Source organism: Centropristis striata, chromosome 6 (genome assembly GCF_030273125.1).
Source record: "Centropristis striata isolate RG_2023a ecotype Rhode Island chromosome 6, C.striata_1.0, whole genome shotgun sequence".
Classification (NCBI taxonomy): domain Eukaryota; kingdom Metazoa; phylum Chordata; class Actinopteri; order Perciformes; family Serranidae; genus Centropristis; species Centropristis striata.
Window position 1 is genome coordinate 19252632 of NC_081522.1, and position 288358 is coordinate 19540989.

The 288358-nt window shown below is 40.4% G+C and overlaps 10 protein-coding genes and 1 long non-coding RNA gene across 14 annotated transcripts; 4 read left to right on the forward strand and 7 right to left on the reverse strand.

Annotated features, from left to right (window-relative positions):
* Positions 1-679: 679 nt before the first annotated feature.
* On the reverse strand, positions 680-13543 carry tmem86a (transmembrane protein 86A). Its single transcript, XM_059335869.1, has 3 exons — positions 13418-13543; positions 6578-6842; positions 680-3707 (listed from the first exon to the last, which is right to left on the reverse strand). The coding sequence occupies exons 1-3, from the start codon at positions 13436-13438 to the stop codon at positions 3280-3282; spliced, it is 714 nt and encodes a 237-aa protein (XP_059191852.1). The 5' UTR covers positions 13439-13543; the 3' UTR covers positions 680-3279.
* Positions 13544-15609: 2066 nt separating this feature from the next.
* On the forward strand, positions 15610-21712 carry spty2d1 (SPT2 chromatin protein domain containing 1). Its single transcript, XM_059334665.1, has 6 exons — positions 15610-16175; positions 16531-16645; positions 16731-18464; positions 21168-21327; positions 21407-21484; positions 21577-21712. The coding sequence occupies exons 1-6, from the start codon at positions 16110-16112 to the stop codon at positions 21668-21670; spliced, it is 2247 nt and encodes a 748-aa protein (XP_059190648.1). The 5' UTR covers positions 15610-16109; the 3' UTR covers positions 21671-21712.
* A 746-nt stretch (positions 21713-22458) lies between these two features.
* On the forward strand, positions 22459-31245 carry uevld (UEV and lactate/malate dehyrogenase domains). 3 transcript variants are annotated; one of them, XM_059334666.1, is made up of 12 exons: positions 22459-22638; positions 25366-25450; positions 25535-25600; positions 25687-25850; positions 25975-26128; positions 26205-26299; positions 26417-26522; positions 26868-27038; positions 28708-28872; positions 29150-29237; positions 29966-30089; positions 30388-31245. In XM_059334666.1, the coding sequence occupies exons 1-12, from the start codon at positions 22597-22599 to the stop codon at positions 30550-30552; spliced, it is 1425 nt and encodes a 474-aa protein (XP_059190649.1). In that variant the 5' UTR covers positions 22459-22596; the 3' UTR covers positions 30553-31245. The 3 variants fall into 3 exon arrangements, 2 of the variants coding, with proteins under 2 accessions (XP_059190649.1, XP_059190650.1); XM_059334667.1 differs by having other exon boundaries at positions 25975-26116; XR_009394529.1 differs by having other exon boundaries at positions 22498-22638; positions 29134-29237; positions 30388-30526.
* Positions 31246-32754: 1509 nt separating this feature from the next.
* On the reverse strand, positions 32755-54589 carry si:dkeyp-19e1.3 (USP6 N-terminal-like protein). Its single transcript, XM_059334664.1, has 14 exons — positions 54363-54589; positions 41937-42010; positions 41214-41299; positions 41010-41049; positions 40826-40906; positions 40373-40480; positions 40153-40262; positions 38608-38656; positions 36649-36769; positions 35843-35937; positions 35525-35590; positions 35225-35324; positions 34627-34779; positions 32755-34500 (listed from the first exon to the last, which is right to left on the reverse strand). Exons 2-14 carry the CDS (start codon positions 42000-42002, stop codon positions 33113-33115), a joined length of 2463 nt encoding a protein of 820 aa, XP_059190647.1. The 5' UTR covers positions 42003-42010; positions 54363-54589; the 3' UTR covers positions 32755-33112.
* Positions 54590-57714: 3125 nt separating this feature from the next.
* On the forward strand, positions 57715-77672 carry cpt1ab (carnitine palmitoyltransferase 1Ab (liver)). 2 transcript variants are annotated; one of them, XM_059334798.1, is made up of 19 exons: positions 57715-57837; positions 61180-61344; positions 62531-62673; positions 63980-64151; positions 64614-64715; positions 65212-65349; positions 65504-65581; positions 66993-67100; positions 67755-67842; positions 70035-70230; positions 71205-71393; positions 71500-71605; positions 71888-72004; positions 73234-73398; positions 73917-74048; positions 74136-74288; positions 74950-75063; positions 75565-75657; positions 75771-77672. In XM_059334798.1, exons 2-19 carry the CDS (start codon positions 61204-61206, stop codon positions 75852-75854), a joined length of 2319 nt encoding a protein of 772 aa, XP_059190781.1. In that variant the 5' UTR covers positions 57715-57837; positions 61180-61203; the 3' UTR covers positions 75855-77672. The 2 variants fall into 2 exon arrangements, with proteins under 2 accessions (XP_059190781.1, XP_059190782.1); XM_059334799.1 differs by lacking the exon at positions 67755-67842 and adding an exon at positions 68302-68386.
* A 5360-nt stretch (positions 77673-83032) lies between these two features.
* Positions 83033-110344, reverse strand: si:ch211-236l14.4 (SITS-binding protein). The gene is made up of 10 exons (XM_059334357.1): positions 109826-110344; positions 108019-108190; positions 95928-96135; positions 95225-95375; positions 90881-91078; positions 90170-90438; positions 89916-90052; positions 89075-89196; positions 86121-86300; positions 83033-85981 (listed from the first exon to the last, which is right to left on the reverse strand). Exons 1-10 carry the CDS (start codon positions 110294-110296, stop codon positions 85808-85810), a joined length of 2082 nt encoding a protein of 693 aa, XP_059190340.1. The 5' UTR covers positions 110297-110344; the 3' UTR covers positions 83033-85807.
* An 8678-nt stretch (positions 110345-119022) lies between these two features.
* mrpl23 (mitochondrial ribosomal protein L23) lies at positions 119023-156017 on the forward strand. Its single transcript, XM_059335426.1, has 5 exons — positions 119023-119142; positions 121239-121361; positions 129780-129862; positions 134654-134727; positions 154967-156017. Exons 1-5 carry the CDS (start codon positions 119123-119125, stop codon positions 155129-155131), a joined length of 465 nt encoding a protein of 154 aa, XP_059191409.1. The 5' UTR covers positions 119023-119122; the 3' UTR covers positions 155132-156017.
* A 41233-nt stretch (positions 156018-197250) lies between these two features.
* Positions 197251-198620, reverse strand: LOC131973206 (uncharacterized). Its single transcript, XR_009394544.1, has 3 exons — positions 198579-198620; positions 197447-197545; positions 197251-197272 (listed from the first exon to the last, which is right to left on the reverse strand). It is a non-coding gene; the product is annotated as an uncharacterized LOC131973206 (long non-coding RNA).
* Positions 198621-257859: 59239 nt separating this feature from the next.
* On the reverse strand, positions 257860-265418 carry igf2b (insulin-like growth factor 2b). Its single transcript, XM_059335040.1, has 4 exons — positions 265220-265418; positions 264191-264345; positions 262444-262621; positions 257860-261018 (listed from the first exon to the last, which is right to left on the reverse strand). The coding sequence occupies exons 1-4, from the start codon at positions 265292-265294 to the stop codon at positions 260779-260781; spliced, it is 648 nt and encodes a 215-aa protein (XP_059191023.1). The 5' UTR covers positions 265295-265418; the 3' UTR covers positions 257860-260778.
* A 1948-nt stretch (positions 265419-267366) lies between these two features.
* th (tyrosine hydroxylase) lies at positions 267367-276270 on the reverse strand. The gene is made up of 13 exons (XM_059335147.1): positions 276135-276270; positions 275424-275627; positions 274005-274179; positions 273819-273907; positions 273642-273709; positions 273494-273544; positions 272502-272647; positions 271758-271893; positions 271297-271366; positions 271156-271212; positions 269228-269323; positions 268988-269121; positions 267367-268388 (listed from the first exon to the last, which is right to left on the reverse strand). Exons 1-13 carry the CDS (start codon positions 276216-276218, stop codon positions 268229-268231), a joined length of 1470 nt encoding a protein of 489 aa, XP_059191130.1. The 5' UTR covers positions 276219-276270; the 3' UTR covers positions 267367-268228.
* A 3209-nt stretch (positions 276271-279479) lies between these two features.
* Positions 279480-281906, reverse strand: LOC131973025 (uncharacterized). The gene is made up of 2 exons (XM_059334861.1): positions 281838-281906; positions 279480-281410 (listed from the first exon to the last, which is right to left on the reverse strand). Exons 1-2 carry the CDS (start codon positions 281904-281906, stop codon positions 279605-279607), a joined length of 1875 nt encoding a protein of 624 aa, XP_059190844.1. The 3' UTR covers positions 279480-279604.
* Between the last annotated feature and the right edge of the window lie 6452 nt (positions 281907-288358).

Below are 288358 nucleotides of genomic sequence, written 5' to 3' on the forward strand. Positions count from 1 at the left end.
GCGATCAGGAATAGATGCCAGTGCTGAGAGTCTTTCACGGTCAATCTAAGACTATTCTGTGCTGTTGATGTTTAAGAAACCTTGATGAGTGTCAACACCATGGTCTGCCTGCAGATCTGTCATGGTTGCTGATGTGATGCATAAACATGTTTTGATGTGTGTGTGTGTGTGATTTTTTTGTGCGTATGTGGGTGTGTTACTGACAGCTCCAGGGGTCAATGACCTAGCAGAAAGAACCCATAACATGGGTATGTTTCTTTTCCATGCCCGTTTGTTTAATATACAGCACAATATATCTTGTTAAGGTGCAGATGGACTGAACCATTTAACCCCTTTTCCACCAACATGGAACAAGTTCTGTTGTGGTTTGCTCACTTACAGTCATGGAAAAAATATTAGACCACCCTTATTTTCTTCAATGTATTGTTCATTTTAATGTCTGGTACAACTTAAGGTATATTTGTGTGGACAGATATAATGATAACAACAAAAATAGCTCAAAAGAGTTTAATTTAAGAGCTGATGTCTAGATATCAGCTCTTAAATTAAACTCTTATGAGCTATTTTTGTTGTTATCATTATATCTGTCCAAACAAATGTACTTTTAGGTGTACTAGGCATTAAAATTTACAAGAAATTGAAGAAAAGGGTGGTCTAATAATTTTTCCCATGACTGTAATTTTAAACAGTTCGGAGCATATCGACCAAAAATAAATTGGTTGTGAGGGGTTTTTCTAACCGTGACGACATAAGTGGGTGTGTTAAATCATACAGGTTGGATGGAGGATTCACGTGATGGTCATCTCTGTCTTCTAAACATTAATACTTAATTAATTTTTTGGATTACAATGAATATCTGTAATAACAGAACAAAAATTTGATCTTGCAACTAATGATTATTTTTGTATTGCTTTGTGCAACACATTCTTAATTACAATTACTTCGCTCAAAATGTGGGCTGGTCCCTCGGAAGCACTAAGGTTTCAAAAATCCTGAACCGAACTGGCTCAAGAATCAGGAAGAATTTGGTGGAAAAGGGGTATCAAATAACATTTTTTACTAGTTATTAATACTTTTAACTGCAGGAGTACATTTATGATAAAATGGATTGTCTTTCAAGTACACAAACTGTTAGTGGTATAAATAATAATGCCAGTCCTGTATAATGGGTAAATCGTAAGGGCATAATCAAGAAGACGTTTTTCCCCCAATGGAGGTCAAATTAAAACTAAAGAATACATATACCCGAGGTTGAATATACTGTACCCAATCAAATACTACCTTACAGTCATCCTTAACTGACGACAAATCCATAGGGTGTTAGATAAAAACATACAGAGGTTACAAACCTCAACAGGTGAAAGGTATGAAGAAAACATTAAAGATATCCAGTAGTGTATCTACTCCACATAAACTATGATGGTTCACAGCATTTCTGGCCTTGAGTTGGTTCCGACTCACAGGTACACACTCATTCACTCAACAAATGCCATACACTCACACATACACACCTACACACACTCAAAACATGCATATATGAGAACATGTGAGGACAGGGTTACAGTATACTTCTTCAATATTCAGTAAGACACTTCCTCCTAGCATAAACCTCTTGCAGAGGGTGAAACAAATGAAAGGTGAGAGGGGGAAATGTGTGATAGATGAAAGACAAAATATCAGCTGACCTGTCGGGGATTAGCTGCGGTGGATTTTGCAGGATTAAAGCTGATGAAATGTCCTGTGAGGGGGAATTATTGGGAATAATGGGATAACTGTTCCCTCACATGACAAGCCAGTTCTCTCATCTCCCATTTTTCTTTTCTCTTTTTTCAGACAGACTGCCTCGGAGCAATGTGTATGTTTATGTGCATGTTTGTGTGCATGTCGTTAAGAGTGAGTGGATGCCTTCTGAGGCCCAGATACACACAGTGAGAGAGAGAGAGAGCTGGTAAACAAAAAGATTCCAGCTAGTAACAAAGCCCTTTCTTTTCAGTCTTCATAACATGGTCCCAGGCCAATGACAGCATGGGTTGGCTGATCTAGTACAGTAATAAGAACCCTGCAGACTTTTCCTAATAACTAAAGCAGCAGGGGTCGTAGGTGTCAGGTGTGTGAGCGTGACATTTGCACCCATGTTTCTGAAAAACTGGAAGGCAAAAACACCCGACAGACTAAACACAAAGAGGAGAAGCAGGTGCACTTCACAATGTGTGAGTGTGTGTACAGTGGTCCGCTGGGATTATAATGTTTACTGTGTTCTCTTTGTGACAGCAGGACAGTGTCAATAACATCTCAGCAGGAAGAATCAAGCTTCCACAAACAACCTCTACCTCTCGATCACTAAAACTACAATACACAGCAGTTGCTTCAGTCACGCAACTTTCCCCTGCTTGCTGTTCCGCCTCATTGCTTTATTTTTCGTCTCGTCTCGTGTCATTCTTTCCCTGTGCATGCAGTCATTCAAGGACATCCTAATTCATTCATCCAGAGAGACTGGGTGTGGATTTGTTGAGGATGTTAAAAAGGGGAGTGAACAAAGCCTGTGCGGTTGTTGTAAATGAAATGAAAGGGACTGCAGATAATAAAGCAGGTGTGGATTCGCTCCCGATTTTAAGAATAGCACCCTTAATTCAGGGGTACACAGAGAAAAGCGAACATGGGCGAGTCAGTAAGAAAAAAAAATCCCTTTTTAAATCAGGCAACGGAAAAAAATAAAAAAATAAAAACTGGGGACCACATAAGTGTGTGTGTGTGTGTGGTGGGAGTCAGTGTGGAAAGCGAGGTAAGAGTGTTAATCACACAGAAATGCGCACACACACAGTCGCTCTCCCACACACACTCCTTGAAGGTCCCTAGTGACAGGCTCCCCTTAAATTAAAACATTACGGTTAAAAGTAAAGTAATACTCTCTATATATATAGCAGGTTAATATTACTATGCTTGTCTCCATGGTAACTAGGTTGGGAGACAGCCATTCTAGGAGGAGGCAGGTAGGACTGTTGTCGGGAGAAGCTGAGGATAATACTACCATGTCTTCGTGGTAAGAAGAAGAAGACAGGTGTGAGACTACCATACTAGTGGGGTAGTAGGATGATAGCCATGTGAAGACTGAAGTGAACCAGTCATCGTGGTAACAATGGTGTGGGAGCGCCACACTGAGATGAGGATTGAGGGTTGGGGATCTGGCAGTGAGATGTGTCCATGATCACTCAGGGCCGGAGGCGGGGCAGCTGTCACCTTCCCAACCTCAGGGCCGTTCACTGCAGGAATCACAGCACCTCATGTTCTCTTCCTGGCCACCTCCGCATCCTGGATCTCAACGGCCGACAGCGCTATCAGCATCTGGGCGGCGTAGTAGGTGGCCATGATGATGGCACGCGAATGGGGCACAGGGAAGCAGAACTTGTTGACGGCGATGGTGAGGTCGGAGACCATGAAGAGCACGGCGCCCAGGCAGGCGGACAGCTTGGTCCAGGTCCACAGGTCGTTGGTCAGCTGCAGGCCTGCGATGGCCCGCCAGCCCATGAAGCCGATCAGAGCGATGTAGACGGCCACCAGGTAGGTGAAGGGGCCAGACAGGTAGGGGTACAGCATCATGTAGCTCACAGACGACACGGCAGTGGTCACCAGGCCAGCAGACACGTTAACAGGCTTCATCCCGAAGGCAGACGAGTAGAGGATGTGGGTGATGGCAAACATCAGAAGGCCTGCCGAACATTATTGACACAGAATATGATTTATGTCTTAATACAATCATACAAACTAGCATCACATCTTTCTACCTATCTGATGTAAAATAAGACCAGAGATATCTTTGCTTTTTAACCATTAGTACATCTTGTATCCTGTATTCTGATTGGTTCTGTGCATATGCAACTCTCAAAAACCATGAGAAAGTGAGATGGCTCACTCGTTTGCTACTTCCATCATCAGCTCTGGAGAAAGCATGTTAAATGCAGAAAGTTATTGATCAAGGCTTTTTTTTTCCAACAGGTTTTAACATCTTCTGGATGACCTATATAATATAAGCATATAGCACGCCAACGTTAGCTAGTTTGTTAGCCTGTTTTAAAACTAACTCTCTGATATAAAAAATGGTTGTTTCCTGGAGCCGATGAGCCATCCATCTTTCTTCCCATCTATGTTGAGAGCTGCATGTCGACAGGTCTATTAGCGTTCCACCATTGTTGTCGCTGCTGAAATACCTACTGACCCTGTCCTATCACCAAACTGCCCATACCTACCAGTCATTGCATGTTGCGGAACAAAGTGTAAATTACTGAGGACACAGGTTGTGCGAGGCAGCCATCACATGCAAACAACTATATCTTTGGTTAAAAGCTTAAAACGTGATGAAGTGTAGAAATTGAAGGATCATTTATGCTAATTACCACTTGGCTCATATATTTTAAATTTTGGCAAGTGTTTCTATTTGTTATGATAACTTTGTAACCCATCAAAGTCTTTTCTGCGAGTTGGGAACACTTGCAGCAATGTGTCTGAAGTCTAATAAGCCAAAAAACATGAGCAGTCACAAGATGAAACGACTTGTAAACGATCCAACAGTTTGGTCAGATTATCTACTCACTTTAATTGAAGTGAAACCAGAAAGTAGGAGGAGCATATGTACAGTTGAAACCAGAAGTTAACATACACTACATAAAAAGACACATATGCTTTTTTTTCTCACTGTCTGACATGAAATCAGACAATCACTTTTCCTGTTTTAGGTCCGTTAGGATTACCAAAATTAATTATATTTGTCAAATGCCAGAATAATGAGAGAAGGATTTTTTTAGACAATTTTTTATTACTTTCTTCAAAGTCAGAAGTTTACATACACTAACATTATTATGCCTTGAAACAATTTGGGAAAGCCCAGATGATGCTGTCATGTCTTTGGAAGCTTCTGATAGGTTTATTGACAACATTAGAGTTAATTGGAGACACACCTGTGGATGTATTTTAAGGCACACCTGAAACACACTGCTTCTTTGTGTAACCTTATTGGAAAATTCGAAAGAAACCAACAAAAATATCAGGGAGATAATTGTGGACTTGCACAAGTCTGGTTCATCCTTGGGTGAAATTTCCAGATGCCTGAAGGTGCCACATTCATCTGTTCAAATAATTATACCCAAGTATAAACACCATGGGAATGTCCAGCCATCATAGCGCTCAGGAAGGAGACGGGTTCTGTGTCCCAGATATGAACGTGCTTTGGTCCAAAATGTGCATATCAACCCAAGAACAAAAGCAAAAGACCTTGTGAAGATGCTGGCTGAAGCTGGTAAGAGTGTGTCATTATCCACAGTGAAACGAGTACTGAGACATGGGCTGAAAGGCCACTCTGCCAGGAAGAAGCCATTACTCCAAAAGAAACATAAACAGTTTTGTCAGACCACAGGACATGTCTCCAAAAATTAAGGTCTTTGTCCCTGTGTGCATTTGCAAACTGTAATCAGGCTTTTTTGTTTCTTTTGGAGTAATGGCTTCTTCCTGGCAGAGTGGCCTTTCAGCCCATGTCTCAGTACTCGTTTCACTGTGGATAATGACACACTCTTACCAGCTTCAGCCAGCATCTTCACAAGGTCTTTTGCTTTTGTTCTTGGGTTGATATGCACATTTTGGACCAAAGCACGTTCATCTCTGGGACACAGAGTCCGTCTCCTTCCTGAGCGGTATGATGGCTGGACATTCCCATGGTGTTTAGACTTGGCTATAATTATTTGAACAGATGAATGTGGCACCTTCAGGCATCTGGAAATTGCACCCAAGGATGAACCAGACTTGTGCAAGTCCACAATTCTCTTCCTGACATCTTGGTTGATTTCTTTTGACTTTCCCATGATGTTACACAAAGAAGCAGTGTGTTTCAGGTGTGCCTTAAAATACATCCAAAGGTGTGTCTCGAATTAACTCAAATGTTGTCAATGAACCTATCAGAAGCTTCCAAAGACATGACAGCATCATCTGGGCTTTCCCAAATTGTTTCAAGGCACAATAATGTTAGTGTATGTAAACTTCTGACTTTGAAGAAAGTAATAAAAAATTGTCTAAAAAATCCTTCTCTCATTATTCTGGCATTTAGCAAATAGAAATAATTTTGGTGATCCTAACGGACCTAAAGCAGGATAAGTGATTGTCTGATTTCATGTCAGACAGTGAGAAAAAAAGCATATGTGTCTTTTTATATAGTGTATGTATATTTCTGGTTTCAACTGTAGGTGCAGTAGGAATTTCCACTCAGTGGATAATAAAGTTTTCGTTTTCGTTTTCGTATTCGTATTTCCTAATGTTGAACCACGAGTCATGTCTGTAAACCATAATGGGTTTTCACAGCAGATGCACTTGTTTAAAAACTGTATGGTTCAAACCACTCATGATTTTCCTGTTGAACTTTTTTAGCAATGTCTTCCCAGATACACTTAAGCTATCAATAGCTACCAATAGCAATTATGGCCAAACCTAGAAAAAGAAGACCCAAATTTAAATATTTCAGAATTAAACTTTAAGATGTGAAAGCCTTATAAAAGCCCTGTAGGTAAAAAAAAAAAACCAACAAGTTTCTCCTCACCGTGGCTGAAGTAGCCCTGCTCCTGCCAGATGAGAAAGGCATCACCCAGAGCAGAAAAGATGAGGCCAGCTAAGATCTTGCGGGCATTGGAGTGATCGCGTAGGAAGCTGAACCCATGTGCCAGTAAAAACACCCAGAGGCAGAAGATAGGTAGACATTTGATCAGTGCGCTGAACCAGGAGGGGCTTGAGGTGGGCAGCCACAGGACAAAGTAAACACAGGTTGCCTTGAAGAATGGCACCAGCTTGGGGCCTTCACTCTTGACCTGAAAACAGATTATATGTGCATTATTAGTTTAGTCATAGCTGGTTGCACTTACATAAGTTGATTCTAGTCAACAATGGGACACAGTCATCATTCTGCCTTAAACTGAATTTTATCAAAAGGGCTTTTATCTCAAGGCAGGTGGCTTGAAATGTACCACAGGAAGCAGAAACCTCAGAGCAGACAGCACTGTGTGTGTCTTAACTACACTATCTTGCATCGCGGATCGAAACATGTAACCTCTGCAGCTATGCTTAAGTACTTCTCCTTATTTGAGAGAGTGGTTTGGGTTGGGACTGGAACAGTGTTCAGACTTGCTTTGTGTGGTCACCAGTCGACATCACTGTGTGAGACATTCACGTGTTTTGTGGCTGAAGTGAAACTCTGCAGAAACAGCAAGTTGAATGGGGAAATGCAAGAGGCACCACACTGTTCCTTTGACTCCCTGTAACCTTTTCTTCTCTTCTCTTTTTAAATCTCTCCCCATTCTGTTTTTATTTCTCCCCTCCTCTTCTACTTCACCTTATCCCCTGTATCTCATGTTCTTGAGAACCGCTGAGCATATTCAAGTCTCGATTTCCTCTCTCAAGCTGTGTTACCAGTCATATTTCTTACTGTCCAAACACACGAGGCCTAACAGAGTCACAAAAATACAAAAACAGGGCTAGAGAGATGTTTCACAACACACTGGAATGACTGTCCAGCTCTGATTCTGAGAATCACTCTCTAGGCCTAAGGGAGAAGGCCCTGGGCATCAAAGAGGGAGAAGAAAGGAGAGGTTGAGTTAGGAGGTAGACGAATTGAGTGAGGGTTCACTAGAGCTGAAATCACTGGAGGAGAAGTGAGGAAAAATACGAGTACGGCGAGGAAGAGTGGATGAAGAAGGGGTCATAGTGCAACAGGGAAAGAGTCGAAAAGCCTGGCTTCGCTTTTTTGATATCCCAAATGAATCGAGTGGACCTTTTGCATCTAAATAAAATGAAAAGTGATGCTCCAATTGCAAAATTCATGAAAGAATAAGTAAGTAGGGCAGAAGAAAGGAAGCAGGAGGAAGTATGGGGAAGTGAATCTTTAGGGGAGGGGGACAGTGTGTGAGATCAGGTTGCAAGCATTCAGATGACAGCTGGATTTAGGATTGGAGTCGGGTTAGGGAGGTGAGAAGCAGAGGAGGTGAGAGAAAACGGGGGTCACTCTAGTTCAGATGGTTTATGCTCCTGGAAGAGAGGCGGAACAGGAGGCCCCTGATTGAGTAACTGCTCAATAAAAATATGATACAGGGTGGGACAAAATGTTTGACCTTATGGTTTAAGCTTTGTGTCACACATCATAGTGTTGAAGGAGAGTAATTATAGGCACATCACAAAGGTGCAATGCTATCAGGAAACAGTGTCAATAGAGAAAAAAGTTGATGCCTACACGCTTTCCAGGAACCATTCGATCCTACTTGGATCTTCATCATGAACCACATCCGTCATCATTGAGCTTGTCAGCCTATTGGCGACATTCATGATTGGTGTGGAGTCTATTCACAGAGCATTCTGACCTGTTAAAGATCCAATTAAGACTGAAATGTCTTATTAAAGTTTTTGTTATTAAGTGTACGGGTGTTACCTTCTTCTCCAGCGACAGATCATACAGTGACCGAAACAGCATTAATTCATTTTGCGACGTGAATTATTATGCATGTTCCTCTCCCAAACTAATGTGAGGAACTTTTCACTATTTGTCTAAAATGATCTTTTAAAGGGGCCCCAATGTACTCAAAATTCTGCTTCGAAGACTTCAGAGGAAGGTAAACAGAGAGGACGCTGCTCTCTAGTTTTAGCTGAACTGTGCTGGCTCTCTCTATCATTAAGATCTGATTGCACATGAAGCTCTAAAATGACTGAGGACTGACCAAAAAGTACAGACACCCTGTTGTTTTGTGCACCTCTCCATTCACTCAGATCTTAAACTGTGGTTTTGGTAATTAAAAATTGGTGACCTGATTTTTTCATCCATGCTCTGAAACTGTTGCATTACATTACATTACATTACATGTCATTTAGCAGACACTTTTGTCCAAAGCGACTTACAATAAGTGCATTCAATCTGAAGGTGCTAGACATAGACCACAGGAATCAAGTAAGTACATAACTTTAAGAGCTAACTGTCATCGCTAAAGGAGTGACCATGACTTAACCGAGGTATTGTTGGAAGAGGAAGGTCTTCAGCCTGCGGCGGAATGCATAGCATTTCCAAATACATCAGGGATTTCAGTGAACAATTTCAAGACATTGTTTTTGTTGACATTGTTTTTAACTTGCTATGTTGTCCTGTCTCTTTACTGTTATTAGTGTTATTCTGCATTTTTTTCCCCTCTTTGACACTGTGTTTTATTTTGTCATTGATCTTACACAACTAAGGACAGTTGCAGCCTTCTTCTTTCAAAATTTGTCTGTCAAAGTGGGGGTAAAAAGAAGAACAACAGGTTTGCCACCATCATAACAGCTCAGATAGTGATAAGTCTAAGATAAGTATCAAAATAAGATGCAACGGCAGCACTATGCTTTGACCTTTTAACAAATAAAATATTGTTATATGTTATGTGATACTGGTTGAATGATATTATCAGCTGACCTTGGCCTGTCAGAGGCATATCGGTACCTATCTGTGTTATATACATATACTATATAATGCAGAAAACAATGATTGGGGTGATTTAGACATGGTGTTAGTTATCCCTTTTATTTTTTTAATCTTTTTTTCTCAGTTATAGTTTCTAGAATTGGTTTAGGTATAATAATGTTGAATATTCTTTGTAAAAATAATGATTGGAGAAAGCAGGCTCTACTGCTTACATAAACATATATTTAAGATATGATCAGTCCCTTTTAGATGCAATCAGCACAAGAGAAATCTTTCTACTGAGGCCAAACTAGAGCCAGGTGTATAATGTGAACTAATGCACTCCTCTTTTCTCCATACTTTCAATGGCCTTCATAAAACAAATGGATACATAAATAAAGACTAACGCTAGTCTTTTGACACAGTTGTGTGTGTGTTTATGTGTGGAAGTGGATGGTGAGTCTATCTACCCCATTAGGGCCAAATGGGTGCCAAACTGGCCGGACTCCCAGACTAGCCAATATTATAACCCTGTTCATCAGGCCACTGGTGGCAACTTGAACACCGGACACAAGAAAACACAACATATTTCTGCTGTTCTGTCAGGATCAGTACACAGAGTGTGTATGTGAATAGTGCCTTTCTATTATTTAACAAAGTGCAGTGAAATAACACTTTTCCTGAGATGTACAGGCTGAGGCACAATGGGGCACAATTTTGGTTCAATGACCCATTATCACAACAGTGTTATTGTTATTTGTGGTGAAAAAAGACTCAAAGGATGTGTAGATGACTGTCTAGAATGTGATTTGGAGGGTGAACACAGATTCCGGGGAGGAAGGTGGGAGGAAGTCAGATTCCCATAACCTTTGGTCCCATTCATGCTGCGTTTGAGCCATATTTTGCAGTTTCCCTTTCCATTGTTGTTCATGTAAACTTACTGTATCTACACAATGACAAAAGTACTGCAGGTAGGAGAGAGACAAGACGAAAAGAGCACTGAGTGCATTGGATGGAGGAAAAGCTACTCTTTCTAATCTTCTGGGAAATGTTTATCTCATTGTGTACTTTGCTGCTGGATCTGAAACAGTGTTTAGACTCTAATCTATGATAATGTCCAGCGAATATTAGTGTTTTTCATTACTGCTGCAATATCTGATTTAATTGTTCACCTCGGATTCATTGCATCAAAATCAAAAAAGCCTAATTGCCTGGTGGAAGTCATAAACTGGTCTGCAGTGGTTGTAATGTAAATTCTCCCATTCAGTATCTTTTACCTGAATGAGATTGTCAGGCTGTGGGTTGCAGCATAGTATCGTCTCAGCTGTAACTTACTCTACTCACATTGACTGAGGCGTCAGTTTGTCTGCAGGGACATTGACGGGATATTAGCGACTGCTTTGAGCCCTGTGTGACAGTCAGCAGTCGGCGTAAAAGAACAGAACATACTGGCTCATTTGGGAGGCAAACGAAATTAATCATTGCGTTATCACCTTTCCGTTTGAATGATCTCATTATAAATAAAGGCTGTTTGCAGAAATGCTGTAGCACAGCTGACTGGCTGCAAACACCTGCCGTCCCCTGTTAAAAAATAATATAGTTAATGATTTACTACCTTTACATGGTCACGAACAAGCAATGGGCTTTTTTTTGGCTGGAACAAACAGGATGGAATGGCTCCCCTTTCCAAAGTACCAAAGGATTTTTACAAATTATTTTCTGTTATTTTAAACTACAGAGATGCAGTGCCTCTTTAGCAGTGTTAAATGACAATTAAATGTACTTTTCTAGGAAGAAAGAAGCAGCTGTGAGGCGCAAATACTTCTTCACCAGCCATGAACCAACAAAAGCACTGCATTGAAGCATTGAATAACATCCAGCCAGGATGAACATCTATTCAGTTTTTCTAGGTCAGTCTGGGTTATACGCTAGCCGAGTGTCAGAAACATGATACATGTAAACATTAAAAAAAAAAGAGCTGTAAAGTCTTGTGTACTTAATTTGGCATTGGGGAGCTGTAACAAGTATGTATGGCCCTGGCAGGCACAGCTGGCATGTCGGTCATATGATTATTTTTATGTAGCATCACACAACATTGCTGTGGGAAGGATTTTACAGCTGCTTTATTTCCAAGGATAACTTGAGGTCAGTTGCTGACGAGCAGTAAAGTACAATGTATACGGGTTTAGTAGATTTGCTCTCAGATGACCCATGCTCTTTTTGTCACATAACATTTTTGCTGCATTATATAAAGTTTGTTGAAGTCAGTGAGTAATACTAAGTGGAGTAGAGACATCTGGGGACAAGGGACAATCGTCAAACATTAAAAAGAGCTAGGAAGCAAAGGGAAGCTCCCACTGTATCTCTGGGCTACAGCTTGCACCTGCCAGCAAGTACAAAGTCCACATTAAAAGGACAGTGTGGTCTGAGCTTTGAGCAGCTGACTCTACATTATCCATAAAGGACAAAAACTCCTTTAAGAGCACAACAGTCTTTTCACCAGTGTTTACCTTGTCCAGCATCTTGATTCTTATGATATAGATCAGGAATGGGCAACTTTAATGCTGGAGGGGGCCACAATTTTTCATCGACACTACCACAGGGCCACATATAGGACCGTACACTTAACCAGATATGACTGTAATTTTAAATATGTTTACAGTGCAGTAACTTAACATAGTTCATGCTCAAATGCATGTATAACAGTATAAATAGGAATACAAAAGGTTTGAAGCAAATAAAAAATAACCACTTACTGTGATTTCTTTTTTTATCAGTGCAAGAACAGCAGAGCAACATTAATTGCAAGAAGTAATTTTGTGCATTTAGATTTCATGCTCAAATTCATGTAGTTGTACTGACGGCCACTTCAAGTGAGGGTGCGGGCTGTATGTGGCCCCTGGGCCTCCAGTTGCCCATCCCTGATATAGATACTGTAACAATGGTGGGATCATGATTACGATCATGCAATACTCATGCCAAAGCTTTATAGTAAAGTTAAGCAACCCCAGGACTGGCACAGCATCATCATCACTAAGGCAACCGGTTTATATGGCAAGCATTCCTCCACACAGGCTCTTCTAACAGCAATCACACAGGCTACACATCAGGGTTTACTGCAGGCCAAGTTGGCCCCTGCAAATGGGGTAAAATTTCATAGCAGCTCTGTCAAAGTAAGAGGATGCTGAGGCTCATTAAATTATTCATGTAGCTGTAACGTTATTTTTGTCAAAATGGCCATTTTACTGCAGCAGCACATGGGTCAATTATGTAGCTAGTGGATATTTAACACAATAGAGTCTATGCACAGCTACAGCAAAGGAGATAAAAGGAAAGGCAGCCACAGCAGAGCACTGCTCGGCGCATGCGTTACTGGAGGGAAGGGAAAAAAAGACAAAAAAAAAGTCGTCACATGACAGGTTTTTCGTTTTTGTCAGGGGCTGCCTTTGGAAATTTGTGGAAACGTCCTTCTGTCTAATGAAATATCGAGACCTCACAGCGTGAACAGTCGCTGCTAAAATGTCAGAGAAATGGCTAAACTGAACATAAAAGTTCCTGCTTTGAGTCTCCAACACATTCAGAGGACACATGATGAAATAACGAGACAATAAGACGCTGACAACAACGTGGGTGTCCAAGGACACCTAGTTGAACATTTTCATTTTTTTTACAGTCTATGAAGCAGATATTCTTATTTAGTGCAAATTGAATTATCGCCTATAAGAGCGCGTGCTGGCCTTCGAAGACAGATGTGGCATTCTATGCTGTGAATAATAACACAAATATAAAATTACACAGTGAATTAGTTACTCGGGGCAGTCAATAATGAGCATATAATGCTATAAATATTAACAAGGATGGATAATTTTATCTTCGGAAGTGTTGTTATCATGTAGCTAAAGTAGCTGCCACTATTCTTCCTCTTTAATGTGTGAAAAATAGCAACGCTTGCGTGAAGCGGATACTCACCACTGTTACCGGAGAAACCATTTCTCCTTCGGTGGTGTCCGTGTCGGTGAGAAAGGTATTTAATATCTAAATTCGGCTCCGGTCCTCCTGTTTATGTTGTACTGTATGAGGGATGCCGATTGTTTTTGTCCTCGCTCCGGTGGGCGGTCCGACGTCCAGTAAGAGGCGGGAGAATAGCCGTGACGTGGGCGGGGCTTTCTCTTTTAACCAATAGGAGACTAGAGTGGTCATTACGAAGCCGGGCCAAATCGTGAGGGGCGCCCCGATAGGAGGAGCCAGTCTCCTGTTTACATATCGGAGCAGATGGCCTTTATTTACATTTTACAGAAATTGAGCTTGTTCGTAACATTTGTGTCAATCTTATTTTTGATTATGTACCGGCAATCCTTTGTTAATAGACCAGATTAGGCTTTAGAAATCAGACAAAAAGGCCTGGCAAACATCTCTATGGCATTGAAACGTTGCTCTAATAAAATGCATCATTGGATCGATTGCATCGATTCCATTCATTAAAATGCATGTACCACCAATCGAGGGTGGATCTCTCTAATTTCCCTTCTGTTCAGCTCTAGACTCTAGTTGTCTCGTTTAACCCTTAAATATCATGACAGGCACACAAATATACTCAAATATACTATTCTATTTAGAAAACATGTAGCAACTTCCGAAGTGGATGGCATTATTTATAATCCTGTGGAATATGAAACACAATTTGCTTTGAAATGTGCATTCATAATTTGATATTAGATTTTTCTTAATACCCTTGTTCATTTCCATTTCCCAGTAGGTTAGCTGAATTTGCATTTTTGTGTTACTTCTACCCTAAAGTGTCTTCATTTCAATAAAATCGTTTTCAAACTGAGGCCACGAGTTGGAGGTATGGGAGACACTGCCTGAATTGCAGGGAACAATCAGTGATGAACTACTTTACTCAAATACTGTGCTCAACAGAATTTGAAGTACTTGCATCTTACTGTAGTAATTATTTTATGCCACTTTAGACTTCTACTGTAGTACATTTAAGATGTTTTAGTTTTATCCCACTAAAACTATTGTTTGTAAAAATACAGCTTCTGAAATATACAATTTCAATACCCAAATATGTCATAAAATATTTAAACTAAATGAATTATTTTCTTGATAATGTTTGTGTGACTTGCTCAAGTACAATTTTGAAAGCAAGATCTGTACTTGAATTGAGTACTCCTACATGAGGGTAGCCCTACCTTTATTCAGTAAAATAGCTGCAGTAAATAGTTATACCACTGGAAACCATGTGCTTGAAACAGTCGAGTTTTAATGCAGGATATCCACAATGGTAGCGACATCATGTGGTCTACAAGTGTAAAAAGACCCTAATCCGTTATACACTGCCAATGACAAGAAACTAGAGCATGTAGAGTGCTCGTTAGATGAAGAAAATAGGCCTATGAATCAGAGATAAAGGACACGGTGGAAGTAAAGAAAGGGCTAACAGCAAGAGGAAACACATGAAGTGTGGTAGAAGTGGAAAGGTAGGCGATGTTTGGTCAGCTTCTTGGTGGAACTGACGATGAAAACCTAAAATACTGCAGGAATAAAGTCATTCCAGAAGATGGCAGTAGTTTGACATTAAGAACGCAAGCTGCAGTTAAAACCGTTAAAACCCAAAGAAGAACAAGAAGAAGAATACTTAAAAATATAATCTGGAAAGACATAATCAATCAGTGGAACCATCATTGGAAGAGGGAGATAAAGGGAGACATTTATACAAACTGAAAAGTGTAGTAGGGGAGGCAGGGTGTTATGGTCATAATAGAACAGAACAGGTTATTATAAGTAGACTAAGAATAGGGCACATTAGGTTAAATAACACACTTAATATAATAGGAAAACATGCAACTGGTGAGTGAAATTGTGGGGAGAGGGAGGCAGTAAAACATGTGGTAACAGCGTGTCCTGAGTATGAAAGGAAGAGGGAAAGGATGAAGGTAGAGATGCAGAAGGCAGCTATAAGAGGAGAAAATTTCAAAAATATAATAGAAGGTGGGAAATCTAGAGAAGGGAGGAAAATCCTTCTGATATTTCTTGCCACAACTGGACTTATTCAAATAATATAACAGAAGGAAAGTATGAAAGCAGTTAAGTCCAGCAGATGGCGGTAAATGCAACGAAAAGGATGCCAACTGCCAATAAACACCATAGAAGAAGAGGAAGAAGAAAACCCATAGAAGAAGAAGAAGAAGAAGAATACTGGCTTTCTGGCAGTTAGTCTCTACCAACACCCGTCTTAACATTATGGCCGAGTTTTTAGTGTTTAGACGGTAACATTAGCCTCTAATCGTTCGGATATTTTTGATGGACCTCACCTTCCTCTGATGTGACTTTGTGAAATCACTTCGTCTTTCAGGCTTCTTGGTTGGCTACGTTAGTCAACGTAATGTTAGCTAATGCTAACTCTGTTAGCATGTGTTATCGTAAGCCGATGAAGTAAAGTATCGTCAGTAGTTTGATATAGTTTTTCTTTCAGGGGACTTTGTTGGAAAAGGTGTTTTCCTTAAAGCTTTCGAGGTGCCGTTCGGTTACACTTAATTCCGAGCCGGCTTACCTGGTTTTTAAGCTAAACGCTAACAGTAGCTTTAGCACTGGGTACTCCTGGTTGAGTCTCGCTTGATTAATTTCTAACGGCCAGCTGTTATCACCTGCTGCCAAAATGATGGACTTTGATAATATATTGGACATTGCCACACAAAATCAGGGCGGCGGCAGCGGTGCACAGGTAAGTTATAAACTCTTCTCCATACTTTCACTCAATTTACTCAGGCCAAACAGATCAATGGGGGTTTGTGACCAACCTTGTGAACACGCAAATGCCAGCTCATCTGTCAGAAAGGATCTGTTAATGTAGCTAGCTGCTAACTCCCCCCTTGTGACCTCGTATGACTGGCAGACGTTTACAAAATGTTTGCCTGTCACGTTTCTATATTTCTAATCAATAGGGATCTTTTGACTTATCTGATGATTAATGTGTCCTTTTGTCTAAGTTATTTAAGCAATGCCAACAGTAAAGAGGCCTGTGTAACTACTTCATATTTAGTAAGCTGTAAATGTATTGTGTGTCCCTCTTTCGGCAGAAGAGATACAGTTTGCAAGCTGGACCCCCCAAAAAGGACCCCAGGTCAAAAGGTGTAAGTGCTTCTGCTGTGCAGGCGCTTCTGAAAAAGCAAAAATGTGATGCCAAAAAGAAAGGTAATGTTAAATTAATGTAGATGCAATAACTAAAAACTTGTAAACATTCTATATATAATGCATTCTTTGATTTTCCTTTTTTCAGAAATTGAAATGAAGAAACAGAAGGAAGAACTAGAAGCGAAGAGGGTTGAGTTGAAGTCGGACCGTAAAGCCCGAGCCATGGCTTCAAGGACAAAAGACAATTTCAGAGGCTACAATGGCGTCCCTGTGGTGGAGCTTCCAAAGAAGAGGAGAACAAAACAAGAAATGGAGGAAGAAAGATCAATGAATCATGAAAGATTTAGGAATATCTCAATTGACCCAGAGGATGATGAGGATAATTATGAGTATGAAAAGACTGATTCTGAGGAAGAGGAGGAGCCAGAACCACGGAGACCTGTAAAAAACGCAGGTTTTAGTGGGAATAGTAGTGGCAGCAGCAGCAAGCCCTCCTTTAAAAAATCCAGTGGACCTCCTAAGCCCCCTCCACCTCCCATGAACTTTGCAGAATTACTCAAATTGGCAGAGAAGAAGCAGTTTGAGCCAGTTGAGGTAAAAACCAAGGCAGTAAAAAAAGAAGGAAGACTCAGAACAGCTGACGAGATAAGGGAACTGGAGATGGAGCGCAAGGCCAAGAGATATGACCCAAAGGGAGAGCGAGAGAGGGAAACCAAGTCTCAGTCTAGCTCTAGTTCAATCAGAAAAAACACTTTGGAAAAGGAGCAGAAGAACTGCAAACCACAGAAGAACTCTGCAGAAAAGGCAAGTCTTCCCAGTGGGTCAGGGAAGAAGGTTCTTCCATCACTGAGTGGTGACAGAGGCCACTCTTCTTCGAAGCCCTCTGCTAGTGACAGAGAAAGAGATAGAACCAAGGTGTCTCAAAGCGATCGCGATAGATCCAGGACAAGCTTCTCTAGTTCATCTGGTGCCATAAATAGTAAATTTCCTTCGAAAGCTGCATCTTCTCAGGTTTCAGCCAAACAAGAGGTGCTCAAGCCCTCATCTAGCCACAAATCCAGCACCTCAAGTGACCTTATGCACAAAAAAGAAAGCTCATCAAGAGCCTCAGGTTTTCCTGGGACCAGGGCTCCTGGTACAGCTCCAACAGGCCAAAGATCTCAACATGGGAGCTCCAACCAGACCAGGCCCAGTCAGGGTAGCTCAACGAAGCAGGGACCTATAGTTGGAGGCCACAAGTCTGGCAAGGGAGAACCACTAAGACCTGGACTTAATTCTGCTGTAAAATCAAGTGGTAACTCAGCGATGAGGCTTTCATCAGGCGGCCCTCCTAAGGCAGGGAGCCAACCTCAGTCAAGGCCGGGAGGAACAGTCCAGGCTAGATCTGGTGGGGTACCACAGGCCAGGCCTGGTGGGAGTGGCCTCCAGGGTGTCCCTAAAGGTGGTGGATCCCGGCCTCCAGGGACCGGACCTGGTCGCCCTGGTAGTGGAGCACCAGGACCTGGTCGCCCTGGTAATGGAGCACCAGGACTTGGTCGCCCTGGTAGTGGAGCACCAGGACCTGGTCGCCCTGGTAGTGGAGCACCAGGACCTGGTCGCCCTGGTAGTGGAGCACCAGGACCTGGTCGCCCTGGTAGTGGAGGACCAGGAACTGGACGACCGACTGGCAGTATTGGATCAGGACCTGGAAGACCCAAGTGCACCGTGGTGTCAGAAACAATTTCATCCAAGAATTTTGGTGGACCCAGACCAGGGGTACCTCCTCGGCCAGGCATGCCACCTAGACCCGGGATGCCACCTAGACCCGGGATGCCACAGAGACCTGGAATGCCACCTAGACCAGGAATGCCACAGAGACCTATGATGAACAGACCACCAGGTAAGAATCAGAGAAATGGTATGGTATAATACCAACAAACTGGACTTGTCTTTCAGCAAAAACCTGAAGTCATATGGTACATTTCAATACTACAATATATTAATATTGTAGTAATGAAGTAGGCCTATATATATCAATATTACAGCCAGCCAAAGTTGTGTTTTTTTTTTTTACAGTAAAACAAGGATAATTAACAGTCATATTGCTGAAAATAAAATAACATTAAGTTTAAGGATACAAGTGACTGAGGCAAATGTGCTTTAGCAAACGGGTTCATATCAATGAGTGCACTAGATGGGGTATGAGCTGCAGGACTTTTGATCATATTCAGCCCTTCTCTGCATGCCTGTTTGGTTCTTGCACTTAACCAAAGCAACACAAAGGACGGCATGCAAATGAACTGTCTTGCACAAGGACACTGTGAGCACAGCAACTTTCTGTGTTCGGGAAATCAATTGAAACGATGGTCATTCAGAGTATCTGTATAGTCCACTGTACCAATTTCATGGTATAGTATCAAAATGATATGCTATAAAGAAGGAAGACAGATATATAAAATATTTGTGTTACCATCTTTATATATATATATATATATATATATATATATATATATATATATATATATATATATATATATATATATATATATATATATATAAATAAGATGGTAACAAATATTTTATATCTGTCTTCCTTCTTTATAGCATATCGTTTTGATACTATACCATGAAATTGGTACAGTGGACTATACAGTAGTGTTCAAAATAATAGCAGTCCAATGTGACTAAACAGATTAATCCAGGTTTTTAGCATAATTTTTATTGCTGCATGGCAAACAATTTACCAGTATGTGCAGTAGATTCTCAGAAAACCAACAAGACCCAGCATTCGTGATATGCAGCTGTTAAGGCTGTGCAGTTGGTCAATTAGTTGAAAGGGGTGTGTTAAAAATAGCAGTGTCTGCCATTGACTTTACAAACTCAACTATTTTGTACAAACTTTTTGTTTCTAGGTTTTAGCAATCCTGTGAATCACTACACTACTAAGTTGTATAATCACAGTTTTTTATAACTGCTTCACATCTGTGTGGCATGTAGTCAACCAACTTGTGGCACCTTTCAGCTGTTATTCCACTCCAAGAGTCTTTAACAACATTCCACAATTAATTTACATTTCTTGGTTTTGCTTCAGAAACAGCATTTTTGATGTCACCCCACAAGTTCTCAACTGGATTAAGGTCCAGGGATTGGGCTGGCCACTCTATAACATCAATGTTGTTGGATTGGAATCAAGATTTTGCTAGTTTACTAGTGTGTTTGGGGTCATTGTCTTGTTGAAACACCCATTTCAAAGGCGTGTCCTCTTCAGCATAAGGCAACAGGACCTCTACAAATATTTTGACATATGCAAACTGATCCATGATCCCTGGTATGAGATAAATAGGCCCACCAACATAGTAGGAGAAACATGCCCATATCATGATGCTTCACTGTCTTCACTGTGTACTGTGGCTTGAATTCAGTTTGGCGGTTGTCTCACAAACTGTCTGTGGCCCTTGGACCCAAAAGGACTTTGCAGAGGATTCTTGTAAATAGATTAGCTTCACACAGACGTCTTCTAACTGTCACAGCTCTTCCAGGTAACTCCAGACTGTCTTTGATCATCCTGGAGCTGATCATTGGCTGAGCCTTTACCATTCTGGTTATTCTTCCATCCATTTTGATGGTCGTCTTCCATTTTCTGCCACGTGTCTCTGGTTTTGCTCTCCATTTTAAAGCATTGGAGATCATTTTAGCTGAACAGCCTATAATTGTTTACACCTCTTTATAAGTTTTCACCTCTCCAATCAACTTTTTAATCAAAGTACGCTGTTCTTCTGAATAATGTCTTGAATGACACATTTTCCTCAGGCTTTCAAAGAGAAACTGCATGTTCAACAAGTGCTGGCTTCATCCTTAAATATAGGCTACCTGTTTTTTGACAAAATTGATGACCTCACTGATTGAATACCACACTGCTATTTTTTTTAACACACCCCTTTCAACTAATTGCCCAACTGCACAGCCTTAAGAGCGTGCATATCATGAATGCTGGGTCTTGTTGGTTTTCTGAAAATCTACTGCACATACTGGTAAATTGTTTGCCATGCAGCAATAAAAAATATACTAAAAACCTGGATTCATCTGGTTAGTCACATTGGACTGCTATTATTTTGAACACTACTGTATAGTCCACTGTACCAATTTCATGGTATAGTATCAAAACGATATGCTATAAAGAAGGAAGACAGACACATATAGCCCAGCAACAAACTACAATAAACATCATGTTTACATGTTTTGATATATAATATAAAATAACAAACAGCCTCTGACAACAGCCTGAAACAACACAATCGGTATTACAAGGCAAAGGGTTTGTTTGCCAAACTGAATGAAGTCTGTCAGCAACACTCAACAGCTTTTGTCATTATTCCCGGGTCAGAGAGCGGCTATCTTTCTAACACAGATAAACAAAAACATATTTTCAATGTTTCAGTGTTCTTTTGTAAACTCAGTAATTCACAAAACACTGGCTTGCTAGTTTTATTAACTACCTCCCTGATCAAATGTCCGCTTCATAAAGCCTATTTCCATTCAAGTGTAGGAAATGGCCAAAAGCCATTTCTCATACTGAAAGTAAATTTCCGTGTCTGTTATCCAGGTACCATGTTACCACCTATCACATCTGCATACAAGAGAAAATACGAGGAAGAGGAAGATGAGTATGACTCCGAAATGGATGATTTTATTGATGATGAAGGTGACGATGCAGACAACATTTCCAGGCACATAAAGGAAATCTTCGGCTATGATCGTCACAAGTAAGTGTTGTCCTCAAATGTGCAAATTGCAAGTCATTGTGAATTTTATATTTTTAAAAAATGCTTTTGAACTCCTCAGATACAAGGATGAAAGTGACTATGCACTTAAATTTATGGAGAGCAGTTGGAAAGATCTGCAGAAAGAGGAGGCCAGGAGGTAAGTAAACCTCACAATCCTCAACTCGACGTGTTCAGTTTTTGTCCAGAGAGCTGTAGTATTTATCAGTTTCCTGTGTTTTGCCACTGTAGCCTGCGAATGGCTGTGCAGGAAGATCTGGAAGAGGAGAGAAAAGAGGAAGAGGAGATGAAGAGGCAAGCTTCCAAGAGGAAAAAGAAGAATTGAGGCCCCTTTGTCGTTGGAATGAATTAATAAAAACTGTCTCCTATAAGGTGTTACTGGGGGTCTGCCACCTGAAGCCCAGTCACTATGGCTTCTGTTGCTTTCTCTGTGCTTCTCTTCCTATGTTGGGACAAAAACTAAGTGGAGTGCCACATGGCACTGGATCCAGAGGAAAAGGGAAGAATGTCAGACAAGGACAAAATCAAAGAAAAAATATGCACAAATCATTCAGGCATTAGTTGACAAAAAAATCATTTTCCCTGTTATATTATTTATTTCCCCACAGAGTGCAGAGTTTACACTGTCAACAGTCCCATTTTCTTAAAAGGAACTGAGCTGCAAACAGAACTATAAATATGGAAGAGTGTGATTTTTTTAAAGACTAACAATGACATGCAATGACACATGTTGATAAACGCTATTTTTCAGCAAAAGCTGTTGCATATTTTTCCAAACAAACTTTGATTGTAAAGTCTATCCAGTATGCAGAAAACATTACCACTTGATGTGCTTTGTGTTTCTCTTTAAAGAGAGTTGAGAGAAATTATGGCTTAAATTAGTTTTTATTTGTCTAGTTTAATGTAAACATTTTCTCAGAGTATGACAATCTTAATACTATATACAGAACTTGGATACTACTACAAATGTCTCTTGTAGTAATAAGGCAATTTTTGGGTGAAAGCCATGAGTTATCTTGCCATTTCTTGTGTGAAATATTGTTTTTTTAATGTTTGTAGCCATAGACTGAGCAGCAGGACCTTTTTCCCCTTTTAGCTTGCCGTACATGACGTTTCAAGAGGGCGGGGTCAGTCTTCTCGCTGAGCAACTCCTGAAAGTTTGCGGAAGTTTACTTTTACAGCTTAAGTTGAAGTAACCCGTCAAGAAGGTAAAGTCAGAAAGACGGCTATTTTCCTGTTGTACTGCAATAGATGGACCTCAGTTCAGAGAAAATACAACGGATCCTCTCCAAGGTTAGTTATTTACTAGACAACCAGCTTTGATTCAAAGGACTCGTTCAAATTCAATCTGTTTACGTATAAATGCCGGTTAGCATAACATAGCATGCTAGTCCATTCACGCTGCTGTCAGCCTTCACCAACTGGCTGAACCAGCTCTAGTACTTTGAGGAACAACTCGGAAATATCGTGCCCTTACCAATGTCTGGAAAACGTATTTTGGGTGTTGTGCTTTACACACTTGGAACATTTCAGCTCGAAAAACACCCACAATAAAACTGAATTCTAAACAATGGTCACAAACCAACCCGCTGTTGAATGCAATTATTTTAACTGTCTTCTCTTGGGGCATGTTCTCAATTAATCCTCGATATTTAAATAAAGGTCGAACGAATTACATAATGATAAATGTTTTCAAAGGGAGTGATGGATAATAGAAAATCTAATTTTGCCTCCCCCGGGGTTAAAGTTGTTGTCAGGGTAAGATACAAAATTGTTCAAATTATATCAATTGAAAGTGTATTTGTATCCCCTTTGCCATCCTATTTTAAAAACTGTGATAGCAGTAATAATCTGAATATAGACCATTGTTTTCTTAAATGTTTTTGTTCATTCTAATGCCTGGTACAACTTAAGGTTCATTTGTTTGGACAAATATAATGAATACAACAAAAATAGCCCATAAAAGTTAAAACCATGGAAATGTCTAGATATCAGCTCTTAAATCAAACTCTTATGAGCTATTTTTTTTAATATTTGTCCAAACAAATGTACCTTTAGTTGTATCAGGCATTAAAAGAACAAGATATTAGAGAAAACAAGGGTGGTCTAATATTTTTTTTTCCATGACTATAGTTCCTGTGTTGCTGGCTGGTCCTTAGTGACTGACCAGTGTACAGGGCAGTTGATTATAATACATGATGGGTAGCAGCATAGAAACAACATAATCCCGAATGATCTTTTGAACCCTTAAAGGCTATGCATGCATAACATTTCTAAGCCTTGTACGACTGATGGCTTTTAATTTTGATGACATTTTTGCAAATGGGTTGGCTTAATCTGTAGATTTGCCTACAAAAGTTAGTTATTCATATACACACATAGACGTACGTTCACAAATTGTATATACAGTAGTGTTCAATATAAAAGCAGTCCAATGTGACTAACCAGATTAATCAAGGTTTTTAGCATATTTTAATTGCTACATGGCAAACAAGGTACCAGTAGGTGCAGTAGATTCTCAGAAAACCAACAAGACCCAGCATTGGGCAATTAGTTGAAAGGGGTGTGTTAAAAAAAAAAAAAAGAATAGCAGAGTCTGCCGTTGACTTTACAAACTCAAAACTATTTTGTACAAACTTTTTTGTTTCTAGGATTTAACAATCCTGTGAATCACTAAACTAATATTTAGTTGTATGAGCACATTTTTTTATAACTGCTTCACATCTGTGTGGCATTGAGTCAACCAACTTGTGGCACCTTTCAGCTGTTATTCCACTCCAAGATTCTCTAACAACATTTCACAATTCATTTACATTTCTTGGTTTTGCTTCAGAAACAGCATTTTTGATGTCACCCTTCAAGTTCTCAATTGGATTAAGGTCCACTCCATAACATCAATGGTGTTGGATTGGAAACAAGATTTTGCTGGTTTACTAGTGTGTTTGGGGTCATTGTCTTGTTGAAACACCCATTTCAAGGGCATGTCCTCTTCAGCATAAGGCAACAGGACCTCTTCAAGTATGTTGACATATGCAAACTGATCCATGATCCCTGGTATGTGATAAATAGGCCCAACACCATAGTAGGAGAAACATGCCCATATCATGATGCTTCACCATGTGTACTGTGGCTTGAATTCAGTTTGGGGCTCGTCTCACAGAGTCTACGGCTCTTGGACCCAAAAAGAACAATTTTACTCTCATCAGTCCATAAAATGTTCCTCCATTTCTCTTTAGGCCAGTTGATGTGTTCTTTGGCTAATTGTAACCTCTTCTGCACATGCCTTTTTTTTAACAGAGGGACTTTGCGGGGGATTCTTGTAAATAGATTAGCTTCACACAGACGTCTTCTAACTGTCACAGCACTAACAGGTAACTCCAGACTGTCTTTGATCATCCTGGAGCTGATCATTGGCTGAGCCTTTACCATTCTGGTTATTCTTCCATCCATTTTGATGGTTGTCTTCCGTTTTCTGTCACGTGTCTCTGGTTTTGCTCTCCATTTTAAAGCATTGGAGATCATTTTAGCTGAACAGCCTATAATTGTTTGCACCTCTTTATAAGTTTTCCCCTCTCCAATCAACTTTTTAATCAAAGTACGCTGTTCTTCTGAACAATGTCTTGAACCACCCATTTTCCTCAGGCTTCCAAAGAGAAATGCATGTTCAACAAGTGCTGCTCATCCTTAAATAGAGGCCACCTGATTCACACCTGTTTTTTCACAAAATTGATGACCTCACTGATTGAATACCACACTGCTATTTTTTTGAACACACCCCTTTCAACTAATTGCCCAACTGCACAGCCTTAAGAGCTGCATATCACGAATGCTGGGTCTTGTTGGTTTTCTGAGAATCTACTGCACCTACTGGTACCTTGTTTGCCATGTAGCAATAAAAAATATACTAAAAACCTGGATTAATCTGGTTAGTCACATTGGACTGCTATTATTTTGAACACTACTGTACATGCTTGATCTCAGCAACCACAAATGAGTCTGTCTTTTTACCCCCAATATTAGTACAAATTTCATGATGTTGCTATTGAGGAGCTGCAGAAGATCCATCGAATCTACCCCGGGATGAAACCATCCACAGGAACATACAGTGAGTTTTTCTTAAACACTCCTTTTTTCTGTACAAACATCATATCTCCTGCCGATAACTGACTGCTCCAGTTGTCAATTTCAGCATTCAGTGACTCCACCCAGAAAGATCTACTGAAATTAATGGGTACTGTCCCTGTCAAGTATGGAGGTAAGACTGTCTTCTGACAATACAAAGATGTCTCATGTCAGTGTGAAGTCATGAATATGTACTGATATCAGTGTTTCTGTCACAAGGCCGCTCCTACAACTTCCCCATTCTGCTGTGGCTGATGGACTCATTCCCCTTCACCCCTCCAATATGCCTCCTAAAACCAACCTCTAACATGGTCATCAGAGAGGGCAAGCATGTTGATGGAGGAGGGCGGCTCCACCTGCCAGGGCTGCACAACTGGGACTATGTAAGATTTTATCAATTTGAAATGAATATTTGAATATTGAATATTTGAATATGAAATTTAAAAATTGCATATAAGAGGAACTGAGGTATTCTCACCAGTCTTGCTGCTCTCTGATCTGTTACAGCCCAAGTCATCTGTGGTGGGCCTTTTAAATGAGATGATTGCCAAATTTGAGGAAGATCCTCCGCTGTCATCAAAGACCACAGGAGAAAATAAAGACCCTCATGAGCTCCTGGCTTTCGTTTCTAATCTAAACCTCAATGATGGTGCGTCACTTGGTATGGAGCCATGCTGTTGAGGATCAATAATCAGGTAATTGTGTGCTGTTTTTAGCTTAACTTGTGTCCGTTTCAGGTGGAAGCAGACATCATGACCACCCAAATAACAAAGTCTCAGTAATCGGGGGAGGAGATTTAGGAATGGCATCAGTGATGAGCATTTTATCGAAGGTAATCAATCACCTATTACATAATCCGTCAGGTATATTTTACCATCTTATTAAAATATGTCAAATCATCATATTCTTTTTCTGACAGGGATTTATTGTTTTTTTTTTCTTCATCCAGTGTAAAGTGGACAAACTAGTTTTCATTGACGTCGCAGAGAGTTCCACCAAGGGCGGCAGCACAGATCTAGAAATTTTCACCCTGCCCAAGGTTGAGGTATCCAGAGGTACGTCACTTTCTGCACTGTCACACAGAAATGTCAGCTGAGTCATCACTGATGTCAGATTGTTTTGAAAGTAGCATAGTGACATTGTGCTGAGGGAGACTGTCCTTGGTGACTCGCCTCTATGACAGCAAGCCATCACTGAATCTCAACCGGCTGCTGTTCTGTAGCTGATCCTGAACTTTGACCCGTCAGAGGGATAACAGACAACGATGTGTCCATTAGGGATTAATGGAGAGTTAACTGTGTGTAGCTAGAAACAACAATGCTTTTAGATTTGATATTTATCTACAAGGTTTGCTGTTAGATGTGTGCAGGAGTTAACTACTCTTTTGACTATTTTGTCAGATATGTCAGCTTCTGTAGGGTCCAGGGTTGTTGTGGTGACTGCGAATGCATGGAGTAGCGAGCAGTCGTACGTGAGCGTGGTTCAGACTAACGTAGACTTGTACAGAGGAATCATCCCAAATCTGGCACGTCTCAGCCCCAACGCAGTCCTGCTCATCGCTTCACAACCAGGTGGGTGTTGGAGGAAAAGGACACTCTCTGTGGAATCGACCACACTGCTTATTACTCATAATTGTGCCTCAATAGGGACATTTTTGGCTTTTCAAGTTTTTATTTTGGCAAGGGTGTATGTTTTAGTATGGTAGTAGGACTTGGCAATAAGTCTTTAATATAATGTGTGTCCAAAAAACAGACGCTCAGACCATCAATTCCCCATTGAAATCCATTAAATGAGAATTCTTGATCCCATGGCCATTACAACATTAAAGCATACATTCTATGTCAAGATTTCAGTCTCGATCCCTGGCTTAAAAAAATGTGGTTTTAAATATTTTCCACCGATTGAGCCATTTTTTCACATTTGCCCTATGGATAATGTAACAAGTGTGAGTTTTGTTTTTAATCGGACATTGCAAAAACAATCTAAATGTTGTTCCTAATCACTGACATATCCCAGTCTGTGAAAATAAATCTCCCCCAGCAAGACAGAAATTTTTTCATGGTGGCATTATGTAAACAAAGTGGCATTTAAATAATAACGGTAGTTATGGACTAAAGTTGTTTAAAAACATAACTAATTTAGAGCAAAATTTTATATTATATATTTATATGGCAGATTTTTGACATTTTTTTCCTCTTAACAAGAAAGCCTCTGATGCCCTTAACCCATTAAGGCCTAAAACGCCTGAAAAACCTCTGGGCGATTTTGAAAGAACCCCCTAAAACCTGAAGTTTTTCTGGAAATTCAACAGAAGATTTTTCAGCCTCTGTAGCAGATAGAAATTAAATTCAAAAAGTATTTGAGAGCTTATACCCGTGGCTCTCATGAGAAGTTGGGTTTATTTGTCCAAACCTTCAATAAAGTTTTTTAAAAAATCAACAAACTCAGCAAATGTTACATTTGACTGAATAAAAAATCCTATGCATAATACTAATACATGCCCATTAGCAAGACGCAAACATGATATGACCATTGGAAGAAATAGACATAGTTCTCATTAGCCTACTGTAATAAAAAATAATTATCATAATAATAATAATAATAATAATAAATAATCCTTTTTATATATTGCACTTTTCAGGGTACTCAATGACGCAAAAAGTAATATAAGAGATAAACAGTCATGATTTCTTATATCATCATCACAATCAATTATTATTATTATTAATATTAATATATTATTAATAATATTATTATTATCTCCAGATTACCACAAATCTGTCTGTTCTTCGGTGAAAATATGTCGTCTAAAAACATCCATAAATGCCGGTCGATTGGTTCCGAGGGTTCAAAGTCAGATCAGCAATAAAATCATCGGCGCTGTTTTCATCTAGATCGCTTCCGTCACTTACTGCTGAGCTCCTCCGCTATAGTCGTCTTCCTCCATGATTTCAAAGTTCTGGAAAAGTCCAACGTTGCATTGCGACACTCCCGCATGTATTCTGATCATGTTTCTGATGCATTTCATTGGCCAAGAGACCGAAAATAGTTGGAAAAAACTACAAATACTACAAAATGATGTATCCGCCGTCCCGGCCTTATGGTAGAGTGACGCAACATCGCTCCCGGTTTCAATGGTAGAAATTCGGTAATGCTTTCCCGGCTTAAATGGGTTAAAGTGAGTCACAAGTGTTAACCTTTTTATATTGTCAACCTGTTGTTTTTCTCATCCACTTCCAGTGGACATCATGACCCATGTTGCCTGGAGGCAGAGTTGCCTGCCTCCGACACGGGTGATCGGAGCGGGGTGTAACCTGGACTCAGAGCGACTCAGTCACATCCTGGATATTAACCTGAACACTCACAAACCAGCCTGGGTCATAGGAGAACTTTCAGAAAACAAAGGTGAGCCAGAAAAGATCGATTTAATAGTTCCATGAAGGCCTTGTGTTGCCTTGTCATTTAACAAATCTCCTTCATTCCCTCTCTTCTTCTTCTCTTTTCTTTCTTGGCCATTGTTTGGATTATCTGTCTTTCATTCGTTGTTTTATTTTATTTTATAAATAACCAGCAATGCTGTACTACCTGCTTATCTCATGCATACATTCCATTCTGCAGACATGCAAAGGTCCTTGAATAATTGATGCGCATGATCAAGCTTGTCAGTGTTTTTGTCTTGCAGTTGCTGTGATGAGTCACATTGGGCTGAACTCCAGTGTGCAACCAGAGATCGCGGCAGGATCCAACTCTACCAAACCATTGTTAGACAGGTAATGGCATGAAGTAGTATGACCTCGAGAGAAGGATTTAAAATTTGTAAATGAGTCAACTGGATCTGAAATTGTAGTCACAGAAGGGGTGGGTGATATGGCCCTAAAAGAAAATCACAATATTGCAGGCTATTTTTGCTATAACGATATTCTTGACGATATTAGGAAATACTTAAAAAGATAGAAAATATGATTTTTTTTTTAGTCTGTATAAATAATAAAAAATCTAAAATGTAGTTTGTAGTGCAAATCTCAATAGTTACCAAATACAAAAAAATTTAGTCTTGACTCGAGTATGAGCAAATAATAAAAATAACCATTTAGATGTTCCGGGGGCATATTTTAATGAAATTTTGTAAAGGAGAATAAAGGTTCTTGTATGTTTTATTTAAGGCATCTTATTTTGACAGTCTTCTTGTAAATTCTGTGGTGGATTCTCTTAACATACTGTGCTCTTATTTTGAAAGCTGCATGTGTTTAGCGACAGGGAGTAAGTAGCTTTTTGTGATTAAAACAACTTTAACCACTACATCAAGAAGTAGGAACATGATATGCATTTTTTTTAACCATAAAAAAAAATATACCGATATTATCGTGAACGATACGATATGACACACCCCTAAGTCACAGGTTAAGTGGGATTAGGAAGTGTGTCTTTGATCATGATTGACCCATTTATGATGGTTTTTGCATTAAAAGTTGAAGTGAAAATTTGTCTGTGCTTGTAGATCACTCGAGATGATGAAGAATCGTGGCCAGCGGTCGTGGTCTGTGGGTCTATCCATTGCTGACATCACAAACAGTATCCTGACAGATAAAAATAAGATCCACTCTGTCACCACACTGGCTCAGGTAGAACCACCAAGTGTCTCATATCAAAACCGTAGCATCATTTTCACCATCAGCCTTACTATGATCATGTGTTATGTGTTCTGTTTGACACATTCATACATTTAAGTGTAAGAAGTCAGATGCACCCTGAGGTGAAGCTGTCTCATCCACAGTCATAACAGTTTTTTTTGTAAAATTTCATTACTTTTGAGAAAGTTTTTAATTATAATGACATCTTACAGGATATTTTTGAAAGGTTTTTACATTTAAATATGATAATTGAAGATGTTACAAGCTCATTGTCTCCTGTTTGCTTTAGGGCTGGGGCGGCATAGGCACAGAGGTGTTCCTCAGCTTGCCGTGCATCATGGGATCAAACGGTTCCATGCGATTGGCCGGAGTGTCTCTGGGACAGGAAGAAGACTCTAAACTGAGGGAAAGTGTCACCTCCCTTTCTAACCTCATGGGTCAGCTCAAGATATGAAGGATGTGATTGTAGTTCAATTTCTGGTGGATCTGACCAGGTTGTCAGCTGCTTACTGGTAGGCAGTTCTCCAGTCAACACACCATCAGAAGATGGACTTTGCCTGTGCTGAAGTTAAATGCAGTTTCAGTTAGTTGCTAATACTGGAATTTTGTCTTATATGTATATTTTAATCATAAGATTGGTTTCCATATTTTAGTGGGATACTGTGTATTAAATGTGGGTACAATTATATAAAAATAAATATACAGATTGCATTTTGATTTTAAATTTTACTAGGACTGATTACACATTGTGTCTGATACAAAATTTGGGGTTTTCAGCTATATTTTTGTCTGAATTTTGCTATTTTAATCAAAGATAATGTAGTTATCCTTATTTTGGTACCAACCATTTTCTTTGTAGGAAATCAGGGTGTTTGCACGCAAGTTTGAGGCATGTATGTATATTCACCACAGGTGCTGGTGTTACACAATAGATTGCCTCATTGATGAAGGACATTTTGTATATTTTAATGGCTTTATTTTCCATCTAAGTGCTGTTTCTGAATTTAATGCAATAACCTTTTTTCAAGTGCCTTTATATTTATATCTTACTGTTTACTTTGTGTACACTGCATTGCACTGCAAGAACCTAAAATATGTACAGTAAGACTACAGAAGTTTGTGGGTGTGCAATAAATATCTGAAACCAGATGTGGATTGTCTCTGTGGGAAAGAGAAGACAATGGACGGCTAAGGTTTATCTCTTTATAAAACTCAAATAAGTAGTTGCATAAATGTACACAAGCTTTGGTCTGAGCCCCAGATTCATAAAAAGAGCAGTGATGTACAATTGGTGGTCAAGTCATATGACTAAAAAGATTCTCCAGAAAGCCAAACATACTTGTGTGCAGGCTGAGATCCAAGTTCTTGGGTAAAAATCGCAGCAGCCAGACCAAAGTTCATGAACAAATCGTGAAACATCTGTTAACATCACTTCTTAAGATGAAAATGATCTTTAAGCAGTAACCTGGAGCTCCTTTAGAAATCATCTGCATACTTACAGAGAACTGCAAAACCTCTTGGTAATGAAAAAGGTCAGTGCAAAAACAAAACTGATGTTTAGACATAGCATATAACATTAAATGTATATAACTGTATGAAACTATAAACATGTCTGACTTTTAGGTCCTTGTACAGTATTTTATGGCTCAACTTCCATTTTTCTACAACTATGGCTGTGCATATGAATAAATTGATTCATTTGCTTCTTTCCCCGTTCTGTGACAGTATAGAACAGTGCAATACGTAGTCTGTCCTGTATTCTTAAGTCTAGCTTACTATGTGCACATTCATAAATAGGCAGTATAGGTAGTATTTATGTCATGGTCAGGACTTCTTCCCAAAAGCCTCTCACTTTGTGTGTTTAAATGCAAGGACTTCATTTTCTAGAGGTGAAGTCACTTACTGTCAATATGCAACATGTCCGACCACTAGATGGAGCTACTCTATATAAATACTATGACAAGGGTTTTTACTTGAACTCTTATCTGTGCTAACAATATGTTGCATTCATTAAATCTTCCTGTTAAGTCCTATATTTCCACCTTAGTTAGCCTTGACACATGCATGTTTATATACATGAAACAGTACATATTGCTGTGAAATCAAGTGTCAGAATAACATATAGCACTGAAACCATTTCTTTGAAATGGAACATCCCAACCGGTCAATTTAAAACATTAAAAAGCAGAAAAATACCCACAGAGTGCCCAGGTGCTACCTGCCTGGGGGAATAAAGACCTAGCTAAGTTTCATGTGAATGAAACTTTCTTCTGTATTTACACCAGTGACATTGCAGCCCCATGTCTTTCCTGTTGCTGGTGGTTAGCAATTCTTTAAAAAGTTTACATGCAAACTGCTTTGGTGCAACCGAGTTTAGTGGTCCTATGGTATCAAGTATTGACCAGAAGAGAAACTGTGTTATATTAATAGTTACTCAATACATACTGTTAAGATGTGTGAGCCTGCTCACAGTTTACCATAAATGCAGTATAGAAATGTATAGGCTTTGGGTGCTTTAGCAAAGATGACCTCACTCTGCAGCCTGAAAAGCCCTTGTGTTATAAGTTGCTCGCCTCAGTGCGCTGCAAACAGGCTAAGACACTTTTGTTGGATAAAACTGAAACTAACTGCAGATGAAGCAACAGTGGAACACCTATTTCTGTGTAAATTGTTTCATTGCCCTCCATCGAACTGAAGACCAAATCTGGTCGAACGCACCAACAAAAGCAGGCGAGTTAATATACTCGCTTTTTGTGCAGCAAACAGTAACACTGACAGCAGTTTTAAATACAAGTTTGACACAGAAAAGTTAACTGCCCTTCCAAAAAAGGTGCAAGTCTCACATAGATCTGTACATATCAATAAAAAAACTCCTTTCACACACACGCACACAAAAAACCTTAGACACACTGAATAGCTACTGGCCTTTTGCCTTTTAAATGGCTTTGAAATCTAATCAAGCATTGCCAAAGAATCTGAATCATCTTGGCAGAATCAGTAAATTCTTGGAAACTTCAAAAGGTCACTGATTTGGGCAGTTGCTGTCCACCTGGAGGCATCCTGCAAAAGTCTGGGCTGGATCGAACCATGGGGACCCCTATTGCGGACTGTCCTGAGGGCCTGGAGTGGCCTGGGGGAGACCCGGTGTACAAAAGTGGTGCTGGAAAAGCGGAATGGTCCCTGGGGCCCCTAGAGAAAGGCTTAGAGTAACCGGGTGAGGTGGCTCTGTGTGTCTCTGAACAGCTGGCAGCACTGCACTGGTAGGGACTGAGTCTGTCAGCAAAACTAGCTGGAGGAGGCGGGATGATGGAGTCCTCCACCCAGCTGTCCTCTTCTTCATATTCTGGCTCCTGAGGCAAACTGGGCAGAGCGCACAGTGAGGGGGGAACAATAGAAGGTGACGGAGGGATGAACATAGGAGGTGGTGGCACAGGGAAGAGAGTAGGGTCATAGTCTATGTCACCGGTATGTGGGGGGTTGCCGTGCATGATGGGAATTTCCTCAGGGGTGGAGCCCAGATGCCTGTCCAGGTAGCGGTCATCGTCATCAGCCTCGGAAAGGTTGTCATACTGGGAGGTGTTTGAGGGCCGTCTGTCTCCTGCGTGCACCGGGACGTAGAGAGAAACCGGGAACTTGGTTGGCTTTGGTGGAGGTCTGGGAGAGGAGGAGGAGGATGTGGTGAAGGCACGGGGAGGGGAAGGCTTAAAGGGAGGAGGTATTTTCTTAGTGAGGTCAAGAGACGTGGGTGGTTTTAGGCATGGTTTTGGAGCTAGCTTAATTTTAGTGACCAGTGGTGAGGCTGAGCGGGGGGATGGAGAGCGCCGCTGGATTCCATGGGAGGGTGACTCACTGCCCAGAGACATTTGGTCGTCCTGCTCAGTGTAAAAGAAAGGTGGAGGTGGCAGATCTGGAAGGTTTGTGATGTCCTCAGCCTGTTCAGTGAGAGCTTCCAAATCACTGGGCTCATAGGGTGGAGGCCAATCCACTGGCTCTTCTTCCCGGGTCTCGGAGTCTGCAGGCTGACTCTCCTGTTTTGCCACATCTTCCACCTGGATTATCTCTGGAAGCTTCACTTCTCTGTCCAACCTGACCTCAGCACAGGATTTTTCTGCCTTTGGAGGTAATGGAGGTGGTCTGCATGCCCTTAAAGGAGAAGGTGTCCTTTGAGTGTGGACGACAACTGGGTCAGGTGAAGGCAGAGGAGGTGTTCTCAAGTGCTGGGGCTCTGCAGGAGAAGGGGTCTGGTGTAGGGTGATGCTGTCTGTCTGCTGGACCTCTGTATTGGGTTGACTTTGGGGCTGTAGATTTACTTTGACCTCCACAGGAGAGTCAGGCTGCAGAGGCAGAAGGAGAACTGGTCTCTCTTGACCCAGAGGTTTCTTCGGCAGTTCCTCTGACTTGGCTAAAAAAGGAAATGGAAAGAGAATATATCAACAAATGAAAAAAGGATACTTGAGGAAGTATCAGACAAAGAGGTGAATGTAGTTTTAAAATACAAAATAAAGAGAATGAAAGAACACAACAGCACCTGGAGGAGGTTGGTCCAGCTTTTTACTGCGTAGCTCAGACATAGCAGCCTGTAACTGTTCAACCACCACATCATCAGGCAGGAAGAAAGAAACAGCTGTCTGCTCTTGGAGAAACTCCCTCAGGTCCTCCAATGGGAGCTTCTGCAGGCGCTCTGATTGGAGACAAATAATACAGACACAAAAAGTTCATTCATAGAATGGGGACACTAATCTATGAGGTGACACCTCAGGTAACCTCTGTGACATGAACCATGAATAGATATTATATTGTTCAAAACGGTGCTTCAACATAGGACCAACATGAAGAAATCATGTAAATAAGTGGTTCTTAAAAACAGTTGTTTTGTAACAACCGTTGCTGAGGCAATGCCCGTACAGGCATCCAATGAAAAGTCAGCTTTCGATTCTTCTCCACAGCAACCGCCCACTTGCATTATGTAAGTCATCCAGTTAGGAGGCAGCCAAGCGAGAGGCAGCGTGCGATGTAACACTGACTGGTATAGCAACAGCAGCTGAGGCTGTTTTATGGAGTGAAACTGGTTTGACTCGTTCAGCATGGCACGGTACAGGAGATAACGTAATCATCTTCATACTCACTCTTGTGTAACTTGAGGGTTGTATAAGCCATGGCGGTTAGCATCTTCTCTCCCTCCAATATGTAGATGTCCCATAAACGCAGGGTGAGGGTGAAAGGGGTCTGTTACGTAAGACACACAGCAGCAGATTAAATAATAATAAAGCAACCCCAGATGTGGATTTATGTTCAAAAGTAAAATCGTTGGAATGCACTAGGACATACTGATTAATTACTTTAAATGCAGAACACATCTGGTGCGAGATAAAAACAGGGAGGAACGTTCATGCCGTGTGTGTTATTTAAGAAATGTAAATACTCACTCTGTCAATGAAGCACTGCAGAAACCATTTGGTGGTGTAAATCCCTGTTGTCATCTGCTCCTTGTCCTGTGAGGTAAAATTGAATGAGGTAAAGGCTCTATGGGAAGTCACTGCTCACAGTTATAAATCTCAGTTTCCAAATGACTCTTGGACTCACAGTAACATTCTGAACATGTGGCATTTTGCAACATGAATTAATCAAATCATGACCCGATGACCAGAATAAATCTGCCCCCCATGACCGTCTAAACAATGAATTCGCTCCACATCTCTTGCAAGGACAGAAAGTATCTATTGTACATATGTATTTTAACTTACCATGTGTTTCTTCAGCTTTGGTAGCATTTTGGAAAGGATCAACTCATGATGAGCCTGGAAACGATGTAGCTTGGGAAAACCCGGTATGAAGAACCCTAACAGTGACAAAAAAAATGGCAGGCCATAAATGGTGTGTGGTAACAGCAGAGACACAAATAAATAAATATGTATTTCCCCTTAACATGATCTGTGATGTCCTTTGATCATTTGGAAAATGTGATGAATTTTTATTAACATGAAGGCTGTGATTTTATGCAATATAAAATTCTGTTCACCATTTCTATGGGACCAATATTTTAGATATATTACATGAAAATGTGTGTGAAAAGCTGCGAAACCATGTCTAAAACTAGAATTACCGCATCTTGGTTTTATGCCTCTGTTGCAATTTACACAAGTCAGTCCAGACTCTTATTTATACAGTATGTAGTGATGACCACTTATTTTTCCATGCCCTTTTTAGAGGGCTACTGGTGGGGAAAGGGTATATTTAGGGGGAGATAGCAAGTCAACAGTAGAAGTCACATAGAAGTGGTAAGAAGTGCACCATCTTAAGGCTGGGAACCTGGAGATGAATCCCCATCCCCATGCTCAATTGTGTCTCATAAGTTGTTGCAGCAATTTTTGAGTTATATCAATTATTATACAGATTTGGTGCCAATTTTTACAATTTCAAGTCAAAAGTCCCTCCATAATACCACATCAAGACACAAAGATCTTGAGGAACACCACAGAAAAACTTTTGGCATTTTAATAGGCTATGCTTAGCTTCTGGCTGTCTGTCTTCATTAATTCGTCTGTCTTACCGTGCATGGCATGCTTGCTGTTGGTGAGGAGCTGGGATAGAGCCCAGAAGGCATCTTCCTCATTCAGGTACATGAGCAAGATGGCGGCGATCTGACTCATCCCCTGGCAGTAGCTCACCTCCTGGGGGAACACAAGAGCAGAGACTCATGAAATCACAGCCTTCATTTTTAATAAAAATTCATCACATTTTCCAAATGATCAAAGGACATCACAGAATGGGCAAATTATTCATTATTTAATAGAGCACACACACACAGGCCGAGACATGAGAGCACCTGAATGTCTGATGTGTGGTCTGAAGCCAGACTGTGGATGGGTGTGATTCCACCGCAGACAAGGACCTACTGTACGTGCAGCTATGATATTATAAACACTTTTACCGAAGGTTGTTCAAATATTTACTGTAGCCCAGCATACATTCTCAGTAATGTCATGTCTTCAACTTGAATTACTGCCAATTTAACTCCAAAATGATTCAATGATTCACACTGAACACATCGCCCTTGGCAAGCACAGATACACAAAACAAGACACACACTTGGTATTTGTCCATATTAAGGCCGATTTATGATGCAGCCAGAAATGGACACTCCAAAGTAGTATCCTTTCAAGGAAATACAGTAATTAATAAGGGTTACTCTGAGGTTAAACTACACATTCTCCAAATTCTTCTCTATCATCAAATAGGCAAAAGGACAAACACACCCCCCCCCCTTCCCTCATTCGCTCTCATTCTCTCCTACTGACCCAGTTTCTTCAGAGCAGTGTGTGAAGAGGGGAAAAAGGAAAACGGGAACAGCACATGCCCATTTCCTCTGGCTCAAACACCTCTACCACGCAGGAACCGACTACAGAGCTCAATCAGAAAAACAGACTTGGACTGTGTTTGTGTGGGGAGATTTAATGTACTGTACATGAGGCTGTCCTTGAATAGAAATATTCATATCCCTAACAGATGGCAGCAATCTGTGCCTATACAAAAATGAATATGGATTAATTAGGGCTGGGTGATATGGCCCAAATCTTGATATAGGTCATATATATTATCGTCTTTATTAATAACAACTAGCTTCACTGCTGTTTATAAAGTAAGGTTGTCAAGAGAAATATAACAAAATCCTTATTATATAATCTAAAATAATCTAAAATTATACATTTGATAGTATTGAAAAAAAAAACATATCTACGATCAGACTTTGAGCCTGGGGTGTACATATAATACAAGGAGAAAAATACACTATATATTTGTATGTGTTCACTGTTCAGTGACTTTTTCTGTACCAACACTGTGTGCAGGTTGGTAAAAGGTTTGTAAAAGCCAGATTTCACCCCACAGAGACAAACCCTGACTTGTGGTGGAGAAAGAACAGAGAGCCTTTAAAGTAAATAGAAGGAATCATTATATCTGACCTCAGAATCCTGAATTTATGAATGCTGCATTTCAAACACATTATTACAAAGGAGAAACCGTTAAGATTACAAATGAATGTTGTTAAACTTATACAACTGCTTGGCTTGGGCTGTCATGGTAAATTAGCACTTGAAGTGGAAGAAAATCTTATGTTTGTAATTTTTCTGACAGTAAATCAAGGAAACCAGGCTCATTTGCAGTGTTTCTTGCCTGTTTAACGACACATAATGTCAAAGTGAACTTGGTGGAACAATGTGAGTGCTGAGAATGGATGTAGGTTCACTGGTGGTCTCACTGTTACACTGTGTTGCTGTACATTCAGGCAGCACCACACTCATAAATAAAAGATCCCACCCAAGGCCCTAAATAAGAAAAAGAACAGATGGGTTTAGACTGAGTGCTTGGCCTGTTCTACGCTGTATGGAAACCAGCGCACTCGATAGACCGTTGTGTACTCGTCCATATCATGTAATACAAACTTAGGTACACACACACACACACACACACACACACACACACACACACACACACACACAAACTCACTTACCGTGTTGTAGACAGAGTAAGCTGCTAGTACGTGAAACAGTGCCTGCTGCCTAGAGAGGGAACAGAGAAACCACCAGTTAAAATGAGGATGTGGTTCCTTAGCAACAATCAAGCAAGCTGAGACAGTTTGGTGGAGTATTATCCGATAGAGTTTATCCGATGAAAATACCCCGAGGCCATATGAGCAATGATTTCTCAGTCTCATCCCTAAATTAACTCCATCAATCAGCAAAGACAGAATCAAAACAGCTGCAAATACTTCTGGGGAGGCTCACAAACTTTGGCTGCATTGTATATTCCTGACAGTATTAGTATGAATCGGTTTGTGTGTGTGTGTGTGTGTGTGGATAATCTGTCGCTCCACCCCCTGGTCCTATGTCTGAGCTATCCAGCTTTGCCTTTTACTTATTAATGAAGGGTGTGTGTGTGTGTCTTCTGGGATCTATTGGTACTGGTGTGATTAAAAAAAGGTATTTTTTATCTTGATAACTTTATGTTCTTCGGGATCAATAAAAGCAGCAGAATTTCATCATATAATTTCATGCGAAGCATGCAGCTTCTATCCAGTTTCTTAGACCACATGGTCTGAATACATCTGGAGTCTCAACTGTCTCAGACAGTGAACATAAGGTCGCTATTGTGTGTGAATGTGTATTTGAGTGGACAAGTGGCATTAACAAATATAATGTAGATGAGAGAGGATGTCTCCCCTCCAGGCCTCTATAGTAAATACATGTCTTATAGACAGAGACAGGAAAAGCAGCTTTAAATAGCTGTCAGTGTCTCGGTGTGAGTGAGACAGCTGTTGACCTGCAGGGAAGGAGTGGGCAGCCAAGCAGGATGGAGTGGTGGTGTTTTGGTCTGTTTGGACTCGGTGGCTTTGAATTGAAGGGGAAGTACGTTACAAAGAGCAAGAGGAGAGCACTCAGTCGCACTCCGTCAGAATTCAACTGACAAGGACGAACCAGGATTGTTCAGATATTCAAACTCACAGCTGTCCCACAATTGTATTCTGAAACTCATTTAATGTGTTTTCGATCAAACTTTTCAATGTATTATTATTACAGCAGTGTGGGCAGTGTTATTCTGTACATGCACACTTGATGTTGGTGCACATTTCTGTATGAATGTGGTTTCCTGTGGGGCTTCATGCACTGACAGGAAGGCTAATAAAACACTGAGAGGAGGAAACCACCTCTTTGGTTCCGTGTGTGTGTGTGCGTGTGTGTTTAGGTTTAAGCTAGAGGTCACACTCTACAGAGACTTAATGAGGGTGTGAGGTGAGAAAGTAAATAAAAACAATAACTTTGGAGACACTGGCATGACACAAAAGGAGTCGAGGACATTTGTTATGAAAGTTACCCAAACTGTTACTTTACAGGCTAAAGGTCAAATGAGTAGACTTGTGATCCAGGGGAACTTTAGCAGTGTGTTTGCTTGCTAAACACTCTCAGGATAGGTACAAATGAGGGTGTCTGAAGTGACTAGACAAACTGAAATACAAGCTGTTCCATGCAGCCTTTTCCTGAGTGAAGAAAAAACGTACTTGACTCCAAATCGGTCCATGAACATGATGTGGTTCCTGAATGTTCTGTTGACGTCTAAATCTATCTGTTTGATCTCTGTAGAGAAGTTGCGAGCCTGCTGCTTCATTCTCTGGAGGATAGAAAAAGAACAAAAATGTTATAAAACCTCAGTGACTGTCAGAATTTACTCTCACACAGTATCTGCATTTTAGAGGAAGTGTCATCACATTTAAGATTTACCTCATATTTTCCGTCATTATCTTTTTTGACTTTCTCTATGTCCAAAAGCAAAGCCCAGGCCTGGCCTCTCAGCTGCAGAGGGATGCCTTTATACACACGCTTCACCAGCTGAAACACATGTGATATGAGCAAACATGAATGGAGACTCTTGAAACATAAAAAGACTTTATGTTCACACACACAACAACTGGAAGACGGAGACAGATTTTCATGTATGAATGCTGCTTTATAGTATGGAGCCTTGTTAGCTCTCTTGAATGACAAGAGTTCATCACAGGCACTTATGTGCTTGCTTTAACTGTCTAGACCAGAGAGAAGGGAGGATAAGTGAATAAGCTATGGTTAAAAGGGGAATGGAAAATAATACATCAAATAGTTCAGTGGGGAAAAAAGGGAAGAGCGTGCTAAATTGAGACAGCATGTTGGTGTGTCCACCACTACTGAGTTACACACTTTTTCACTGTTCTTGTACTTGTCCCACTTCTTCACCATTTTTAGCCATTTCTCCACTCGCTCTATCTCCTGATGTTTTTGCTGGGGAGAGGAAAGACAAACATACATGAGGTCCACTGTATATTTCAAAGGGAGTAAATGTATATATGACATGCAAAGTCAAAATCTAGTCTTGTTCCAATACCTTTTCTTCAAGCGCACTGGGTGTTGGCAGCTCTTCCTCACTGGAGTGGAAAAGTAAAACAAGTTTAACACAAATAAAAAACATTGTGAATATGAGGGAGAGAAAGAGCAGGAGATGGAGAGAAGTAATCTAGATACAATGTTGTTCTTCTGGTATTCAGACCACTGCAAGGAAGCTGTCAGAGCTAGAAGTGGGGTGACTTACTGCAGGAAGCCGAAGCGGTCAGTGACCTTATAGATGCTGTAGTCAGCATCCTCCCATGGGTCAATGTTGACACCCTCCTGCCTGCCCTAAAACAACCACATACCATAACCCCCGTTAGCAAATTCTGTGTGCAAAACAAACAGTTTAAAAGTTACTTTGCGCACTGCAAACAAACTGTGACACAGGCATAACAAGTTGTAAATGGTGACAACAGTGCTAATGTATTTACAGTCATTAAAACTTAACTAAACAGACCTTTTACATGTTGATCGTTTTGTTTTCCTTTTTTAATGGGTCACTTGAAAGTGTTTTAACCTTAATTTGAGAACTACACGTGCAGCATCTACATGCTGTGCCTTTAACTGATCATTCCTAGTAATTCCAATTTTAATGCCTGTTGGTAACAGATCTATTCTGAGTTCACACACTGCAGGCATGACACAGACCCTCTCCTTATGCAAGAAATCATATATCACCTCCCCTGTTTTCATGCATTAGATGCACCTTGGCTGCCTTTCTTTGAGGAAATATAAATGTAAATATCAAAAGATTTTGCATTTTAGACTGGATCATCTTTGCAGCACTTTCTTTAACTGTGGTTCACTGTCTGTTGAAATCGGTGCTCTGCTGTGTCGTTTCCTCCAACTGAACCGTGACAATATGTCAATTTTTAACCTACAAACGTCAAGAGTAAAATGATGGAGATCCTGTGCGCACACTTACCTTGTCATATTTAGAGATGATTTCAGCACGTTCCTCTGCTATCAAAGTGTCTATGTCCTTCTTCATGTCAAAATCTGTAAGGAAGCAGACAAAAATGGCATTCATAATAATGTTAATGAGCATAAATCATATATGTGAGACCAAATATTGCACAAATATATTATAGCTTGGTGATTTTCTGTTGGTTGTTGGTGTAGAATATGGACAGTTATATAAAGATAATCAGTTAATTTAAAAGGTGCTGTAAACAACATTCAGAGAATATCTATGGTTCAGAGTCTGAGCCAAGATTGCCTCCACACGGCTCTCTTGTTCTCATTCCCAACTCGCCATGTACAGACAGTTTACTCAGGGTGAATAGTCCTAACCTGATATCACACTATTTTTATATTATAAAAAAAATGAAATTGCAAAAATTATATTGCACCGATATTGTAGTAATTGACTACAAAATGTTTACACAATGAGATTGTTGATGAATAATCATCAGAAATATGGACATCCAGCAGTCTTGTATTATTTACCGGTAATTATAATTCAAATAATATAGATATATTGCACAACCCTAATTGACAGTAGCACAGCTGACAAATAAATATATATATATTTTTTTTTATTTTTATTTTTTTAAAGTAGACGTAGCTTGCTGGAGTCTATATGAAGCCAGAGCGTGAAAACACAAGCCACAAGGCTGTCAGCAACTTCCCTTGTTAGTTTGCCCAGAGCCTCGACTGACAAAGCAGCCCATGCCATTTTGCCTGAGGTCAGATTCTGACGATGAGATGAGGTTATGAGTTATGAACGACGAGTCATTGCATTATCAAGCAGTGTTATGGAAAAATGCAAACGTCTTGGTTTTTAAGAACTTTTCTTCATTTTCTAAATTCAGGATGTAATTGTAAATAATTTGTCTGATAGGGCCAGCCCAAGTCAGACTGTGGGTGGATCAGAACGGTTTAGATTAAACCCCTAAACCTCTCACAATATCAAATAATCTGTGTAGTGTAATGGTTCCAAGGAAAGTTTCCAACTGCTTCCCCTGTTTGATTTGGGATAGCACAAATACTGCGTAAAACATCCTAATAATCCTCTGGTGTGTTTCCAGATAGGTTTATTACTTTGAGAATAAGAATCAGTTGATCCTCAAACCACTGGAACAAGTAGAATGACAGTGTGTATATATGGATTTGTGTGTGATTCAAAGGCAATCTGAAGCATGTGTGAAGTGTGACACAGAAGGACAGTCATGAGACTTCATGTTTGTATAATATGTGTTTGTGTACACATGTATGTAGTCATTGATTTGCATCTCTGCCTGTGTGCACACAACTGCATTGCTACCAATTCACAACATTTAAGTGGTAAGAAAGGGACAGAAGCAGAGAAGTAGAGCGCTGAGGTCTGAGCTGATGGTGAAACCAGAACTCTGATGCTCCTGTAGCCTCACCCCCTCCTGTTTTCTCATAGTATAACCCCTCCCTGACCCCAGTCTGCCCCTCTAAACCTGCCTTTCCCGGGGCCAATGAGCTCTGAGAGCAGGCTTGGCTGTTTAGCAGTTGTCAGGGCTGAGAGAACAGCCTCACCTCTCGCTTGCCAGACTAACATGTCACAGTAATGTTTGGATCTGAAAAATATGTCAGTTATGCCTAGCAGGCACAGTAGCATGACAGGAGATAAAAGAAACCAATACAAAACCTAGGAGAGTCTTCGAAAAGGCAGATTTGTAGGATGAGCTACAGCATTCTGAGTACAATTGTATCAAGACAATTAATTGCCAGTTGTGACAGTCCAAAACTAACAGAACCATTCAGTTATTTTTGTTTAATGAGGTTACAGTAGGGAAAACTCTTCAGGAGAGGCCATTGCAACAATTGCTGTGACTGTGGATTACTGACGTATGACAACATGTGTAGCCAGCCAGCTGAGGCCTCAGGCAGTATGCATGTCTGACATGTCTTACAGTAACAGGTGTAAAGGAACCTGCCACCTCACACAAACAGCCTTTAACTTTTCCCAGCAGATCCTTATGCCTTGAGCTGCTGATCACATCACATTTTGTCTGAAACCATGCAACATTTTTCCAGACATGATTAACATCCCGATGTCATAACAGTGAGCACACTGATGGATTACAGGATAGGTTGGTTGTTGGGAATCAAATTTCAAGATGAAGTTTGTTAAAAATTCATGTCTGTCTTGTTTCAGATGTAACATCTATCTCCAGATATTTCTACGTTGATTTAACTAAACAAGAGGTGGAAGTTTTATTTTATACACAGGTGAGGGGAAAAAGAGATAAGGATAATGCAGGACAGCGAGTGAGAAAGCAAAACTGAGTCTTTTTTTATCCTTTTCATCAGGTACTCCCTCAAAACCCAACCCAATCTTCTCTATCACAACGACAGCTGAGTCTCTTGTCCAACAGGTGGGCAGTGAAACCAGACCACTGAACAAATGGCTTTTGCTGTTACGTGCTCTCCTTTTTACAATTTCCCTTTTTTAGTCCATCTCAGGTCAAACTATTTCAGGTTTTTCAAGGCATCAGCATATTTTTCTAAAAAGCTGAGTAAGCAGCAGCAGATGGTTCCATTAACATAGCTTGATCCCTGCCTATATTATAAATGGGAGAAAAGCATGCCTAGTACTTTACAATCACAAGTATGCTGTGACAAGGCTTAAAAACAAAAACAAAAAAGCAATCAGGTAAAGATACAGCCAACATTGGTACCTTTGCTGTATAATGTTGCTCTCTCAAGAGGTGGAATGTATTAAACTAAATCTTAAATCTAAACTACAGAAATGTTAGAATTAGAATTTGTGTGAAAAGTTGTGTTGAAAGACATTTTGTGTCCGCCGATTATTTGAATTCATAAGACTTGTAAATGTTAAATAGAGTATTTTTAAGTTAACCTAAATTATTTTAGTGAGCAAATAGATACCAGGCCAAACCCATAACTAGGTCAGTGCAATCCTCATCATAAAATAACCTCATTTCTTTTCCAAGCTATAATTGCTTCATAGATGAATAATTTTATCAAGTAAAGGCATGGCTGCGCATGACTAGCAAGAGTTGTGAGACACCATCATAGCACCACATGACTAACTTCAAGGCTCTGGACAGGCCTTGAAGTTAGTCATGTTTGTCTGAAGGAATACAACAAAGATGTTTTCCATGAGGGGAACTGTGAGCGGTTCTCAGTCACTGTCTACTAGGTAAATTGGTGTAAAAGGTCTGTTATTCTTCATCTTTAGGTTCCAGCTGCTTACTTCCTGTGTTGAGTCTCCAGACTGCTGATAGTATTGTGTTGGGGTCAGGAAGAAAAGGAAACCAGTGACCGCCACTCCTTCAACAACAGGTTCAATGAGAACAGCAACAAGACTGTGACAACAAGTGGGTCTTACTCCAAACAAGAAAAGCTCTTTTACGGACAAGGCTTTAAATTATCTAGACTTTCGGTTTGGAGTCAGCAAGAAAGACGTGAGTAATACCACAAAGTGGTCAGTTCACATTAACACTACTGGTATTTTGCTTGTGAGTCACCAACACAGCTGAGGCCCTTCTCTATGGGCGATACGTCAAAAGCATTACATCTTGCGGTTGGTTCAAAAGAATTTAGTTTGAACAGCTCTTTTCAAGTGGCGTCTAAAAAGGTGGCTAGTTGTGGTGGGGATTGGGGTGTCAAACAGATGGAAGCTGAAGGGATCAAAGTGAGTAAGCAGCAGAGAAGGTCACTGAGTGGGAAAGAGATCACGCAAATGCAGTTAAACATCACACCTGGGGGAGTGAATATTTAGTAGCGGTGTGTGTCGTTAGGAGTGGGAACAAATAGAGAGGACGAGATTCATTAAGATGTTGTGAGAAATCCTTTCACATGTCTTGTAAAACGTAGGCGGAGTGAGGCAGAGGTGGTGCGGAAGTTTTACGTGGGCCAGTTTGGACACTGATATACAGTGGGCCAGAATTTCACAATATGCAGGAGAAAACCAACCCTCTACAGCTAAATTTGATAACCTGCTTGCTTACAGGATACAAGAGTTTGAGCCTGGGGCCTATGTGACATCATTTCCTGTTATGACATAGAGCGCTAAATCCAGCTTGCGTATATAAGTTCTCAGTGCACTGTTGTAACCACAAACATCTTGCACTGCACTCTGAATCACATCCAGTTAATGACATGGTGTTGAGCAGAGATGTGACAGTCAAAACCTACTTTATTGATTTATCTCCAAACTGTTCTCTCTCTCTTAATGCATTACATCTTCTCGCTATGTTTTGGCATGAATATGACTCATATGTCCTAAAGTGTAACAGATACAGCCATAAACTTAGACTTTCATGAGGCCGAATTATTTACAAAGTCAAGTAATTTTATAACTAATACTTACACGGAGTAAGCTGATCTCTGCATGGGAACTAAAAATGGCAACAACAAAAAAAAACCTGTTTTAAGATAATCAGAAAAATTAGAGGAAAAAATGGACCCACTGAGGGCTTCAATACTGATATAGGTAATTTCATATCTCCATAAAAATACATATCAGAATATAGAATGTCTTCTGGTAATTCAATAAACAAATAGTTTATACAAAATAACCACATGTTAAAGCCTATTTTGTTCTCCATAAGATGCACACAGTATTTATTGACTTTTTCACTCCCATTTCACTGGGATGATGAAGCACATGTCCTCTTTCTATATACTTCTACATTTCCCTGATCCATAATCATCTCTCTTTTGGCGTATAATCAATCTTAATCTGAGCAGAAGTCAAAGTCAGAGAGAAGGCAGAGGATTATACACAAGCAAAGTCAGAGTGACAGCCTGAGATTAGAAAGAGTCTGGCAGTAGTCAAACAACTGTAGGAGCCTGGAAACTCTGAGTGCAACGAGCTACACCTGACTGGTAGTAAGGGGTGTGTATTTACTGAGTGTGTATGTAAAGTATGTGTGCATCGGTGGGAAGAGATCTCAAGCAGAAACCCTCGAGTGAAACTACATTAGGGTGTGGAAAGTTTATAGCAACATAACGGAGGACAGAGAGAAGTTGCGTTTCATCCTACTTACAGATATTGCATTGAAACCCCAAGGGACAGATTTATCTAATACTAAGATCTGATCAAGTTTTCCATAGAGAATCTTCTTTGTGGCTGGCACTCAACTTCCCAAACTACTGATGGCGTGCCGAAGACAACAGATGTTTGATTCTTTTTACCACTGGATGATTAGTCAGTGCTGCGTGGTCAGCCAGAGGACGCTCTGAGATCAGACAGCTCAAGGCCATGCACTCATTCAACCTGGTTAACCTCTCAAAGTAGACTCCCATAGCGTGTCTCTCCAATCATACAACTGTGTTTATTAAAGTATGTATTACTGTCTTGGACATGTTCAGATTAAATCAAATAAAAAATTACCACCTAGCAAGTACCAAAGGCATGTTTGAAAATGCCATCATATTTTGATTATCCATAGAGGGTAGGGCTGAACAATTTGGAAAATATATCTTATAAGATCATTTTGACTGATATTGCAATTACGATAAAATTCATATTATTAGAAAGAATGATCATTTTTGCATCATTATTCTCATTTTCATTGAAAAATATGACGATCAAGGTGTGATTTTTTTTGCGAGATTCTACCAAACAAAGATGTTCTTATCTCTCGAATACGGTTTGTGAGCTGGAAAATCACTGTAGCACAACAACACTTAATACAGAAAGAAACATATTAATATTGTGCCTTCTGTGATTTGGACATTGGACATGTCCATGTTGCAATTTTTATAAAACATTTTATAAACTTTTCAGCCTTATAGGAGGGCCTTGATAACTTTTGTAACCAAAAGTCTCTCTGTCTTCTGAATTAAATAACTAATACCCAGTTTTACATCAAAGTGTTTATTTCTAATCTAATAGACAACCGACAGCAAGCCTTATCACATGCCCTTCATTTGTATGATTGAGACCTTTTCTGTTGGTCTCCAGTATACCTACATCCCATGATATCTATGTTTCTGAATGTGTTTACAAAATAACCTTCATTTTACAACTTTTGGTATGAAATAATTCCAGTAATTTCTATTACAATTCATGACAATACACTAATTCACTATATTTTACCATCACAGTCATTTTCATTAGCTGAAGGCTGTAGGGCTTGTGCTGATTGTGGAGAACAAGCTTATCATTCCAGTTCAGAAAAGGAAGGAGGCTAACAAGCGACCACATGGCTCCAATTTCCACATGAAGAAGTCTGAAGTCCCAGATGACTTCAGAGTTCCAGGTTTTAATGGGTGTCAGACATGCTGTGTGTGCGTATAAGCATGCACATGTCCAAAAGAAGCATAAAATATATCTAGAGAAATGGGGATCGCTCTAAGATGTGGCTTCTCCATTTTCAGCAGGGGCAAGGTGTGGAAATTAATCAGAAATGTTAAAAGATTTCTTTGTGCTTTGTGCTGATAAAGTGGCTCCTGTACCAGTTCACACATTCTTGCCATAGGCTGCAGTCATGTTCACCCTCAACAGATCTTTTGTTAATTTCCTCTCAACACAACGGCTGAAACAAAGTCATGTTATAAAAAAAAAAGAGCCCTTCAGAGACTAAGAATATCACTGACGCCCCACAGGAAATTTAAGCGGGCTGGTACGAGATGTTCAACAGCCGTCTCTTTCTTTAAAGGAAGGTATGGAGTCCAGATGTAACTTCAGAGATACAGTAAGGCTGCTCAAACGGGATAACTGACTTGAGGATGTAGTGTAAGCCAGATTGTGTTTCAGTATCAGTGCATAATCCACAATTGTGAATAACCGGTGCAAAAAACATGTTGTACTACTCGGTTTCATCTTGTTTGCCAAGCATGTTGCCGGTAATGATCAACCATTACATATACAACAATGTTGTTTGTATCTAAAAAAAAAAAAACAGACACTGATATGCCATCAGCCTCCAGATGCATACAGTAGGAAGGATCCAAAAGCCAAAGCCCCATGCTACCAAACATGTATTTTGCAGGTGTGATGGTGAGCGGACAATGGACAATTGTTTACCCTTAAACCAGTGGTTCCTCTCAGGAATTTTACATCATGGCTACTGACTCACAGCAAAGCATGACACACATTGTGCTAACTTAATCCACTCTTGACTGAGGCGACCACTGAAACCCTTTAAACTAGAAAATCAACTTAGGAACAGAGAGAAGAATGATACCAAATTAGGCCAATGAGAGAACACTGCTGTGAAGCCTTGATGTCTCCTTAACAAGAGATTCCTAGTCTTGATCGCTGTCTGAGCCTCTCTCTCCTCCTCAGTTTCCCTCCGATTCTTTTGTATGCTGTAGTGTTTGTGTTTATGCATAGAAAATAGCAGCGACACAGAGACTCTGTGACCCAGGGGCGAAACATCCAGAGCACAGGGACTGGGGAAAAAGCACATGGCTCAGAATAGCTTGTTGTCCCCAAGGGGCTTTTCTATCCTGCTCCACTCTGCATTACCACTGTCATTCTGCCTTATCGTATTTCAAAAGCTGAGCACATAAAACACAGATTCACTTACAATACTCACTATCCCAAACTATCTAACCTTTCCCCAATCTTAACAAAGGAAACAACAAGTCTGAGTCTGGGGAAGAAGAGCTCTCCATCACCCCACACAGCATCTGACCCAGCCTGAGAACTGCCCCTGGTCTTGCCTCCCCCATTACCTGGGGGAGGGGGGTGTCTAAATATAACAATGTCTACACAAAGTTTTAGATGCTGAAGTCACAGGCCCGCCAGAGAGGCCTTGTTTCCCAGAGTGGCAGGACTTTTTCAAGGGGTGGTATGAGGAGGACAGGAATGTCAAGGGAACAGTATTCACAAACACAAAACCACAGGACCCTGCTGAGAAAGCCACATTCTCATAAAGGGATCCTCTTCCTAGCAAATGATGGAGTCATAATACAAGTCATGAAATCAGAGGAAAGCTCTCAGTTATTTCAATTTCAAATAACTAGAGCCATTATATAAACTAGCACTATTACATTATAAAAGCTTTGTAAACTCATAATATGAAGTTGAACAATCAATAATGCATGGTAAGGAAAAGCACAAAGGACATACACAATGTTTAGGGAAGTTATACAACCTCCTGCTGGCTGTAATGCTATTTTTAATGCCATATTGTGTCCAGCTATTTTCAAAATTATCCTTTCAAATTCCACAAATCTTTCTGAAATACAAATCTCTTTTACTGCAGAGAGAAGCAAACGCCGGTCATCAATACGCTTACAACAACATGAGATCTGATGCTTACTGTAGTATAGCATACTTCCAACCCCACAGTACAATGCCAGACTGATTAAATAATTAAAAAATGTGCACACATGGAGAGCGTGTCACCCAATGAGAAAGACGCAACCAAGGCCAAAGCCAGCTGATCTCCAGTGAAAAGCCAAGCAGAAATTGTGCTTGGTTCACGAACGCCCAGCACTAGTGATTTGGTTATCACAGTATTCATGTTCACATTACATTTACAAGCACGGAAACAGAGGATTATGGTACATGGAAGAGAGGCTGCCTTACACTGGAGGGAAACTGTAATTTCACCATGAGGAGGTTAAGCATTTGAAGCAAAAACAAATCTAAAGTGGCATCTAAAAAAAACACAAACTGGAGACAATAATAGAGGGGAAATTCCAGATCAGCCCAATTTAGCCTTTATACAAATGCCAAAAGACAAACAACCATCCGAGCTATTATCCCATAGAGCTATCACTCATCTCCTCAGTGGTGTATCTTTTTTCAGCCCGAGTGACAATCTACAATCTCAATAGTAACGTGACCTCATTTTTTTTTTTTTTTTTTTTACCAAGGATAGATTGTAGGGAATAGATTTGGCTATTTAATAGACAAACTCCGTTCATGCAAATTTTGCACTGGTTTCTGGCAGAGGCTCAGTCTAAAGCTTGAATCAAATGAACCAACACATGGTGCAGTTTGAAAATCGCTTTGTGTAGCAAGAAGGGCTGCAACTTACTATTGTTTTCATTTTTTTAAGTAATCAAGTCATTGTTTCGATTAAATGATTAATAATTTAGGCAATAAAATGTAAGAGAAAAGGGAAAAATGCAAAAAAAACAAACAAAAAAAAACACACAATGTAACAGGATGCAAAGGGGATGTCTTCTAATTGACTGTTCTGTCTAATCAATCCAAACCCACTATATTCATTTAGATGGGTATAAAAAAAGAGACCGAAAAGCAAAGAATTGTCACATTTGAAAAGCTTGAACCAGAAACATATTGGTATTTTTTCTTGTTTTTTTAAAATGATCAAATTTATTATTTGTCTAATTGCTGTAGCAGTCATGGCAATTCTACATTCATAAGAAAAAGGGCTTCCATAGATCAATATCACATCACATCACATGTGTTCATGTATGATGAAATTAGTTAAGACTTGATAAGGTTGGAGGATCTGGTTTTGTAACATTGTGATGTAGATAAAATGTTGTCTTTTAGCTATACAGACTACATTAGAATGGTGTGATACAGTTTTCTGAACTTATTAGATTGCTCCATCTTGATCAGTCAAATACTAACTTATTCTGCCTGCTCTGCCATCATAACCACTTTCTTGTGATCATCTTTGTGGCATAGCACAACAATAATGGTATTACATCAGAAATATCATGAGCAATGTCATGGGTTCAAATTCACCAGCTGGCTGAACTGGTTGGATGTTGTGTCTGTGAGGTTTCTTCCCACAGTCCACACACACATGCAGATTTGTTGAACTGCAACTGGAAATAGCACGTAGGTGTGAATGTGAGTGTCACAGTCTGTGGAGGGTGTACCCCTTGCTATCGCCCAGTGTGTGCTGAGATAGGCTCCAGGACCTTGTGACCCTGACCAAAATAAGCAAGTATGCACGTGGGCTATATTTCCAAGACATCTGGAAAGATAACAGTGAACGCTGAGAGCAATTTCATAAGTCACATAACAGAGCTAAGGCTTCACTGTCTTCTTTATGGTTGGTTTAAGGCTTTACTCTCTGTTGTGTTTTGTGACACCCAGTCTTGGGTCTTTGACGTCTATCATAAAGCCGCCATTCAGGCAGACAAAAGGCCATTGATGCCTCTCCAGCTAAATAATATTATCACAAAAGAAAAGAATGAAGGCTGCTGACTGAAAAGAGTTGTGAGAGAACCATAGATAAACATATCATTTGATCGGATAGAGATACAACCTCAAAACATACATAGAATTGATGTTTTTCATCAGTAGAGAGATTAATAAAGCTAAACCTTAACCTATAACTTGTAATGCTTTTATCTAGGAAAGAAACACACATCAATGCTTTTGAATGTCTCGTGCAGTGCAATAAGTGCTGATTTACCATAAAGAAAAATGAAAAAGACTTAATCACCAACTCAGACTGCTAAAAAAAAGGGCTAATGCTGCTGACTGAGGGCCATTCACGGGCATAAAAACAAAATAAGGGCTCACATGCTCTGCTTCACACGTGGCTCACATCCTGTTGGCATCAGTAAGGGCAGTCAGATCATTGTCAAAGAGCACAGTCAGGTGCCTAAAAGCCTTGTACAAATAAAACATTGTCATACTGGATAGCAGCAAACCACAAAGTTAAGTCTGTTCCTTTATTTGGCGATTAAGAAATATGTCAAGAGATACAGTGATTAAGATTTAAGAAAGGGAACTTTGCATCTCAAACCACCATTTTTTACATGGGCAGCACAGTAAAACTGACGATTGATCGACCTTATTGGGACTTGATCTCTCAGTTTATAAATCTAACTATATGACACCTGCAGGAGCAAAGCAGAGAGAGGGACACAATGATAAAGAAAAGAAATGCTAAGGGATGGGGGGAGGAGGGCTCTCACATGCTACTCAGGACACAAAAGCACACCAAGAGTACTGTCACCTTTCCGGTGTGGTGCTTCCTCCATAAACCACAAGAAGAGTGTCACACAAGGCTGAACATAGAAACAATTATAAATATAAAACGCTCCATGCTTCATGCTATAGGCTCAGACATGCACATATATGGCTAAGAGAAAAATAACTCCTCATCATATAAATCTTCTAAGATGACAGTTTGTGGACTTATCTATACTGAGATAATTCGATCCTTTACACCATTAACCATATGACTGCAAACATGCATGCACACAAATGCATGAATCTGTCACCTTCAACTTATGTCCCATGGCTTCACAAACAACTATGCACACCAATTGATGACAGTGCATATTTTAATGTGGGGAAATGGCTACAGATAATGTGCACTCGCCATTTGCAACATGCACATCTGCTGCATAACATTGAAAACAAAAACACAATGAGGGGGGCGAATGACAGTACAACAATGACCACCAGACATCTGGTAGAGGATGAGAGCTAAATCCTGCTGGAGATCTTTCACTCAGACTGTCTGTAACCTCCCCCACTCTATGTATGAACCAGTGAGACGCCCAGTTAACCTTCCAAAGGGGACCATGCATGGCATGACATGACATACAGACCAGTAACTGGCCTACTTCTGTACACTGGAACATCTGTGGTCTGTGCAGTAGAATGTGCAGGATACAATCCTGCTTTCTCCAATGACAAGGACTATGTTTCCTTTTAACATTAAGTACATACATACCCTGTTATCTCGATCACAAGTATAGTTCCTGATTCATGAAACCTATGGAGACTCATATGTTAGGAAACTATATAAAGAACCCATAAGGAACCTTTAATTGATCATTTATAGGTTATTTGGTTCTGACAACGGCTATGTGCATTCATTAATGTCAAGTAACCTAAAATAATTTGTAGGTTTCTTGGTCAAAACGCGGAACTTGAGGGTGTCAATGCTGAAAGAGACTGAGAATTGGTTTCGCAATCAAACAGTAAACAGATACTGTGGAATGGGTAACCAGGATATTGAGGGCAGAGGGACGGGGCCCATTATACCCACATTTCTGGCCATCCTGACCAGGGTTTACATGCCATCTGACTGCTGGAAAGCCCGTGAAGAGTGATGCAAAATCAGAAATTCCCCTAGAGAAGCGCTCGGTCACTGTTCTTACCACAGAGTGTTTCTTAAGCTGGCCATCCACTCTTACAGTAAAAGGTGTCTGTTCCCAAAACAAGGTCCAGCATGAATCTTCATTTCTATAAATCACGTGCACATGGCAGCACAACAACGTTATCCATACCCGATACAATTACTACATGCATTGCTTCCTTTGCTGGTCTGTAGTGGATTAAGCAAGTTGTAAGAACATAAAAGGACAAGATAAAGAGAAATAGGCGACATTTTTTTAGGCCACCCGCGAACTAGCGTTTCCAGAACAGTGAACAGTGAAGAGTAAACAGTATAGTAGAGGCGCTAAAAACGTTGTGTAGTAGCAAACCGTCGTCGCTTCTTACCTTTTGGGGTGACTTCCCTTCTTCTACTGCGCTGTACCTACAAGTAGAAACAAAATCCACTATTCTCATTCTCTCCCTCGCTGTCCAGGGGAGCCGTCATCAAAATACTGTCACAGTGCTAAAGACTTGACCCCGACTGTCGACTAGCTTCGTTAAAATCGATGCTGGTCAAACGGACGCACCCCCTAGTCCTGGTCCACATGCCGCGAGCTCGCTGGCTGCAGCTGTCTGTCTGGCAGGCAGCACACCAGTGACAGTACGATGCACGAGCACGAGCACGAGCAGCGGCGGGAGGCGCGCCTCCGCTGAAGGAAAGTTTGAGCATGCGTTTCCGCGTTTGAATCGACCCAAAACTCAGGTAAGCCATCATATTTACTTTTTTTACTGACACGATAAACTCAAACAACGAGGGAGTTCCACTTCTTCATCTTTATTTTACATGTCTACTTAACTCTATGGAGTCTGGGGCTATTTAGTCCATTTCTGAATCCTTTTCATCCTGCCTGTATACACCACTTGTGTTGTTTACAGGCAGTAATGTTTAAATGCCATGTTGGTATATTTTTTTTTTCAGCACAACCTCACCTATATGAGTCATATAGGTCATATAATATGACCTAATAATATATATATATATTTTTTTTATTATTCTAACTTACTGGATCAACATTTTGAAACAAAAAAACCCCAAAGAAAAACCAACATAAATGTGATTTTGTGATTGTGTGTAATCCTGTCATCCAACTCTGGTTTTTATTGTGACTCTACTTTATTTGTGTCTTGTGTGTTTAGCGTAAGAATTTTTGTCATTTTGTGTATTTTTTTTTTTGTCATTTTGTGTCTTTGTAAGTCATTTTGTGTCTTATTTGGTCATTTGGTGTCTTTTTTGTCATTTTGTGTCTTTTTGTGTCTTTTTGGGGTAATTTTTTGTCTTTTTTAGTCCTTTAGTCCAACATAAAATGTGATTTTGAATCTTTTTTTTTAACTTTCAAAACACTATCATGCTTAATAAAAAAATGTAAATGTTGCAAATGTGAACAAAGGTTGCAAATATAACATATAAGAGGGTTACATCCAGTTCTATCATTTTATACAAAATATATTTGACCTTGTCTCCAGTTTTACTTGGTATATCATCATGAAACTGAAACTGTTCTCATGGAGTTTACGGTTTACAGCCAGAACTTTAGAGGTGAATTTACAGTAGGGCTCCACACTGCTTTGTTTTCTACTACCTACTTTAACTGTTTATTTGAATTGCGGCTGTAACAATTTAACTGATGCTGTATCGATATCCAGTGTTTCAAAAGCAAGACAAATGAAAAGAGAAGTCAGAAAAGCTTTTATTTTATTTTATTGTATTGTGTGTAACAAATATATGTTCCTCTTAAGTATCCCATTAGTCATCTTGTGACTTCTCATATTTATTTCTGGACATGGGAACCATTGAGACAAAGAGAGAAGAGAGACAAGATCCATACAAAGATAATGTGCTAAATATTGTTACCTTAAATTGTGACAATCATGAAAAAAGTTAAGTCACAGATACTTTCAGATGCATATGTTAAAATGTGGCATCAAGTACAAGGGACTGCTTCAAAATCCTTAAAAATAAACAGGCTGAAATAAAAGTTTCTGCTGTAATTTGGCAGTTGAAAATGTATCCTAACTGCAGAAATGTATTGTTATATTTAACAGTTTATTGTTTTACCACACAAATGTGGCCTGATGAAAACTCCCACAGTTCTGTTGTGTATCATCTTAATAAATGCAACAGAGTGGAATATTGGAACCCATGCAGTTCATTGAAACAGTAGATGTTTTTTTAATATGTAGTGGTCTGAGCTGTATATGTCTCACTGAAATCAATCGATGCAGTTGTTTTATGTTGTCGCAGAGAGAAGTAACAACACACCATATTAAGTGAATTTTCTGTAAATAATAAACAGCAGAATACAATGCAAAACAGTGCTATGTAAAAATCTGCCCATTGCCCATTTTATACAACAGTTCCCCCGTGTGGTGGATGTATGTCAAGTCATTTGGTGATTTTTTTCTTTAATTTTTCTCTGATTTTCCTTCCGTAACCATAAGCCTTTTCTACTTTAAGACATTTGACTGATCTAAGTTGGATAAGCACAGGTGTAAAAATTGTACATTAATAGGACAGAGACATTGCTAATGTTAAATTTAACACCTGTGCTTTTCATACTATTACATGCTTAACAGTGTGCTGAAAAATATGAAAACGGATGGTACTACACTGCTGGGATCTCCAAAAACATTTAAGATAATGGCCTATGTCAAGTGTGTGATTTAAGCGGATTTATTATGCCTCAGTCAAAATAAAATGTGACTTAGGCAATTTTTTGAACATGCCTTTGTGACTTAAGCAAGATATGGTAACACTTTATTTTGAAGGTGTCTACATAAGAGTGACATGAGCGTGTCATAAACATGACATGGGATGTGTCATGAACATTAATTACACTATTTATTCTCCTTGGCGTTCAGTCCCAGCTAGGCAAGAATCCTTGGCTTTCTTTTTTACTTTTTTACCCTTTTATTTGTCTTTTGTATCTCTAACTCTGTTTTGGATTGAGTTTTTATTACTATTTTATTCTATTTTATTCTATTGCTTTTACTGTTTTTAGTATTTTATTCTTTTTATTGTTTTTATTTATACCCAGTTGTGTATGATTTATTCTATTTTAATAACTGTACAGCACTTTGGTCAACTGAGGTTGTTTTTAAATGTGCTCTATAAATAAACTTTGACTTGACTTGACTTTGAAATAACATTAATGCTCATGATACTTGTCATGTTTCTGACAGGCTTGTGTGACTCTGATGTAGACACCTTCAAAATAAAGTGTTACCATATCTTGCTTAAGTCACAAAGGCCTGCTCAAATGCCAATAGCCATCCTTTGTTACATCCTTTTTGAGTGAAATGATCAATAAATGTCATATGTTACACTTTTGGTGAAGTTTTTTGTGTTTCCTGCAAAACTTAAAAAAATTAGTTAGCTCATCATTTTAACAGGGTGACGATATGTGATAGTGAGCTACATGATAGAGGACTTTAGCCGTATCGACTGCTCCTATTGAACAGTATTTGATTGGGTAGATATTTTTAATCATGTGCATCATCTGTACAATTTAACAATCTGGGTACATGCAGTCCTGGGTACAGTGTGCCCATGGTGTCTGTGATGTCATTACAGCTTGACGTATTTCCATTTGTTACCTGCTATCCTCATGCAACCCCTTCTATAGCACAAACGACCACAGGGGGGCGCTCTTTCAAGCAGGACAGGTTCCGTAGACCACTTGACGAAAAAGGGGGCCGGCAGTGTATACTAGTCTGTGCTCCCATTCATGCCGAGTATATATCAGCCAGAGCGACAGCCAGGCCGGGCCACATCCTCTTCAAAACAGAAAGCTCAGCTCCCATAGAGTGATTGAAAGGGTTGGTGAGTAATAGTATGTCTTTTTTCTCCACTACGTGGCTTAGCTTCGTATTGACTCTCTCTGCAGTTTTGGAAGTCGCTGGACAAATATGGCTGCAGGGGTTTTGAAAAAAAAAAAAAAAAAAAGCCGACACGTAAAACAAAACCTCTTTGAAAGCTGTCGTTATCACTGCGCCGTTAACGATAATGTCAGTTTGTTGTATTTCCTTGTCGGCGCAGTGCCTTTGCGGTGTTTACATGACGTGCAGTAGATGTTTTTACCTTCGCATTGACATGACCGGTCTGTCTGCTTCTGTGGCCTAAAGCAGTCTGAAATTAACTTTACTGGTAAATCTTGACTCGTGAAAGTCGAAACTAAACATCCAGCGACAGTAAGTGCGCTTACAGCCATGGTGTTAAACGGCTGGTTGTGAAAATACGTGGAAAAGGCCTCTACTGTATATTAGCAATAAACATTAACCTGTTGTGACTTTCTTTTAATTGCGATCTTATGTTGAATGATCCAGTAGGGACCTGGTTAGCATTCCTGCGTTGTTCACAACCTGAATGTAGGCAAAAGTCCAAGTTAAGGTCATCCATTGACATTTACCTAGCAGCTATATTGCAATACTTGTATATTTCTGTTAATCAATAATAATACAGTAATGCATGTCTGTGCAGTGTGCCTATGATGTGTGACAGTAGCTTAAGAGAAATTTAGACAAGGTGTGTGAATGTCACCTGCCAGTGAAGGTCAGTAAAAGCTTTTTTGTCACGGTGTCCTTTTTGTAAGGGCATCATGAAGGTGGAGATAACACACTTACATGTAACTGAAAACGCTGTTTATGTTTCTCAAAATATATATAATATAGTTTATTTACACCTAGGGGTGTGGGGGGTTCACACTAGTGACCCAATTTCTCACAGACCACGTGGGCAGGATACTTGATAGGTTATAATGCCAAAATACATGTAACCTACATATGCCAGGTGTATTTGTCGTGATTGAATGTATGTGATGTTGAAGTGTTTACTAATGGCAACTGGCAGAAGGCTTTACGGGATGGATAAGGTGACGTTTGCGGTCAGAGTCACAATGCATATACGCAACGTTTAGTGCATGAAGCCTGGGGGTAGTTGACATGATTTATTGTCGCAAGACAGTGTTTTGCAACTGATTTAACATATTTAAATGGGTAAATGACAATTATACAATTTCCAAAACAAACTATATGTTTTCGGTGGCTTCATCGTGACCACAGTGGGATATTCTTGCTGGCATAGGAGGATTTGTGAGTCCCAGGTTGCCAGTTTTGCCCGGTATCTAAGCGGCGCAGCGCTGCGACCTTTCCCCTAGTTTCTGCAGCACAGGGTGGATCATGTGATGTTGGAAAGTAGCTGGGGGAGGGGACTGTCTGCTGAAACACTGCTCTATGGCTAGTGATCCTTCCGAGGACTGAAAACGCCGAAAAGACGTGTCCTGCTTTCAGAGTGTTTCTGTTGAATGAATGAAATAAAAATGGACTCTGCAAATACAAAACATTGTTTTTTTCACAAATGAAGACCAGCTTTGCAAAGAAACGTCGTTGTAGTCTTAGCGTAAAGGGAAAGTGAAAACCTGATGGAGCAAAGCATTATCATTGGATGCCAAACATTAACGTAACCGTAAGACAAAAGTGCCAGTTTTACGACCAGTGTAGTAAACAGCCAATTTCAGCCTGTCCCAGTCGTTTTAGGCAGTTACTTTATGTGCAAGCTCATGTGGCAGCTGTATTTCCGACAGCAATTGAAGGCAACTGGAAACAGCAGAGTGTCATCATTCAGGTGGTGGACTGTATTCCACACATACTGCTGGTCTCCTATACCAGTGATGGTCAAATAAAGGCCTACCTTGTGTAAATGCTGGTCATAATGTAGGTTTAAAATCCCTGTCATATGAAATAGTAGGGAAAGTAGTCATATAAAATAGTAGGGAAAGCATCATACCACTTTGCAATATTATCCGAACATAAAAACCTGCCATAAAGTCAGAATTGGCCTATTCATATAGCATCTAAACTGGTACAGTATATGTAATGGATTATGTTATTTTATTCTTTCTTTTATTTAGAACACTGTGTTTTTCACTACTGAATGTAAGTGATCATGTAGCAGTGCAAAGAATAGGCATCGTCATGCTACTTCTGCAGGCTTAAAGTCAGTTTCCCCAATTTCCTTTTATCTCTCTCACTTTATGAAATTAGAAATAATGAAATGAAAACATTTAATCTTAACATCTTTAAACATGTAATAGCTCACTTTAGTTTTGCAACTTCAAAACGAAAAGGAGCTTCTAGTTGAGAATAAAATAATTTGCATAGTGTCTTCTCTTTTGTAGTAAACAATAAGATGCTACACCTGCCCAACCAGTTTGGTAATGAGTAAGGTCCCAAAACCGTCCCCTCCCAGTACATCTGCTTTGGTGTCAGCTTGCAGGATCCAGTTCAGTTGATATAGTAACTAAACACAAAAACACACAGCAAGTTGATTTATTAAGGCCCTCTGTCTAGTCATGGTGTTTTCTAACAAAGGATATGCAACTTTTGCAACCAATACAATTAAAAAATAGTTAATAATCATTAATAAGCATGTTTAATGCAGGAAAATGGCAAAATGTCTATCTGATGTTGTGTTTTTCATAATACCCTTAAGCTTGAGTGCTGGCTCACATGACAGCCAGTATCTCTTAAAGACGAAGCCCTGATGACGGTTCTTCACTTAAAAATATCCTGTGTCCTTTGGTCAAGACCAAGATGATACATCTGACGAAGAAAAATGTGCTCTCAAGAACTAGAATATGGGCTACATAACTAAGAAAGTGTCAGGCTGAAGTCAGGGACACATGAAGAGAGAAAAGTCCATTATAGTCACTGAAAACACCTGGTTGTCTAGAACATACACTTACAAGTTTTAGTGTGGGGTCAGTCTTGGCTTTAAACCTATAAAATGTGCTTCTAAGCAAGCTTGCAGTTATCCATCAGCTTGGTGTTAACTTAATGTTGTTTTCAAATCCAAAATAATCCTTTCCCACACCACTCCACCGATTCCCTACGAAGAGCTTAAAGTGATGTGATCATGGAAATTAGGCAACCTGCAGTGCTGATTTCAAAGACCTGTGACAGGAGCTGTTCAGTAAGAAAGATCCAATCATTGATAGACTCATCCAGATATCAAGATGTAGTTGATTGTTTTTTTTTTTCATTCCTGAAGTCAGTATCCATGTTAACATAACTTTGTGTTGGATTTTGATATGGTCAGGTCAATGTTTTTGACCTACTGAAAATCCCTCTTCACTAACTTTATCATTGTCTCTTTGCTTACCCTCAGTGACCCTGTACAGTAGAAGCCAACATGGCAGAAGCTCACCAGGCGGTGGCCTTCCAGTTCACCGTCACCCCCGATGGCATCGACCTACAGCTGTGCCACGAGGCTCTACGCCAGATCTACCTCTCTGGCCTTCACTCCTGGAAGAAAAGGTTCATTCGCTTCAAGGTGAGAGGTGGTAGACTCATGGTAGGGCCAGGAGCTTTCTATACAGTATGCTTGATGATCTTTGACAGTAACTGTCCCTCTGTTTGTTGCTTACTTTTAGTATCTCACAGCAGTTTCTGTTAACTTCTGTTCTCAGTAAGCATTCAGATAATAAACATCACCACAAAGGGCCCCAGAAATGCTATGTTAACATTGATTGCTGTCCTACTGTAAATCAGTTTATTATTTTATTATTTATTATTAGATTATTAGATTATTTATCCATCCCCGAAGCGAAATTCGGTTGTCACAGCAGTTCGGTATTCAAGTACAATAAAATACAATAGAATAAAATACTTAGGTAGCATAAATAAAAACAACAATAGAAAAAAACACAGAATAGAACAAGGACACTTAAGAAGTTAAAAAAAGAACATCAGTTGGTAGGATGGTTGACAAGATGAAGGTAATTATACTGGTGATATGATGGCAACAAAGCTATAGTGACTAGACGGTATATAATAATAATAATAATAGTACAGTATATATTATATATAATATAATATGTAATAATAGATAATAAACAATATAGAAATAAAATGAAAATAAAGTAATTATAAGTAAAATAATATGATATATAATATATAATAATAATAGTAATAATAATAATAATAATAATAATAATAATAAATAAGGCTGGTAAGGCCGGTATTATAATAATAATAATAATAGTAGTATATTACAGTATATAGTAATAATAGTAATAATGGCAGCAACAGTATATATAATAATGATAATAGTAATAATATTAATAACATAGCAAAGTGTCGTGTGTAGATTTAGTGCATTTCAGTAATGTTGGTTCTGGCAGAGGTAGATGAATTGTATAGTTTGTTATGTTACGTTGACTTGCCGTCACTGGAAGGTCACCCACTTTCCTACAAACCACAAACAGTGCCGGTAACCTTCCTGTCTGTTCTTTGTGTCCTCACCTTTGGCCTAGTTGACTGTTTACACACAGTCAGTCATATTGAGTCACACAAACCCAAACACATGCTAGCATTTTCACACATTCTTCTTTGTTGCCTTGATTTAATGATATTACACACATTGTGTTATAAGATCAAAGCGGTGTAAATAATATCCTGATATATTTGTTGGTCTCTGTGACTTTGATGACATTATTATTTGGTTTTCCTTTCCACAGAATGGGGTAATGACTGGTGTGTACCCAGGCAGCCCTGGTGGGTTCATGGTTGTGGTTGTGTCCTACATGTCCTACAATAAATATAACCAGCTGGATCCCTCTCTGGGGTTGATTGCCAAACTGGGTCAACATATACCCATCAGGTAAGGACACTGATATCACAAGGTGCTGCTTTGATGGCATGATGATTTGTCCTTTTTTTTTCTGAGCTAAAATTATTGGCCAAATATGGAACACAGAGTTCTATTCATATCGAGTAACAACCATCATGCTATTTTTTTCACAAGTTGGCACAGTGGCTAAGAAGACTAAACGCCCTGAATAAATATCGTGGTTATTGGTCAGTTTCTGTAGGAGGTTGGATAGAAAAGATGATAATCATGGAGGAAATAATTAACTATGTTGTTAAATCAAATATGTTTAGAAGACCCCACTTGGATGAATGCACACCAGTTGTGGTAGAATGTGATCTTGTGTCATCAAGCTTTTACAACATTTATGCAGTTCCACACATGCCTCAGGTATTTATGAGAAAACACATAGGTTGGTTTTCTCAAGTAACTCCCTTAGTGGCAGCTCTAGATGTAGTTACACATTATAGTGTATTTCAAAGTTATTTCATTTTTGTACCAAGTGTTCACCCCAGCTCAACTTCTTGTTTGCCAACAAGGTTGATCATATTTAATGATATTATGCAAACACCATATAAAGCTTTCAATGCTTCTCTTATCAACAAAGCTGGGGACTTTCCCTCAAGTCAAGGACGTTGTTTATGAACGTGTCGTAAAGCTTATTATTAACAGACATGTTTAAAATGTTTCACAGTCCAAGCACATTCTTTGTGTAAGCTTATAACACCTTTTGGTCTTACACCATTTCAAACGCAGTAAACTTCAGTTTGTAAAATGTATCATTAGTGACACTGGCTACACTGAGTAATAAGGGTTTAACCCTTAATTGGCGAAGAACTATATTTGGTAACTTCAGGTAATATTTTGAGAAAAAAAGTAAAAAATTTACTAGATTAAAGTGGCAAATCTACAAGAAAAAAAGTCGCAGATTTAAGAGATTTAAAAGTGGCAAATCTGTGCGAAAAGTCGTAGGATTACGAGAAAAAAGTGGGAAAAAAGCAACTTTTTTTCTCGCAGATGCACCACTTTAAATCTCATAAATCTGCACATTTTTTTCTCGTAGATTTGCCACTTTAATCTCATAAACTTTTTTCTCAAAATATTACCCCCCCCCCCCCCCCCCCCCCAGGTCTGTATGTTTTTTTACACATTCTGGCAGTATGTAATATCCTCCAATATTCTCTAGGGTTGAAATTTGGAAATTCAAGTATTTCAATGAGTGCCCTATTCAGGGTTAAGGTTCAGTTAATCAATCATAATCTCCCCTGTGTCTTTGTTCCTGTCTTCCCACTTTGTCTCCCTTTGTCCCTGTCAACAGTCGATACATGTCCACAGACAGCCAGAGGATAGTTGGAGGAGTTCTTGTGGGCACGGGTCTGTGGGTCACCATCATCATGATTATGAGGAATGTCCTAAAAAGCCTGTTGTCATGGCACGGCTGGATGCATGCTCGACATGGCTCTGTGTCCATATCTACTCGTCTGTGGATGGTAAGGCGGTGAATGCGCTCCTCTGTTCTAATGACTTTAGAGCAGATTCAGACAGGAATGTCTAGTGCGAGTCTTTTCCACAAGTAAAGAATTAGTATTCGTCACATCATATAAAGGACACACATTCCTGTGTTAACCAAACCATAAGGGGTGCAATGATTAGTCAAGTAATATATCAATCTATGGCAAACTATTTTGATAATCCATTAATTGTAAATTTTTCATGCAAACATTTGGAGATTTCCAGCTTTTCTCAGATTTTTCTTGACAATTCATCTAGAAAACAATCTGCAGATTAATCATTAGTTGCAGCCCTGCATACCATATTGCTCCCTTAAGTTCAACTCACTAGTCATGTGTTTGCACTTTGCCTCATGAGTGTCCTATAAGTGTCCAGATGAAACATAAAGTGTAACTTTGATTGATTTCCATTCCTCCTCTCCCTTATCTGTTCTTGTCCAGTTACTAGTGAAGGTGTTTTCTGGAAGGAAGCCAATGCTCTACAGTTTCCAGAACTCTCTGCCTCGGCTACCTGTTCCCACTGTCAAGGACACCTGCACAAGGGTAATTCCCACCTGTTGTGTCACTTCCTGTCCGAACCAGGGCTGATTGCACATAATGAACCTGAACCAGTTTACTTTTTAGTAACCAATTGAGATAAAAGCCATTTAATGCTTGACCTGCATGTAGATCCTTATCCCTGTCAGGCATGTCAACATAGCTGAGGGCTCTATTTGTAGAGTGGTAAAGTACTTGCTTTAAGCTATGCAACACCACTCAACTTAATAACGCCCTCAGTCATTGTTATGTAGATTTCAGAAATATTTGAAAAATCAGGTCAAACTTTCTCCATTTGAGTAAGCCATTCAAACAAACAAGCAATGTAGGTTTGTATTCCCTCAGGTCATCTTCTTTGTCCCTTTGATCTAAGGCAGAGCTGCTAACCATACTTATCTGTCAGATAGAAGGCATGCAGTTTTTCTGGCCTATCTGCTCCCTCTTGTTTAGAACTGATGAGCCTTTACTTCATTTTTTTGACTATACGTTTCTGTGTTAACAGTACCTGGAGTCAGTGCGCCCACTGATGGAGGATGAGCAGTATGAACGGATGGAGGGCTTGGCTAAAGATTTTGAGAAGAACCTGGGACCCAGACTGCAATGGTACCTCAAACTCAAGTCCTGGTGGGCCTCCAACTACGTGAGTTAGAAAGAATTCCTTCCCCTTTCTCTCTTCTCCGCTCTTTTGTTGCAGTGTTGCACACCGTCCTTGGTCTTGAATCAGCTTTAAACTGTCGAAGAAAAGCAGCTTGTCTAATAATGCCCCCCCCCCTCTCACTCTTTGTGTTGCACAGGTCAGTGACTGGTGGGAAGAGTATATTTACCTTCGAGGCCGTGGGCCCATCATGGTCAACAGCAACTATTATGCCATGGTAAGACAGCTCTACCTGAGTATCTGTTTGCAAACAATGATTCAGCCTCCCATTTAAAGATTAAGCAACACACTTCTCCTTGTAGGTAGATAAGATACACTTTTATTGATTCTCATCAGGGAAAATTGGGTTGTTGCAGCAGTTCAACAGAAACAAAACAAAATAATACAGATACATAGAGAAAGGTGTATAAAAACTAAAATAGAAATAGAATAAAAATGGAGACTAAAAAAGAGTATCTGTCTGGAGACATTTTGCCTGTACTAGTAGTGTGATTCATTAATAACAGCAGAGTCAACAGGTCTAAGATAAACAGTGATAACAAGTAATGGTACCTAGTGTTTGTCTCTATTAATATAATAGAATATAGTGCAAGGGTCAAGGGAAGATATTGACATAATTCAGTTCATTATATGGTACATTATTATGAAGGACATGAGACATAGTTAATATATTTAACGAATATATAGTCTAGTATAACAATATAACATATTAATAGGATAAGTATAGTGCAGCAATATAACATTGAAAATAGTATCGTATAGTAAAGTATGTTCTCGTGACCCTTTTACAGCCCTGTGATCTAAAACACAGCTGTGGAAAGTGGAGAAGGGAAGACAATGTGTAATCAAATGTAATATCTTAAATCTTAAAATCATTTGTGACAAGAGCTGCGGAGTCACTTATGTCACCCCCAGGCACTGTTTCACAATCATACAGTTGTGGTCATGTCCTAAAGTTGAACTTCTCAGCTTCACTTCCTGTGGTTTTGATCTTGAGAGTAGCTTGAGTTTTAGTCAAATCTAAATCAGCCTTTGAATAAGAGTTTGTTTATGGCGTATCACTTGTCTTATCTTGTGTGATAGCTGCACACAGTTGAGTAGCAAATGTTTTTCTCTGTAAGCTAACGACCTACAGCTGGCAGCCTAAACGCCATGCATCTGTGTCTCGGGGGAACTCATTACAGCTACAGTCTTAGGATTTTAAGCATCCTGGCTGCAAAAGCTGCAATCACTGTATCACAGCATTGCTTTTTTTTAATAGTGGGCGGGTTGATTGGGCCAAATCTGTGTCAGATTTGTGAGCATGGACCCAGTGAACCCAAACCCACAGCTCCCTCTGTATGCTTCTGTCACTGCAGCAGGGCTGACAAAGCCATATCACAAAAACAGTACTCTCAAAGGTTTGATATGGGGTCAGTGGAACAACACTGAGCATGCTTAAAATAGCAGGTCATTGTAGCAACTGTATGTCTGCGTACACTCCAACACAAAATGTATGGATACCACAGTGACTTTGTGTTCATGGGGCTTTTCTGACACATCTTATGCCCTTGTGTTTTGTGTGACAAGTTGATTAAAATGTGAGTTCTTATTGATTTATTAATTTTCTGTTGTTTTTCCCCCTTCAGGATTTCCTGTATGTGTTCCCCACCTCCTTACAGGCTGCCAGGGCAGGCAATGCCATCCATGCTATCATGCTCTACAGGAGAAAACTGGACAGAGCCCAGATCAAACCAGTGAGTACTGAGCTCCCCTGTTTCCTCCTCATTTCACTCCACCTCCAATTTGTTGAACTCTGATTACTCCACAAACTTTATTTAAAGTGAAAGAAACTAAACTAGCACATATTTTACCATGTCAATCCTGTGTAAATGTTTAACTTTCTCATTTATAATTGATTGATTCATAGCTGTTATCTCAGTGTTTGTCTTTTAAGTTTACAATGAAAGCTTATCTTTCACAACCTTGTGTACTCTTAAAGTAAGTTTGTTATCTCACCAATGATTATTAGTGTATTTATAATCCTCAGCTCACTGTGTCTAACTCTGACTGTTTGAAACGAGCCATGCACTTTGCTTTCTTGCTTGTTTTGACGGAAGTAGAGCTGTGATCAAGTGAAATCGCAAGCATTTCCTGAAGGCTTAGCGAATAAGGCTTGATCATCTTTTCCCGCTCCTGTGTCAGTCCTTTGCCTTTACCAACCTGCATGATGCTTTAGTGCAAATTCTTTTTACATTTGCACAATCCTGACACACGTTCTACAACACTGGAATCTTGCAAAAACAGATTCTATGCATTTATATAAACAACCAATGCATGAGCTCGCTCTGTTACACACTCACAGTCTGTTTTACTGTTTTGTCCCTTCGCTGTGTCGGACGCTGCGTTAGATATACTTGCTGGCGAACAAGGTTCCTCTGTGTTCGGCTCAATGGGAGCGGATGTTTAACACCTCCCGTGTCCCTGGTTTGGAGACAGGTAAGAGGAGGGCACATCTCAGCCGTGCCCTCTAAACCCCTACCCTGTGACCCTAGCTAATGCAACGGCAACCACCCTTAGAAACCCTGACTACTAGTCTCATTGTCGACAGCACAGCCCTGAAACAATCTTACTTCTCATCGGCTTTTCTTAGTTTTATTTAAGGCATCTATTTGGGAGATATAAATATTTAAATATGTTCAGTATTAATCTGAAAACCATCTACATGTTAGTACACATCCTACTGCAAATATCAGGGCTTTGCTGTTGGCATTGAGGTAGCAGACCACTGGTTTCTAGACCCCGCTCATGTCTCCCTTCCTGGCAGCTTTCTGAGGTCCCTCTCCACTTCATCCATGCCCCTGTCCGTGTAGGTGTGTGTCTTCTGCCGCTCTCTGGGGATTTTAGTGAATTAGTTTGTCATCTCCGTGTGTTTGACTCTCCCCTTTTGCTTTTCAGCTCATGCTCCTACACACTATTCCCATGTGCTCAGCCCAATACGAGCGCATGTTCAACACCAGTCGTGTTCCAGGTGTAGACACAGGTAGAGTCCATAGCAGTGCCGCCTCCTCCACACTACTCCTGCTGTACTTCTCCTTGGGACATTTGTCCATGTGTTTGAATTAGAAAATAATCTGACCTCCATGAAAACATAATGCATGTGTGAAGGTCTATACACATTGAAGGACTAATTTGCATGTGACTGAAGTCTAGTGTTTGAGTTTGAGAAGGCAAAACGGCGATAGTGTTGAGTTAAGACCTGGAAATGTCAAACAATGTTATGCCAGCCGGAATATAAATATATATTATTTGAAGTAAAGGAAATGCATTTGTACCATTTCATATATAATTCAGTATGTGTTCATAGAGTTTGAAAGATTTAGCATTTTCTAAAATTAAATTAATTACTTTTAATTACTTCAATTAAATTATCACTTAGGAAGCGAAAATTTCACGGTACAACTTTTTTTAAAGCATCTTAAACAAGAACTTTGTTGAAACTTGTGAATAAGTGCTTTGTTGTTCAGTCATAGACTGATATGTAACTTGCATGGTCAGTGTGTAAAGGACCTCCAATGCATGATATAACACTATAACCAATATGAGGACCAACTCAGTATAAAAGCCCAAAGCTTGAAACTGTGATGGAGACTACTTTATCTCTCTGGCTAGTAGTAAATTATGATTAATTTTAAATGTATTGAAATGTATAAGAAAAATACTCAGTGTTAAAAGATGTGAAAATTATTACTTGTGAAATAAATATAAATGTATTTACAGTTAAAATTAAAATACAGATTTCATGACATCAGTTTGAATATCACCCATCAGGTTTAATACAGAGTTTTTAAAGACTGAAAGATGAAAGCTGATAACTAATTTCATTATGTAATTTTCAAAGCCAGTTAATTTATATATTTGGCTCTCAGTGGCCATCCCCATATTTCTGTGCACATTGCTGGAGGTGTAGGCTGAGTTTTACCTGGATGTGTGATGGTTGTTGGTCCTAGTGTAAGTATCCCCTCCTTTGTCTCGTCTTTAAAAAGAGAAGTGCTTGTTTGAACACCATGAGCATCACCACAACAATGTCATAACTTTGTATCAAAGATGCCACTGATGTTTTGAATTGGTTCCTCGTGGCTGCACACAGAGCTGTTCAAACAAACATTGCCTCAGGTCATTGTGTTTAAAACCACCACCCTGTTCCCAGAATCACTTTCCCTTTTCATCTCACCTCCCCACATTTCCCATTTCAAGCTGCTTTAGTTTTTGAACTGGATAGTAATCCCTCCCATCATGTAGCATTGTTTTGTATTTAGTTTCTCCTCCCCCTTCAAATTAATATACAAAAGGATGTTCACAAAAATAAAAGAACCAGCATTGAAAAAAGTCTTTTTGCTCGAAATACAAATCTGTGGATGTTTGGATATCACATTATTTCACCACCGGGACCAAAATCTGGTTTCTAACACTTAATGTTGTTCCCGGAAATGAAATGCTGTGACATCCAAACTCCATTCGAACTGCTGCTGATTTTTTTTGGTGATTTTAATCATATACACTTGTAATTTGATAATGCAAGATTCATGTGCAACATATAAACATGTTATCCCTGACACGGCCCCAACACTTTTTTTTTCTCCGTTTTCCTTTTTTTTTGTCTCTTCTTACCATTGGTCCCTCTCTCCCAGACATCCTTCAGCACATGAACGAGAGCAAACACATAGCTGTGTACCATAAGGGCCGCTACTTCAAGGTGTGGATGTTCTATGACGGACGGCTGCTGTTGCCACGGGAGATAGAGCAGCAGATGGAAAGGATTTTGGCCGACAAATCGGAGCCACTGCCAGGAGAGGAGAAATTAGCTGCACTTACTGCAGGAGAGAGGTGGGTGGCATTACAGAGCAAGCTGCAGCCAGTATTAATAAGGCCAGACAATTTACACTTCCTGTGTAATATGGCACATCAGGAAGAAATACAGTACGTAGATTTATTGCAATGACCTGCTCCAAAGTTGATTCAATGGGGTATTAGTATACAGTCCTAGCAGAAGGTTAGTAGTCAGTTACAAGGAATTAGACTGAACTATGAGCCCAAATATTGCAATTTTGAGGCAGGTATCAATATTTGAGAATTTACCAAAAATCTTCTGATATAACAGAGATATAACATTGTTCATGAGGATCACTAAAATTTGATTTGTACCCAACATATAGACTGAGCAGGATATTGTATGTGATGGCAGCACTGTTTTTAAAACTGCTGTTACTTTTTGTTACTAAATTAGCTGACAGATGTGCTGAAGTGTGAGATTATTTGAATACGAATACGAAAGCTTTATTATCCACTGAGTGGATATTCCTCTTTGGTTTCACCATAGACATGTCTCAAAACAAACAGAATAAATAGTAAAACAATAAAGAAAAACATTTCAAGGATAGAAAAATATAAAATAGCATACAGCAATAACTGTACTTCACACATCACCCATTCAAGTACAAAATTTCATAAAAGCACACCACAGTACAAATCAAGTTTACAAATGTAGGTCTAAGACCTGCCTTATTCAGAGAACCTGCTGTGCAGGGAAACCCTCAGCAAAGGAAACAACAGAAGTAAACAGGGTAAATAGCTACCGCATTCTGGTCTTATTTATAGCGTTGACAGCTTCTGGGTCAGCAGCAGCGCCGCGCCCCCTAACGCATTACGTTAAGGTAGAGAAGGGCGTAGCAGTGACCACAAGTATGCAAGAAAAGTACAGCCCTCTCACAGATCACACTGTTATCACACTGAGGAGAAACTTGTACGCACATGTTAGAATGAGGCCGGACTCCTGTAAGTGGCTGTTTGACCTTCTGCAGGACCCCTTGGGCCAAGGCACGTGAAAGCTACTTCAGCCGCGGTAGGAACAAGCAATCTCTCGACATCATTGAGAAGGCAGCCTTCGTTGTAACCCTTGATGACACCGAGCAGCGCTTCGATGCAAACAACCCAGTCAAGTCTTTGGACAGCTATGCCAAGTCCCTCTTACATGGAAAGTGCTACGACAGGTGTGGCAGATTAAAAATGTATTTTTTTGTTTTGATTATTAAGGACTTTATAGGGCAAGTTGATTAATAGATATATTTAATGCGTTTATTCTTTGTTTCCATTCAGGTGGTTTGATAAATCCTTTAACCTGATAGTTTTCAAGAATGGCACCATGGGACTGAACGCAGAGCATTCCTGGGCTGATGCTCCAATCATTGGCCATCTCTGGGAGGTATGTCATTATAGTTTTTGTCTAATTAATTTCTCCTTTTCACATTGAATCAGCTTCTAATAATTGGTGTATCAGATATTACTGAAAACATGTTTCTTTAAATGCGGACAGCAAGAAATATTTATAACTAGCTCCACAATCCAAACGAGTACAAAGACGAGGAAAAAATGTTTTTATGTCAGGATGGTTGTCCATCAAAGCTTTTAAGACAGAAACGGGAAATCAATCAGTTTATTGTCTTCCATCTCACTAAGACGTGTTAAAACTTGACTCTGTCTGCAGCATGTTCTGTCCATGGACCCCGTTAGGTTGGGATATACTGAGGAGGGTCACTGCTGTGGGGAGCCCCACCCCAACCTGCCAGGTCCACAGAGGCTGACATGGGACATCAATGAGGAGGTAAGGGTTCCTACAACATGTCTAAACATTGGAAAAAGGGCAACACCTCCCCATGAAGGTGGGAAAAAGAGTTTGCCATCATAAATTTTTGAGATTTTTCTGCTCATGCATCTTAGTGTTATTACATCCTCTCTTTTATTTATTTATTTATTTGCTACTATTCATTAGTCTATCTCTATATATGTATTTTATCATGCTCTAGTTATCTTAATTATTTATTTATTGTTTTATCTTTTTTATCTAGCTTTTTATTTTATTTTATTATATTTATTTTATTTTTATTTTATTATATTTATATATATATATATATATATATATATATATATATTTCCATTGTCATTATTGACTTTTACTTTTTTATTCTTTTATTTTTTATTATTATATATATCTTTTTATCTTATTTTATTTTATCTTACTTTATCCTTTATCTAATTTATTTCTAACCTGCCTCCAGTGTTTCCTCACTGCTCCATGTTGAGATGGCGCTTCCTCAGTTCCTCAGTTTGTGCTTTGTTTTTCATATGATGGGGGGAGGAAGGTGGGTGGGGCGGAGGGTGTTTGTTTCTATGTTTTGTTATCTTTTTATTATCATTATTTTATTTTCTCCTTTCTTTTTTATGTATAGCGTTTTGTGTTACATCTCGCTTGTATGAAAAGTGCTATACAAATAAAGTCTGATTGATTGATTGATAAAGAGGATGAAACATGATCATCATTAAAATAATGGGAGATTGCACACACTTACACTGTCTCTCCTGAATGACATTCATGGTTTTTCCCTCATTTGGAGACATCAGAAGTGACAGAAATGGTATATTTCTTTTTATGATGCTGGAAATTCTAACTTATAAGCAATACCTTAAAAAAATATTCATACCTCTTCAAATTCTTCATAGAGATTGGTATATCAGTTCTTTGCAGTTTATTGCATTAGCACTGATACCAGAGATCAAATATTCAGGCCTTGGCTTCCCTCTGCTGGTAGCTTTTGTTGTGTGCACCAATGTTGGTATTTTATTACTTAATTCCAGAAATGTAGCAAAATGGGCTGTTGGGTATTGTTTCTTTGAAACTGAAAATGTGACTGATGTTAGCCTAAGCCATGCTAATGCTCCTGATATACATTTTATTAATCTGAGCTTTCTTATTGTTTTGTTTCATGGGTATTTTGTCAGCCATGCCATGCTTCATCGGCCCAGTCTAACATGCGACTCTGTCACTTCCTGTAGTGCCAGGAGGTCATCCACAGCTCTCTGAAAGTAGCCACAACTCTGGCTGATGATGTGGACTCTCACATTTTCCCCTTCAATGACTTTGGCAAAGGTCTGATTAAGAAATGCCGCACCAGTCCTGATGCCTTCATCCAGATTGCCCTGCAGCTGGCCCATTACAGGGTAAGTACATACATCTCACTGGTTTATGACTCATAACATTTGCATTTATTGATTTGTCTTCCATGGTCTTCACATGTTATGCTTTTAATTATAATGACTGACACAATCCACTGACTTTCATCTTAAAGGCCAGCAGAGGGCAGTGTCACCCTGTCAGCCAACAGTCACTGAAGACTGTTAAACATTATGAATTAATTATTTAATGCAAACTTTGTTCAGCTTCTATTAGAGACTGTTTTTATTTGTTCAATTTTTTTGTATACAAAACACAGTACAAGCACATCTCCAAAGTCTTTGTAAAGTTTACACATGAGCTTTGCACTAAATGGCATATAGCTTCTGTTCATTTCCATGAATACTGACTGGTGTTTATGTGCGTTAAGGTAAGACTCATGAAAGTCACTGATAGTTTTGCAATTATAAACATTTTAAAATCGACTGTTAACTCAGTGAGAATTTGTAAAAAACACTTGCTGTTGTTTGGCTTTTAATTGCCGATCCATCCCGTCTCCCAACAGGACAAAAGGAAGTTCTGCCTGACATACGAAGCCTCCATGACACGTTTGTTCCGTGAAGGCCGAACAGAAACTGTGCGCTCCTGCACCATGGAGACCTGTGCCTTTGTCCGTGCCATGATCGGAGAGGAAACAGTAAGGCTGAACAGCAGCGCCATATTCAGATTATGCTTTTTAACAGTTTGTCAAGTTTCACTTTTATGTCTTTCCTGTCTGTTTCAGAGAGAAGAGTGTCTCAAGTTGCTCAAACTGGCAGCAGAGAAGCACCAAAACATGTACCGCCTGGCGATGACAGGAGAGGGCATCGATCGCCACCTTTTCTGTCTCTATGTGGTTTCCAAATACCTGGGAGAAGACTCAGCCTTCCTCAAGGAGGTATGACGTGTTGTTGCAAGTCATCGAGAGATTTCTGCTCTTAAATTGCCCCTACCAGTATGATATTGGAACAGACCAAGGACTGTATTCTTATTGATTTACAACAATACAGACAAAGTGGCTAAAGTCTGAGTGCATCTGCCCTCCTTCATGCAATAATAAAAAGTTGAGTGGTCACCTGTTAAACTTTTGGCAATTTTGCACTTAAAATTTCCATGATAAGGCCGAAGGGGGCTTTTTAAAACCAAATCAAGCTGAGCTTCTTAGATTAAGTTTGGATTACTACGACATAACTCCACTGTTACGATACGGATGTAGGGAAAGTAATCACTGTGTAATCAGTGTATGCAATAGAAAGAAAAAGCACATTTCTCTGCCTTCCACTTACATGTGACGCGGTACATTTGGATCCAGCTCATTACTGCATTATTTAACACGAGCTACTTCCTAAGTGCTGAGTCTGATTTGCAAGGCTGAACAATTGTATCCAGTGATCCTATACATACAGAGGCCAAAAAAGACTAGAACAATTGATCCTAAATTACAAAAACTAAGAATATTCTTCTAAAAAATGCTTCTAGATCAGGCTACGAGAATCCTGTTACTCAAGCATGAGTTTGCTTTGACCAGAGAATTAATTCTATGTTACCTTTCTGTTCAGGTGCTTTCTGAGCCGTGGAGGCTGTCCACCAGTCAGACCCCTCTGCAGCAGCTTGAGCTGTTTGATCTGGTCAAACACCCTGAATATGTGTCCTCTGGAGGTGGATTTGGCCCAGTAAGTTGCTCCTCAGCTTTATAATAAGGTCCTTAATAACCATTAATTAACAAGGAATAAGGCATTGTTCTCGCTTTAGATCCGGTAGTTGCAAAAAGCATAGTTAACTTATAGTTAACTTATAATAGATGAGCAATAAAGTATATTCTAATATCAATAAGCAAACAAAATAAGATTAATAAAGGCATGGCAAAGACATAATGGGTGGGTCATGGGTGTTTGTAATGCCATTATTAACACTTATATAAGCTTATAAACACACAATAATGTTAATAAGCATCTTGTAAGGACTTACAAGGGCCTTATTACTTGTTAATTAATGGTTATTACAAGGAACTTAATATAAAGCGTTATCGAATTTTCTGCAACTTTCTGCAATTTGTGTCCTTTATGCATGGTTATATATTTGTTTCATCTTCACTAAAATATTTTATTAGGGTCTGCATGTGCATGTCACATGTCCCAAATACTCACATCTTTCTTTCCTCTTGTGTCCTAAAGGTGGCTGATGATGGTTATGGTGTCTCCTACATCATTGTTGGTGAGAACCTCATCAACTTCCACATCTCCAGCAAACACTCAAGCCCAGAAACTGTAAGTTCACTAATAATCAATTTTTACAGCCAATATATCTTCTTCTATGTTTATTACTTAATGAAGAGACTTATTAAAAATGTCTTCCTTTTTTTTTTTTTGCTTTATTTCAGGACTCCCACCGTTTTGGCGCCAACATCAGACAGGCCATGCTTGACATCCTGGATCTCTTCCAGCTCGACAAGAAAGAAAAGTGATCGCCCTCTCCATGGGTGGAATTGACATAAAAAGCTGTCTTTAGAAAGAAATGTATTCTTCCTGAAGCTTGTACAGAATCAAATATTGGATTTTGGGTTATTTTTAAGTTAATTGATGTTACAGAAATAAGAATGATTGTATTTGTCGGTATGTTTGTGAGGCATTTATGTGCACTGTATGTATAGGCGAGGTGAGATTTTGATGTTGGGTAGAGGTAGTGCACAGATCAAAGTTTTTATTCGCGGGACTGTTCACGGGTGCCTTAGTGACCCACTAATGTAAAAAGGGCAGAAAGGGAGTGGAAAATTAAGAGTTGTAGTCTGATATTAAGTCGGTATTACCACAGTAATAGACATTTCACTTGTTCAGTAGCATTATCCAATATTTGAGTCACATTAATTTGAGTGATGGTGCAATATTTTTATTAGTTTTTCCCACTTTTGAAATTCCCTATGAATTCTTTTTTTATTTTTATTTTTTAAGATTTCTTCCGGTCGTTCCAATTGCAGCACATTTCATCATGGCCAAAGCAGCGAACATGATGTTAAATATCATCAACAGATAGCATGTTGCATGGTGTCCATTAATTTCATACGGCTCAGTGGAAGTGCTGAGTCTGATTTGCAAGGCTGAACGATTGTATCTGGTGATCCTACACTTACAGAGGCCAGAAACAGTAGAACAGTTGACCTTTAAGAAATTCCTATAAGAAATTAAGAATATTCAGCTTCGAGCTGAAGGGTGACCCTGTATCAGCGTGATTTTGTGAGCTACGTTCTAATCAATAGATCAGCATTGCCTTTCTGACTCAAGTGCACATTGCATTTGTCCTTTAAGCTGCTGCGATTTCATGACGTAGCGACAAAGGCAGATAATGTTTCTTTGTGTGTGTGTGTTTGTCATTTTCATACTCAGGTTTTTCTAACTTGGCCTAGTATTGTCGGATGCTGGCTGCCGCATTGGAAGAGTAGTGTTTATGTACATCTGCGACAGTAGAAGAAATTAAGATGCAGTACAATCCCATGTGACCCTAATGAGCTGGTGGGGAGTATAACATTTGGTTTGCTGTGGAAGTGAAGGGCAGGCAAGGCGGGGTGCGTGTCTGGGATGACGGTGACCTTTCTTCTGTGTAAAAAAAAAAAGAAAAGAAAAAAGAATGAGTTAACTGTACTTTAACTCTGTTGTGCACTCCATGGCTGGTCGCTTAGTTCAAAGTAACCAATTCCGAACTACCCTGGTAGCTTTTTGTCAGATCAAGATGAATTGTAATTTTAATGAGCAGTCCGTTACAGCATAGTGGTATTTCAACTGTCAATATGAGCTGCAGAATTGCTTAATAGGTTGTGATGTCTCTCCAGAACAGTAGGAAATTATTATTTTTTTCTCAGAGTAATGCTTAAGCAAGGGGGGCTACTGTGTAGGAATGCATTTCTGTTATGTATATGTTGTCAGTTCATCATATTATTTATTTTTTTCCGTGTTTTAACCTCTTTATTCACAAAACAAACATGCATATTTACTAGCTGACTGTGGCGAATGATGAGCATTGAGTTGAAGCTTTGCTGAGTTAAGAAGTGAAATGGACAAATTGCTTCCTTTTGTTTGTTTTGACACAACAGTTTTGTTGTCACAGACTTCGCCAGTACATTTTAGTTGTATGACTTTTTATCTGGGTAGACCTCATGTTTACACTGCTGCATGGTTTTTGAAGATGAAGCTGTATATGTTTGCCTTTTCGTTTAAAGATGGTGTAAAAAGACAAGCAGCTGATATACCAAAACGAGTTTTAACAATAAAGTGAATGTCAGACAGCTGTATCACATGTATGTTACCACTCATTTACACTCTGTTCTTTTAATCTTCATTTGTTGAAATAATCTCATAACTTGGGCATGGCAAGTTTATTTGTATAGCACAATTCAACACAAGGTAATTCAAAGTGCTTTACATGCATATTAAAACAGTAAGACACTGAAAACAGTAAAAACAGTCAATTAAAACAGGGAAATATAAACAAAAATATAAATAAGATACAGCAGGATAAGAAAATAGATAAAATAATAAAAAGCACAAGTCAAACAGTAGAGTAGAGCAGATAAGTGTTAAAGTTAAGAGTACGCTGCAGTAAACAATAGTGTTTTTAGTCCTGATTTAAAGGATCTGACTGTTTGGGGAAGCACTAAATTCAGCTCCAGTATTATAATTATGGGAAAATGTGAAGAAATTAGTCAATTAATAGATTAGTTGATTGACAAAGTTTCGATATTTGATGAACAGTTTTTCAAGCAAAAATGCCCTAAACTATGGAAGCTTTGAGAGGCCAGTGAGGGGGAAAAAATCTGATCTGTTTTCTAAGTCTGATCAAATTTTTTATCTCCTGTTTAGTATATATGTAGTACATTTAGAACAGGTTCACTTTTATTTAAATCACCTGGTGAATTTATTTGTTCATTTTTTTATGTATATTTCTTTTGGTCAGGATTATTTTCCCACTAACCTCAGTTTTAAGTAGCTATGGCTAGCAGCAGGTTGGCGAATAAAATGCATTTCTCGTCAAAAGAAATACATGACAGTTAAGTAGCGTAATTTGCTAAGACATAGAAGGTTTTTACCAACGTCACGTTCTGGGCGGTAATCTGGGCGGATGCGTGGCCATGTTGGGAGCACCCCGTGTAAACAACTGAACGGAGTACAATGGAGAATTGTACAATTTGGATACTTTATGTAAATGTAGCCATGTATAAACAACAGAAAAGCTTATCAAAACGCGTCCAATATGAGTTGGCACCCTCTTCTTGGATCCAAGAAATACAGTACATTTTACCTGTACATTTAAGAACGATCAGAATAACATATTCATTAATGCAGCTATTCTCAACCTTGGGGTCCCAACCCCAATTGGGGTCGCGAGATGATTTCTGGGGGTCGCCAAATCATTTTGGAAGTCAGCTCTATCTCCACTGTGTTAAAATGTTCATGTGTTTTAGTCTTTTTGGTCATTTAATGTCTTTTTTTTTGGGTCAATTTGTTTCTTTCTTTGGTCATTTTGTGTCTTTTTTTTGGGTAATTTTGTGTCTTTTTTGGGTCATTTTGTGTGTTTTTTTAGTCATTTTGTGTCTTTTTTTGGTCATTTTGTTTCTTTTTTGGGTGATCTGAACTGTGCATGTGAGATTCTGTTCAGTGAGCGGGGGTCGCGGACAACATGTATATTAAATTGGGGGTCGTGACTCAAAAAGGTTGAGAACTACTGCATTAATGCCACATGCGGTAGCTTACCGGTAATATGAATTATATTATGTCAATATCAATGTCAGCTTCATATAGCACATTTAAAATAGCGAGTGGTCTACCAAAGTGCTTTACAGTAAAATAAACAAAAAGTAAAAACAATAAAAGCAATAATTGTTTTTACTATTTACTAATAAAAATATTATCATTACACTAGAAAATTTCTTATAAGCTGCTGCAATGAACATTTCACTTACCTACAAGAGTAAGTGAGCTTTGCCAACCACATGCGCCTCCTTTCCTCTGATAACTACTGGCATTCCTCTCACTGGTTTTTAATAACTTTTGGAAGTCGATAATATTCCTAATGTTTTTCTCGGTCTGACCTATCGGTACAACCTAAAACGTTGCAATAATTAACCGTTTTCCTTGACGACATTTGGGATTTACTTCAGTGTCTGTGTGTCATGTTACCCCAATATGGCGACTGCGGGTCTGATGATGCGCTGATGACACGTTGTGAAAACCTTCTATAATATATGAATAAAAAATATTTAGGGTAGCATTGCACTTAACCCTCTTGTGGCCAAAAAGAGTATTACAACAACAAACGTGATAAAGATTTTTAGAAATACCATAATAGTTTTTATGTTTTTTTCACATCGCTCTCTGGGTTTCCCTCAACTTGATGGAGGTGCGAGAGAAAATGTTAAAGCATCACCGAGATGATTACAAACCAGGACATGAATGTGCGTACCAAATTTCATGGATACCCATTAAATAGTTGTTGAGACATCTCACTAAAAATCAAAAATGTCAACCTTGTGGTGGCACCAGAGGGAAGTCATCAGAAATTTCCATGAATGTCTGTACAAAGTTTCATAGAAATCTGTCTACCATATCACTATCACTAGAATAATTTGTTGCTGCCCTAAATATGAGCATTTAACAGATATTAGGTTTCTTGGTATTATGACCCATGCTGTCATCTCAGTGAATCTCCCTCCCTGAGAACCAATGAGGCTTTAAGTAAGTTGAAATGACCTCTCAAGCACAAAGAGCATGCACTTTGCACCACGATGTTGGTTTAGCATGTTTATTTTAGATACGCAGCTCCATCTACATCAGCTGTTTGGCTCGTGGTCATGCCTATGGTAATCAGTTTTTCTTAGCTTTGACAATTTGTAAACCTCCTGAAACTGGTCTGGTGTGAAAATGAGATGTTTCCTGCCTGAGCTCAGTGTTTACTTAATCAAAGAGAAGCTGTGGCGTGCCATCTGGCCAGGTGGTTGGGCTCAAGTGGATGGCACCGAAAAGCCAGTTCTGTCTTTGAGGGTATTAATAATAATGGGTCCCTCCGCTGGGGCTGGGCGGGGGATATTCAGCTATTAACTTAACTCCAATTAAACAGAAGACTTGCAAGGTGATAGATGTCCAAGGAAGGCGTAGGCAGGAAGTGATTACATGTGACAGTTTTGCTCTAGTTCCTGTCCACCACTTGTGTGCACACACACACACACACACACACACACACACACACACACACACACCTCCACAATGGTACACTCGCCCCGATGTCACCCTGCTGTGGGCTTCCGATAGCAGGCTAACATTTCAAGACCACATTCCTGAGGTCAGCTTACTCCTCATCTACTCTAGGAACCTGCAGTTTGGCTACTTGAGAAACAGTGTCACTTTTAAAGCCAGCCATTTGATTTTCTTTATCAAAATCTTTAAGTGTGTTCTTGCTTTCTATGCATTAAACTTTTGGATTAGCATTTAAACAAAAGAGAAAGGCAGTATCTTGTCTGTTTAAAACACAAAACTTTCAGGCAAACTATGACAAATCCATACAGGATAATTGAATGACTTCAACCGGCTGGCTTCTGTACAACAAGCCTTTAAATTGTACACCTAATTGGCAAGCTGGAAAACCCATTCACCGAAGAGCAGACACTGAAACCTAAAACCTTGACTTGCACTTTCTAAAAGTAGACTTTGAGAGAGATCTGCGGCCTCTGCTTGTCACCAGTTTAATTCATGTGCCACTTGCTCCACAACACCCTCAAAGACAAGAAGGGAAACCAATGTTGAGGTGTCTCCTGTTTTATACGCTAATTATTCACACAGGAGAAGGGATGGTCCCATTTTGTCTGGTGGTCATCAGTGGTAGCTGCCAACAGTGGAGAATAACATTGATCTTATTGCAGCTACTGTATGTTGATCAATCTTGTCATTCTTGTTTTGGGTTTTGGCAGGACAATTTGTTTTTCCTGCACTGCTGGACAACTTACGTAAGGCTCTGTTATGCCCCAAACTAATTGAGTTGAATGCTGCATGTTGATTCACTGAATGAGGAAAAAATAATTGGACCGCTGTGTCCTGCTGCTAAATGTTAGTTTAAGGGTGGATGTCTTTGACCGCAAGATTTTCTGGAAGGAATTGTGTTATTGTGCCATGATTTCACATAAAAGTGGACCTCACAGAATGAGTTTCAGAATGAAGGATCATTACCAAACAAACTAATTTAATGTACACAGATTAAAGGGGAATTATATTTATGTTAAATTATGAAAATAACGTTAACATTAAACCAAAAAATCATGTACAAAAATGAAGGTCACATAAGGTTTTGCTCACAAAGTTACTCAACTTAACCTCTGCTGTCCTGTGAAGCAAGCCTCCACCACTGTAACTTCATCACCTCACAAACCATGGAGCCACACTAGCATGTCTTGTGAATTTTATCTGGCTGAGAACTGCGCCCAGATTTTAAAAAGTGCCATATGAATCTAAGTGATTAAGTCGAGGGTGTAAACGGAGAGGGCGAGCTCGGTGGCTGGCGTAGAGGGACCGTGCATGTCTGCGGCCAGCTGCACCTGTCTAACTGCCCTAAAGCAGCAGGGGCCCCAAGGTGGAGCTCAGCCAAGGGGCAGCAGGAGAGGAAGGTAAGGAAGAGACGCTTAGCGGAGGTTCAGCCGAATGTGATTCCCCTGAGAATCGCTCCCACAGCGTGCTCACCAAATCTATAAATAACTTTATTAGGTTTAAGTGGAATTAGTGGAGATGTTAGTCGTCAGCATGTTCACGGATATATAGACATAGACTTTTCTGACATGAGGAGACGGAAGAGTAAGGGGTGTTAATAATAAGAGCCTTGCACACACACATATACACTTATACAGGAGCATGCACATGTTCAAGCTGGCACTGACATGGAGGCAACAAATATACCACAAGTAAAAACCATTAATTTACAAGATTTATGAAACAATGGCCCTTGGCCCAGACATGCAAAATATCTCTATATATAATATATATGGAAGCAATATACACAGACTTTATAGCTGTTAGCCTCTTTTTGTTGTTAATTAATTAATTCAATAATTGTCTCTTTGTGGATGCATCTCAAGAGTGACATTTACTCTTTTTGTAGTTTATTTGTGTCACTTTGTAATTGATTTGGTCTTTGTGTAGTTATTTTCTTGTCTGTTGTTTTGTGTCTCTTTGTGGTCATTTTATGGCTCTTTGTAGTTGTTTTGTGTCACTTTGTAGTTGTTTCACATTACTTTGTATGTTTTAGTGTCTCTGTATCCTGTAGTCTGTTAATATCTCTTTGTAGTCATTATATGTTTATTTGTGGTTTCTTGGAGTCTCTTCCTGGTTGGTACATGTCTGTTTGAGTGACATTTTGTTGGTGAAGGCCCGGGGGGCCGTTGACACTTTGGGCCCCGGGCCCGTTCAGTGATCCATCCAAGCCACAATCCATTGCCAGGACACTTAAACACAGAGAGACATATTTTTGGAATGGGTAATGTCCAGATGTTTAATGAGATAAAGAGCTTAAAACTTCCTACTTGAAAATTAGTCTCCCTAGTTGCAGTGCTAAATAAATACAATGCTAAAAAAGGAGATGTCTTTAAATAAGCATTGACTAAATTACTCGAAGTGAAGTAAGAAAATGTAAACTTTATTGCAACTTTGTCATCCTAAATTCTCTGATTTACAGAAGAGAAAAACACTTGTAATGGCACAGTCATCGTAATATGTACATTGCTGATACTGCAATAATCCAGACACTCATGTTGTCCAGATTTAAGAGTGGCATATTAAGGCACATGATTCACTCAGTCTGTAGAGGGAAGGAATAACACATCAAAGCTATTCCTGCAACTTATACGTGATCATACCACAGCATTCCATAAAAGCATTAGAACGGGGAACAAGAAAACCTCCTTGCACGAAGGGCTCGGTTGGGAAATCACAGTTTGTCCATTGTACATTCAGCTCTGGGAGAGATTAAGACGTCAATGTGTTCACAACATACTGCGTTGCACTAAGACATTTGGTGATTTGATAAGCTTCAGTAGACCTGAGTGTTGGAGTTGATACAGTAAACGTGTTAGATCAGAGTTACACAATCAATTTTAGTGGTAAAGCATTCACTAAGTGATATGGTTTCAGAGTCTGTATCATCACTGCTGGCCAGTTAAGATTGTCTAGTGAAGAAACAAATCAATAAAGAAAAGTAACTAACAGTACATAGAGCGACTGGCATGGTGCAAAGCGGGATATATATCTCCATGGGCTAGTTTTGAATATAATCCTAAAAGAAAATCAGTTTTCATATTTACATATAATTTTCTTAGAAGCGTTAATTAAGGGTTGACACAAGATCTTAGATAAGTAATCTGACTGAACTAAGGCAAGCGGTGGACGTGGATGTGGTTACAATGACAGTCCAAAGAGTAAGATAACAGCTAATCAGGGTTCACGACTACTGTGCCTCTGTAATCAATTTCAAAAACATCAATTTCTGAAAAATCCAAGATGGCTGCAATAAGATTTCTTACACATGAGAGCATCATTTATGTATTTTGTGGTCTGAAGAGCTCTTTCCCGCACGTCATTCTATTCAACGGAACAGTTTGACATTTGGGAAATGCGCTTATCCACTTTTACGCCAAGACTGGGATGAGAAGATTCATATAACTCTATCTGTAGGCTTAATATGAAGCTACAGGTAGCAGCCTGTTAGCTTAGCTTAGCATAAAGATGTCTTATTAATCAGTGTTGCAGTTAAGCAAATGGTAGGAGGATTAGACAGAACCAGGATAGCTATTTTCCCATTTCCAGTTGTCTTGACACTAAACTAAGCTAAGCTAAGCTAAGCTAAGATAAGATAAGCTAAACTAAGCTATCTGGCTGCCAATAATTGCTTCATAGTTGCTGTCCAGGTATCTGTATGTTAATAAGGTGATATGGTAATAAAGGAAGTCTACAGCCAGGAGATAATTAGCTTTGCGTAAAAACTGGAAGTCAGAGCTTCTGCCCAAAAAAATAGTAGGCCTTTAGCATGAAAACCTGAATAAAACCACAATTCATCATTTTTACACTACAACACTACACTGTTTTTGAACAGAGCAAATCAACAAGATATTAGCTTCGTAACAAGACCTGCCCGGCGTGGCAGCCCAATTGGTTGAAGTTAGGCTTTGAGATCAGGATAGTTCATTGCATACTTTGTGTGAGCATGGACGCCTTGCCAAGAAAATGTATGTGATTTATAATAAAGTGTATTTGTCATCAGATTTTTTGTTTGCTTTGGACCGGGCTAGCTGTTTTCCCTTGTTTTCAGGCTTTACACAATGCTAAGCTAAGTGGGTGCATGTTGTAGGTTTATTTATGATTCAGGTGTGATAACAGTAAAAGTCTTCTTATCTGAATCTCCTCAAGAAAGCAAATTAGTGGATTTCCAAAGGTGTTGAACTATCTGTTAAAATCTCATTCCAACCTCTGTGGTGTCGTCAACAAGGCTTTCTTCAGAAGGTTATTATGACTTAATTAATTGCGAAAAAGCATATCAACACAATATCAGACAGACTTGGTAAGAAAAAAAAAAGAGCCGCCCATTTAAAAGCCCTTAGTTTACAGCAGGTTAGTAAGAAGGTAACATCTCATCTAAATTCAAATATAGCCAGAGTTACAATTACAATGGCTTGGCCTCAAATTAATCTGGCCTACAGTACTAAGGGACATTCAGACCTGTCCGACAGAGTGGTATGTAGATAAATTAAATTAAACTATGCTAAGAATAAGTGCTAAGGGGTGATAGGTTATTGTGTCTGATGACTCTGTAAAGCAGTGAAAAACCATAACTTGAGGTACATTCATAAAACATCAGCCCGTTGGCCTGATAAGTTCAAGTAAAAGCCTCTCCGATGAGTGAGCAACACTTAGGTACCACGGTGCGTCTGTCTTTGTGCGAAGCATTCTGTGAGTTATAATTTCCTCCCAATAAGCCTTTTTCCTTTGTCATTCTATATCTTCATTTGGTCTTCTTGAGAGATTATTTTAAGCAAACAAGGGGCTTGCTTTGTTCCTCCTTATCAAGAGAGCCAGCAGCGATTAAAAATTAAAGACTGTAGAAATGCAGTATGTAAACGCACAAAAAAAGCAGATTAAAAAGTCCGGAAACAAATCAGCCAAGAGGTAAAACCGATTAACATTTTAAAAAAGGAAGAAAAAAATCATTTTGAACCGTAAAGTGCAAGTATAAAAAAAAATCTTTCTACATATCATCTCAAGCCTTGAGATGGAGTCAATGGTCTTTCGTGGAAAAGTGCAAGTTGAGAACAGCACGAGTAACTAAAAAAAAAGAAAAGAATTTGATTCAAAACAGTAACAGGATAAGTCGGTTGACTCGGTGGATCAGTCATGTGACTCAGCTTCTCCGTAAGAAAACAGCCACCTCCTCCAAAGGCACAGGGTAGTCCTGTAGGAACGTCCCCCCATCGAACACCTGAGCGTTCTGGCTGTCCTGCCACTGGAAGCCCCCGTCAGGTAAATAAATATCCCTCTGCACTGCCCCCCTCTCCACCACTGGTGCCACCAGGACCTGGAAATGGGTTTGGTAAAAACAAGATGTCAGGGAGATTGTACACTTAATTAGCCAGTCATCAGGTTACATTTGTAGACCATCGTGTGCCAAGTATATTGTAACTCAATCCCTTCCCATCAGAACATCATTAAGTCACCTCATCTCCGATGAGGAACTGGTCATCGATGGTGAAAGTCATGGGGTCATTGGGACTGAGCCACCACATCGGCCGGTAGATGGGGTTTCCCGTCATCTGCCACTCCTCTGCATACTTTTCTATCAGTGGGACCACATCTCTCTGGTGCTTCGCTATGTAGGCCCGTGTTAGGTTTAGCACCTATGAGACACCAATGGAGAGAGGACCATAAACACAATGAGGAATGCAGTAACAATAATTAGGAGTTTAACCATTTAAAAAATCTTTAAAAAACCTATTACTATTTCAATAACCTATTATAATTCTTGTTTCATTGCTATGTTGTGCCTTTGTTTTGTTTTTCTAGTTTCTTGCTCTGTATAATTCTATTTTCCTTGTTCTTTTTTATTTTTATGTTATATTAGGGAATCCCACTATTCAAGCCCCATGAGGGTTTTTTGGGTTTTCCTGGCATGTCTTTATTTTATTTTAATATGTATATGGAATATATAAATTGTATTATTGTTGTTGTTATTATGTTATTTTCTTTCTTTGAAAACTGTGCCAAATAAATCAAATTATCAATTTGTATTTTGTATAATCATGTATTTTCATAAGTCTCCAAGTACTAGCTGATTAACATAATCTAATTTATTAAAGGGGCTATATTATTGTGATTTTCAGGTTCATACTTATATTTTGAATTTTGGCAAGCTTTGCATCTAATTTGCAAATTCATATAAGTTTTGGACCTCTCAGTTAATTTTCAAATCTCAAGAGGAAATCAAAAGGCACAGAAAATGCCTCTATAAAGGACCAATCAGAGCAAGTAACCTGAGTGATGCTTGGCCCTTTTTCAAGCAGGATTTTTTTTTAAAACTACAACTAAACAGTACATTCAAATGTGTTTCTGAAAACATTTGAGTAACAGAATCTCGATTCATATTTGATCAGCACTGCCTAGTTTGACGGTTTGATCTGAGTTGCACTGGACTCATGTCATCGTATCAGACGGCATTTGCTCTGCACCATCATTGCAGCTGGGAAATGACAGTAACGACACTAGAGATGCACTTTCCAAGCTTGTCTAACTGTAGGGGCATAGTACTACAGTACACGCTTATTACTTGGCATGCCCTCAGAAAAGCAGCTGTATGGTTAGGTTGAGGAAAAGATCATGGTTTGGGTTGAAATAACTACGTTAATCCAGGAGGCTATCGTGTAGTAAGTCATAAAGTCATACAGTCATAAAGAAGTCCTGGCGGCTCATTTAAAGGCAGTTTCTGAATTTGAACTATGTGCATTAAGGTTTTTAAAGCGTTTCCAGTATTTATATAGCATGGAAATGTCACACCTTTAATATCCAGGCAAATATATTTTCAAGAAATCTAAAGCAACTGAAAAAACTGAAACTCAACATAAATAAATGAAAATCATCTGCCTGAAAGATTTGAGGACAAGAATAATATTGACAGTGTGCTCTGCTAAAGCCATTAATGCCATCTCTACACCCAGACATGCAGACAGAACTTAAGAGCAGCTCATTGTTGACTTAGTGGTTTAACAATGTCCAAGCCTTTTCTCCTGTCTCCCTCTGACCAAACTACTTCAGCATTCCTGGAAGGGTCACATCCTCTTCAGTGTCCCATGACAAAAACAAAACTTGACCGCATCTATAAAAAATGTCTTTTTATGAGTTGGGATTGAGAACATTTGTAGGAATGAGCTTGAAGTCACAGCTCGGGTTTGAGTGGATCTTTTTATAATTGAGAAGCCAGGCATGTGTGTGGGTTTGAGGTTTTATTGCTATTTGATTCCAATGCGGTCGCTACTTTGACCTGTCTATGACTGAAAGATTACACATTGTGGAAATAAAGGTGCGCCACATTTAAAACACCCATTAAAAAACAAGTCATTTATCATGTGTACTGCAGCAGCCTGGTCTCTAAGATTTCTTCTCAGTCTCACTTCATCTGAGTTTATAAGTTGAAGGCCACGCAAGAGACCAAAATGGAAAACATTGCTGCTGTCAAATGTCTAGCTGTCCAAAAGGCCTATTTTTATCTTTGTCACGCAACACAAGTCACAACCAATATATTTTGCTGCTTCAGTCGTCTCGTAGTGGGAAAAAAAGCAGTTGATCACTCCCACTCTGTCACACTTGTCAATTACTCATGGAAATCTTAATTGCAACAATAAAGTATTTTTCCAAGACTTGTCCTCAAATTCATTATCATTCCTGCTGAAGTGGCTCGTGAGAGGGAGAGTGAGCCATAAATCTAGAGGAGGGATTGTAATTCAGAACAGATGGACTCTTAACCACAGGTGATTTCGGGAGGGGGCAGGCAGTCGCTTCTATTGAGGGGGGGGGGGGGGGGGGGGGGTTTGGGGGTAGCCTCTTGAAAAGCATCAAGTGCTTTTCTGTTCAGGAACCTGAGTCGTGAAAACTATCAATATCTGTCAACAGACTTTCTGAGGTTGTAGGCTTTGTTTTTCTTTTGTGCACGGTGAATAGTGCACACCTGATTTCCAGCAGAGAAGGACAGGGTTTTAGACCAGGTCTCAGCAGCCCTCATGCTCCTCTGCACACACACCGGTGGGAAGTTCTCAGAACTGAGCCTCAAAACTGAGGAGAGGCTGCTGGGTCAATAAACTCCCCCTCTCTTGCCTCTTTTCATAAGCAGTCTCTGCAAGAAGGAAGGATATTCTCCCACTCCTCTAATTGGCAGCATTCACACATCACTTCACCTGATCTCTCCACTACAAATCTTCATGAGTAGAAATCTTGTTATTCAGACTGGAAAAAAATGTGAACCTACTGCCTTGTTGCTATTGTAATCTAATGTGGGCGAGGCAGATGTAAAGACAGCTCCTCAACCCGGGGCTGCTGGATGGGCCAAAGTGTGTTCAGGAGAAAAGACTGGCTGGCTTAGAGTGTGTGAGAAAAAATATGTGTTTTTGGTTGAGTTGCGTACCTGGTCCTCTCCGCAGACCCAGGGTGGTGTGTGGAAGCTGATAACAGGGAGAAAAGCTGTGATCTCCAGCCAACGGATGAACAACTCCTCATCTGTGACCAGGTCTCCAGACAGAGAGCCACCTGTAGGGAGAGAGAGAGAGAGAGAGAGAGAGAGAGAGAGAGAGAGAGAGAGAGAGAAAGATGGGTAGGGGCATAGAAATTAAGAAAGATAAGCTGAACAGCTGACAACTGAAATTAGAAGATTCAAGAATTAAAAGGAGGCAATCTAAGGTAATCTTGATTGCAAATATTAAAACTCTCGATAAACATGAAGACTAGCTGAAACCTTTAAAGACTGAACAAATGTAAAAAATAATTGCCACCAATGTAGACAGATCTTTAATCTTTGCTCTCAGGATAGAGCATAAACCTTATAAGTGAATACACTAGACAACACACTGAACAACTGGTTCCTAATGACTTGAGTTCTGGTTAAGGATGAAGCCAAAAATCCTGCAAAAGCAGCATTTGTACTCGCACTAAAAACAATTCTCACATCTGCCAACAATGACGGAACGGCGCAAGTCATCTATTTTTTTAGGCTTATTTGGGGGAATTTTCGGCCTTTATTTGACAGTGCAGTTTAAGAGGAGTCAAATGGCATTAAAGGGACATGGGAGTCAAACCCAGTCTGGTGCAGCAAGGATGCCCAATCAGGTGAGCTATCAGGGTTGTGTTTTGGTCTGGTTTTCAGGTGAAACAGTGAAGAATCTTGGCCTTTTTTCTGTTTTCATTAAATATAAAGTACTGAAAACATACTATTGGAAGTGAGAAAAGTGACCAATAGGCTGTGGTATTACCTACTGCATCAGGAATGAGGAAGTTGTATCCCAGCAGAGTGTGGTGCAGCAGGGAGGGAATGATACCCTTCAAGCCCATTGTGCTCCAGTCTGACTGCAAGGGGGTCATCCTCACAAACAGAGGCTTGTGGCTCGACCTGAGACACAAAGACCATCACAATAGTCAGTAGGAACTATCTCACAATGTAAAATATCCCTCTATAAACAGGGACAGATGGAGCATATAAACAGGATAAGATGCTTGTGAGTGTTACCGTGTCCCTGCGGTCACGATGGTAGAGTCTCCTATCCTTGTGGCAAGGTCAGCCAGCAGGCTGATGTACTTGTCTCCACCGAGAGCCTGTGGCGGCCGCAGGGCTTGCTCCTCAAACAAATTCCCTTCGCCTCCCTCCAGCATGATGTATTCCATCCCCAAATGTGCCTGCAGGGATCCCACCCTGTCCAGGAACCAGCTCACCGCTCCTGGGTTGGTGATGTTCAGCTTTACGCAGAACTTTCCTCGCCACTGACTCATCACAGGGACCTGAAGGACACAGTGCATTTTACAATACTATCACTTTCTGTTTCGGTAATTAACTATTCACTGCAGTGACTCTGCTGTTGCAATGATAGATATTCTGGATTAGGCCATGTTCACACTGCTCTGCTTTTTATCAAACTGCAACTAGTTAATGGAGACAGGCTGCGGGGCAGATGGAAAGTGTCTACTTTGGAAAAAGTTGTGTGTCTGGTTTCTTTTTGTAAAGAATTGAGTGTTCTCATAAGTTGAGCAAAGTTCAATGTTTTATACATGGAATATGTTTTTTGTGAATGGACCAATCACAATGTCAAGGAAGTGGAGTTCTCTCTTTACCACAACAACCAGAATGAAATCAGAGAAACCTCGGTTAAAAGTTAACATGCAGAGGACTGTAAACGCAGCTAAATGCTTTTCAGAATGATGATGAGCTCCAGTCAGGTCTCACCAGCTGTCCCTGAGGGGCTGAGGGGAGACTGAGCCAGTAGGCCTCGGTGCCATCCATGAGAGAGGTGTGGAACTGTGTGGTGTCCACGCCCAGGAAAGGGGACAGGGTGATGGAAATGTTAAGAAGCTTGACAAGTGGGAGGTCCCTGGTCAGTCTCTTGGACATCCCCCTTTTCCTGCTGTTGAGGTAGTCATGGTCCTGCAGAGATACACAGACATACAGTGTGATAGCATTAGTGAGGCAGCCTAATACAAGCATCATTTAACCCTTAATAGGGCACTCATTGAAATACTTGCAAATTTCAAATTTCAACCCTAGAGAATATTGGAGGATATTACATACTGCTAGAATGTGGACTGTGGAATGTGTAAAAAACATAGAGACCCGGGGGAAGGGGGCAATATTTTGAGAAAAAAAGTTTATGAGATTAAAGTGGCAAATCTACGATAAAAAATGTGCAGATTTATGACATTTAAAGTGGTGAATCTGCAAGAAAAAAGTTGTTTTTTTCCCGTAATTGAAATCTAGTAAATGTGCAACTTTTTTCTCGACAACTGTTTCATGCAGATTTTTTTTTCTAAATTTTTCATTTTTACATTGGAGGTAAAGTTAATACTATTATATATTATCATACTGATTGGTCAATTGGAAGAAATCCATTTGGTTCTACGACCTCACAGAGAAACATGGGTACCTCATTTTGATATCCACTGAAGTTACCAAATATAGTTCTTTGCCTGATAAAGGGTTAACAGCAAATTAATCAATAACTACCTATAATGCATCTCAATAATTAAAACACAATATGGTGCACTAATGGTATGTAAATGTTAATAAACTGGTATGACGAAAAGCTTTGTATTAGGTACAGGAGCTTTATATATGACACATTGATCTTATGCATGTAGCTGTGACATTATGACTTCTGTCAGAGCCCTTTAACATTATTATAATCCTTTGGAATTTGCCTTGTGAAGTCAATTGGAGATTATAACTGAGGAACGAAACCTTTAACTGAGGAACGAAACCTTTTAAGAATACAAAGATTGACCCCAGGAGGTGAACCAGCTGGGGAGTAAAGGGTAGATTAGCGCATATTATGTAATGTTTTTGGACTGTTTTTTTCCTGATCTTTCATCCTGAATTTGAATTCCACATAATCGTCAATATACTAAAAATGGACACAGGGGAGAAAAAAATTTAGGCTTGCATCTGTTTTTTTTTTATTTATAGGTTTGCGAAAAACGTTAGTCAAAGAAATAACTTTAGAAAATGGCAAAGTTATTAATTACCCAAATTTTCCAGTGCCTGCAATTCCAAACTAATACAGAAACGGGAACTGGTGTGACTGATAATTTATGAACACTTGTAAAACTGCAGTGAAAGAGAGGTTTTTACAGAGGATCATTGTTGCTGGTCGCACGTCTGTAGGGCCTTACACTTCATGGACAGCTACGAGTTCCATAAGTTTCCATGCAGCCCTGTACACTGAGCTGATTCTTTATGACATTTATGGAGGGGAACATAGGCGACAACAAAACTTTGATGCACCAGAAAACCTCACATTGTGGGTAAGGGAAAGTTGTTTTCACAAATGGCATCCATCAACTGACATGTTATTCCTCCCATTTTCTCTCAACCTCTGATGGACAGGTTGTGTGAAACTCCTGTTGCCTGGTCCAGGTCAGATCGCAGCATCGAGTCTGTGTCAGGATCACCTACTTGAGTTAGTCTTGGCTGACATCCCTTCCAATCTTAACACACCCAAGTCTTCGGCATCCCGCTGTTACCACCCTCAGAGCAACCTGAGATCAACTAGGAGAGTCTCTGTTTGTCTTCTCTCAGCTATATATGTTTTGTAATTGAATATAACCCGGGTATTGACTTAGATCCACTTGACAGTGTTCCTGTTGGTCTTGTTTCCAGGCAGTACCCAACATCTTTCAAGGAAAGTAACTGGATGTGAGCCAATAATGAAAAGCACCTGCCCTTTCTACCAGATATGGACCAAATCATGAAGTGTGGAATACCTTCAACATATTAGGTGAGCATGAACATTATCAATCTTTAAGACATAACTCAAAAAGTGGCCTTCAGATAGCGTGGTCTGAACTCAGGGAAACTAATTCCTCAATATGAAGACATGAATTCCTAAACCATCTTTTTTTTTTTTTAACCATATGACATTTCTGTGAACCTGTCATCCCTCCTTCGCTCCCCGTCTGTCTCTAGCGCTCTGGAGATCCACTTAGAAAAAGTCTTTCATCTCTATCCTTGACCATTTTTGAGCCTCTGACCAATGAACCCTTACCAGTCTCATAGCCCAGATGGTTGCAGAGGAGGATTACGGAGGAGGAGTCTACAGCTACATTGCGGAAAAAAGGGAGGATGAATAGAAGAAGACTAGGTATAGTAGTAGGCTACTGCACTGTATAATCAATGGTGAAAGTTTCTGTATAGACCTCTACTAGGAGGTTCCCAGGGTATAACATAAAGTTAAACATTGTCAGCTTTTGAGATACAAACAGTTTTTCGGGAACAACTTCTCTTTATAGGTACAAATATAGATTCAAATGAGCAGAGCCAAGGAACTTGTTCTTCAAAGATAAGTAACATATCTGAATGCAGAAGAATAGTCTCAAAGATGCTGTAAAATGACACTTTACAATCTAAAGAGGGAAAATTGATTTTTTTTCACTCAGATTTTTGCCCTTTGATTAGGTAGACTGTTAAAGATGCACTGTTTAATAGGATGGAATGCTATGTAGGCACATCCATAGACTATAAAAAAGAAGTTTATTTAGCATCCGGGTCTGAAAACCGGGTAAAACCGGGTACCTTAAACCTGCATTCTTTCTTACGGCCAGCAGGGGGTGACTCCACTGGTTGCAAAAAGAAGTCAGATTGTATATAAATCTATAAGAAAATTACCCTTCTTCTCACTTGATTTATTACCTCAGTGAACAATTTCCTAACAAGTTTATGGTCTCAATCCAGAAGTCCATTAATTTCAATGCAAAATGAGAAAACCTCTCACTTGATTTATTACCTCAGAACTTTGTTTTTAGGACAACACTATGGTCTCAATCGCTAGTAAAAAATCTTCTTCAAGACAGTTTGATGTTAATAGTTCAAATAATGGCCCCATTTAGAAGAAAATAGAGAAGCGTGGCTACATTTGATTGACCGGTCACTAACAAGGCGAGCCGTCATCAGGCGAGAAACAGAACAATACGATTCCATGGCAACGTGTCAATAAAATTATATGTAACGTTATATAGATATAAAAAAGGATGTTTACCGGTTTGGTCTCATAACTTTGACCCTTTCACACTCTATTTCACTTAATGACAGTTTGTTTGAACGTTTTGTTCAGTAAAAATGTCTTGTTCAACGTTTGGTTGGACTAACAGACACTCCAAGGAGTCGCTGTTCAGTTTTCTGAGGTAAGTAACATACATTTTGTTTTTGTTTGTTGACAAAACTAACATCCCAGTTAATGCTACAGTTAATGCTAACATGAATTAGCAGTGACTTCTCTCAGTCAAGTTGCCTGTGTAGAGAGGCTGTAGTCAGATCCCTCTCGCTCCTCCACAGTCCAAATATGGTCTGCTCCCCGTATCGGAACAAAATGGCGACGCAAGATGGCGACGCAAGATGGCGCCGAGTGTAGCGCTGAACTTAATGCTTCCAACGGGCAGTCCACAAACCAATGGGTGACGTCACAGTCACTACGTCCATTATTTGCATACAGTCTATGTCTCAATCACAGCTCAGTGATGCTTTAGGATGGGGCCAATGCCAAACGTGAGGCTTCAAATCGGTAGTCCGCAAAGAAATGTGTGATGTCATGGTGACTACATCCATTTCTCTTATACAGTATATGGTCTCAACATTGGAGGTAAATTTGTTTTTTTTTTCATGTAGGATAAACATAAAGCTTTATGGGTCTTTTTTAGCTAAATGACAGCAATTTGGCCTCAGTCTGACTTTGCCAATTTGAGGTTTGACCAAGAGGCAAACCCAAAGAAGCCAATGCAAAAATGCCAAAAACTGCTATTCCTCGACAGGCCACTTGAGGTTTGCTCTAAACTGCCAAGATGGCAATGGCCGGAGCCATGGGAGCTTTCTCCTTTGAGCTTCATATCGGCTCTTCAGAAACCTGTGGGTGATGTCATGTAGACTATGTCCTGATTTATGGGTTTCCTTAACCCATATTGAGATTACTTGTGATTCCAGATCAGAGCAGGTCTGTCTTTGAAATGTTTCCCCAGTCTTCTAAAGATGTTCAGGCTGTTTGCTATAGAGACAGTTTGGGGTGGTACAGTTGGCAGAAGCACGTACCATATCGGAGAGGAGGGTGGTGGAATGTTCATTGAGGCTGATGACTCCCTGCCCCAGCTGGTGTCTCCTCAGACGATTAGAGAAGGTCCTCAGCTCCCTCTCCACCTTCGGCCCTGAATCCACACTGGAGAGCAGCTTCCAGAACGGCAGCCTTCAGCACACACAGAGAGATCATACAGAACGTGCAACTATTAGGAACCTGGATGGATTTAAGTTTGTGACTCCCTAAACACCCACAAAGTTTTAGTCAGTGGACCCACAGACATGGATGGATTATGTAACGGGCCGGCTGGGCACAGACCCAGGGGCCCAAATTATCAAGGGCTCCTCTGGCCTTCACCTGTAAAATGTCACTCAAAGAGGCACTTAACAGTGAGGAAAAGACTCCAAAGGGGCACAAAGGAACCTTTAACAACTACAAAGAGACTAAAGCAACTACAAGGAGGCGCAAAACAGCTGCAAAGAGACACAAAGCAACTACAGAGTGACAGAAAACAACAACAAAGAGCAGCAGAGAGAGGGTTAACACATATAAAGTCTGTGTGTCTTGCTGTAGGAGAGGTGGTGGGGACTTTTACATGCCTGTGTCCAGGGATCTTTATCTCATAATCCATCCATGCCCACAGATACACCACTATTAGACTTATTGATATTATGAAGAAACAGATTTCCCCTTCTGACAAGGAAATCACCATGAACTAACCACAGCGTGTTCATGTTGGGCAGATCCCTGCTGTGCTGGGAAAGTTGTTGCACCGCTTCCTGGTGAGCAGCTTTCACATTGTGGGCCACACACACGGTGTACTGCAGAGGGAGACGCTCCATACTGGGCAGCGACTGCAGGCAGAACTGCTGTCTGCTGTCCACCCCCAGCTGCAGGGGAATATCAGGGGACACCAGCACTGCGACACCTGCATGGTAGAAAAGCACACCAGAGAGGGCCACAGGATGTTAGCTCACACTTGTCAGAAATTCAGAATTGTTGCTTCGGAGAAACAGATAATATCATGTTTCACTTCAAACAGATCGTAGGTGGGCCTTGATGTGAAGTGATAAAAAGTGTGTACGTATGAGACGGTCCACTGCGGATTCCTCTTATATGACATAGTGCGCGAGTGATACTGAGACGAGGATGAGTGTGACGGATGGAGTGTTGTGGGAGGTAGAGTGTGGGCTGTGTCAGCTGATATTGCTCCACTCAGATGTGAGAAAAACACTCCCTAGAATGAGATATAGCAGTATGCGGCTAGATGAGTTTACCCTGGGACTGCTGGCAACTTCTACGTAGGTAGGTTACACTTCACACCAATGAGAGAAGTCTGGGATATTATATCCAAAGTCACATTGAAGATGAATCATTAAAAAAGCAAACATGGTCTACTGTGGGTCTTTGTCAGGGTAACATTAAAAACCCTGACGACGACCTATAGTGGTTAAAAATGTTTTTTAGACACTGCAATAAAGACTGTTTAATATTTCCTTCTTCGTTGATATGTTTCTTAAATTTTAGAGTGCCTGGATTACCATCCTGTTGATCTTTTTTTACCCCATTCTACAAGTGCATCTGGCACGTTTTGATTTACGGCTTCGTATGCAGAGCAATAGTTATCTCTTTTTCCCCACACTGAAGGTGATTTCATATTTTTCTTCAGGGATTTACTCCAAAACACATCTCTATTTCAAGCATTGACAACATCAGCGTAGGAGGAAAAGAAGACCACCTGCGATTAAATTAGTCCAATTCTGAAAATGTTGTGTTTTCACTCCTACTGTATGTCTGTTCAGCCTTTCAGAGGCGAAATGTGAAATGATAAGATTATGCGAAGCAGATAATTGTGTCCGCAGATGTAGCTGCCCTGTAAGGAATGCCTCGTCCCTCTCAGATTACCCTGCTCCCCTATCCTCACCACTTCTCACCCGTCCTGACTCCCACCTTCTCCCTCCCAGCTTTAACTACCTTCCTCTCCTCTCCGCTCTGCTTTGCTGTGGGTCTGTCCCATCTCAGATCAGCAAACCCAGACAGTATTGATCAGAGCTTCCAACCCAGACTCTTACCCCAGGTCACTGCACCTTTTTGCACAACTAGCTCCAAGTAGCCAAACTGGGATTAGAGAGCTCATCAATGAACAGATTAGGGTGCGAGACCTGTTTTTTCAGACAGTCTGAGAAGCGGGGCTGAGAGCTTGGCTCACTCCAGCCACCCTCTCTAGTTTCAATGGGCTTACTGTTCTTATGCAGGCAAGGACCAGGAGCAGGCAGGATACGGTCCATAATCAGATTAATACTTTCAGAGATCAGTACTCAAGTGCTGCATAAAGCCTAGTGAAGAGCCTTTAACCACAGGATAATTCTCACGTGTTTGCAACGGATAATGTCAAAGAGATACTGGTAACTCCTCAGCTGCCCCTCACAAGGTATTAGGTCACCTCCTGACTGCTTGTTATAGATTCATAATGGCTAATCATTGACAAAAAGTGCCTTTATATATACAAACCAAGAGGAATAAAATGGCCCGAAGGGAAATTTAAATAAAGCAAAGGTGCGGTGAAACTATGCATGTCAATAATGTACACATACAGGGGAGTAGAAAGTGGGGCAGTGGTGAAAATGTTATAGCTTTATGGAAGGATGGAAGTGGAATGCAGGCAGTGGAAATAGAGGCGACCAGAGTACACCAGACACCGAGCAGCCTTGTAGAATGATGTGCAGATACAGCAGGCTGCAAACAGTGCGTTTTACCAAAGTGCACACGGGGTGGAAAGTGGAGTTTAGGTTTGCAAGCACGACTTCTTGAGTCATATTTAATTTTTATGGGAAATCACACTGCTAGGGCCTCAAGGAAATGGGACAATCTTGTCCAAAACAGCTGTACATATTATCCCATCTTTGACTAAACATGCAGATATAAATATTAAATATAATAAATCCTGTCTTGTGTGTTTATATATACTCAAAGCACTTTGCATGTAACAGCATGCATGTTCAGTATGGCGGGTTGAAAATCAGCTTCTAACTTCTTGTTATAAGTTCAGCGCTCTGCTCACCTTAGTATCTGTAGATGTGTGTGTGAGCAGGAATCAATAAGTGTTATTTAAAGAAAGTGAAGCAGGTTTGAGGCCTTGAGTTACAGCCAAGGTGGGGTGCACAGGAGTTAAAGGGGAAGAGAGGGGGACCCTATTTTTAGAACAATTCCTTAAACACTCCAAGCTTCCCCCGAAATATTTTCCACTAGCACTCAAAAGCAAAATTATATGCTCGGCCGAGCGTATCCGTACACCTTCAAAACAGCACATAGGCAAAGGTAAAAATGAATGAAGTTTATTGGGCACATTTGAATGATTTGACACACATGCCTCCATTTTTACAGCTGCTGAGCGAACACACAAATCAAGCAACCTTGGATCTTCACACACACATTCAGACACACTTTTTTTTTTAAATGGGAAACTGTAGACTTCCAAGAAAAACAGAGCAGAACTTATTGGACCATAAAGGTTCTGCACTTCCTCTCGCTCAGTCTGAGCTGACTGTTTGGAGGTGGCAGCGGAGGTGACCCTGTGCACCTTCTGATGGGTCAGAAAGCTTTTAATGTGGCCCTCAGAGAGTGGCTGGTCTGGGTGGAAAACCCTGCTGCTGTGGACCAGATGGGCTGAACTCTTTTACCTGTTTTATTTATACTGTTATTTATGACACCTGCACACACTTACAGACCTGACTGGGGTTATAAAAGGTGCATTCAAACGCTAACTATGTGTGTGCGTGGATGTGTGTGTGTGTTCAGGCATGCATTTCCTTAACAATGGAAACTTGGTTTCTGCGCCCAACCTCAAGAAATTGATGGCCACAAAACTGGGATCTTGCCATGGTAGTAAATTTCCAATTCCACTTATTGAAAAAAATAATGAAACACTAAAGAGACTCTCTCTGCTCTATTCCTATCATCAATCAGCTTTATTGTTTCAAGTGTGAGACACTGTGTTCTGTAGAAAAATCACAAGCAGCAATGTAAAAAAAGATCAGACAAGACGAATGCTGTGATGCGATAAAGAAGTATTTTCTCTTCCTTAATCCCTTTCATTTACTTCAGTCTCAGCTGATGAAGTTAGACATTCACTAATTCATATGAATTATATGAATTCATGGCTAGATTTTGGTTTATTTCATGCATTTCTAGATCAGATTTTAAGAAACAAAACAGAGCTGACCAAAGGCTGATAACATGCATTCATGTTGTGAAAGAGATGATACACACAGTAATCTTTTTTTTTTTTTAAAGTATCTCTCAGCCGTCTCTTTAGTTGTCCTCAGTGGAAAGTATTAGGTAGGAGATCGGCTGTGGAAAATTTTCTTATATACAGTAGCCATCTCATAAAGGAGATGACAGCTTGCTTTTAACAAAGCTTCAGTTGGCTAAGTGAGTCATTGTTAAAGTGTTTCACCTCTTACTTGTCCGAGAGAGTCGAGGTTTCAGGGCAGCTGCGGCCCGGGGACCTCCTGCTGACCTATTGAGTCACACGGAGGCAGCTTGTTTTCCTTCTACATGCAAGCTGAATATTTATTTCTGTGTATGTGTGACTCTTGGTTTGGCATTAAGACGAAGAAAAATACTGAAGAATTACTCAACCAGTAGCTATTCAGGAAAATAAATTAAACACTCACTAAAAGACAATAAACTTTTACTCCACCTGTGCTTAAGCATTTTATTTTACTTTATACCTTTCAGATTCAGATTGTTAATAAAAACGAATTAATTCATTAATTTTGAGATATGATTATTGCAGGTAAACTACCCAGCAGTGAAGTAATTAAAGTAGTTCCACCTTTAGCAGCTGCAACAATAAAGTGATGAACACATTAATGCATCAGTCATTTTAATCCAACAATATAATATGTATGACTTTTACTTAAAAGATGAGTTCTTTTTAAACCACATTTTTTACAGCCAAGACGTGAAAATATTGGTAAAACTGATGCACTTATTTATTTATGAAACTTCTTTTCTGTGGATGTTTTGCACTCATGTTGCCAGGTAACAATCAAATTTTGACTCATTTTTTCATAATGATAACACTGTTACTTATTGCGCTCATCTTTGTTATTAAAAGGTTCTGTTGTATCAAGCTGATTTAGTGTCATTATCTGGAAGAAAAAATATCTGTGATGGTTTCATAACTTTTATCCCTATCTGTGTGTTGTGCTTGGCTGGTTTCCTCTAAGAGACTGAACAACAAATGAGCAAAGTATCATTTTTTTGGATCCCACACGGAAAGGTTGAGTCAGAGATAGAAATAAAGGAACAGGGATAGTGAAGGGGGGAAGCAAATGATGCTAAAATGCACAATGGAGAGACTACAGACATAGAGAGAGAGAGAGAGAGAGAGAGAGAGAGAGAGAGAGAGGTCATGCGTATTCACATCCACATATGTGTGTGCCTGTGTGCAGTAGGTGGTCTAATATCTTAATCAGATGCTGTCAAGTCTTGCAGAAAATATATTTGATTCTAATCTGCGATGCTCACTTCATAAAGGCCAGCATGGAAAAAGTGTATAAATTACTTTTAATGGATCCAGAGCGAGGCAATGTCAAAGTTAGAGCTATCACACTCCATCCATCCATCCATCCAACCAACCATCCATCCATCCATCCATCCATCCATCCATCCATCCATCCATCCATCCATTTTCCTCCACTTATCCGGGACCGGGTCGTGGGGGCAGCAGGACATTCCCTCTCCCCGCCTGGAGGACTCCGAGGCGTTCCCAGGCCAGGCGAGAGATATAATCCCTTCACCGTGTTCTGGGTCTGCCCCGGGGCCTCCTGCCAGTTAGACGCGCCTGGAACACCTCTAATGGGAGGCGCCCGAGAGGCATCCTTACCAGATGCCCAAACTACCTCAGCTGGCTCCTTTAGACAGGAAGAAGCAGCGGCTCTACTCCGAGCTCCCTCCTGATGTCTGAGCTCCCCCCCCATCTCTAAGGCTGAGCCCAGCCACCCTATGGAGAAAGCTCATTTCAGCCGCTTGTATCCGTGATCTTGTTCTTTTGGTCACTACCAAAAGCTCATGATCATAGGTGAGGGTTGGAACATAGATGGACTGATTAATCGAGAGCTTTGCCTTCCGGCTCAGCTCCTCCTTCACCACAACAGTCCGGTACAATACTCGCATCATTGCTGACGCCGCAACACACTGCCTGTCCATCTCACGCTCCGTTCTACCCTCACTCATAAACAAGACCCCGAGATACTTGAACTCCTTCGCTTGAGGCAGTACCTCTCTCCCCACCCAGAGGGGGCACAGTTTTCCGGCAGAGAACCACGGCCTCAGACTTGGAGGTGCTGACTCTCATCCCAACCTCTTCGCATTCGGCTGCAAACCGCCCCAATGAGTGCTGGAGGTCCCAGTCTGATGAAGCCAAAAGAGCAACATCATCCGCAAAAAGCAGAGATGCAATTCTAAGGTCACCAAACCGGATCTTTCCTCCCCCCGACTGTGCCTTGAGATCCTGTCCATGAAAACCACGAACAGAAGCGGAGACAAAGGGCAACCCTGGCGGAGGCCAACACCCACTGGGAACGTGTTTAACGTTGTGCCGAGTATGCGGACACAGCTCTCACTTTGGTAATATAGGGACCGGATAGCTCGTAGCAATGAGCCCGGTACCCCATACTCCCGCAGTTCCCCCCACAAGACTGCCGTCGGGCAACTCAGGAAGGGAAAGCAGGGCCTGGCTCAAGCTGTGTTCGGCGGGGGAGGACACCTGCTGACCCGACCTGGGGATGTCGTCCACGTCCTCTGTGGAGTCCCTGGCAGAAGTCGGTAGTTAAAAAGCTTCCTGGCTGCAAGGTGCCAGGGTTGGATGAGATTCGCCCTGAGATGATGAAGGCTCTGGACACTGTCGGGCTGTCATGGTTGACACGCCTCTTCAGTGTCGCATGGAGGTCTGGGACAGTGCCAGTGGAGTGGCAGACCGGGGTGGTGGTTCCCATTTTCAAAAAGGGGGACCGGAGGGTGTGTTCCAATTACCGTGGAATCACACTTCTCAGCCTCCCCGTGAAGGTCTACTCCAGGGTGCTGGAAAGGAGGCTCCGGCCGATTGTCGAACCTCAGATTCAGGAGGAACAATGCGGCTTCCGTCCTGGCCGTCGAACAACGGACCAGCTCTTTACCCTTGCCAGACTTCTGGAGGGGTCATGGGAGTTTGCTCATCCAGTCTACATGTGTTTTGTGGACTTGGAGAAGGCTTACAACCGTGTCCCTCGGAGAGTCTTGTGGGGGGTACTGCTATCACAACGGCCGTGAAAGCAAATAGGATCTCTCCCAGTTGTTATTTGTAATGTTGAGTTGGCGAAACCTTGAAGAAGTTTGAAATTATCTGATCTCATGTAAACATACAGTGTCTGTATCTGTATGCTAAAAAAGCCCTCTGACTCGAATAATGCTTTTGCATTAAGAGAATGAGATCCACTCTTGCCTTCAAATATAACAATGTTTGGGGGTAAAAAAATAAAATAAATGATATATATATATATGCTGTTCAAATTAACATTCAAATTAATACAATGATATGAGTGTGTGTGTGTGTGTGTGTGTGTGTGTGTGTGTGTGTGTGTGTGTGTGTAGGTAAATTAGTGTGTAGGTGAATTGTCAAATGTCAAATAAATATTTTGACTTTTTAGTTATTTCTAATTCCTGCATTAAAAATTATTATTTTTTATATACCTGTATTCATTATAATTTACATGATATATATTATGTATTTAAATTATATACATGTAAAAAATATAAAAATCTTTGTAGCTATGATTTATCAGAAATAAATGTTTATAAAATGTGGATCCTAATATAAATTAAATCATTTAAAAATCTTCAATTGATGTAGGACAGTTTTATTTCAGATAATGACCCTCAATGGACACCGTAGACCAGCTATGAAGACAAATAGAATTTTTTTTTTTTTTTCAGCTACAGTTAATCTGATTTATTATTTTACCACATGGAAGCAGAGACAGAGCTCCTGTCGACAAATGTAACAGTAGATCCCCCCAATATTAAGACAACAGGCTGACCACATGCAGTAATTATTCTCCAAAGTACATACATATCTATATCCAGGCTCACATTTGCTCACTAAAACCCTGTGTAATTGTCCTCAAAAAATCCAGTTGAGTAAACGTAGGAATAAGCTCGTAAAGCTTTGGGACAACTTCTCCCCTCTTATGTTTTTAATGCAGGATGTAGCTTCAGTGATATCTAATCTGTTCTTAGTAGCCCAGTTGTATTTGTATGGATAAAGACAGGTGGGGCTATGACAAGTCCCTCCAGTTGGCAACACTCTCAAATATCACTCTACTGCACAGCTGCATATATCTTCTGTCTTGTCTCTCTGCTTGACTTTTTTTAAACCTCATCTTCACTTTGCTAATCAGTTTTTACAGTACAGTATGCAGTCATTCTGTTGCTCTGTGTTTCAGTCTTGCTCTTTAACCGTCCCCAGGAGTCCTCTTAGCTTAGTAACGTCAGTCACAGCTCCATATTGCCTACCACATTCATTATGTGCTCCTATGACTAACTAGAGACAGCGAAGACAGGTCCCATACATACACAGCAGTCAGCGGGCTCACACAGCTGTCAAGCTTAATATTACACTAAAACTGCACTATGTTTGTTTTCCATAGAGCAGATTCAGAAAATAAAAAGGCACCATAGCTCTGATGAAGGCATCATGCTGAAACGCAGATTTGTCAGTTCGTTAATTATAAATAAAATTCACTGAAATGATCAAGACGTGTGGTGACCCTTTAACTTTTTAGTACCACTGGAGTGCTGCCTGTTTATAAATGTGTCCTGAGCAAAACAAATAATGAAACTGAAGAAGCACAGCCGCAAGTGATTTAGAAATGGGGTGAAATCATAATCATAAAGAAAATTGGGTTCAGTCCAGCTCCTCTCATCTGGATAAAGTGAGAGTTTGTGTTCAAAGCATTTTTTTCCTGAGAGGATTTATTATTGACTGAGTGGTATAGACTCACATATAAATATACAGTGAGTATTTCAGGTTGAATTCACTTTTGTACACATATAAAAAGCCCAGTCGTTGTGTTATCTGTACCATTTTACTTGAAAACAATTAACGCAAAATATGGTAATAAATTGCATTCAGTCCATGTAAGAATCATTAGTTCTGTATGTTGACTTTATTTAACGTGCTGTAAGTGATTTTTAGTTGTGCATTAAATTAAATTTGGTCGATTTACATGGAAAAATAACAACATTTCGCTGCCGAAACTAGGAACAAATCAATCATCTGATTAAGCCTTCGCACGGTTGAATTAACACACAGTTTCCCATAATGATCCTGTTTACTATCCACAAATAACAGTGAATTGTTTTTCTCAATAAAAGCTGCTGTAATTGTTTCCTGTCCCACAACAATAACACAGCTACGGCTCCACCACATCATGCTGTTTGTCACAGCCGCAGTCCTCTTTTGCAGTTTAAACTTGATGCTTCAGGTACTACTTATGTCGGAGCTGTTGGAAAGAAGTGGATGACAATTGCAACTGCTGTGGTCTGATATACTGATGTATTTGGATGAAGCTAGGAAGCAATGATGACGGTCCAAGCAGTCTCACATGGACGAGAGCAGAGGTGTGTGCACTGTAATAAATTATTCTGTAGTCATTTCATTTTACTTAATATATTTGAGAAAATGTATTAAATATAAATGCATCCTTGATTTTGAGGCAGTTGTTTATGTAACTTTAATATAAAAATGTTTGAGATAGAATCTACTTATTTTGACCACATTAAATATAATATTTTAATTGACAGTCACTTCCTGTTAAGTTGTTATTAACTCAACTTGTAACGTAGTTAGATTTAATTAATAATATTGCGTGCAATCTATTGCCTCAATTTTATTGAGTAGCTATTCTTTATCTTTTTTTCACAGTGTGTGTGTGTGTGTGTTTGTGTGTGTGTGGTTATTTTGCAGGAGGCTGGAGCTCCTTATACAGAGTTTCGTCAATGATTTATTCAAAGCCGCAAATACAGCACATATCCACCTCTGTTGTAATCAGTAATCTGTTGTAGACAGCAGTTATTACTCTGTCTTATGGCCACCATTGAAATTAACCTGTTCTCTTGTTCTACATACAGATGTGTCTATTAGTTAAAAAACTGTGTGATTGTGAAAGGTAGCTGCTATATATGTTGGTCTGACGAGGAGCACAGATGAGCAACACAAGCCAGTTTCGGTGTCCGATTTAATAACCCCAAAAATATTTATAGCACTAGAACCTGACTGATGTGGGATCTTCTAGACTCATATCAGAGCTGATTTTAGAGGGGATAATTTAACTGATTACTGATTATTGAGCTGGAATTAAAAAAATATACCTTTTCTATATTGATTTTTGATTTTCGATATGACTATGTAAAGTACTCAGAAGGCTGCTTTCCTAAACTAATAACTGGAATAAAAAATATTGACCATTATTATACATTATACATAAAACGTGTTTTACGTTGTCAGGCAATTATAGAAATGAACACATTAAAACATAAGTAAAAATAAAATAAATAGCTTGATAAAAATAATTTCTGCGCATTTAGTATTAGCCAGTTGCTGACAATTTAACTAAACAAAAAAAGATAGAAAATAAACTAAATAGCTAAAAATGCTACTGTTCAGTATGAGTCAATTGTTGGTATTTAAATAAAGAATACATTTTTAAAAAAGCTGAATATTCCTGTATGTTCAGTATCAGTCAATGAATGACCATTTAAATAAAGAATAAATAAGAATACAAATAAATAACTAGATGACACCATTTCTCCCCAAGTATTTTTCTGCATTATATGTTTTGTAAAACTGAATTTCATATTGCCGCATACCAGAAAACATACATGCTGATATGTATAGATACTGATATGCCAATACAGATAAATTGGCTGGGCTCTATATTACAATATCTGGGTTCATGGTAAATCACCACTCGAATACCAACTTTATTTTGAGGGGGAAAACTGTATAAATAGCACTTTTCTACCTGTAAAATGGGTTCTTACAAGTCTGATCGTTAAATCATCTGTTAGTGGTGATGGAATATTCTTGACACATAAGGTCAAATCTGAAGCATTTTTGTGTCTCTTTCAATTTTAACTCATGAGCGGCATGCATAAGGGAAGAATAACAATCCAACTTCATTAGAATCATTTTTCAATAATAATTTCCAATGATCCTAGGAATAGGAAAGCAGCCAAGTACAAATTTCAATACGTCCTCAGTTATGAAAAACAATCCTCTCTGAGGCACATTATGTAAATCCAAGAGCCAAACAAAAACATCCTTGAACTTTGCAGCAAGATATCATGTTAAATATACCTTTAATGCTCCAATAGGCATGGCTGTCATTGCTGAGCATCAGTTTGCTATGTTTGGGGCTCTGTACAGTGTGTGCCTGCGTGTGGTTACTTGGCAACGTTCAAACAGTTGTTCTTATTGGGATCTCATCTCATCTGTGTGTTTTTTTTCTCTCTGGGCAAAGCTAAACAGAGAAACAAAGGGTTACCGGGTCCTGATAATTACTGCTGTCCGCTCACAAGGTGGAAAAGGGATTTAAGTCATGTGACTCTCTTGTTAAGCCTGCCACTGTGTTACATAACATCCCAAAATGTGCATGGGTGTATGTGCGCGTGCACGCGTACATTTGTTTCTGTCAGTATGTGAATGGATGTGTGTGAGACTGCTGCTAACAATCAGTGAAGTCATAATAGATGATTGGTTGTGTCACTTTCTTGGCTGATGTCACAGCTGCTGGATGCACGCATGCATACACACATATACACATGCATAGGATTCCTTAACACACTGACAGTCACTAACATTAGGAATATGCAGAAAAAGTACAATGTGCAATGTGCAATGTGCATGCCTGTGAAATGGGGTTATAAATTGTCAGCTTGCAACAATAATACCACGTTTATGCGAAATCTTGTATTTCAGTTAGCAAACTCCACACAACTTGAGAGCAAAGTACCTCGAAGTTAAGGCTACACTCGCTACCACACAAGCACACACATACACACACACACACACGCACACAACACGTTCCTCATCAGTCACATTAACCATTCACATCCGCCAGTGGTCCATGCCTCCCCTCTTTGCCCCCAGGATAAAATCTAACACCCCCAAAATAACCTGGTGAGTTATAAGAGTCAGCAGGGCCCTCATCCAACCTGCACTTTTAATAGAAACAAAAGGCAATTACCCCAGTATCCCTAAGAGTTAATTTAAGATGCTAAAGGTGGTTTGCTTCCCTTTGTAGTCTAATCTCTAAATTAATAAAGTGGGATGCCGCAGACAGTATTGTGTTACACTCCATTAGTGGGATGGACGTCCTGTCCGTGTGTTCTTTGCGGATGCTCGTTCTGGAGGAGGTTGGACCATTTTTCTCAGCTCAAGCACAAACAAACATATGAATAAGGGGCACGGTAAGAAAACACAACAACATCCGCAGGGCTTCCCTAATGCCCTGGGATTCACACCACGCATCTTATACCCACTGATGTAAGGGTCAGATTTCCAAAGCCCTTGTGCTAACCCAGCAGCAATGGCAAGTGTCGAAAAACAGCTGACAATGTGTCATTTGACAGATTTGAAAACATCATTTTCTCTTTGTAACACACCACGGTGTGAAGAAGAACTCCACTTTTGCTAATCAGATGATCTCCACTAACGTTAAATCTCAGTTGATGCAAATGATTAATCCCATCAATGATTTCTCACCTGATGAGCCCAGGAAGTAGCGTTCCAGGGCAGAGCCGAAGCCGGAGGGATTGTCCTTAAGATCGCTCATAATGAAGGGCTGCGTGGTGGCGTTCTGATCGTTGATAGGCCAGGTCTGACCCCGGACACTGGCACCACCGTACCAGGACACGTTGGTCATGGAGAAGCAATCCTGAGAGGATGCACAGGGGCACAAAAACAGTGTGGAAGAGAAAGAAACAAAAGGAAAGAAGAAAAGTTAATGAAAAGAGCAGCTAAACATATGAAAATGATGCTGACTGGAAAAAGAATATATACAGTCATGGAAAAAAATATTAGACCACCCTTTTTCTTTAATTTCTTGTTAATTTTAATGCCTGGTACAACTGGACATTTACATTATACATTTGGACAAATAAAATGATAACAACAAAAATAGCTCATAAGAGTTTAATTTTAGAGCTGATATCGAGACATTTTCCATGGAAAATGGCTAGATATCAGCTCTTAAATTAAATTCTTATGAGCTATTTTTGTTGTTATCATTATATTTGTCAAAAAAAAAATGTACCTAAAAAATGTTTCCATGACTGTATATATAAACTGAGTGGTGACTATTAAAATACAGCAAATGGTAGATGAAAAATGCAAGTTTAAAATGTTTTAAGCAGAATTAAAAGTAAAATATGAATATAAGGTTAATTTATGAGGGGGTATAAGGGGAATTTGATTGTTACCCTTGCTGTCACAGTATGTACCTGAGAGTATGGATACATTAGTACAGAGATGCAGGGCACAAGGTGATATGTGATGGCTGGCACATGAAGCTGTCTCAGAAAGCATGGCACGCAGGAGGGATTGAATGACCGAGTGTTTTCTAAGAGAAAGCTCGTCCTTCCTCAAAGCGTCTTTACGCATGACGGTACAAACTCGTAAAGCCTAATTTATTTCAAGTCAGCAAATCCGAGCTCTGCTAAGGAGTTTGAAAACAGGTGCCAATTGGTCACCTGAGAGGCATCGGGCAGGATTTGGGAAATCAGAACAAAATAAAGGCGACTTTATTTTGGAAAGATTTTCTGTGAGCAGTCGCGCCACATGACAGGGAGTTATGGCGAGGAATGTTCCAGTGGGGACAGATTAACCTCCCCAAACATCCCAATAGTTAAATGCCTTTGAAAATTAAAGCTGGGAGGAATGTACAGTACAGTGCATGTCAAAAACCATAACAACTGTGACGAAGTAGATTGTAAGAGCTGTAGACAGGGAAAGGACGAGGGAATCACGCAAACTATTTTTTTTGTCTCTAATATAAATAAAGCCAGCTCAAATGAGTCACTCAAACTTCATGATTGAGTGTCTTCTTTCTAATATATAATGGGATGTCATAGTATCAGACATTTCATTTCAATACATCAAAATGAAATGAAATGAGTATATTTTTTATCTGAATCATATGAGCAAAGTTAATTAGTGTTGGATTGTGCACTAAAGTCTGCTGCAAAAATGCATGTTTCTGATTGCAGCTTATTTAGAATTTTACTTTTGCAGTTGCTTGTGATTTAGCAAAGTCATGAATTCAGGTGGTGGTTGAAATCAGGTAAATTTAGGTAGACCACAATCAGCAAAGGGAGTTGTTTGTGAAAAAAGAAGCTTGATTCAGATTTTAAAAGTGAGCAGAGGCCTTCTTTGAATATGTTTTACGTTGCAGTATCACGTGCCAAGTAACACTGAGTAAACTACAAATGGAAGCATGGAAGTTCTAAGTGCTAAACTGCTTTTTGCACAGGACGTTGTGCGCAAAATTGCATTTTGATGATATAAATCTTACCTTCAGCTCCACATGACAGTGCACCGGCGCCCAAGTCATACTGTAGCACTCCGTCTCCGTCTCCTCATTCACCTCCAGCGAGATCTTCACCTCGGCCACCGAGTCCCACGTATAGCAGAACTCGGTCTTGTTCAGCCAGCACAGGTTCCTCACGAAGGGAACCTCGATGTCGGGGTTCCCCACGTTCCCGACGTCTATCTCCACATAGGTCTTGTCCTCCGTTAAGGTCTGTATGACCAGCGAGTGGGTTCTTCTCTCCCAGATCAGTCCGCTAAAAGTCCCCCTGAGGATCCAGTTCTTGTTGGGCTGGTCCACCACTTGCCAATAAATGATCCCGATGGTCATGACAAAGAAGACGGCCACCCCGAGACAGGCTATAGCTCCTTTCCAGGTCTCGTTCATCTCCTTCAATCCCGTGTCCCATGTTACCTCTGGGATGGGGCTGGGGTTCCTATTTCGAGCGTGGGGCATGTTGTTTTTGAGATCAGCAAAGAATCAAACACAAAAAAAGCTGCAGAAATCTCTGTGCGTCAAAAATCTCTGTTGCTTCATCATGTCATGGTGTTTTCAGTGAGGCTACAGGGCAAACAAGCCTACTCTTTATCTTTACACCGTTTACACTGTTGTTGTTCTTTTGCGCAATTGTGCCAGCAACAGAGACCTGTCATGTGAAGAAAGCTGTGAGGAAAAAAAGCCCAGCGAGAAAATAAAACAGCATGAATGAATAAGTGACTTACCACATACTGCTGCAGTTTTAAAAGAGTTGCATTTGTAAATTGCATTGGCTGCAGTGAGCTCGTGAGCAGCCCCAAGCCGGGTTTGGCAGCAATGCCTACGAATAGCTCCTAAGACGCTGTCTTGCTTGCCCTGCACTTTCTGACGTAACGCCGGGTTGTTTCTTCAGAGGAAAGGTAGAGAGAGGGAAATGGGGGATCAGGAGGGTTTGGCTGAGTCTTGGAACTGCCCGCCGGGGCGAGGAGGCCACGGACAGCCTGGAAGGGAGGGATCCCCATGCGTGCTTGCAAACTCTCCGTGCGCTCTCCGTGCGTAAAGACTGTGGAGACTTGTCTTCCGGTGGTTTAGTAGACGGTCAGGGGCGTCAATTGGGCATGGCAAGATCGGGACACTTGCCATGCTTTATCCAAATCTGATCAGGTGGCGTTTCATATATTAATGGACATCAAAGAGTGATGTTTGTAACGGATTTAGATATCACAAGTACGATCTTGGAAGGGGGTTAATCATGCCACGTGGGTTTAGTTTAACTGGCTGCATCTAATAGGCTTATTAATCAAACTCACCAGGAGGTTAATAAGACATTTTCAGTTATTCATAATTATTCAGCTTGTCCCAGGAATCAGAGAAATTAGTTGGTTTTGAAGATATGATTGGCATGAACAGACTTGTTCTCATGAAGAAGTTAAAATGGATTTGAGACACTTTAGCTCAGTTTATAAACGAAGATGGACCACCTGTCATTCGGCAAACATCCCTGCTGAAACTCCAGTGCTCTCTGTTGTAGCTCACCATGTCCAAATATCCATAACTATAACCAATTAACTATAACCACGTTTGTCATTTTAGGTTTATTTACTCCAAATATATATACTCTTAAATTTAGATAACTCACCTCTTTTGAGTACTGATTAACTCTTCACTGACCTCTCTATTTGTGTCACACTGGTTTCTAAAAACAATCAGATACATATAAAACTGTACTGACAATATTGTATCATAACATTGGACATATCTCATAAAAAAGATGCTGAAATTGAAAGGTAACTGAGTTGTGGGAATAATATAATATGTTGCAGTGTAACCACATTTTCCAGACATGACATTTAAATAAGCTTGCCTACAGCAACTATCAGGAACTTTATATTTGGTGTTGATTTTGGTGGCCCAAGTACAAAAGCAGTAGTGTTACCATGAGCATCATCATCTGTCACACAGATATTGAGGTATTTCATTAATAAAATAGACAAATTATATACTTGTCTAGAAGGATTCAGGATCGGTTTTTGTTCCTTTCCAATCCCACAATTCTCTCCATCTGTTGAATGAGCAAAAAAGATGGACTAATGATTTTCTCTTTGCTTTTTTTTCCTTTGATCCATACTTTTCTTTCCTTTTTTGCTGATTGTGCCCCAGTATCTAAAATTATTAGTTTATTTAAAAGGGGACAGTGCAATTTCATAAAACACATGATTATACATGGTTAAAAAAGCCAGAGTTAGCCAGAAGGCTAGTTTTCATCTGTAGTCCCCTGGCCATGATGTAAAAAAGCAGAGAATTACGAAACAAAAAACAAACAAACAAACAAAAAAAAAAAAAAGAAAAAAAAAACGTACAATATACAAAATACATATACAAACACTTACGATACGAAACCATCAACCATTATCAACCATTAGCACAAAATATAACGTCAAAATTCAAATCCTCAGAAGAAAATCTCCTCCTGCTTGCTTTAAAGGTCCAACATACTACTCACTGCAAAACTTTGACTGTAAAAATGTATACAACAACTCTTCTTTTCATGCACTGTAAATTTAATCAGATTTTGTAGGGAATCAAACCAAAGACAGACACAAAGTAATAGGTAAATAACTATTAAATATTAGATAATAACTATATAGAAATAGCCAATCTTCTAATTCATGGTCTCATTTGCTTATGTAGGTCACAAAGAGGCATCAGTATTAAATTTACACAGTTTCATAACCGGTAGTGGCTTCAGATAAAAAAAATCTTCAATTCATCACATTGTAAGTGAGACACATTAGCCATAATGTGCAGCACTAGTTTAGCCAAAGTGCTGACCTACATAAAGAATCTAAAAAAAACTTGTAGGAAAGAATAATTTACATTTAAGAGAATTACATACAATAATCTGTGCTGTGATCAATATGTATATCAAAATATATTCACAATTTTGTGCTGTGTTGCTCATGTGGAGTGCAGACGACATTTGAGGGCAGGAATGTTGTTTATGAGTACTTCAAGGGTAGCGGGGGTGGTGTGATTGGTCGAAGGTGGCATTTGGACTGTCAACATCCATTGTGTCTGGAGTTATAATGTCATCGTAGTATGGATGGACTACTGTTTGACAATAAATGTGCTGAGTCAAAGTCCACGAATGTGGATGTACAATAAAAAGCAATGCTCAACTCTTCGCTCTCACAGAAGCATAACCCCTGTCATAACTTTCTGAAACCTAAACTGTCTACAAATCACTTTAATCCAGTGTCACTATCCATTTATTTCAACACAGTTCTTACTGTAACATGGTCATGGCTCTATTGGTATCCAACAACATCTTTATCGGACCCAAAAATAAGACAAGAGGAATCATGGCTTGAACAATGTAGTTATGTTTGTAGGTTAAGGTCTCTTCCGCGGAGCGGTGCACAAGATATCCCCGGAGTGTCGGCTGACATACCTTGAAGATCAGTTGCCCCTGTCCTCGTTTATGCATGTCAGCCCCCCCCCCCCAGCCTCCGATCCATCACATAACTCTGGCAGGGGCAGGGACATTGGATAAGGCTGTGGGAACCTGTGTGAGCACTCTACCTAATCGCCCCCAACTCAACTGCAGTCGATTTCAAAATCTCTGGAAATCACTGCGTGATCGTGTGTGACTTTGTGGCGATTTAGAGCTCAACTTTCAGGCAAGAATGAGACAGATGATTCTGTTATTACTTAGTTTGCTTTGAAGGAAACTACTGTTTCTGTTTGTACACCAACTAGTCTGAGAATAAAAGACAAAGAAGCTTTACAGTCTGTTAGTGTATCAGGTGTTGTCATGTGATCAATGAAAGAAGATACAGAGCACAGAGCATCTTTGATGACGTATTTATACAGCTTTATGCCTCAGTCTGTTTCAGATGTAGATATGAATAAGCGTTTGAATGCTTTTATTCAGACCTCTGAAATTCAAGTTCAATATGGGCCTTGTGGCAGCCAGGCTCCTGGGTCAGAGGTCAGGCTTATGACATCAACGGAACATCCAGGGGGGAGGGTCTAAATTTACACGCCATCCAGATTGCCCCCGACTCCATCCCTCGCGGCTATTAATAGGCAGAGGACTGCTGCGTGGCATGCACCCGCTCCCTCTTAGAGTGTGAACATGGGACATGAAAAAACAGAGGAATCTGACCTGAACTGGCCACTACCTCTGACCACTCATTTAGTGTTGATGGAAAAGGGACAAGGGTTTAATTAGGTGTGGGGAGGAGCAACTAATGGTTTATATTTTGTGTTTCCAGTGGACCAGTGCTTCATTCAGGCTACAGAAAGTCCAAAGTTGCAATTATTGAAAACTTCTTAAAATGAATTAGTTCAGCCTGTTAGCATGCCAATATTGGGTAAGTAGTATTATACATAAAGTGCTGCTAAAGCTGGTGGGAATGTCATTAGATTTTCTGGAAGACCTACTTAATAAAACCCAAATAATTGAACAATTGGTCCAGTGTTTAGGATTTAGGCTGATCTGCTGGCAGAAATGGAATGCAGTTAGTTAGTCACTGTTGCTAGGTCAGACGAAAAGAAACTTGGTGTGGTTTAGCCAAGTCAACAGCAAGGACTACTTTTCCTGTTGTTATACTAGATGTCATGTAAATCAAACTAAATAACACAAAAAGTTACTTTGGGGCTGCATGTAGCTTTGCAGAGATAATATAAAAAGGAGCGTTAGATTTGATCTTTTCTGGCTATCAATGTCATCTTAAAAATATGTCAACATCCAACCTATCTGTCGTTTTCCAAATCTCTTTAACATTACCACACAAATAAGGAGGAAGCAAACCTGGCTGATGCTGATGATCTGACATTAAGCTAACTCCTCTTGATGTATCTAGCTATACATAGGTAGTTAGTCAGGTAGCATTTGGTAGCCCAGAACGGACAAACCAAGGCCACCGTACGTTCTATACATGCTTGGAAAGGGAGGGGTGAGCGGAGTGATATTCAGTTTGTTGTGATGTGTAATGTCACTGCTCAGTGCCACTAAATCCGAACTTACACACTGAACCAGATCATCATCACCTTATTATTGTTTTGTCTGAGAACCACCAAAAATGTGTGCAAATCCATCTACTAGACATTGATATTTAATGGAGCATTGCAGCATCAAAACTCTGACCAGCTGTTGGTGGAAGATGAAAAATCAGGGGTCTTGTTCATTGAACCCGATAGATAACAAGCCACTAAGGTCGTGTGAATTTAGTATCTATGAAACATCTGCTACAGATTGTCAACGGGGGATGAAAATGGTTTTATAAACAACTCCTGCCAAAAATGATAATTGGCTCCCATGAGACAGTTCTGCCTCATCCCTGACTGTGGTACATAACACACATATCATACTGTAGCCCAAGCCTACTGTATAAGCCGTGCCTGTGACCGCAGACGTTAACAGGCCACTGTTAAAATCAGATTTGGACTCACTCTAATTGCTTCCTCTGTCTCTGATCATGTTCAGGTACCTGCTCTCCCTCCACCTCTGTAGCTCTACAGTGCTGCTGCTGCTGTTGATACAATCTTTGTTTTTGCACATAAAGTATTCTATAAAAACTCAGCTTATCATTATGACAACTATTTAGGGAAATTATTCAAGACATCACTTTGGTCCATTCTTCATGGATGGATGAAGTGGCTTCACAAGGAAACACTTTAAACAGTCCCGTTACATGCAAAAATATTCACTTCAACTGACAAACTTTTCCATCTTCACGTCTGGATCTTCAATTTACCGTTTCCCTTTTTTCTTCTCTAGGATATTCAATACCGACAACTTCTCCTCCGGCTGCCTGAGAGTCGGAGGGGGAAAGTTTCCATGCGGCCCCAGTGCCCGTTCTTGGCGGGACAATCCCGCTCTAGACCGAACTGTTTCCGTCTATCCACCTCTGCTGTTAGAGCACTCCCTCCTCCTCCTCCCTTACTTTCTCCCTTTTTCTACTGTGACACAAACAGCCACTTTCCACTGCCCCAGACCTGAACCTTCATTCCAATTCTTTAACTCTCTTTCTCTCTCTCTCTCTCTCTCTCTCTCTCTCTCTCTCTCTCTCTCACACACACACACACACACACACACACACACACACAGACACACACACAAAAGTGGTGCAAGTTACATCTCACTTAGTTGGTTGGAAGTATGCTGAGAGCCAAGTATCTGAACTATAATGAATAACAATTGATTGCTGATGGAACTCAAAATTAACATTAGATGTCCAACCAAGTATTATGTAAGTTATGTGTGCATATACATTTGTGTGTGAGAGGCTTTGTTTGCATGTGTATGACTGCGTGTCACACATTAAGTAAGGCCAGACAGTTAAGTGGCCAAACCATTTATCAGAATATGACTTCTGCAAAACCGAACCAAAGAAAAGAAAAACACAAAGAGCAAATTTAAAAAGAAATCTCACAGGCTTTTGCCCTGGTCATTTGAAAAGCAATAAAACCTCATCAATTGGGTTCATATTCTTATGGAAACCAGTGAAATTAGATAATGTAGTTAACTTTTATTTTCCATCAAAGAGCCCAACTGTGTGCATTTACAAACAGGCTTGAATCGCATCTATAAATGGCAGACTTGGATAACAGTGTGAGACCGGACTTTTGGCTGAAGGTTGCTCTGGTTCATGTTGCTGGCCCCCTCCACTCCCCTTAGACCTGGCCTGGTCTGCACTGGCTAGAGCATTGCTAAACATTGGCAACCTGACCGAGGTAATGAGTGCAGCTACTGCTACTGCACCCAAATCAAGCTCCAGGTCTGGGGCCAAGGTAAGGGTCATAAAAACATGGAAATCAACCTTTCTCACATAACACACATAGACAGATAAATGTATATAAATGATGGCTAATCCACTGTACACTGAAATACAGTGATAATTCTTCTTCTAATGTTTGACTGTAAATGTTTGAATGTATAATGTTTAGAGATTTTACAGCACTTTTACATGCACAAAACACATTTATGTAGTCAGAGCCATATTTACCAGCTATTAGGCTCTTATCAAGCCACCTGTGATCCCCAACTTAGTTTACTTATAAATGAATGCTAATTTATTTAAGAATGTTTTCCATGTATGCATCATAGCACCTGGAATATTTCACTTGTGAATAATCTTGTGACCTTCAAGACAGGTAAATATGCAGGAGCTTGGGTGCCCCAGTGGCCCTGGGGTTTAGTGTTGACTATTAGCCACAACATTGCCACTTCACATCCGGTCAGGCTTGTTGAGGGTTGTTCCCTACATTGCTCTTGTTATATTTTGTCATGTCTCAACTGTCAACTGTAATACCTGCACAAAATGCCTGGAAAATGCAGCAAGGTTTTGAGGTCTTGATGAACATGGATGTGTTCCATTTTTGGTTTATGCCCCTAATTTTGAACCATTCGGAGTATTTCTTCCAGCTGGAACTGAAAAATAGCAGGGTTTCCTTGACCTTAAGTGCTAACCATAACAACAGCAATGGGCGTGTCATATTCTACAGGTTGGAAAGAATTGATGGAGAAGCCAACAATGGAGGAATTGTGAAAAAAGATCATCATCTCAATTATTACTGTATTAAAGAAAGAAAAAGGATATTTCTGGCAGATTCAGGTTGTTTAACCAGCAACCATTAAGTCATGGACCACTACTCTAATGTCATGCTTAATGATGATACAATATAACAGGAACAGCTTGACTATTATGGTTTATACTCCCTCTATGTTGAATCATTAAGTTAAAGGAATTCATTCATTCATTCATTATCCTTAACCGCTTATCTGCACTCGGTTTGCGGGGGCTGGAGCCGATCCCAGCTGACATTGGGTGAGAGGCGGGGTAGACCCTGGACAGGTCGCCAGACTATCACAGGGCTGACTCATAGAAACAGACAACCACACTCTCATTCACATCTACGGGCAATTTAGACTCATCAATTAAACCTAAGAGCCGGAGTACCCGGTGAGAACCCACGCTGACACGGGGAGAACATGCAAACTCCACACAGAAGAGCTGCAGGCGGGAGGCGACCTTAACCCTCACACTGATATAGTGTGATAAATACCTGTTCCAACTGGTAAACATTACAACAACTCTATGATAATCAAATGCCTACCCCCCCATACACACACACACACACACACACACACACACACACACACACACACACACACACTCTATGGCATCTTAACTGATGGAAACTTCCCTCCCTGGCATACTGTGGGCTGTCAGTGTGGTCTGTTTCCTGCCAGGTCTGAACCGGCTCAGCCAGGGACTCATGTTCCACTCAGGGGGCCTTCAATCTACCCCTGCTGCAGGAACATCGTAGTGGCTGTGAGGTCGACACTGGGACAAAGGGTCTTTGTGAGAGATGGGACAAGGTCTCCCTCTGCTGCTGTCTCATCATATGTGCCCTGAGAAAATACTCACAACAGTAACATTCCCAAATAGGAAACCAATTCTTAAAAAGAATATGAACTCTGCCGTTACTAGTGCAAATGAAAAACATGTAATAACCAGAAAATGACCGCACTTTGGGGATTTTAATGATTGGATTTTTGCATTCTGAGGCACTAATACAGTTTTCCTATCTAAATGACTATTTGTGTATATCCATGTTCGATCTTACTTTAATGAACATACACAGGATGTGAGCATGTATGCATTTTTTTCATGTGACATTTGAAAAAAAATAATAGTGATATAGTTTGTGTGTGCATATGTATAATACATTTTTTTCCTGTGTCTCATGCAGCAAGATTGCATTACATTTCAGAAATAGATTATGATCTGTTCATCAAACAAATAAACTCAAAATACTTTGACCAATTTTGACTAACTGCGGAGGAATTGATAGGGTTGGGAAACATTCAGCAAATTAGAATAATAAGAAAATAGCATCCTCAACTCTTGGTGCTTTTGCCCCATTGTCTTTCGACTTAGTTCTCAATCTAGTAATTGGTTTCAGATGTTATAAATTAAAGACTCAATTTCAAAGACTCTAAGCTATTTATAAGACTGCTATCTTATAGTTAAGATTTGTTAAGATTTCATATGATAGGAAATAGCTTCTCAACATCCTTAAGATCGGTTTTATGATATCCAGGCTCCAGAGGGCCATTAATAAATTCATGCTACAGGCAAATTTCATTCAAGGGCATTGGGTACGTTCACTGCGCATGCGCCTGAAAGTGTCACCGGAAGTACATCCATGCACATGTAGCAACGTTTGACAACCTTGAAGAGACTACACAACAGCTGCCTGGCACCTCATATATCAGTACAAACCGTTACAGTGATGCCAGTAACACGAGTACTGTAAGTGTCGAGTTTTCTCTTCCTAATTTACACGCGTAAATACGCGAAAGGACGCCCCAGCTAGATATTATAGACCTATGTCAGTCCGCTTTTCTGGCAGTGTGTTGAGCTAGCAGACCCAGCTAACGTTAGCATGTCTCAGTTTTCCAGCTGCCCTGTATGTCTGAATTCAGCTTTGGGTTCAAGTCTTATTCATTTATGTTACGTATTGTCAGTGCACTTGAATCAGTTATGTATGCGCGCAGTGTAAATCTTAAATAACATGGACGTGTCGAGCATTAGCCACCTATGCTAAAAACAAACTGCCGTCAACATGCAGCTAGAGTCGTGGTACAGTAACTTGCTGGGTTACCATGACACCCAAGTCGCTGTAATGGTCTTGAGAATGTAAAGTAGCACACTAGTAACTCACCTGTGTGTGATCACCTCTATATGTCTGCCCTGAGACAGTCTGGCAACCTGTCCAGGTGTACTCCGTCTCTCGCCTGATGTCATCTCGGGCTGGCTCAAGCCCCCAGCGACCCGAGTTATAATAAACGGTTAAAGATAATGCATGAATATATTATTGATCAACTCACCTGTGTCTATACTTTAATGCTGTGAATGCTGTCAATTAATGTTATTTTAATCCACTTAGTCATGTTTTACTTCAACATTATTTGATTTCACACGAAAAATAGATGTCTGGTTTGATAATATTTTTCTATGTCAACATTTTGTCAAAAGTTTTGTTATACTTGGGAAATTATATAAAATTGTTCTTACGGGCCAACACAGGGTTAAAGAATTATTCCAGTGTATTATGACTTTTTTTTAGTTACTACTATCATTTCTATTGTTAATGATCACATTGTACCCTTGTCATTGACCACTGAACCCAACATCGTGATTTTAAAAGCCCCCTGTGCCAGCCCTTACTCCAGACAATTGTGCTACTATAATGCATTAGGTTGGTGGTTTGTGGTTTGGGTCTGGTGGTTGATTAACACTTATTTTTGTGGATTGGTCCTCATAATGTGTAGCGTGGGTGCATACTAAAACATCCTTACCTTCACATCACTAATAGGGAGGAAACACCATGTGAATGGGTGAGGATTGTCTGTAAATGACCTCCAAAGTGTGAAAGATAAAAATAGTAATGATTACCCCAAATTTATGCAAGTAAGAATTATAAATTAAATAATAAAACAATAACAACAACAGCATCATTGTCTATCACAATGCTTCACTGTGGATTTTGTAATATGCAAATTTGGTTGAGATTGCCAGACCTTATTGCTCACTTCTGGGAAGACGGCAGCATAGCTATAGTGAGGTATGACAGGGCAACAAGCAAGATGTTAGATAGTCCAACAGGTTAAAAACTGGTAAACAGTGGAACCACATTATTTAAACCGCTTCATTTGGAGGTCAAATTCAAAGTAGGTGTATCTGTAATTCAGACAGGTTTATGTATTTCTCCTCTGGTCAGAAATGGATCAGCATCTTTGTATTGTCTAAAAAGAAACTCTTAGTAACAAAACATAAGGAAATACATGGTGTTTCATTTGTGTGGCTTCCAAAACATTTTCAAACTTGCCATTTTGTGCCATTTTCAAGTGAGCTGGGTGCTTGCCTAAAGAGATATTAAAGGGTTCCAGCTGATTTAATGGAAAGCTCTGCTAAAACCCTATGCAGACTTCCTGCCCAGCACTAAACAGCAGACAGACAATGTTTTTGACTAGCTGGTGAACATAGTGGAGCATTTAGCAGCTAAATAGCCAAATAGTTACTTACCATACGTCATTCCATACATCACATCAAGGCGCAGCGTGTGGTTTGTGTGATCTGGATGGCAAACCACAAACAGTGATCACATCCTGTGGGTTTTCATTACACAGCTCCCTTTTGAAACAGATATTTAAAAAAAATCTCTGCTTTTATTAGCTTTAGACAACAATCGGCTATAGCAAAGGAAACTAAAATTGCACCACACAATTCTACATGATTACTTGTACAGCTCTGACATCTTCTCAGTTGTTAACGTGATTGTAGTAAATACTACAGGATGTCTGGGAATGATGCTGTAGATGATAAGAGTTTGCCTCTCTCCTCAGATACCCTCTCTACCAGTTGGGAAACCCCCAGCTGAGGATCTTTAGACCCAACTGGCTCCTGACCCTAGTGAGGCCGGGAAAAGAGCAGCCTCCTGACACTGTCCAGTTTCGCATCCCATTGGCGTAAGTCTTTGCTTACAGATCTTCCATGTCTTTGTGCAACGCTGCATTAAATTAAATACAAAAGCTGCACTTTTTTTGTTATGTAATCCCATATTATTTAGTAGATGAAAATCACCATTATCAGCTACGTCATGAATTTTCAATTTAAGGTTTTTCAGGCCAAATTTAGCAAGTATCTCTTAGCATCGATCGAAGCATTCATTATTATAACTGATTCCAAAAAGGTTGGGATGTTGTCTATGTAAATAACATAATATAATAATTTCCTAATTCCTTTTTGACATATATTCAATTAAAATCTGTACAAAGACAATACATATTTAATGTTCAAACTGTTTTTTGTAAATATACTCTTGGTTCTGAATTTGATGCATTCTGTTTTTAGTTACATTTTACTTAACTTGTCCCAACGTTTTTGGAATAGGGGTTGTATTTATTACAAATCTAAAATCTGATCTGATGCACCTGATCTTTTTTATGTTTATGGACAATTCATTTTCAGTTAATTTAATTTGAACCATACCATGCATACCCCTGTACATCTATTTCTCTGAAACTTCTACTGCTCACAATCACAGCGCCTCATAGTTTGAACCTTTAAAATTGTTCCAAAGCTGAATTTGTAGACTTGCATCTATTCAAAGTCCAAACAGCTTACTTGCACATATTTGTCTTCTTAGTAGTTGTCTTCTTAAAGTACAAGCTGCTTACCTTCAGAGCCGCATTTTAGGGCGAGTATGGATTCAGCACCACGTTTTCAGCAGTTTGGATAATAATAATCACAAAGGGCTAACCTGAACCTTGAGGATTGAGTAACTATACCAACTCTTATAGCAAAATTTACAGTGCCTCTTAAGAATAAAAACTATGGTCTATATATTTTACTATCATAAGACTGCAAAATCAGTGATTTTATTTGGCATCAGCATTTAAATTAGGGTATAACATTTGTTATACCAAAAAGTAGTTTATTGTCATTCAGAACTATTATAAAATAAACGTGTTTCATGCTTAAAGCTGAAATCATTTATTTTTACTGGCACTGTCGTAGCACGAAAACACATTAGTAGCAGGTGGGTATCTTGGCCACCAGGTGGCGTGAGAGCCTCATGAACAGAAATCGCTGGCTCAGTCCTCAACTGTATAGGCAGCTCTACCCAACTTATGGTTGTCTTAGCAGTGATGACTTGTGTAAGGCTGACATGGGCAGCAAGGGAGGGGGTGAGGTCAAAAGTGCTTTTTTTTGGCGGTGAAATGGATGTACAGTCCATGATGTAGACAGTGAGACGTCAAACATTAGTCATCTAGGGGAACCAATATTAATATCCTTAGAGAAAATAAAGCGAAATGTTCTTGATCATTCTCCAAAACTTGTGCCAAACGGGATTTACTATATGTTATAACACTTTACTGTCTCCTATTTTTTCATACTGTATATATGTTGATTTTTGACTTATGACTTGTCAATTTGGTGGGTTAGGAAAAGTATTTTGTCATAAAACGCAACAGGAGGTCCTAACCAGTCAGCACTTAGTAGTGATGAGCTGATTTTGACTACCTCTGCGAGCCAAGGTCACTGAGGTTAGCAGTGCTCCTCAGGCGATGAGAGGGCCAGAGCCCACACTGGGGAGAAAAATTGAAGTTTGAGGCAGATCATCTTTGTGTCTCTGGTGGGGTTTAGACCATAATCTGTTCATCCAGGTGCCTGGCCTCCCACTCTGATTCTTGCCTCTTCTCTGCCAAACTCCTAGGGTGCTTATGTAATTGTGTGTGTGTGTGTGTGTGTGTCTGTGTGCGCGCATGTCAGTGTGGGTTAGTCAGTTTTGGAAAATGGTGTGTGCCTTTGTGTATATATGCACAAAAGTGGGTAAGTGCAGGGTGCGTGTGTGTTTATAAGGGTGTGTAAGGGTTTTTTCCTTGTAGTCTTTGATGCCTGGGAGAGGTGCATGGCTGATTGATATGCTGCTGGGGCCTCGGTGTATGCTTGAAACACTGTTATTTTTTACTTTTCATACACACAGTGTAGTAAATGGACACACATGGAGAGGCAGTGACACAAACCAAATATCATTCCCACCCCCAGCTTATCGATGAGTCTGAGTCATTACGCCAGTGAAAGCTGTTGTAGTTATGACTCTCGAGGGTAGGCGGTGTTGGCGTGGGTAAGTTGTAGTGCAGAGCAGCTGTTAATGAAACGTGGTAATGATTGCGTTCCCAGGGCAATAACACAAGGTGGCCTTTATCTCATTGACACCTGGGCGCTGGATATCTATGGTTGTCTGTCTTGTTCTCCCACGCTTTTTTCTTGTTTTCTTGCTTGTTTGCGATACCACTCACTTGCTATCAGCTGCGCATGTCTTTTCCCGTCCCACCCTGGGCTCTGTTGTTTATTGTGCTTTTCTTAAACGCTTTGCAACACGTCCAAAACCAATCCCTCTTTGGCACTTGTTGTTTGAGACACCTGGGCTGTGTTCTCTCATAATTCTCCTTCTACCTGCTGGAGGGACATATTTGTTTGTCTTTTTGATTGTTCTCAAACCTTTTGTGCTATGTTAGTATTTCCTCTCCGCTCCAGAAGGAACATCATCAAATTTCTGGGTTTACACACACCTACACACACCTCTTGTGCCTCTCACCTGGCATGGCGAGAGGCCAGCGTTGACACACACAAACACACACACACACTCACAAAGAAAAGAACACAACGCTGAACATTGTGTTCAGTCTACAGCTCAATCACATTTCATGCTACTATTCTGTCTAATAACTATGAAACCAGACCATGCTGTGGTTTCTCACTGTAATCAGACATGAGCTAACTGACCCTGCTACACAGCAGCTCAAATTGTCTTTCCACTCGGACAGGTCTCCAGTACCTGTTGGACTCAACATTGGTATGATCACCAGAGCATTCATTCTGCTTGTGTTTGCCCGTTCCACTTCGTAAACACGTGGCTCGAGTTGGAAACTAGGTTATTTTTCACGCTAATTAACCTCAGTTTATGTCATAGGAAGTAATTTAGCGAACCAGCAGAGGAGGGTACAGTCTTTACTGACCCGTCTCTCTGTAAGAAGTTTAGTGACTCCTGGTGACCTGGTCTTTGATCTATTTCTGTTCTATTGTCAGACCAAAACCCAAACAATAAATCTAATCCTTCACACGCTGCTCTTATACTCTCAACTTCTCAACTGTCTCTTCTCTCTCTAAGTCTCAAGTTCCTCAATGGCTTTCACTCTAAACAAAGTCTGCTATTATGATCTTGATACTTAGTGTTGAGCAACTTCTGTGCATGTATTGTCTCTGTAGATGGGAGGGTTAAAGTAGTGAGTGTGTGTATCTCGACCCAAACCTGACAATGGGGCAGGCTGACAATGAGGAGCGGCTTTCTTTTGCCTTTCATCTGCGCAGAAAACAACTCTCCTGTTTCATTCTCACCACTAAGCCGGTCTGACACAATGTACTTTGATGTGTGTGTGTGTGTGTGTGTGTGTGTGTGTGTGTGTGTGTGTGTGTGTGGACTGTTGGTGTACCTTGTTTATTGAATGGTGTCTTAATAAAGGTTACACATAAAGTAAAGTCTGAGAGGCTTTTTATAACACATGTTAACATACCAGAGGGACAATTTGCCTGTTATTGCTCTTTTTAGACCACACTTTGTCTTTCAGCAGTGATGGTCAAGGTTAATCTATTTACACTGTTTCTCTGGTAATTCATTTATGCTGTTTGGTATGTATGTCATCATGATATTTACCTCTAATGCCAATACATGATTTTGCTGTATTAGCCAATACAAGAGAAACAAGATTCAAACAAAAAAACACTCTCTGTATACTGTCAGTAAATGAATAAACAAGGTTTGGCAGTCACCAAATTATTTTATGAGGTTACATAAGGCAACTTACATACAGGAAAAAGAGGCCATACAGCTGATGACGTGTTGAAGGGTTGAGGTTCCTCCCAACTGGAGTAAACGTCTGTCGCCTGCAACTCTGCATCACCTCTATGTGTGGCTGCATCCTCTACTTTTCCATTCCCTTGTAGTACTTAAAGTTGATCTGCCAACCAAAAAGGCCCCATAAAAAGCCCAAATGCAGATGCAGCCCAGTTTCTATCAAACAAGGAACCACATTTAAAGCTTTTCAGTGGTTTGCCAAGTCAAGTTGCTAAAACAAGCAACCTTTCCAAGGAGGATTCATGGTAGCCACAAGAAGCATGATGGTCACTGAATCATCCCAATGCAAAGTAATGTTCATCCTAAAACAAGAAGGACATGGCAACAGCAACACCCCCATTCTTTGGATCAAATTTTGTTGTAGCGATTACTGATTTACAAGGACTGTGGCAAGGCATTTAGTTTATACAGTGGAGTACACACACCATTTCTGAAACGTGACTCACGATGATGACCACTAATCCTCCCCGAAGATGAAACTGAACTACCAGTTTAACATCGTTTTTGACATAACCTTTATTCAGTTACCTCATTCCCACTGTTAAACCAACTGTTTGTTGTTTGAATGAGACATTGAACCCGGCTTTGCTATTTTAGAGGATAATGTGAGATTTCATATTGCCATAGTTGTTCATACACTGTCTTAAAATGTGACAATTGACAGACCTCTTTTCATTTTGTACATTTTATCAACTTATTTTGGTCAAAATTATTTACTTAAACATTTCAAATCATTTTGGTATTATAATACAACACAATGCAATACATACACAACTCCAGTTCTCTTGTTAATCTATTACTGAATTCATCAGTTGAGGATGCTGCCATGAATATTGTTCAGTCATCTGCATACAGACATTTTTTGATGATCAACAATTTTTATTGTTTTTTATGAACAAAGCAAAACAGCATAGACGGGTAAATAACAACACACGAGATAGAAACAAGGTTTACACAATTCAATTGACTAACTAAGTTGTAAACATAAGACTAAGATTGACAGAGGAAAAAGTAAAATCAATAGAAACTGAAACAATAAGTTGGCAGACAAATCATGTAAAGAAAATATAACATTGGTAGATTGAACGTTATTAAGTGACACAAATCGAGATGGATTGTCGGGATTTGAGCGAGTATTCTATATGCAAAAGTCTCAGGGTCCTTGAATGAAGGGCATATATAGACATTATGTTAAAGTTTTGATTTTTCCATTAAATATTATCCATCCATTTGAAAGCTGTGCACTCTTTACTGATCTGTGCTTACAATTCCTTCCTGACCCATGGTGTTGTAATGAAAGCATTATTGCCCCCACTTTCACCTGTGTTGCCATTTTTAGGACTTTTTGCAGTGGCGTTAGCACCATTAGCATAGCGGCTGGCTCAGCAACTGTCATGTTGGGTGTGCAGGCAATCAATATGCTCTGAATTCCAAGTAAAGCCTCTTTAAGCAGACAAATATTATCAAAACAATCCAGATCTGCTAAACCTTAGTGTTTCAATCAGTATTGTGTATGATTTGTGGCTCAAGATCATTGTGAGTGGGTGGCTGTATAGGGCACCTTTTATCTACAGGAGAGACACCACCCTTTCACCTGGCAGATGTTCTTTTAGCACCAGTGCATTAATAGACAAGTGGCACGCAGTAGTCTCTGAGCTTCCAGACCACATCACTATCCTTTTTGTCAAAGACCGTCAAAGCTGTATCTGTCCTGTCTTGCACTTTCCCAACTGTTTCCTTTCACCTACTTCTCTCGTATGCTTTTGGGGCACAGGTGTAAATGGACCGCTTTAAACTACTGGAAGTGATACTCACAATCTCCTCGGCTCAGTGTTAGTCAGCCTGTATTTGACAAAAAGGAAATAACCAGGAGCAGGTAGATTCATTGCAGAGTAAGGATTACATTGAGAGTAGCTGATAGAGGTGTGTGGGTTAATCTTCTATACTGTCACACACTTTTTCACAGAGGGGCAAAACAAAAGCATCAAGTTTAACCTTTTTTTCATTCATGCCTGCATCCCTTCAGAGACCTGTTTCTTTTAGCACTACTTGATATCATATTTAGGTCATACATCTCCCCTCTATACCTCCCCTTGAGCAATGCAAAACAATATAACTTTTTGAATTGTCTTCTGACAATGATGCCAGTGTACCTGTTTTAAACCTGCTCGGCAACAACGGACCATAATTGAACCTAATCCATCGTCTGCGTCATCTGATGCCCTTGTAGGTTTTGTGTTTGGAGTTCTTTCATCATCTTGGGCGAGGAATCTTTGCAGCATGTGTGTTTGCGTATAAATATATACCAGTTGCTGAGGAACGATGTCTTTAGCCCTGGCAGTTGCTGGAGGCAGGTTTTCATTTTTCCTGTGAAGGAGAGGTGTGAAAGGTTAGCTTGTGGAGTCGGATGGATGTTTATACTGGGATGATGATCAGATGCTACTTGCATCACTATTGGAGACACCACGCCCTTTGTCTAAGTTTAGCCTTGTTTATGAACATGCTTAACTTGACATTTTCTCCTCAGCTTTCAGCCCAAGGCTTTATCTTAGACTGGATTCCAGTTTTAGCTGAAATGGGAGTCATGTATTGACACAAGTCAGAGAAAAACAGTTATCTTTTGTAACCCCTGTAATGTTCATTGTTTATAAACTGAATAAATGAATAGATATGTATGGAATATACTATTAAGTTTGTTACATATTCTATATATTATTTAAGTGATGTTGATACATGATCATTCATTAGTTTGTGTGCTCTCAGATTTATTTTTATATTTGCTTTTCCAGCCATATATATTATCCTTTTACGAAACATATTTATACATTCATAGGCATCTTGTAACAGACATGACCCTGCTTAAGCATGTTTCATATATATTATCTCTATGTCTGTGGTGACGGGATAATATGCATGGTAAAAGCAGTAGGATTTAGATTCTCCCCATTAATCAGGATCAGTGTTCCCTCTGCTAATGATCCAGAGGAGACCTCGCAGTCCCCAAGCCACTTTCCTCTCTTCCATTTCCCCGCCCCTGCTTTCTAGGAAAACCCGTCTTTCGGTGCTATCACTCTCTCTTTCTTCCTCTCTTGATCTCAAGTACCCCCAGTCAGTCCGCTCTGCTTCACTGCCCTCCAGCACACACACTGTGAGATGGGGGTTATGGGGGGAGGTGAGTGCAAATGGAGCAGAAAGGCACATCTGCATGCCACATCAGAAACCCATTTCTCTCCTCTCGACCGGGTAAAGGGAGACAAATACGCCTAAAGGGGCCTGAACAAATTTATTTACACCTGACTTCACACAGTGATGCAGACACTCCTCCAGCCCAACACCCCCAGTGGTACTGAACCAGTACTGGATCTTAGGGGGAGAAGTCGGTGAGTTCTCTCAACTCCGAAAGGCAGCTGCCTGAAATTGGTTTGGTAGAAAAACCCTACCATACTCAAGAGTAACCACATCAAACCATGCTGCTTCTGTAATGGTGGAATCAAATGTGGAAATAGTTACACAAGTATCGTAAATGTAACCCCTCTTGATAAACAGAACTTAGCAGGTCAAATGAAAGTGTTCTAGGTCTACATCAGTGCCAGCTTTGCCAAAATTTAGCCTATTATAGAGGAAAAGGCAATTGTTTGTAGCATGGAAACATATTACATCATTCTTAGGTACAAAGAGTCTTTGTGTTCACAGATGGGATTTTCTCATGCAAATGTTTGCCTCACCTAATATTGTTACAACAGCTGAAGGTATCGTGCTGTTTCCTCTGAAAAATAGGGATTATTACATTATCCTGTTACATACATATGAGGTGATAGAAGACGCCATATCCGAGGCACTCATGTCAGACCACAGCGTCGCTATTAAGCACTTTGTCAGACGCATTTGGGAAGTGCTCTCTACCAGCCTAATCCAATTGGCTAGATTGATTAGCAGTTAAAAGCCTTTCTTCCTTGGTCGGAGCAATCCGTTCCAAATGCTGCCCAGTGGGTTAGCTTCAGCTGGGCTGGCCCACCGGATCAGTTGGTGCCAGGCCCACTTCCTGTGTAGAGTTTCACCGGGCGCGATCAATACATGCAGACAGCTAATTGGATGAACACTGACACTCACATTTCTCTTCTCTCCACTTTATGGTCCAGAGAATAAAAGCTGAATATGGGTTTATAGGGGAGTGTCCTGTCAGTTACAGTAGGTAATATAACAGCAGAGTTTATGGGAATTCAGAAATAGGCTGTATCATTTCTATGTCTGTGTCAATTAAGTGCATGTGGTGTTTTTTGATGGACATTTATCCAGCATGTAACCCTGCAATACTGGAGTGCAACCTCAGACATCTTCCTTCACTCCCTTACCATCTCACACACACAATCACTGATGGTGGATGCCTTGTTTAATCCCTATTCTCCTCTCTCACCCTCCCTGAATTTGTGTTTTTTTCTCTTTCGTTCTGGACATGTCTGAGCAGAATGACCAAGTATGACGTAAAGAACTACCTGGAGAAGATCTATAGCGTCCCTGTCGGAGGAGTCCGCACCAGGATACAGTTTGGTGAGTGTCTCCACTGCTTTGAACATGCACATATGGAGAGCTATTCCTTTACGGAACTTGGAATAGTTGACACTACCTCCATGAAATATTTCTATTTCTATTTCTATTTCTATTTCTATATGTCCAATACAGGAATGGATTTTAGTGGACTTATATCTGGCCATGTTTGTTGAAAATTAAAAGCATGCAAACATTTTCTAGTAATAACCTAAAATACAAGTTTGGACCTGAACATTAGCATAATCTGTCTCCTTTAACATGTTATATTTTTACTCAAATAATACTATAATTCAATCAATTTGTATTTATCCCTGTAAGGACAGTTGTATGCAGCAATTTTAATTTTGATTTTCTCAGACCTGAAGTAATAACTCCATCCATTGGGTGGGTTTAACATGTATAAACATTACCCCTGTATAGGTCTGTGTCAACATATGAAGTTGGCTTTATCTCCGTTCCCGGTACAGAATGTATTCTATTTCCAGCGTCAAAATAAGTGGACTGCTGTGTGAGGAGTGCCAAAGGCTTAAAAACAAAACAAAATACACAATGCAGACATAATCGCCCAAGTCACTGACCTCATGACTAGGAAAGCTGCTGGTGGAGAACAGTACACACAGCATGACTGTACATCTATGACCCTGTTTCCATTTAGCAGTAACATGTGGTCTGAGGGATCCGAACACAAGTGGACAGCTCTAACTACAGGTAAAAACAATGTCATGACGCATTTAGATCGGATGTCAAAAACGTCATTTGGAAGTGGTTCAGGCCACACGTGTCCACATTCAGATAGTAGTGAGAACGGGTATGTGACTCTTTTCCGCATTAGGGACCGCCTACTCAACTGCCGTCCCCTGCCCGAGTGGAAGTACGTACTCATTCGGCTGGACATTTCAAAAAGCCCCAAGACAAAACTTAAGAGTGCGTCTAACATCTTCGGTGATGTGGTTTGCCTGGAACACGCCAAAGAATGTAGTGTTTTGACTTCTTCTTCTTGTTCTTTTATTTCCGGCCGACTAGGCACGGGAGGGGCACTGCTGCCCCCTGCTGGTTAAAAACAGCAATGCATTTGGTGTTTCGCAAACGGAAATGATGTACGTGTTAATTTACATACAGAGTGGGGAAGTGGAATCGGATCACAAGTGGTCACTGAAGACGCATGTGGAGACACATGCTACTGCCAGGTGAGAACACACAGACTGAGAGCTGTCCACTTGTCTTCGGATCACTCGGACCGGATGTTGCTGCTAAATGGAAACAGCGTCTATGTAAAGACATGGAGCCCATCCAAACTGTTGAGAGAGTGTTAGGGCAGTGGTGAAAACACTTGATTCATGGTATGCAATACCAAGCCACAAACATTTCATCCAAATTAAAATCCTAAAGTTGTACTGCAGCTGTTGTGAGTAAATTGAGCAAATGGTGTGTGTGTGTGTGCACACACACACTCTCAGTATGCTAAGCTCTTAACTTCCACACTGTATTTAACTCTGCTTATGCTAACACTGTGAAGTATTTGAATGGTTAATATGATAACCTGATGAAAGAAAATGTACTTTGAACTCCCCTGCAATAAATAATGAATATCCAATGCATTAACAAACAAATGTACAGCGATATTGTTTTGGAATTTCATTTAAAACAATCTTATACTGTGATATAATACAACCAAATGTTGAAAATAGGCTATGAAATAAGTGTTTTGGCAATCTTAAAGCCCCATTTCTAATTAAATTGAGTCTTTGAAGTGTCCAACAACAAGTTATATGTAGTTGTGGTCAACTTGAATTCAAATTCCAGTGGATTCCAGTGATCTGTGAAATTCTTAAACTAGTCCTCCAGTATAATCCCCCTGTCACTACCCATCCACAATGCTCAGTACGTCACAAACACTCATAAAAATATTCTTGATTACAATCATATTTACATTTTTGTTTAACTGTGGATATGTTTGTTATATATATTATTTATTTATTTTAAATTTATAGAAAATGTACAATACAGATTCCATGGTCTAAAAGTCTTTTGTTAGATCTTAAAAATGCAGGAACGTGATTGTTTTGAAACTATTTGTTTGAGTTATTTCTGTGTAAACCTATTGAACTAAATGTGACATTTTATTAACATATTTGTTCAGATAAAAATTGGGTTATTACGACTTTAATCCTTAGGTTTATATCAATGCTAATTAAATTGATTCTGTGACTCTAAGCTGTGGTTAGCGGCGATTAGCAATTTCGGCTTGGGATGTCGACGGTCTTACCATTGACATGCAGCAGCGGGAGTGTTTTCCAGCGGCTAGTTGCGGTAGTGGTTAGCGTGCCTGGCTCTCCTTTCCCCCTAACACACACAGCTGCTTATCTGACAATCTGCTGCTGCAGCATTCCAGCCTCCAGCCTCCAGCTGTCCCAGGACACCCCACGCTCCCTCCACACAAACACATACTATTCACTTACTAACTTGCAGCTTCAAGGCCCTAAGTGCCCCATACCCTCCACACACATCCCAACCCCAAAGCCCCCCACCTGCCCTCTTGTCAAGGATGATCACAGAGCCAAAAGCGTTATATCATTTACTTAATAATCCTGTTGCCTTTTTATTGGGGGAAGAAACTGGTTAAGTTTGCTTGGACTGATTTAGGGGCCCCCTACACGTTTAGGAATTTGCCAGTTCATGGAAGAACAGAATTAGAGGACATACGGGTGGATTGAAGTTGAAGAGACGCTGATGGACGTGCTGAGAAGAGGAGACACAAGCTCCTTCTGTGCTGCGCCTGAAGGGCCACGAGGAGCCCCCTCTACCTCTGGAGGAGAGACTGAGAAGGCGAGGGAGGGAGGGGGAGAGGCGCCTAGCTTAGCTTAGCTTACAGTTTGGAAGACCCATTAACGCTGTTTATTAGGGTTGTGTCATTAAAAGCAAGGGGAAAAGGAAAGCCCCTCGGGAGGGTGGGTGGAAGGAAAGCAGTGAACTGTGGGGGACAGAGAAGAAAGGGCAGCTCGGGGCCCCTGGTGATCCCCAGGTGCGTCAGCAAAGGTATCCCTGTCTGCGTCAGGAGTTCCACTCCATTGGCAGCGTAAAGACGGCAACAGGCAGAGGAGAGTGAGGGGCGCAAACGACCCTTTCTTTCCTCCATGGGCGGCAGGGGTATTTTGGAAGGAGTTGCCATGGTTACCCCTCCGGCCTGGGATTTGTAACGTGATAGCTGGCTGCCAAACCGCAATCTCAAAGTGGGAGAAATTGTGCTTGCGTTTGCGAGTGTTGCATGAAAGCTCTGTCTGTGTGTCTGTATGTGTTAGGAAAGGGCAATGAGAATTAAGAGAAACACTTTGTACCATTTCAAGGTGTGCAAGTGTGTGTGCGTGTGTGTGTGTCTTGTGTATTTTTTGTTCATGAGGGGACAGGTCAGTATCTTAACATGTTCTTCAAAGGTTGTATCATTTCCCTGTGGATTTCCTCAACAATCACACTCACACGCGCACACACACAAACACACAGAAGCACACACACACACAGAGGCACACACACATGGAGGCACACACTCTTCGTTACCTCTGTCTCCCACCCACACAGGGGCCTCCAGTTAGCCAGGGGGGCGTTTTACAACCCTGCTCAGGGCTTTCCCTGAGCACTGGGCTGCCTTGCTAGTGATTACTAGCTACACATACGACACACAAATAGACAAGCGCACACACACACACACACACACACACACACACACACACACACACACACACACACACACACACACACAAATGACTCATTACAGCGGAATGTTTCCCTTGTTTTTCATGTCATAAACCGTTCCCATGGCAATGGCAGTTCCTCAGAGGGCCTGTTGACTTGACCACCAGGGTCTCATTGAGATTAGACTTCTAAGGCAGAGATGAAAATGTTGATGCTGTGATCAGTATCCATCATTGATAGTAGAGTTTAACTTGCAACGTAAAGTTTGAGGTGTTTGTACGAAGTGCCTGTAAGTGAAGCCAGAGTCCTAGCCTGCCTCCACACACACCTCGTACGCACTCAGCAGCTCCCAGAGTCCCCTGTCTTCCAGACTTGGAGAGGTCTGACAGGAGAGAGGATGATGTCATCATCATCTCCAGCTGGGGAAGAGGTTAACCTGCCTTCCAGTGTCAACAAGATCAAGCTCTGCTTTACCACACATACAGAGTATGCTCTGTTCTGCAGGGAAATAAACAAAATGTATTATAAAAATCTGTTGTTCAGAAAGGAATGAAACAATCTTGTAATTGCTATGCAGGTAAATAGATGTCAGAATAGTAATTCTGTCTGGAGTATACTTTAGTCTGATGATTTATTTTCACATTTAATGGATTATTCATTTAGTATAAATAATATCAGAAAACTATATTAAGTTGAATCTAATTGTTGCAACTATTATAGTGCTAACCATTGAAAATGTTCAAAAATATGCTTTTTTTAATCCATTGAATTGAATACCTTTAAAATTTTAAGGACTTCATTACATTGATTTGAAAAACACTGAAGTAGTCCTGCTCACTCCTTTGCAACTTTGCCCACCAAGACCCAATACGACTAGAGATTTGACAGGGCAAGCTAGAAGCAGGATAGCCAAATCTCCACCAGTTGACAAATTTCCATCATCTTAGCGGTGTACTGTCATATTGCCCAACCCTACTCTCATCATATTCATAAATGTCACCATCATCACTATGTCCTTCTGTCTGCTGTCTCACAACAAGAAATTACTCATGTTTAGTCATGCCTGCTTACCAACAAATGCAATATCTGTTCTGTGCTTTTCAGGCTCTAACAAGAAGAGGAATCATCTAAACCAGAAGGTCAAGAAACCTGACTATAAAGTAGCCTACGTTCAACTGGTGAGAAGACGCAAAACATACACACATACACGTATACACTCATCCTCCTACACCCAGTCTTGGCTGGTGGGTGTGTTGTTAGGCTAGCATTAGCTCATTGACTCCTGTAGCGTACACAGGGGGAGGTGGAGACCCCTTCACAATAACACACAGTCCTCTGTGTTTTTTTCTTATTGTGGGGGCTGCATTATTAAACACAACACCCAGGGGGGAAACGGCTTTCTGGGGCCTTCAACTTTTGTGTCATGGGCTATTTTGAGAGGGGGTGAGAGAGGTGAGATGGGTTAGTTGATGTTCCCCCATAGAGCCCGTAGGGGCAGGGAGCCTTTGAAGGTGAGCTCTCACACTCACTCACACACAAATGCAGGTATGAATAGACACAAAGCAAATGAACCAAAACAAGCACTTTTCCTCGCTGCCATTTCAACTTTTCTCATAAGAAAGCCTCTCATGCACACACAAACAGTATGTGGATGCACACAAATCATGCAGCCCTACCTTGCATCTCTCTCCTGTCTGGTTCACACACTCTGGCTGCCCTCTTGAGAACGCAGCAGTCTGGGTTCTTGCCGGGCCTGAGGATGAGAGGTCAGCTTTAGTTACATGCCAGACTTATTACAGGAAATATTGATATATGGTTATCATCTGGTGTGGCTCTCCTTTCTGTGTTGTGTGCCATAGATGTAACGCGAGCAATCATATTCATTTCGTATGTGTGCATGTTCAATGGGACACTTCTGATGGTGCCGTGTCAGCCCAGACTGCCTCATTGCATCACAGCCATTGCCATTCACACCTGTGTTTGAGGTGAGCTTTGGGTCAGGAAGGCCCATTCGCCGCAGGTCCTGCCAGTGTTTGAAGTCTGTTCTGACTCTTTGAAATCAAACAAACCTCCGTCCAAAATGTCAAAAAAGTCACTGTTTTAATGTGCCTTTGATGCAGACGTGAAAAGCAAGGGGCCTTTGTTTTGTGCCTGCCGTTTTGATCTTGCCCAGATAAATCAACAGTGGTGTAGACGCTTGTTTACGCTGCGCCGCCCACCCGACCGGGAGCCATCAATCTTGAAACGGATGAATAATGAAAATTGTCTAAACACGACAATTTGAAACAGGATACATAATTGAAGCAGCCATGAATCTTTAAAAGGGGAGACTTCCTCTTGTCTGACACCAAGGAAGTGGCCTGTGATTTTGTGTGCGTCTGGAATTCCTAGCGGAGTCAGGCGTGATGCTTCTGTCTCACCAGATGCACACGACAATGATAGGTGTGAGGATGCAGAACAGCACACACACACTCACATCTGTGACATGTATGTATCATTCATGCATGCACAGCCCCAGAGGACTGATGCCTTCCCTTGACTGTCATTCGCTCTGTAGTCGCAATCACATCGCGGTTTTCTGAAGTCATGCTCATTTGACGGTGAACAGCAGGCAGCAATACTCAGATGTAGGCTCTTTGTACTTAAAATGGCTTGATATAAAACTGAATATCCGGCCTATTTCTCTGGCAGGTTTTTGGAAAAAACATTCTCTCTCAATTCTCTTTCCTACCTCACTCTCTCTCTCTCACTGTGTGTAGGCACACACACACTCGCACAAACTCACACACACACACAGAGCCCCAGAAAATCCTCCTTTCTTTTGCAGCGGTGGGTAGAAAACAAGATTGTTCCTAATTGACTCCACATGTGGGAGAGTGTTCTGTGGGTCGATGCTCACACCGCGGTCCCCCCATTCTACCCTCATCCTTCCCGCTTCCCCCTCTCTCCCCCTGCTCGCTACATCAGCTAATATTGCAGCAGTAATACGTTTGCTCTCTCTCTCTCTCTTTCTCTCTCATTCCTTACTCTTGGTTTGTGGTAAGGGGAGGCCTCCCGTTAGCAGGGTTCCGTGACGGCCATTTTCCTCAGGCTTTGGGGGGACCCCAGTAACGGGGGAAGAGATAGCGTCTGCATGTGTGAAATGTGCACTGTGTGTGGGAAAGTGTGTATGTGTGTGTGAGGGGCTCACACAGGGGAGGTGACTAAGGGCATGATGGAGTCATGCCAGAGCAGGGAGGTCCAGAGACAGGGCAAAGCGATCAGGGGGAGGGGGGAGAGGCTGTGTGTGTCTGTGCGGGTCAGGGTGGTAGTGCTGGTGGTGGGGTGACAAAAACAGCAGGACAAAATGAAAAATCTTGAGCCTATCAGACTGCTTTTAGGTCTGGCTGCACATCAATGAGACTGGTGTGTATAGAGTCAGACTGCTTTCATGCACTGCTAGGACTAGCTGAGTCTAAAAGGGCTAAATCTAACCGCTACGCTCGGGGTAACACTTGTTTCCGATTTTCTCAGTCAACTCATACTGTTCCATCTATTTGATGCTGTAAAGGGCTGATGTTGGAAAATGCAATTCTGCATTGCACTTTCTGACCCCTGTTGTAGACATGACTTCATGTACAGTAGGTTTAATTAGATTTCTCGTCTGGTCTGCTATGCCTTTTTGTAATATCGTTTTCCTCAGGTTTTTTTTAGAATATTGTAGTATTTACAAAGCATGTTAAAATGCTTTTATTATCAGGAAAATATGTAGCTTTTTTGCAGCAGATAGTCTTTCAGCGTTGACTTGAATGTGCCTGGTAGAGAAGAAGGCTTTCTTCTTTTGCAGCCGATCATGTTCATAATGCATGTCAGACCCTGTGGTTAACCCTCATTAAATTCTCTTGGCCCATCTCACAGCTGAAGTGCACCGTGCCACCATTTCCAGTTAAACCTTGCTTCCATTTGAAACCTTAGTAAACCCAATCTGGTTCTTTTCATAAAAGAGAAAGCGCTCCACTTTTGAAATTATAGTCATTTTTCAATGTTTTCAGTCATTGTTCGGCAACATTATTGTCAGTCAAACATTTATGATAAAGTACTCTCTGCCTGGCATGCAAATGAAAAGGCTGTGGTGAGTTTTGGTCAGAGGAGGAGTTATTTTCTCTCTTTGGAGTGGCAGCTAGTTTGCAAGCGAGCTTTTCTGGCTGGTGCCAGCTGCAGCACTTCAGTGGGCTGAGTGCTCAGAGTGCATGTTGAAAGCTCCCGGAGGGTGACACTGTGAATATATGAATGGGATGCCTGACCAGTCTCAGCATTTCTGAATGATCCAGTTTAGTGCCACATTCTGCTGTAAATGTCAAATGCATGCATTGAAACTAAGGACGTCCAATCAGCAGATTGTCTACATCTGGTCAGATTATTCATCTGACAACATGCTGTATTATAATTTCTTCTTTTTTTTATTCTTTTAATTCACTTTATTTTTGTATTTAATAGGATACATTTGTTTGACAGCATTTTCTTATAAGACTGCAATAGTATCTGTGTAAAGAAAGGAATCTCAGACATTTTCCTCGAGTTGTTTTCAGAGGTCAGAAGGGAGGAGAAGCAGATTGTGTTCTTTGTGTGTTGAGCACTGCATGGCACGTCCAGGCACCTGTGGGAAGCTTGCAACTATTTAGCTTAAAAATCAACACTAGTTAAATGTTGTTTGACAGTCTGTATACACCTGATAATATCACACAGATTTTTAGACCGAGAGCATCAACAGTCATGTAAGCATCTTCGTAAGTCCATCCTTTTTGTGCCGTGTGGTAGCATAAATCCCACACAAGCTCCATTCAACAGAGTTTATATGTGGACAAAACCTCACTTGGTACAGTCAAAGGAGAGTCAGGCGAAAGTAGATGATGAGTGAAAACTTTGCAGCAGAAGGGAGAGCAGGCACACAGATGGTCCAAGGTGTTGTCACGATGCTGACCTTTAGTTGTCATGATGTGAGCAGCTAGTTTTGTTTACACATAAACCAATGATGTCATTATTTTGGTAGTAGTCACGATGTAGATCTCCACATCTAAGGACAGCAGACATCCATTTACACATATCCTAAATTGTTTAAATTATAATTTACACAACATTAAAATAAATTCAGCGTTATTTATTTTTGTCTGGAAGTCGCATCCATTTTTTCTTATCCAAGTAGAGCTTTTTCACACACAAACAGCTCATTTAGCCGCTAGTGGTTCTTTATTATTGGTTGTGTGCCTTGTGGCCAAGTTTTTATAAAAGTAGTAAATAAAGTGTCAGGGTTTCTCTCCAGGGCCACGGCCAATGACAGCAACGCAGCAAACCAGTTGCACCAGTCAGATTGCTCAGTGCTCCAAAGAAATGTCCCGACCTGACAACCACACAACAAAACAAGATATGGGGTTGGACCAACAGTTGTAGAATAAGTGGTAGCTTCATTCAAAATTGCTCATTTCCCGTGTTTCTTTCTGTCGCTTTCTCCACCCCCGCTCAATCCACGGGGAAGGCATCACTCAAAGTGAAAGAGAATGGGGAGTGAGAGAGAGAGAGACAAACAAACATGGGGAGAGAGTGAGTAGCAAACATGGAGGAGTTGTGACACAGCTAAAAAGGGGAGCGAGAGGGAGAGGGAAAGAAACAGTTATATTGAGAGTGATTATAAGAAGGAAGCTGTGGCCAAGTCTGGCTCTCCTCTCTGTTTGACTGACACTAGATGGCAACGTTTTGCTGCACAGCTTCTCTTTCTTGCCTCCCTTCATCTCCTATCTGTTATTGACTCCTTGTTGCTTAACAATAGACCCTCTAAGGTTGTGTGTACATGTGTGAGTGTGTGGCTATCTGGCTGGGCTGAGGGGTGGTGGTGGTGGAGAGGGGCACAAGATAGGGGGTGCCCCCCCCCCCCCCCCCGTTCCTGTTCATGTTGTGCGCTCTGAGCGAAGCCCCGACTCCTTGGAGCTGGAGGTGCTGAATCAGGGGGTCGGCTTGAGGGGGAAATGTTGCTTATCTGTGTGGAATTTTATTATTTTCAACTATTTGGATCATGATGGCTCCTGCTCTCCTTCCCTCCCTCTTCCTCCTTTCCACCTTGTCACGCAAACACAGGCTTTCCTCACACAGGCTTGTGTGTCTGTCTGCCGCTCTGCTTCCTTCCCTTCCCTGTGCTGCCTCACCCTTGCTTATCACGGCAATTAACATTTTTAACTTCTGCCACTTTCTCCCCAGTGCTTTCTTCTTCTCTGTGTCTGTCTCACTTTTCTCTTTCACATAGGGCTGGACGATTCATCATATGAAAATGTCTGTGTCAATTTATACCACTAGTAATTCTTACATGACAATGTTTCTCTTGTATGCTTGGCTGCTTTTCAGTAGCTAGCTGGTGTTGAAATTTTAACAAATTTCTTTTCTTTTCTACCTACCTTTCCTAGAAAAAGGTCTCCTTATGTTATTATGGGGTGGGTATGATAATTTAAAACCATTCAGAATTTAAAAGTAGCCATAGTTATCATCTCCGTATCACTAGGCAGTGTCTTGTTCATTAAAAAAACAACAACACTATAAACAGAAATATTTAAACAAAATATAGAAGAACAGAATACCGTGAATTCAGAAGATGCTCGCATTTTGTGTTTTTATTTTATTTTATTAGTATAGGTCCTGGCTTCCTACCAGAATCTTCAAAAAAATATAATTCCTTCAATTAATCCTTAATTAATTCCTTTTCCTTTGCATTTTCTTAGTATGACCCTTTTTTCCACATTTTTAGTGCTATTCAAGGAAACACAATGAAAGCACAATGCTATTGTCCAACAAAGCTAACAAAGGTAATTTTCATATTTAAATGTAATAGAAAATGTTTTTATTGAACCCACAGGTAAGAGTGAATACCAACAACTTCTTTCAGTGACATGGTCCTTGTCATGTATTTATAGGGAAGGGCGGAAACCAGTACTTTAAAGGAACATCAAAACTGAAAACAAAACGAGTCTGAAACCAGTAAAAACCCTGCTGATGATGGCGACGAAGAGCATTTATCTAACTCCAGATTTGGCAAAATAAAGCTCATACAAAGGGAATAGAATGATGATTCTGACAGCAAAATCACATACCACCCAGTCAAAATGCACATATATACAATCACCTAAAATATCAATAAAAAATACAATGTGTTAGAGCTATTAAGGCAAAGTAAAGTTTGCCAGAAGATCTAAGAAAAAAATCTGCTCTATAACTGCACAAACTAGAGCCTTGCTTTGCCCAGTGATCCATGTTTTCATGAGGAATAAAGAGAGAATATTATCATTTCTAAGTGAGAAAATTACAATTCTCCTTTTTATCCAGAGTCACACAGCCCTACTTTCACTTAAATGTATCTGTCAGCATTCTAGGCGTATAAATCATCGGAAGGAAGGAATGGGCTGATACACTAATTAGTGTGTGTGCACATATATGTGTGTGTGTGCGCACACGAGCATGTATGCTGGTGGTGAGCCTAATAAAAGGAGAAGCTTTTCCTGGCAATCAAGCTTCGCTAAAAGGCCTCACATCTCCCTATGTGTCTCCTGATTTGGAAAATTCACTTCTAAGTAAAATCCTGTGTGTGTGCATGTGGCTGTGTGTGAGTGTATGTGTAGGTTTCATAAGAGCTCAGTGGAGAGAGAACATGAATTATAGAGAACAGAGCAGGGTCTTAACCATCCGGTTTGGAATCTCACACGCAAACCTTTTTTTTGAGTCGGGGTTCTTTGTTGTTTCTTTCCCACACGTTTGGCTCTTTACGCTCATTTCGGTTTCGATGATACAAGCTTTGATAACATGACTGCGCTGCAGATGTATTGCCACGGCAAGTGTTTATCAGAGAGTTATATCAAGAAAAATAAAAGAGGGACAAACTGGGGAAAATGTCTGATAGGCAGAAACAGGAAGAAATATTGTTTGTAACATTAAATGAACAGCAGTTCAGCTGTATGAATACACAGATCATCCTCTTTTTCTTTCTACCTGTCTTTACATCTCCGTTTGTTGATTTCGATTGATTCTTTATCTCTCTCAGCAGCATCTTCTCTCATCACCCTCATTTCCTCCCACATTTCCTCCAGGTTCCCCTTCTATTTAGATAGCCATGGCAACACACACACACACACACACACACACACACACACACACACACACACAAATGTGCACCAAAACATGCACGACTCCATGCTTGTAACCTTTCTTGATTACCCCTGACCTCTTGACCTGTAATGACACAGCTGCCACTTTGATCAGCCAATCACTATGCGGCGCCACCCAGGTTCTCAGCGGGGCTGCCACTGGCCTGATAAAGCCCTCTGATAGGCCCCTGCTGATGCATTTCCTGTTTTGGTATACTTCATTTTTTATTTTCTCCACCAGCTGATCCCGGCATTCCTCAGTCAGGGAGGGGGGCAGGGGCATTTTGTGTGTGTGTGTGTGTGTGTGTGTGTGTGTGTGTGTGTGTGTGTGTGTGTTTGTTAGCCTAGATAGTTGGGTCTGGGACCGAGAGGGGGTAGGGTAGGTGGAGGAGATGCTTGAAATTGGGAGGGTGAGGGGGGGGGGGGTGAGGGTTGTTTACATGCGTTGGCGATAGAGAAATGGGGTACATCGTGGGGGTGGGGGAGTGGGGGTGTTGAATGACATAGATGGAGGGGATAATGATAGTGAACAGCTGTTTATGTGTGTCTATGTGTGTGTAATGGGGGTGGGTGCTTGAGGCAGGCGAGGTTTAGGTGTGATTTGGCTTTAAGGTACAGAGGTAGGGTTGGTGTCCAAGACAGAAGGCGATATGATTCAGGGTTTGCTGTCATTGCTAATGTGGACAAATTTTGCTGTGTTATTCTTGGCTGTTGCTGTTATTGTTGTTGTTGTTATGCTCTGAGTGTCCAGTTCAAGACCAGATGGATGTAAACGTCTTTGTGGGTGGCTGGGTGTGTATTTAGATGCTGATGATCTTTTCCTGAGAGCTCTGTTACCAGGGTCCAGTGTCTCCAGTAGCAGGCTGGGAGCAGACGTGCCCAGACATGAAAACTACCATGCACGTACACACACACACACACTTTCTCACTCACACCCTGTGTTTGTCTCCGGGCAGAAGTATGTGCATATCCCTGGACCACCTGCATCAGTATGTCAGAGGGTCCCTGTGAAAGATCTTTAAGTATTTTCAGTTGATACCAGAGCTGGCGTTCACCCACCTGCCTGACTCTTGATCCTCCTCTTTGTCCCAAAATGCACGTACGCACTAGAGCCGGGGGTCTCTAGGTTCCACACTATTAGATATGAGGCTCAGTGCATCATTATTCATCTGAAGTGAAGTACTTTATCTCAGTGTATGACCACATTAACAATGGCAATTGTGGCAACTGCATCTGAAATTACTGCAATTACTTTGATTAAATCACACACTGATGCACCAATCCAACTTTCTCTGACTGCTTATATCAAATCAGATATAAACAGGGTACTGGGATAAGATGTCTGTTACCACCAAATACCAATCCAATGCAGTACTTTTTTAAATTTAAAATAATGCCTCACTGCATGGAACTCTGTATAAGTCTGTAACTTCATATCACTTCTTTGCTAAAAGTGGACACGAGAGTTCATGCAGCCTCATTATTTTAGGGTTGTGCTCATATGTTGTTTTATATTGTAATTATATTGTAAGATAAAAGAATAGACTAATCCATTGGCAGGGGTTTTAAAAATATCAATAAACTTTAGTACGGCAATATTATCTTTATCGATTTTTATAGTAGTAAATGCAAAAGTTTGCTCAAGAAGTAATAAATAAAAAAAGTAAACTATGCAGAATTTCCCCCAGAAATCTTGCTGAGCCTGGTGGTAGAGAAGCCCACTGGCGGTCCATCGTGTTTTTGTAAAAAAAAAAAATGTTAAAAGTTGACAGTAATTTAGAAATTATGACTATTATGTGTTATTGTAAGTCTTATTTAAAAAATACTTAAATAGTAGAGTCTTACAAGAGGCACAATGTTGACAAATCTTGAAATACAGTTTTAACAAACAATCTCCTTTCATTACCCTGAACATTAGGGATGGGTACCTTTCACATTTGAACCGATACGGTACCGATACCCGGTACCTGGGAATCGGTACCGGTACTCAACGGTACCAATTTTCAGTACTTTTGCGTTTGTTTATGTGGTAATAAATGTTAATTTGTTTAATAATAATATATATTAATATATTAATATATAATAATATATCAAAACAATATAAAATCCAGGATGAGCAGTGCTTTATTGTTGAGTGAACGTGCATTTTGTAACATGAAGGTTGCAGTGTTATCAAAGAATGCAGAGGAGCGCTCTCAGGTGGCAAGTGCACGGAGGAGAAAAAAAAAAAAAGGTTGCAAGTGCACGTGTGATTTGTTGTGATGACGTCGTAGCTGTGCGGCGCAGCACCGGTCAGACAGTATTGTGGGCATAGCATGGTTGGAATAAACAAAGTTGAGTCGGGCTGCTCTGTGCACATATCGAGGAGAACGCAGGAGTCTGAGGGATTTAATTTTAGCGAGGCAGTTTGGAGTAAAGTGGCAGGTAATATCCCTGAGTTGAAGAGCGGAGTATTAGCGGAGGACCAGAGATGCAGCAGCTAGTTGCTAGCTGCTAATGACTGGTCTACAGAAGAATGGAGAGAGCAAACGGAGTAAGGAAGGTCCAATCTCATGGCAGACGAAGGCCAAGCCCGGGTAGAGACATTGGAGAGATAGCAGCTGGCGGCTAGCAGGCCGAGAGCCGGCTGTTCGTCTCTGCGCCGGGTTGGAAGAGGGCAGCAGCTAGTGGCCGCGGTGAGCAGACAGGACCAGACGAGGAGGTAAATTTAAAAAAAATTAAAAATAGTGCGCTCGTCAGCACGCTTGTTAATCAAAGACGTTAAATGAAAACAGGTTGAAATCAATGATCAGTTTAAAGTTAACGCCGTTTAGGTACCGAAACATGGTACCGTTTCATTTTACATGAATCTGTACTCGGTAGTACCGACGGAATTAGGTCGGTACCTATAAAAGTACCGAATTCGGTACCCATCCCTACTGAACATACTGCTGGGCTATTTCTTGTCTGTCAGGATTTTCTGAGACTATGAAAGGGGGACCCAAACAAAGTCTGGGTGTCCGGGAGCATGCTCCCCGGAGAACATTTTTGCCCTAAAAGCCTAAATTTGGTGCCTCTCACACAATCTAATGCCACTATTCCATCTTAATCATTACATATTTTTTTTAGGAATGATTGTAAAGGATAATAAGGGTTCTTATATTTTTTATTTAAGGCATCATATTTATCCCCCCGACCCTAGTCCCTGCGCACATAATTTTGGATTAAATCCGCTAGTTCGATGTTTACCATCGTGGCTCGCAGACGACTGCTCCAACGACGTGCTAACATCTGTGCTAACGCGCACTGGCTCTGCCTCATCATCGAGCCGCGGCTTGGCCGTTTCTCCGTGACATGTCGCGTAAAAGTTGTTAGCGTGTAGACAGGTAGAGACAGGCAGTGGTTTTGAGGGTTCAGGTGATGGAAAATACACCTGACCTCGATGTTGCCATTGCGCTTTCAACTGTATCACAGATGTATGTGTCGATATACCATCTTTGGTATCACCGTTTAGGTGCATAAACATTTTTTTTTAAATAAACAAATGGTGCTTAGCCTGGCGGAGGGGCAAGAAAAGCCTGGCAACCCACCAGGCCTATGAAGCACTGGGGGAAACCCTGCTATGTTTTTACTCTGATTTCATGCAGAAGGTGGTTTTACACTATGACAGTTGACTTCATCCAATGTTCTTCAAGTTGGAGTAAAAATGGCGATATATTTCCTTACCTACAGTATCGCAATATATCTCAATATATTGAATCCTGACCCCTGTATCATGATTTGTGTAATTTTGTACAGCCCTAGAGACACTCACTCTCAATACACAGCCTTGTATATTTATGAAAAGACAGCTTGGTGATTTCATTTGCTTATTTTTTTTTTGACCAAACTCAAAGTATATTCATTACATTACAACTTCCTTTACGGAGCAAGGATTGACGGTTGTGTCAGTAGGGAGAATAAAACGTGCGGTTTTGGCAGAGCATGTGGCCTACTTGTCAGGATTAGTTAATTAAATGTGGTTGAACTAAAAAAAGATCTAATAGCATAAAAAGCCTTAAGACTCCCAACAGTTGCCCACAAAATCTAATCTCATGGCAGTATATATAAGAATAAAATAATCTGTCAGTCGGAGGTGAGTTAGTGATTACTTACCCAGCCCTGGGCATTGGAGTAAACTTTTTATTCATCAATGCTGAATTAGGAATCACCTGGCAAGCAATTCATTTCTCCATGCACACATACAGCTATGCACACAAAACACTGTTTTGCAAACATTGTCCAAAAATTGTATGTCTCCCTCACGTGGACCATAGACCATTTATATGAATGACATGGAGACACACACAAACACACTGCTGCAAGCCAAAGCTGACCAAGTTATTTGGCTGTTGCAGAGCTGGGGAGGAGATGTCATTGTAATTGGAGGGAGGGCCGGGGTCATGACCCTGAACGAACCCACAGCAGGATGCTATTGGTTAGTGGTCTACTCTCACTGCCACTTATCTGTCTTTTACACAGAGATGATTTGACTTTGCTCTTCCTCTCAGCTGTTATTTTGCTTAATGCATTTCAGGCTCTCATCTCAACGGTTTGAATTCTTCGCCTGACTTTTTTCCCTGACTTTTTTCTCTTAGGTGTTCCCATTGAATCATTCTCACCTCGCTGTCTTTCCTGAGAGAACAGCAGTTCAGTTTTATCTATCTATCGTATTGACTTTCTTCACCCCTTCACCCTGCCTTCCCCTTAATCCATCTCCATCTCTGTCTCTCAGTCTTCTGTTCCTGGAACAGTTTGTAACAGGAGGTCTGGATGGAGGCACAACAGGGCAGTGTGTGTGTGTGTCTGTGTCTGTGTCTGTGTGTGTGTGTGTGTGTGTGTGTGTGTGTGTGTGTGTGTTTCAATGAGATAAAGTGAGAGTGAATGTGTGGCCCACCCAGGGTCCTGGCAGCGGGAGCTGTTTACAGTCATCAGGCTAGTCATCATCTCCCCTCTTCTGCCCTCTTCTATCGTCTTTCCTGCCTCTCCCAGTTTTTTTGGGCCATTTCTTCTCTGATTGCAGATTTTTTTTTTTTCAAACACCCATAGATGATGCAATATTCAGCTAAGAAACTATAGAGGACAGATTATCAACATGATCACATGAGTCTGTAAGTGTGGGCATCTAACCTAAGATTAACAGTTAGACTGTGTTGGAGTTGACTGATACACTTTTTTCTGTGGCTTTTTTTAGGACGTTTGCAGATTTGGCCTAAATACCTGAGTGCAAACCCAGGTTCCTACCTCTCAGAAGGGGGAATTATTACTGTGGGCTTGTTAAACAACTGAATGATATGGGAAATATTGTGAAAAATCCTTATCTTCTGTAGTATTAACAAGGAATAAATGATATAGTATGACTAACACAGCATTGGACACAGTCACCATATTAACTGCTTTTTCATGACCTATGTGTTATGATAAAGTGACATTAATTAAAGCATGCATTCATATGAATAATATATCTTTATTACGAATTGGACTGTAAAAACCTTAAATTATATCAGACTATTGTAACGTTTTACTTTCTAAACATGTAATATATTCATCATGTATTCATATATTCTCGACTTAGATAATATCTGGAACAGCAGGTGAAAAATAAATATGATTCCCACTGATCTCCAGTCAGTTACAATGAAAAATCACACAACTTAAAGTGCACATTGATTAGAGCTGTACCAATCTAAACATTTCTAGATAACTCAAATTCTAACCCCCTTCAGCCATGAGTTGGGAACTAGGACACATAATTTTACTTGGGTCTTGATGAGCTTCATAGTCAAAATTAAAACCTACACTGTTAATTCACTACCACTAGTCAACTTTACTGTGAATTTCCTCTTTTTCCTGATAGCTGAAACCTGTCTGCTGTAAGCTCATTCGCTATCACTCTCTCTCACTCAACAACACACTCGCTATTCACTACTCTTACAACAACGTAATATGTAAACATGTGGATTGGTCTAAAACATGACCTTTGACATTTTACATGGTAGTACTGTGAGCATCAGCTGTGACTGCTAGCAAAAAGTTGTTAAGTCTGTATCATTATGCAACCTAAAGACCAACATGCGCAACCGGCAAAAATAGTATAGGTAATTTAACCATTTAATAACTGACATAGCTCATTTGAATAGAGTTCATTGTTTGGCTGTAGTTTGTTAGTACACATGATGTAAGGCCACTTTATGCTTCATGGAGTTTGAGCTTTGACACTTGTAGCAAGCATATCTATCTCATGGGAAAATTTGTCTCAGGTCAAGGAAGACCACTTTTACTGGCACCCTTCCTCCTTTTTAGTTGTGTTGGTTTGTTCAGGTAAGAACAGGATAATTCAAGGCAAATCTGCTATGTCACCTTCCAAGTGAACTGAAACAGTACAGATGGGAAAAACAAGGTATTCACATGTATTGTGAACTGTTTACCAGAAACGACCCCAGAAAACATTCCCATGAACATCTTGTTCGTTGTTTGGTCATTTTTTCATATGATTTTATGGGTACAAGGAGACTGATGTTGACATTGGATAGCCAGCAGTTACTCATTCTTGGAAGGGCTAGCATAACGAAATTAACCAAGGGCAAACCATAGCCAGTACTGATCACTGTTGTCAGTTATTTCCTTCTTATCTTGTATAAAGACCAGAGATGCTAAATCATGTCAAAAAAAGTGCAGACAAGTTCACAATCCTTATGTAAACCTTAAGGAACTGGAATCAAATTTGTATCCCCCACCCCCTTGCTCCTTGGCTGCCAAAATCTGTAATCTTGCAGGATGACAAGTTGCCAAAACTCTGTCCAATAAACAAGCTACTTGTGAGTCCATCTGACTTTCGTTTACAAGCCTCGGTTCACTTGTAATTGGGCAGTGTGAACTTAAATGAACCGAAAAGAAAAATGCAACAGCGTTTTCATCTGTGGTTGACACCAAAGAAAACAGACTCACAAAGGTGTGATCACACCTTTAAAATCTGGCTGCTTAAGCCTGTTGGGAAAGATTGTAATAAATGTTCCTCTCTACAGCTGAGTTGTCCCTGAGTAAGGCACGTAACCTCCTCCAACTGGTCAAGTGGAGCTGGTTACTGGTCAACAGTAAGGGAAAAAAATGGAGGCTTTTTTAATCAGCAACTCACAGTTTCTGGTTTTGATGCATACAACTACATGTGTTACTGAAAAAGAGCATGAGGCATGCTGGAGTCAACATTTCCCTAGTTAAATAGGGTTTATACCCCCACACACACACACGTGTATCCCACACACTCAGCAGGGGGTTGCCCTTAGCTCTAATCCTGGTAACCTCATCACTGTGGTCTCTCCGTCTTTGGTCGGCCAGGTTCTCCTACCGTGCGGTCAAAATAGATTCTACCACAATGTGAACACCTCTCATTCTCTTTTTAACTACCTTCCCATACACACACACACACACACACACACACACACACACTACTAGGCTACAACTACTACTCAAGATGTCTCTGAGCTTTGCCACGGTTTACCCCACCACACTGCCACCGCAGCCGCATGAGCCACAGCCTCATGAGATTTCTCACCGCGTCGTCAACACCTCTCTGTTTCAGTCTGCGGTCCAGATTTGGCCGTTCTCTAATGGCAACTGCCAACATCTGGTTGATTTTTATTGACTGCTTTGTGAATGGCTCTATCTTCTGATGCCTTCTGGATTGTCCCTCATCAATAAAAAGGATATGTAGATTGTCTGACAGTCTCTTAGGGCCGGTGCGAATGGCTCAGTTTCACATTTTCAGACCACTTAAAGCCTTTTCAGTCTCTGTGACCACATTGAGTGCTCCTCTGTTCTTTAATTCGGTCAAGTGTGGTCATCCAAGAAGTCAGTGTACTTGGCCCTCACCCCTCAGTCACATCTTATTTAGCTCTACAATAACTCAAGGTGCTCGAGGTTTATAGAGAGCACAAAACAAAGGCTGATCTCAGGTCATAAAAGAGTGGTTAGAATGTTTTTTTCTGATGGATTCAATTTTTAAGATTATCTGAATGGAAGTCACCATTTGACCTCAAGAGTAGGTTTACAGCTGTTAAACAGTCTTCAAAGCAATAAAATGTTGCTCCAAAGCTATTTCATTCCAGAGGACATAAAATCTGATACCATGGAGGCTGTCCTGTGGATTGAGGATATTGGAAAATGAAGTCAGACCTACTACAATGGGGTTGAGTAATCATCTTTGAAAGCCTCCTTTTGTTTTTTATGTTCAGATTCGTAGAATAGTTCTTACTTTGTGCTTACTGTGCAGCCAATCTAGAGGTATTTTAAATGCTGATGTGTATCTCATCTGTCACACGGCGGTGTCTGGTCCTGGTCCAGTCCGGTCCAGTCATGTCCCGTATGTTTTAACTCTCAGAGCAGCAGGTTGAATCAGCCTTTTGTGTCCTCAGTTGCCGACTGTGCCATAATGTTCTATTCAGTTCCAGGTCGGAAAAGCGCTGTGCACCGGCACCTTCCTGTTTTCATCAAAGACATTTTAACACATCAAGCCAGAACAACCGTGGCTTTCATATTTCATACTTAAATCTAAGCTTATGAATAATAAAAAGAGTCACCCCCCTTCACTTTTTCCCTGTATTGATTTCACATGCATTCCAAGGTCGCTGGACACACATTCATCCATTCTTTCAACATTCTTCTGCTTTTTTCCCCCTTCTCTTAAGGGGAAATTGTTACACACACAAACGCACACCAGGATCCACCCCCTCACCTCCCGCACGGCTGTTTTTGAGTTACGACTGCATGCTTAGTTTGTTACAGATCAGAAGCAAAGGTCAATCAGATAGAATACAGTTGTCCTTTGTGTGTCTCTTTCCATCTCTTGCCTGGTCTTCTCTCTTTTCACTCTCTTTTTTCCCCTCATTCCCTCAGGGGCTGCAAACAGGATTACTTAGGGTTTGTGTATGACTCTGTTGTATTCACATGGGCACGCACACACACACACATGCAGAAAACCGGCTTTGATTTACGGACATTTCACTAAAGTACATTTGTACCCTCGAGGCTTCCTCCAACTATAAGCGAGTGGTACATACCATTTTCTAAATGTAACTGCTATGCAAACAATACGTGGACACCAATTGTTGTCCCTAATTTGACAGATGTCCCCAATCAACTGGTTAAAAGTCTGACAGTGGTCCCCAAATGACACAGCGCAGACCAACACCATAAATACACACTTCCTGGAACAGAGCAAGACTTTAAATTAGAGCTCAATAAGGAAACATACACATACACACAGATGGGGAAAGTGAGACGGGTTGGTAGGGAGTCAATGACAACATTTGCCTTCCCCTCTTAACCCCCCCAGTGATTCTCCTTCTTTCCCATTGAGAGGGAAACTGTGGGTGTAATGGGCTGTTCATGTGCGTAAGAGGAGTATGTTTACATCACTAGAAGCACGGGGCCTCGTCCCAATATTCCTGGATGGCAGCTTGATTCAATTGGGAGCATAGTGAAGATGATGGCAGAGTGAGGGAAAATATCCACTCCTACAATTTGTCGTCTAGGAAGCATAGTAGGTAACAGAGGGAAAACCTGTGGCGATACATAATGCCTGACTGTCTTTCTCAACTTTTGTCCTTCTTGGCCAGGCCTTCAGTCTTCTCCATAAATCACTCAATATGCACTCATACACACACTCCCTCTCTCTCTCAGACACAAATACACAAGGAGAGAAAGACAGACAGACACACAGGAAATATCGTTTTGGCTCGGAGCACACAGAGACCGAGGGGAACTTTGACTCTGCTGTGGTGTGATGTATATATTTCAAACAAAATTAAGACTGCTCTCTGCCACCACTTTCTCTCACTGCAGAAATGTGTCCAGCAGACGCTTGACACATTGTTTAACGAGGGTCAGCGCTTTGTTGATTTCAATCTCAGGCCTTTGGTTTTTTTTGTGAATCGCACTCTCTGAGGCCGGTATTAATCTTTGCCATGTGTATACACAAGGTGTCCAACGCTCCGCCGTATAACTGGGAGTTGTCATGCGACAACGTTTGGTTCAAGTCGGGTGAAGTCTTTTTTGGGTCACTGCCTCATTGTTTCCCCCCCGTTGTCAAGTCTGGTGTTTATAGCGCTGTGGTAGACCCCTTCCTCCGTCACCCCTTCTTTCCTCCTCCTCCTCCTCCACAGTCACGTCCTCACATCGCCTACCCCCATTTTTCTCTATGCTGCCTCCATGTCCTTCTCCCAGCTCCTCTTCTTATTCCTGCAGCAAACTTCCCTTGGCCTGGTCCATGGTCTGTGTTCTGGATTACGCGTTCCTCGATGGCGGTGTGTGCAAGTGCAGAGAGACACGGAGGGCCTTGGCAGGGCATTCGGTTTCCAGGTGCTTCTCTGGTGTTTGGCAGCTCTCTGCCTGTGCCTGACTAAGCCCTCTCCTTCTAACTGGGTCTGCGCTCTTGTCTCTCTTCCTGCGTTACTGCACTCGCTACAAAACCCCCTGTAGTTTGCAATACAGGCGTTGCCACAAGACAGGAACACAAGAACAGGGTGGTTTGTCTTTTGATTGAAGGTTGTGCATGTTTTGCTCTAGCAGCTCCTCAAAGCTGGAATCAGAGAGTTTATACTCAAATGGCCAGGTTTAAGAGAGTAACATGGATTCAAGTCTGTGTAAAGTACCATACCAAAATAGTAGTTTCCATAATAGTTGTGTTTTAGTTGGTTGGATGTAGTTAGATGCTTGGTCATACCAGTATTGTCAGCTTGGACATGTGAGGTTGGATTGTAGTTCCCACACATAAAGACTGGGTTGAGGTTAATATCCAAATGCAGTGACCACTGAATCTGCGTAGGCTAAGACTCAGCCAGTCTCTCCCACCAGGGTGTCTTGTTTTTCCCTGAAAACTGCTAATTAGGATTAGTCAGTAACTAAGAAATGCTAGTGAAAGGTGGACTTTGGTCTCTCCAACAAATAAAAAGCAAATAGACAGTGGCTCATTAGGGCTCATTGTCCATGCTTTTCATGGGGAAAAAGCCAACTCATGGGGGTTTATTTTGAAATAAACAAGTGACAATGTAATTATCCAAAAATATTGGAAATCTGCATTAAAAATACCCTTTGCAGCATGAGCTTTGTGTACATTAACTGATTACTTTAAGGGAATCTGACACATGATCAGCAGCTTATTGGCATTTCCTCCCAGTTTTTCCTTTTTCTGTAATCAGACGCATATTGCTATTAACAACGTCCTCTGACAGCAGCAAACACAACACATTTTGGATGCATGGGAACAAAACATATAGACAATATAAGTTTAAAGGGATAGATTTATGAAGTGGAGTTGCATGGGTTATCTATTGTCAGTGTATTGGTTGCTGTAAAACGTATTTTATCCACCCACCAAAAGATCAGTATCAGTTTAAGTGTGTGCTAAATTGGAAGGCTTGTTGATGGCAAAGTAAAGTAGTGAACATTTTCTTAATACAGAATATCACTGATAGTGATTTTTTTGTTTGTTTGTTTTTTGTAAGGACCAGCATTCATCAGGCTGTCCTCAGCGGTACATTGCTTAGCTCCCATGCTAGTACTCCAGCCTGTTTCTCCAAACTGGGGGATAGCCAACCACCATCTCCTGTAGGAGATACGCTGACTATTGATAAGTACCTCATACATCCCCCCTTTTAAAAATCTTAACTATCTCTTTAAGACCAGTCTGCACCTTTTTCAAATCCTTTTGTTGTTGTTTTTTTTGTTTTTGTTTTTAACTTGGTTAAACTAGAACACTGAGCTTCATTTAAGGTAAACATATTGTTGGCTAATTTCTGTGCTTATTAGTCATGTTTAAAGTATGGAGCATCTTGTTAGTGTTACAAAGCCTGAACCAGCTGGTAACCAGTCGCTGCACATCCACTCTTTATTTGTCTCATTTTGTTTCTTTGTTAGTTTTTTATTTGAATGCTATTATGTTTGTTACTGGTCATAACAAGAAACATGCAAACATGCACCTGAGCACAGACATTTATACATGCACAAATCCAAACATACAATAATGATACCCCAGACTCCAGCTGTAGGTTGTCCCAGTCGAGCATTCAAGCTCCATTCTGCATCTTTGGTTGAGTGAGTTTCATGTTGTCTCCCCCTTTGGGAATTAAACCATGCTATGTGGTAATTATATGCATGTTTCTCTTGGTATTTTGGGGGTTGGAGAGACAAAGTAACATTCACATCAGAGCCAGACCATTCCTTAACGCCTACACACTGACCCCAAACAAAATATTTCACATATTTAAACAGAATAGTTGATTGACAATTGTGTTCATGGAAGCAATTCATTTTATAGCGGTAGGCCTCTATATAAAATAATTGAGAGGTTTATGGGTCTCATTATGACATTTGAATATTTGTCATTATGGAGTGGAAGCTGTTGTTTGGTCTAAGCTACAACGTTAGTGGTCATTAATCACTTTGGGAACATTTGTGAGGATTAGCAGTTAGCTCAAAATCCAAACACACAGCGATAAGAATGACACATGTAAGTGCAGTTTCATCATCACAAGTTATGATTCGGCTTTATATGAAGTTGAGTCACTTAAGGACAGCAATGATTTGGCTCCAGTTGAGTCTGATAACAGTGAATTCTTGTTTCCAGGTGTCCATGGGAGAGGCTCAGAGGGATAGGCTATGGATATGTTTGCATGCCTGCACTCACTGACCCGTTATTTGTGTGTGTGTGTGTGTGTGTGTGTGTGTGTGTGTGTGTGTGTGTGTGTGTGTGTGTGAGTGTGAGTGTGTGGGCATGCAGGTATGCATGCATGCATGTGTGTGTACTGTACTGTACTGTACTCTACGGCGGCCTGACACAGACTACGCTTGGGCCAGTGATGCATTAGCCATGGCCAGAGATGGGTTGGTATGGAATAAATAATGGATACCATCCTTTCCCTCTGAATAAATCAAGACCAGAGAAATGGAGAGAGATGAGAGATTAAATGTGGGAGAGAGTTGGAGAAATTGAATGCCAGAGAGAAAGAGAACGTTTGTGTAACTGGAAGAGGAGTAAAGAGGGAGAAACAGTGTCCTGAATTCCAAATCAGTATCTCACTTCTCTTTGCGAGGAAAATGAAATGGTTTATTGAAAATGCAGTTTGACATGTTTTTTTTGTGTTACATTTTTTTTTAGTGTTAATCAGCAACAAATTTCTCATATTTAGTAGAAACATGATGATTCCTCTATTGATTGTGCTTTTTTTTCTCCTTTGCATCCCAGGCCCAGGGCCAGACGTTCACCTTTCCTGACATCTTCCCGGAAAAACAGCTAGCGCCGGAGGAGGGCTCTGTGGAACAGTTGCAGGAGAAGTTCATGGAGGACGAGAAGCAGAGGCAGAAACGCGACCCCAGGAGAGGAGGGGTCACGGAGTGGTTCGGACTCTGAGACAGCCCACTGACCGGGAACTCTGTGCTCATATGGTGTGGCGTGGGTGTTTCATTGGGAGCAACGTGTATTGATTTACAACGCGACCGTTGTGATGTCAATTCTATTTCTGTAAGAAACACTCACAAGTGTGTAGTAAATAAGAATGAGTATGTGTGTGGGAGACTGGAGACGTGTGTGTGAGAGTGTGTGTGTGTGTGTGTGTGTGTGTGTGTGTGAGAGAGAGAGAGAGTTTGCGCAGCTACGGTCCAGTAATCCAAGCCAGAACAGAATCACAGGAGGAGGAGAGTGGCCCGGCTCCATCTTTCATGAAACCAGCCCACCGTACAGAATCTCCATCACCTCAGATGACCTTCTCTTCTTCCTCCTCCCACCCGTCCTGTTGCACCTCCTTCTCCTTTTACCCCTCCTCTTTGGCACCAGTACCTCCGCACCTCTTCTTTCTTTGTCTCTCCTCTTTCCTCAGGAGTTTCCTTTCTTTCTGTCTCCTCTGCTGTCCCTCTTTCTCCTTGTCCCTCTCCAACGCTTGTCTTCCTGCGCCACTCTGGGGAGGGTTACATTGTGGCATCCCTAGTAGCCCTGACTCTCAGCCAGTTGGATCAGACTACCTGGACAACCCACATCCTTTCCTCTTTTATGAGTTTGCCTTGGATTAATTGACCACTTTAGGTAAACAACAATTGAGATGTTGTTTCAGCAAAGCAACGACATGGAATTTGCTGGAGTGTTTTATTATTTTGTGGTAGCACCTCTTGCCATAACTCTGCAAGAAGATTGTACCCAATGTTTGTGTGTGTTTGCCCAGCACGCGGTACTTGCCAATGAATCTGTCTAATTGTAAGTGCTGCTGGAATAAGAACTAATAAACGGTCACTTGTCCAAAAGGGCTCTGCTTACTTTTTCTTGTGTTCTCCTCGCCTCATCTCCCACGGCTGCTTCGCTCAACAACTGGCTCTTCAAGACACTGTTCGCCACACAAGCTGGCCTGAGCGTGTGCCAACGTGGTCTGGTAGCTGTTTTGACAAAGTACTGATCTGTGTTTGAATCGGGCCACTTGAGAACTGAGCTCTCTTACGGTAATAAGGCCCATAAAGGGGAGGGACTCTCCTGGGCTCGCTCAGACCTTCCATTATGCTGAGAGGCCAAGGTTACTGTAAGTGTCCCCCAGCTGTGACCACTAATGCTGGCTGGCGCATACAAAGGTCCAGTCCCTGACCTCACCCAGCCAACTCAGCTATCACTAAGGAGAATGTCAATATTGATCGTGTTGGCCCATTGTCTGCTGCCTGGAACCACTCACCCCCTGCGTCGCTATAAAGCAATCTGATTTGGAACAAAACAAGCCTCCCGTTACACAGCCACTCAATTTATTTTCTGTCTGCCTCACTCTCACTTTCCTGCTTTTTATTTTCTTCGTTCTCTTATTGTTGCCCAGTACGGACCTCCAGAGAAACAGCTGCTTAACCGACAGAGACGGAGACCAAATTCCTGTTCTCACTCTTCTCCCGGCCTGAGCAGACCCCACATGAAAGTTGAGATATCAAGTTCTGGCCAAGCAATAATCCACCCCAGTTCTCCTCCTGTTCCTTGTCACGGGGATATCCTGTGCCTTCTAAAGACATACACACACTTGTTCATACCTAATGTGAACTGGCATTGAGTTGCTGATAGTATGACTGTTTAAGGCTGGCAGACGGTGGTGGTTATCTGGTGTTTTGGACATTTTGGACGCTGAGACATACTTTGTTATTGAGCTCATCTTGCTCACACAGATAAATGTATCTTAGTCATTTTAACTCTTTATAAAGAACAAACATTCTGAGGCAGAAGGAGGAAAACAATAAATGAAGTCATAGACAGATCGAGACATTCAGTGTAACATGATATTCTCTGGACACACTGCTCTCTGAGTGATTACAGTGTTTTTTTTATGGAAGTAATGTGTTTCTCAAAATCATTTACAGTATATTCTACAGAAATTAAAATGAAGATATGATTTAATGATCATTTTGCTGACAAGATAATCTAGCATAATGTTCTAATCAATAGAAATGAGCTAAAATAGGACAGAACTTAATTTCTTAAGTGATAACATCTGTGGAGGACCTGCCAAAATTGCGTAGTGTTTGGACGAGAATATCAGAGTAGTGTTTCTCTTTCCACAAAGGAACACTGATTGACCTCTAAATGCAACGTTTACATTAAAATGTCTGAGGAAGAATACAAAAATCAGATTCCTGAAGATTTTGACATAAGCAGTTTATATGTTAGGAATATCTGCTGTCACTGTTTGGTTTCTTAAATTATGACAAGTCTTGAATTCCAGATTAGCAGCAACACAGGATGATGGATTGCTACCAGGAGAGCCAGGTGACCCCTATCTTACTGCATACATCAGAAGGAAGCTCCTTAATTACAAGGTGAGGTAGTCTGATGTTTCCTCTGGAGATGACAGATCATGGTGCATCATCCTGGCTGCAGAGCCCGAGGACCATCACACTGCAAAAAAAGAAAAGTTGGGTGAACTCAAAATTTCAAGGCAACAAACTTCGATAAAATTTTAAGTTGGACAATTAAACTAAATATTTTAAGTTTTGTTTTTGAGTTTGCTCAACTCTGAATTTCTCTGGCACGATTGTAACGCCGCTATGAAATGTCAGCTAATGTTGTGACCACAATTTTGAGTTAGCATTGATACGCTAATGGCTACTTTTGTAGCTGTAACAAGCAGCGCCGCTAGCATCAGTTAGCCGCTAGCTTTCGCTAATGACCGAATTTCACAACAAAGAAATAAGAGTTAGCAGAACTATTGTCCCTTGCTGTGAACCCCAACTTAAAGATAAGTAACAACAACTCACCAACTTTTTTTTGAGCAGACAACTGGCTTCCTTTGTTGTGCTAACTTATATTATTGCCCTAAAGGGTCATTTATATTTCCATGTTTTACCAAATTAAATCACTGTTTTAGGCCAAAAAATACGAGTTGGCTTTTTTGCAGTGCAGGTGTCTCCTCATGTAGCAGATCTTTGACTTTGACATATTTTATGAATGTGGGAACTGCAAGGCATACTTTCAAAAATTATATGATGATATTTTAACACTACATTTGAATTTATTTGGTACCTGACTCCCCAATGCACTTGACAGTCCTGTGCATTAGATCCAAAAAATGTCGTACCAAATCCGGGTGATTGCTTCTGCGGAGTTGGTATGGTTTGAGTGGGATTGTAGCTTCTTTAGAAGAAAATCACTTTCTTTGTTTGTTTTTTTGTCGGGTGACAGAAATAAGGTGAGCTATAGGCAGACATAGATGACATGCAACAGAAGTCCCAGGCCTAACGTGGATTTCAGACATTGCAACTTCATGGTCAGCATGTTAAATTCATGGAAAAACACTTTCAATCACTATTGAATAAAAATACAGTGGTTTGTAGTTATTATGGTTACAGTGATAAACTGCTTGAATAGATCAGAAAACTTGGGACAGAATCATTCCTATACAAATGCAGTTTAAGTCATTTGCTTATAGAAATCAAGCAAACTTGACTTCGGTTCTGTTCATATATGACAACATATGGAATAAAAAAATATATATATTTTTTACTCCCATGATAAATGATGATGGCAAACTGCAGTGAGCTATATTTTGTATCAAGTACTGTACTGTACTGTCGTATAATTGAAGTATATACAGTAGAGTAATTTAATTTATACAGTAATTTTGCATTTGAAACATCTGTAGTGTATTTTAAAACATTCAATACATTTCAGTAAATTGTGAAGCTGTCAATTTAATTCTATCATATTAATGTAATACATATTTCAAAGTTGATTAGATGGCAATCTGCACTAGAAATAAAGAAAAAGAAAAAAAATATGATAAAATGTATCTGTTAATGTTCTTTAACAGGACAGATCTCTATAAGAGGTATCCAATGTACTCTAATGACTGCATTGAAAGGGACATATCATGCACATTTTCAGGTTCATACTTGTATTTTGGGTTTCTGCTGAACATGTTAACATGCTTTAATGTTCAAAAAACACATTTTCCTCATACTGTCTGTCTGAATATGTATTTACATTCCATCTGAAAATCAAAAATGTAATTCTGGGTCTCTCACATCTGTCTCTCTCTCAGCATCTCTGCGCCATCATTGCAGCCAGGTAATGTCTTAAACTGTTGACTGTGACATCGCAACTTCAGAGAAGTCCTTAAGGCAGTTTCTGAATGCAGGCTGTGTGTATTTAGATACTTTCACAGTATTCATGCTTAAAAAGAGACATGAAAATCTCACTGTTTACAAAACTTTCAATAAGTTATCAATAAGTAATTAGAAGAGGACCTACAGTTTATGTAAGCAGGTGTTTCAAGATCCTGTGAGAGCAGATCAGACCGGTCCTTGCTGGCATAGACCGGTCAGATCTTCAAACCTGAAGTCACGAAGCTAAACGCAGGCTTGTCAGTATTTTTAAATTTTTCCCTCATGGAACTTTTTTTTATTTTTCTTCAGTAGAGCAAAACCTGTCTACAGTGTAAATATTCTGCACCAACTCCACTGCTGTAAAAAATAATGACTACTTCAAAGACTTTCTCTTTTTTGTGTGTGAGCCTTAGCTGCACACGCTCCTCCTCTCGCCCTCCTCTCTTCTCCCCATACCTCTCCCTTCTCTTCATACCCAATAAAAAGCTGCAAGCACAATGCAGCCATTTCCCTGTTTGTTAACACAGTGTTCTCCCTGCTTGTCAGATGATGCGGCGTGGCTGGTGTGTGAAGGGACCGGAGGATGGAGGGACGGAGAAGTATGCGGCGAAACGAGTGAGCCCTGTGCATCCTATCCCTGAACTCGGGATGACTGTAGGTTATTCCAGATTTATAGGGATCTATGTGTGCTGAACATCGTATATTATAATGCACCACACGTCGTGTAAGTGCAGATGGGGTGGTGGTGGTGGTGGGGATGCGAACATGTGCGTGCGAGACGCAGAAAGCCCAGGAAGGATGGAGTGAGAGAGCAGATGGAGGTGAGGGAGAAAGTGAAGAGGGTGAAGTGAGAGTGAAAAAGAGATGACATCACTGAGAAAATGCTGAGCTGGATTCAAGGGCTACTGGATGAAAGAGGTCTACTCCCACAGTGCACCATCTCCCTCTCTCTCTCTTCCTCCTTTTTTCTCTCTCTCATGAGATGTACAGTGCAGGCCGTGTTCCCATCCCTACACGGTTAGTTAATGGAAGGGGGGTTGAATATTTTAAACAGCCCTTCACTCTCCTTTTTCCCTCCTTACTCCTCTCTCCCTCCTTTTATTTTTTCTAGTTCGGTTGTGCATTAGTCAAGTGCACACATGACCCTGTTTCTGCTACTGCAGTCCACGCTTGGAATCTGCATGACATCATGCTGTATTTTTGGGATTAGTGGGATGAGTGGCGCTATAGTGAGTGTCCTCCCTCACTCTCTATCGTCTCCCTAGGGGGCAGATCTCCTCTTTGCTGGCTGTAGTAACTGCCCACTTGCAAAGGAACTCTTCACCTACAGATGCTCCACTGCATCCTGTTTAGATGAAGTATCTTACAGTAACACTGCTAATAAGGGGATACTTTATCTCAATGCTATGTGGTCATTTGACCTGGCCAATGGCTGAGAAAGAAAGAAAGAAAGAAAGAGAAAGAAAGAAAGAAAGAAAGAAAGAAAGAAAGAAAGAAAGAAAAGGAATGCTTCATATGGATTGTAGACTGCTTCAACTAATGACAAAAGGTTTAAATTGAAGCCTTTGTTGCATACATTCACACAATTCATCGCCAACTGTCTGTTAAATTACACACACTCATATAGTTACACAATTACTACCCCTACCAGCCTCTTGTGCAGACGCACACACTCCCACACACTCACACTTGTGTTCACTAAGACAACCGGGGTTGCCTGCTGAGGATTCTGACGGCCTCTCTTGGACGAGCGCCATACACATTCCTCCTTCCCCAGGTTGCCATTGGTTCATCTGAGCTCAGCCAGTGCACTCTGTCACCCCATAAGTGTGTGTATATATGTGCATGTGTGCGTCTGTTTCAGTGTGAGTCCATGTACCGTATGCACCCTTACATAAAAAAAGTTAACATCCTCCGTTTTTCCAAGAATTTACTACACACATGCACGCACACAGAGACACGTGCGCGCACATGATGCTCGTGCCTCATTGTGAACCACTCACACATACATAAAAAGTACCCTGATGTGGCCCCTCTGTGTGTACACGCGGTCATACTGTACTCACATCTTTACACTTGTTGGCGCCGAGCCAGGAGCAACAACTGAAGGCGGACGCTGTAGAAAACATGTGGACTGGCTGTTTATTGTTGCTTAGATTATAGAGATTCAGTGTGCTTTAATATATAACAAGTCTTTTTTAATATTAAGAGGGTATGACAGATGATCTTGTATTGTTATTATTGTTAGTATATATAAAGCAAGCACTGGTTTCTGTGTAATTTTTTAGCTTTTTGTGAACAAACTAGATCAAATCCAGTCTTTACACTGCAATTACACACACTGACACATAAACTGCAATAATTGACACTCAGGCTTGAAAAAAATGGGATTTCATATGATAACATACAGTAAATAATGTACATTTTGAGATTTGTGTTGCCATTTTTTTATTTAATTAACAGGCTTCTTAGCAAATGGCAACAGTAATACTCCCTACTTTTACTGCATCTCATAGATGACTGAAGCACTGTGCTTAATATAGTTTTTAGCTCCTTGTACTTTACTTGAGATAAATACTCATAATCTTTATTATGTTGTAATACCACAATGTAAAAGCACTCCTGTACAAGAAAGGGTCCAGTACTTAAAATGTTACTTAAGTAAAACTCCACAAATATTATCAGCAAAATGTACTTTAGGTATCAAAAGAATTAGCTAAATATACATTTATTTTTTTAGCCATCCTGAATCACTTGCAAGGGCCCGTTCTCTGCATCGCAACCATTCTGCCTATTTATTCTATTTTTAATTTCTTTTTATCTATTTATGCGCCTGATTTAAAATCTGTTAACTATAACTGTCCAGTGAATGTAGTGGAGTTGAAATTGCAATATATACCACTGAAATGTAGTAAAGTTTAATTGTAAACTAGCATAAAATAAAATATAATACCTTCAAACAAGTAGATTTTTTTAGTCTGAAGGTGGAATTGTATTACCACCACTTCTTGAGTGTTGGCAGTTTTTAGTACTCCACCATATTTTAGAGGGAAACATTGTACTTTTTACTTCATTACATTTATTTGACAGCTATTTACTTGTTGCTATGTAGATATAAATGTTACATACAAAATATGGTCATTTTTAACCATTTGATGCATTCATTTAAATTAAAGCACCCAACGGGATATAGAATTGATATAATTAGCTTTCCCTCAACCAGCTGCAACATTAAAATGCTTGTTACATGTAGTGCATCAATAATAAGTCATTATATGATAAAATAACACATTGAATGGGGACATTCTGTTAAACAGTATAATGGTATTTTATTTGGTATTTCCACTCTAGTTAAAGACTTAAATAATTCTTCCACCACAGTTTGTTTGTAGGATTTGTCAACATCTTGTCCTGGTCTGGTTCTCATGAAGCATCTTATTGCTTCCATGCTCGTCCACACAAAGGATCAATCAGTAAAGCCAACCTTGTCTTATTCTGGTTTCTTCAGCAGTGCTGGTGCTTAATAAAAGCTGAATGCTGTTTTCCAACTTTGCGCTCCTCCACCGATCCTTCCCTACTTCGTCTGTCACAACATCAATTAGGATCAATTAGAAACCCTGACAATAGAAAATGGCACATGCCAGCCTTCATCACTAAACGGGCTGTGGCGGGGTCTTTGATCTGTGTTTGCCCTCAAAGATTTGTTTGTGGTGACAGAGAGGGGGAGGAGCCTGCAGGCATTGTTGTTTTGTGGCACAGTGTTTGTGAGGCTTACGCACAGACGTCCGTCTGAAAGACGGGAAGAATTCCTCCTGACACTCCATTTTAGCTTATCTGCTATCAACACAATGCTCCTCTGCTGGTTGGGTGGTCCTTGTCCCTGACAGCTGTTCAACACATACATTTGCATTTTAAACAACTTAATAATAGTGCGTAAGAAGAGCAAAGGAGGAGACGTGAGTTGGTTCGGTGTGTTCAGCATGCGTGTGTTTTAGGGAGAGAAAGAGAAGGTTCAAATGAGTTCAATTGTCATAACAGAGTAATAGAAATCAACTGGGGCCTGGCCACCCATCTGGACTACAGAGCACTGAGCCCTGGTGTACACACATACACATGTATGTGCACTGGTGCAGTGAGCAAACCCCTCACTGGTGGAATCGTACTGGCTGGAGGCTGTGCCAAGTCAATAACACAGACTGATCCCTGATGCTCAACTTCCTGGAAGTCCCGGCTGGTCTCAGCACTTCATGTACCTGCTCAGCGCTCCAGCTGCCGCCTGGCTGCACGGTGGGCTGGATGGGGATCAGTGGGTCTATCACTGCTCTGCGCCTGCCCGCAGGTCACTCCGACTTGAAACACGGTTCGGAGAAGAACAGAGGAGAGGAGAGACCATGGGAAGACCATGAGCCTTGGAGATTGGTTGAATTCATTTCCTAGAAGCAATGAGATCTTCTGTACTTTATCACAAGTCTCTTCTCATCACGCACAATCAAACCAGGGTCACTAATCTCTTTATATCACCCAGGGAGCAGAACCTCGAGGTTAATTGTCTGAAATCCCAGTGGAGACAGAACGTAACGTGGTGGGTGTGTATAGGGCTAACCCAGTTCATGCTAATAAGCTATCCCAAAAGGGAGATTCTTTAAGGTCTGAGAATGCTGTGGTTTACAGTATAACACAAATCTGAGGCCCCGCCTTAGCTCATTGTCAAATAGACACTAGCTGCCCGGGTTTTAGTACCCCTATTGTTTACACACAAACACAGTTACACAAACATTCTCAGACTTGAATGCCTTCTTTTTGTTGATCCTGGTCATTCACATCGAGCATGTTCGTGACTACTAGGGAGGTGTGAGAGAAGGGTGAAAGTGTGGTGAAGCAGGAAGTGGTTAGGAAGAGTAGTTAGGAAAATATTTCAGAAGGTGAACTGGTGAGAGACAGATGGACAGAGAGAAAAATAGAGTGAGATTTAGAAGCTATATGTTTTGGTTTGGGGGATTAGGAGTGAGGGATGGATGGCGTAAGACAACTAGCTCATCTTTGGTCTAAATGGCTGTTGGCCATTGGCTCTTTCTTAAAGTGTCTTCTCTTCTGTCTTACATCTCCTTTCACTGCCAGCCCTCAGCTGCGCAATGCTTACGTCAGAGAATCCCACCGTTAGGCAACACTTAGCCAACATAATGACAGAACAGCTCACCCAGCCAAAGATAGATCAGCCTTTTCTGGCTTGATTTCAAGCTGTGCGCGGCTGGACTTTTTGTAGCATGGATAGACTTCCCTGCCCTAGGTTTGACCATCAGGGCTTGATTAGAGTGGCATGGGTTCAGTAGACACTCAGCTTGAGGAGTATGTCCTCGCTGGCTCTGTTTCAACAAAGGGTACTCAACTAGTGCGACCTGGATTTGACTGTCTGGCTGCCGCTAATGTGACAGGGTTCAGTAGACAGAGCTTGACTTGTATGGCCTGAGTTCATCAGATGGAGTCCAACTTTTCTGGCCTCAGCTTGTCAGAAGGGGCTCAACTAGTGTGGCCTTGGCGGATACAGGGCCCTGGGTGATTAAGGATGTGTTTGTTTCCCAGGCAGCAAGCAGGCAAGGTGGCGGCATTGCTCCTGCACAGCCAAGGACTTGGTGTGGGGGTGAGAGAGCCAAAACAAACTACTGTGATTGCCTCCCATATGCCCTCCTGACCTCTGCGTTTCAGTTGCCAGCCAAAGAGGAGGAAAAGGGGGAGAAGGGGTGAGGGGAAGAGGAGAAGAGGTGGTTTAGAGAAGCGAGGACAGCGGGATGGGGGTATGAGAGGTTGTGGTTTGAGGTGGGAGTGGTGGAGGGGACTGTTGATGGCGGGAGAGGTCACTTGAGTACTTCAACAGAAAAGGCTGGCTTGTGACCTTAACCTAATTAAAAAATATGATATCTATCTATCTATCTATCTATCTATCTATCTATCTATCTATCTATCTATCTATCTATCTATCTATCTATCTATCTATCTATCTATCTATCTATCTATCTATCTATCTATCTATCTATCTATCTATCTATCTATCTATCTATCTATCTATCTATCTATCTATCTATATATATATATACAAATATTATACATCTTATTTTTTTATTGTTGATGACGAAATTATCATTGTCCAAGCAGGCAGAGAGAGAGAGGCAAAGAGAAAAGGAAAGGAAAGGAAGGAATAAAGGGGGAAATGGACAGGGAGTGAGAGAAAGGGAGTCTTGTCGTCTGAGAGGTGGTGTGGTTCGGGTTAGGTTGTGGTTGAAGCCTTGAGAGAGCGGGAGGGGAGAGAGGGGGAGGCGCAGGGGGCGAGCAAGGCAGCGCATACCCGCAGCATTCAAATGGAGCTCCCATTGGGAGGTTTTACGCTTCAAAATGGTTTCCTGTGACGTGGATTGTGTGTTTGATTTGAGCTTTGAGGGGTTTGTGTTATTCTCTGGAGGGGAGAATCTAGCACGCTCTCATTTCCGCACTACCAACAGCCAGCAGAAAGTTGGCAAGGCGAAACAGGGGGATTGTAAAGACAGATTTTTCTCTCCCTCCTCGTAAGAACCACATTTTTTTCTGCTTTCACTTTTTTTGCCATGTTTTTCTGCTGAGCCCGCTCCAGGACTTGCTCTGCATATTGATGGATTGTTCTTAATAGTTGGACCTGCTCAGACCCGTGTCTTTCCATGGTTTTCCCAGGCTGCCTGATTTTCTGCTGATCATAAAATGTGCAAAAACAATGTGTTTATGCTCAGATGTCCGCACACATTTGCACCCAGACACACGTGTGCATGCCTGCAGAAATGTACGAGCAAGTTTGCACGTATACATGTACGCATGCTGTCCAACACATGCCTTGAAACTAATTGCAAACAATGGATGCCAGCTGGGCAGTAGGTGTAGCAGGCAGCACAACTGGGCCCAGGTTGATTGTTTTTTCAACTGGGTTGGAGGGGGAGAAAGAGAAGAAATGGCAGAATGCAGAAAAGTACGTAAGAGAGAGTAGGAGAGAGGCGAGGGTCACCACAGAGGGAGGGAAGGGGCATACGCTGAGGCAGCGGGAAGCCACCTTTAAGACCATGACAGCCAGTCATACAAACCATCAGAGAGCTTTCTGTTCTGCCAACTACTGTGCTTCACAGAGCCAAGAAAATGACAAAAATCAACACTGGATGTGTTTGTGTTGGGGGAATATCCGTGGAACCCCACTCACTTTCCTGATCAGCAGTTTTCTCTTTCTCTCTTGCTCTTTCTTTCCCTCTCTCTCCCTTTTTCCTCTCACCATCCCTCCCGTCTTTATTTTCTTACTGTAAATACTGTACTGTATATGCCCTCTGCTCGTGTAAGAGGACAATTATCGTAACAGCGTCTCTACTGTGTGGCGCACATGGAAAAGCTAACTGCTACGGGCCAATTTTCTCCATGGAGTTATGTAAATAGTTTTGATGGAATGACTGGGCTTTCCCGGCTATGTGGGGGCATAGCGGGGTCTGAGGGGTTCCACTGCTGTCTTAATCCCCACACTTTGCATCAGTAACCCCTTTGTCAACCGTGTTAGCAGAAAGCTTGCAGTTATTGTCGTTATCCCCACAGTTATGTGTCCACATAATAACATGTTGCAGTACAAGGCTGCCAATTAGATGCTCGTGGGACTGTGACTGTGTCTTCAACAGCCTATTGATACCTGTGCTTCTGTTAGAGGTTGAGGTGTGTCTACCGGTACACGGCTTAAAGTTCACTATGTCTTATGAAATAAAGAATTACAGTCATTGTCAGGGGTGGCCAACTAGTGAGGCACTGAAGTGCACCAGCTGTGTCGCATTATTTGATGCACGTCGGTGTACGTGTATAGAACACAGCAGGTGTGCCATAGGGCCAGAAGAAGATGTCACAGTCTGGGAAATACGTGATAAAACTGCTGTTTTACAACAGTTAAGTGTTGTCCTTAAGCACCAAACATCTTGCACACACATGCTTGCAGGTGCACACAGGCTGTAACATCGTGTGTGTGTAGTTTATATGGTTTATCGGATGTCTCTTATTTAAAAGTCAGAGACCAAATCAAAGGAATGGATTAGAGCCCAATTAATGACTCAGCGGATTTTATTAGCCGATATTAGCCTGTTATATCAGTGATACATTGTATTGGGTACATGTTTACAATTTGCCCTGCTCGGAAAACATTTTTGTTTTTCAGAATATAATCCAGCAAAATATACTTTGGTAATTTAAAAGTGTTGTCATATGATAGTTTGTCAGGGGTGGGACTACTTTACAACCACTATTTTAAATGATTTAATTCCTAGTGAAGTTACTATTTCAGTATACTGATGTAATTTTGGGCAATGAAGTTTACTGTTAAAATGTAAAATATTCTGCCTCCATGACATGTCTTTGTCACAAGTGTTTGGTAACCAAATTTGATGGACCACTGCAAAAACATGTTTTTTTCACACACATATTAACACTTCTAACTCGATATCAAATTGTGTTCCTAAAGTCATCAAGCTGTAAACTTTGCACATCAATCAATTAGGTACAATTCCAGTTAAATACAATCCCATCTTTTCCTTGACTTGTGCATTGTCCATTATTAAGTAAAAAAGTGGCCGCCAGATCAGCACACAGAAAAAGAGTCACTTGGTTGAGCAGCGCTGTCTGCACTCCAGGATTCCTCCGTTTTTTTATTCCTCCATGCTTGCCTTGGTGCCCCCTTTTGATGCAGAGCTGGAGATGGATGCATAGATGGTCTCGCTTGTCCATGTAATTGGGACTGTAGCTGCCCATCTTCTCCACCTTCTCCTTGGTATTTACTTCGATGTTTAAATATTAAAACCTGGACATGCCAGGTAGCAGAGTTGGCAAGAGGAGAGTTTACGAAGTCGATTTCCGTACCCTGATCAGTGACTCTTACTCATCCAATCCAATCCAATCCCCTTTATTTATATAGCACAATTTTAGCAAACACAAGGTTTCCAAAGTGCTGCACAAACAATAAATACATAACACAATACAAAGAGATGTAGTAAACAATAGATCAGTAAGATGCAATAAATTAAAAATGGGATAAAAATAAATAAAATAAAATGTAAAATGTACTGCCCGCACAAAATAAAATATGCATGAATACAATAAAAACAAAAAATCATAAAATCAACATAAAATCAACACTCTACGTGGTGTTAAAAGCCAACGAGAAGAGGTGGGTTTTAAGAAGAGATTTAAAATGAGACAGTGAGGAGGCCTGTCTGATGTGCAGCGGTAATTCATTCCACAGTTTTGGAGCTGCGATGGCAAAAGCTCGTTCCCCTCTGAACTCATATGCCACCATTGTCCAATGTTCAACCTTCTACAAATGTAATCATTATACCTTTAGGTTCTGATCATGTAAAATGAGTATGCACTTGTGGTCTATAACTCCCTAATCCCACTTTATTGTATAATTATTATTATACAGTGCTGAGTTCAGTGCATTTCATGTCTATTTAGTCAGTGTGAGTTCCCCCCCAAGATTTCATGTTTACAACTGAGACAGGCCACAATGTTCTTGCGTACATGTTAGATAGTCTCTAACATCTTGATGCGGCCTCTTGTGGTGGCCGATGACAAACAAGAGGAAGTTAGCAGAGATGGTTGTCTCACAGCGACAGAGACTCGGCGCTCGGGGAAAGACAAAGAAAAAGAACAGTCTCTGGCTGATCTCCCATCCCGCCCCTTAGCAAATTGGTTGTTGATTGTCCACAGACATTGTGTTGGTGCTCCCCTGTACCAATAAAGCCTTGCGTAGAGCAGAGCAGGGGCCCTCCAGGTCTTGTTATTGTAACAGGAGTCCATTTTGGCTCGGACTCCTGTTCTCAGCACGAAAAACAACAATAACAACATCAGCCCACAGCCCTGGGAGCTGGACCCGAGTCAGAAGCAGTTTGAGGTGGTGGTGGTGGTGGGGGGTGGGGGGGGGGGACGAATGCCCTGTTAATGTTGCATGCCGTGGTTCCAGTCTGACACTTCATCTGTGGTTCTGAAGTGACTGGAACTGCTGTTGGCGCCTCACTCAACGCTTAAGTGTACAGTTAGTGTAACACCCTGGCAAGTCTCGCTACTCAAAAGGGCGGTTTAGCATGCATGCGCACTCAGGCCCAAACACTAACCTTCCCTCTCTCTCTCTCTCTCTCTCTCTCTCTCTCTCTCTCTCTTTCCTGTATATAAAGTGGAGCTGGCCCTCGTCACAGAGAGATTCCTGGGTCTCCTGAAGACAAACAAAAGCGAAGGAATCCACGCAAGTCTCAAAACAAAATATTGAGGGAGTTTACACAGAGACCACACAAAAACATCACAGCGGTCTAATCTATTTGTAATTAAAAAGTTTGCTCGGCGATGTCCTCATCCAGACAACAACAGATCCATCTTGCTTTGGCCTTGTTATGATCGTGGCCTGCTTCTTTTTTTTTTCCTCCTTTCCCCTTCTGTTCTCAGTTGTTGTTCCTGTAACATAATATCTGTTTGTGTGTGTGTGAAAGATCCCTCTGTTGTGTTGATGACATCTTTAGAAGGAAGCCCATGACCCACTAAATGACTCATAAAAGAGGGACTATTGTATTTCTTTGACCTCTCTTTCTCTGTCAGTCTCCAAATCTTTAAACCATCTTACATAACAGCACTATCTAGGCAAAATTACAATAGACCCTGGCTTGTATTTCAATGTATATATATCCACTATATACATCTTTGGCCCATTTAACAGCAGTACAGTGTGTGAAAGCAGATTCTCCTTTGAGTTACATTATGGATCCATTACAGTTAGTACATTTGCAATAAACCCCCCCCCCCCTTTTTTTTGGCTCAGCTTTTCTGTACTCTGTGGTTACCTCCAAAGGCAGAGAGAAGAGAGATGGAGAGAAAGAAGAAAGAAAGATGGAGAGATAGATGGAGGGAAAGAGGCGGGCTCAGGTGACTCAGCTTTCCCTCTGGAAGCAGATCGAGGGGAGCTGTGGGTTTGAGCCCCCCAAAGTTTTACTAGAACACAGGCTTTTTAACAGGAGGGAAAAACAATGTTATAGCTGCTTCCTGCACCACTGAGTGTTCCCCACTAGTAAATATAACAGGGATTGGGTCATAATGTTATGGTCTGGCATCAGGTGAATACAGTGTTTTTTCCTCACCGTCCCCTCCTTCTCTTCTGCTCTTTTCCATGTGGACGAATAGACTCCAGTGTTAAAGAAATATCAGTCATCAGCGTTGTTATTGCGCACTCACTTGCTCCATCTGCAACACTGGCGCTCAAACACACTCTTTGTGTGAGTGGACATGATGGCTGCTCTCTCTCTCTCTCACTCCATCTCTCTGTTTCCTTTTGTGCCTGTTAAATGCTGCTTATTATTTCCCAACAAGGCGGACTGGAGGAAACTCTGAGAAACCAGCTCACCTCTTTACCGTCAAGAGTGTGTGCACGCCTTTGTGTGTGTGTGTGTGTGTTTGAAGAGATGCCTTTATTATCTGTCATTAATGCATGTACATTTCCATAAGTTCAAGTCAAGGTGTGTATTTATGCATGTGTGTGTATGAAGTATGTACTACGCAAAGTTTGTGTGCCAGTTTTGTGATACAAAGGAGCTCTGTCAGGTTCGGCAGTATGAATCAGGTTGCAGGGCAGCTGAATGTTTGACAGTAGCAGTAAAAACAAACAGAAGTTCTCCACTCTGGAAAAATCTAACGCTATGAAAATGGCAACTATGGCAATGATGGGAACCGATCCATGTTGAGTTTCCAAACTGTGTTGCGTTTGGCCGGGGAGGAAAATGGCAAAGGGGTAAAATAACATGGATATATCTGTAATGGGATACTTGCATACGTAGGGTTTTTACAGTATGTGCAGGATTTAGGAACACAGGTGCTTGTGTGTAGTCTTACAGTATATATATACATGCTCTAGCTATAACTTGCAATACATTGTACGTGCACATCTTGTATCCTTATGTGTGCATGTGAGTGTGTGCATGTGAGGGCTGAGGTACGAGGATCTCTCTAAAGATGAAATCCAATCTATTTCTGAGATCTTAGCAGCAGCTCTGTACTGCAGCAGGTCATTGAACAGCGAAGCATTCTAAAATAACTTTACATGTATTACCTCTCCTGCATTAATTATGCATTGAACTTCTTGTCAGGGGAATGTATCACCCAAAAAAAGACTATCTGTATGTCAGCTGCTCAGAGTAACCTTGAATTAAGACAACTGCAAACATGCATCTCATTCTCATTGTGACATTGATTGATTACTGCTGCTTTACACATGTTGCAAACACATGATGACCGCAATATACATGTGAGGATCCCATTAAAAACACTTTGATTAAGGTTAGGTACAAGGTCAAGAAAAAACAAAATTGTTAAAAAGACTAATTCTGGTCATAACTTCCAACAATAGGACAAAGAAACCCGTCAAATCTGACAGATGCTTGGCTAAATCATGAAACCAGGCAGTGCTGATCAAATTTGAATCAAGATTATGTTACTGTGTTGCCTATTTCTCATCTCAAATGTTTTAAGTGGAACCCATTTTCGTGTACTGTTTACCTTAAATTTGAGAAAGTTTGTTAGCAGGTTGCCATGTTTTTTTCTGTTTTGGGTCATTACTCTGATTGGTTGTAGGTCTACTAAGAGCATTGTGACGTCACCCATTGGTTTGTGGACTGCCTGTTTAAAGCATTGAGTTCAGCTTTACAGCCATCTTACTTTACAGTCTTACTTTACGTTTTACTTTTTGTACCAAAAGACCATATTAGCATTACCATATGGTAGCGTGGGGTGCAATTATGGGTGTATCTTAAAACAAAAGTTTAACTGCTAAATAAAATGTACTTAGAGTAATAATTTTTTTTCTGAGGTAATAAATCAAGTGAGAAATAGCCTCATTTTGTTTTGAGATAGATAGGACCGGATTTCTTTTGCAACCGATGTTGGCGACCCCTATTGGACTTTTGAAATAATTATTTCCATGAAATAATTGCCAGAAAATTCTAATTTTTTTTAAACTGGAGTGTTTATTGAAATTCTGACAAATTGAAAAATTAAATAAATATATACATCCTCAGTTTGTTTTTCTTGAACAAACAAAAACATATGAAATCAAATATTTTTAACCTGTTAAATCTTTGACTTTCCTTTTAACATGTTCCTCAAACATACAAAATAATTTTTTTCCATATAACACAACATCATACATCTGCTGAAATGAAGTTTTCACGCAGCAATGACAAATCCACGAGTGGAACCAGCAAATCATTTTTGCTACATCTTGTATTTTTGTGCAATTTGTTTCAGTTTGTTTATCTTCAACACATCTTCAATGCTCATTTTTTTGCCATCTAAAAATACATAAAAAATGATGTATTTCTTTGAATTGTTCAAAAAGAGATATCTCAATTTTACTCTAAATATACTTAATTATGTCAGTTAAACCTTTGATTAGTTTACCTAAATGAGAAAAGACTGTATGTTGCTTTATTGAATGGTTCATGTATGAAATGCAATAAAACATTTGACAGATTTTCAAATGAGTTACCTTTAACACCTGTTGTATCGAATTTGATACACACATTTTTCAAAACAGTTTTACTATTAATTAAGTTATGAAATATTAATTAATTTGACATTACATCAGTCCATTAACTATTCATATTGAAGTTTTTGTTACAATTTGAAAGTTTTTCTTATCTTAACTTTTTAAAAATTGACAAAAAAAATGTTTTTAAAAATGTCAGGTACTAAGTGCCAGGTACTGCACGTATCATAAACATCAGGCTTTTCATGAAAACATTTTTTTACTGATGATGTAGAGGTCTCAAAAACAATAAAAACAATAAATAAATAATTAAGATAACTAGAGCATGATAAAATATATATAGAGAGATAGACTAATAAATAGTAACAAATAAATAAATAAAAGAGAAGATGTAATAACACTAAGATGCATGAGCAGAAAAATCTCAAAAAATGGTTCAGGTAAAAGCCAAGTTAAAAAAGATAAGTCTTCAGTTTGCTCTTAAAAACTTAAGACTTATCTTAAAACTTAAACACTACCTCTTGACTAAACTTTCAACAACGGGACACAAAAACATTACGTATGGACAAAGCTTATAATAACGGGGGACAAACACCGGCCTCCCAGTTTGAAGCCCTGAGTTGGTTGGTACCGTCCCCTCTGTCCACCAAATGGGACCTATGTTGCTTTTAACATCAGATTACTTTGTCACCGACCAAAAAGCACTGCAGATGAACAGACAGTATCTGTGGTTTGCAGAAAAGTAAAATGCCAACATTTATTGCTGGCGACTAGGCTGCCAAGTCTCATTCATCCAGACGTAACGCACGAAATGCACATGTTTGGAAAGTACTGAGCATACAACCGAATAATTACACTTGGATAAAGCTGCATGAGTTTTGTCAGATTTTGTAAACAGATGTTTTGATTTAGTTTTGCTGTTGTTAAACTTCAATATATCAAGAATGTCCTTCGTTTTTGGATTCTTTTCTTTTCTTCTTTTCCGTGGAGGAATACGATAAAAAAGTTTTATTCAATAATTCAAGGTGAATGATTTACAAAATATTATTTTGTGAAGTATTGAGATGAAGTATTCCTTTAAGTGTTATGTACATGGAACCAGGGCATTTCCTTGATGTAACAGCAAGATTCCAGTGCTCCTCATGGGATCCACTTTCATGCGCCTTTCCCATTTTAAAAATCTTCCATCCATGCTTATATAAATACATCGGAGCAGACATTAAACATTACACAATACTGTGCCGGACCATTAGCCTGCAGATATATGACTTGTTTTGTTGGCGGGTGACAGGATGTAGTGCCCTGATTAATCATAGATAAACAGCGAAGTAAATGAATGAATGGTGTGTGTAAATTTCCTCTCGTCCATATGCAACAGATCAACCACACGCCGCCTCATGTGATTGTTTAGTATTAGGTGGACTGTGCCATGAAGCTGGGGCTGGAGGTTGTTTGTGCGCTGCTGTGTTTGTGTCAGTTGTGTGTGTGTGTGTGCATGTGTGTGTGTGTGTGTGTATGTATGGGCCATGGAGTAAGTAACAAGACTCAGCCCAGGGGGTCGTTTTCCTCCAGTCAGACAGACTGTCATCATTGGATCCATGTTATCTCATGTCTGGAGCTTCCAGATGAGAGTTGAGCAGGCAGCAAACACATTCTGCTGGCCTGAGTCATACTGTATGTGTGTGTGCATGTTTGTGTGTGTGTGTGTGTGTGTGTGTGAAAGAGAGAGAGAGAGAGAGAGTGTCTATGTGTGAAAGAATAAGTGAGAGTTATCTCAGTGCATGCTTTCTCTGTGTACAAGCTGTGTTTGACTGTGTGCGCGTGTGTGTGTGTGTGTGTGTGTGTGTGTATGTGTTTCAGTTACTAAAATACCCAGCATATCACTTGTCTTAAGCACGCTGACCTCATCCATGGAGGGGTCTAATAAATTCACTGCAGGTGATGAGTGCAGAGCTGCGCTCTAAAACAGCAAGACTGAAAAACAACTTTGCCATTTGGTTTCATTGTGTAGGTATGTTGTTTAGACTGCTGAATTAACAGTTCATTTTCTATATCAAAGATAATCTCCCACTGAGGAACCCCATATGGTTCTGACCCTAATCATTTATGAAACAAAAACAGCAACTCCTACAGCACACCGGGCGACAATTCAGTAACTGCATGATGCTATCTGGTCCGAGCTACGTCAGCGAAATAGTGCCACATCTCCTGACGTGGACGAAAGAGCTTCATGCTGGGGAGGAGGTGTGAACATTCAGGAATTGTAGGAACAGCAGGCTCCCATCACGATAGTCTAATTCCGAAGAATAACGCAACCTTCCCACAGCCTCCTCAGAAAGTGATCTCATCTCAGCCTATCTCTGTTTTTCAGAGCAGATTGTCTTATCGATAGAGACGTGACCAGCACCTACTGCATTACAAGAGCAGCAGCACACACACACACAGACAGACCTTCAGCTGCACACAAAGACTGTCGAAGTTGTCTATTTCTTCCTTTTCTCCCCTCTAAATATTTGTGGCAGTTTGGTGGCAGTTGAGAGGAACTGACTGATCTGACCTACATTGGTCAGACCAGTAATACACAGTTGAGGTTGTGTATTCCTGAGAAATAGATCTGAAGGCTGAAAAAGCAGGCATCAAAGGCAAGATGTTTGGTTCTCTTGTCCAGTGCTCACATGAAGTACCACTTCCCTGTTTTTTGCAGTCGATGCAAAATACCAAGTCCAATCAATAAACATAAGGTATACACGCATGCATTTTTTGAAAGTTGCAACCAGATACGTGCATGCATCCATGTGGTCTACCTGTGTGTTCATTTATACAAAGTTCGGTCATGTTATGCAAATCTGTTTAGAAGTTATTTTATTTCTGCCCCCTCGGGGCGAACAAGCTCTGGAGCTGTTGGTTGCAGCTAATAAAAATATTAAATCTGCTTACTGGCAAAATTCTGTTAATAACTGCAGCTACCAATTTATGGCCACTAGGTTTCGAGGGCTGTGTTGCTTCAGGCCACAAGAGTGTAGGGCCCACTAACATGATATACGAGCATCTATACAAGTAAAGCAATATTCTTCATAATTCTCTCAAAATATTAAGATGAATGTGAAATATAAAAGTGTTTTGCTTACTGTCATATTTTTTTTATATATAAATAAATAAATAAGATGTATGAACAGGTGTATTGTTTTTACAGCAGGTAAACAAAAATCCATTAACTTGTATGATTTTTTTTTATCACGACAGTTATAGAAATATATATGACTATAAGAGTATCATAATGCAAAATTTTAATCCACCCTCAGAGGCACTAAAACAAACAAAAGCAGTGAGTCTAAACTAAGTAAGCAGGTAGCCAGGAATTCTATCCACAGGCTATAGCACTGAGTATCTCTGGTATTGCTGCATAAATGAATCTGGCATGGGTCTCTTCAGCATCTTTAGTGTATGGGCAGTTCAGAGTCAAGTCAGGTCGAGTCGACTTTGTAGTGCTAAACGGTCTGAGCAGTAACCATGTGTGGCCTGCAAAAGAGGCGAATGCATTGGCCAAAATGAAATCTTGGAACCCAACAGCTATCATCTGACGACAACTTAGCTTAACATCAACTAACTTAGCTAAACGCTAACTCCCTCCTCACAGCTCAAGTTACTTATGCACTTATGTAAACAATGCCTGGATATCTGTTATCCGCTGGCTACGCTAGAACCCTGGAAAAACCAGACCTTGCCCACAGAGGCTAAACTGTCTTCAGAGAGATAGTGGATCAGTTCAGAGACTGAATTCATGGGTCATTAGCTTCTAGATGTTTGGCTTTCTGTGCAAGCTAATTGCTAATTTTGTCAGCAGCTACAGTTACATCAATGTTATTTAATGAATCCCTATGGCGAGTATCTGCAGGAAGCAAATTACATATCTGTTTTTCTTGAAAGTTGGCAAATCATATTGAGGAACCCATTCATGCGAAAGTCAAGTGGTGTTAGACTTGTGTCCATCCTAGGTTAGGGCTGGGAAAAAAAATCGATGAGCTCAATTTAATTATCCTGTCATTTGATTTCATGGTGATACAAAAATAGTGCAGCTATGCACCCTCGGCACCGCACAATCAAACCAACCACTATTTATAGACTGATGTCTGGGCTCCTTCAGGCCTCCTACACTATGGTAGCCAGGTTGTATTCTGTTTGTACGTGTGTGTGTGTGTGTGTGTGTGTGTGTCTATATGAGACAGAGTGTGTTCGTGTGAGTTGTGGGAAGCCCTGGCAGAGAGGAGCTGAGTGTTTGGGAAGTTGCCATTAAGACACAAAGCAGAGACGTCCGAGGTGGGCTAATGACCTTACATGGATCTGTGTTTGGCAGAACTTTCCAAAATGTGGGGTGGGACACACACGTATACACACACACAACTCCTCAAACAGATCTTTGACAGCGTTTATAGTGGAGTTGGGGGACTCTTTGGGGTTGCGGTGTTCTGTTTTAAACCTTGGACACTCCGTGTCCTCATCTTAACTCAGCTGTAGTGTGGACCACTGCTCAGAGGGCTTTCATTTGTCAAGTAAAACACAAACACATTTATACAGAGAGCATTATTAATGTATGCAATGAAACACGTTTCAGCTATAAGGGTGCATTGAATCAAGAGGTTGATGAAATTATTTGGCACATGCTTCATTTGTTAAATACGTTTTTTGGCCCTGATTTTCTTAATGGCACCATGTTTTACACACAGGGTATCCTTGATTAATGCAGCCCATTATGTGGGAGAAGAGTGGGACTATTAGCCTTTGTCTATGTTTGTATATGAGAGTGAATGTGAGTTTGTGTGATACAGTGCAAATGGATAGTGCATGGATAAAGAGAGCATCAGTTGTGTTGATACCAGCATCTGGGTAAAAGTTCAATAAGGATTAGTATCCTCACTTATTGTCTGTCTGTCCTACAGATCTTGTATCTTTAGTTTCATACTGAATTTACCTCGTCTGACTCTTCATTAGTGCCTTGATATGTCCTTGTTGTGTGTGCATGTTTTAGCAGATTGGGCAAGAAGAAGAAGTCAAGTATTACCTTTTCAGATCTTCCATCGTGATTTCAAAACTCCATGTTTTTTTAAAAATGCAGTGCAACCATGCACCCATAGACAGATAATCCATATGGTTGCATAGCTGAACTTATTTTATAGCGGGATTATATATTTCTGGAGAGAAGCAGAACCTCCTGCCCAGGCAATATTCTTAACTTTCAGATTGAACCAAATAGCCTCTTTGAGACAGCGTACTGTATATTGGCCTTAGGTTGCATTAAGACCAACAATAGCACCATGCAAGGGATCGCATTGTTGTGGGCGTGTTGCCGCAGGGTACAGGTGAAGGATATGAAATACGCAATCACCTAAAGATTTGTGAATACCCTTTTCAGGACAAAGCCGCAGCCTTATCGTTTTTATAAAACTGTACAAAAATGATCTCAGTTAACCTGAATAAGCCTACGTAACACTCATGTTCTAGTTATTTCGGATTATGATTACATTTGCGATTGATTATTTCAGTGGTGCCTGGTTGACCATTGTAGCATAGCATTCTTTTAAAAAATATATTTTATCAACAATTTTAAGGGGAACTTCTGTAAATATTTATATCTTATTAAGGCCTTGATTCGAGATCAAATAACTAAACATAAAAAAAATGTCACTTCAGCAGTATTTTTGTCCTATGTCTCAATGCTTGTACTTTCAATAAAAAATAGCACAAGCTGTTTTACCTGCTATATGCACTTGCATGTTTCTGGTTTACTAATGCAGGACATTAAATGATGATGTGACTTGCTTATAAAACATGCAGAGAGAAGCATCTCTGCCTCTGCAGCAGCACCCTATCTATGCAACTACAGTGGTCTCATTGAAATGAATGAGGGAGCCTTTGATTTTTACTGCAGTGCTGCTTCAGTCAGAAAGAGTTTGTCTCGCATGCAGGCTGTTTTTTTTTTTTTTTGTTGCAGACAGTCTGATTTCCTTTGGCTATTAAAGAGGATTTCCCTTCTGCAGATATCTCTTTGGTAAAGCGTGGCCCAGAGGTTAGAGGCCCACCTTGAACCCAGCTGCGTCCGTCCACCCCTCCCCCTCCCTGGGCATGCTCTGCAGGATGCCAACCCTGGGACCAGCCTGCCTGTCATTCGGGAAGTACTTTTCTCAGCTGCTGGGTCAGTAAGGTTTAAATATGAAACAGGATGTGTGATTTGTCCATTTTTTTTTTAGCCTGATGTGTTTTTCAGGAGCTTTTCTTTTGGCTCAAGTCCGTTGATTGGCTTTCCAGGATTGTTTTTTTTCTGGTATAGATCTATTGTGAGGAGAGTTGTTGAGTTTTCCAAAAGGATGTGTTTACTAGTTCATGGCTCTGGATTGTCACGTACTTACAGATGTGGCAGCTGTGAAATGAAACATCACTGCCAAGACTAAGTATGAAATTTATTTTCGTGACTTTCTGGCATGCCACTGTGTTCCCTGTTCGGAGCGGAGTCATAGGTTGAATGGAAAATCACGGACAAAAGAGTTGCTGAGTTCATGTTGCTACCACTGAGCACTTATAGCTTCCACTTCCTCACAGTGACCTGCTCACCTTCCCCCGGCCTTGACAAATTCTCCTTCCTGATTCTGAAATATTTGGAATGACCTTCAAAATGTATTGCGAACTACAGAGTCACACCCAATCATCCAGCATGGACTGAAACCTCATCTCCCCGATGGAGAATACCAATGCTAGCTTACAGTGCATCCAGATTACATTTCCCCTGAAATATCCAATAAGAGATTCCATTAAAGTATAAATAAAATGGATACATTGAAAGAAAACTTAATTTTAATTTGTTATTTGCATTTGTTGGACTCTGATCTTTAAATAAAATCTCTGTTACACATAAATATATTAAATCAATTGTGCCTTTCACACATGTATTACAGTACACGCTTATAGTTGATGCATCCTCTCTTCAGATAATGTGGTTAAACTCTCCCACTGCATGTATGCAGTTGCTTGTTAACACCAGTTTGTGCCTCTTATTTTTTATCAATATAATCACATAACTAAGCATCTGGTTTTCTGAAAAACAATTAGCGGATAAACTTAATTCTGAAGGTATTTCCACAATCCTCAGAGACTCCTCTAACCATCTGGATGAAAAATATGTTGCACAATAAAAATATTTTAACCTTTTTTTTCCCCCCCAAGTTACAGCTCCTACATGTAGGTCTTCTAAATTAGACAAGAAGAAAATATGTCCATGCCCGCTGACCCACTCCACTCGATAACATAATTTGTTTTTGCCTTCCAAGACCATGACAAATAAATTTTGAAACATAAATCTGTTTTATGATGTGACAATGCTGCGGTTAATGTTTGGTTAAGTTTAGGCACAAAAATGACTTTGTTTAGGTTCGGGGAAACATTGTGGTTTGGGTTGAAATAAAAGGTTCGGAGATCTTTGTCATCCTGGTTACAATAGTAAACACTTTAAGGTTAAGGTTATGGAACGATTGGTCATACTTAAAAAGAAAACAACAACTTTGATTTTCAGTTTTGAAACAGGAAATGAATTTCTGCCCCGACCTCAAACGCACATAAACATTTATTGATGGTGCACTGGCTGAAAGGGAGAAACTACAGGTAAAGGGGTAGAAAGTTTAACTAAAAGTTATCACAATAAGTGATCCCAGTTGATTACTTACGTTGGGACAATTATTTTCAGAAATGTTATGTTTAAATATGCAAATGGGGCATTATATCATTAAATATGTGATCATTTGCAGAAGGTATTTTTTATCACTCCATTATTCTGCCAAATAAAATCCATTTTCGCCATGTTTTTAGCAATAAAATGTTCAATAAATCAGACTATGAATTATATATGAGCAAACCCCTCTGTAAAAGTCTTCAGGATATAGATAGGAATGAAACTGGAAAGTTTAGTGTATGTGAGTGTTACTGAAGTGGAGATTCCCGAGTCAGAGTATGAGAAAAAAAAGTCATTTTTGAAAAAAAAGTTAAATTCCATTCCAATTTTACAAGACACTACAGGTGAATAAAACATAGAGTTGATATCACCATGAAATTCCCCAGTTGATGACTTTCATTAATTTAATTAGTGTTCAAGTTTATGGTGATGAAGTACAAGTTTTCTGACATTTGTGTGTTTAAACATGCAAAGGTAACAAAACTACTTGCTTAAGGTAAGCAAAAAAAATGGTCATGGTACTGCTTAGCAAAAGAAGATAAGATAATAAAGAAAATGTGACATAAATAGACTGAACAAATAAGAACATTGACTTTTGGTTTAACACAAACACTGGCCTCCTGCAGAAGAGCCCTGGTTAGTTTATGTCTGTTGTTCGACCTTGGCATGCTTTATAATTACTACGGCCACTAGAGGGCGCCGCTAACTACAAACAACACATGGGGGCGTTTTTTGAGGGAGGAAAAACTCAGGTTTGCTACATGAACGTAACGAAACTGCAGCCATTTGGCAACATTTACCACATATTTAAACTGCCCTTTTGCTGTCAATCAAAATGTACGTGTTTAACACTGCAACTGTAATCTGGGGGAAAAACATTCATTCATTCATTCATTCATTCATTCATTCATTCATTATTCTTAACCGCTTATCAGGTCGCGGGGGGCTGGAGCCGATCCCAGCTGACATTGGGCGAGAGGCGGGGTTCACCCTGTACAGGTCGCCAGACTATCACAGGGCTGACACATAGAGATAGACAATCACGCTCTCATTCACACCTACTGGCAATTTAAAGTCACCAATTAAACCTAGTGAAAAGTGATTTAAAATACTTAACCCTTCATCAGGCAAAGAACTATATTTGGTAACTTCAGTGGATATCAAAATGGGGTCAAGAAAAAAGTTGCAACTTTACTAGATTAAAGTGGCAAATCTACAAGAAAAAAAGTCGCAGATTTAAGAGATTTAAAGTGGCAAATCTGTGCAAAAAAAGTTGCAGATTTAAGAGATTTAAAGTGGTGAATCTACGAGAAAAAAGTAGCTTTTTTCCCCACTTCTTTCTCATAAATCTGTGACTTTTTTCCACGCAGATTTGCCACTTTAAATCTCTTATATCTGAGACTTTTTTCTTGTAGATCTGCCACTTTAATCTAGTATATTTGCAACTTTTTTCTCGAAATATTTTTATTTTTTATTTTGGATATCCGCTGAAGTTACCGAATACGGTTCTTCGCCCGATAAAGGGTTAAGGTTAATTCAGAAGTAAATGATGACCAGGTTTTGTCATTTTTCTCCTCTGATCCACGTACTAAGTACCTAACTTTCTCCAAATTGATGAAAGGTTTTCAAGGATTCTGGTAATACCATAAAAGTAAGGGTAATACCTTACTTTCTTGTAACTTACAATACTTTCAGTGAAGAGGCTGAAGTGATTTCATTCTCTTACAATCACTGTGAGATCCCTGGTTTATTAGAGCATCAGCTAAAAGACAGAAATGAAAATGTTTATTGAGTTATCATCCTGGTGGTCTGTTGGCTTTGAGTCCCATGAAGGACCTTTTGTTGAATGTTATCCCCCATCTTTTCCAGTCATCTCTGTCTTTCCGTAAAGGATCTAGAACAAAAGGAAAAATGCCTGAAATCAAAACCATAATGTAAATGTTTAGACTTTTCCATGTAATTGCTAAGTATGAATGAGCAAGACTCACTGACTAAGTCTCATCTAAATCAATACCAGTTGCAGTGTTGTGGTGTGGACCTTGACACCAAAATAATGAACAGCCCCTGTCTTACTTGTGCACACACACACACACACACACACACACACACACGCACACACACACACACACACACACACACACACACACACTCATACTCATACATCATACCCATGGGGGACACCCTCAGGAAAAAACACATCTCCTGCTCCCTGACGATTGGGTAATGTGACTGGATAGTGGCAGGGGTTCATGGGGGTGGAGGGGGGTTGTTTTTACAGGAACCACATGTTTCGGGGATGACCGGTGACTGCTGAGTATCTGTTAACGGAGCTCCCTTCTGACAGCAGCCTCCAGTTGCCACATCGGGACCCAGTGACTTGTACTTTCCCTGATAAAGTCCTGCTTGTTTTTCCCGGGAAGCTCATGGAATTTAGGCGTTCCTTTTTCCCAGCAAGTTGAGCTGTAGGAGCCAAGCTGTACCTCCTTCTCTCTCCTTTATACATGTTCCCAATAACTCGTAAATACTTTCATGGGATCCCATAAGCCACGCATGACCAGAACATTTTACACAACAATGTAAGTATGTGTATGAACTCTCCGTGTGTGCAGAGTTCGTGCAAAGTGACTTTTAAATAAGAGAAATTAACACACATCATGACGTTTGTCATATACATTTATATTTTTTATATAAATTTGTACAAAGAAAAATCAAATTTAAGACAACAAATAAACAACTTGCAACATTTTTGGTGAGAATAGATATGCATGCTTAAATTAATTTACTTTTATTTGATTTTATTAAAATTCCATATTTTACAACCCCTGCCTAAAGTGGGCCTGTGCTTGCCAGTACTGAATACCTGCACTTTGATTTTTGTCCACATGAGTACCCGTGATTCAAGTTTTTATCAAAAGTATTATTAATAGGCTGATATTTATCATGGATGTAGAATAGCGTGCTGTCACTCAGCCCCTCGCCAATTTTTTTGACTTGCAACTAAAAGCATTTTCCATAATAGACCAAGCATAGACCATAATAGTAAAAGACACGTCTGTAAATCTGTTGACAGGACACCTCTAACTGCAAACAAGCTCAATTATGTGCCTTTCTATTATGAAATATTTATCCGCATAGGTTTTTTGTTCCATAAGCATATTGCACATATTCAGGGGACTGCATAATGAAGTAAAAACCGGAAGCAATAAAACTTTTTTGGTTTATGCACCACAAAAGCAATTCTCATTGGACTGAATAGGCGCAATCTATTAAACAAAATCAATCAAATCAAAATCAAAATTACTTTATTCATCCCCGAGGGGAAATTCAGTTAGTCTGGTAGAATCTCTTGAAGAATAAGACAGCCTGATGTCTGTCGGAGCGAAGGATCTTTTGAATCTCTCCATCCTGCAACAGAGAGAGAGGAGCCGTCCACAATTGGTATCCAGTTCTCATATTACAGCTACGATATTTATACCAAAAGGGGTCACATATCATGATTTATTGTGAGAAACCACGCAATTCTATGCAAAATTAGACATTTATAATTAGACATTTATCGCCCACATAAAATGATTCTTTGTTTCATAACCATATTTTCCTGCCACTGCAACAATTTGATTGTAAGATTGGCAGTAGACTCAGGCCAACAAGATATATGTACAAATATAGATACACCAACATGTGTTATGATCATGTCATTCAGTTATCATTCAACTGCAGAATTAGGGTACATTTTTGGTCCAATTTGTGCACAGCTTGCAGCCATATTAAGATTGTTTTTAATCTAAAGACAAGTGATATACAGCATTTTTGATAGCAAATTAACACTGACAATACAATGTATTCCCTTCACATGTGATCAAAGTCACAACATATGCAACATATGCTCATATGCTCAAACGTCATACTTATTTCTTAATTTAAAAAAGAACATTTTTACTAGTTTTTTGCCCCCTTACATTAATGTTAAAATTGTCTTTGAGTTAAAAGTAAATTGCTACATTAATCAGATTTATTATTACTATGATAACCATCCATATATTTTAAATTCAGCATCTCATGACCTACATGTCTCTGTCTGTATTGTTGTACTGGTCGTGGGCCAGTGTGTGTTTCTCATGTCATGTGTCTCTAGATAGAGCCGCTGTGGTTATCAGGTAGGAGGGCTTATGACCTCCCTTCCAACTCACCCGTATCACCCCGTACCCAGCAGGCCTTCCCCGGAGGGCCTCCCCCAGCTCTCCACCTTCCCCAGGGGCTCTCAGCTAGGCACTGGCGGGCTACTGTTGGTGGATACGGTATCTATGGATGGCAGGCCCTGGAAAACATGTCTGAGTGAGACAGATGGGGAGAGGATGATGAGAGAGAGAGAAATAAAAAAAGAAAGGAAAGAGAATGATTTAGGATATAAGTGAAACAGAGGGAGAGAAAAGAGAGGGAAAAATCACAGGAGGGAGAGGGAAAAGAGGGAGGCTCATTCAGGGGAAGATAAAGTTCTCCCTTTTTTCCCTCTTGTTTTTGACGGGCCAGTTGATGTTTTTTCTTTCCCTTCCCTTCTTTTTTTGACACAGGCAGTCGAGACTGGATCACCCGAGTGAAACCACCTGGAGTGTCGCCCTCCCTTCCTACCCCCTTTTCCTCCCATATATGCACTCAGTGACCATCTCCGTCCCTGGCTGCATGCCAGGTCACCTTGGCAACCCCGCCCCATTAGAATGTGAGAGGAAATATTTTGGCCATTTTTATTATCTCTTTATTTGCTGCTGACGCTGTGCTTTTTAATAATGCCTCTGTGTGCTTATGTGTGTGCGTGCGTGTGTGTATTTTTCTAAACTCTCCTTGTATCCCTTTTTCGAGGCAGGAGCATTAACATACCGCGTATTCCCCTTCTCAGCACAGCGCGGGAGAGCAGAGAGAATGTGCAGCTTGCTTTAAGTGGAACTTTAAGAGTCACACAACATGCAGCTGGTCTTTATTACTTCCCCTTTGGTTCATTGAAGCATAATTACATTCTGACTTCATCCCAACCTTAGCATGACCTCTGCTCCCCAGTCAGACACACTGGCAGCCCCACGCACACTCACATATATGCATGCCCACCGCCGCCGCACATGTAAACACGGATATCACACATGCACATTTTGCATGCATGCATGCACACATGCACATCAATGCAGGCGGTTCACACACACACACACACACACACACACACACACACATACACACACACACACACACACACACACACACACACAGAAACACAAATCCCACCTACAAACAGACAGACACAGACATTTAGCCTCAGTCTGAGCTGAGATCATACTGGACCAATATAATAGTGTAAGTGAGCCCAAACACAAATTGGGCTCCTGCTGGAAAACTCTGCTCCATGCGATTTCTTGTTTGTGTGTGCGTGTGTTTGAGGCTTGCCGGATGAAAATGAACCCCACCGACCCTGTCCCTCCCTCCCTCCCTCCCTCTGATTTTCCTGTCCTCTGCTGTTCTAATTGGAAACGGTTGCTAATCAGTCACAAATTATGACTTTTTACTGTCACTTTTCCATCCTCCTCCTCTTCGGTTCAGCTCTTTCTCATAGGTGTGTCCACTCTCTCTTTTTCTCACTTCTGGAGTGGTGTTGTTATGGGTTTTCCAGTCCAGTCGTTTTTCTTCTTTTGTAATTATTAAACAGGGTTTCCCCACATCAAAACAGCTGAGCCATGTCCTTTAGTAGGCCAACGCTGAACAGCCCTTTGCCTGCAGCCTGGTGAAGGCGGGAGAGTCGATACAAGGTTACAAAAGGTTGCGCAGAGCCGAGTGACTGTTTTTGTTACCTTAAAACAACATGGAGGACGGCCAGGTTAAGTGGGCGTTGGGTTCTATTGTAATCTAAAGTAGTTGGACAGGGGACTAAGGTTATATCAGGGTTGTTTATGGGGTGATGCTGGACTGGGTGGGCTTGTTAAACATCATTAAGGCCTCCTGACGTCACTGGCCTAATGTTTGGGAAACACAAAATGTCCCAGTGATGTGCCGATGCCATGCTACTCAACTCACAGCAAATATTTACCAGCACAAAAGCCGCACTGCTGGCAAGGCCAAGACAATATAGAGCCAAGTAATCTGCTTGATTACTCTTGGTTTATTCCATGACAGCCATTACAAAGATGTTCCTTCCTTCATCATATAGTTTGAGTAAAAACAGCCACAAGACATCTATGCTGTACTGTACATACAGTAAGACATATGTGTTCTGATAGGAGCCCTGCAATTGAAATCCTTGCTTAGATCCATCAATGTCATATGATAAGCGGACCAAAAAGGAGCCATAAACTGACATCATGTGGCATCCCGCTTTGCCAAGTCTTTGTAAAATCATATCACTCAGTGTTATGAGATTATTATCATGCATGACAGAGACGTTGGGGTGCCCTGCCACTGTATTGTGTTCCAAAGTATCCATCAGGGTTTCCCTCAATTTAGAAATGAGATCATTTTCATATGGCAACATGATTCTAACTTTAAACCAGGTTTGGTCCACTGTTTCCCACTCCACCCTTCAACCACACCAGGAATATCACTCACTCGCCCTGTCTGAGAACACTTACTGTGCTTGAGTGCGTGCACGAGTGTGCACGTGTTTGTGTGATTGCACATTACAGTATAAAAGAGTGAGTGTGTGGAAGTAAAATAGAGTGTGAGACTATCACACTCTCCAAATAAAACAGTGCTCAGATTGTGAGATGGAAAAGCCTCGGTGAGTGATGTCAGACAGATTTTTACACAGGATTCAACTGTAAGGTCACTGCTTCAGTCATGGAACAGAGCTCAACACACTTAAAGCTCAAAAGCATTTCAGTGGCTCTTCCACCCTCCTCATATATCTATCACCACATTAGAAACAGTAGAGTGTTGACTATATATATCACTTTTGACATTATTTTCGTTACTTAACATGCAAGCGTTTTTGTGATGTCCGAAACTGGATTATGAGGATAAATATTCATGATGTTCGCTGCTCGTCTCTTCTACATGACGTCTCTCTGTGAAGATGGTTCTCACTGTGTCAGTGTCCACTGCACGCATGTCCAAATTTAGCCCCCCTGCTACGGTTGGCTGATAATTTTTGATGGTGCTTTGTTCCTGATGGCGGGTTACTATCAGAGTGAAGTAGAGCTACCTTGGGCTGGTAAATGCATCTGTAACTATGTGTTTGCCGTCTCCTCTCGTTGTTTCTTTTCTTTCCTTATTCTATTTCAAGCATCTTACCACAGCCTGGGCCCTCTAGAGAAACACTGGATGAGTGTAAAGCCGGATTTATGCGTCTGTGTCAGGGCGCTGGAAAGGCTACGTGTGAAGTGCACCTCCTCAGAAATATAACGATGTAACAAGACACCACATGGGGACCACATAATAAAGTTAGGTCTCTTTCCGCCAAGATGTTTTTTTTAGTGTTGGCCGATTGTTTATTGTGAATGTGAAGCAAGTTGAGCTGCTTCTTTGATAAACGTACACATCATTTTATTTTTGTGATCTACAGAAGCAAAGTGAAGGAATCATTACTTCAAGTAAATAAAGAATTCATAGCTCAGCCTCATTTTCAGTGGCTGGATAAATTTGTATGTTGTGATTCAGTGGAATTTCCAGAGCAAACCCACTGCACCCACTGCTTCGCTCTATCACAGGGCACAGTGGGCGTGGTTTCCACACAAAATGCCACTCATGACGACCTCAATCAATGGCTCTGTGCGGCATGTAAACAAACTGCCACGTGTAGCAACAGTTTAGTATACAATACACTAATATACACATATCTCACATGGCTTAATCCAAACAGAAAAGGTACTGTACTGCCTCTGCCCACACTTGAAACCTATGAAAAGATTAAAGGGATAGTTTGGATTTTTTGATGTGGAGTTTTTTGAGGTACATATCTATAGTCAGTGTATTACTTACAGATGGATGTCCTGTGTTGTATTGTGTTTTTAAGAGTGTGAAACTTTGTTGTTGCTGTTTGAAAGGCTTGTTTGTTTGTGTTAGATGTATGTCATTTGTTCCTGCCCAGGGACTACAGATGAAATTTAGCTAGTAGCTAATTCTGGTACAGCTGAGAGCCATGCACTGTCCCTGTTAAATAAACGAATAAATGAAATGTCAGCAGGCCCCCAGTTTTCACCACTTTTAAAGTACTTTATTTCTGAAAATTCTGCCAGTCCATGAAAAGAGTGCATGTACAATTAAGTCTACACAGCAGCTATAATGTCAACAAGTGAGGTATAAGACTAATAAGTTAATAAGCCTCGACCATGTGAAGTTCAGGAAGACCCATTACACAAGTTAGAAAACTTCAAATTGTTGCAAATAAGCAAAACTTAGGCCACCAGACTCCATTGACAAAAACGGTAATTTTATGTCACGTTCATTACTGGTATTACACTGCCCCAAGCCTCCAGTTTCTTTGTGTGATTGTGTGACTTTTGTGAATCAAAACTAAGTATTTAAACATCAGAGTTGGTAGACCAGCTACTCCTGTGTTCTTTAAGGTAAAATTACCATTTTTATCAATGGAGTCTGGTGGCTTTAATGGGAGCATAGAATGGCTCCAGTTTCCCAATTCATGACTGTCTGATGGCAACGTAAAGCAGTTAAAATATTGTTTATTTAGTGAACATTAAAAATTATTTTTTAGGTGGCTTAAATACTTTTTTGCTGCTGCCTATGTCCATAGCAGTTCATTATTTAGCTTCTGTGCTGGTACTCCTGCCTGCTTCTTCTAACTGAGGTCGCACTGGCCACTATGTACGTAACTCTAAGTAACACACTAACTGTGGACAAGTTCCTCATATAACCCCACTTAGATAAATGCCTTCATTATTCTCTGCCCTTTCCAACCAGTGTAAACACAATTACTTTGGGTGTATATTAAATACAATAATGACCTGATAATGTGCAAAGCATCCACCTAGTGCTGTCATGTTGCTACACCATTTAGCAAAACCCTTAGCTGACTGTAAATCAATTCATACCCAAGAGGATCTGTGCTCCAATATGAACTGTGTATGTGGGTATGTGTGGGTGTGAAGCAAAGACTGCTGGTTTGAAACAGGTGACATCATCCTATGTGAGAACATGATCTAAACTATACCCTCTCAGATATTTCCCTTGCTGCAGTAGTCACCACAACTAAATTACGTGTTGGCGTATGCTGCCTTGGCTAAGTTCAGCAGCATGAGTCTACAGTAAGTCACATGACCCATAACATGCTCTGTGTACACCTATAGGATGATTTAGGGTCTGTGCTCATTTCCATTTCCAAATGAATTTGTTTTTCTAAGTCATGTACTTCCTCGTGTACTTAATCTTTTCTTTATTCTGTTTCTGTTCTTTTTCTCTTCATCCATTTACTCTGAATGAAAATCCATCACACTGCACTGTAAATCTAAGTATCCACATGTACATATGTGGGAAACTGTATGAGCCCACAGACCTGAGTGAGCGTATGGGTGTGTGTCCTGTACTCTGCAGGTCCAGGGGCCTTGAAGGGAGCTGCAGTTCAATCCAAATGAATGGGGGCATTATGTAAGTGCTTACAACATCGAGAAATTATGTAAATGGATCCGTTGCTACACAACAATGCTCCTCCTGTCAAAACATAAACAACATTGTACAAATGGCCAAATGTTCACAATGTTGAAATATGATGAAATCCGCCCCAGGGGTGGTATACATGATTATATGTACACACATAAGGGAAGATTGGGCGAGTTTACAAAAGGCTAAATGTATGAATCATGATCCGCTCCCATAAACGCTGAACTTCAATGAAATTAACTTTTTGGCCGGCACCCAGGCTTTCACAGAACATGTTAAGAATTATGTGTTATGAAGATTTATAAAGAACTCAAGTAGTTCTTAAGAGTTTGAAAAACGGGGGGTTGATATAGGATTATGAGTAGCTGGTCTTCTTAGTTCATCTCTAATGCTGTATGTGACGTGGGGAGGTCCAGCTGTGAGCCATCATCGAACACAGTGCTGTCCCACCTCATGCACCCTTTATGCGTCACTAGCTGTTTGAACTTCCCTGGCTGTTTTTATTTGGTTATGCATCTAAATCATCAGGGGTCAAGTAAACAGCTCTGGTGGAGGTAAACAGCCTGAGGGATAGGCTTTCCTCTGGGGCCTTCGGCAGCTGAACTTCACACGCACACACACACACACACACACACACACACACACACACACAGACATGCGCACGCCCTCGAATCTGGGTGCAGATCAAACTGCTCATGCCTATTTTGCACTTATCATTGCAGGTTCAGCTCTGTGCTTTTCTCGGCACTGAGAGATCCCGCGGTGCCGATGGCTGTTGCACTCTGTGAGATGATGTTTCCAAGGATTCGCAATGAACTCTGCCTCGCATCGCACACTCACAGACACACACAACCACCTCCTCACCAGCTCAGGGTAAGCAAGAGAGAAAGAGGGGCAGAGTGAGAGAGAGGATCAAAGCTGGTGAGTGGGATGGATTCTCTGAAATGAATAGTGCTGGGGGATATTGCTTTAACCTTTGTCCAAAGCGCTGTGCTCAGGGACCTCCCTGTTTGTTTTAACAGCTCCGAGTTAGCAAGGGTCTCTCTAGCCGCAGAAGGAATCTAGGCTAATAAGACGCATTCACTACATTGAAGCGGGTGTTTCATGTCACGAGAGGTTGTTCATGTACAGACTGTCCTGTCTGCTTCTTCCACTATGGATAACATAAGATCCATAAACTGACAAGGCGTTTTTGTGGTCAGCATGATATTTTTGGCATTCAGTCAACTTCAAGGGGGTTTGATCGTTCGCTGAGGCAGATGTACAGTAGTGTTTTATTTCAGGGGTAGATCAAAAGTCTCTTCACGCTGTGTCTAACCACAACTAGGATTATATTAAGATTTATTTGTTTTGGGCCTATCCGCTTCATAGAGAGGCCAGGCCATCAACAACTCTTCTCCACCACTCCCTGTTTTGATCGAAATCTTACAAGACTTTAGATGAATCTGGATGCACATCACACTGCTCATGTCTATTATACACTTATCACCCGAGGGTGCAGCTCCGTCTCGTTTGAGCGTTGAAAGGTCCCATGGTGCTGTATCAGAGCAGACTGCTGGATGAAGTTGGGGAGTTGTGGCGGGACCCCTCCTCTCCTCTCATCACCGTCTGTGTCGTCGCCCTCCCCTCCCATCCCCAAAGGAACTAGAAGAAGGATGCAGCCACACACACATTATGGAGCATGGGGTGAAAAGTGCCTCGTGTCATCAGGTGGACCAGAAGCTACAAGACTGTGTGTGGTAGAAGCATGTTGAGTATTTGCATGTTTTGAATGACTCATCGAGTGAGAGTTTGCAATATTTCAGCTGCGTTTGACTACTCCAATACCTTTAGCCATTGAAGGATCGTCTGCTTGCGTGCTATACTAATCACCATAAAAACATCAAGGTCTTATTAAACATTTCCCCACATGTGTTCTGTGGGTAAATCACAAACTTTTTTCTTCTTGAAAATAACATTTCATGTCAGCTGACCTGCTTCGGGTAAAAATAATGAGGCAGGGGGAACGCACAAAGCAGAGTGAGGGGGGTCTGAGGATGCTAGTGAGAGTGGGTGGTTAGAATAACAATCTGTGAACGCAGCAAATGCAAACACTCTCTCCTTGTGGCTGACTAAATTGGCTTCCCCGACTCACCCTGTCCCACTTGAAATGCTATGGGACATATTGAAGCCCTTAGTTCGCTCTCTGTCTTACTAATAATCAGCCAGTTCCCTGCCCCTCTCCTCTGGGCCTCCCTCCATCACTGCTCACACACAGCTGCACTGCAGCACACAGAGAGCAGGGAGGAGAGCATAAAAAGATAGATGTAAAAACAGATATGTTTCAGGAAGAGATCTCAGAGTGAAACATAAGGTAGTGACGGTTCGGAGGAGCAACTCAATGCTGCACATCTGTGGCAAACAGATGAAATATCACTATTTGATGACAAGGCGAGCTGCCTCTTTGATTTATGATCAGTAATTACGTTGAATATGCATTGATATGGAGCTTTTACTGTCCATATGCGGGGTCTCGCTCACTTCCTCCCTCTTATCTCCTTCCCTCAGAGGATACTGCTCATGCCTGTGGTCATGGCGTTGGTGACTTTGGTTTCTGAATGCTAGACTGTTCAGTGACTTGCCCCGTGTAAATCTGCCTGGGTGGGAAGCGATTTGTGGCCGATGACATGTCCCTTGCGTTCATTTGTGCATATTCGGCACACATACACACGCCCGCTGGATTTACATATCAGACCAACTTCATTCAGCTCCCCCTCCCCTCCACATAACATCTCTATCCCATTATTATGATACGAACGCTCTAACCCAACATAAAAATAATGTGGGACTTTATGGTTTCATATGGGAAGTTCACCATCAGCCTTGGTCTCAGAGGTTAGAGAGGGTGTATGGCGAGGGGTCTGGGTAATAACTCACAGAGGTCTCACCCTCCTCTGAAAACAGCACAACAAGCCCCACATCAAGGGAGCTTTGAGAAGGAAATGAGCAAAGAAAGAAAAGCACACAGCAGGAGCCGGAGGAGCAAAATTTCCAAATTATTAATATTGTTTTTCAAAGTAATCCAAACACTCTCAGGGGATTAGGGAGAAGGGGGCAGGGAAAGAGACGGAAGCAGGTAGATTATCTGTCCCCGTGCAATTTTTTGGTTCAACTGAACTGTCAACATGTGAGAGACAGAGAGAAAAAAGTCAGTAGTGGCCTTGGTTATATAAAGACCGAAAGCTGAATGAAACACTATCTTTATGGCAGGGTTACAGCAAGAACTGGAACTGGTGCTTTGGCTGTAGCTAAAAAAACATCCTCAGCTCTGAGCTTGTCGTTTTCATTCAGACTCTTGTTTTCTTTCAGCTAAAAGCAAGCTCCCCTGCCCAGAGAGCTGGCTAGCACTGGACACACAGTCACACAATGTGTTCCTCGCTGTCCCACTGCCAAGCTCCACTCTGCTCGGGCTTCAAAAACAGCCAGAACCAGACACATGCCGCCACGGTACTGTACTAATGGTCATAACACTAGCCGACGATGAGGAAGAGGCAAGGCTCGAACACAATGCAAATAATGTAACGCAGAAGGCGAGGCTGATGTTGTAGTAAATAGCAGTCTGGAGTTGTTTCAACAATAACAGCCCTCTGAAATCAGAGGGATATTAACAAACCCCCTAGATTTCCCTCGCAGAGGGGATGTTTTTCTCCCCAGTCCATTGGGAAACACTGTTGTAGTGATGGGATAAGTTGTCACATTAAGCCAGTTGTGTACAACGTGGAGGTCCATATTGCTTCAATTAAAAACTCCAACGCGTCTGGTTTTGATTAAGGGTCCTGGCAAAACCAAGGTGATTCCTTTCTTAATGAAAACCACCAGAGAGGCTGAGCAGTGCTAAAAACTGGTTAACAAAGAATAATAGCTGAGTGGGGAAGGTATCTCGCTCTCATCCTCCTTCCCCTGCCGTTTCCTTCCTTCTGGCCTATATAGTCCACATGCCAGATGGACAGACCTAACCTTGGAGGGTTGCACAGGGTGATGGGGTAGGGGGTAAAGGGTTTATGAAATCAATCCCTCTCCCCGAACACTACTTTATCCTTTTTATTCCTGCATTTTTCCCCACTCCCTGCTTGCTTGTCCACCTCGCTCTCCTTTCTCATCCCTTCGCTCTGTGAGGATTTCTGTGAATCCGGCGTGTCTTGGCAGAAGCAGACTCATGTTTCCTCTCCGAGGGGCTGAAGGCTTTACTCAAAAGTGGAGGCCTTTTTCTTCTATGATTTTATGTAAACCCCCCCCTCCTCGGCCGCACAGTCACCAGTCACCTCATCCCTCATCTTGAGACCAACGGTATTTACAAGCGCACTACATCTTATCTTGCGACCTTGTCACTGAGTAAGTTCGAATTCCAGATAGATTGTAACCACAGATGCTGACTTAAAAACAATTAGGCTTGTTGCTCACACTGAATGTGACAGAGCTCTGCAGCCTGGAGCGTCTGTAGTGGAGAGGAGTGGGGTGACTGACAGACAGTGACAGTATAATGTATGCCTCTCTGCTGTCATCTACGTCACAGATTGCTCCAGGAGCCGCAAGTGTGCCTCCCATTCTGTGACTTGGCCTGTGTGAAGCTCATGTAAATGCAATGGTCACCGAGAGTGCAGGGATGAATAAAACGAGAGGCGCCAAATGCAGAGAGAAAATTTGGATGGGAAAGACTCACAGCATGCGGTCTTCTCATAACGCTGGGCGTTTCTGAGAATGTGGTTTGATCTAATGAGCGATTCAACTGGTGACGCAGCGATTACTTCCTTTCATCTTTTCATCTCTTTTATTCTCTTATCTTTGATTGTCTGTCATCCCTTCATCTCTGTGATCAGGTCCTCAATGGGGCGGCATATCTGTGTCTCATCCCCCCTGCCTCAAAGGAGAGGAAGCCTGGAGGAGACAGGCCAGCCAAATATAACGAAGACAAACACACAGACCGGCTCCATCTGATAAGGAGTTTTTCGGAAAGATGCTTGCTATGTTTTGTATAAAAGACGGAAGTGAAAGCGTCTATCTTTCAAAGAAATCATTCAGCAAGCTTAAATCGCAACCAATGTCAAGATATCAAGATGTTCATGAAATATTCTGATATTTTTGCTTTGAATTTTCAAAATTAATGAATAACTTTAATCTAGGGCTATTTTATTATCTCGTAGAAGCCTTCACCCTGTAGTCAAATTAATATTTTCTTTATGTAAACTTTGAATCAAATGTATGTATAAAATAAAATGAAGTAAAAGTCATACCTCATGGTGCTGATACAAGCCCATATGAAAGCTGTATGTGTATCTTACCACTCTCATCACACACACCCATACGCTCACGATATCTTGAAAATGAAATATGACCTTTTTATTTAACTCTATGAAACAGTTACATTTTTAAACTCGTTGTTTTTTTTAAAAATATAACTACATGGTAAGCTTTAGGTACCAAAAATGCTTGGTTAAGATTGGAAATAATAATGAAAAAAAAAAAATATATAGAAGATGATGTCAAACTGATGTCATCGCATACAGAAGTTGACTTACAGGTAAACTTTTTAAAATAATGTTTTGGTTTCACAGGGGACATGAACACTATTATCCTGAATGAAAGTCCAGTGTTTGTTGATCTATCCGTCCACTGCGACCCCCGACTTTGTTGTTCTTTATACTACGTCATCTGCTCCCATCATAATCACTATGCCACAAATCAGTATGGGTCATTATCACTTGTGCCTCCTGGCTCAAGGAAAATGTGCTATTGATTGATAGGAGCCTTCTCCCATCAATCTAAAATGTAAAGCTTTGAGAAGCAAGCTCAGTCAAGGGTGGTGGCTCGGATAGAAAGCTGAACAGCTAACCAGCTTGAGGCCCAGTAGGTGGTTGAAACCAAACTAGAGCTTAAAGTTAAATAAATATTGGACTTACATTCACCAGGTGCTAATGTAGCAAATAGGTTAGCCGTAACAACAAGCTGGTTTGTCTTCCTGCTCTCTAGTGGTCAAAAATAACATTGTGCAGTTTTAACTTAGCAGTATTACTGTAAATCTGCCCCTAAATCCCCATCTGACACACATTATCCCAAACTCTCCTCCTGTTACAAAATAGAGAGAGCTGTCAGAAACACAAACATACTTATGAAGGCTTGTAAAAATCCTCTGAATAATTAGACAGAGGCCAATAGAGGTCGTTTTTTGCATCAAGTGAAATATGCCTGCTGACATTTTACTTCAACCCGGGTGTCATAAAGCTTTCTCACTGCTGCCAAAACCATACAGCAATTTCAAACCATTAGATGTTTGTTCTAAGTACATCATAAATATAATGTTCTCTCACTCTGTCAGTAAATAAAAAAAGCGTTTCTTTCACAGAATGTGTGATAAGTGGCTTCCCTTTAGTGGTAGGACTGGGTCAATCCATCTATTTGTTACAGGGCATGAAATACAGAATACCAGCTGAGACGACATAGTGCTAACTGCTGAGGTTTGACACTTTGTGAATCTCATGGTTGTGTTTGTGTGTACTTACTATCTGTTGCATTCGCGCAAATATAAAAATATACAAAGATGATGATTCTGCAAAATGTTTGCTTTATAATCACTTAATAAACATAATACAAATAAAAAGAAATACAAACCAGGACTAGCATAGATTGTTTGCCTTTGTTTTTTTAATGCCATTTTGCATTTTATCTTTGTAGATTATTTTCCATTAGATTCACCATTGTTGTCATTGTATTGAGACACCAAAGTTTAGCAGTTAACCATCTAACTAAAAGTATATGAATCAGATACAGAGTAAACATTAATATATACAATATAGTATGTAGCATAAGAGATATACATCATGATAGCATTAACATTTAAGATTGTACATGAGAATACAAATATTTAAAAAATAAAATAAACCAGAAGACAGCACTCTGTTTTAACCTCTATTAAAATAAATAGTTCTGAAGAAAAGATGTGAAGGCAGTATTTGTGACACCAATATGTTTTTTTATAAGAACACTTTAAAGACTGGATCTGGTTTTAACAACCACAGCTGTCTAGCAAGGTACTGGAGCTGAAGAAAAAAACAAAAAACAAAGTTGGTGGAAGGGGAAAAGAAAAGCAGTAAATGTGCTTTTTTAAAGCCGTATCATCTGCTTAATGGAACAATAATTCTCAAAACTGCCCCATTATAGGAGTAAAGTTCAGAGCCAAACATTTTGTGGAAACTATGTTGACTTTGACTTACCTTTGGTTGCTACTCCTTAGTCAGAGTCAGATCAGCTTTTAGGTGGGGCGCTGTCCTTGACACGATCATTTTTTAAGATGGAGCTGGTTGACATCATTGCTTACAATTGCAGAAACGAGGGAAAACTCATAAATTACCACAACAAAGAGAGAAAGTATACTTTGTGGGAGTTTTCTGGCTAGAGCGTGACTTTTCCTTGTAGGTTTTTCAATCTGTATTTTATATGTGTTTATATGTTTAATAACAAGTCCCTACTTTTACCCAGTGACTGGCAGTTGTTCCCAGAGCCACTTCATACTTTTCCCACCTTTGAGAGACAGCTTTTTAGAGATGGTCTTAAAGAATATGTTAACACAAATATAAAGTACTGCTTGATTTGCATCACACATCCAGTCCCTCACTGCTGTTCAGCGCAATCAAATGGCATAACTGTTCTCAACCTTCCCCTGGTTCCTCAGACAAGTTGACGTGTTGTTTCTGAGTCAGTATAGTGGAGAGAGTTGCATCAGATCCAATGTTTGAGTAATGTCACCCATTAACCTGGAATGGTATGAATCCCTATTGCATGATCGTTACCAGGCTCACTGTCTAGGGCGTAACCGAGCATTCTTTGGGGAGGTCGTGTCCCCCTCAATACTGAGAAAATACCAATCTGTCCCTCCATTATACAATAGAAAATATATTTATTATGTCCTCCGTTTATGAACCCTTCCAAGAGATCTGCTGCGTGTTGCCGTTGCGAATAACGTTCGCCAAAAAGGCTCAGAATCAAATCTGTTCACGTTCTAATCCACTTTATGTCGTTCTATGGTGTGATTGTAATCTAATTTGGCCAGTCTTTGGAACTGAAAAAATGTGGGAAGTAGCGTAAAACATTACCTAAAATGCAGAGTAACGATTGACCGTGTTAATTGCTGAATCTCATGTCTCGGATAAGAATTATCAATTTGATCGAATAACATTTAGTAAATCTAGAAGAGCTGCAAAATTGAATAATTTTATCCCTGTTTAAGTAAGTAAGTAAGTCTCTTGGCCTCACAGTGTGTAGAAGATCCGTTTTATGCACGGAAGTCAAACTTTTTTAGCTTCATGTGCCGTTGAACAACTATCATAGGAATGAATGAGAACTCACCTCCAATGCTGTATCCAGTCCTCTGTAGATGAGGTCAGCGTAGTCACATGCACTCACAGGAATGATAGGCTGCAGGTATTTTCTAGCTACAGTTTGTTGCGTAAAGTTCCCCAACTTTTATTTCTTCCCCACTTTACCACAGTATCAAACGGCTTCAGCTCAGAGTGGCTGCTACAGGTAAGACACCCCCAAATCCCCATTGTCTATAACATATAAGTCTATATTTATCATGTTTACTGACAGCATGCATTACTTTCCTTTTCAGAAGGCCAAACATAAATCCTGACCTGTTTATCTGACTCCCAAGGCGGCACAAAACACAACGCTGCGGGAAGCCCAGAGGAAATGAATGATCAGCGCAAATAGTTTAGGAAAAGTATGCAAAAGGTTTTTTGGAACTTCCTTTATTTCCTGTCAGGAGACGAGTGACAGCTGTTTGCAGTGGAGGAATAAAGAATTGAAGCTGCATGCAGGAGAAGGCCGCTGGGCTCCAGGGTACGGGAGAAAGGTTCCTTATGAAATATTGAAGGAGACTGGAGATGGGGCCAGAGCACATCTGCCCTTCCTCCTCAGCTCCTCCACCAGCCAACAATGTGCGTGCTCTGGACGGAAACTCACAATCCTGCCAGCGAAGGTGAGTGGGTTCCTGTGAGTGTGTCCAAGTCAGTGTCTATATACGTACGACAGGTTATCTATATATTTAAGAGCAGGTCTGAGTGTGTTTGTGCATGTGGGATTGTGTGACCCAGAGTGAGTTGCTTCACTTGGATTTCACTCCTCTGAAATAGCAGCAGAGGTTGGACAACCAGTGAGCAGAAAACCTGATTTTATTCCAATACAGAAAGAAACAGGGAAAGAAAAACTGCAGAGCCAAGCTCACACATTGCATACAGGCAAGCTACAACATTTTGACATTATGGTTTCATGATTTGCCAACAGTGCTGGCAATAGAGTGGTTGCAGATATTTCAAACTTGCTCACCAAGATGTAACTGCATGACTTCACAGCAAATATTTAATGTGAACAGTCACTCGTCAGATTACCATTCAGTTAAACAACTATTTCTCCGTTTAATCACAAAGTATGAAGAAGCAATTATTTTCTTGTTCTTATATGTTAAGTTCTTACCCAAATATTTTCAACCTGAATTAAAACAGTACTTCTCTAGAGAGTTGCTGTTTTTGCTGTAGTACAACAGCAAGGCAACATTTGATCATACATTAGTAAGAGATCAGTGTCAGGTTATCTTTATATAACAGAGCCTCTGGGTCACTCAGAAGACCACCTTTGTAGAGTTTGGGGAACTATAATGCTACCTGATGTCAGCCAGTGTTGCCAATGTGTGCTTGCTGCAGTTTAATACAAACAAGAATTGTAAAAAAGAGAGATGGAAATATATGGAATGCCATTAAAGTAAATTAATTAATTAATATATCGATAAAATAAATATACGTCTAAACAAATCTACAATGTAAATATCAACTTATAAATTAGTTGGGTTAGTTTTTCCCCTGGTGTTTTATTTATTCCCTAATTCTTTATTTTTACCTGTTATATTCAAATAAATGGGCCATGGTTCACGCAAAGATTCAGACCAAAGCAACAGCACTGGAACACTATATCATATTCTCTCGTTCTACACTCCAGCCCAGTTGGTGGCAGTAATGCTCCTCTAAGGTGGTTTGCACTAATTACCAAAGAAGAAGAAGAGGAAGAGGAAGGGCATTAGAATTTAAAACAAACAAGCTGCAAACATTTGGACGGATACATTGTCATTGTTCACCACCGAGAGCTGCAGAAGTTGGCACCCAACGGCCAAGAACCTGTCCATGGTAAGTAACGTTAGCTAGATACAAATCTTCCAAAATTGGTGTTTTCTAGCTAAGTGTAGCAAGAAAGCTGATTACGGTATACACAATTCGTTTCACATTCATGATTATTCAGTATGGATGGCACTGCAGTACTGGTATTTTTGACAAGATTTCATGATGTAGCAACACTTTAACTCATACCATGTTAGGTTGGCCTGTTATTATTTCAGGATTTATTTCATGGTCATATTTCTGTTTTTCATAGGCATTACTATGTCTGTTTATTTTTTAATCTATTTTTAGTTGTATTCCATTCCATAGATTATGAATAATGGAAATAAACTATCGCTAATTTTCATACAAATCTCTTACTAATGCAATGTGAATCATTTTTGAGTAACACAAAGTACTTAGGGTCAAGTACTTTTGTCTAAGGAGGAATTTGTTGTTTATTACAGACCTGATTTATGTTGTTTTCATTATCAGTTAGTGTATTCCCATGGTAACTGGTCTAGACATGCTGCAATACTGGGAATGTCTCTTGTGTTAATGATTTAAGCAACAACTTGATTAATAGATCTTTGGGGGAAAAAAAGTGCAGTCTCTCAACATGACAGTTAATTTAAATAACATAATAAAAATTAAAAGCTGTATTTCGAAATAGCGTGCATGCTCACACACACACACTGGCTTTGGGTTATTCACAGTTATATACACTCAATATTGTTTGGTCACTATATTTGATTTCTACAGTCAGTCTTCTCGCGACAAAAGCCTTCTCATGCTTGGGTGCTAGCACTTTAAAAAACATTCTCATGCAAATGGAGTAAACTCGACGACCGTAATTGTTGGTAATTGCTCATAAACCTCCTCTATCAACACTGGCACATGCAATGGCACGAACGGGGAGAAAAGAATCAGTAGCAGCAAAAAGCAGGCAGATGAAGCACACAGGGGTAGAGAATGTATTTGTGTGGGTCATTAGGAACTCATGGTGACCCAGTGAGCCAGGACATTATAGCAGCGGCAAGGCCAAAGCTCTTCCTCGCTGTGCTAACTGTGCGTGTCTGTGCAGGGCCAATTGGCCTGCACTGATATCGCTTCCCCGATTCCTAGAATCCCAATTGTTTGCACCCCCTCAAACACCAAAGAGGAGGCAGAGTGAGGGTAGTTGGTTTCTGATGCCATAGTTTATGGTGCGTAGTTAACAAAACAAAAAGTGCACAGTTAACTTTAAAAAAAAAACTAAAAATGTCTAGACTTTGTAAACTGTCATCATTGCTCTGATGTTAAGCATCTTGCGGTGGCAGGCAGAAAGGTTGCCACAGCTTTTGTAGTTCATGTTTGTTTACAAGGTCATGGGGGCACCTAGGGGTGAATAACAACCTTTTTGTCTTTTACAGCAAACAGACCTTTGTGAAGCCATTAACTGTGGTGTTAATTAGGACGAACAAAAACACAGCCTTGGTCTAACCGCTTCCTACTCCCTAAAAACACTTTTTTCCCAACATGTCACCCTTTCACATATGAACTCAAATGAGTCACAGGGAATACCTTATGTTCACTCTGAAGTGTGTATATGTTCATGGGGTGAGTTCTGGTGAGCTATGATTCTAGATAAACATAGGGAAGGGAAAGAGTAAATAATTTAAGACAAGCGATTTCAAGAGAGGATGCATATGTAGAAGAGCACTTCATCTTGCTGCGCTGCAGAAGATCTAAAGCCTGCGGGAGCTCATCAGTCGAAGGTCGCTGGAGCTTTCAAGGTTAGACTGGAAGGCCCATTGGCCCTGTTGCCAAATCCTCGAAAGAGTAGAGGAATTAAACAGCCAGGACGCGTAGGCGGATGAAGAGTAAACACAACGTTTTGCAATCCTGTTTCAAGTCGTTGAACTGATACACTATCCGCTTGCAGCTGCACTGCCTTATAAACACATGCACTATTGTTTTTGGCTACCTCAGGTCATTGTTGACTGTGAATGTGGCCTTCGTTGTGCCATTAAGGCTTTATACGAGAGTACGCTGTCTTAATTATAGTGTGAAAACTGAGTACAGAGTGAGAGCCTAGCTGACGGAAACCCTACACCTCCAACCCAGCGGTAGCACTTTGACAAAGGAGGTCAGTGCCAAGTCAGATATAGTTTATTTATGTTTTTCTATTACTCCCTTTCATCGATGTCCACGGCACGGCAGATAGTATCCCCACTTTGCTTATTTTCTCAGAGAGCCCTACCTCTGGACAGCTCTCATTCAGCACTTAATGTCCATAACGCCTTGGGTAATTGTTGTTTTCCTCTGCCCCTGAAATCTCATCGCTTCACAAGACTAAGCTCCTCTGTCCTCTTGTTTATTTTCAAAGGCCTCAACCAGGACAAATATCCTCAGGTCAACTTCAACTGGCTAGCGGCCTTGTATGCGCCTCAAAGTGCCCTGAAAATCTGTTGAGCTGACATAAATTTGTTCCAGTTGCATGAAGGAGCAGGAAGAATGTGGACGGGTATGAGGCAGAGGGAAGAGTCCTGGTAGAGGGACTGACTTAGGTCTTGCCCAGACTGGGGCTTACAGCAGGATTCACTCAGCTTCGGTCAGCTCTTCCCCGCTTCAAAGGCAAGGGAGGATTGTTTCTGTGAAATCATACAATAACAGTGAATATAACCACCCTTTCAAAACACGACTGGACTGAACTGGATAGGTGGGAACGAGACAGGAGGAAGGGATGGAGTTTCACTGCTGATACAAGGAAAGATAGGAACATATTGCTTCTGTGCTGTGGGAACATATGTAGCGGGTGTGCAAATATTCTCACTTGCTGATTAAAAATGACATTTAAAAAAAACAACTGTATTTGTCTGAGACAAGGTTGTCTGATCATGTATATCCTTTATCAACAACGCCCTGCCTCACATTTACACTGTTTCACATATTCACACATGGGACCTGCCCTGTTGAACTTTAACTGTGGGCCACTGAGCTGACTCAGCAGAAGTCACCTCAACAGTAGCTGTTAAAGTCTGATGATATTCTGTTTCTCAACAATCCACAATGAATTGATCCTACTGCTAAGTATCATCTGAAGGCTGATATAGCTGATATTCTATAACTGTCAACGTATCGTCATGAACAGTCTGTATGATATTTTACATGCATGCTGGTTCGTGCAATATCTTACAAAATATACATTATTAACATGAAATGGAACTACTTGGTTAGGTTTAGGACAAAATAATGTCTATATGGGTTGTAATAAGTTGTGCCTCCTGGCTCACAATTATGTTGATTGTTGCTGTTTTAGGAAATGATTCTGCCTTTATTGCAAATTAAAGAATATGAAGATGTGTTCAGTAGGAAGAAATTGGCTTAGGGTTGAGAGCAAAAGCTGCAGGAGTTGGAGAGTACAGAGAGATGGTCTAACACTGTTTAGAGGAGAGACTCATTTCAGATTTCCTGGAAAGTACTTTGAAAAGTGTTTTTGCAGCTAATGGGCAGTGCCAAAACCAAATGACAACCCAAGAGAAAGAGTCCGTTTTGAGTAATGCTATTTAGTATGATTGCAGAAGTACAGACTGACTTGTATGATCCACAGCAATATTGTGTTTCCCACTGGGGTAACCCATACCAAAATCTATGACCTCATCTCACTGAATGTTTTTTTTCTATGGTGGCTTTTTTTGCAGAAGGAGACATTTTGGGGGATGCCACTGTGTTAGAATGCCCTTCCTCTCCCATGGAAAAGGTAATTCTCACCACCGATACACAACACATGGAAGCCATCAGCACAGACTAGAAGTTTGTGGTGCCAGGAGACCAGGAGCCTGCAGACTCATACACATGCATATAAAGTATATCAAATATAAACACGTATTGCACAAATAACAGTGGGTGTTTCTCTGAGTGGGTGTGAAAGTGTGTGTCACTTGAGTTTGAAGTGTGTTTGATGTGTGTGAGCCGTGCTCCTGTTATTCTCTCTTTGACAGCTAAATCACCCCCCTCCTCCCTTCCCTGTACGTAACCTCAGAAGATGATTAGTTCATATTTTCCCCCAATTGTATGGACTGGTCTCTGGTGATGGGGCTGTAATGTGTTTTATAGATATGCTACAAGTCACCCTGTAAATAGGTCAGCTGTCTGAAGTGTGATGTGTCATGTGGTCCTTTCCAGCTCTGAAATGTCTTCTCTAATGAGCCCTAGTGATTTTGGAGAGGAAAACACCACAGCCCTTTTTCCAATAAAGCCTCTCTCTGCCTCTCCGAGCCTCGCATGACAGAAACAAAAGCTGTTTGTCCTTTTGGGGATTTGTGTGTGTGTTTGTGTGTGTGTGTGTGTGTGTGTGTGTGTGTGTGTGTGTGCGCGTGCGCGTGCACGTGTTCTGTATGTGCATGTGTCTGTCTCTGCCATTCTTTCTTTCAATCTTGTGCTCTTCTGTCATGCTCTCTCTTAATCTTCTATCTCTCTGTGTTCATTCATTAAAATCTTTCCTCATGACTTGGAACTTGAGACAGTGGCTGCAAAAAACTATTTCCAGTCTGGGTCATATTATTGTCACAGCAAGCTATTTTACGCTTTAGTTAAGATAGGATGTATCATGTCCAAAAATAAAACAATAAAAAAAAAAGAATAATTCTAAAACCAGTTTTCTGTCAAAATTTCAGTCTGTGTTTTACTGTGTCAACCAGTCATCTGTATTAATTCAAGCGAAAGTCTTTGGTAAGTTGAATTGCAAACTCATGTAAACTGATTAAGAGGACAAAGCCATAGAAGGACAGCAACAAGGACCATAAAAGCCAGCAGATTTCATCTTGCAGGCAATGCTATTACAAGGAACAGACTATGGAAGAGCACAAATATTTCTGGGGGTCAAGCAAGGTTGCACAAGTGGGGCACTGAGAGCATCAATGGCTGAAACATAGCCATTGAATGGCACTGTATTGTAGTGTAAATGCAGCAACATATTATCATGAACGTGTTTGTATGATTTCTAAGGAAAACGTTTGCAATGCAGTTCATATGATATCCTATTATAGACAGCTGACACTTACTGTTTTAAATGTGTTGGTAACATGGTGGTACTGAACTACTGGCAACATGAAGGAGGCAACCTTCATGCAAGCTTGCTTGCACCAGCACGATTTCTCCTGACACCAGCCTCCAACCTAACCTGCCTCAGCCGCTTCTCTACGAAAAATGGGACAATTACACAAAAACATTTTAAAACAACGCTGTTTTTATAATATCAAAAAGCTAAATCTGCTATTTTATAACATAACAATTTTAAACAACTTTATTATATCAAGAAGCATTTTGAAGTTAGCAAAATCTCTTGCGAGTGGCCAGTTGCACCGGCGCTACCATAACGGTAAGGTCGGCACAACCTACCATTGCTAAATTTGCTATTTTATAATTATTGACAATTTTACAAAAACAGTTACACAAGTGGCCAGTTGCACCGGCGCTACCATCAAGGTAAGGTCGGCCCAACCAACCACTGAACGCTGTTTTATAATATCAAAAAAGCATTTTAAATTTAGCAAAAAGTGCTATTTTAATAATATAACAAGACATTTTAATCTTACAAAAACATCTTGCCTACCCAGGTCTCTTCACGGACAGCCGGGTGAAATATAGCATTTCTGCTAAGCCTGTTTGTACAACCATCTTCTCATGTCTCATGTTTCATGTTGCAATGTTTAATGGCTCTGTACTGTCTGTCCTAAACAAAATTAATTAATTAATTCATTCATTCATTCATTCATTCATTCATTCATTCAACCAAAACCACTTTGAAGGTTAAGGCTGGTTAATCACTGAACCACTGGACACTGTCACATCATTGACCCAGAACATGAGTTAAGAAGTTTCCAAAGTGACACAAATGTCTTGTCTAGTGGGTTTGTAAATTCTGCATACCCTCCCAGCCAAGCTAAATACTGACAAACAGACAAATTTCGTGGGGTACCTACAAAATTCAGTGCATTACATTTAGCAAGAGTCCCTACAAACCAGTCATGAGAACAGCCTGACCTAACACATGTAATAATACATCATTCACAGACTGCACTGTAAGAATGTCAGTAATCAAAGCCCACCCCTGAATATCACCATGCTCTCCCTGTTGATGAGTAACATATGCTGGCACTCAGGTCCACCCCTTCCCTTTCACCCTCTGTGCCTGCCTGCCTGCCCTTGTGCCATGGATTCACAGGGCCCCTTTCCCTATCTCTGCACCCGACACAGCCTGCGAGAACACAAAGGGGGCACAGTATCACTCCAGCCCAACACTATATCAGAGGGAACACATTTCCCCTTAATTTCTGTGACTCTGCATGCTGGTATGCTTTATCTCTAACAGCTTTTGGCATCAAAATTAAAGCACACGGCCGCTTACGTGTAGCCCACGTGTGATAGAACATGACTATCAGAAGCCATTGATGCTTCTGTATCTAATGTCTGCCACTGAATCATGACCACCAGCATTACTGCGAGACTTATTTCCCAGAACTTTTACCATTGGCCTGTGACAGAGAGGATGATGATGGGAAATCTTTGTTTTCCTTTTGATAGTTGGTGTTTTCTTTTTTCCTCTGCCTCACATTTTTTGGGAAAGCCTGCAGTATTAATCAGTGACACACATGTGTGCAGGGCTCCCTAGAGCCTTAAGTTAAACAGGCTTTGCAAAAATATTCCAGATTTTCTTTTTATTTGCATGGAAATTCAGAGAAAAACAATCTATTACTGTTACAAGATTAGTCAAAATGTGCTGTCTTCATTTTGTCTACGAAACTCCTGAATGCTTTTGGTTTCCTTCTGTCTCTTACATAATAAAGCCAAATGTGAAAAACATAAAAGAATGCACTGCATCTACACACAGTGACGTCACCCATCGGTTTGTGGGCTACGGTTTTGGAGCCTTGCATTAGACATTTTGGCCATTAACATTATGTTTTTTTGGAACCACAAGTGAAGATATTTGGACGAAATGGTGAAGCTAGGAAGGAGGATGCTAAGTTATCAGCTAGTGCTTGCTAGTTAGCTTGGTTAGCGTGATGCATTTGTAATTTCTAAATGAAAAGATGACATTTTGGAGTGTCTTTTATGACAATTGAACATTGAATTAGATATTTTTGGGGAAGAAAATGTAACAATTAATTTTTATATCACGGGACTACACTGTTGCAGCAACAAACAAGCACACCCTAAAGCAAACCATATATTTTACTCTAAAGGGAGCATGATTATAAAATGAACATCTTTTTCAATCATGCCGTCCTGCGGCCCTTCTGAGTGGAGTTTGCATGTTCTCCCCGTTTCAGCGTGGGTTCTCACCGGGTTGAGGTTGAGGTTTAATTGGTGACTCTAAATTGCCTGTAGGTGTGAATGAGAGCGTGATTGTCTTTCTCTTTGTGTCAGCCCTGAGATAGTCTGGTGTCCTGTCCAGGGTGTACCCTTCCTCTCGCCCAATGCCAGCTGGGATCGGCTCCAGCCCCCAGCGACCCGAGTGCAGATAAGCGGTTAAGGATAATGAATGAATGAAAAAACTAACCCTAACCCTAACCATTAGCCATTGACACCACAAACTCAATAGGAATTTTTTCTCAGGTAGTAAACCAACAGACTGATAGAGAATTATATACAATCAGACTTCTTTGTAACCAGTGGAGTCGCCCCCTGATGGCCATTAGAAAGAATGCAGGTTTACAGCACTTCCCCATTGGATACACTTTTCAGAGGTTGCGGCTTGGTTAAAAACAATGTGAAGATATCATTAATTATGAGTCACTCATGCTGTGATAAGGAAGACTATATGACTCAATTTGCACAACACTCATTACACACCATATTACCTCTGGGATATGACAAAGGTTCAAAAATTCCTTTAACATTGATGAGCTTTCCCAATCGTGAACAACAAAGCACCGCAAGAGAAGCGATGACTGTGCTGCCTTATTGTCTTTGATTAGAGGATCAGTCATTAGTCAGCACTTTGTCTGGTATTTATTCTTTTACACTAAGTATGAAAAACATGTCATAAACAATGGAGCTCAAGGAATGGACCTGAATAGGGCACGGTTCTGCATGATCGACCCATCGAGTCAGAGGAACGTGTTTGAAGTTCATGTTGGGTCATTATGACCTAGAAGAAAATAAGAACCCTGCTTCTGTCATTATGACCCACTATAGATGTTTGGGCACATAATGCTAGGCAGGAATGTGGCTATTAAGTGCTGCCCATGATATGACGATGGTGCCAAACCAGTCAAGCAGCACCCCACTGCTGGCCTCAGTGCCATGTAAAGAAGAGATGATTGGAACTGAGTATACATTGTGTGGCCTAGCCTAAGGGTCACAAAGGCACTGCCATCATTTACTCAGAGGGCAGCCATGGTTCACTAACCCTTTCACTCTGTCATCCTTTTATTCACTCATCTCATTCTCTCCATTCTTCACCCTTAGTGTAATCATGTGGTGTGAGACAAAAGCCTGAATTTTGATCCCAGTTCATCATCCTCCAGTGCGGAGCCTTGTTCCAGAGGTACAGCATGCAGTGTCCCAGGGATCTCACCTCATAGCACTGTCAAGCTATGCACATTCAGTTCATTCATTGACACATTAACCTCTAAATGAGCTCTGCCGTGGGGATCTTAATCTGTCTTGGCCACACAGACACTTTAATTCCCTCACACGTGGTCACAAACAAACACACACACACACACACAGACTCAATGAAAGGCAGCAGAAGGGTCAAGGGGCAGAGTTTGACCGTTAGTGCTGCCGACACTGAACTCATTTAACTCCCTGCTGAATGATGTGTGCATTGTGTGCTTGTCTGTGTGTGTGTGTGTGTGTGTGTGTGTGTGTGTGTGTGTGTACACGTGTGTTTGCGTGTGTGCCAGGAGAGGAGAGGAGAGGAGAGGAGAGGAGAGGAGAGGAGAGGAGAGGAGAGGAGAGGAGAGGAGAGGAGAGGAGAGGGGGGACTTTCATATGGGTGGGGAATTCGCATGTATAAGATGCTGGCAGCTCCCATAGTGTTGCAGTCAATGGAATTTTTGGTTAATCCTCATTGAAACTGGGAGCTCCTTTCATGTTAGGACGCCAAAGTGACCCACCGTGACCTTTTGTCCTCTCTCTTTGAGGCCTCGCTTTAACAATTAGCCCACGCTCACAATGCCGACGCATGGAGAGGCGGGGACCAGTGTTCCTGCGGCTCCAATACCCCTCCAGGGTCTGGGGAGCTCCATCCTCACCACCCAAACTGGCACATCCTGAATCAAAACAGGGTGCAAGAAGAAGAAAGACAGAGAAAGAGAGCGAGAGGGAAAGCAGAGAAAAAGAGGGGGGAAAAACAAGTGAATAATAGAGGAAATCCTTGAGACCGGTGATGGAGGTAAAAGAGGAGGAAGGAGGGAGGGAAAGAAAGAATGAGAAACAGAAAAATACCAGAGCAGCAGTCAGCATGGCGGATAAAAGCCACTCTTAAGATAAGGTTGGCACAAATATGTTTTTGATCGTGTCGCGGGGTCCACAGCAAACTTTGGAGAGGTTGCCAACTCACGACCACAGACGTGTACAGATGTTTGAGATATTAATGTTCACAAAAAACACACATCTAGGATGGGTGAATGACCTTACATGGCTGTGTGTCTGGCAGAAGTCTGCAACAATGTGGGCTGGAAACCCACACACAGACACATAAAAAACCCCTCTTGCACAAATGATATCAGCGTCCTGATCAACCTCTCGAAAATCTCTGACCTTCCCATTCAAAGATTACAGAGGCAAGCTCAGAAATCACTATAAATTGCCCTCTTTGTTTGTTTTTATTTGTTGAATTCAGTGTGTGCTTAGGTAAAGCACACAGACAAAGAGAGAAAGTGTGTGAAAGTGAGTGTGTGTCATTGTGCAGATGCTAACACACACGCATTCATTATTCATGAATGTGTGTGAATGCTTGCCAAAAACATATCGTTCAAACAAAGGCCATTTCTCAGTGTGTGGGTGTCTGTGTGTGTACACTTCAAAAACACATACTCACTGAACTCCTGTCATACCCTTCCAACATATGCTATGAGTTTGGCCTGTGTCCCGAGGAGCACTGCCACATGACTGAGAGCCCAGACAGCCCCAAACAATCAAACAATCCAAACGCTGAATTGCACTCAAGCACTGGAGTCATTTGAAATGTGAGACGGGGAGTATAGAATTCAACCATATAGCCGCAGATTTTTCTATTTAAATTAGCTCCCTGGTCCGATAGCTTTTCATCCTCGTGGCTTGAATGCCGGGAGCATATTTCAGACTTCTGTGAAAGAAACCTCAAGTTCTCCCCGGTATCAATCCCATTTTCTCTGAGTACTAAATCTTTCCAAGAGGCCTCAGGATGCTTCCAAGTAGCGGTGCACAGGGTTACATTGTTTTACCCTTTCAGACGGATAAACAGTCTTCAAACACTGTTTTCTCTTCTTGCCGTTGGTGAATCGGTGTTAAAATACACACACATAATACAATATGTGTATACACACACAGCAAGAAATACCTCAGCATCCAACTTCTTCTCACAGTCTTTTTCTCACAAGTCGAGATAATCATTTCCAGTTTTTCCTCAATTTCTGTAATGTTTTTGAAAATTAAGGAATATCTGTGTCAAAACAAGACAAACCACAAATGAGATTCCACTCATATCAAGAAAACAAGTAAAAGTTGGTTTGCAAAAGCTGGAATGATCTCAGCCCAGTGGCAGTTTTGTTGAAATGTCACATGAATTGACTTGTTAGAGTGTGTGTTTTTTTTGCACTGAGCACACGTTGGGGTGAGTTAATGAGGCAGGTCTCAGAACAGTGTCTCTTTGCACTCCCGGCCGTGATACTTGATACTTGTTTTCAGCAGGAGAAACAATGAAAGTATTTTGTCAGATGTCACGCAGAGTGAGTTTGTCTCTTTCGCAATTCAAACCTTTGTTCATCAGGGCCTTTCTCACTCAATGCATTGCACACACACACACACACACACACACAAGCACATGGGCACACACACACACAGTGCACCTTCCCTTGGTAGCTGGGCTCTCTGAGTCAGTGCTCTCTGTGTGTTTTCAATTATGCGCCCTCTGATCGCCCTCTCCTCCGCCGCAGATTCCTCTGTCTGTAGCCTGGCTAACGGATATGCAGCCATATTATAGGTGGAGAGAGGAAGGGCAGGATAAGAGAGGGGCTGTATGGTAATATGGACTGCCAAAAAGCTCTCTCTCTACCTCGCATAAACACACATGCTCACAAAGGAGCTGTTGTTTCCTTGTAGCAGGTTGTGATAACGCTGCTGCCAATACAGCTGCCCGTACGTCACATTTCTCTGACATAACATCAAACAGACACATTAATGCGGAATAAGGTGAATGGGAATGCACCGCCTGGGTTTCTGTGGGCATCTGCAGCACGTACTTCCCCCATTCATCAGTCATACCTTTCTCTCTTTCTATTGTTTCCTTCGATAGCTTGTGAATCAGTGGATTTCCATCTCACTTGCGTCGGGATAATGTTTCAGTGTTTTGTGTACCTCGTCTGAGACTTCAAAGATCTCGGCGCACCAAATCTCCTGTAATCGTGGCTGAGGAGCCATTGTGTTGATGATATGGTTATGACATTTATGGTAAATCTCATCAACGCCAAAGACAGTTAAGACTAATCCACTGAGCACACACGCTCGGCAGCATCACTTAACTCCTTCGGCAGCTTAACAAAGCATGGCCTGTCTCTTCACTTTGCCTGTGTTTTCTAGCCTTAATGAAGGGTTAGCGAGGCATCAAGGAGGCCCGCGCGCGTGTGTTTGCACATGCACGCACACAAGCACGCGCGCAAGTTGCGATCCGCATTTCTGTGAATGAATCTGATAAATGCGCTTTGTTCAGCTCTTGGATGTTAATCAACAGCTATTATCTGAGTCAGTACAGTTTGTCTGAGGAGGAAAAAAAATGTCTAAATGTTGACTGAGCCACTTAACGTCATTTAGAAAAGTAATCTTCTTAGCCAAGTTAAATATCTCTGTTCACATATTCAGACAATAATATTCAGCTTCAGTTTGGAGAGGTTCTCTAGAAATACATGGGCAGGAAAACATGTTGTTTTCATCTGCCCCTCTGCTGATTCCTATGAGTACTTATCTGTGCAGCACCCACCCTGGCTGACTCCATTGTACTCTGTTGTACTCCCCCTAATCCTCAAAGTCCAAGTTGAGGAGTTGTAATCTGGAGGAACACCTCATTCTGCCTCATTCACGGGCCCATGTAATGAAACCCCCCTTTGATGAATAAGTCGATTAGAAACCTCTATTTATGGTAAGTTATTTAAAAGGAGCTTAGGTGGTTGGAGGGATGACTTGTTCTTAAAAGCACACACTGTACTGGCTGTTTAATAGCCAGACCTCTTCGTCTTCTCTAAAAGCCCCCTCCCTTTTTTGCTTTTCTGTCCTCATCTTCCCTCCTCTATTAATTTTTCTATAAAAGTCTCCTGACTGTCTTCATGACTTCCCCCAGACCGTCTCTCCCCCTCACCCTGTTTGTCCTCCTCTTATCTAACTCACCCCAGCAACATTGCCAAGTGAGAGCACCAAAACTGATTTATGCAGTGGCCATCACAAGACAGCAACCATTCTAGGCTGTGGCCGGAGAGAGATAAAACCACACCATAAAGACAGCATTGTTCCCAATCCTGAAAACAGCCACAAGTGGGATAAATACTGTTGCCTTTTTTCACTGCCTCCTTAAGGACTCGCATCTGCATGGGCTTGTGACTGATCTTCCCCAGATCTTATGGAAGGAGCTGGCTGAGGAAACATCTCTGTGAGCAGTCACAGTGATGTATTGGTCACCCACAACATTAAAGGGAGAACTTGATCCTGGTTGCATACTGTTGAGTGACAGTGACAACTTGAAGAAAAGCAGTAACTTAAGGATTTGTTTAATATAAAACTTGGAACTATCCGATAACGACATGATCTTCTCCTGTGTCCTGCCCTTAATTTCTTTTCATTCATCTCTAACTCAACTGGCACATCTGAGAGCACAGAACTCCTCCAAGGTCCATGGTGCATTCCCATGCTCCTTGAATGGTCTCATTGCCTGAGCTGGGAAGTCTTCTTCTGACTTGTTTTAAAATTAGATTAGATTAGATTAGATTCAATTTAATTGTCATTGCAAATGTCACAAGTACAAAGCAACGAAATGCAGATAGCATCTAACCAGAAGTGCATTAGGCAGTAATTGTGAATCATATTGCAGTATATACATATATAGGTATAGATTATAAATAGTTGCAATGTGGAAACAACATGGACACTTTAAACAAGAAGCTTTTTCTAGTATTTGCATGACAACAAAGAGCTAAGGAAACAGATCAGATGAGTAATGAAATGTGTCACAAACTTTTCGAGATGATGGCAAGACTTTAAGGAGCGTTCATGTGTCTTTCTCCTGTTGGGGATTCATTTTTTCACCCATTCTGATGCCACATGAATACAACACAAATACCCTATCTTTAGGAAGCCCTGGAAGACAAAGTGAAAAGAAAATATATTTGCCCAAAACCTACGTTTATCTCGTACGTATGAGATAGTATATCGTAAGTATGAGATAAAAGGTTTTTTGCCAACAATGGCCGAAATATTATTTTTTCCCCCTTTCAAAAGTATTTGTGTATCTGTTATATAATCTAATGGGTTATTTCTTGAGTAATAGTAGTAGTTTTTCTGTAATCCTGATGACAAACATACAGAGCTGAAAACATGGCCCCTAGAGTGGCTTCCTAAACATTTTCATTTATTTCACATATATATTATATCATACATATTCGACTTGAAGTTTCCACAAGAAGACTGACATAAACCATTTAGTTTGTGTTAGCCTGCACATCATGTTTTGATTAAAACTAAAGTGATATGATAAAGCAAAGTGACATAAACCAAAAAACAATCTGGGTCACTGTTTGTGCACTGTAATTTTATGGCAGCGCAACAACTGTTGCAACCCAAAATGTTCCTAAACATGCAACACTGGAGAGACCAGTGCCATTGTTTTATACTGGGTACAGTAACAGCTGTTGTAAGCATTTCAAACCTTATCACTTACATGAATCTGAAAAAGAAGTTGTAAAAGGCATAATGAAAAACTTCTCCTCTCCCTTAACGTTACTGACGCCTGTTTGAGGATATCTTCAACAATAGCCATCCTGTTTGAACAAATAAAAGCCCAAAAAAGGCAAAGGAGAACCTTGCATAATCTATATTTCCACAGTATTAAACCCGTCACTTTAACAACATAATCATGTCTTACACACCACTCTCTCTTTTAAACACAGAATTGTTTTCACACACTTTCATTCATTAAGGCTTCTCTTTGCCATTGTTTCCTCTTGTTAAGCTGCTGTTAACTCAACCCTTCCCAAAGATATTTCACAATAAAAGCACTCCGGGGAATGAAAGGGATTATGTGTCCCAACCACTGGAAGGGTTTTAATGTGAAACAGATGCAGGAAATGTTGAGTTTGTATTAACGGCAAACCACAGCAAAATATTGAATTAACACAGCAAATGGGAGCAAATCAGAAAACAGGGTGGCTTCTCAGATATAGTAAAACATAAAAAACAAAAGCCTGGTTCTCTCTTTAGTTTTATAAAGACAAGGTGCCATATAACTGCTGACAATATTACAAGGGTTCAGTATGCTTTAAAACAAACTATAATACTTTTACCTGTTATTGTCTGGCCACACTTCAAGGAAGGGCAAGAAGCCTACAGGCCTCCTCCTGGCTCTATCTAATCCTTGAATTCTCCAAGAGTTCTGTGTCTTTAGTAGGGCTGCACAGAATTTTGAATATCTATTGCTACCCAATATTTCTGCAAAAGTTGCAAACAAAGTAGAAGCAACATGGTCTCACAGGAATCCGTGAAATAGCCACGGATTCGCTTAACTCAAAATCCGTTGAATAGCCACGGAATCACTCAAATTTCCGTGAAACTGACACGGATTTCGCTACAATGCAAGTTAATGACAGTCATATCCCGTGGCTATTCCAAATCAAACAGATATTTAAAATCATTTGTTCCCTCAGCTGTTGGCTTCCTAAACAAACTAGGGTAGTAGCTTTGTCTTTCTTAAGCAATGTAAATTATATATTCCATGATGTCCCCCATATGCTTTTATGCTTTGATGTTTTTATGTTCTGTGTTTTGTATTTATTATGATTATTTGTTTGTTGTGTGACATTTTTTACTACTGAATGCAGAACAAATTGCCCCTCGGGGACAATAAAGATTTATCAAATCAAATCAAATCAAACATACAAAGTGATTATTTACATTCACCGAGTGAATATTTAGAAAATAAAATATATATTTCTCACTAGAAATGTGATCAAAATCCATTTTTATGCAGAAACTATATATTGATTTTTTCACTAAAAATGAGAGAACTGTCCGCCATGTTTTTTGTTCCGACCGCCGGGACCTTGAAAGTCACGTGACTTGGAACAAACCAATAGCCACGGGATATGACTGTCATTAACTTGCATTGTAGCGAAATCCGTGTCAGTTTCACAGAAATTTGAGTTATTCCGTGGCTATTCCACGGATTTTGAGTTAAGCGAATCCGTGGCTATTTCACGGATTCCTGTGAGACCAAGTTCGTAGAAGACATATTTTATCAATCCCTGAGAGGAATAAAACATTTTTCGCTCTGTTTGTTGTATACAATCATTGGAGTTTTTGTTTTTTTGAGTGATGGCATCATAAAATATAGTAAATAAAAGAGACATTTGCACATTCTTTCCAACAGCTAAAAATAAAAAAGACATCCGTCAGAGCCTTAGTTTTTATCATATCATTGCAGATGTGATGCGGTTAATCACACAGTTTCTCCTTGAAGGCAGTCAATTTGTTGTACTTGTAGTGTCCATTTGTCTGAAAAATCAAAACTAACATTAAATCAAACCTAATCAAAGTGCCACTGATGCACTATGGGGATGTGGTGTACACAGGCAAAAGATGCTTATTGTCCATGCAATGCTGTGAATTTCTTACAGTTTTTTTTTTTCACTTAACCAAGCAAGCAAACAAAAGAACAAAGATATCACAGCTCCTCTCTTGCGCTGGTAAAAAAAAAACAAAACCCTAGGCCCACCCTTTTCAAAACTAAATACACTAAACAATATTAATAATTAACCTAAACAAAAAGAAAATATCAAAAAACAAATTGTGATAAAACAAATGTCAGCTTAATATTGATAAACTAAACTAGAAATAAATAGTTCCTACCGTACTCATATAGTTCATTCACATATGAAGTGACAGAAGTTATTGCATAAAGTGTCAAAAAAGGGCTTGAGAGGAAACTTAAAACTCTGTTGAATTACTCTTTCTCCCTCATGGATACCTGATCAAATCGTGCATCAAGTGGTTGAATTATGTGACTGGCTGTTATGGAAAATTACATAAAATTGTAACAAAAAATTGACACAGCCCCACCTGCATCCATCAGTTCTATCATCAGAAAGGGGTTTTCAGTTTTTTAAGTTTCACTTCAACTAACTGAGGCCTGAAGTATTATAGGACAAAAACAATAATTTAATGGTTTTGGTAAAATGGATTACAGTTTCCAAATAGGAGAAGCTTGTTTACCTTTTTCCTCAGGGAGTGGCATTCTTGGAAATTGAAGTCTGCAATAAATCTGCCATACAAAATCATATCCTCGGGATTGCTCAATGCAGAATTTTCTATTTAAATCAATTACCAAACAGATTTTTTTTCTGACTGACGATAAGCAGCACTTAAAGAGTGGCTTATGAAGTTAAATACTGCCTTATCGCCTGGAGTTTTCATTGAGATGAATGACTGATTTCCTCTAAATAAATAATGTTGGTAGACTGGTAAGGTCAGTAAAACGATTATTTCCAGAAATCACACCAATAAAATATGTTTTCGCCTTTGTTGTGATGTGTTATTTGTAGCTGAGATGATTGTTTCCCTCTGTCTTGGTTCCATCCTGTTGTCTCTGGGTATTTTTGGAGGTGTGGTCAGATCCGGTCAGGTCCGGTCAGTTCCGGGTGGGTCAGTTGTGTGGTGTTAATCAGACCTCTCCAAGGCTGCAGAGGTAGACAACAGATGCTGGTAGGAGTGAATCACTCAGCACTGAATATACCACATGTCTGGAATACAATGACCACTCAGTCCAGACACAATACCCACACATAAACATGGCAAATACGCCAACTCACTGGCGACACTGGCATAAAACACACTGTGCTCTATGATAGGACGCACACACGTGTACACACAAACAAACAACAGAAGGAAAAACAGAGGGGTTGCCCCATCATCTCATCGTGATTATGACATTCACAGACATGTATTGGTTTCTCTGAATCATCTTCCTCAATGCCAACTATGTCATTCTTTCTCCCCGTCTCTTTCTATCCCTCGCTCTCTTGTGTTCCAGGAAGCTAATTTGGACTCACAGCCAGACAGCAGTGAATCAGTGAGACACTAAGCCATAAGATAAATTACAACCCATAGTGGTGTTTTAGTTGGTCAAATGTTGCTCTTGCTGGAGGTGTGGGGGTGTTGGGTGGTCGGGGTGTGTGTGTGTGTTTACCGTCAGCGAGGGGGGATCTAAGTCATTTCCAGCCCCTCTAGGAACATTTCACACATTGGTTAAAAAGGTCATTTAGTCACTCGAAACACTAATGGAGACACACAAACACAATTGCTTGCATCTTGCTCTCTCTCTTTCACTCTCTCTTACACACACACACACACACACACACACACAAACGGATACATGTGTGCACACTCACAGACGACAGCCTAATTATACACAGAAGTTGCTAAGGCCATTTCCAAGCGAGCTATTTACACTTGTATTTATTTGTCTTTTTTCAAATAGTCGATTTATGTCTCAGACTTACTGGAAGCGCATGCTGGCAAGTGCCAGGGAACGCATTTGGGTCCACTTTAAAAATGATATGAGGCCAGACAGACTGTGAGATGAAAGGAATCATGGGGAAACAAACAAAACAATGAAATGCCATAATACAGATCAGAATGGGAAGGGAATACAGGGGAGGAAGAGATGAAGAAAAAATGAGAGGAAGGAACAATTTGCTGTAAACTCCTTTGGTAGTAAATCACAACCAAATGGCCCAGAGAATGAGTGGCGCACTGGTGAAAGTGCTGAGAGATCCTTTGCTGTGATGGCTGCATGGATGGATGAGAGGGAGCTGCGTGAGATAATAAACTGTAAAAAGCTTGCCCGTTGCTTTCAAAGAATTAGAGCATTCAACAGTCGGCACAGTTAACATGATCCCTTCCAGGGGTGGCTGACTAAGAAAGGACTGTAATCTGATAGGCTTGAATTTACTTCCATACGTTTGAAAGTGAATAAGTGTATGTGTGTGTTTGTTTTATCCTGTGTCCAAGCCTCTACTAACTGTGTCTACCGTATTCTTGTGTGTTGTGCACCAGGTGTCCACAGCAGCGAGTCGGGTGAGTCCCGTGGTGAAGTCTCCCCCCCTGAGCTTGGCAGCACAGCACACACACACACACACACACACACACACACACACTCACAGTTCAACAGTGGCTAGAGGAGGGCAAAATCCAGCAGCATTTTCTTATTTATGGCCTATAAAATCCCATGTAATTTGGTGGTTAACTTTAATGGGTAATGGGTGAAATCCCTCTTTGTCTTCCTCTTTAATCGTTTCCACATTAAATGGGGCAACTGTCAAAATAAGATGATGTCATCATGTTAGGTCACCACTTGTTGCCACCGTCCAACACTTGACTTTAAGTACTTATACAGTGTGTGGCTTTTCGTAAAAAAGAAAGTGAGATTCAGTCGCCTCTTTGAGGGATACTTTTACAGTGCAGGTAGGTTTCAACATGTAATGATCCCGGCCAGATTGAGTGATAGAAAGGGCTCTGGTCGGGCTACTGTAAAATGAAGACTGACATACGCAGCCTACAGTAGCCTGTCTGCTGTGGCATTGTGGCTAACGGTTCATGTTATTTTTCTCCATCAAACGAGGATGAGAGAGATCCTCAGCTCTATAATCGTAACTTTATGTGGCCAGAATTCCACTGCTTGCAAGTCTTCTGCAATGGTAATGTGGTGGACGATTTTATTCATAGAGACATTCAGGAAATACTTGTGCACAGCTGAATTTAGTTGTTCCATCTGCAAATGGGCTTTAGTATGCTAATGCTGCAAGCCCCATAAAAACATCTGAGTGCTCTCTCTCCAGTTCACCGTCATCCCATTTCGTGGATCAAATGGCACACGCTCAGACATGTCTACTCCTGATGCTACTATTGCAACATCATCAATTTCTGAGCAGCATTCAACCCATCATTTGGCATTCATATTTTGGATTTGATTTTGAAACTTGTTCAGTTTAATTAGTATGCTCATCAAGGTGACTGGTAGCTACACTGTGCTGCAGCCTTGGAATGAAAGTTGACTGTGGATTTTGTCTGACTAATAGATAATAAAGCTAAATTTATTACTATTAATCAACAAATTACTTTGTGTTTAGTCGATGTATTACTTCTACTTACAAGCATCTTATCAGACTGGAAAGTGTATTTTCCTTTTATTTGTAATCTCATCTATTTTTTTTATTCTACTTATGGTTAACTGTTAAAAGTACGGTGGCCCTGAAAGGTCAAGGCACTGCAAATTAAGATAACACATAAGTAGCATTAAAAAAACTTCTTCACCAACTTGACATTTGTGTTTGCAGTTATTGAACTCAGCTATTCATCATTGTGATTGCTTTATTCAGATGCTAAAAAAGATGCTAAAGCTAGGTTAAGAGTAAATATGAGCAATTATTTTTGAATTATGCAGTCATAATGCTTAAACAAGCAAAAAATTGGTCCATTGCACAGCTAGCCAACTTCATTAATTTCATAATCCACAAAAGGCTGCAACAACAAGTCTTTTTAGACTTTTTAGAGTCCTCTGGAAACAATTGTGTTGTGACATTTTATTTTATTTATTAATATGCTGTGTCATTAAATTGATGCTTTCGTGTATATTGAAAAATTGATGAAAATGTTTAATTCTTGTTCATTCATGTGTCTTTTTATATATATTTTTAGTTTGCATGCACATTGAGCTCTCAGAGCCACCGTATCAAACAGATGTAAACAGAACATTTCAAACATGAATAATCCATGTCAGCTTTCAATTTGTGAGAGAAAAATGTAAACATTAAGTCCATTTGTTCTTCAAAAACTGGATGTTTCCAATTGGACACTCCATATCACAGCATTTTTTCTAGAGAGTAAAATATTATTTTTTTCAACAGAAGTAATGGCTCAGTCTTTTGAATTAGAGTTGTAAAACAAAAACAACAACAACAAAAACTAAATAAAACTTCCAGTTTTTTCTCACTGGATGAAAGCTGCTTAATTGGATGTGGCTTATGGACCTCAGCGCTGACCTAATAAATCTGTTAGACATATAAGGGCAGAGTAACTGTGGTAACATTATCATTGAGGTCAGCCAGCTCCACGTAACCTACACTTGACCTTTGTGGCGGCCATGAGGAGGCATGCGTGACCAGTCCTGGGTGTGTTTGTGCCCATTGTTCCAGACCATGTCGTCAGAGCAGGGTTTTTTTGTTTTTTTTTACTGTGTGGGCTCTCAAGTCTGCAGCTGAGATGGAGAAGATTTGTCCTCAGAATTTATAGGAAAACGGGTTCTTATAAGGGCTGAATTCATTTCATGCGTTGATCAGAAATGCAGAGCTCACTGTGAATCATCATATTGACCTATTACAGTCGCATTCCAAGCTACAGACGCTTGATGTGGCCTGTGAACAATCAGACTGGACAACAGCTCCCTACTCTCCATTCACTATTCACCATTCACTAGTGACAGGAAACTTCTCAATGGGTAAAATATCTGCAAACGATCCTTATGTTCTGACAGTTGACTGGTTATAACATTAGCATTGGATAACATTTTTAAATCAAGATGTAGACAGGTTATGTGAATCATGGGATATCAGGAGAAAACAACGTTAATTATGCTGTACCAGTCAGTGTTTGCTCTCTTTGGGTCAAAGTTCACCTCGTGTTTTTTAACAGTTCTTAGTATTTTGCCAGAGTGGAAACAGTGAGGGCCAATTCAGCAAGACAACATCACAAGAATCATCGCAATTCACCAACTTAAATGAAGAAGAAAAACATGAATGAAAGAAATGCTTTGGCTCAGTTTGTACAAAATGTGTACAAATGTTGTGTTGCAGAGATATCTACCTAAAAGAGCATGCCCTGTATTTTAAGTATAACTGCCCTGAGGGCTTTTCAATCACGTTTCAAGCTGAAGTCTCTGGTTAGTGGCACAGTAAACACAAAGCTAGCTGAAGCTCCCGTTAACTAATTACTGTACATTTAGATTGTATGGCCCCCTTAAGCAGACCGACTGAAAAAAAAAGGTTCATCTGTTTACCATAAGCAAGCAACAAAGTCAGGGCAGGAAAGTGAAGCCAACACACAAGTGCCTTAAAAAGTTGCAAATTTACTAGATTACAGTGGCAAATCTACAAGAAAAAAGTTGCAGATTTAAGAGATTTAAAGTGACAAATCTGTGTGAAAAAAGTCGCAGATTTATGAGAAAAAAGTGGGGAAAAAGCAACTTTTTTCTCCCAGATTCATTTTAAATCTCATAAATCTACGCATTTTTTTCTCGTAGATTTGCCACTTTAATCTCGTAAACTTTTTTCTCAAAATATTATTTTCGTATGTTTTTTTTTTTTTTTTTACACATTCTGGCTGTATGTAATATCCTCCAATATTCTGTAGGGTTGAAATTTGGAATTTGCAAGTATTTCAATGAGTGTCCTATTAAGGGTTAAAGTGGTGAATCTGATCTGGTAATTTGACACTTTAAATCTCTTAAATCTGCAACTTTTTTTCTTTTAGATTTGCCACTTTAATCTCGTAAATTTGCAACTTTTTTCTTGAAATATTACCTGAAGTTACCAAATATAGTTCTTTGCCTGATAAAGGGTTAAATATGCAGTCACTCTAATGGCCACTAGGGGGTGACTCCACTGGTTGCAAATAAAAGTCAACAGGAAAATGACCCTACTTCTTTATTATCTAATACCTTATTATCTGACAATATTTTATTCTCTCAGTCGCTACTTATAAGTATTCTTCAATAGAGCATGATGTTCATTTTGGAAATCATAGTCCTATTGATAGTGAAACAGACAATAAAGCAGGGTATGTTTTAGAGCAGGGCTACCTTATGATTGACAGGTCACGACCACAGTGCACAATGTTTTTGTCTTCAAACATTTATCCTGTCGTATAGTGTTATCAGTTTATTCTAAAAGTATCATATATAGTCTTTTATTGGGCAAAAGACATAAGGAGACAGCTGTTTATTTTTATAGCAACTGTCCCTTGCTAGTCAACCCAACTAATTGGCTCATTAGACCCAGGATCATTGAGGCTCCTGGTCAGTTCTTCACATGAACTGGTTGCAAGAAAACAATTTGGTGACAGGCAAAATTCCAAACTTGGGGCTTCAAAACTGTCCACAAACCAATGCATAGTGTCACATTGACTATGTCTATGGTTATGAGATTTGGCAAGATTGGAAGTTTGAAAAATTTGCTTTCCATTTTTGAGGACATTTGAAGTTTATTATGCAGCTAACTGTACACAATTCGGGTGGGAGGAGGAGGTGAAATACTGCCCCCTATTAGTTTGGATTATGTGGCCAGGTATTACACATTGTACCTTTAAAGGTAAATTGCTCTCAGTCATGACAAAACCTTATAACCCTGCTGGGACATGCAAATAAAATTTAAGTGGTAGAATGGATCTTTGTACATTTTATTCAAGTACAGTTTTGTTGTACTTGCATTAGTGTTTAATTGTATGCTAGTTCTTTTTTTATTTCACTACACTCACAACATAGAGAGATATATTTTTACTCAGTTACATTAATGAGACTGCTTTGGTTATTCATTACTATTCAGATTTTACATGTCAACAGAGTGACAAATCACAACATTAAGTAATAACATCCAATAATACTATGTATTAAGAGAAATATAATAATCTAAAAAATGTTTTTTCTGCAATGGATCATTTTCAATTGTAGTACTTTAACTACATATTGCTGATAATGTTATACTTTTACTCTAGTAACATTTTAAATGCAGGTTATCTGCAATACAGTATATTTGGCCTGTGCTATTTCTACTGAGGGATCTAACAAAACATTTTCCACCCCCACAAAATGTCGTAAAAAAACGCACACAGTCAGTTTCTGCATATAACCTTTTTGCAATTCCTGGTGCCCTGTTGCCACCAGATGCAACCACATTTTGCAAGATTGCTGCGAATCGCTTGCTTCATCCAGCCTGTGTTTCCCATTAAAAGGCTTTGCTGGCCCTTCTCATATAGATTTTATTTAAAGAAAAAAAGAAAGATAATTTTCTTCCTGTCCAGTCCAGAACTTATTTTTTGGATACGTTTATTAAGGATTTCTTGAATAATTTATTTGACCTTCACTAAACTGTAGCAAGAGTGCAGTTTGTTTTAAATGTCAGGTATAATTAAAATGATTCAAATGAAACCGTGGCACTGTAGAGCAGGGATCAAGTATGATTAATTAAAGGGAACGGCAGTAAGTACAGCTCACACACCTGTATATGCAAACTGTAAGAGAGAAAGGGAGACAGAGAGCTCTGTCACATGTAGACAACTGCAGATGGCAGCATACCAATGCGGCCTTTGAAATCAATGGGGCATTTCTCCAAAAGTCTCCAAGCACGCATTACCAGGAATACCATTAATGGATCTCTAGTGTTCCACTCTGACACATCAGATAGTCTTGTAACAGTTAAAACAAAACAGCGCTACTGCTGCTGTTACAAGTCAATCTTCTGCTTTTACAGTTGCTGCTTGTTTAAATCCCATGAGACTTCAGGTCACTATGACCCAGACAAAATCCCCTGAGGCAGCCAAAAAAGGCACAGTCTGCATGGAAATCCTTTGGCAGCGGTGTTGAAACATCAGCTCCGGTGGTAGGAAATTCTGTCACATTTCATAGTAAGATGAAATCCACTCTCACATGCTTACAAAAACCTCTCAGAGCGCCGTGTTTTTGTTATGATGATGGCAAGGATGATTATTATTTCCTCAACTCTGACCATGCCTCAGGAATGTCTGGGCATTGTGCAGGTGAGAGCAATTATGTCATCTGAGCTGTTTGAGGTTACATCCTGCGTGATGTCATGATATCACGATTGGTTCACTGAACAAATATCCTCAGGTATTATTGGGGGAAAGGATGACTTCATCTTTAAATATTGTTGTAATACACTCGGTAAAAGAATGAGGGCATCGATGGCCTGTTAATGCCACAAAACCACAGGTGACCGTTTCTTTCTCTACTTGCAGCAGAGGTCTGCTCACAATCCTTTTTATTAGAAATAAATCTAACTTCTTTGGATTTACATGCTCGTTTAAAATGAAACATTTTCAAAAAAACTTCCCACTGTGTGTTTGTGAGGTTTTTGAATTTCACATGATTTACTGCAGGGATCAACAGCTCTAATCTCTATAATAAATGACAACATCTTTAATTTCCTTTTTTTAATTAAAAGCAGGGAGAGCAAAAAGTGACATCATGGTGAAATTAGTCTGTTGATCCACGTGATTTCAGAGTATTTCTTTCCCAGGCCATCTCTGAACCTGAAGTCCAAAATCTAGCAAATCAAACAGAGTTATCTGCTCAAGGGCAGCCTGTGCTAAGCAAAGTTTTTTGCTCCCTGCCTGGAAGTATGATTCACATGAAAGTGACGGTTTGCAGTGGAAATGTGTGTGCATGAGTTGTGTGCTTGTGCATGTATATGTGTGCAAGTATCATGTGCAGGTATTCTAGGTGTTTTTTGTATGTACGAGTGTACGTGACTTTGTGAACGTTAGTTATAAAGTAAGAACAGAGAGAAAGAGGCAGGAGGAAGTGGAGGTGGGAATTCATGAATGATTTTAAAGAAATTAAAGGAAAAACAAATTGTCATTGTCACTATCAGTTACTCCATGGTATCTTGAATTCTTGAAAACAACATATTTTGCTCTCATGCCTTCACGGTGAATGGAAAATCTGAAAATGAGGAAACTCCTTAATGAATCGAATATATACTATTGCAGGGCTGACATATAGACACACCTACAGACAATTTAGAGTCACCAATTAAACCTAAGTGCATGTGCATGTGCATGTGCGGACACTATGATGGCTAAGTGGGAGGCTGGAGCCGATCCCAGCTGACATTGGACGAGAGGCGAGTACCCGGTAAGAACCCATGGTGACATGGGGAGAACATGCAAACTCCACACACTCTGCAGTCCGGAGTTGAACCAGCAACCCTCTGCTGTGAGGCAAGAGTGCTAACCACTACACCACCGTGTAGCCCACGAGTGTTTATGTCCCCAGTAAAAAGCAAAAATCTCTGTATTTCCGTGTGTATAACTATGTCACATTCTATGTTACGTTCTATATCATGTTCTACATCACCTACAGAACTACCTTAAATACCACACGTTCTGCAGTTGTTATTCTACGCCAAACTCACTTTTCCTCAGCCTTACCATATAATTATGTTTCCAACACGGAACCAAATTGGGTAACGCTTTATATTAAGGTCCTTGTAATATCCATTAATTAACAAGTAATAAGGCCCTTGTAAGTCCTTACAAGATGCTTATTAACATTATTGTGTGTTTATAAGCTTATATAAGTGTTAATAATGGCATTACAAACACCCATGACCCACCCATTATGTCTTTGCCATGCCTTTATTAATCTTATTTTGTTTGCTTATTGACATTAAAATATACTTTATTGCGCATCTATTATAAGTTAACGATAAGTTAACTATGCTTTTTGCAAATACCGGATCTAAAGCAAGAACAATGCCTTATTACTTGTTAATTAATGGTTATTAAGGACCTTATTACAAAACGTTACCCCAAATTGTTTTGTTTCCTTGACCTAACCAAACTGTGACCATTGGACAACATTAATTAGCCACGTCGTTAACTGTTGTGTGAGGACAACAGCAAGACAACTGCTACTGGTTAGGGGCAGCCATTGTGCTCGTATGGTTGGGAGAACACCTCTGCACTAACAATCTCACACATACACAGGTTTGTCAAAGGCACCCCCCATTTACTTCAATTCATCAAGGATATTCTCTGGTTTTGTATTATTTCATTGCTGTTGAGGCATTTGCAAAATGAAGCATGCAGTGAAAAACAAAGTTTTCTTCAAAAATTAGGGTTACACATGGTGAGGAATTGATGTACAAATGGTCATTTTGCATTTGAAGCAGTGATGGAAAAAGTATTCGGATCTCTTACTTCACTAAAAGTACTAAAATCACACTGTGAAATTACTCAACTACAAGTAAAAGTCCTGCATTCAAGTACAAAAGTCTCAGCATCAAAAAGTATTTAAATTATCAAAAGTAAAAGTATGCAGAATGAAACCACTCAGATTGTTTTTTATATACCAAATATATTATTACATTATTTGTATTGACGCATTAATGCAAGCAGCATTTTAATTTTGTGAAGACAGGGCTTAACTACCTAATATTCTGTTATGAGGTAGCATTTAAAAACAAATGTCTTACCACTTCAAATTTACTATGTTTTCCATGTTAAATCTTGACCCAAAAGTAACTACTAACTTAAGCTGTCAGCTAAATGTAGGGGAGTCAAAAGTACAATATTTGCCTCAAAATGTAGTGGAGTATAAGTATAAAGTTACATAAATGTAAATACTTAAGCAAAGTGCAAGTACCTCAAAATTGAGTAAATGTCCTTAGTTGCACTGATTTGAAGTGTCCCTTCAATTAACAATTTTGTCCTAAGACCTCTTTAGGTAAAATTAGTATTAAATGAATAAATGTGAATTTGATCTGACAAAGTTCTGAAAAGGGATTTATTTTTGAGAATTGGAAAACATTAAAAACATTGATAACAAAGACCTTATTTTACAAGATTTGTATGCTTATTTTTATCAATGAACTTGTATTGAATTTATGAATGAAAGCTTTCGAAAGATCTGATCAAAAACCTAAGTCCGTGCCCACTGGGAGGGAAAGTTGGACAGTGGAGTGTTTAGCACTGGGCAGGGTTGGATGTTGGCAGAGTGGGTTCATGGAGTTTATGACCGCATCCTCTACTCTTTGCACCAATCAGGGCAGCGTAGTCAGGGTGGAGTTTGGCTTCTCCCTCTTCTGGTAGGTTCTCTGTTAATCATCAGCCTCGCAGACAGCATCTCGGTGTCTGAGCTTCCAATGCCGCAGTGTCCCCGCCACACGTCCTGTTCCACCACACGTCCAGTTCCCAGGAATAACAGCCAGGCTTCTGGTGTCGACCTCAGAGGCTTGGATTCAGATCTGTGAATGTGTGCCATGAGCTGCAGGGGCAGGTCTACTCAGTGTTTTAGCACGGGGCCAAAGAAAGCTGCTGAGCAGTAAACATGGAGATTAAATGGTGCAACATTTATCAAGTAGTTCAACATGATTTAGATTTTCTTTTCGATTCCAAATGAGTTCCACAAATGTGTGAATTAGTTTAACCCTTTATCAGGCGAAGAACCGTATTTGGTAACTTCAGCGGATACCCAAAATAAAAAATAAAAATATTTCGAGAAAAAAGTTGCAAATTTACTAGATTAAAGTGGCAGATCTACAAGAAAAAAGTTGCAGATTTAAGAGATTTAAAGTAGCAAATCTGCGTGGAAAAAAGTCACAGATTTATGAGAAAGAAGTGGGAAAAAAGCAACTTTTCTCGCAGATTCATAACTTTAAATCTCTTAAACCTGCGACTTTTTTTCTTGTAGATTTGCCACTTTAATCTAATAAATTTGCTAATTTTTTTCTCGACCCCATTTTGATATCACATTTTTTCCTTTTGTGTCTTAAAACAATACCAACATGCCCTTCCATACAGAGAAAGAGATATTGGTTGCAGCAATCATTCCTAATATACATCCAGCCCATGATTTAGATGGGTAAAAGGGGAAGAAGGGACCTCTTTACGACTAGTGTGGACAGGAAAAGCAGTTCCTGCAAAAAACAACTCTGTCAGCGTACATAATGTGCAGGTGGGTATTGTGTTCAGACACACTGAGAAACATGTAAACCTATTCCTTATCCTTTTTTCCTTTTAGTTTTTTATAAACCTCTCCCCAACAAAAAGTGTCACTATGATGATGTTTGTTGATTTAAATACATTATACAATACTCTAGAAACCTAAAGGGCCATACCACATAGATAAACCTAGAATGTGCACAGTACGCAAAATGCTTTGTTTTATTTCATTTTTTTGGTGCTGTTTTCACTTATTTTTGCTCAGGCACCGGCATTCGACTTGAATTTGCTCCATTTAGTTTGCATCTGACTATCTGTCTGCCATTTATGCTTTCAGCCTGCATCCCATCAGCCAAAGTGCAGTTAACACCTCCTTTTTATAAAAACTGTGTGCAGCATGCATCTTCTGAATTTGCAGAATTTCCTCATGATACCAGGTACCATTTATATCCTGCTAGAGGTTACGGTGTTAGAGGGGGAGAGTAATGGTCAGGCAGGACATCTCACATAACGATGCGGAACATTATCAATGAATCAACATTCCACTTCTGCGAAAAGACAGGTTGCTGCTGAAGCGTTAGTGTTTCATAATGCTGTGCGAGTGTCAATGATCTCCGCTTGTGTTTGACACGGGAGGCCTTATCACCTCAGCCAACAGATCTTATCAAGACTGGTTAATCAGTGACCGGACACAGCAAGTTGGCGCTTGTGATCGGAAGGGTCAACACTCAGCGATTGTATCCTCCGTAACGTTGTTATTGAAGAACCCCAAAATGTGCTGAATTCAGAGAGGGCTCTGAATGGATTAGGCTTAGAGGAAGTGTTCGGTTGTTCCTGAGAAAATCATGTGAGCGTGTGTACAGTATGTGCCCCCATCTGAGCTGAGAACATACTGAGCTTCTGCTGACTGCATGCCTCATGCTTCCTCTGGTGTGCAAAAGTGTGTGCATGTGCATAAATGTGTTTGACACTGAAGGAGCAAGAGGAGGGAAGAGACATAAAGATACAGGATGGTGTTGATAACACTTAGCAGTAGATTTTAGGGACACCCTGTGACTTCCTGTCTTACAAACATACTGGCCCTCATTTATCAAAAGAGCATACGACAGTATGTGGGCGCACGTTCATTTCCACGCAAGGCTTGGCATTTATCAATTTGGACGTGACCGAGGGTACGATCAAATCTGTCTGGTCTGCTCTCAGCTCATGTACGCAAATTTGAGTCAGCGTGAAGTCCACACGTCTGAGTCAGAGAATTGATCTTAGACTATTGTATCGATGCCTGGAGGTGATAAAATTCTGTGTTGTTTTGTTTTTTAATGGTGACAAACCAAAGCATGTTTAGGCTATATTATTTATCACTAAAAACCTGATTAACCCTTTATCAGGCAAAGAACTATATTTGGTAACTTCAGTGGATATCAAAATGGGGTTGAGGAAAAAGTTGCAAGTTTACTAGATTAAAGTGGCAGATCTACAAGAAAAAAAGTTGCAGATAAACGAGATTTAAAGTGGCAAATCTGCGCAAAAAAGTCACGGATTTACGAGATTTAAAGCGGCAAATCTACAAGAAAAAAAGTTGCAGGTTAACAAGATTTAAAGTGGCAAATCTGCACAAAAAAGTCACGGATTTACAAGATTTAAAGTGGCAAATCTATAAGAAAAAAGTCGCAGATTTAAGAGATTCAAAGTGGTGCATCTGCGAGAAAAAAGTTGCTTTTTTTCCCACTTCTTCATAAATCTGTGACTTTTTTCGCGCAGATTTGCCACTTTAAATCTCTTAAATCTGCAACTTTTTTTCTTGTAGATCTGCCACTTTAATCTACTAAATTTGCAACTTTTTTCTCGAAATATTTTTATTTTTTATTTCGGATATCCGCTGAAGTTACCAAATACGGTTCTTCGCCTGATAAAGGGTTAAAAAAAATACATCCTGCCACCGTAAAATTCTTTAAACAGAATACTAGCCGACGCTATTAATTGTTGTTGTCTTCTGCTATTTACCGTTATCCTGCTGGACACCGGAGCGTCAGTGTCTCCTTCACCACCGGTGCTGCCCGAATAGAAACATTTCCAATCAGCGCTGCCAAGCGCTCCTCTGACTGGGACAGAATTATAACTAAATGTAAAGAAGTGAATGATATCTCTCCATCATAATAATATTAATAATATTTTCATATTATATATGCTATTAGGCTTTATATATCACAATGTATAAATGAAATAGGATATTCAAACCTCGCCGGTAGTTGAATGGTCCACTGCTACTCTGCTGACAGCACCACTGATTTCCTTCCTTTTCACATTTTATGCTGCCAAACAAAACCAGTTGTTTCTGTTGCAGCTGTTGGACGTCAGCGTTTCATTTTCTGCCTCTGAGAAATTCCTCTTCTTTTGGAATTAAAACTTACTTTAAAACATTGTTTACCTCCTTCAACCAAAAGGCTGGGAAAACTTCTAAGTCTGTGGTCCAAATGTAAAATATTCAGTGAACTTGTTTGAGTTTATAACTATAAGTACATTTAATTCATAAACCTCCGTCGCTGCGTATTCCTGTAAAATCTGTATTTCGCTCTTGTTGTTATTTGTAACGGTGCACTTTGCTAATAAAGCTGACTTTAGGCGGGAAAAATCCTCTTTTTGACTGTATTCCGTCCTTCGGTGTCGTAAACTCTGGAGGCGAGGCATCTGAGTTGGGTATATATTATGGCGTGACATTTAAATGACGCTTGTTTCGAGCCACCACATTTATCAAAAGCCGATCATTTTTACGCTGTGATTGGAGAGATACGATCGTTTGATAAATCACACTTGAACCCTGTCGTAAGATGAAATATACGCTCAGATCTGCGCTCATTTCTACGCTCATTTGATAAATGAGGGCCACTGTCTCCACACTACATATCATCACACAGTGGATCTCTACTGAGCTTTCTGTTGAAACATGGACATTTTACAGTAATTATGGCAGATTTAACAATCAAAGTTTATTCAAGTTCTTTAAATAATAGGTCTGTAAATTTAAGCAGAAATCAATAAAAATAGGCTTCTAATTTCTAGCCAATGACCATGGATTTTGTCAGCTGAAATTATGACTTATGTGTTGCTAGCTTTAGCAGCTAATGCTTAGTCTAAAGCTCCATGAGATGGATGCAGTTTTCTTGATTTTTCAGTGTTTCCAGTTGATTTAAAAAAGTATGAGCCTATAAAGGATAAAAAATTCTACATATTGATTATACTATTCTATACTGTAACTTAGCTAGTCTGAGTAAAAATCAAGTTAGCGGGACATGCAAATGTTTTCAGTTCAGGTTTCAGACACATGGATCAGTCTTCATAAAACATCTTGGGGGATAAAAAAAAATCCACGGAAGACGGTTGGGGGCAGGTAGGAGAAAAAAATAATGAGAGGATGTTTTTTCTTTCATTATGCAGTTAGAGAATAAAGTCGAAATTTTGAGAATGTTGAAATACGATTTTGAGAAAAAAGTTGTAATAGAGATGAGGAGAAAGTCAGCTTTTTGTGTCATAAAATGAGCAATAACCACAATATTTCAGGGTGTAGTAGTACTAACATCCCCTTACACTTATATGAGCTATGGTAGTAGGCTACCACAACTACTGTTTGGGGAAAAATCTTTTTATGTATTTTCTTTATGTATGCTTTTATGTAATTTATGAGTAATTTTTTTATGAGTTTTTTAGACATATATTAGACGTATTGAGGAAAATCAGTTGGTAGCTTGTAGCTAGTCTACTTTACCAAACTCAAAGAGTTGACTTTATTCTCAACATTTTTACTTTTTTCTCGACATTGTATTTCAACTTTATTCTCATCATTTCGACTTTTATCTCTAAGTGCATAATTCTTTTTTGCCCTCCTCGTTATTTTTCCTCTCCAACCTGGCCCTAATCCTCTTCTCTAAATACCAAAAGATCTATAGATGTCAATGCATTTTGACGTTTTTTTGGGTTATAATTTCTACAGTTCCACCTCTAACTCAATCAACTGACTGGGGTCGACACCTTTTGCTTTGTCCAATCGCATTTTGCCACAATTCCTCTGAACCAATCAATTTAATAAAGCCGATCTAATCGTCAAATGTGGTTCTTTTTATATACAGTAGTTGTCCGTTGTCGGTGTCCTGTTGATGTTATCCACCTCCACTCCATCTTCCAATGATTTCATCAGGAATCCCCCAGCCCATCACTTCCATCCACATCTTCAGCTGGGCTTGTTTTTTCCTCCATCTCAACCACAACAGTCATCATCAGATGATTATTCCTGAACAAATAAACCAAATCCACTATCAAAAGGACACCATCACCAACTGTTTTCTGATTTGACCCTGCTGTGGTTGATGTTTGGTTACAAGTTTCGGTTCAATAACAACTTGGTGAGGGTTAGGGAAAGGCCATGGTTTGAGGTAAACTTTCTACTTTGTTATGGTTAGGGGATCTTTTTCATCATAGTTACAACAATAGGGAATGAGCTTGGTTGTGGTTAAAAAAGAAACCTTAACTGTCTGTTGAAAACAGGAAATGACAGCTGTGTTAAAGTCCAACAGTTTATTGACCTCCGCCCTCTGTGGACTTTGTGGCTCTATAACGATCTAAGTCTACTTCCTCCTTTGCTCCCAACAGACAAAAGTCATAATACCTCTGGCCACTAGAGGGCTTTGCCACTTAAACACAGAAAGATGTCGTTGCTGGTCAATCGTTGAAATGACTGATGCTCTCCCTTTACTTGTTGGGGGGTCATGATGCAGTCTAGTCCCCAAAGACTACAATGTACAAGATCTCTGTAATGTTCCTATTGTGCATACACTGCCAAATATCTGTCAGTCCTCATGGAAATTATTTATTCATCTAGCATTGCATAAAGTTGAACAAAGATGGTTGAGTGTGTACAAGTGTGTGTTAGACATCAGGAGTGAGTTTGAGTGAGGTGGACATTATGAGGGTGGAAGGTCAGGAGCTCGCAGCAGGATTTTTCTGGGTTTATGGTCTGTGGCTTGAGGTGAGTAAGACGCATACGCACATCCGCAGCGACTCACAGGCTCCCTGGTAACATCAGCACTCCATTAAAACTGTGAAAAATTTGTCTAATTAACGGATTCAGTTTAACGTCCTGGTTTTTAGCAGCTCAGTCTGTGCCCTGCAAGCTCATATTTCTATTAGTCACAGCAGCTGGCAGGACAACTTATTTACAGCACATCATTTAACTTTCAGAAAGCAGGATGTTTCGTAGATTCAAACACTTCCTGTTGTGGTGTTTACTGAGGACGTCTCCTCATGCATTATGTGAGTGGACGCCATTTGAGGTGAGTGCTCTGTTCTTCCCGGCACACTTACGTCTTTGACATCTCAGGAGAGAGCGAGAGAAGGTGAAAACAAAGGAGGAAGGCATGCTCAGGCGAGGGAAAAGGACAAAAGACAGTGGGGAGCTTGCTCTGTTTACCTTACACTTTTTAACTTTTAAACTTTTAATAGCTTTTAAATTTTTCATGAGATTTGAAGGGAATATGCACGCCTTTGCACTGAAGGCTACTCTCCGGTACGGCAGCCACATGTCAGCAAGTATTTCTTACTCACTTTAAAGTGTCGGACATAAATAAGTGACATATTTATATATGGCTGTATTATCTGGCAAATCTGTGTTTCAGACATTTATTTCTATCTGTTAAACCTGGAAAAGTGCAGAAAAAAAGACAAATTCATCCAGTTGTTTTGAGTGCAAATTTTTATTTTCAGATTGTTGCCATATTATATCTTGAATTGAACCTCTGCTTAGGGGGCCTGTTGATAAAATGCCTGGTCAGGCTGTTCTACTTGCTCTAGGTCTATGGGTGTAGATGAGTGGTTCAGGACCAGGGACAGAGGCTCAGACAAGTGCACAGTCTGTTATTGGATGTTCTGCTGCTGGAGCCTCCCTCTTCCTCTTATCATCATCATAAATAATGTCATCAATGGTGATTAAATTCAATTAAAGGAGACCTTCAGTCTGACTGATATTGATGTCTGACTGGCACAAACTCTTGTGTGGTTGAAAACACCCCATACATCCAAATATATGTGATCATACAGAATGTGACCAGAGTCCATTTTTGGCCTTCACAGTTTGTGTTTGTCATTTGAGTAATGTTCACATTTTCCCAGACAGTCAGTCAGACAGGTTAAAAGCGGAACGGACTTTGAAATATAAGATATTTGTTCTCAGCCCCGGTCAGTTCTGGCCTTTTGTTTGATAAGCACCACACAGGTTCAAGGTCTGTCCCCGAACGTTTTATTTGCTTTCATTCAGACACTTTAGTTTGCATTCATTTGTTCAACCTGCCTGGAGATCTCAGGCAGGCAAACTCAGTGTCATCTTTTAAATCTCTTCTTAAAACTCACTTTTACCGTATTGCCTTTCATTGACCTTTACCTTTCTTTTACATTGTTTTATAAATTACTTAATTTTTATTTATTTATGTGTTCTCAATTGCATTTTGTTTTATTGTCAAGAACCTTGTAACTTTGTTGTGAATGGCGATGTACAAATAATATTATTTTATTTTAATTTGATTTAAAAAAAAAATAATTTTACTGAAGCAGCAGTGGATTGTTACTCAACACGTACAACAGGATTTCCTGAAGCAACTGCTAAATTTTCTTTCTCTCACATGATGAAACAGAGGATGATGTGTGCTATCTTTAGCTTCATCGCTTGCACCACTACGGCCCGACATTTCAGCTTTTGGGGAAGCGAAAACACTTTCAAATAACCCCCTCAATAGTTACCCAATAGTTTCGCCCTCTTGAGGAAATTCTGAAAGAATTTTGCTGATTTCACAGTTAAAAAGTGCAGCTGCAAAGTGAAAAAGAGGATATCTTTACTTTGGAAACGGTGATGTCTCATGTGTGTCCAGTAAAACATGTTGAAAATAAAACTGAGTAATGCTAATTTCCTTTGACTGCTTTTTAAAAAAAAATTTCTAGAAAGGATTGTTCATTGTTATGCTTAATTGCATCACAAAATGCTGCCGACGTGTATAAGGAAGGTTTCCTGATAAGTGATCTTTGAACTCTTGATAGCAGCTGATTGGGTAAGACCGAGAAAGGCTCCAACAGGAGTTGACCAATGTTCACTCAGTCCACTGTAATGTGGACTCCATCAGTCCAGAGCGAAAGAGTAAATAGTCACATCAAACTCAGACGATCAATTCTCTTTTTCCTTTTCCACTGCAAAGTTAGGCTATTTTTTGATTTGGCATGGTGATTTTAAAAGCGGTCATGTGACCTCTGTCCTCATGATTTCTGAATGAAAATAGGCTCTCTGGGTTCGAACAAGTCTCACCTTTACATACATGCCCGCTTTATGCTGATAACATGCAGTTTAAGGCAAAAAACACATAGTTTTTCTCTTGAATTAAAATGTGCTATATCCACCTGCTGTATTTGAATATTTGTGCATAATGCGGTTCCTAAACAGGCTTTGAATTCCATAAACATAATTCCATACATATTCAAACACACAAACACACACAACAAACTCGACCTCAGTGTATACAATGAGCTGCTGTGACCTCTAGGATAATCACAGTCTCATGAAACTTTACAGCCACAAACTAGAGACCTAGAGCATTCAGAGGATGTGCAGCTTAGGTGTGTTGACAATAAGGGGGTTTCTCGGCAGTTTAGAGAACAGAAGTGCTCATTATCTAATTGCTGAAAGTACAGAAATCTCAAAAATGACCAAAGTTTTTGAACCCAGCATGGATTCTTCTATGTTGTTCCAAAGGTCTTGATATATTGATATTATATTCTGGAGGGTTTTTAACCATTTTTTAAATCCATTCTCAATATGGAAACAATAATATCAATATGTAACAAATGATATCCACCCAAAAATTGCTGCAACAACTTCTGGGACATAGTTGAACATAGAAATTGACTTCAAAAGGAGAAATTTCTGAACATTCATACACCTTAAAAGGTTTAATTAATTAATTGATTAATTAATGTTCATTAGACCAGAACAACCTGACACAATTAATCTTCAGGTTACCAGCATTCAGATGACATTCACCACTTTTATGTGACATTTATTGTTGACCTGCTATCTCCCCCTAAACATCTACTGTTTTTCTTTTTTTTTTCTATTGGATTTTTCTTTTCAAACCATAAAACAAGACAGATATTCAACAAACAACATACACTTCAATAAGAAAGGAGAACAAAAAAAACCCATACAGACAGACAGGCAGTTCAGGGCTTTTTTTCCCCCATCATGATGGCTATAATGGCTTAAATAAATAACACAAGTCACATATTGCAAGCTTGGTCTGGAGATACGTACAGGAAAGTGGGAAGGTTAAAGCTTGGTATCAGTGTAATCCATAAATGGTTTCCAGGTATTCTCAAAGTTATCTGGGGAGCCTCGTAACATAAATCTCAATTGCTCAAGTTTAAGGTGTTGCCTCACATCTCTTAGCCACTGAGTCCAGCTAGGTGACTGAGAATTTTTCCAGTTGAGTAAGATCAATCTCCGTGCTACATCTACTGTTTGTCAAATTAATTTTTTGGCACCTTGAGCAATGCAACCAAAATGCCATATAGTCATATTAAAGAAAAAAATATGTATGCATATGTAAAATATTTAGATTTTTGGATGAACTGTCCCTTTAAATAGGGTGCCCAGGTGACAGGTATTACAGCAGAAGATGCAGGTCCACAGCTCCACCGAGAGCTCACAGGTGACTGTCAACGACGCGTTCTGCACCTGCAAAAGACCCTTCAACTCCTCATCTCCTCCCGTCCTTGAACAAAAGACATCTCATTCACTTCATCCATTTCACTCTCTTCATCCATCTCTTTCTCTCGTCTTCCATGTCTGGGCACAGCACAGCTCTCTGTTCATCACTGGGTAGTCAGTGCCAGAGCCACTGCTCATTACAGCCCCACATCTGCACTCAATAACAGGCCACACTCTGCATGAATAACGGCAGTGTTGCAGACATGAGCGAAATGTCAGTGGAAGGCTTTATTACTGGTGGGCAGAGAAATGTGTGTGTATGTATGTTTGTGTGTCTGGTAGGCCTCTCTTCAGGTCCCCGCCGTTCTAGCGCAAAGGCTGGGGGTAACCTAGCTTAACCTCTGACCCTGCTCTTCCCCCTGTGTGACCCTGCCCCTTGCCCCCGCCTGAACCCCCTTTTACCCCCTGTGCCCCCTCAGCTTCTGGCAGAGATGGATGAGAAGGAGGCCAACAAGAGATCACACGCATTCTGCACCCCTCCTCAATGAAAACAAAGCGTGTGGCATTTAAGGAAGACTGGGAGACCGAAGCTTTAATCTGACAGGCTGACAGGCCACAGTGGCCTCAGACAGACCTGGGGAACAGCTGAAGAACACACACAGAGGGGGAAAGAGGAAGGTGGGGGGGTGAGTAACCTCTGATAGAGACGTTCCCCTGCATTCCTCCTGTTGTCCAAGTGAGCTGTAAATATTTGTCAATGGCCCGCAACATGCCTTTACCTTTCCCTACTGTTTCTGTAGGACAAGCCACATATCACCAGAGCCTCAGGTGCCAGCCCAAGTCGCTTTATTGCAGTGTTTGGTTTCCCCAAAAGCACCTCCGGCTGCTTGTTTGCCCTTCAAGTAAAGAAGTAAAACATGCCCTTTCACTTTTACAACATGAAATTGTGGGAATAATGGAACAGAGGCGGAGGAGGATGTGGAGTGGTGACCCGCCTGTCAGGACGTCTAAACAAAGAGGGAGTGGAGGGTCAATCAGACAGACGCGACCTGATAAGCCTGGTCCAGGCCTCCGTTAGCCACTGTTTACTCTGCAGACATACCACCGACCCACAGTCACTTCCTTTCAAGTTGGTCTCAGAGATGGAGAGGGATGAAAGGGAGACGGGATGTAAGAGGAGAAGATGGTGTTGCTCACAGGTTGCACTGGAGAAATCTGTAAATCAAGAATAAAGCAAAGCAGGAGTCAAGTCTCAAGTCAAGTCTAAATTTGATTGTATTGATTTTATTGTTTTAGTATTATTTCATAGTTTTCATTGTTTTTTATTTATTACTATATTTGTGTATGATTTCATGGTATTTTAATAACTGTACAGCACTTTGGTCAACTGAGGTTGTTTTTGAATGTGCTCTTGAAATAAACTGTGACTTGTCTTGACTGTAGTGCTGTTTATCAATCTGTTTGTTAGTTTAGTTTTCTTTTTAGTTTGTTTTAGTGTGAGTTGCCAACTTGGTGAGAGTTCCTAACTATATGATCACATACATTGTTAGTTCATACAAATACGACCCACATAAGTGTTTCCAGAATTGGTACCCTCACCAGTGGCAGGAGATTAACACATCTTCATTCTAAACACTTTGTTAGCATTGTGAGACCATCACAGTTTATAGGGCACTCGTTGAAATACTTGGAAATTAAACATTTCAACCCTCGTAGTGTAAGTGTTATTGAAGGATATTACAAGACTTACTTTTGTGACTTTTTTCAAAATGTTTAATTTTTATGTTGCAAATTAAGGTCAATTTAGTTCTTGTTGTTGTTATTATTATTAATATTATTATTATTATTATTACTATTATTATTATTATTATTATTATTATTATTATATTCAGTGTTGGAAACGTTACTTTAAAAAAGGAATTACTTATAGTTCCAGTTCCAAAAAGTAACTGAATTACTCTATAATAAAAGTAACTGGTTACCAGGGAAAGCAACTATTTGCATTACTGTAAAAAATAAATAAATAAATAATTGCTATATGTCAAATAATTGGGATTTTCCTGAGCAATTTTCACAAGTCAGTTGAAATGAGAACAGACAGGTGCTTGTACATAACCTTCAATATTTATTGTACATAAACAGACAGCAAGAGGTTTATCCTGCACATGTAACAAAAGTAAACAATTAAACAATATAAAGTTTGTTTAACTCTATAGAAAATTAAATCACCACTAGCTTTGTAGACGCATGTGTTGTTGTGAGATGCTTCATTAAATCAGAGTTTCTTACAACAGATGTCGACCAATTCTTCGCTCCTGGACATAATGTACACATTACATGCACGTTCTTGCCTTTGACCTCAATAAATTTGAAGGAGTGCTTATCTCCACCTAGAAAATATCAACTTTTCATCAGATTGCTCCGGACTTGTCGTTTCTGCTGCTTCATCAAATCATTTGGATGTCCGCTGAAGTTACCAAATATGGTTCTTTGTCCAATAAAGCTACAAAACTACTTCTCTAAGGTTTTTTTTTTTTTTAACCAATGCATCTTACTGCCAGATATAATGTAATTACATTGGAGAAGTAAGCATGATGCACAGAAGTTAAGTTATGTTAAGTAAAAAATTATTCCACACTGGACATTAACGCTGGTCTCCTGGGTGAATGTCTACCACTGACTCTGCCACCCAACCTAAGTGGACCATGTTATTCTTTATACTCAGTATCCTCACTTCCTCCTTTTGCTATTACACTCTGTAACATCACTTCCGCTGTGGCGTCATTCATAATTAGCGTCATAATTGGCGTCACATGGGGTCGTATTTTGGGGAGAACAGTCTCGACCTGATTACTCAAAATAATCCACAGACCTTGTTGTAAGCAGTTTCATGTGGGAACTATTTTATTTCGAAACTGCTCACAACAATCTTGAGTAACTGGGTCTTTATTTCTGGAAAGTGTTGAGTTGAGAGGCAGACATCTTTATGGCTGACAAAAAAATACAAAAAAAAACAAAACATTGATAAATGTGGAGATGGGAAAAGACAAAAAAGTAAACTGCTTTGGGTGTCATAAATAAAAAAAAAAGAATGATGTCCATACGTTGAACATGATCATGAACAGAAAAAGGAGAGAGAGAAGTACAATATAGGAAACAAAATGAGGTAAATTCAGCAGCAGCTGAGCGTCGGTTTCACTGCTGGGATCTGGAAAGGTGATGTAATTTAGAGAGAATGGTTGCGGTTGCCTGTACAGAGAGAGGTTTACTGGCCCCAGGCTGGCCGTCTAGAGGGCACACACATCGCTTTGCAGACACTGGGAAACACAGGGCCATAAAACCGAACGAGCTCATGTGTGGAGCACCTCATAAATTAGGCCAAATAGCTATGAAATAATACCCCAAAACATCCATATTAGAGAGAAATCTGTAAACATCTTTTATTTCACTTCGAGTAAGAACCTGGCAGCCTCTTGACTTTATCAGCTCTCTTGATAATTATTTCGGTGAGTGGGGGAGATCCAAAGAAAACGATTTTTCCTTTCTTCTCCTCTCCCATGCTTTAGATCATGACTCCATCAATTGAGTCTCCTCATTCTGTTTTAATTATTACCGCCGCGCACATAAACCAGCAAACATTTATCACTAGAGGAGACGTCTCACTTAAAAGGTATTTCCTCATATATATTTTCTTCTCTCATCGTAGGGGGGGAGGGGGCCATTGAGGCTGCTCTCATCCCTGATAACATATTATCTATTGGCTTAAGACGTTGACAGGAAACAAATTCCCAGGGATGACAAAAGCCTGGAATGCGCTACAAGGAGGTTGTCTCCCACACTCCCTCAGAGAAACCCCCAGGCTCCCCCTTCCACTCCCCCATCCCCTTGCCTCTGAAGGATGTTTTTGTTGGGTAATTGATGCAAAGGTGCTATTGATAAGAAAGAATGAAACATCAAACCACCTCACAGAGAAGTAGACAGGTTGGGAGGGGCCGCATGGTTGAATCAAATGTCTTGAGAACGCCACCAAAGGGAGGATTAATCAGTCTTTCTTCCCCGTTTCTGTTCTCACGTTTTCTGTTATGCTTCCCTCTAACCCCTCCTCCATCAGTGTCTTTTTCATCCCTGCATGTGTGTGTGCACCCAGAGTTGTGTGTGTATGTGTGCACCGTCGTGACCTCAAAATTTTCGGTCAAAAATTAGCACAAATTCTGACAAGTAAATTACTTGCTGCAGATGGTGTACTTCGTCACCGCAAATTAGATTAAGTGACAACAGCGTGCATTTTTAACACATCTTGTGTTCATCACATTTATGGTTACGTTACTGTCAAGTTTAATGTGAGGTGAAGGCAGTCAAAGGTTTGTTTAATGTTAAGAAATTAAAACGATACCCTGTATGGTTTAGATTTATGGTTGTGGTTTGGGTTTTAAAGCCTCTGGTTAATGGTTAAATAAGAAAAACTAACCACAACAACAAATTGCGTCTACCTTGAGTCTGTTTCTAGTCATGCCTGTTACGTCACCTTTTCATGCATTCTCTCACAATTGCTGCTCATTTAACAACATTTCAAGCAATGTTGGTGTATGTCAGTGAGTGAGACAAAGAAAGCGTGCTGATCGGTTATAAACGAGATTAAAAACAGTAAAAAACGGTTGAAACCGTTCCACCTGGACTTTATAAGGCCCCTGCTGGACAGACTTTGGCCTCTTTGCAGCAGACTGATGTCATAGGTCGAATTCCTGTGCAGAAGTAGGCCAGGGCCCTGTATGATAGCAGATTGCTGACTAATCATAGAGAACAAGCCGGGAAAGAGACAATGCTCAAAATCAAAGGAGCTTTGTATTGACAGCGACTCACCGAGCGCTTCGATGCTGCTGGGGCCTCAGCGATGGACGATCCCCGTCCTGTGAGGCTGCTGCAGTTTCAAGCAGCCTACCAGTGGCTTTATCACCAACTGACAGAAAGGGAGTGTTTGTGTGTGTTTTTGCTACTCCTACTGCATGCATGCATGTCTGAGCCCTATCTAGTCCTTGTATCAGTTGGCCGGCTAAAGTCCAAGGTAGGCGCAGAGCGTTGCCATTATAGATTCTGTTTATTGTTCCGCTACTGAGCAGATCTCTCACTGTGGCCTCTTAGAGAGAGGAGATGCCTTTCCATTGTGAGAGGGGGAGAAGAGAAAACAACAACAACAAAAGAAAGGGGGTAGGGGACTGTCTGCTTATTGTGTGTGTGTGTGTGTGTGTGTGTGTGCGTGTGTGTGTATATTGTGTGTGAGTGTGTGTGTTGCAGACATGTTGTGTAAGGCTGAAGTTGCCCAGAGGGGGATCTGGGCTTGCCTGCTCTTAGGGCTGGGCATGTTCCTTGAATGCCGACCCTGGAATTCCACGGTCCGGGGTCAGGACTTTTATTTGCAATCCCACCTTACACTATTCCCAAACACACACGCACACACACACAAACACACACAACTGATGTTCTGCGGGCCAGGGGAGGGAAATAGCTCCTGTAGCTGAGGTATTTACTCATATGCTAAGGCGGGTTAAAAAGAATTTGCTGCCAGCAACATCTTCTCCGCCAATCATACATACTGATACAGCACTATCAGATAAAGCAGCGCAGGTTCTCTCATGCACATTATGGTGCCAAGGGTCATTTTGTACAAAAGAAATGTGAAAAATGTGGATTTTTCAGAATCCATTGAAAGCATTGCCTAAAGGCTGAAAAGTCTCAGTCATGTCTGCTGCAAACCTCAGACCTAGGCTGTCAGTTAACTCTAAAAGCAATAAATTTTGTTGTGTTTGCACAGGCAAACCGTCAGGGTTACGACCAAAAACAAGCTGCATATGTAGCTTTGCACGCACGCTGGCCATCTGACTCTTTGACAGCATCATCTATATTCCCCTGATACATTATCACCTGCAGCAGGTCACCAGTTTGATATGAAATGGCTATGCACCTCCTTACAATTTTAGAATATTATTTTAGATTCATTAACTTGCTTTCCAACAAATAGGAAAAAATATATAAAGTTTACTTATAAACTCATAAAGTTTGAAATATTATGTTTAAATATGCAATCAGCAAAAAGGCATTATCTTAACACATATATAATTGCATGTATTTCTTTACATTAAAATTTTAAAAATCATTTTATTGACAATTTTTCTGACTGAATAAAGCACAAATGACTGTCAAGCCATAATGATATATATTTTCCCATGAATTTAGGAAGAAAAATTTTATATAAATCATGTTATGAAAAATATATGAACAAAACCCTCTGTAAAATAATGATATAATTCATAATATAAATAGGAACTAAACAAGAAAATGTATGCGTATGTCCTACTGAAGTGTAGATTTCTGTCTCAGAGTATGAGAGAAAAAACAACTAATTTTGAGGAAACGGTCTTTAAAGATATCTATTGTGAAATCCCAGACACTACAAGAGAATAGGGTAAACAGTTTTAACAAATAGATATTGCCATTAAACTTCCTCAGTTGATTACTTACATTAAGAGAATTATTTTACCTAAAAAAGTTTTCTGAAATGTTATGTTTAAATATGCAAATCATGCATTACCGTTAAACTTATTATTAATTCATTATTTCCTCTTTAAAAAAACAAACAAAAAAAACATGTTATGTAATCAAAATAGGCCAAAATCGTAAATTTGACAAGTGCATGAAAAAACATTTTTGCCTCTCTCACCTTAGACAAACTGACCTGAAGTCCCAGTGGGTAAACTGCCATTTGCAGCACTGATTTCAACATCACAAAATTGATGTTGTTTTGAGTACCCTGTCAGCCTGAATGTAGAGCAAAGCAGCAACATTAAACATCAACTCACAGGCCCTCAGGTTGTTTGACCTGTTCACCTGCTCAGTATGGCATATTTCATCATTGATGTCTCGCTTGTTGTTGTTGTACAGTTCCACAGCCACATCTGGCGCGATATATATCTTTAGTGCATGTGCTGTGAATCACTGTCAGATGAGAGGCCGTTCTAAATGTCAGCTATAGGGCGGCCAGCTGTACGGCTGTCTGTGTCGGAAAAGCTTTTTGGGAAGCGCTGTAGAAGTGAAACTCCCAGTAAACTCTGCTGGGGGTCAGCAAGCACAGCCCAGCCATATGAGGACAGCTAAGGGTACACGGGGAAACGTACAGCCTCATATGGAAAACAACTTGGTCGACATAATGGCTTCTTCTAACAAGGACCATATTTAATGATGTTGGGACGACCTGGCTTTGAGGCCGTAAAAATGGTGTTTATTATATGATCTGGCACACAAGAAAGAGTGTGTCTCAGCATATTCTAAGGAAATATATGTCTTGTATATGTAACAGGGCTTGCCAAATATGTCACAGCACATTAGGATCTTATTTATATCCACTTAACCTTCAGGGGAAAATCTCACTCTGTTATGAATGATATTTTATTCATTGTTCTGCCAGAGTTTCCCCGCTCCCCTGTACTATATGGCGCATATGAACTATATATCTCAATTACCTCAGTGACCCAGAGAAAAACAAGCACTTAATGATTACGTGTGAAAGAGCAGGTAATAGGATGGGAGTGAAGTGATATACGAGGTGGTAGAAATAAGTTTGTGCAAAGCTTTCTGGTTCCAAACAGCTGTAGGGTAACTTCTAGAGTTACTAGAGCTAATACGCTGCATATTGCCTGAATATTAAAAAGAAATGGCCCACACACAGTATGTACAGTATATGATCTTCCAGCTGGCCACTGCACCACAGTGAGGACATGCTGGCTCTCGCTCCTCCTCTGAATAACATCTTTTCGCCACAAAACATGCAAGGCCCAAAATTTATGTCACTCTCCACAGAGGCAGCAGAGAAATGAAAATATGATCTTTCAGTCTGTCAAGCCAAACAAATGTAGGGTAATCCGCTACAGTGACAGCATCTGTCTCATGTGTTACTGTCAGTGATGTTATACTGACAATGTTGACAACCAAACCTCAAAAGCTGTGCAGGGAACACTTTCCATACCTCCTACTGTTTCCCAGGAATTTGTGTTTAAGCAAAGCAAACACACTCCGACACACACACGGATACACACTCACATGTAGCCTAATGAACATAGCAGAGCAGCAAGCCATTACACATACCTCATTCATTTCCCCGTACTGTTTTCGCTCATTGCACACATACAGCTGCAGACACACACACACACACACCCACACGTGCATCCTCTCAGGCACACTATCTATCAAACACACATGCATAACATCACACATAGTCACAAAATCGCACGGGCTCGCTCAATCTTACGCACCGTCCCATTTTTTGTTTGTGACACTGTGTTAGCGGGAAGCCCGGCTGTGAGCTAACCCCACCATGTTTTTCTCGTCTCCTCTGTTATGTTTGGCACCTGTTGTGTGCTCGACACACACACACATTGCTCACACACACACACACACAGTCCCACACACTACTTCTTTGCCATGTTCTATTAATAAATTGAAGAAATCAAAATTCTTTCCATTCCTGTCTTAAAGACCAACGCCAGACTTTTTGGACATGGGTCCTTAATTTGTCCTTTATTCCTCAGGTTATGTTTCACCACTATTCTCCATTATTGGAATTTTTGCGATTTATTAGGTCCCACTGTATCTATAAAGTACCTCAAACTTTGGCAAAACGGTTTAAAATTCTCACATGTAATGAAAATGCCATGCTCAAAGGGAAGTGACACTTTTTTCTTCTCAAGTGAACTGTTGTTTTTAAGGAAGAGAAGGGAACAAGCAAAATTACAAAAACAAAGGGACCCCTGGGTGTTATTTTCCTCAAAGAGTTGTTGTCGTGAGCCTTTGGGTCTTCCTAGGCTCATTTTCCACACGTAGCGTGGACATAGTAAATGATAAAAAGTGTTATTGTGCTCTTTAATCTCCCTGTTTTTCTGCTGTGGTCCCCCCTCACCCTTCCCCCACTCGACAAAACCCCACACTGATGACACATGGGAGCTGAGCTGGCAGACACATCATCCCCTATTATGAGACTGCTGGAAAGCCCAGGACCCCCGGACCCTCTGGACGCTCCCTGAAGGAGAGACAGATGAGCAGGTCATACTGCTGGAATGTGGCCTGGGACAGGTGGAGGGGGACATTTAGGGGGAAAAGGCCTTGTGGCGTCATCCCTGTCCCCTCTGCTGCACAGTTTCCTTCAAGAGTGTCTGCTGGCAAACCTCCGACAACAACTCTGGATCCTGCGCCATGTTTTGTTTGGCCGCTGCGATTATTTTCATAGAAAGAACATCTTTATTGATAAAACTTGGTCTGTTGTCCGGAGCTGTTTTGCTCGCTTTTTTGTTTGGTTTGCCAGTCCGTGGCGAGAACTCTGTCTCCCTCCTGACTTGTGAAAGATACATAATAGTAAGAATGATATCTTTGTTTCTGATGAAAATGATGTTTGTTTTTTTAAGAGGCAATTATTGGAACTGAAAAATGAAAGAAACACTAAAATAAAAACCACAGGATGTTTCTAGTTTCAGTATTGGAATGATTTTTGACATATTTTGAGGATCTTCATCTGGCCGGATCTTTGCCAGGAAAGAAAAATATATATGGCCATAAATGGCAAAGAAGGTTTTCATGTTTGCTGTATCAGGCACCTGGAATGACCTGCAAAAGGAATTCAGATGGATTCATCTGATTAATCTGACAGAATTAAATTTAATTGTGTGTTTTCATAGTCTACTTTAGGCTTATTTTAGTCATCTTTCTATTTTAGTATTGTTTGTGTATCAGTTGTCTGCTTTTGAGAGTTAGTCAGTTAGTTATCAAGTAAGTAAGTAAGTAAGAAAGTTAGTTAGTTCGTTAGTACGTTGGGTGCATGTAGTTTAATCAGATCCAGACAGATCCTTATGAGCTATCCTACCCTTTATGGTGTTGCATCTAAATACCTTTGCTGAGCAGAAGGCACTCCTGTACATTGATATATAGCAAAGCAACAGAATTAATGTTGTATTCTTCTTATGTGTTTTTTCCCCACACATATAATATATTCTGATGTAACCCCTTTGTAATCACCAACATTTTGACAAACAATGGTAATTTATGATTCCTTATATTCAAATCCATTACCTTGTCTGGTGCCTGTGGAACAACTAAAAGCTGTCCTCCATGGTTTGCAGGTATCAAGCTTCTTTTAGTAAGGATGACAGAGAAAAAAATTTAGCTGTTAAGAATAAAAATAATAATTTTTTCTAAGCTATTTTTTTTCTTCTGTGAAAACACATGAAAGACGGGTGTAAGTCATTATTTTATTAATAATCTGAGGGAACATAGGACTGTTGGAACATGGACACACGCCCCCGTTATCTATGCTTTCTCCAAAGACACCAGACTCCATTGACGAAACCAGCAATTTAACCTTGTGGCTGGTCCACTGCTACCTCATTCGGTTAGTTTGTTTATGTCGTTTAGCAGCTTTCGAATCCGACGTGGTGCCCACAGCAGTATATATTGTGTTGTGATTTCCAAACTTGGAAGCGGCTAACACGGCTAACGCTGACTCACCTAGTGCTAGCGTTTCCAGCTTACTGTGGTAACCTACCTCACTGCTTCTTGATAAGCAATTTTGAGTGGGCATTTCTGTTAAAAAAAACTTAAATTAATTATACATAATTTTACTGTAACTGTAACAGATTGCAATTAATTCAATTAAATAAAATTATAAATATATAGCCCAGAATAAAAAATCTGAGATCTGACTCAAAGTGCTTTACAGACTGTAAAATCACAGTTATTTTGTCATTTAATGAGATAATGCTTTCAAATGTGTTGTAACTCCCAAAAAATGAAAATAGATTCAAGAAATGTACCTTGAAACAACCCACCAGCACCTCGCTCTCCCTCTCTCTGGCTCTCTGTACAGTCATAGTACAGCTGAGCAGCTGTCAGAGCAGTTAGAGGTGTTAAAAGAGTCCAGAGCTGATGCACAGGTACAGTTTGTCACACACACGAACTCACAGGTGGCTCTGAGTGCTGGGAGCTGAGCAGCTCTCATTGTTTATCAGACTGAGAGTCTGCAGGTGGCCCAACCTGCAGGGCTAATAACTGACATTATTAATAAATACACAGCACACGGCTGCAGGAGAGAGATGTCTCACACTGTCAGTGCGACCTTTTATTTTCAAATTAAAGAAGAAAAATTAGTTTCAACATGGAGGTCCAATAAAGACAAATTGTTATTTGCGGTGATGGCCTGGCAGTAATTGCTACTAGGCAGCGGTTGATTCACTGTGCACACGTGGGACAAACAGGATTCTTGTAAGCATCAGTTTGTCTGGAGGAACATCTCCCTGTTCGACCTGGCCTCAGACAGCGAGCTAACTCTCGCTTTAATGATAATAATAAGGCTAACATGGGATAGCCTCTCTCCCTCCGAGCCCACAATTACTAGCCTGGCACACAGTGTACGCACACAGTCTGTCTGGGGAGCAAGCCACTGGATAATTCCTGGTTACCTGTTGCTGCCACTTCTCACAAACACACTTAACATACATAAACTAGGGAAAAAATGGTTATGAACACTCATGCACAGACATGGAGCATGTACATAGGAATTATCCCAACATGTCCAAGGAGCCAAATGTGGATTTGATGCTAATTTTCCTGCCCTGAAATGTCTAGTTAAGGTGGAACCACTGCTGTTTCTTCATCTCAAGGGGTCATTCAAAACTCCAGTGAGGCATCTGCATTAAGTGAGTAACAGGAAACTACTGATGATCTTCAGAGTTAATTGACAATAAAACAAAGGTAATTTTGTGGCATTTTTGTAGTGTTGTGTTTCTACCATTATTACTCCCTTGTAATATTTATAGACAGACCGCTAGCTGTGATCGCTAAAGCCCTAGATCTCCCACATCCAATGCTAGTAGGGCTGGGCTAGTAGTTAATTGTTGTTCTCAGGAGTGACCGAATATCAGGGTTGTCACTCTTTAGCTATTTTGAAGTTTGATGGGTTCTTTTCTGTTTCACAAGGATGTTTCTTCTGCTTTTCTGTTATTATTCTGCTCTGCTACCAAGATTAAAGGAGAGGTCATTGTTCTCATTGACAGATTTACACTTGTATTTTAAGTTTCCACTAGAACATGTTCACATGCTGGATGTTCAAAACACATTATTTTTTCTCATACTGTCTGTCTGAATGTGCCTGTATTCACCCTCTGTCTGAAATGGAGCCAGCTTCAGGTGGCCTTTCGAGGAACTGCAGGCACTTCTGGGTTGGCTTGACTTTTCAACCACAGAGGTTACCACTTGTTCTGCATTTGTGCTCTCTGCATTCCTGCACCATTATTGCAGAATATCAGAGAAAGACTGTAATGGCACTGTAGCAACACTTTCTATGTATGTACACTGTAAGAAATGTTTGTAAAATGTACAATAAAAAACTGTTAAATACCAACAGTAAAAGACTGTAAAATTAAAAACAGTATATCAGTGTAGTAGCTACTTGGAATTATTGTAAATTAAGAAATGGTGTTTAACTGTTATGATTTCACAACTATACTTTATAAAGTATAGTTGTTAAATCATAACATTTTGAAGATAATGTGGAGAGTATAATGGTTGTATTTGGTATTTGTTTGAATTTTTACATGTTTTTTTCTGAAATTGCCTTGTTAAGTGAAGCATGAACACCTTCTGAAGACACATGCACTCTACCCGGATCTCTCTGAACTGTCAGTTTAAACAGGGAAACTTATCTAATAATCACATGAGCTTGTGTACTAAGTACCACCAAAGGCCAGTAAATCCACATCATTATCTCACTTTCTGTCACTTTTATGGCTCAGTTATATCCTCTAATTTAGCATTATCTTGCTGAACATTAATCAGGCCCATCCTCATTGCACACTTGCTCCGCTTATCTCAAACCAGCTCTTTGCTCGTCTCCACATGACAGCCAGTGGAAGTGATTTTTATACTATTTGGTTGAGCGCGTGTGAATATTGAACCATGGACTGTTCTTTAGTGAGGTCATGGGCTGCATGCTGTTAACCCCCAGCGCTCACTAATGCAATGTAGGCAGATCCAGGAAGGACAGGCTGCATACAGATGCATAAAACAATTATAATATTTACAAAATGCTAACATCATTGGCATGAAAAAGACTTGTTAAAGTTTAGGATGGTACTAAAAAATGAAAATCCTTTTACTATCAATTTCAGAGTTAACAGACTTGCTTTATAGGCAGAGCCACAAATGCAAATGCTCATAATGAAAACTTCTTTTCTTCCTGGCATTCGTATCTATGAAGCTTATCAGCTCAGTAATTGCAGATAAAGAGCCTGCAGCGGAAGTGGTTTACATTGCAATGCTGCTGTTTTAACATTTTACAGTTGTCCAATTCTCCTCTTTGTCAGTTTTACTTATTTTATTTGACCTTCATGTAAACCTTGTGTAGCACCATGAAAATGAAATTTAAAAATTTTTAATAAGTAACAAACTATCTGATCTAAGTTGCCCCTTTTTTTATATCATGTGTTGAAGGGTTTTTTTTTATTATTCAAGTGCATCTAGTCCTTTTCAATATCAGCTGTGCTCAGAACATGATCTTTTCTTTTTCAAAGCAATTCAAAATACTTTATCCTCAATGCCCAATTCAAGGGAAGTGAGCATGCAAACATAAATACAAATAGACAATTTATTTAAACACGTAAAATGCAATAAAAGTCTAAAAATACAAGACAAGTGTGTTGGAACAACATAAACAACGATTTAAGCATTATGTCACCTGCAAATAATTATTTGTATATAGATTACCCAGCCAGCGCCACTTTCTTGAAGAAACTTTGTTATTCTCTTATGCCTCCACAGTGAATGAAGAATCCAAAAACAGAGGAAGTCCCTAATGAATTGGAGTAAATGGGGGCTGCGTTTTTTAACACACCATATCAAAACATCAAATTCTCACACAACTCATGCAGTTCAAGCCAATTCCATGTATCCAGTTATATGGACAGCACTTCCCATACACATACATTGATGTTTTGATATATGGCGTGAGTAATTAATATACAAAAAAAATGTGTAAAAATGTTTCTTGGACCCTTTCGGCAGTAAAGATCAGAATGATGAATGTTGGCGAGTCATAATATCATCCTTTCTTTTCCACCATGTCTTGCATCATTGTGCATATGTTCTCAGCTTTGGCACAGTTTACTGGTCTCCCATAGGCAGACCATTAATTGCTTGGCGCCTCTCAAGAAAAAAAAAGAGGAAAAAAGCAAACAAAGAAACAGTTTTGTTAATAGCCTGCTGCTGTTGGCTGCTGATTTGGCCCAAGTAGTAATGCCAATTCTTTTGGAACACACACAAACATCATACTGCCACCCATCATTAGCAGGGCTCCGTGAACACAAATGTGTGTGTGTGTGTGTGTGTGTGTGTGTGTGTGTGTGTGTGGTTATATCTAAATGTGTGTAAATCCTCATGCATGTGTTAATGTATGCATGTGTGCTTTCATGTATGTTTGTGTATACATGACTGTTTGTTTATGTTTGTGTACGTGTGAGGATCCGTGTGGGTTTTCACAGAGAAACCTTTGTCATCACTTGCTAGACTGGTGGCACTGCCATTATATTTAAGTGCACACACACACACACACACACACACACACACACACACACACACACACACACATATATACATGGTCTTTCAGTTGTGGCATTTCTGGACAAGTTCCCATCCACATTACTGAAGCATGAGAATGAAATTGACAGTCTTGGGCTGAAGGATGGCACAGCAGACACAAACAACTGCTGCCAGCTTCCATGGCAAGTCTCAACAGACAATGGTTTGGGGCAGCCAAATGGCACAGTCACAATGTCTGTCTCGAGCAATTTCCTCACAAATATTTGCACTCTTCTGTTGTGTTTTTGTCTGAGTGTGCATATGTGTCTGCGTGGGCTGCGTCAATATCTGAAATTTCTGTCATTCTTTGAAAAAGTACTCACCACTCACAAGAGCAACTACGACAATTTTTTTTTACAGGAATTGTATAAATGCATTACCGGATGATGGTTTTATGACGAGCCATGAGAGTTTGCGCACCCTGCCAGTTACTGAATCCGGCAGAAATCTTTACACAGAAAACAGAAGTTGCAGAAAAGCTAGAAGGAAAAAGGTCAAGGACAGGAAGAGAAAGAGAGCGATAGAAGGAAAGAACTCAGTAACCCCTGGACCCTGGCGAGGGCCAAAGAAATGGAGCTTATCTTGTTTATGTGGGGAAGATAACTAGAATGCTCATCTGGCAGGAGAGAGAGGAACCTCCACCATAGCTGTATGCTGACACTGTTCACTGGAGACCAGAGACTGGAGCCTGTTTGTGTGTGTGAGCATGACAGCTGGACACACACGCTGGCACCCGCTCAACTGTTGCACAAAAGTCCAACTCAACACTTGTCATTCAAAAGCACGTAATAACATCCACAGGGATCTGTGTACGGTTTGTGAGAATGGAAAAACATGCAGAAGTTAGTGGAGTCGGTCGTTCCCACATGGTTGTTTTCTTTTCTTTTCAAACAATTCGTTTTCATAGCTGAAGATGCAGCAACTTCAGAAACTATAAATCTCGTTGTAAATATAATTTTTCCTGCTGAATTTCTCAGTCATAGATTTTAATTTAGCTGACAGCCCTTGTAGCGCAGCTTGTGTTATTTATCTCTACCTGAACAGAAACAATATTGCCAGCCACTCCAACAGAGAGTCCTCCAACAGAGTTATTTGAAGTGACGGATAGGTATGGATCATGGCCTGCCTTGTAATTAAGAGAGATTGCTATTTTCCCCTCAGAATGGGCTCTCCTATCCTGATCTGTAATTATATGTTGTTCAAACATAGAGGGGAGTGTCCCTGGTTATTGTGCAGCCTGCTTTACCACCACAACAAGTGCCAGCATCACTGATTGTCTGCCTTTGCTTTTAAAGTTTCTTTTTTTAGTTTTTCATGGACAAAAAAAGTGTGATTCGTTTTTTTTCTGCCACAGTTTTGCACTTCACTGTCTTGCCTTTAATGTGACTAATGGGTGACGGCAGAAAGGCAGCGTCTGTGTGTGTGTGTGTGTATAGTGTGTGTAGTCCCAGGTAGTGCCCTAGTGACCTCCGCATAGTGACACTGACGTGCAACAATGATGAATGCACTGATAGAGTGAAGTAAGGACACACCTGGATAATGTTAAAGTGAGAAACTCAGAAACCTTAAACGTTACAAGATGCTGACCTCCTTGTTTAATTAAGTGCAGCGTTCTGCTTTTAAACATTTACTGCCACCCACTTCACTCTTCCTGCAACACCTCCAATTAAATTTAGCCTTTTGACAAATGCATGAATATTTCAGTAAGGCAAAAAGTGATAAACGTATAGCCTCTGTCCCAGAATGTATTTAGTGTGGGATGTTGTATCAATTTTAATTTTAGTATAAAATGTGGATTGTTTTAAATCTTTAAACTGAGCGGCCACAGAGCGTAACATTTGACCCCTGTGAATAAGTATAGCCCAGGCGGTCTCTGCACCACACACAGAGTATATTTCAGTGTAAAGCTGTGACCCCCTTGTTTTCCAGTAAGAGGAAATTGTCATGCAATGACCCAGTGACCACACTGGAAACCACTTCCCCCTTTGTTATGATTTTGTATGGCTTAACCACCTCATTTCCCATGTTCTGGCCCTGCAGAATACAGTCTGCCCCACACATTTTGTCACATTCATATTGCTCTGCTGTTGCTGCCATATTTGACCTTTCAATGGTGTGTTGACAAAGACACCAAAAGCCTCAAAATTGCAAAACTTTACTATTGTAGCATCCAAAGTGCTCTGTGTTTAGTGTGTGAGTGGGCGGTATGGATCCTTCTCATGCTTTTGAGGAGATGATCAGACATAGACCAAAGACAAACACTGGCATTGTGCAGTTGTTTTTGTGTGCCCAAATAGTTTGTTTTTGTCTCATCACCATAGCCTTGAAGTCAGATCATGTATTTTACACATTATAAACTGTGATACAAATAGAATTCAACAATTCTGTTTATGACAACTTTAGCCACGTACACAGTACAAATAAACAAAGATGTGATGAAGAAGAATGGTGGAACGAGCTCCCCACCGACATCAGGACCTCAGACAGCCTGTACATCTTCCGCCGCAGGCTGAAGACCTATCTCTTCCAACAATACCTCGGCTAAGTCATGGTCACCTAACAGATATATATAAAAAAAAAAATTTTTTTTTAAAAAAAGCTCTTATTCTTTTCTCTTCTTTTCTTCTTTAACATATAGCACTCCTTAGCAATGACAGTTAGCTCTTAAAGTTATGTACTTACTTGATTCCTGTGGTCTATGTCTAGTACCATCAGGTTGAATGCACTTATTGTAAGTCGCTTTGGACAAAAGCATCTGCTAAATGCCATGTAATGTAATGTAATGTAAAAGAAAACCCATTACCCTCAACACTCTTCTTTCTTCCTCACACAGTTTTACTTTGTGCAAAATCCACTAAAACTTCCACTTCATTGTTAATATGTCAGAACCTACGGTTACATAATTAGAAAAGCTTCCTCGCAGCTCCTGGTTGATTAGGAATCAACAATTAGATAGTTTTGTGGGGCGCTGAAGAAACACAATCCCCTCTTTATGCTCTGGCTTTGCTGTAATCACCTCCAAGCCCATGCAAGGATGCAGATTGAATTATATTTCATACTACGGAATTAAGCTCTTTGGCAGAAATTAGCCAAATGATAAAGTTTCAGTGTAATTAATGAGGGAGAGAGTGTGCAGAGGAGTTTTGACTATTCCAGGGGGCCAGTACAGTTTGTCCTGGCCATAGAGGTTCTGTGGTATGACCCCCTTTCCCTCTGATTCTCCCTCTCTCTGTCTCTTTCTCTCAATCTCATTCCCCTCTCTCCATCCCTCTTTTCAGTCCACAGCAATTAGAGAGGCAAAGTGGGAAAAGAGGAATGTGTGAGCACGCTTTGTGAGGATTTGGAGAAAGAGAGAGGGAGTACAAGAGAGAAAGTGAGAGATAAAGAGAGAGGGAAAGATGAGAGAGACACAGGGGAGGGGAGGAGAAGAAAGGAGAGGAGAAGGCCTGTCTTAATTGGCCTGTGTGGCCACGCTGGGCTGTGATGGACTGGGCTTGCCAAACCCTGTGCCTCAATAGTTGGCCTGGCCTTACATGCATCCCGTGCATCCGGCCAACCACAACTAACTCTAGTGTGCTCTTTGGCAGTTTCCAATGTCAGGCCTGGGAGAGTTGTGCCACCCACATCTACACTCCACTCCACAGTTCAGGAGGCCTCTCTGATGGGGATGGATGCGTGGGTTTGGGTTTATGGTTTATTTGGCTCTACCAGTTTAGGTTGAGGTGACATTTTTGTGCTCCTTCTATTGTTTACTTATTTAGGATAATGTTATAGTGATTTTAGGCCTAGGTTCCACATTTAGATGCAGATGTAAATTTAAATCTGACAACAAGTTAAAAATGCACCTACCCACATACCTTTGACACAAGAAAACTACTTTTCAGCCTCGTACAATCGTTTTACGAGTCATTAATGCACTGAAATCCAGACAAGAAATTAGCCTGCAGACATCTCTTCTTTTTTTTGACTATGCCACACTACTACGGCATCAGCTTTTTGATCCAGACAAGATCTAACCTTCCCAACCCAACCAAAAACAAGTACATGCCTTGGCGCACTGTGGCCCGGTTTGGCTTGTTTTGGTTGACTTATGTTGTGCCAGACGCTGCCCCGTCAGGCACAGAGGTGACGTGACGAGCCCTAAGGACTAGAGAGTCCCTGATCTCATTACCAAGCTCTAGAGAGTCATACTATGTATAAACACCTGCAGGGAACAGGCTCGGTCCCACAACGGCTGCTCGAGAACACACACACACACACACACACCTGCCAATGGGTTAAAAAACATCAGTGAGAGCAAAGTGTTTTATTGGGAGTCACACTTTAAAAACACTCTGCTGATAATGCATTTATCAAGAGAGATACTTTCTGAAAGTACGTGAAAATGTACATGAGTTTGCTTGCGTGTTCAGTATGTGCAAGATTTTGTGTGAACTTGTGCAGCCTCTAGCAGTCCTTCAGAAATGAACTATTTTTGACAGCATGCACTTCCAGCTGAGTGTTTTCCCTCGTCTTGCAGGGAGGGGGGCTTCTTAGTAGGGCAATAAGGTTTCATGAGACAGGCAAAGGTGATTTAATTGAGCAATTTATGACCATAAAACACAGAACGCGAGCTCCTTTATTGTGATAGGCGACCAGCTTTTCTACACTCCCAGAAGCAACACATGTGCATCTCATCACTATGAGGCAGATTGTTGCGCTAACGCCAAAGAAAAAGAGATTTCTGCCTCTCCTAGTTGTAAAGTTCAAGCTCTTTGATGCCAACTTAAAACAGAACAGAGCTACAGTAGCAACTCAGCTGCACCAAGATAACCCCAGTGCCTGAAACTGTTCCATTCTGGGAACAAAGATACTATACTGTAAATCTGCCCGGTAACAGACATCCCAAGGGTGGGTGTGTGCATGCATGTCAACAATGAAAGGTCGTGCCATTTTCAGAATATGCATGTGATAATTTGAGACATGTCGGTTACTAAACTTAGCCACCGAAGTGGAGCTTGCTCCAGTAGTTAGCAAGCCGCTGGAGGATGGAGGGATGGATGTACGGATGGGTGTGTCAGAGGCAGTGAGAACAGGTCAGGTTTAGTGTGGCATGCAGCAGAGGAAAGACTGAGGAGTTGTGGCCAGCCTGCTTGCCACTCTCAGTGCTGATTTCCACTTTGGCACACTTTGCCATATCACAGAACAGGAGACAGACAGACAGACGGATAGAGACAGACGTGGACTGAAGCAGAGAGGGAGAGAGAAACGAGAAGGGAAAGGGGGAGGGTGGGAGGAAGAGAGAGGGTGCTAAAAGCAGCTGGAGATACTCTGCAAGGCCTTAAGATGCAATAAATCATTTACAGGGTACATAAGGTTTAATTGATATAAAAAGATTTCAAAAATGGCTCTCAAGCCCAACACACCGAAAAGTGTAAACACACGCCCGAGACAGGCACTGAACAAAGCAGTAAATCTTTTAGACATTTTATGTTTGATAAAATGTTTTTTTTATTGATATTAAAAATGAAAGTACATGAATTGTGCATTTCGGACGTTCTAGCGTGCAGAGGTTAAATCAATAAAATACACACAGGCTGAGTGAGCTACTGACACAGAAAAAGTTGCCATTGCTCGGCAATGTATCTCTTCATATTCAGCGAAAAGAAGTGGTTGTCTTTCACGCCATTCATAAGAACACTAGAGTAGCCTGTTTGAACATTACAATAGTGAATGAATGCAGTCCTAGCAGGAAAATATAGAATAAAAAAGAAAATATAATAATAATATTATCAATAATAATAATAATAATAATATAATATAATAATTGCACTGCCTGCTTTGTTGCACAACTGAAGTAGAATATAATTAGAGACAGGACGCAGCCTTGATAATTGAGATCTCTCTGACAGAAAGTAGATAGAAAGTATTGGCTTGACTCTTCACCACAGTATCCATTAAGCCTCCATTTCATGGGTGATGCATGACACAACAGAGGAGGAAACTATAATGTGGCACAGAATGACCTTGTTTCTGACATGGGCTTCAGTGGTTTGTCACAGAGAGCTGTATCATTGTGGCCAGGTACGGGTAACAACCTCAGCTGCCCTTCCACAACAACATTATCACTGACACTCAGCAACTACTGCACTTCTCCCTTGGAGAGCATAGATTGTTTTTTTGTTTGTTTTTCCTGAGTGCTTCAGAAATGGTTCAGTATGATAGCCCTTCATCAAATGCATAATGGATGGATGATTGGAAGATTGTTGAGGGGTGAATGGCAGGCTAACGACCCTGCCTCCCTCGCCATGCAAATACAGATACATACTGTTGATGCATAAGATCAGGGGCATTGTCTTTTACAAACAGAGAAGAAAGGACAGATAAAGACAGACAGACAGATAGACAGTGAGGTGTTGAGCGATGATATGCTCCCTCCTTAATAGACAATGACCTTTAGGTGACCTATGATGGTACTAGCATCATAGCAACATCATTACCTCCAATTAAGGCATCGACACAATGACTCGTGTAAGTCACATGTAAGCTAAACCCTAAAATCTACAACTGACCGGACGTTTGGGTTCTCATGACCCACACGCGACAACATCAGTGGCACTGGCACATAGGCAAGATGCTCCTTAGAAGATCATAGGACACCATGCACAATTACAAAGACATGGTTTAATGAAGGACTGATCATTCTCCCGCCATCAATACTAAAGTGGCTTCAAAACATAGTGGGTTTGAGTACAATCAATGTTGAACAGTTATTTTTTTTCCAAGAATAAAGTCACTCATTGATGCTTTCCTTTTCACAGATAACCCCTGACAGGCTTCTGGGAATCCATGCAGACCAACGTATTCAGAGTATGTGCCTATTTCTGTGACATAACATGCCTAAGCAATCCAGACTATGCTGCTGTTAAAATATTAATTTAAAGTAACTATGGCAAACGAAAAAAAGAGGAAAAAAAAAAGAAGACATTATTTTTGGTACAAAGCATCTACAAAAAAGCCTTACAACTCCAATTGGAAAACAGAGATCATACAAAATAAATCCGTCAGTTGAGCATCAGTGCTACGTATATTATTTGGACCAATTTTTCAAATATATTTTATAACAAAATAAATAATGCCTTTATACAGTGCCCTTATTTGTATTTCAACAAACAAACAAAAAAGCTTGGCGGCTCATTACGCAAGATACAGCTCAGACTAAAGGAAAATAACACAACGTCCCTGGAAACTAATTATATATCTATATTTATATATATATATATATATATATAGATGTATATATATATATTCAAGTATTTGTTTTCAGGCAAAAGCATGTGAATACTACTGATATACAATAAAAATAAAATGTTAGTTGACATTATTGCTGTTTTTTTCCCTTTGAATTGAAATTTTGTGCCTTTCTTTAGAACTGTAAAATAACATCATAACAATAACCACGGAAACAAAAATAAAAGCCTAACTTGGAAAAACAGGAATGTCACGGTACCAGAAACTGACGGGGTTTTCCTTTTTGTTTTTCATTGAAACATTGATATGAAAAGAAAACAGAAAAAAAGACAAAATAAAATATAATCATCATTATCCCACTTGCTTTTTGTCCATGCCATGTTACTTCCTGTCAGAGCAGTCTGCAAAGCCATGGCAAACAGGAAGTACTGTCCCAGAACTGTAGTACTGTCCAAATCCAGGCGGTCCACGGTGTCCCATATGTGTCCAGACACTGTTCCCTGTGTGTAGCTGGGACAGGAGGAACAGGGACTGGGTCCCCCTTGCCGCTTATGCTGGCAAGCTATTGACGAGCCGCTAGCACTCGCTGTGAGCCTAGATGCCGACACAGCCCATTTCTTTTCTCAGTGACACTTCCCCCTTGACATTGCCACTGCCAGGAGCGCCCCCATATCCTTTATCTTCCTTTTTTTTCAAAAGTCACACTTTCCTTAAAACGGAAAGTTTTAATATTCATTCAAAGAAAAAAAAACGTGCTTTTCAACCTCTTCTTTGAGTCCATTCCCAAAGCTAGCACCATGACATTTTTTTAAGCTACACGTTCATTGTTCATAAAAAAATAGTGCCATTTTTTTCTTTACTTTGACGTAATCCGTGGCAATGTGCAATTTTGCAGACTCTTTTCTGCTTTTTGTTTGTGATCAAAAGGTGCTGGAACAGGAATCTAATTTTACAAAATAATTCCTTACAGTGTGGAAGTCCCTTTATAGGTAGAGGTGCAAACTAATAAGAAAAAGAACTAACAGAGATTTTCTTTTTGCCTCAGGAAAAATGATGTGGAATGGATTCTTTCATGCAAGCTTCACTTTCAGTTGTCTTCCACAAGGACAAAAAAACATTCCGCTGGGTGTCCTCTTGACACTTGCAAACCACAGATCTCTTTCATCTTCTTTTCTCCCTTCCCTTTTCTCTTTTGCTTAAGGATCCACCTGAATTGCATTCAGCCGAATTGTTAACTTTTTGTTCATCGTTTGTGTTTGTGCCTTTTGTGTCTGTGACTGAAAGAGAGAGGGAGCGAAAGAGTTCAGACAGGAAGAATGTGAAGGCAATGTTTGTGTGCCGGAGGAGGGTGGGTGGTTGGGGTTGAGGAGGGGTGGGGGGGTGTGAGGGGGGGCATTAGAAAAGGGCCAGGGGGTCAAGAAGTAGTGGATGAGAGCAGGGGGAGGGATTGGTGGGCTCGGACAGGGCAGGGGAGGTCAAAGAGAACTGCCACAGAAATGACGTCAGAGACAAAGCTATAATCCCCTAGTCTTTTTTTCTCCCTCCAAACTCTTGTCTGTGCAAAGGGCTGGCAGCGGGCTCATTTGTGGTTGACATAGTTTTCCGTGGCGAGCAAGACAGGAGGCAGTTTGCTGGGCAGGCTGATCAGGGGCCTGTGGAAGACTGCCTGCTCCTCGGTTCTGATCTTCTCTGCTTGCCTCCGAAACTTTTTGGCCCTCAGGATGGCGGGGACCCCCCTCCGGAGCCGCTGGGCCGCCTTCCTCTGCCACACCTCGTATTTGGAATACTTCGGGGTCACATGCGTCTTCCTCGGGACTTCCTATTGTGGCGTCCAGGCGAAAAAATAGGGGGAAAAGGGAAAAGAGGGAGTCAGTTCATTAGTTGTGATAAGATTCTGCACAAGTGCTTATTACAATGGAGGAAAGCCTTGTTTATTTTGCAAAAACATTCAGTCATTGTTGGGCCGGTCAAGCGGAAATCAAATGTCATTCTTATAGTGCTGAGCGTCAAAACAGATTCGCCTTGCCTCCAACTTGCCCTTGTTTTGGTTTCCTTGACTGAGAGATGCTGTCAACAAGTGCTTAGTTCAGCCTCTTTAACATACTGTCAAAGGGAAGGGCGGCCTCATATACATTTGAGGAGCACACTGTCGTTCACTCAACGACCCGCTGAACTGACTAACCTCCACAGGCCAAAGGAAACGCCACATAAACACATTGTTTTTTCAAACCCTTCTTTTCTTATACAGCAAACTCTTTTTTCAACAGCATTAGGTGTTTTGCTGAGCACCACACACTGAGGCAAAGTGGGAGTGGTAGCAGCGAAGCTAGAATTTATGCGCGAGTAGCCAGTGCTCCATCTGAATGGCTTGTTTTGGTCCTGCCACTTGAGGAGTGTTTATCCCCCTTCATTCACTCCAGGCCTGCTCAATAGCCTAAGAACAGCTGGCCCTCAGAGCAGGCTGTACCCATCAACTCTCCCTGCCCACACAAACTAGGGACATGTCCCAACTAATTCCCTTACAGCCTCTTTTCTTGGCATTTCAGACAGAGGGCACATTACTTTGCAGTATTTATTCAATTTTTTTTGTTTACATCACAAGCAATCTCACGCCACTGATGCTGATTTCCTAACAAGTCAGATCAGAAGCATTAAAAACATGTTGTCTAAAGGAGAGCTGAAGGGATTTAAAGAGGCCTGGAGAGCAGCCCACAGCTCAGTCTTGTGATCGCAGTGAAAAGACCTGAAATGCTTTGATGATTCCCTGCATGTTTGTGACATATTTCAGAGCAGCTCTGCTGGCCAGGTCAGGTGTTTTGACTGCACAGATCATAATGCATGCCAGTTTGGTGGAGCTTGCTGTTCCGTGACTAATAATCACACACTCAGAACACACCGTTTGGTTACGGACCAGCAGTCTCTAACATCTCACAGACTTTCTCTCTCTCACACAAACACGCATCAGTCTGTGAGCATGACTCTGCCTTTTACGGAATATAATGTACTGTGACTGTCTTGATGTTTTCCACTATGCTCAGCACTTTGGATGGCAGCTAACTGCTTACCAATGACCATTTTAACAAGATAAACCTGTCTTGCGTGGGTTTCAGTCTGTACTCAGTGTAAAGGACATACGGGTGAGGCTCAAAGGTGAATGGAGGTGCAGGAGATGTGAGGACAGATAGAGATGAGGATTTGTTTCCCATACTGGTATGCTGTTGTTGTTGTTGTTGAATAGATGTACCTGTTTTAGTGCGGGCATCACGGGTATGACCTGCAGAGAGGTGGCCGACACGTCCCTTTCGGACTTGGCGGGTTTGGCACAGTACTGCTCCAGCAGGTTGAGGTCACAGCTACGGAAACAACACTCTTCTACGATCCCACGGTTCTGGTTGCGACGGTTGTTACCCCTGCTGGTTGGCCTACCTGAGGAGAAACACAACATGGGATGAAGAAAGGCCACAAGGAGGATGAGGTTTAGGTCTGAGAACACAACACTGGCATCAGTAAATGAATCTAGGTTGTTTTTGCAGGATTACTTGGACAATCATAGCAGTCCATGGAGCAAAGAGGATAAAAGGAAACCTATGACCAACTGCAACAAATCTTTTTGTTTGTAGAGGATAATCTGATTAGGGCTATCTGGAAGTCCTTTAATGAGTGAATACACAAGTAAACACCCTGTGTTGTAGACACCAAAAGAGGGTGATGGAGATAGACAGCTAAGCTCTCAGATAGACCTTTGGGTGAGCAAATACATAAAATGGAAACTCTTCTGTGACCTTGTCCTTTGTCAAGTCAGCATAGATAAAGAGGATGAGGAGGGAGAGGAGGGGCAGAGAGGTAGAGAAAACAGGAGAAAAGGGATCAGTGCAGAGAGAGAGAGAGAGAGAGAGAGAGAGAGAGAGAGAGAGAGAGAGAGAGAGAGAGAGAGAGTGTGAGGGAAAGAATGCAAAACAAAAGAGGAAGAGAGTGAAGACATGGGAGAAAACACTATAGAAGAATAAGGTGAGAGGCTGGAGGGTTAGCATGTTGCACAGGGGAGCAGTATCGGCGACCAATAAAGGCCTTGTTTGAAGTCCTGCGCCCAAATCTCATGAGATACAAGACAGGAAGAGAGGAACATGAGAGAGAAAGACAGGGTGATCCAGGGGGAGGAAAGGGAGCACATCTATGTTGGCCTAAATTGGATAATGATCTTTCTGATTGGAGTGAAGCTACTGTGGCAGGAAAGCACACAAAGAAACCGGCTGTCTGTCAAAGGTGAAAAGCACAGGGTGTTATAACATCTTTATGAGGAAATGTTTTCTCTGCAGCGCAGGAACTCGTGGATGTCACACAACCCCGGCACACAGTGCAAACAGAAGCTTATCCATTTGAGGATTAACAACCACCACCACAATGCATTCACATAATGCTTTACAGCTATGGCCCATCATCATTACAATGGAAGCAATAATCAGAATTGATGTTAATGATCCCTCCTCTTAACCTGACATCAAAAAAAGCCCCCCTCCCTCCATCTCTCTCTCTCTCTCTGAATCATCAGTGTGCTCGCCTGGCCTGGGAACACTGGTGCTGAGGTGACTGGTATGCCTCTTGGGGTGCTATTACTTTACTAGTAAACAAGCGGCCCATTGTGTCGCGTTGTGTCGTGTGTGCCTTCACAGCTTCACAGCCTTTCATATGCAATGAGAGGTATGGGCTGTAAGGCAGAATGCGCACACTCAGCAGAGCAGCCTGGACGAGGTCTTGAGACACACAGCTGGCTATAATCTCCCTCTCTCTCTCTCTTTCTCTCTCTCTCAGTCAGTGTGTGTGTGCGTGTGCTGAGTGCGTGAGAAAGAAAAATACCAAACACGCATACCACACGGCCACAGACACAGAGATAGTCTCAGCTATCCAAACAGATGTGTGCGAATGAACAACAGAGAGGGACATTAAAAAAAGCGAAACAGCCCGTAGTGCAAACTTGTGCATGGGATTGAAACCTACTGAAATAGAAGCCTCTGTCTTCGCAGACAAACTGCAGCGCATCCACCAGCTCTCCCCCACACAGCGTCTCTGCCGAGGATATTTCCACTACGTAGAGCGTCAGGGACAACGCAAACAGCAGCGCGCGACTGGACGAAGACATCTTCTTGACCTGCAGAGAAAAACAAAATTGCAGAATAAAGCACCTCACTAACATCAACACACATTTCACAAGTGATGGCAAAACACAAAAACCTCAGATGACAGCCAGATGTTGCATTTCTGTGTGATCCACTCGGTCAAATTTGCATGCTTGTACAAGATGTACGAGTTCCAGTGTTAAATGCGTTTTCTATGTATTGACCTACTAACTCACAAAAAACCTACTGCGTGCGACAAATGATGCCAAATGTGCAGTTTCACTCCTCACCCCCTCCAACTGTTATCTGTCACCGTGTTGCACCTGAGAGAAGTGCTTATTCTGGAGGAAAAAAGTAGACGGTATCTCTGACGTTCACACTCTTACACAACTCCCCAGAAGTTGCAAGACCGGCTGCTCGATATTTAACTGAAAAGCCAGACTCAGCATATATTTTCCCCTTGCTCACCCTGTGGTGAGCTCACTGACCCTCAGACCTACCGCCCCCTATCTGCCGACAAAAAGACCAGCTGTTTGCTCCGAGGTCCAGTGAACGGCGCACCATCCAGACGAAAGAAGAATAAAAGAATACATCTCAATGCTTTCCCCCTTCTTCTATCATATAAGGCAACCTGTTGCACAAATGCTTCAAAGCTTCAGGCGCACTCCATGTCATTTGTGCATGTTGAACTTTCTCTGTTGCATGCAAATTAAAAGAGATGTCCGGTTGCTCATATTGCACAAAAAAAAAATGATGCGTTCAGAGCATCTGCTCAGCCCGAGGCGGTTTCTCCACTTTTAAAGCAAAAAACAAAAACAAACATGGCAATAATAACACTGCCAGAGGTCTTTGAATACCCGCGCAGCACACCCGGAGAGTATAAAACTATTTGTTCCCGCTGGTTACCTTCATTCTGCTGCTCTCTGTTCTCCGGCAGGTGTGGCAAAGTGAGTGGTGTCCGTGTCTTTGCTGGGTCTCCATGTCAGTTGGCAGTAGTCAAAAACGTTGGGGGGTTATTTGGTTGGAGGGATTGCAGGTGAGTTAGTTTCCCAGTTGGAGCGGTAAGATGATGTGTGAGAGGCTGTCCCAAAGACCAGGCGACAGGCAAAACTTCTCAGTGAGAAGTATTATATACCAAAACACGCCCCTTACACCCACACCCCACCCCCTCGCTCCTCCTCTTCACGGCTGGTAAAAAAAATGGTCCAGAGACGTTTTATGGAAAAGTGCTTAAAGGGAGAAAAAGCAAAAAAAGAGAGGGAGAGAGTGAGAGTCACAAAATATGGAACAATTCCATAGGCATTTTCCACGTTTACGCACTGTAACCTACAATCACAATGTTTACACACAGGACGCAGACTGAACAAGAATAGACGTAATTCCTCAGACTCCAAGAAAAATGTCAATGTCTCCGCCCTGCTGTAATTAAGATTAACATTCAGAGTGGAAGCAGTGTGGCCAGGCTCTGCGACTTTCCTCTGACTCAGGTGGAGATGCAGTCACCGGGGTCAAATGTGTCTGAGTGGAGGTTGAACATTAAGGATAACCTACAGGAGCAGGAGGATGCAGCAGCAGCAGCAGCAGCAGCAGCAGTGACTGACTGATGCAGAAGTGTCAAAGTCTCACGTTATGAAGTGATGAGTTTGGCTGCTCACAAACTAAAAATTAACATTTAAAAATGCAAAATAAAAGCAATGCATCACTCATACAGTGTGGATGGAAAAAAAGAGTCCAGCAAAAAAAAAAAAAAAATGCAGATGTTGCATATGCAGTTTCACAACAGACGCAAGTGGCTGCATATGTCAAGCTCCAAAGACGTAAGTAATCTTTTTTCTTTTCTGTTTGAGGGTTTCCTTATATAAGTGTGGGTTCTGCAGAAGGTAAGGATCCGGACACGTCTTCAGACTCAGACTGACACCTAGTGGTCCGGGAATTGAACCTCCGTTTGTTTGTCTCGCAGCATTGAGCAGGTTGGAGGGCATCAGTGTGCTGCTGGACAGCTGCCCAATGACTCATATAACCCCTTACCTGTCCACCAGGTGCTCTGCCCGGACATACCTCCCAGGGTTTGTCCTTTAAAAATGATTCAACATTGTTTTGTTGTCTCAGTAATATTTATATACCTTTCCTTATTATGCCAAACACCATATATAAAGTGGATCAACTGGAGGAATGTGAGCTACCATTTATTTCTTAATTCATTTAGGTGTTTTTTTAATGCTAGTAAGAACTAGATTTGATTGGAATAACTTTACTTCTAAAGCTATATCTTTCTGCTTCTTCAGAAGTGTATTTAGTCATTCAAATCTTTATAAGCTTGTTTTTAACATGTAACAATGCTGTAAAATAGCCCACTGTGGTTGAAAGCAGGAGGAGAGCATTAAGAATATTTATTCCTTTAATAGCTCAATATAAGTATTTGCTGTGATTTTAAAATCAGACAGGTACATCTTGCTCGACTGCCCCCTCTTGTGGCAGACGCATGTCAAATATTATGTAGCTGAGCATCATTAAATGTTGCTCTGTAGGATGTGTTTCTCTTTTACATTACATTACATTACATGTCATTTAGCAGACGCTTTTGTCCAAAGCGACTTACAATAAGTGCATTCAACTCTTGAACTGATGATCATAAAATTTATACAGTATATAGAGTTGTAGGGCTAAAACTTTTATGAAATATAGAAAGATCTTTTTTTTTCTGTTTTGTTGGGTTTTTCTCCCCTGCCTTTTCTTTCTTTTATAACGTTTTGAGTTCTGATTATATTGCAGTTACAGTAAACTACTGTTTACTCTGAATTTGTTGAGGCACATGCAAAAATACACATTAATGACAATAGAGAATGTGATGGAGATGTGCAAAAAACCCTCAGAAGGACTTGTTTATCTTAGTGTATATCTTAATCCAGGAGAGAAGGAGAAACATATTAAAATGATGGGAAATAGAGAAAATTCTGGTGATATATAAATATGTATAAATGTTGTACCTGTCCCACTCAAACAATAAAAATAGTTGACAAAAAACAGAAATATGGAAAGATGACAGTAAAATGTTAATTTGCAGTTCTTTATTGTGTGATAGATTATTTTTACTTCAGCAGTAATCAACAGTACATTACATGGGACGTATGTTTTATTATTTATTTTATTATGTGTATACACTGCAAGACAAAAACAGCATCAAATCAGATAAATCAGCAAATTTAGAGTTAATACTACTCACATATCTGGAAAATAAAGCCTTTAACACAGCAGATAAATCTCCTTTATCTAAATAAAATAAATGTGATTTCAATATACACTTCGATCAATCTCTGTTTTGGATTGAGTTTTTATTACTATTTTATGGTTTTACTGTTTTTAGTATTTTATTGTTTTCATTGTTTTATTTATACCTATTTGTGTATGATTTTATTCTATTTTGTACAGCACTTTGGTCAACTGAGGTTGTTTTTAAATGTGCTTTATAAATAAACTTTGACTTGACTTTATTCTACCATTTGATTTTAAAATAATTATACCCACTTAGTTTTCTTTTATACATTCATTATCACAGTTCCCTTTGATTTTGGTTCAGATTTTGACATATTTCTCAAACAACACATTTTGCTTTAAAAGCAATGAAGAATGGCCCGAGTTGGTAAAACCCCATCATTTCACAAACGTATCCACACCCAGCGAGGCATTTAAAACATCTTTGGAAACTTCGCCCGTGCTGCGTATTGAGGTTTTAATGGTTGCAACCTTGTCGGCCAACCAGCCAGCGACAGCAAGCGACAAATCATCAGAAACAGCATCATACTGGAGGTACAGCACAGAAAGATGAACACATTGGTCTTGATCACACGTTGGACGTTTTGGACCACAGCAGAGAGGAAGCAAACAACAGCGGGGTGGTCGCACACTGCGGCGTCATCATGACAGAACACTGAGGGCGTCTGTCAGCATCTTCAGCTCGTCCTTCACGTTCTCCAGGGCTCCTTGGATCTTCAGCGGGTTGTCCAGCACCTCCACGCTGCTGGTGAACGGGTCGAACCTCACGGAGAAGGGCCGCTTGATGCCGGCTACGTACTCCCTTTTCAAAGATATCAAACAAAAAAAGTTATACCTAAAGAAGTCAAAGGTGAGGTTGCTTTGAGCTCCTCATGAATGTATGCATTCTAGCTGCCCTGTCTGAGAATTTAAAACCCAAATATATCACTTTGCCAGTAGAAACTTCCCTTTAAAGAATATCCTGCTTGTATCAGAACCACATAAGAAACACACTATACAGATTTTCATTATGGAGCCTATTCTGTTTCATATTTACTATGCTTTTACAAACATTCCCATGCTGATGTTTTGTTATCCAGTGTGGCAGGGATGTCATGTGCTATATTCTACCAAAGACCAAATGCTGTCAAAACACTCACTAAAGCTACTTGTTTTGCAGCGAAACATTTGATCTGTTTGCCAAATAAAACTTCAGCGTTTTGCCTTGGTAAGAAAGACTACATTAGTAACAGCTGTCTTCTGGCTGCTATGGCTGACCTACAAAAGTTTGTGGCCTCAGGGGTTGGCTGGCTGTTCTCTGACCTTGTCCTGACACAACCCCTTCTCTCCTTTTTGTTTTTCTCCTCTGTGTCTCTGTATGTTCTTGTGTTTGTGGGTCCAAACACGTGTACAGTTTAGTACCTAAACTTCTCCTTGGCATCTGAGAAACTCTCCGAAACAAAGTAGACGGGCTGGTACGTCTGGTCTTGATAGGGCTGCACCGCTGCAGCCTCTGGTTCAAACTGCCTCGTCTCTGGTTCGTCGGACAGTGAATGCTGGATCAAAGTTGAAAGAAAAAGAGGGAGATTTAGCTGACAGCTCAGCTGTGATTGTTGCATTTTGACTTCAAGCTGAAAGCAGAGAAAACATGCAGGAACGCACCACAAGCTCTCCATAAGAGGAGAGCAGTCCAGCGCCATAAGCCCTCACCTCACCGTTCTGTTTACATAAGCCGTACTCAACAGTAAACCAGTACAGCTGATGGGAAAAACACAAAGAGAGTGACTGAGACAAATAAGGATGCTGGGGTGGGCAATCAATTCAATGTGTATATGTCACATTTTAGATAAGGGACTGTACAGAAATGACCAATGAGGGAGCTGGGGTCAGAAAGGGGGGAGGGTTATGTATTTCTTCTTCTGGTGTTATGCTCTTTAACTTTTTCTTTCTCCAGACTGATACACGGTCGCCCAGAAAGTTGAAATAATTTTGTTTTCAGACACAATCCTCTGTTAAATGTGGTTTCATTTGCATTGTGATATGTTTGGAAGAGATTGATTAATAAAGTTTTGAGAAGATATACACTTTATCTGTCAAGAATAAACCAAATTGTCACAATAATGGAAAGAGGTAAAAAAATATATTTTATTCCAACTTTATGGGCGACCGTGTAGTTATAAGATGAGACTGACTGCTTCAATTAATATATTACATCCAGAACTCCACTCAAATACAAAACGTTATTTAATTGGATGTCTATAAGCCAATCACAGCGTTCCACGTGATCTAAACTGAGCTGCAATAGAGCCACACACCCTTTATCAGCACCATGAGGCAGAGAGAAGTGAAAGGCACATAATCTATTAATCATATTGTTAACCCTTTATCAGGCGAAGAACCGTATTTGGTAACTTCAGTGGATATCTAAATGAGGTCCCCATGTCTCTCTGTTTGGTCGTAGAACCACATGGATTTCTTCCAGCTAATCAGCAAAGATCAGGCTATGTCACAGACAGTGACACCATGACATCTGACTTATCAGCAGATAATAATATAATAATATTTAGAGAAAAAAGTGGCAAATTTGCTAGATTAAAGTGGCAAATCTACAAGAAAAAAAGTCGCAGATTTAAGAGATTTAATGTTGAAAAATCTGCGTGAAAAAAGTCACAGATTTATGAGAAAAAAGTGGAAAAAAAGCAATTTTTTTCCTTGCACATTCACCACTTTAAATCTCATAAATCTGCATATTTTTTTCCTCATAGATTTGCCACTTTAATCTCGTAAACTTTTTTCTCTAAATATTTCCCCCCTATTAAGACATTCTGGCAGTATGTAATATCCTCCAATATTCTCTAGGGTTGAAATGTGGAATTTGCAAGTATTTCAATGAGTGCCCTATTAAGGGTTAAAGAATATTATTTATGTTTAGAATATACATGAGAGATAACTGCAGATATAAGTGGATGTCCCTACAGTGCCTATGCATATACCTTCTGACGCCTAAATTAATGTCACAAGGATTTAAGGTATGTTTTGACCAACGTATATTCTCGTGGATGGTTTGTATGATTTCTTACAAAAACATATGCATCATGGCTCATATGATATCCAACGAAATATGGCCATTCTATTTCATGGTCACTGTTTTTAAAATGTGATAATTACTGTTTATAACATGTTCTTTCGAATTGTGAGACAGGACTATTTGGTTTAGGCACCAACACTTCTTCGTTAAGTTTGTGTCTATATCAGTTATTTTACACCTTATTTATCTAGTAGCTGGTAGAGCCACATTTTCATTTTTGAGAAACAGAATTAGATGTTTTCTCTCTAAAGGGTGCGCCACTTTTCACAAGCCAACAAAAATAAAGAGCAGGAACACTCTTTACACTATTTATGTGTAATTTATGTGATATTTTCACTACTTAAGTGTGATTATATTGTGATGTTACACTTGAAATCAGAGCTGAGGAAAAGCTATTAGTCACATATTGTTCTAATTTCTTTTTATGTCAAGGGACGGATTCGCAGCAAATATTTATAACACTGGGGAGGGAGGAGCTGGTGTTGGCGGACTACAGTCTTACTGTGGACAGCTTCTCAATATCTTCCTCTGAAGCGCCGAGCGATGCCAGACCAAGGTTCTGTAAGAAATAATCAATAAAGAGTTACCAAAACATAATAACACAGCGTGAGAAATAAGTCTGCTGGGCCCTCTCCCCACTCACCTGTGAAAACTGGGCAAACGTGCGGTCAGCCAGCATGGGGACGTGGCCCAGCAGTTCATGGACACAGTCACTGAAGAGAAAAAAGAAAGACGGGTTCAACTGGGACCATATTTGATTCAAATTGAAAAAGCCTACACAGATAAATTTAACTAAATACAGACTCTGAGATCCCAAACTGGTAATTCAATCTGGTTGCATTACAAAACAATGGTTAGAGAGTGAAAAACAATTCTGTGCAAACAAGAGAAGTGAAGACAGAAGTGTGTTACAGACTGAACAGAAACTGAAAAACAAACTTAAATATGTCCCATAAATCCAGACTTTCCTTTTTTCCCCCTTGGATGTGAGCTTATTTAAACTGAAAACAGAGAACTGGAGGATATGAATAACTACATCAATACAGGAGAGCTTGTGTTGCTACGTTTTTTATTTTTTCTATTTTTATCAACTATCGTACTCACGGCTCTGGGGAGTGCATAGGGGAGGAGGCGTGTCGGATGTACTGGGTGCACTGGAACACCCGGAATGCCAAACTGGCGAGGAAATCTCTGGCAGAGAGGAGACCTGCCACTGGACGCAGCAGGAACCCTGTACGCTCTGAGTGTTTGTGTGTGTGTGTGTGTGTGTGTGTGTGTGTGTGTGTGTGTGTTCAGGAGGTGTGAGATAATGGGAGAGACACAGAGAGAGAATTAAGGTTGATGAACAGTGTAACGTTTGTTCATTTCATTTCATTTTTCATTTATCCTTTATTTATTTTCTCGAGGAATCATTGAGGGCAACCCCTCATTTGCAATGATGTCAAGAGTACAGAGAAAACACAAAACAGAGTACAGAGAAAACACAAAACAGAGTACAGAGAAAACACAAAACAGAGTACAGAGAAAACACTAAACATAGTACAGAGAAAACACAAAACAGAGTACAGAGAAAACACAAAACATAGTACAGAGAAAACACAAAACATAGTACAGAGAAAACACAAAACAGAGTACAGAGAAAACACAAAACATAGTACAGAGAAAACACAAAACAGAGTACAGAGAAAACACAAAACAGAGTACAGAGAAAACACAAAACATAGTACAGAGAAAACACAAAACAGAGTACAGAGAAAACACATGCAGAAACATTTAAAAACAGTTACAGTGAAAGGCAGAGTTATTGGTTATCATAGTTTTGTTCATCGTTTCTTATCCCGTTTTTACCTTTGAGGAAGCATGACACCTCTTCCAACTGGGGAATGTTGTCCGGACTGTACCCACAATGCCTTTCCAGGAGACGGAGGGCCTCGAGGAATTCACTGCAGGCGTGCGTGATATACAAGCCCCTCAGAGTCGAGTAGACTTCCCTCCTAATTAGTGATAGAATTACAAAATAATTTAGATCTCCTTTTAAAACCATATGGAAAAGCCTTTTGGGGGTGTTGCAATAATGAATTAGTATAAATACACTGCAAATGTATTAACATTTATTTGGGACTGTTCATTTATACCCTGCTCTGCACTGTTATTTTAGTTCTTTTAATCCTGTTATATAGAGAGATAATAGAAATGGGAATGGAGAACTGGTTCCAAATTGTCTGCTCTATCAGAATTGTATGACTTTGAGCTTATTAATTTATTTTTATCAATGCTGCCATGTATCTCTCACATGCATCTCCGCTCCTGGAAACTGCTTGATAAAGAAAACCTGAATAAATTGACCAGGAATCATTAAGGGAATCAGAACAATAAGCAGAATGGATAATGACATTGGTGCCAATAAAATCCTATCAATTCCCATCCCTGCTGTTTAATTAAGTTTATCTTTATTTTCTATTTAATTGTATTATTTTATTTGTGTCTAAATTCTATTTTAGGCCTTATTTTCAGAGATTACTTTTATTTTTGGCTTAAATTTTCCAAATAAAATTAACAATCCAAGTGAAAATCCACTGATTTGTAAATTATTCCTTTGCTGTCAAGCACCCTGATACATTTTGTGCTTAGATGAGCTCAAGACTGCTCTGATAGCACCCTCCATCTGTAACTAATTCACCAAAAACACCCATGAAAGACAAATCATTAGAACTGTCTGAGGGACGAGTTGAAGCTGACGATGCAGTGATAACGAAACATCAGGAAGGTCAAACACGTATTTGTATTGACTGTACGTTTTCATCATATATTAAGTGCATTTAAAATAAGCATGCCCGTACCATGTGCCAATCTCCTCCTCTGTGTATTCCACTCTGGGGATCTTCTGCCCGCTGAGGACAAAACACAATAACACATGTATCAGGAATAATCAAGTATTAGTTTTTTATGGATGTCTATGAAGCATTTAGGCAAAAGACTGTATCTCACTGTCTGTATCTGTAGGCGATGTCTCCGATCATTTTCCTCCTCTGTCTGTAAGCAGGGTCTGTGAAGCCCTGTTCAAATCAAATATAACACTGATCACATTTTCTGTGTCATGACATAGTGGTCCAACCACATAACTAGCCTGATAAAAGGGATTCTACTGGAAAAGTCGTTACTTACAGGATGGTCTTGATCCAGGTCTGGATCAAATTTTGTGACCAGATGATGACATTTGTCCAAATCTGCTATTCTCTTTGGGAACCAATGAACTGAAAAAGAAACAGATAGCAGCCAAATTCAGTTTTTTTTTTACTTCTGCAAAATATTGTTTCAAATTTTGCTTTATATGGAGTAAAAGGGTGTTACATTTGACTTCTTTGGTGGTTTTAACATCCTCTGCATTCCTCTTGATGGAGCTGATGAGAGTACTGACATCTGAGAGGTGCACCTCGCAGCGGACAAAGTACTCCAGGCCCTCCAGGCTGTCTTTGAGCTTCCGACATTGTCGCGTCTCCAGATGTTGAATCTTAGATTCAAATGTCTGTAATACAATCAACACACTGAAATTGTAATTAACATTCACAGTAAAGGTGGAATGTAACTATGTAGCACAGTATACGAGACAAGCACACACATAAAATATAGGATATTATCTTTCACTCTAAATAATATATGCATGGATGTGCCTCTAACATGGTTTTTACCTGAATGACAAGGAAAATATGCACAGTTGTGTTTAATAGCAGGCTAAACACATACGACAGTAGTACTGGAATATCTAATATAAAATAAGGTGGAGTTGAAAAGTACTTTTCTCAATTTGGCCATGTTTCATAGTATAGTTACTGCCACCACAAAAGAGGTTTTTTTTAAAATCACATTTGGTGTTGTTTTTGTCTGTCTAAACCGACTAAACCAGAGGTGGGCAACATGTGTCTCCAGTGGCTCCCTGTTGCTTTGACAAAAATTATATGGAAATAAATAAAGGTTATTTGTTTGCATTTTAATTAAAAATTATAACATTACATTTTTTTTGGCCTTAAGTGATTCTTACATTCTTCAATTTTAAAAATATGTTGCCTATAGGCAGAAAAAAAGACAATTTCAGTCAACTTTAATGTGCATCATCGCCTCTGCCCCGCAAGTGCTTTTGGCTTATCGGTATATGCTTGATCTGCGTCGAGGAATTAGCACAATATAAAATAATATAAATAAATATAAAAGTTATAAGGCTGAAAGTTGTGGCTCCAGATAGATCTTTCTTTTCTATTTTGACCAAAGATGGCCTTCTTGATGGAAGAGGTTGCTGACCCCTGGACTAAACCATCCATGTTAAAGGACCAATTCACACAACAACCAAAAATACAGGTTTTTCCTCTTACCTGTAGAACTATTTATTAATCTAGATTTGTTTCTCTAATATCATATATATATATTTATATCTATATTTCCTTAAATCATGACCCTGTAACTCAAAATAGTTGTGAGCAGTTTCATAAAGGAAGTATACTAGAATTTTTTCCCCTGCATTATCAATTTAGATTGATAAATCGTAATAATCAACAAAATCTGTATTTTTAATTTAGGAGGGAAATGTCCCATTAACTCATTATGTGTAACAGATGATCAGGATTTTACTGCTCAGTAAATAAAACGCACTTGCCTATCTGACAGCAAATGACACAGCATATGGGATATAGTATGTCTCAAAGGATGAGAAACCCTTGAACATATTAATATATCAAGCGTGGTTAAACACACCCCTTTTTGCCATTATTTCAATACCTCGAAAACTTTGAGTGTCCTCGACAGCGCAGGTGTCTTGGAGCCTCTTAAAGTGAAGAAGATGTTGAGCAGCGCTCTTCCATTGTCCTCCTCAAACACTATCTGCTCGCTGGCCTCTGCAGCCTCTGCCGCTGCTGCGGCGGCTTCCCTCTCCTTGCGCGCGTCCTCGATCAAGCTTTGCCGTCTACCGAGGAATCTTGGAGACTGTTCCACAAGAGAAAGCAAAGTATTGCGTACTGCATATGTTTTGATTTTAATGTGAGCGTACAGACACACAACAGAACAGAGAACCTGCTGGGAGTTGCTTACCTTTTGGATATCTTTTGGGATATTTGATGGGAGCGTCTTACATCTCCAAATGCGCATTAGAACAGCAATGCAGTCAAGGTAAACCTACGACACAGCTAAGTCTGAGTAGTTGATGCTGCACACCTTTTAGCTGATGTTAGCTGTTAATTGCTACATGCTTTTTCCCCTTTATGATATATTGCGCATCAGGGTTCTCCGCTGCGTAATGGTCACCTCGCCAAAAACTGCGCGCGCAATGCACCCGTTTTTGGAGGTTCGACGGACAAACTTTAGACATACTTTTTTTTCCTTTAAAAAATACAGACTGTTGATTTATAATTTAATGTAAAAAAAAAAAAAAATTTAAAAAAAACCTTCACTTATATAAACATTTCTTACTATCCTATATATGACATTTCTTACCGTGATGGAGTCAGACCTCTCCAGCTCGGACGCTGCTCTGCGGATGCTCTTAGTGGAGGACGTGGAGCTGCTTGAAAGGGGCATCTTCAGCGGCAAGAAGTCTTCCGTATTGTGTCTGTTTGCTTGTCAAAGTGTGTCTCAAGTGACAGTGTAGTTGTGGCGCTCTCTGGACCTCTCAGGATGTGCTTCTGTGCGCTCAGAGCTTTTCCTTTTTTTCAGACAGGTTCCCTCTTTTTATGGGGGTCATTTGTTTGCAGTTTCTGACGTCAAACACGCTAATCCTGCTGTAATCAATCAATCCGCAGAATCTATCACATCTCACACACACATCTCAACGTGGAGCCGTCTATATACAGTAAATGTGACCTTTTGTGAAGACTACACACGAGCATTTCTCTCACATTTTAAGTTGTCTTTAAAATATATATATTTGAATTTTGTTTTTCTTAATTCATGTTCACTTGATTAGCATTTTACATCAGTAAGGTAAGTTATTAAAACAGATACATTAGTCATCTTTAGACAATAATCATGCTTTGACCTCAGGGCTGTTCATAAAGGTTAGCCCAGAGAAAAGTCAACTGTGGAAAATTAAGTCACTTTATCAGCTCAATCCAATCTTTCCACAAATTAGATTTGATTGTGGCAAACACACACACACACACACACACACACACACACACACACACAGCAAGTAAAGGGAGAACAACACGTTGTTTTCCTGTTGGGGCCACTCTGTCTGTTTCTTACCTCAGCAACAACCACATCAAGTGAATTTGTAGCGCTTTTGGCTGAGGACTTTGGTGACTAACATGATTGTGAAGTGATGTACGGTGCCCAGAGGCAAGCAGAGGTAAAAGGATTATCTATGGATCTCTGGCCACATGCTGCCACAGCAGCAACCTTGCATGGGTGCAGAAAAGGCAAATGTGCCCCAGTATGACTCTTCCCCCAACCTGAACACACAGGCTGAAAATGCTAAAGAGCACTGATGTAGCCCTGGGCACAGACAACGACGGTTCAGGTTCTTTTATTGCCGGACGACAGAGTGAGTATGAAGAAGGAAAGATAAAGCAAACAGACAATGAGATAGAAAAAAAACACCTTTCCACCTTGTTTAAGCCTGTTTTCTGCATGGAAACAGAGAAAATTGGTATATCTTTAGAAATTAAGCTTTGTTATGTGGGTTTTTTTTATCTCTACCTTTTTATGAAAGTGGTAGGACATTAAGGAACAACTGGCAGAAAAGCCTGACATTTATTCAGAGATAGGGACAATTTTATGGTTGGTTAAAGCAGTCTATCATCTTAATAAAGCAGTTCTATAGCTTACAAAAGAATCTGGCTGATGAAGCTGATAGACTTTAGATTACTTGCTGACAATAATAATTCACAAATTATTGTTAATATACATTAAAGCAACTGTAAAACAATAGCCATTAAAAAATGGCCTAAATTTGTTACAAAATTGAGGATCGTTAATAAATAAGTCCAAAGGAAAAAAAACGAATAAACATAAAAAACAATTGTATTCCAAACCACAAGAGACTTAATGATTGCACAGCAGCACAGATTTATTCAACTTCAACCAGATTGTGTGTCTGAGGAAGGACAGCAGGGCTACAGGCTGAATCACGATCAAGATAAACTGATATTACTCCCTCTTCCCCTCCAAATGCCTGCTTGCTCTGCTTCTGTCAGCTCAGTTTATCAAGACCATGGCCTATTACTGGTTAGTAGAAATCACCCAGAGAGAAAGCTTTCCCAATCTTCTCTACATTTCACTTCTTTCAACCCTGGTTAAGACGGTCACAGTGCTACATGAGGCGACTTTAGAGTCATACATTTTTGCCGTGACTTGGCTGAGAGATGTGACAGTCTACACCGTAGTCCCTGACCAATCAAAGTTTGTATTTAATGACCTCTGTGATGTCATGGGGAAGGAGGTGCCTGGGATAACTTCCCGGATCAAGATCGTGAACAAAGTGGCGTCCAAAGCAAGCAGGCACATTTCTGATATTGGCTGTCTTGTGCTCCAAAAAGCCTAAAAAAAAAGAAAGAGAAGATGACCTAGTGCAGGGGTGGGCAACCTTTACTAACTAAAGAGCCACTGTTAGCCAAAAAAAGAGAGAGAAAATTGCGGAATGGAGCCGCGAACCTTATATTGAGCAAAAATGAAAATTCTAGAACATCATTATTAATAGTCATTTTGAGTATTTATTAATATGATTTTGAAAACTAGTCTATCTTGGGTAACTCAAAACTAAACTTATAGTTGACAAAACTTAAAGGTTAAGGCGCCAGGCCGGAGACTTTCGTAAGCTTTGAAGCACATTTTAGTTGACTTAAATGTCTAAACTTTTTAAATATGCAGTAAAAAGGCTATACAATTTTACAATTGAAGAATACAAATAGGTCTACACCATTGATAAATTAAATTTTTAATGTAAAAATATATATGTAATTTTTTTGTCTTTTTTGCCAATAGCTCTAAAATCATAAAATGCCTGTTTTGTTTTTTTTAATCTGTTGTTGTGTTATCAAGAGCACTTTTGCGTTTTTGTGTTGAGAAATGTGGTTACACAGCAGAGCATTGTTCAAACAACATGCAAGCTACATGTTTTAGCAGCATTCCATCAATTTTCTGGCAAGACCTGAAATTCATTCATTCATTATCATTAACCAGTTTTCCTCACTCAGGTCGTGGGGGGCTGGAGCCAATCCCAGACATTGAGCGAGAGGCGGGGTACACTGCAAAAAAGCCAACTTGTATTTTTTGGCCTAAAGCAGTGATTTAAGTTGGTAAAACTTGGAAATATAAATTATTGACATTTAGGGCAATAATGTAAGTTAGCACAACAAAGGAAGCCAGTTGTATGCTCAAAAACAAGTTTGTGAGTTGTTGTTACTTATATCTTTAAGTTGGGGTTCAAAACAAGGGACAATAGTTCTGCTAACTCTTATTTCTTTGTTGTGACATGCGGGAAACCGGTGAAATTCGGTCATTAGCGAAAGCTAGCGGCTAACTGATGTTAGCGGCTAACTGATGCTTGTTACAGCTACAAGAGTAGCCATTAGCGTATCAATGCTAACTAAAAATTGTGGTCGCAACATTAGCTGACATTCATAGCGGCGTTACAATCGTGCCAATTCAGCACATTGCAGAAGTAAGGATTAAAAGTTATTACAATGTAAAATTATAAGTTAGTACAACTTACAGTTGAGTTGACAAAAATCTGAATTCAGAGTTGAGCAAACTCAAAAACAAAACTTAAAATATTTAATTCAATTGTCCAACTTAAAATTTTATCGGTTAACAATACATCTACTGATGCACAGCCTTGGACACATCATCAGTGTTGGATCCTAGACTCACTGGGTGTTTCGGGTCTTGCAACAGACACCCTCCTCCAGGCGACCCGACCGAGGTGATCAAATCTCGGCCTGTGTCCAAGTGGCATGCTACACCCACTACAACCACTGCTCTCCCCTTTTTAACCAGAGCCATCTGGAGGCTTTTTCTGCTGCCTCCACATTGTTGCCTATGGCCCTTCTACGGTTGACACCCGTTATGCCTAGTGTGCCGTAGGCTTTGCTCAGGGAGTGGCTGGCAAACCCCCGGCAGCCCACCTCCACTGGCATACACCTGGTCTTCCACCCGTTCCTCCGGCAATCCTCCACCAGCTCCTGGTACTTCTCCCTCTTTCTTTCCTGGGCCTCCTCCATCCTCTCCTCCCAGGGAACCGTCAGCTCCAGCAATAAGAGTTGCTTGGTGGCCTCTGAGGTCAAGATGATGTCTGGTCTCAATCTGGACTGGGTGATGTGTGATGGAATTTTCAGCTGCTTCTGCAGGTCTACTGTCATCACCCAGTCTCGGGCCGTGGAGAGCAAACCCATAGAGCCGTTCTGTGGTGTTTTTCCGGGCCTTTGTCCTTCGCTGACAAAGCGGATGGCCTTGGCTGTGGCTTGGGTGTATCGGCTTCCCTTGATCCCCTTGCTGATTGCTTCAGCGATGGTTTTGAGGACCTGGTCGTGCCTCCAACGATACCGGCCCTCCCCCAGCGCCTTGGAGCAGCTGCTCAGGATGTGTTCCAGTGTCCCTGTTTTGGAACACAGGGGGCATGCATGTGTTTCTATTTTGCCCCATATGCACAGGTTGGATGGGCTTGGGAGGACATCGTAAACCCCCTGGACCAAGAATTTGATCCTCTGGGGATTCCACTGCCAGATGTCCTTCCAGGTGACACTCCGCTCCATTGCCTGCTCCCACTTCATCCAGGCGCCCTGCTGCCGCATGGCCACTGCTCTGCTGGTTCGCTCCTCCTCGACTGAAGCTCGCACCTCCTCCTGCACCAACCTCTGCCTCTCTCTTCCGCTGGCTCGGTCGAATCTGGTTGCTGGTTGGCTCCCCAGTCCGGCTCTGCCTTGTGCCACTGTTCCCAGGATGGCCTTGTGCTTCAGTCGCGACTCTGCTTGCTGGACCGCATCGACTGCCCTCCACTTTCTCCCTGTCCTCACAATAATCCCTGCCCCGGACACTTTGGCATCTCTGGATCCAGAGTACTGCAGATGTTCCCGTGCCCGTGCCACAATGAACTCTTCTCTGACTGAACTGAAGGGGAGCCTGAGCTTGTTGGTGTTCCCATATAGCCCAATGCTGCTTAGGCTGCGTGGCAATCCCAGCCATCTTCGCAGATAACTGCTCACCTTCTGCTCAAAACCTTCCACCACTGTCATTGGGACCTCGTAGATGAGGAGAGGCCAGAGGATTCTTGGGAGGATCCCATGCTGGTAGACCCAGGCCTTGAATCTTCCAGGGAGCCCAGACTTGTCCACTGTCCTTAACCAGCCCTCCAGGTCAGCACTGGTTGCCTTGATGGAATCTGCATCCTTCAGACTGCAGGTGAAGACCTTTCCGAGGCTCTTCACTGGCCTCTCAGTGACTGATGGGATCTGATGTAGTCCCAGGCTGAAGCGGAATCTATCTGTCACTTTCCCCTTCTTCAGAACCAAAGACCGGGACTTTGCCGGTTTGAAGCTCATGCGAGCCCACGCCATGATGCGCTCCAACCCCTGGAGGATCCACCTGGCTCCTGGTACAGCTGTTGTTGTCACCGTTAGGTCATCCATGAAGGCTCTGATGGGAGGTTGCCTTACTCCAGACTTGCTGAGGGGACCTCTACATTCTGGTTCAGCTGCCTTGACCAGCATGTTCATTGCCAGCGCAAATAGGGTCACTGAGATTGTGCACCCAGTGATTATGCCGAAGTTTGTTGCCTTGAAATTTTGAGTTCCCCCAACTTTTCTTTTTTTGCAGTGTACACCCTGGACAAGTCGCTAGACTATCACAGGGCTGACACATAGAGACAGACAATTACAAGCTCTCATTCAGACCTATAGGCAATTTAGTGACAGTGACATATTTACAAGATGTTGGCTGCTTCTCCGCAGTAAGTTAGCTCACGTGGTCACATGCTCAGCTAATTTTCTATATTTTTGAACACTAACAGGAAGGAAAAGAGGAAAGGAACTGGAAAATTCTATTAACCCTGTTCGGAAGGTTAAGCATAATATAATTGTGAATCGGGTGATAAAATTGCATTTTGTTGGGGGGCATACAGAAAATCCTTTGGATCTTATTATAATATTCATGAATTATCTTTAAGGTTTAGTAGATTGTCACATGTATCCTCTCCTACTCGACCCTTGACGTGGTGTACAGTGGCTTGGCTGTAAGTCCATTCAACGTCAGCACCGAGTCGACCCCCGTCATTGCTCATACGAGATATCGAAGCTACCTTTTGTTAGAAATGTTGCACTTGAAGAGGCGATATCTCTCTGCCATTCATCCCTCTGTGTTTATCCAATTCCATTTTCTTTTCTGCAAGTGTCCGACATGTCCACAAATGACACCAGGATGATAATTATTACAATTATGTATTGATTCAGCAGCACCATTGTGGTATTGTGAGTGTCAGCTTTTCCCTGCATAATTGTGGGACTTCAGAATGGCTAATTGCGGCTAACGAGACCAGCTGGGCTATTATTCATCATCCTCCACATTTCTTTTCTCTCTCCCGCTGCTGAACAATGCTAGTCACCTTTGTGGGGGTCATTAGACTCATCCAGTTGATGAAGAGAAGAGGAAACAGAAAATAAATGTCCTATTAATCGCAATGATGTTGGTAAACAGCCTCAAACTGAGCATATCCGCTTGTAGTGCCTGGTGTGTGACCATGAGCTCATGTGTCTCTGTGTCTGGTACATATGCAAAAATGAAATGTTAAAGAAAAGGGAATTTGCGACGGTGATGCTCGACCCATCCATATGATGTCTGATTAAGTGCGATTGATTGTCTCCTGTGATTAAAGTCAAATTGAACTGTCTTCTGCGATTTGGATCTCAGCTCACATCTAGGGTAGGACTAAGACATTTCTTATTTGCTTTGCAAGTCAGAAATATGATTGTTGGTTTATAATCACTGTTCGAAAGTAATGGGTCTGCAATTAAAGCTCAATAAAATTCAAACACAGACACTAAAAATGATGAAACACAAAATGTACACAAAATACTTTATGTGTATTCTTGTCAGAGTTGGTGAGTAATGGAATAAAAGTAATGGGATTTTATCCATATTTTAGAATATGGATATTCTGTTCCAGTTTATTTGGTTTGTTTCTCTGTTTGTCAGCAGGATAACAGAAAAACGATTTGCCTGATTTTCATGAAACTTAGTGGAAGGGCATGTGTCAAGGAAGAACACATTAAGTTTCGGGATGGATCCAAATCTCAGGGTGGATACATTAATCATGTTTTGCTTTTATTACCAATGTGAGATGGTGCATGGCCTTATCAGAGGCCTGTGCTCTCCAAGCGCTCTTTTTCTAGTTTGTTTTTGTTTTATCTGCTCTAAAATTAATATGATGCATTTACAATACACGTTTTTGTTTTTTTAAATGTGCAACAATTTCTGCTCATGCAATGGACCTGCCACACAAAAAAAGCAGAGGAACATCTCTGTCAGGAATGTGATTTTTTGGCATAATAAATACAAAAGAAATGAGCTCAGGAAGATAATTTAGAATTTTGGATTAGGGTTCATTCTTTGTGACATATATTCAATTGAAAAGGGTACAAAGACAATATATATGTTTTCTTCAAAATTATAAACTTAAGAGATTTTGGTCTGGCAATGTTGTCCAACACAATCATCAACGCACTCACAAAAGAAGAAAAATATTTGGAGGAATGGTGTTCATCCTTCTGTAGGGCTCACAGCTACTCCAGAAGATTCATTTGGATTAAAGACTGAATTCAGTGAGAATTGTCAACAAATTCTCTCCATGCTTCAAGATGGAGGTCGTTCTTTGTCCCCCTCCAAACAAAGACAAACGACCCCACCCCCACAGGTATCTGGAGATACCTAAATGCGTCTCATTGGCTGATACCAACAGGAAATACAACTTCCAGGTTGAGACACAAAAGTGTCCTGCAGCCACCCCCTCCTCTCTTCTCTTCTCAACTCCCTGAGGAACAGCATGTCTGCTGTCCTGGTCTGATCTTCCAGGAGGAAGATCAGACACCTTCCCTCTGTCTCCAGCTCTAAGAGAAGCCCGGTGAAAACCCAAACCAAGTGGGCCCACCACCACGCTTCTAAGTTTCCTGCCTGTGATCTATTCTGGACATAATCACAGAGACCCTCACCAAGCTTCTGGAGCCAACAGCAACAACGCTACAACCACCAGAACCCAACCAGGAACCAGATTCTTCCTCAAAAGGAGTGCTGTTTTCCCCTTTCAACTCTGGACTCTGTGGTACAGTACTGGGCAGTTAGTAAGCAAGAACAAGTTTGTTAAGCTTTAATCAATGGTGTTGATCTGTTGTGTGTTTAAGTATATTTGTTGGGATATTTTGTGTAGTTAGATCATTTGAAGTTGTATGATTAATGTTGCTCTACATATCTCAAGTTGTACATGTAAATTAACTATAACTCATTTGATTTGCTCACACACTAATCCACATGAAATATACTTTAATTTGGCTTCCTACAACACATAGACCTTCAAGACCGCATGGTCTATTGTTCTTCAAGAACAAAAGGGCTTCCGCCATTTTGATTCATTTAAATGACCGCCTTTCGGCAGCCATTTTGTTACACATTCTTTCACCCACATTTCCACTGTAAATAGTCTTTTAGATTAGTTATTGTGTGTTCTGTTTGCTTTGCTTTATTTAGAATAAATATGTTTTTGGATTAATATGCTTCTCCCTTTAATGTTGCACATGAATGAGTGATTTGCCAACCTCTGCTATGGAAAGAACTCAAAATTCCTTCAACCGTTACTAAATATTAATAAGGTAATTTGATTATAATTATATTCATAATTAATAATCAATGTTCCAAATTGATAATTTGTTAACTTTATGAGACTGATTAACTATGATTTGCTATCTTTTCCTATTCCTAAGTGAATAGGTGGTGCCCCTGAGTAACTTTAATTCATTTAAAGTATTAAATATAAATTTAGTCAATTTCTGATAGCAAAATTGATCTAAATTAGCTTTACCTCTAAATATTTTGGTACCCCTGCTGGAGGCAATGTGTATCTGAACCAGATACCCCTACACTTCTAGTAGAGTTTCAAGAACAAAGAGCATTAAAGCAGTTTGAAGGTTTGTGGTGACCCCACACCTTACTAACAACATTTACATTCATTTTTCTTTTCTTTTCTTATCCATCTGTTTCTTTTCAGTGTTTTGAAAAGAAAAAAAGATGCAGCATTTATGAGGGAAAGAGCACAATGTGCTCAAATGAACTCCAAACCGAAGTGTGATCATTTTCATATAAGAAAATAGTCAATTTTGTATTATTACGAGTATGAGAAGTCCTGGCCTAAAACAATCTTATTCAGCCAAGATCTGAATCTTAAAGTGCTCTAACAGAGTCTAGCTTGATTGCTTAAGGCAGGGATGGGCAACTTAAATGCTGGAGGGAGCCACAATTTTTCATGGACACTACCACAGGGCCACATATAGGACCGTGCACTTAACCAGACATGATGAAACTGCAATTTTAAATATGTTTACAGTGCAGTAACTTAACATATTTCATGCTCAAATGCATCATAACAGTATAAATAGGAATACAAAAGGTTTGAAGCAAATAAAAAATAACCACTTACTGTGATTTCTTTTTTTTCTTTCAGTGCAAGAACAGCAGACCACCATTAATCACAAGAGAAAGTAATTTTGTGCATTTTTACACTGCACTTTTAAGATTTCATGCTCAAATGCATGTAGTTGTACTGAGGGCCACTTCAAGTGAGGGTGCGGGCCGTATGTGGCCCCCGGGCCTCCAGTTGCCCATCCCTGGCTTAAGGTATATTTATTTTTGACGGAGCATTTGAGCATCTGTGACCGGCGATGACTGTGATTGTTTTTGCATGTGTCAAAATACAGCTGCCAAGTGGAATGACTAATCACACAGAGTGCTCCTCCATTGCTTCTGTCTACATGTGTAATTTGACAGCACGGTGGCATAAAGTGTTCCCGGGGTGGGCGAGCGGCTGAGAGGCTGATGCTCAATGGTCCGTGTGGACTGCCGTCATCACGCCTGTGCCACGATGGCCTGTAAGTACAGCTGTGTCTCTGACACAACGGCAACACATTACCAACATTATCAGCAGGATGCTGCGACCCCATCACGGTTCAGACTGCCAACACGATGGCTCAAAATAGTCTTTTCATTCATTCTTTCAATCAGCCTGGCTTTCAATCGTCGTAGCCGTTGGATGTGTATATCCTCACACACAGAGGCACAAACACAATGTACAAATATAATTTAAATTGATCCCATTATGACTGAAAAGGGCAAGTTGATTAAATATTTCTAAATTGAGGACTATGTCTACTTATATTTATTTTTCCTCTTCAGAAAAACAAATCATTCCTGTCAAGAGCTGCACTTTGGCACATTTAAAAAAGGAACAAAAGATGTTTGGAAAAAAGACACTTGAGACACCAAATTGAAAATGAATGATGAATGATGAATTTACCATTTGCCACAAGTTCATTACAATCCAACCTGGTCTCACAGAAATCTGTGAAATAGCCACGGATTTCGCTTAACTCAAAATCTGTGGAATAGCCACGGAATCACTCAGATTTCCGTGAAACTGACACGGATTTTGCTACAATGCAACTTAATGACAGTCATATCCCGTGGCTATTGGTTTGTTCCAAGTCACGTGACTTTCAAGGTCCCAGCAGTCAGAACAAAAAACATGATGGACAGTTCTCTCATTTTTAGTGAAAAATCAATATTTTGACTTAGTTTCTGCATAAAAATGGATTTTGATCACATTTCTAGCAAGAAATATATGTTTTATTTTCTAAATTTTCACTCAGTGAATGTACATAATCACTTTGTGGTGAAGATCTCGCCAGAAAAATATGACTGTCATTAACTTGCATTGTAGCGAAATCCGTAAATTTGAGCGATTCCGTGGCTATTCCACGGATTTTGAGTTAAGCGAAATCCGTTGTAGGGCTCACAGCTACTCCAGAAGATTCATTTGGATTAAAGACTGAATTCAGTGAGAATTGTCAACAAATTCTCTCCATGCTTCAAGATGGAGGTCGTTCTTTGTCCCCCTCCAAACAAAGACAAACGACCCCACCCCCACAGGTATCTGGAGATACCTAAAGGCGTCTCATTGGCTGATACCAACAGGAAATACAACTTCCAGGTTGAGACACAAAAGTGTCCTGCAGCCACCCCTTCTTCTCTCTTCTCTTCTCAACTCCCTGAGGAACAGCATGTCTGCTGTCCTGGTCTGATCTTCCAGGAGGAAGATCAGACATCTTCCCTCTGTCTCCAGCTCTAAGAGGCCCCAAACCAAGTGGGCCCACCACAACGCTTCTAAGTTTCCTGCCTGTGATCTATCCTGGACATAATCACAGAGACCCTCACCAAGCTTCTGGAGCCAACAGCAACCAACGCTATAACCACCAAAACCCAACCAGGAACCAGATTCTTCCTCAAAAGGAGTGCTGCTTTCCCCTTTCAACTCTGGACTTTGTGGTATAGTACTGGGCAGTTAGTAAGCAAGAACAAGTTTGTTAAGTTTTAATCAATGGTGTTGATCTGTTGTGTGTTTAAGTATATTTGTTGGGATATTTTGTGTAGTTAGATCACTTGAAGTTGTATGATTAATGTTGCTCTACATATCTCAAGTTGTACATGTAAATTAGCTATAACTCCTTTGATTTACTCACACACTAATCCACATGAAATATACTTTAATTTGGCTTCCTACAACACATAGACCTTCACGACCGCATGGTCTATTGTTCTTCAAGAACAAAAGGGCTTCCGCCATTTTGATTCATTTAAATGACCGCCTTTCGGCAGCCATTTTGTTACACATTCTTTCACCCACATTTCCACTGTAAATAGTCTTTTAGATTAGTTATTGTGCGTTCTGTTTGCTTTGCTTTATTTAGAATAAATATGTTTTTGGATTAATATGCTTCTCCCTTTAATGTTGCACATGAATGAGTGATTTGCTAACCTCTGCTATGGAAAGAACTCAAAATTCCTTCAACCGTTACTAAATATTAATAAGGTAATTCGATTATAATTATATTCATAATTAATAATCAATGTTCCAAATTGATAATTTGTTAACTTTATGAGACTGATTAACTATAATTTGCTATCTTTTCCTATTCCTAAGTGAATAGGTGGTGCCCCATCGAGTAACTTTAATTCATTTAAAGTATTAAATATTAATTTAGTCAATTTCCGATAGCAAAATTGACCTAAATTAGCTTTACCTCTAAATATTTTGGTACCCCTAATGGAGGCAATGTGTATCTGAACCAGTTACCCCTACACCGTGGCTATTTCACGGATTTCTGTGAGACCATGTTGTTACAATCACAGCTTAGACGTAAGCAACTTTTTAGGCAATTGTGTTGATGCTCCCCTGCTGTGTATTTACATGAAGTGCTTTAGGCTGCCTCTTTCTTGCTCTTTGTTTTTCGAGCAGCCTGTGCTTTTCTAAATGTCATATCTGATAAGTCTGATTGTGGTCCGGATGCATCCACATATCTACTGTGTGTCATGTCGGATATGCCCAGCAGGATGAAAATTAACATCAGGAGTTCAACAATGATTTCCATCAATCACTATAAGTGGTCTAAGAACTAACTGCTCAAATA

What these genes read in the sequence shown, in the direction of transcription:
- tmem86a (XM_059335869.1), bottom strand. Translation starts at nt 13,438, where the DNA reads ATGGTTTCTCCGGTAACAGTG. An exon ending in TGGTTTCTCCGGTAACAGTG is followed by an intron (nt 6,843 to 13,417) that starts GTGAGTATCCGC and finishes ATCTGTTTTCAG; the next exon opens with GTCAAGAGTGAAGGCCCCAA. An exon ending in GCAGGGCTACTTCAGCCACG is followed by an intron (nt 3,708 to 6,577) that starts GTGAGGAGAAAC and finishes AATGTTCGGCAG; the next exon opens with GCCTTCTGATGTTTGCCATC.
- spty2d1 (XM_059334665.1), top strand. Translation starts at nt 16,110, where the DNA reads ATGATGGACTTTGATAATATATTGGACATTGCCACACAAAATCAGGGC. An exon ending in GCGGCGGCAGCGGTGCACAG is followed by an intron (nt 16,176 to 16,530) that starts GTAAGTTATAAA and finishes CTCTTTCGGCAG; the next exon opens with AAGAGATACAGTTTGCAAGC. An exon ending in CAGAAAGAGGAGGCCAGGAG is followed by an intron (nt 21,485 to 21,576) that starts GTAAGTAAACCT and finishes TTGCCACTGTAG; the next exon opens with CCTGCGAATGGCTGTGCAGG.
- uevld (XM_059334666.1), top strand. Translation starts at nt 22,597, where the DNA reads ATGGACCTCAGTTCAGAGAAAATACAACGGATCCTCTCCAAG. An exon ending in TACAACGGATCCTCTCCAAG is followed by an intron (nt 22,639 to 25,365) that starts GTTAGTTATTTA and finishes CCCCAATATTAG; the next exon opens with TACAAATTTCATGATGTTGC. An exon ending in AGAACTTTCAGAAAACAAAG is followed by an intron (nt 28,873 to 29,149) that starts GTGAGCCAGAAA and finishes TTTGTCTTGCAG; the next exon opens with TTGCTGTGATGAGTCACATT.
- si:dkeyp-19e1.3 (XM_059334664.1), bottom strand. Translation starts at nt 42,002, where the DNA reads ATGAAGAAGGACATAGACACTTTGATAGCAGAGGAACGTGCTGAAATC. An exon ending in TCATCTCTAAATATGACAAG is followed by an intron (nt 41,300 to 41,936) that starts GTAAGTGTGCGC and finishes TGGTTGTTTTAG; the next exon opens with GGCAGGCAGGAGGGTGTCAA. An exon ending in GCTGGACCAACCTCCTCCAG is followed by an intron (nt 34,501 to 34,626) that starts GTGCTGTTGTGT and finishes TTCCTTTTTTAG; the next exon opens with CCAAGTCAGAGGAACTGCCG.
- cpt1ab (XM_059334798.1), top strand. Translation starts at nt 61,204, where the DNA reads ATGGCAGAAGCTCACCAGGCGGTGGCCTTCCAGTTCACCGTCACCCCC. An exon ending in TATCTACTCGTCTGTGGATG is followed by an intron (nt 64,152 to 64,613) that starts GTAAGGCGGTGA and finishes GTTCTTGTCCAG; the next exon opens with TTACTAGTGAAGGTGTTTTC. An exon ending in ACAGCAACTATTATGCCATG is followed by an intron (nt 65,582 to 66,992) that starts GTAAGACAGCTC and finishes TTCCCCCTTCAG; the next exon opens with GATTTCCTGTATGTGTTCCC.
- si:ch211-236l14.4 (XM_059334357.1), bottom strand. Translation starts at nt 110,296, where the DNA reads ATGCCCCACGCTCGAAATAGGAACCCCAGCCCCATCCCAGAGGTAACA. An exon ending in CCACCCTCCTCTCCGATATG is followed by an intron (nt 91,079 to 95,224) that starts GTACGTGCTTCT and finishes GTATCTCTGCAG; the next exon opens with GACCATGACTACCTCAACAG. An exon ending in CCTCATTCCTGATGCAGTAG is followed by an intron (nt 89,197 to 89,915) that starts GTAATACCACAG and finishes CTCTCCCTACAG; the next exon opens with GTGGCTCTCTGTCTGGAGAC.
- mrpl23 (XM_059335426.1), top strand. Translation starts at nt 119,123, where the DNA reads ATGCCAGTAACACGAGTACT. An exon ending in ATGCCAGTAACACGAGTACT is followed by an intron (nt 119,143 to 121,238) that starts GTAAGTGTCGAG and finishes CTCTCTCCTCAG; the next exon opens with ATACCCTCTCTACCAGTTGG. An exon ending in CAGTTTCGCATCCCATTGGC is followed by an intron (nt 121,362 to 129,779) that starts GTAAGTCTTTGC and finishes ATGTCTGAGCAG; the next exon opens with AATGACCAAGTATGACGTAA.
- igf2b (XM_059335040.1), bottom strand. Translation starts at nt 265,294, where the DNA reads ATGGAGACCCAGCAAAGACACGGACACCACTCACTTTGCCACACCTGC. An exon ending in CAGAGAGCAGCAGAATGAAG is followed by an intron (nt 264,346 to 265,219) that starts GTAACCAGCGGG and finishes TTTTCTCTGCAG; the next exon opens with GTCAAGAAGATGTCTTCGTC. An exon ending in AGAGGCTTCTATTTCAGTAG is followed by an intron (nt 262,622 to 264,190) that starts GTTTCAATCCCA and finishes CTCCTCAGGTAG; the next exon opens with GCCAACCAGCAGGGGTAACA.
- th (XM_059335147.1), bottom strand. Translation starts at nt 276,218, where the DNA reads ATGCCCCTTTCAAGCAGCTCCACGTCCTCCACTAAGAGCATCCGCAGA. An exon ending in GAGGAGGAGATTGGCACATG is followed by an intron (nt 272,648 to 273,493) that starts GTACGGGCATGC and finishes ATCACTAATTAG; the next exon opens with GAGGGAAGTCTACTCGACTC. An exon ending in CGTTTGCCCAGTTTTCACAG is followed by an intron (nt 271,213 to 271,296) that starts GTGAGTGGGGAG and finishes TATTTCTTACAG; the next exon opens with AACCTTGGTCTGGCATCGCT.
- LOC131973025 (XM_059334861.1), bottom strand. Translation starts at nt 281,906, where the DNA reads ATGACGGGGGTCGACTCGGTGCTGACGTTGAATGGACTTACAGCCAAG. An exon ending in CACTGTACACCACGTCAAGG is followed by an intron (nt 281,411 to 281,837) that starts GTCGAGTAGGAG and finishes CAAAATTTCAAG; the next exon opens with GCAACAAACTTCGGCATAAT.